This window comes from Chiloscyllium plagiosum, unplaced genomic scaffold, assembly GCF_037043375.1.
Source record: "Chiloscyllium plagiosum isolate Xiang-an unplaced genomic scaffold, Cpla_swu_hap1 HiC_scaffold_2, whole genome shotgun sequence".
Taxonomy (NCBI): Eukaryota; Metazoa; Chordata; class Chondrichthyes; order Orectolobiformes; family Hemiscylliidae; genus Chiloscyllium; species Chiloscyllium plagiosum.
In genome coordinates, this window is record NW_028270140.1 from 76,381,307 (window position 1) to 76,669,664 (window position 288,358).

The 288,358-nt window shown below is 40.6% G+C and overlaps 2 protein-coding genes across 8 annotated transcripts in view; one reads left to right on the forward strand and one right to left on the reverse strand.

Moving 5' to 3' along the window:
* Window positions 1–622: 622 nt before the first annotated feature.
* Window positions 623–183,630, forward strand: trpm6 (transient receptor potential cation channel, subfamily M, member 6). 5 transcript variants are annotated; one of them, XM_043712201.2, is made up of 39 exons: window positions 623–750; window positions 15,065–15,144; window positions 39,427–39,465; window positions 54,431–54,611; window positions 59,073–59,286; window positions 62,310–62,434; window positions 64,481–64,652; window positions 65,596–65,770; window positions 67,978–68,101; window positions 72,166–72,238; window positions 74,049–74,149; window positions 79,433–79,567; window positions 83,366–83,419; window positions 86,119–86,259; window positions 89,069–89,218; window positions 90,967–91,247; window positions 97,998–98,226; window positions 102,357–102,512; window positions 103,737–103,871; window positions 104,685–104,813; window positions 109,001–109,252; window positions 111,401–111,575; window positions 115,590–115,704; window positions 117,556–117,755; window positions 119,711–119,843; window positions 122,677–123,869; window positions 126,184–126,287; window positions 127,528–127,660; window positions 129,259–129,359; window positions 140,041–140,090; window positions 150,423–150,445; window positions 151,849–151,899; window positions 155,257–155,322; window positions 156,545–156,831; window positions 162,274–162,356; window positions 167,962–168,167; window positions 173,297–173,348; window positions 176,146–176,252; window positions 177,248–183,630. In XM_043712201.2, the coding sequence occupies exons 1-39, from the start codon at window positions 748–750 to the stop codon at window positions 177,328–177,330; spliced, it is 6,111 nt and encodes a 2,036-aa protein (XP_043568136.2). In that variant the 5' UTR covers window positions 623–747; the 3' UTR covers window positions 177,331–183,630. The 5 variants fall into 5 exon arrangements, with proteins under 5 accessions (XP_043568136.2, XP_087854029.1, XP_087854036.1 ...); XM_087997903.1 differs by lacking the exon at window positions 623–750 and adding an exon at window positions 3,228–3,624 and having other exon boundaries at window positions 129,262–129,359; XM_087997910.1 differs by lacking the exon at window positions 623–750 and adding an exon at window positions 3,228–3,624 and having other exon boundaries at window positions 122,677–123,602.
* A 14,780-nt stretch (window positions 183,631–198,410) lies between these two features.
* The window catches only part of rorb (RAR-related orphan receptor B), a 262,305-nt gene continuing 172,357 nt past the window's right edge, over window positions 198,411–288,358 (reverse strand). For 2 of the 3 annotated variants that reach the window (XM_043712184.2, XM_043712175.2), the window contains exons 2-10: window positions 284,461–284,546; window positions 258,958–259,099; window positions 258,235–258,651; window positions 215,906–216,027; window positions 213,930–214,062; window positions 209,014–209,121; window positions 203,379–203,489; window positions 200,819–200,931; window positions 198,411–199,071 (exon numbers count right to left, since the gene is read on the reverse strand). In XM_043712184.2, coding sequence (XP_043568119.1) covers window positions 198,916–199,071; window positions 200,819–200,931; window positions 203,379–203,489; window positions 209,014–209,121; window positions 213,930–214,062; window positions 215,906–216,027; window positions 258,235–258,651; window positions 258,958–259,099; window positions 284,461–284,546 — 1,388 coding nt within the window. In that variant the 3' untranslated portion in view covers window positions 198,411–198,915. Of the gene's footprint in view, window positions 199,072–200,818; window positions 200,932–203,378; window positions 203,490–209,013; window positions 209,122–213,929; window positions 214,063–215,905; window positions 216,028–258,234; window positions 258,652–258,957; window positions 259,100–284,460; window positions 284,547–286,012; window positions 286,061–288,358 lie in introns of those variants that run through there. The other variant, XM_087997921.1, reaches the window with a different exon arrangement.

Sequence of the window (288,358 nt, forward strand, 5' to 3'; positions counted from 1 at the left end):
GCCCACTACACCTCCAATTTTGGTGTCATCTTGATTAGATTAGAGTACCTACAGTATGGAAACAGGCCCTTCAGCCCAACGAGTCCACATCTACCCTCCGAAGAGTAGCCAACCCAGCCCCATTCCCCTACCCTTTATTTACCCTTGACTAATGCATCTAACACAATAGGCAATTTAACATGGCCAATTCACCTGACCTGCACATCGTTTTGGATCGTTTAAGAAAACCGGTGCACCCGGAAGAAACCCATGCAGACATGGGGCGAATGTGCAAACTCCACACAACATTGTTAAATTATAATTTACTGTAATTATGTAATGAATGAAATTAACACCAGGTCCACTTTGCTACGTTGTGGATTCCAGAATAAATCAGTTTGGGTGTGATTCTCCAGACAGGCTCTAGGTGGCATGCCGCAAATAGTTCAATGCACGGTATCTTTAAACTTTTGTGAAATTATGGTTCCCGGAAAAGCCTTTGGGCTTTGAGGGAGAAATCTTAAGTCACCGGACTGATGCCATTAAAAATACCTGCCCTTATGTTTTGCAACTCATAGTGCGCCGCCTTCTTTGTGTTTAAGTTGACAAAGCACTTGCTTTGTGCTCATTTTACAATGATCGCTGTATTCTTCGAATGCTGAAATTCCTGATTTGAAAATTGGCTGTGTGAATCAGAACGGCACACTGGTCTTTCAGGTTAATGACCAAAGCACATTCATGTTTGAATTTTAGTTTGTGCAGTTACACATGGTGAGTTTTAAAATTCTTGTTCAACTTGATAGTGAAGGTCCAGGCTGTTGGTAACATTGGAGGAATAAGCTGGATTGATTTTTTTAAAAACAGAATTTCATATTTTATTCTGCAGTGTTACTTCGACAATTATGCTTCATTACGAAGGCAATTTATTAACAATTTAATGCAACAATTATCTTCATAGAACAAATAGCTGTCTTTAGATGTGGCTTCTTGGACAGTCATATTTTGGGTTTATTAAAAACACAATTTTGTGGTTTAGAAATTCAATTATATTCGTTGTCACTTTTTTTGAATTTAGATTGATGCAAATTGTACTTTTGTGTTTGTGGTAAAGTCAATGTCAACAAATCTCCATTGTTCTCCAAATCTCCAAAGTTCTCCATTGTGACATCTGAAATATAAATGTGGCATTTGCATCAATCAAAATGAGGTGAAAATAAATACTGGGAAACCATCAATACTCATTACTGGTAGAGTGCACACAAAATACAAATATATTTACAGCTGAAAACCAAAATAAACCCCACAGCTCTTTTTTCATACAATGTATCCCTAAAGTTTTATTGTCCTGAAATGAAAGTTCCGGTTTTAATTTGTAAAGAAGAACCTTTTATTCTCTGTCTTAGATTCTTTATTCTTGCACACTGTTACCTTGACCAAGCGCTATAAAAGTTGTGAAACCAATCGGTTATGATCCAACCAGTGATGATGTACTTTCCCAATACTTTCAGGCTATCAAAAACACATTGAATTATGAAATAGTCTGCTGAGAACATTTTTTAAATGAATCTGTCTAAAACACTGAATCAAAACTCTTTTCTCCAATATTAATGTATTTTAGTAAGATTTTCTTATTGGTAGGCAAGTTCTAGTCGGAGAAAGAGAAATTGGAAGGTCTGATGAAGAGTCACTCGACTCAATGTTAATTTTGCCTTCTCTCCACTGATACTGGCAGACCTGCTGAGTTTCTCCAGCTATTTGTTTTTGTTGGGAGATCTGTTGAAATGCTAGATTTTGAAAAGAGTTTAATGGACATTTGAAACATAATGATCACTTGATATTTGATATTATCTGAGAGAAAGAAACATGATCTAATTCAAGATACTTAGCAACATTAGCGATGGCACAGAGTTCCTTTGTTCACTGACTTTGATTAGATTTTAGGAAACTATGCATGCGCATAGACAAAGCGCTGAGGGTGGAAGCTACGATACCATATTGTTATTACAATCTGGTTGGATGGAATTTATTGATTTGAATATTGGGTTTACCACCCTTTTACTATTGATTTGTTCATAGAATACTGTAGATTTTCTCTTTGTGCCTAATTGTCTCCTAAGTTCTCTTATTTTTGTTTTTTCACCTCCCTTCTGAGTCTTCTGTATTCAGGTTGGGCGCAATTGTATTTAGTATCTGGCACTCTTCTAAGCACATTTTTGTACTTTAACTTGCTTTCTGTCTCCTTTGTCATTCCAGGAAGCTCTGATTTACTTATTGTACTTTATTTCCTTTTGAGAGAATACACCTTGACTGTGCTCAGTTTATCTTGTCATTGAAGTAATTGATGGTTCACTTTCTGATTCTCCTGTTTGTTTTTAAATGCTTATCACTCGCACCCTCATTCACTACCACTAGCTCAATCAATTTACGAGTAAACAAAGTGTAAAAGTGCTATGGGGATCTCTTGATATATTCTTCCTAAAGTCTTGTGGAAAGAATCTTGATTTCTGATTAATGTCATTTTTTTACTTAATGTTGTAAGCCAGATGTTCCAACAGGTTAATAATTCAGGTTTGATTCATTAGTTTTATTCTCATCCCTTTTTTTCAATTATTCATTCACTTGCCTTTATAAACTATTTTCAATTCTGTACTGACCCTTGTAAATTCCTAACAGTCCTCTTTGTAAAAATAAAATCCTAATCTATCTCTCTGTTATTTTGCAGATGATCCTAAAAACCTTATGCATCACCGAAAGAACCTGTCATTGTTTTCCCTCCTGATATACTATAACGTTATAATTATAATTTACAAAGAACTGTCAAGTGTGTTGAGTTTGCACGTTCTCCCCGTGTCTGCGTGGGTTTCCTCTGGGTGCTCCGGTTTCCTCCCGCAGTCCAAAGATGTGCAAGTCGGGTGAATTGGCCATGTTGTTAACCATAGTGTTAGGTACATTAGTCAGAGGGAAATGGGTCTGGGTGGGTTACTCTTCGGAGGGTTGGTGTGGACTTGTTGGGCCGAAGGGCCTGTTTCCACACTGTAGGGAATCTAATTTAAGTCTAAACAAAACTATAAGGGTTCTTACCATTTTCTGTATTTAGTTTAATGGTCTCTGAATTAAGTTACAATTACACAACTGGTTTGTCTGACACATGTTAAGTCTATTCCTAATATTTTTTGAAGGAATATATGACACATGTAGAGAATGAAACTTTAATATGGTGTGCAGTTTTTAAAAAAAATAAAATATTCACTCGGGTCACAGTAGAGCCAAGATTGTACCATTATTTGTTGATGCCAAGACGACAGGTTTTCCAAGTACATTATTTATTGAAGGTTGCATGGTAAAATTAGTTTGCAGATTCACTGAGTCATAATCTGAAAATACAATTATATTTACATCAGAGTAGGAACTGGGTAAGTGTCAGATCGCCACCGCCGGAGTTCAAGGATCAGTGTAGTGCAGTCAGCCTTGGTTAATCTTGAAGGTGTCATTTTTACCGTGGCACTGTGCAGCTCTGAAGGCATTCTTCTGCTTTCCAATGCTTTGGAAGTCTACAAAGTTTCATTTTTGCTACAAAGTCATCAGAAGGTATCCCTGTTCCCTTCCAAGCAGACGACGGCAAGTTAAATGAAGGTTCAGCTTAAGGTACCAAATCTTGTCATGACCTGGAAAACCAGTGCACATCCGTCTTGTATTTGAGTTGCAACAATCTTAAAACAAAGTTTATAATTAATTTTAAACAGTAGTGCAGTGCAGTGCAGTGACACAGGTCGCAGTGTTTGTAGAAAGTGTAAAACTATTCATGGGTTCTCTTTTAATACTTAACTTGCACGCGGTTTATCTTCTACGATGCCAAAGTCCACTTCTTGACGCTGAAACAGTCCAACAGCTTAACTTCTTACCAATAGAACAAGTAAACAAGAGGTAGACTGCAATGGGCTGCCGGAAACAAACGATGCATTTCTGTAGAAAATAATATATTTTATGCAATTATTAGTGCGGTGTAATGATATGTGAGTTTTTACTTGTGGCTTGCGAGCATGTGTGGATAGAAATCAATTACATTGTGCACTCGTTTAAGGTCCACTGTGTAAATCAGATGCTAGTTTATTTGTGTAAACAGATGCATAAAGAGTTAGAATATATTCTCTGAATAATATTATTCCTTTTATTAAAAAGAAGCCTAGATTTCAAATGGCCAGATAAAATTACATGATTGCAAATCAGAGGATTAAAGCAAATTGTAAATTTATTTATTGCCATTACTTTCAAATCTTGGTCAATATTTACAGAAACGTTCATGCAAAGAATTTTTTGACACAATCTGGTGAGACTTTACATCAAGGGCCACCTAACTCATGAACTTCATTGTTGTTAAAAATGTTGATGATTAACATGAGGCTTGCCCATTTTAACCTGAGAAGAGGAAGTAATATTTGACTGAATCGGTTATTGGAGAATACAATATATTGGGCCACATTTCTGGAAAATTTCGTCCTGCTCATTTGATAAAGTGCTGGAAGGCCATTCCTGTCTTTATGATTAAAATACTGGTGACCACTTTGGAGGAAACTTTTAAAAAGTTATTTAAGGTCCTGGGGTTAGGTGAGTGAGTTTAACTCTGGCTCCTCATTACTTTGTGTAAGAAAAATACAAAGACAAAATTAGCCTTGTATTTTCAGCTTGGATTTTACTTTTTATTAGCTGTCATGTATTTGGCTGCAGTTACCATTAAACAAATAGAGAATATTTTTCATTGATGTTTCATTTTTCCATGTAGTAACATAGTAACATATCTAGGTATTCGGTAATTGGGTAATTGAGAAATCATGATGGCTGGTGTTGAAATATGAAAACAATACAAATAAGACATATAATAATTTATAGACAATCATTAAATAAACATCCAGTATTAAATAATAAAAGGATTACATGATTGAGAGTATTTCAGGATACAAATAATTACAAAATGTTGTAATACTCACATTTCCTTAACTTACCAAATAATAACGAAATGTCCTCTGCACATTGCATTTATATTAACCTCTATAGATTATTTGTTTCAAGTTGATTGTTTAAATTCTGAATTATTTTCATCATATTATTGAGTTTCATAACATGGGATTTGGACTGTCTATAGTTTATTTTTCTACTGTAAGGCTTATGCCCGAAACGTCGATTCTCCTGTTCCTTAGATGCTGCCTGACCTGCTGCACTTTTCCAGCAACACATTTTCAGCTCTGATCTCCAGCATCTGCAGCCCTCACTTTCTCCTGCTTAGGGGTAAACACATGTTTGTGAAAGATACAAAGTTGCCCGGTTACATAATGTAAATAACCTGAACTAGCAAGTTAAATACATCTTCAACTGCTTATGCTGGTGAATGAATATGAAGTTTATAAATTCTTAATGGTAATAAATCATTATTCTGAAAAATACTTCATCTGTGCTTCAGTCCAGCACTGACAGCAGACTCTAATCTCCATAACTTCTGAAGAGTGAAACTGTTCACTTCCACCTAAAAAGAAATGGCTTAATGAACAAATTGACTAATGAGAAGATGTAATTTGATCTTGCGTCTTCCTTTCAGAAAATTGTTTGCAGCTTTTTGGCTTGTTTCATTGGTTCACAGTTTGCTTTCTTCATTGGGGAGGTAAAGCTCAGACAATGATTTGAAATAGTCATTTAATTTTCACTCAAAGCTTCTGTAAAAGGATTTCACCAAACACTGACCCTGAACTTTCTCGCTCCTAACTATGGTGCTTCACTGTGTGGAAAATGGGCTTCGATTTACCAAACTAAAATAAAGAAATATGGATGCTATAGAACTGAAATAAAAACAGAAATTTCTGTAGAAACGTCGTAGGTCTGCAGCATCTGTGGTGAGAAAGCAGAGTTAATGTTTCGGGTTCATTGTCCCCTCTTCATAGAGTTATAGAGATGTACAGCACAGAAACAGACCCTTCGGTCCAACTTGTCTATGCTGACCAGATATCCTAACCTAATCTAGTCCCATTTGCCAGCACTTGGCCCATATTCCTCTTAACCCTTCCTGTTCATATACCCATCCAGATGCCTTTTAAATGCTGCAATTGTACGATGCTCCACCACTTCCTTTGGCAGCTCATTCCATACACGCACCACCCTCTGTGTGAAATAGTTGGTCTTAGGTCCCTTCTATATCTTTCCCCTGTCACACTAAACCTATTCCCTCTAGTTCTGGACCCCCCATCCCCAGGGAAAAAGACTTTGCCTATTTATTCTATCCATGCCCCTCATGATTTTATAAACCTTTACAAGGTCATCCCTCAGCTGCAGGGCTCCAGGGAAAACAGCCCCAGCCTGTTCAGCCTCTCCCTATAGCTTAAATCCTCCAACCCTGGCAACATCCTATTAAATCTTTTCTGAACCCTTTCAAGTTTCACAACATTCTGCTGATAGTAAGGAGACCAGAACTGCATGCAGTATTCCAACAGTGGCCTAATCAATGTCCTGTACGGCGGCAACATGACCTCCCAACTCCAATACTCTGACCAATAAAGGAAAGCATAACAAATGCCTTCTTCACTAACTATCTACCTGTGACTCTACTTTCAAGGAGCTATGTACCTGCACTCCAAGGTCTCTTTGTTCAGCAACACTCCCCAAGACCTTACCATTAAGTGTGTAAGTCCTGCTACGATTTCCTTTTCCAAAATGCAGCACCTCACATTTATCTAAATTAAACTCCACCTGACACTCAGCCCATTGGCTCACCTGACCAAGATGCCATTGTAATCTGAGGTAACCTTCTTCGCTGTCCACTATACCTCCAATTTTGGTGTCATCTGCAAACTTATAACTATACCCCTATGTTCACTTCCACATCATTTATATAAATGACGAAAAGCAGTGGACCCAGCATTGATCCTTGTGGCACACCACTGGTCACAGCCTCCAGTCTGAAAAGCAAGTTCTATGGAAGAATTTCCTGATTTGAAACATTAACTCTGCTTTTTCTCAACAGAATCTGCCAAACCTGCTGAGATTCTCCAGAAATCTCTGTTTTTCACTATGATTTATTAAAGCTGGAATGTTCCTGAAGGCTCAGACTGTGGCAGGTTTCTCCTGTGGATAATGGCCACATCCCACAGAGATGTTGCATTTTAAAAGGTGGAGGGTTAACCAGGATGACATCATATTCTACATTTCCTTCTGATTCCACTTCTTGAACTCTTTGTGATTTGGAATCTGGCAAGATAATGGCATCCAATTGTACGAAGTAGTATAAGTGGGATCTACAGGGATGGTGCAAATGAGATCACAAGGCCAGAACACAATGGCGGGTGACAGTAAAATTGACTGATATAGGAACAGGAGAAGACAGTTTCTCCCATTGAATTTGTTCTGCTACTCAATAAGGTCACAGCTAATCTATGGGCTAACTCCATATGCCCACCTTTGCCCAATCTTAATACTTATGGTTAAAAACATCCATCAAACTCAGGTTCAGAATTAATACTGATCAAGCAGCAATTGCCATTTGTGAAAGAGTATTCCAAACTTCTGCCACTCTTTTTGTATAGAAATGTTTTCAATGAACTCTTGAAATTTCTGATGAGTTTATAGGCTATGCCTCTTAATCCTTCCCAACTGGATGGGTTAATTTCCCACCATTCCCCTATTTGTTCTGCTCAATATTTTGAAAACGTTGATCAAACCACTGTTATTCCATGTAAATTCCAGAATTACTAAAACCCTTCCTTGTTTAATCTGCTGCCCTAAAGTAAACATTGGAAGTTATACATAATTCTGTTCAATCTACAATGCAATTGCTCCAAGGACAATAAATATATCCGTATTAAGGTGGAGTGTTCAGAACATCTCAAAATACTCCATGTGTCAACTGCCAAGGCTTCTATACCTGAGGTACTTCTACCTGCTTGTAATCTAGACCTTAGATGTAAAGGCCAGCACCCTATTAGTTATTTTGATTATTTTCTGTACCTCCTCATAACTTTGTAAGGGGTTATGTAGCCAGATCACCAAGATACTTTGGATCACAACTGTTTCCAGCTATTTGCTTTTTCTTTTAATCCACTCATGGGACATGGGCATCACTGGCTGGTCAGCATTTATTCACCATCCCTAGTTAGTCTTGAGAAGGTACTGGTGAGCTGCCTTCTTGAACCGCTGCATTCCATGTGCTGCAAGTGGACTCACAATGCCCTTAGGGAATTCCAGGATTTTGACCTAATGACAGTGAAGGACTGGCATTATTTTTCCAAGTCAGGATGGTGAGTGTCTTGGAGGGGAACTTGCAGGTGGTCAGCTTCCCATGTATCTGCTGCCCTTCTTTTAGATTGAAGTAGTCATGGGTTTGGAAGGAACTATCTAAGGATCTTTGGTGAATTCCTGCAGTGTACACATTGCTGCTACTAAGCATAAGTGGTTGAGGGGATGGATGCATGTGGATGTGGTTTCAATCAAGCAGGTTGCTTTGTCCTGAATGCTGTCAATCTTCTTGAATTTTATTGGAGCTGCACCCAGCCAGTTTGGGTTCATTCAGGGCCTCTCAGCTCCTGATCTCATTACAGCCTTAGTTCAAACATGAGAAAAAGAGCTAAATTCCAGAAACTGTATTCTGATCTTTTCTTTTTATGTTCAATTAGATGACTTCAAGTTTGCATCCTTTTGAAAGACACGTGCGACTATTTTGGTTATCTATCAATAATCAATAAAGTAATATTGAATTCTGTTAACATGTCTTTGTAATTTTATATAGCTTACTATCATATCGTCAACAACTTTGAAGACAGATACAATATTGAAAATCCAGCGATCCACTTAACCAACATTTATCAAAGCTGGAATTTTCTTCTCTCTAGACACCTGGGTGCTGGCCACAGGAGACCATTCTTAATCTGATCCCAGAAAATTGAATAAGTCAAAGTTTTGCACAGGCAAGATCTGAGTGCATGGCAATGCTTAAAGTTCTACCTCCCCACCTTCAACCCATCCCATACAAGCCCTCCCTATTCTCTGAATGCAAAATGGCTTGTATTTGAAAATCCAAGAAAATCCAATGCTTCGTACAATTTTAGTCCCAAAAGAATCCTCATCTAAGCCATTGACACAAATCCCAGGAGGAAACCACAAGTTACTTCTCACCAATTAGATTATCTTCCCATAACTTCCCATCCTCCATTCTACAGTGCTTAGTCAATTTACTAACCAAGTTAATAATTTTCCTTCACTGAAATCCTTGATGTTCAATATTAGCCAACAATCTCTTGAGATATTTTGTCAAATACCCTTTGAAAGCCCATATAAGTTGCACTTATTGACATTGCCCTATCTCCTCTTCAGCTCATCAACCAATTTATTGATTTAAATGTTATTTTAAGTCCAACCCTATTGTGTTATCCTCACATCATTGCTGAATGCTGCAACTTATTCTTCCTAAGAGCATATCCAAGGCGAGCTGATATCGCCATGATTAAGTGATGTAACTACAAATTAAAGATTAGTATTTTATCATCTGAAAGACTTTTCCTAGTTGGGTGGTGGGTATTGGAACTGCTGGCAGAGACCAAGTGCAGCAATGGGATGAGAAAACGAAGGCTTGGAGGATTGGTGGGATAGGCAACCTGGGAAATTATAATGAGAACAAGACTGAACATACAAGCAACAAAGTTCAGGGAGCCGAGCCTTATGCCCACATACAGAGATATGGAACTGGAGTGATGGCAGTTTAGTGTCTGTGACAATGATTGGTACTGTCTTGAACTCCAAGATTTCTTTACATTGCAGGAGAAATTTAATCACCTCACTTTGTTCATTAATCTCATGCTACCACGGAATAAGAGGTTAAAACGTAACAATAGGACAGGCTCTATTAAACACATTCTTGAATCCTGAGCTCAAGAATTCAAATTTCATGGGTCCCACTCTAAAAAGAATCATGCAGAATTGGTATTGCACTGCTATAAAGGATTCATATTTAATTTTATTTGAGAATTTGAGTTTTAAAAGAATGTAGAAAATGTTTTAAGTTATGTGGATATTTGGGTTGATCTTTTTAAAGAGGTAATTAACAGACAAGTCTGGGAATTCTCATGACTTTAGCTGATTAGTTGGATTCAATTAATTAGATATCGCCAGCTTGGGTTTTGTGGCTGCTTTATTCAGATATTGTTTTGGATGTCAATGCAGGAAACATCGACTGGGGAAAAGATTACGCTGATCATCTCTCTGTCTTTTCTCAAACACCCTTACTAAAAGTCCAATGTCAAACTTATTGTCCTCTTGAAGAATATATGACAGACTTCTTGATACTGTGATTCCTGAGCAAGTTTTGTCTGCCATGACCCCATGGACAACTGCTCATGTCTATTGCCTTATCTCAGTGTGACAGAATACTAGATCAACAGCCATCAAAACATTCTATGCCTCAGCCATTTATTCCTTCAAGAACAAACCCTCACTGGTCTAAAGTGAATTTCTGCTTAGAAAAATGTGTTTTCATCCCCCTTTATCTGGTATGTGTGCATAGAGGGTTAAACATGTACCTTTTCATATTACAAAGTGGGTGTAAACCCATTTTGAATCTTCAATGAATCAGTTTTGTTTTATAATAAATCAGTAATTTTGTGCTTGTTGAAGAAACTTGGCTGATGGATCTTTGTATTCTAAGTCTAATATAGAATAGTACATGAATGGTCAGATTGGGAATTGATCAACCCAATCAAATTGATGTTGTGACCTGTAACGTAGTGAAGCTGGAGGGAGACAACGTATCCCTCCCATCTCACTTGTAACAGCACTCACATGATACCACTGAAACTCAACCCCGAGGACCTGAGACAGGTAGCAGAGTGGAGAATGGTGGAGTCGGTGCATCCTCATTGCCAATATCCAAGAAAATTTGACACAATGCATTGCTACCTGGAGCAGATTATAGAGCCAAGAATATCTGTATCTGCCTCCAAAACACATTATGTATCCAAAGTCAATACTTTAACAACTAGTAGTAATGCCTTGAGGTATCATTTTGGGGAACAAATGTGATTGGTAACTGAGAGATTTCTCACAATATCCCAGGGTTTGCAGAATTTAACTGATGTCACTATCCTCTCTTTGACCAGTGAACAATCAGATCTAGAATCTTGTATAAATGTTGTGACTGGCACCTGCCTTCAACTTGCTTTCCCTTCTTTCGATCACATCTCGGGTGAATGCGACAGTTCACATTATTAGTTTCCATTAGCCAACAATCCCAGCCTAGGACATATGCATTTAGCAACTATCTTTTGCTTTTACATAGAAATAGAGAAAAATCACAGCACCAAAGAAGACAATCATTTGGCTATCAAGTTTGTGTCACTTGGAAAAGAATCCATACAACCCAATCACACCAGTAACTTTTGGTCCTGCAGAGTACAATACTATTTCTAAGTAACTTTTCAATCTGCTCAGTGAATTTCCTACTAAATCACTTCATTTACTTTAGAATTCCTGTAGTGTGGAAACAGGCCCTTTGGCCCAACAAGTCCACACTGACCCTCTGAAGAGCAACCCTCCCAGACTCATTCTCCTACCCTATATTTACCCCTGACTAATGCACCTAACCTACACATCCCTTAACACTATGGGCAATTTAGCATGGCCAATTTGCTTGACCTGCACATCTTTAGAGTGGGAGTAAACCCATGCAGACATGGGAAGAATGTGCAAACTCCACACAGTAGCTTGAGGTTGGAATCGTTCCTGGGTCCCTGGCACTTTGAGCCACCATGACACCCACCTGCTTATTTATGATCACACTGGTAGAACTTTATCAAACTTCTGCCAAAAACGATTATTAAGCCAATTGAAGTCAAAGTTGTTATGATAATTATTTTTCTAACATCTGCCCCTTCTCGAAGACGACAAACTCTTCTTAAGAGTAACTCATAGTGTATATGAGTTACAGAATGTATATTATGCCAACTTTAATATTGTAACAACAATTTATTGAAATGGAATGAAATTTACAAATATTGGACAACTAACAGATGTTCTTGCAATCTATCACTGATCTTATTGTTTCATGTTGAAGTTATAAATCCTCCTAAGTAACCATACAGTGTTTAATTAAACCATCATATAGCCCAGATTTGAACAATTAGTGATTGTGTGATCTCAATCAGTGGTTAGTTGTCCAATATTTGTAAATTTCATTCCATTTCAATAAATTGTCCTTACAAAACAGGTTCATTCTGGTGAAAGTCAAGATTCAGTTGTGGAATGCAGATATACCTGTATTTAAATGGAGGGAGGAAGGTTTAACCTTTTGCATTCAGAGTGCCCTTTGCAACTTTCAGTCCTTTTATGTAATAATCTCGCTCAAAGGTATGTTTGTATGAAACTCTGGATTTAACAAAATAGAAATGGGAATCTATGTATTCATACTGATGACTGAGAATTATGAGTACTAGCTACCTCCTTAACAAACGAATGTGGGTATATCTACTGTCCTGGAAGGGTTAAAACATATTTCTGGTTATGTCCTTGACACATTTATTTTTAACACAAATCTTGCAGATGTGAGGGTATGTAAAGCCTTTCCTTGTTTTTTTTCCCACATTCAGCTTTCCTGAAAGATATTTTGTGAAAGGCAAAAAGGGTAGAAACAGTTCTTTAGAAAATATTTATTTTTCTACTTCGGATTCCATGCTATTGTGTTGATCTGAACTCATAGGTGTGAAAACAAAGCAGTGCATTGCTGTTATGCTGTAAAGTTTGGCATTTCTCATGTTTGTGAGCGCTTTAAAAAACTTATTACTTTTTCAAGGATATAGGAAAATAATAAATTTGACTTTTTCAATCATTAAAATATGGTAAGTTACATTTTTTATGTAAGAAATATAAGACTAGTGTTGACAAGCAGCTTTTACTGATGTTAATGTATATGTTGTCTTGAGTGCTTTACTACTACTTTTGTAATTATATTTGCATTCATGCTGACTGTGAAATATAGCAAGTGGAATATTCAGTGATATATACACTGCTCTGATTGCTAGCTATAGTTTAACTTATTTTGACCAGATTTGTTTGCAGCAATTTTATTAGTGATTGTTTATCTACTTAATGTGATCACTTACAACATTTACTTTTGCACGATATTACAGTAAAATAGATTTCGACTGTGTTGGATAAAATACATAATGGTTTTTAAAAGTATTCAGGTTGTTCCTTGTAGAAAGAACACCGATTATGTGTTACTTATATCACATAATAGTGGTGGAAATAAAAACTGTAATCACTCAAGATTAGCATCAACCAGAGCGATACAACAGTTGGTGTTCTACAGTGTCATTACCAGCAGTTACCCTCCATGGCTGGCTCTATATGAAACATTAGTGCACTCAAGCTCAAATCAAGAACTTGGGCACATAGTTTATAAAGTACAGCATTCTATTGGATGAAATGTTAAATCTAGGCCCATTTACACTTTATTTGAAGAAGAACAATGAGTTCTTCTCACGTACTGGTCAATGACCTTCCTTCAATTCACACTTATAAAGAACCCAGATTATCTGATCATTCACTTTATTTGCTGGTTATGGAACCTTTTGTAGGATTACTGGCAACTATATTAGGCTATTAAACACCAGTAGTTGAATTTCAAATTAGGATATCCTGTGAATGGAATAAAAAGTGATATGAATTGTTGAAAAAAAAATGTTGTGAGAGCTTTTCACTTCTTATGTAGATGGGTGAAATGCTGGAGGAATGTAAAGTGGCAAATGTTCCTGTGTTCAAGAAAGGGTAAAAGGACATTTCTACTAAACTCAACATCAGTTGGTTAGTAAGATTTTAGAAACAATATGAGGGGAAAACATAATGCTTAGTTTTGAACTATTTAAAATGAGCTAGCATGGATGTTTAAAAGGTAGATCATGCTTTACTAATTTAAATTTTTTCATGAAGTGACAGAGAAAGTTGATAAAGGGGAAGCAATGGATGTTGTCTATGGAATTGAAGGTTCAGTGTCAGCTTGGATAACAAGATTGATCAAGGACAGAAAACCAGGAGCTATGGTAGAAGGTGTTTTTTCAGATGGGAGGAGTGTTTCTTTTGATACATGTACATTTCTTTGATATTGAAATAGCAAAGTATTCTGATGATACCAAATCTGGAGCTGACTGCTCCATAGGTGTTTAATGTTGCATCAAGTATTAATTAACTGAATTGAAACTCACTCATGAGGATGTCCTTCCTCAGTGCCACCAGCTACCCAACCATGTCATGAAATGATTGTATAGGATGGAAAATTAGCAAGTGATTTGTTTCTTAAGGTCTTTCTTGGAGCGAGAGTGGTCCTAAAACACTTCAGAGTAAACAAAATTTGATAGCAAGCCAGCTAAGGAGATCTCAGAGTAGATGACCAAGGGACTTAGAGGTAAACTTTAGGAATACATTAGAGGAAGAAAAACTGTTGGAAATATGGAAAGGTTTAGGGAAGGAATTCCAGAGGTTAGGGCCCTAACAACTGAATGTACAGCCTCCAGTGGTACAACTAGAATCAAAGGGTACCAATATTGAGGAAGGATTGCATACTGTAAGAGATTACAGAGATAGAGAGAACAAAACTTGCATTTCAGTACAGGGATGAGAATATTAAAACTGAGACACTGTCTCACTGTCTCACTGGGGTCCACAGTAGGTCCAGGGGGCACTCGGGTGATTCAGACTTGCAGTGAGTGAGAACACATGTGGCAGAATTTTGACTTCCACGTTTAAAGCTGGTAGAATGTGAGAGACCAGTCAGGATAGTGTTGAAATAATCAAATCTAGAGATTACATGGACAGAGACATAGATTTCAGCAGTAGGTGAGCTAAGACAAGGGCAGATTCACTAAACATTATGGAGGTAGGAAGAAAGAGTTTTTGGGGATGACCTAGGTATGAACTCAGCACCTGATGTTATACCAGAGTTAAGAACAGTCTGTACAAACTAGTGCATCTCATTAAATATAACAGAACGACCAAAATCAGTATTCAAATCCATTGAAATCCTACAATACAGAATAACTTGTTTGCATTCATTTCTTACTTCTAGGCGCAGAAATCATGGATTGAAGGGGTGTTCTATAAGCGCGAATGTGGAAAAATTATACCCAGTTCCAAAGATTCACACAGGTTAGTAGATACAAGTGTAACACATTCAAAAGGTTTGCAGGGACTCTTCTGAAATCTAGTTTTAGATTAGATTACATTACAGTGTGGAAACAGGCCCTTCGGCCCAACAAGTCCACACCGACCCGCCGAAGCGCAACCCACCCATACCCCTACATTTACCCCTTACCTAACACTACGGGCAATTTTAGCATGGCCAATTCACCTGACCTGCACATCTTTGGACTGTGGGAGGAAACCGGAGCACCGGAGGAAACCCACGCAGACACTGGGAGAACGTGCAAACTCCACACAGTCAGTCGCCTGAGGCGGGAATTGAACCCAGGTCTCTGGCGCTGTGAGGCAGCAGTGCTAACCACTGTGCCACCGTGCCGCCCACAATAATCATACTCCAGGGTATATTAAACATAACATTTTATTGCATCTCATTGATAATTATAATTTATATTTTTATTACTTTGATAAATAAACGTTGCAGCTCTCAGACTTATTGGTAGAGAGCCTTCTGTAATCAGCTCAAACCTGGTGCTTGAATACACGAGCAAGGAAAATGCTCATTAAATTGGAAATAGGCTGACCTCATAGAATATTCTTTCACTGTCCTGGATTAACTTTCAAGCAAGTTATTGGCAGGTTCATAAAGAGCCTGGAATGGGGTGTTACCCAATAATGAGAGGATCTGAAATACTGTGAGAATCAGAATGTTTCAAAATGTTAAAACGGTTGCAACTATGAGATAATCGATACATTAAAGGTGGAACGCTAATCCCTCAGGTGATGGGTTCAATCATCACTTCAGAAATTTGAGCACACTGTCCAAGCTAAAATTCTAGTGTGGGAGTGCTGCACTGTTGTAGATGATGTTTATAAATGAGATGTTAAGATGAAACAATGGAAAACACCCTTCAGCAAGTTTGTAGAACAGCAGGAGGGGTGCTCAGATTTTCGCACAGTCGTTCAGCTCTTTGCATTTGACCTCCCCCTGGCCCTGTTGGAGCTATTAGAAATTATTAGCACCATGGTGGATGCTTATTCTCCAGCTTGAGTGGCCTTGAGCAAGAGATTCCCATGTGACAGTGGGAATATTATGTTTTTTTCTCAGGGAGGCTTTGAGAATGTCCTTGAAGTATTTCCTCTGCCCACCAGCTAACTACTTGCTGTGATTAAGCTACAAGTAGGGAACTTATGTCAGGGATATGGATGATGTGGCCCACCCAATGCAGCAGAATGACCATTGAGTGCCCCAATACTGGGCACATTGGCCTGTGAGAGGATACTGATAAGGGAGCACCAACCTTGCATCTTATCAGACAGACAGAGGATACACTGGCACACTAGAGGCAATGTTGAAATTCATTGTCATTGTCAGCCTTCACTGAAAAGAGGCTCCCAAAGTATTAGAATTGATCCATAATATCTAGTAGCTAGCTGTGGATCTTGGTAGTTAGGTGGAGGTGTTGTATGGTGGGAGCAGATGGCTAGTTGATCTTTGTCTTCCGAATGTTTAAGTTATTGCCTGTTTTCTGATATGCCTCTGAGAATGTATCAATGATGGTTTGGAGCTCAGTCTTAAATGTGAGCATGTTGTCAGTGTATTGCAGCTTGATGGCAGATTGGGTTGGGCTTGGTTCTGGAGTGGAAGGGGACATACATTGAACAGTTCCCTGTTGTCCTGTGGAGAAGGCCCACTCCAGCTGAACCATGTTGTGACAAGGAAGATGGAGGAGACCATTGGTGTGTTGATTTCAAAATTGATTTTTAGACTGCCTTCATTTGCTCCTGCAACCGTATAACCTGACCTGCTCTCTTAAAGGGACAGCACACACATATCTATAGACATAATACTCCTTCCCCTTTATTTCAATACTTCCCTTAACACCTTTACTTGACCCCAGTTTGCCCACATCTGTGGTTTTTGTAGAATGTATGTGGGCTGCCAAATTTGAGGACAATGCTCGGTAGTACCTCCTAGTTGAGAGTCGTATGTCTTTGTCGGTCAAAAAAGGCCAAATATAAACATTGCTGCTGCTTTCTGCATTTTTCTTAAAATTGTCTTGCTGTGACAGTCATGTCCACTATTCCTTTTGTTGGACAGAATCCACATTGTGACTCTGCAAGGAGTTCTTTAGTCAATGGGAAGAGGTGTTCAAGGAGGAATCTTGCAATGACCTTCTCGGTGATGGAGAACTGGGATACCTCGCTGTGGTTACTGTATTCAGTCTGGTCTCCTTTGTTGGCAGTGGTCACATTGACAACATCTTGAAGACTTGCTGGCATCCTATCCTCCTTCCAAAGAGGGAGATGAGGTCATGTATTCATGCTGAGTGTACTTCTCCGCCATGTTTCAGAATTTCCAAAGGGATTCTGATTGGGTTAGTGGCATTGTTGGCGCTCAGCTCTTGTAAGTCATGTTACAAACAATCAACCTTATGTTGTGCTGAGATGGTGGAGGATAGATTGATGGGATGTAGTCGACGTCACTCAGATTAAAGTGGAGTCTCTTTTGAAGAAACCGCTTATCTCTCTGTTCATAATTCTCAGTAAGTTAGGTCCTTGTGGCCAGGCGCCAACTCGCAGACACCTTCACCTACAGCCCCCTTGATCACGACCCCACCTCCCATCACCAAACTATCATTTCCCAGACCACCCACAACCTCATCACCTCTGGGGATGTCCCATCCACAGCCTCCAACCTCATTGTCCGTGAACCCCCCACTGCCCGATTCTACCTCCTACTGAAGATTTACAAACCTGACTGCCCCGGTCAACCCATTGTCTCAGCCTGCACCACTGAACTCATCTCTTCCTACCTCGATACCGCCCTGTCCCGCTTAGTCCAGGAACTCCCCATCTACATTCGTGACACCACCCACGCCCTTCACCTCCTCCAAGATTTTCATTTCCCCAGCCCCCAACGCCTCACATTCACCATGGACGTACAGTCCCTGTACACATCGATCCATGACAACGAAGGTCTCCAAGCCCGCCGTTTCTCCCTCTCACGCCGTCCCAACCAGTGCCCTTCCGCCGACACCCTGACCCGCCTGGTTGAACTGGTCCTCACCCTCAACAACTTCTCCTTCCAATCCTGCCACTTCATCCAAACCAAAGGGGTAGCCATGGGCACCCAGCTATGCTTCCCTGTTTGTTGGGTACGTGGAACAGTCCACTTCCACAGTTGCACCAGCACCATCCCCCACCTGTTCCTCTGCTCCATTGATGACTGTATCGGCATCGCTTCGTGCTCCCACAAGGAGGTTGAACAGTTCATCAACTTTATCAACACCTTCCACCCAACCTAAAATTCACCTGGACCATCTCGGACACCTCCCTCCCCTTCCTGGACCTCTCCATCTCCATCTCTGGCAACCGACTAACCACAGACATGTACTACAAACCCAATGACTCCCACAGCTACCTAGACTACACCTCCTTCCACCTTACTTCCTGTAAAAAACACCATCCCTTACTCCCAATTCCTCCGCCTCCACAGCATCTGTTCCCAGGATGACCAATTCCACCTCAGAAAGTCCCAGATGGCCTCCTTCTTCCACGATCACAACTTCCCTTCCCACTTGGTTGACGATGCCCTCCAGCGCATTTCCACCACTTCACGCATCACCGCCCTTGATCACCCCATCCCTCCCAATGCAACAAGGACAGAACCCTCACCTTCCACCCCACTAACCTCCGCATACATCGCATCATCCTTCACCACTTCCGCCACCTCCAAACATATCCCACCACCAAAGGTATATTTCCCTCCATACCCCTATCAGTGTTCCGGAGAAACCATTCCCTTCGCACATCCCTCATCAAGTACACACCCCACTCCAGACACCTTTCCCTCCCACCGCAGGAAATGCAAAACCTGTGCCCACACCACTCCCCTCACCTCCATCCGAGGCGACAAATGATCCTTCCACATCCAACAGAAATTTACCTGTACCTCTACCAATGTCATCTACTGCATCCATTGCAGCCAGTGTGGTCTCCTCTACATCAGGAAAACAGAATGCCTTGTTGTGGATCATTTCAGAGAACATCTCTGGGACACCCGCCCCCACTAACTCCACCACCCTGTGGCTGAACACTTCAACTCCCCCTCCTACTCTGTCAAGGACATGCATGTCCTGGGCCTTCTCCACCACCAAAAGTTACCACCCGATGCCTGGAGGAAGAACACCTCATATTCCGCCTTGGGACCCTGCTCCCACAAGGAGGTTCCTCATTTCCCCTCCCACCACATTATCTCAGTTCCAAGCCTCTAACTCGGCACCGTCCCCGAGACCTGTCCATCACTTTCCCCCTCTGACCTATCACCTTCTCCTTCACCTTCATCCACCTATCACTTTCCCAGCTACCTCTCCCCAACCTCAACCCCCTTCTATTTATCTCTCAGCCCTGGCCCACAGCCTCATTCCTGATGAAGGGCTTATGCCCAAAATGTCGATTCCCCTGCTCCTCGGATGCTGCCTGACCTGCTGTGCTTTCCCAGCAACACACTTTCGACTCTGATCTCCAGCATCTGCAGTCCTCACTTTCTCCTAGGTCCTTGTGTGCTTGGGCTACAGGTGCTCTTAATCATGCTGAAGAATCATCATAGTTGTCCCTGAGTTGCTGGATTTTCTGCATTTGATCGACCCACCATCTGTTAGTAAGGTTATGGTTTTTGTTTTTGACCTGGACTTTATTTATCTGTAGACCTGTTTTCTTTCCCTTGGGTTTTGGTGGTGCCGCCAGTTCAGGAATGTTTTACACTGGTGATTTAGTAACATCTGGATCTCTTGATCCAGTCGTGCGTGTTTCCTGGTAGAGAAACCCAAAGTTTCCTCATGAGTGCCCTTTATTGAAGGGCAGGCCAGGCTCTGTGGCCATCTTGTGGTTCCTATTCCTCAGCATTGTCAGGTTGACTGTGAGACAATGGTTAAGTAGCTCTTTCTCATTGAACTCTGCAGGCTCAGAGCTTGAAACTTTTATGTTTGTGGCTCACTAGAACCATAATAGAACACGAGGTAGATGGAGGGTAAACTTGAACAGTGAATACTTTATTGTGCTTCCCTTCAGATCCATCATTGGTATTGGACTGCCTCCCCTTGCTGTTGCCATTGGGTCACCTGGCCCCTCTCCTCTAGGGACAGTACACAGCCAACTACATACATAACACTCCTCTCCCTTTATTTCAATTCTCCCCTTAATACATATACAATACATGCAACAAATACAACTATTATTTAGGCATTGTAGCCAATATTGTCAGGAATATTTACTAAAAAAAAGCAATATGGAGGAAAAAAAACACTTTCATGCTCTACATTGTCGTGATCACTGTCTCGGGGGATGGTGATTCCTCCAGACCATCTCTTCATTTCAGGGATCTTTTCTAGTATGGTCTCCCGAGCTTCTGGAAGCTTCTGTTGTCCTGCAGGTACATCCCTCTGACTGGTTATTGTTGCCATGTAACGCTGTTGTTATCTCCTCCCTGGGTATGGCCAACCCTGGCTCAGAGACATGTGACTCAATCAACACCCCTGTCCCATTGGGACTGGGTCTTTCCTCTTTGGAACTTAAGGTTCCTGCCCTTCTGACCACCTGTCCTTTCTGATTTCACTCTGCCACTTCTCTGGTCTCTTCCAGTCACAGTTGGTCAAATGTGATTCTCAGATGGTGGTTGAACATTAAGGGTGCCAGAGAACACCGAGTCATCATGTGTGGTGTGTTTCTGTACATGCTGAGGATCTTTTTGATTCGCTGTCCCAGCGACTCCTTCTCTAGTGAGACCTTTAAGGCCTGCTTCAAGGTTTATACAAATGCTCTGCTTGACCGCTTGTTGCAGGGAGATACAGAGCCAATCTCATACGTCTGATTCCGTGATCTTCCAGGTGCTCTTCAAACATTTGCACTGTCACTCACGACTTTTTCAGGGTTCCTGAACTTGGCAAATATTTCATCCAGTCAGCCTATTGTTGCTTCAACTGAGGCCAACTTCTTGACCGCCGCTTGGAGTGGGTTATCCACAACAACTACTAACTCCTGTCCCACTACTGATCCTGCAAAATCAATATGAATTCACTGTCACTGTGATTGAAGCCATTCCCATGTGTGAAGGGGTGACGACAGCAGCACCTTCCTTACTAATGCACAGGATTCACATGATCCCACTTTCTCCTCAATTTGGGAGTTCACCTTTGGCCATGAAGTTCCTGGCTATTTCTTTCATTTGCGACACAGTGCCCTTGGTGCATTTGTTCCAGCACTCCCCCTCTTAAGGGGGGAGTGATAACAGCTGTCATTCCCCACATTGAACCCATCTAACACAGACAACTCCCATCTCCTGGACAGGTAAGAGCATAATTCAGTTTCCCTCTCGAGTGCAAGTCTACTGTATCATTCTGGATAGCATTCCACACTTGACTTGTTGACACTGGTATCTTGTCATCCTGGGAAAAGTGCATAATTTTCAGGTAGTGGTGGTGAACATTTTTAATCCTGGGTAGCGGCTGCCTTGACAAAGCGTCTGCATTGCCATGCTTCTCCGACTGTTCATATCTGATTTCATATGATTAGGTGACAGAGTCAGTGCCCATCTCTGCAGGTGAGCTGCCACCATTGACAGTATTCCCGTATGCAGGCCAAGAATGAAGATTAGAGGCCTCCGGTCTGTCAGAAGCATGAAGTGTCTGCCGTAAAGGAAATATGTGAACACCTTAATACCAAACACAATGCCTAACTCTTCCTTTCCATTTGGGCGTACTTCCCCTCGATGTTTGTTTGTGACCTCGATGCACAAACAATAAGCCATTTCTCTCCAATTGGCAAGATGTGTGATAGTACAGCACTGACTCAATAAGGAGAGGCATCACATGCAAACTACAATGGCCACTTTTGGTTGAAACGTGTTCACACCTCTGACCTTTTTAGATCTTGCTTCACTTCCTGGTGAGCCTTATCACATTCCTGGGTCCATTTCCGTGATTGCTCTTTTCCCAGCAACTGGTGCCAGATTAGACATGAGCTTGTCATAGTAATTTACAAGTCGTAAGAATGATCCCAGTAGAGAAACATTCTCAAGTCTAGGGACCTTCATGATAGCCTGCATCTTCTGGGGTGCCTTGTGTGGTCCCTTGCCATCGATTACATGGCCCAAGTACTCTATGGAGTCTTTAAAAAAAAAATCTCACATTTCTCCCTTTTTTACTTGAAGCCTGTGTTCCTGCATCCATTTTAGGTTTTTTCTCAGTTTTCAAATGCTCCTTTTGGGAGGATCCAGTAAGTTCAATATCATCTGGATGCCTGACAATCTACTCAAAATGTGATCCATGGCCCTCTGGGAAAGAGCTAGCGCTGGCGTGATGCCAAAAAGCAGTGCTTGTAACAGAGGAGTCCCCTGTCTCAGGCGGCTGAGATTCCATCGTGACTCCTGTCTGTAGGTTGATGCCTGTGACAAATCTATTTTTGAGAATTCCTTTTTCCCAGCCAATCCACTGAAAGGTCCTCAATAAGTGGAAGTCGGTTTTGATCCACACACAGGGCTGGGTTGACTGTGATGTTAAAGTCCCCACAAATCTTCACTGCACCATCTGTTTATAAGTCCAGAACAATGGGAGTGGCCCATTCACTGGTGGATACTGGTGTCAATGTTTCCAATTTGACCAGTCATCCAATTCCCCACCTCCACTCTAGGCCGGGTGGCATACTGTACAATATGTGTCTTTAGACTCTTTAACAAGCCTCCTGCCTCAACCAATATTTAATTTCTACTCTTTTCATTTCTCCCAGGGTTCCCTTGAAGTCATCCTTATACCTGTCCACAATCTCTTGAAAATGCATTTTTGAGTTCACTAACCCCTTAACCGCACCTGAATTTAATTTTTGTGAGCATCTGTGAATCAGGAGTGTCCGAATAATGCAGAGCAGTTGCTTTTCATTACGTATAGAGGTAATTCAGCACACTGTGATCCCTTAGCTGTACCTGTACCAGCACATAGCTCTTTAGTGACCTCTTTCCCACAGTGTAATATTGATTCAGGAATCAGAGACACCACTGCACATGTATCCAGTTTCATCATTCCCCTCTTACCCTCTAATTTGGGAAGAACCCAGCAACGATCAGCTTACCTTGTACTGACAGGATGTTTAATTGAAATTCTGCTGACTCTGTGTCTTTGGCTTCTCCAGCTGACCCTGCTGACTCTCAGTCTACTCCCGGGCTGGCCGTATGTACCTTATGCCTTGCCTTTTGATAGTCACCCCTTCTCTTGGTTGGGCAATTTTGGCCAATATGGCTCATTCACTTACACCTGCACTGGGCCTCTTGAGTCCAACATGTTGACTCTTTGTGGTCACTCTTGCCACATTAGTTGCATTCTATAGTTGGTACTGCACTCTGCTGCATTTTTGCCACTTCACATACCTGAGCATCGTCACTCACCTGTTATGCTTCAGTGAAGCTAACTCCATCAAAATTATAATTTTGAAAGCTATCTTTTGTTGGATGGCTTTGTGTCAGAGACCACAAATCAAATGGTTCTGCGAGTCTTGGAGAAACCCTCTTAATTTGCAATGTTTCACTAACCTCTTTAAGGCTGCCGGATGAAGGACCTTCCTCGGTGCTGTGCTCAATTATGAAAATACAAATGTTCTGCAATCATCAGTGACTTTGGTGAAAGTAGCTCCCCAACACTTTGCATTGTTGTCAGTGTGCTGTCTCTACGGGCTTCTCTGGTTGCACTAAACCCCCTCAAATTGTGAAAGTCTTGAAACTAGAGAAAGTCAGTACCATAATGTCTTCAGCCAGTTTATTTGCCTTTAAGTACGTGTCAAAATGTGTACAAAATCCAACTTAGTGTCTCTTCATCAAATTGGTCAGCCATTTTGTTTTCCTCCTGGAAGGAATTTTTCCCACCACTTGGGTCTGGTAACTTGTCACAGGCCGAGTCTCATTCGTGAACGATCTCTGTTTCAGCCTCTCTCTCACTGACCGTTGCAGCATCCTATTCTTCCTGGTGTTAACCATAACACATGTCTTCTCAGAACCGCGCTCTGTGACACATCAGTGAGCTCCCAGGTGAATACTCTCCTCTTCACCTGTTGGCTGCAGTCTAAGTCTCCTCACAATCGCCACTCTTGGCTCACCCTCCAGTGCATACCATTCTTCCCTGGCAATGGACTGCAACCCAATTCCCTTCATGTCTGATTCCCTCAACATTACCACCTCAATCCTGTGCCATTTTCAAAGTCTGGGCGACATCTTTCCTCCTGACACAAAATATACTGTTCCCACAGAATTTGTGGCTCGATTCCAATTTTTGTCACCAATTAAGATGTTAGTGGTTCACCGCAACCATAAATAGAACACTAAGTAGACGGAGGATAAACTTGAATAGGGAATACTTTATTGTAGGTCTCTCAGCTTGTCAGTTAGTTTTTACATTGTCGTCCATTACTCCTGCCCTGAGTCACCTGCACTGAGTCACCTGACTTGCTCTCTTAAAGAGGCAGCACATTCTGAACAATATACCTAACAGAAACCTGACACCAGAAATTTAAACGTGGGTAAAACAGGGGTGAGATATGATTGGTTATTTGTGCAACATTTAGCCTGTTGTGGCAATAATAGGATTTTGCTGATTTTACAGGGGCTGCTTGATGTGGCGCATCCTCTTGTTTTGACATTGAATCACAAGGAATACAAGCTTCTAGGAATGTCGGGTGTTTAGGGGAGACAACCTGTGTATGTGATACTTCCTGTCTATCCAGCACAGCCTGGTCTCCAAATGTCTCAATAATCCTTGCGATTGGACAAAGACCTTGGTCCATGAGTACTGTGTGGTAGTCAGCGTCCAAACACCATGCATCTTTCAACCTCTCAAAATGAATGTGACCAATATCATTATGTGGGGCCGCTGCTGTGATTGGTGGGTGTTTAAACTAACTTGTCAAGGGGATGGATACGGAGAATGCGCCGACAAATGTAGAAAAAAATGTCAAGTCTGATTAGGAGGCAAAGTGCACATAGTCAGGTTAAGACACAGGGCTGTGGGGCAAGGCTGGATGGAGGAGGTGGTGTCATAATGTTTACCAAGTGATCACTCAGTACAATAAGGAGGAATGATTCCTTTTCTGTACCCAGACGTGTTATCCTGCAGAACTGAGTGATGTTCTCACCACCAAAATCACCATGACTGTTTTTTTATAAACTATTAACTGTCACCAGTTATCACCCTTGCAGCCAATTAAAAACTTACATGCAAAGCCCTTTAAGAGCAATGCAGACCATCAAATGTGAAGTGGGGAAGCAGGTGAGAGTATGGTTTGGGGGAAGATATCTTAGATATTTCCTCAATTGAGGCCACATGGATTGAACAAAAAATAAGGGAGCAATGGATAGAGGATTTGAAAAGTGTGGTGCTGGAAAAGCACAGCAGGTCAGGCAGCATCTGATGAGCAGGAGAATTGATGTTTTGGGCATGATGAAGAGCTCTTGCCTGAAACATTGATTCTCCTGCACTACACTTTTCGACTCTGATTTCCAGCATCTGCAGTCCTCACTACTTCCCAGTGGACAGAGGATTGACAGACTGGAATAAGGCAGAAAATAGGGATAAAGGGGTCATTTTCAGGATGGCAGCTGGCAATTAGTAGAGTACTGCAGGGGTCAGTGTTGGGACCGCATCAATTCATGTTTAATATTAACAATCTGGGTGAAGGAAGGATGAGAATATCATTGCTAAGTTTGAAGCTGACACAATGATAGGTTGGAATGACACGTACTGTTGAGGAGGTTGCAGAAGGACTTAGGCTCGGAAAGTGGGCAAAGAAATGGCAAAAGAAATAGAATATGGAGAAGTGTGAGGAAGAATAAAACATAGATTTTTTTTAAATGGGGAAAGCTTTGGAAATCTGAAACACAAAAGGACTGAAGAATCCTAGTTCAGGATTCTCTTCAGGTTAGCATGCAGGTTCAGTTGGCAGTTAGGAAGGCAAATGCAATGTTAACATTCATACCAAAAGGCCTAGAATTGAAGAGCAGAGATATACTGCTGAGGTTGAGTGAGGCTTTGATCAGGCCACATTTGAAATCTTGTGAGCAGATTTGGGCCTGGTATCTAAGCAAGGGTATATTGGCATTGTAGGGAATCCAGAGGAGGTTTACAAGAATGATCCCAGGGAGGAAGGGTTTGTCATTTGAGGAGCGTTGAGGACTCGTGTCGTACTTAATAGAACATAGAACATAGAAGAATACAGTGCAGTACAGGCCCTTTGGCCCTCGATGTTGCGCCGATCCAAGCCCACCTAACCTACACTAGCCCACTATCCTCCATATGCCTATCCAATGCCCGCTTAAATGCCCATAAAGAGGGAGAGTCCGCCACTGCTACTGGCAGGGCGTTCCGTGAACACACGACTCGGTGAGTAAAGAACCATGAAAACACGACTCGCTGAGTAAAGAACCTACCCCTAACATCTGTCCTATACCTACCACCCCTTAATTTAAAGCTATGCCCCCTTGTAATAGCTGACTCCATATGTGGAAAAAGGTTCTCACGGTCAACCCTATCTAAACCCCTAATCATCTCTATCAAGTCACCCCTAAACCTTCTTTTCTCCAATGAAAACAACCCCAAGTGCTTCAGCCTTTCCTCATAAGATCTTCCTACCATACCAGGCAACATCCTGGTAAACCTCCTCTGCACCCGTTCCAGTGCCTCCACATCCTTCCTATAGTATGGCGACCAAACCTGCACACAATACTCCAGATGCGGCCGCACCAGAGTCTTATACAACTGCAACATGACCTCAGGACTCCGGAACTCAATTCCTCTACCAATAAAAGCCAGTATGCCATATGCCTTCTTCACTGCACTATTTACCTGGGTGGCAACTTTCAAAGATCTGTGTACATGGACACCAAGATCCCTCTGCTCATCCACACTACCAAGTATCCGACCATTAGCCCAGTACCCCATCTTTTTGTTACTCTTACCAAAGTGAATCACCTCATACTTAGCTACATTGAACTCCATTTGCCATCTTTCTGCCCAGTTCTGCAGCTTATCTATATCCCGCTGTAACCTGCCACATCCTTCCTCACTGTCAACAACTCCTCCGACTTTCGTATCATCCGCAAACTTGCTCACCCAACCTTCTAGCCCCTCCTCCAGGTCATTTATAAAAATGACAAACAGCAATGGTCCCAAAACAGATCCTTGCGGAACACCGCTAGTAACGGCACTCCAAGATGAACCTTTACCATCAACTACTACCCTCTGTCTTCTTCCAGCCAACCAATTCCTAATCCAAACCTCCAACTCACCCTCAATGCCATACGTCCGTATTTTTTGAAGTAGCCTACCATGGGGAACCTTATCAAATGCCTTTCTAAAATCCATATACACCACATCTATCGCTTTCCCCTCGTCCAGCTCCTTAGTCACCTTCTCAAAGAATTCAATAAGGTTTGTGAGGCACGACCTGCCCTTCATAAAACCATGCTGACTTTCCTTGATCACATTATTCCTATCCAGATGTTCATAAATCCCATCCCTTACAATTCTCTCTAAGACTTTGCCCACAAGAGAAGTGAGACTCACCGGCCTATAGTTACTAAGGTTATCCCTACTCCCCTTCTTGAACAAGGGAACCACATTTGCTAGCCTCCAGTCTTCTGGCACTACTCCTGTAGACAATGAGGACATAAAAATCAAGGCCAATGGCTCTGCAATCTCCTCCCTTGCTTCCCAGAGAATCCTAGGATAAATGCCATCAGGCCCAGGGGACTTATCTATTTTCATCCTTTCCAGAATTTCCAACACCTCTTCCCTACATACCTCAAAGCCATTCATTCTACTTAATTGTGACTCAGTATTCACATCGGCAACAATGTCCTGTTCCTGAGTGAATACTGATGAAAAGTATTCATTCAGTGTCTCCCCAATCTCTTCAGCCTCCACACGCAACTTCCCACTACTATCCTTGACTGGACCTATTCCTACCCTAGTCATTCTTTTATTCCTGACATACCTATAGAAAGCCTTAGGGTTTTCCCTAATCCTACCAACTCAGGACCTTTCATGTCCTCTCCTTGCTGGTCTTAGCTCTCTCTTCAGGTCCTTCCTGGCTACCTTATAACTCTCAATCGCCCCAATTGAACCTTCACGCCTCATCTTTTACATAGGCCGCCCTCTTCCATTTAACAAGGGATTCCAATTCCTTATTAAACCATGGCTCCCTCACACGACCCTTTCCTCCCTGCCTGACAGGTACATACTTATCAAGGACACTCAATAGTTGCTCCTTGAACAAGCTCCACATATCAATTACGCCCTTGCCTTGAAGCCTATTTTTCCAAGCCACGCATCCTAAGTCATGCCTCACCGCATCATAATTTCCCTGCCCCCAGCTATAACTCTTGCCCTGCAGTGCACACTTATCCCTCTCCATCACTAGAGTAAAAGTCACCGAATTGTGGTCACTGTCCCCAAAGTGCTCACCTACCTCCAATTCTAACACCTGGCCTGGTTCGTTACCCAGAACCAAATCCAGTATGGCCTCACCTCTTTTTGGCCTGTCTACATATTGTGTCAGGAAACCCTCCTGCACACATTGGACAAACACCGACCCATCTAACGAACTAGAGCTATAGCTTTCCCAATCAATATCAGGAAAGTTAAAGTCCCCCATAACAACCACCCTATTACTTTCACTCTTCTCCTGAATCATTCTCGCAATCCTTTCTTCTACGTTTCTAGGACTATTAGGAGGCCTGTAAAAAACTCCTAACAGGGTGACCTCACCTTTCCTATTCCTAACCTCAGCCCAAACTACCTCAGATGGCGAGTCTTCATCCATCGTCCTTTCCACCGCTGTAATACGATCTTTGACAAGCAATGCCACACCTCCCCCTCTTTTACCCCCACCTCTGACCCTACTAAAACATTTAAACCCTGGAACCTGCAACAGCCAATCCTGTCCCTGTTCTACCCATGTCTCCTAAACTTGATAGAGTTTAGAAGGATGAGATGGGGATCTAATTGAAACTTACAGAAGACTGACAGGCCCAAATAGAGTGGTCATTGAGAAGATGTCTCTACTGGGAAGACAGGACACAGCCTCAGAGTGAAGGGATGATGCATTAGAACTGCGATGAGGAGGAATTTCTTCAGCCAGAGGATGGTGAATCTGTGGAACTAATTATCACAGGAAACAGTGGAGGCTAAGTCATAGAGTTGTAAATCATGGAAACAGACCTTTCACTCCAACTTGTCCATGCCAATCAGATATCCTAAGTTAATCTAGCCCCATTTGTCAGCATTTGGATCATATCCCTCTAAACCCATCTTATTTGTGTATCCATCCAGATGTCTTTTAAATGTTGTAATTGTGCAGCCTCCACCACCATCTCTGTCAGCTTGTTCCATACATGTACCACCCTCTTCATGTAAAAGTTGTCCCTCACATCCTTTTAAATCTTTTGCCTATCACCTTAAACTTTTGCCTTCTGCTCCCCTACTCTGGGGGGAAGAGGAGCTTGGCTATTCATCCCTCATGATTTTATAAACCTCTATAAGTTCACCCCTTAACCTCCGACACTCGATGGGAAACAGCTCCAGCCTATTCAGCCGCTCTCGATAGCTTAAACTTTCTAACGCCAGCAACATTCTTGTAAATCTTTTCTGAACCCTTTCAAGTTTCATAACATCTTTCCTATTGCAGGGAGACCAAAATTGCATGCAGTACTCCAAAAGTGGCCTCACCAATGTCCTGTACAGCTGATACATGACATCTCAGCTCTGATACTCAATGCACTGACCAATGGAGGCAAGCGTACCAAACATCATCTTCGTCACCCTGCCTACCTGCGACTCCACTTTCAAGGAACTATGTACTTAGGTCTCTTTGTTCGGCAGCACTTCCCAGGGCCCTACCATTAACTATATTAGTCCTACCTGGTTTGCCTTACCAAAATACAAATCTCACATTTATCTAAATTAAACTCGATCCGTCACTCCTCGGTCCACCGGCTCATCTGAACATGGTCCCATTGTACTCTGAGGTAACGTTTTTTACTGTCCACAGCATCATGAATTTTGGTTTCACCTGCAGACTTACTAACCATGCCTCCTATATGCATATCCGAATAATTCTTATAAAGTACAAAAAACAGTGGACCCAGCACCAATCCTTGCGGCACACTCCTGGTCACAGACCTCCACTCTGAGAAACACCTCTACCATCACCCTCTCTCTCCTACCATCAAGCCAATATTGCATCCAAATGGTTAACTCCCCTGGACCCCACATGATCTGACATTTCTAATCTGTCAACCATGCAGAAACTTGTCAAACTTGAGAGTGTGGTGCTGGAAAAGCACAGCGGGCCTGGCAGCATCCAAGGAGCAGGAGAATCGACATTTCGGGCATAAGTCCTTCATCAGGAATGCGGCTTGTGGGCTGGTGGGAGCTGAGAGATAAATGGGAGGGGGATCAGGTTGGGAGGAAGGCAGCTGAGAATGCATCTATGATTCTACGAAGGTGGGGGAGAAGGTGATAGGTCAGAGAGGAGAGTTGGAGAGGATAGATTGGAAAGATAGATGGGACAGGTCAAGATGGTGGTGCCAAGTTGAAGGTTTGGGACTGGGATAAGGTGGGGGAGGGAAAATGAGGAAACTGGTGAAATGCACATTAATCCCCTGTGGTTGCAGGGTCCCAAGGCAGAAGATGAGGCGTTCTTCCTCCAGGCGTCGGGTGGTTAGGGTTTGGTGATGGAGGAGGCTCAGGACCTGCATGTCTGTAACGGAATGGGAGGGGACGTTGAAGTGTTCAGCCATGGGGCGGTGGGGTTGGTTGGCGTGGGTGTACCAAAGATGTTCTCTGAAACGATTTGCAAGATGGCTTCCTGTCTCCCCGATGTAAGAGGAGACCACTGTCGGGTGCAATGGAAACAGTAGATGACATTCGTGGAGATACAGGTAAATTTTTGTTGGATGTGGAAGGATCCTTTGGGGCCTTGGATGGAGGTGAGGTGTGGGTGCAGGTTTTGCACTTGCTGCGGTGGCAGGGAAAGGTGCTAGGAGTGGGGTGAGGGCTGGTGAGAGTGTGGATCTGACAAGGGAGTTGCAGAGGGGATGGTCTCTCTAGAATGCTGATCAGGGTGGGGAGGGAAATATATCCATAGTGGTTAGGTCTGTATGTAGGAACTACTTTCAAGGAACTATGTACTTAGGTCTCTTTGTTCGGCAGCACTTCCCAGGGCCCTACCATTAACTATATTAGTCCTACCTGGTTTCCCTTACCAAAATACAAATCTCACATTTATCTAAATTAAACTCGATCCGTCACTCCTCGGTCCACCGGCTCATCTGAATATGGTCCCATTGTACTCTGAGGAGGATGATTCGATGTATATGGAGGTTGGTGGAGTGGAAGGTGAGGACCAGGGGTTCTGTCCTTGTTGCGCTGGGAGGATGGGGTTCATGGGCAGAGGTGTGGGAAGTGGAGGAGATGCGCTGGGGGTCATCATCGACCATGTGCGAGGGGAAATTGTGGTCTTTGAAGAAGGAGGCCATCTGGGATTTTCTGAGGTGGAATTGATCATCATGGGAACAGATGTGGTGGAGGTGGAGCAATTGGGAATAAGGGACAACATTTTTACAGGAGGTAGGGTGGGAGGAGGTGTAGTCTAGGTAGCAGTGGGAGATGGTGGGTGTGTAGTAGATGTCTGTGGTTAGTTGGTCACGGGAGATGGAGATGGAGAGGTCCAGGAAGGGGAAGGAGGTGTCCGAGATGGTCCAGATGAACTTGAGGTTGGGGGGAAAGTTGTTAGTGAAGTTGTTGAACTGTTCAACCTCTTTGTAGGAACATGAGGTGGCGCCGATACAGTCATCAATGTACCGGATGAAAAGTTGGGGGATGATGCCAGTGTAGCTGTGGAAGATGGACTGTTCCACATACTTGACAAAGAGGCAGGCATAGCTAGGGCCCAGGCAGGTGCCCATGACTACCCCTTTGGTTTGGAGGAGCGGGAGGATTGAAAGGAGAAGTTGTTAAGGGTGGGGATCAGTTCAGCCAGGCGTTATGGGTGTCAGTGGAAGGGTATTGGTTGGGGCAGCTTCAGAGGAAGGAGGGGAGGGTTTGGAGGACTTCGTCATGGCGAATGGATGTGTACAGGGCCCGGATGTCCATGGTAAAGATAAGGTGTAGGGGGACGGGGAAACAAAAGTCTTGGAGGAGGTGAAGGGCGTGGGTGACTATCCCTAATCCGTCCTTACCTTTTCATGTCAATGCACATATGTCCTGTCCCTCAGAATCCCTTCCAACAACATACCTACCACTAATGGCAGACTCAGTGGGCTGAATGACCAAATTCTGTTTCTATATCTTATTACCACCTTGTTGAAGTCCACATAGACAATATGCACCGCTCTGCCTTCATCCACTTCAAAAGACTCAATCAAATTCATGAGATTTGATTTCCCACTCACAAAGCCATGTTGGGGATCTCTAATCTGTCCTTACTTTTCCATTTAAATGCAAATAAGTCCTGGTCCCTCAGAATCCCCTCCAACAATGTACCTACTACTGATGGCAGCCTCACTAGTCTACAGTTCCCTAGCTTTTCCTTACGAGCTTTCTCAAATAATGGCACCACATCAGCCATACTTCAGTCATCTCTGGATGATACAAATATCTCACATGTATTTAAGACTGAAATAGATAGGTTCTTGATTAATAAGGGGAATAAAGGTTATGGAGAGAAGGCAGGAGAATGTGGTTGAGAAACATATCAGCCATGATCGAACAGTGGAGCAGACTCAGTGGGCTGAAGGGCCTAATTCTGCTCATTTACCTTATGATCTTATGGATGTTGTTGAAAATGTATTGTAGTTCCTCCAAATAATCTGAGAGAACTAGAAGGAGACATATGCAGATAAATGTAGAAGACATGTAAAGTCAGTAGATTGACAATAGTATGGGGATTTCAACTATTGACTGGGATAGACAAAATGTGAAAGGTTTAGAGGGGGTAGAAATATTAAAATGTCTCAGGGAGATTTGTAAGCCAGTATGCAGAAAGTCTTACAAGAGAATAAGGCAGCGCTAAACCTAATGAGGGCAGGCAAGTGGTCAATGTGGTTGAGAGGGAGTAGTTTGGTAATAATGAACATGAGTCAGTCAGATTTAAGGAAGCCCTAGAAAATAATAAAGATGGACCAGAAATAAAGGTTCTGAATAGATTTTAATGTGATAAGACAGGATTTGGCTAAAGTGGACAGTGAGCAGCTACTTGGAAGAAAATCTACATCGAGCAGTGAGTGTCATTCAAAAAAGGAAATATTGGGAGTGCAGGGCTAACACATTCCTACAAAGATGAAAAGTTGGATGAAGAAGTCCAGAGAACTCTGGATGTTGAGGAATGTATAGAATTGGGAAAGGAATTAAAGGGAAGTTTATGGTAAATACTAAAGGCTCAAAAATACCAGAAATCCCAGAGGCAAAAAGAAAGCCTTAAAAAGGAAATGAAGAAAGTGAAGAGAAGGCATTAAAAACACTGGTGAATAAAATAAAGGAATATTCAAAGACAATTTGTAAATATATTTCAGGCAGGAGGATGACCAGCTAAGAGCCGGACCCATTAGGGATCAGTGGTAAATTACGTGTGCAGCTGTAAAATGTAGGTGTTTCTGTATTCACTTTTGAGAAGGATCATGTTGGTAAGGATATCAGGGAGGGGGACTGTGAACTACTTGAATTAATTACATTTGAAAGGGAAGTGGTATTAATGGTTGTAGCAGGTTTAAATGGATAAATCCCAAAGTCTAGATGCTGTGGGAGGAAAGGGAGGAAATTGCAGGGGCCCTAACACTGATTTTCAAATCTCCTCTAAACATAAAAGAGAAGGTAGAGGATAGGAGAACAGCTAATTTGAAGCATTATGCATGGTAGGGATTAACCAAGGAACTATATGCCTGTAAGATGAACATCAGTAGGGAAATGTCTGGTAAACATACAGAGATACAGAATTGATCTGCATTTGGAGAGGATAGTGTTATGTAAGTATAGTCAGCATGGCTTTATTAGGGGTGATCATATCTAACAAATTTCATTATTTCTAGGAGGTGACTAGGTGTGTAGATAAGGATAGTGCGATTGACATGGCCCTCATGAGATCTTTGACAAGTTCTAACATAATTTACATGTCAAGAATTCTGGGATCCAAGCCAATTTCACAAATTGGATCAAAACTTAACTCTATGTCAGGAAATGAATGTTTAGGTCCGCGGTGGTTTGTAAGACTGGAAGCCTGTGTCTCACACTATTTGGTATATAGTCCTTTGCAGCTTGCAATGTATATTAATGATCCAAATATGAATGTAGGAGGTTTAATCACTAACTTTGGCGGTCTGGTAAATAGCGAGAAGGAAAACTTCAGATGACAGAATGACATAGACAGGCTGGTCAGGTGGGCAGAGTTATGGCAAATGGAAATTAATCCCGCAAAGTGTGAGGTGATGCATTTTGTGCTGGTTAGGGGAGAGGGACTGATGAATGGTGGGACCCTAGGATACATAGAGGATCAGAAGGACCTTGGCATGCATATCCATTGATATCTGAAATCATAGGACAGCTAGATAAGGTGGTTCAGAAGGCATTGGGATATTTGTCCTTATTAGTCAAGACATTAATTACAAAAGCAGGAGGTTATGATGGGGTTGTATATAATGTTAGGTCACAGCTGCAATACTGTGTGCAGTTTTGGCTGCCACATCACAGGCAGGATGTGATTGTTGTAAAGAGGGTGCAGATGCAGAGGATATTCAGCCTGGGCTGGAATATTGCAGCAATGAAGAAAGACTAGATAGACTGGGGTTGTTTTCCCCAGAGCAGAAAATATGGAGGGGTACCTAAATGAACCTTCTTATCCCTCCCAAGCCCCCTTTAAAATTCCTCCCCACCAACCCCAGCTCTTGCATTCTTCCCCCACCTAGCACCAGCTCCTGTACACCTCCCCCACCTGGCCCCATCTCCTGTACACCTCCCCTACCCAGCCCCAGCTCCTGTACCCCTCCCTCATCTGGCCCCAGCTCCTGTACCCCTCCCCCACCTAGCACCAGCTCCTGTACACCTCCCCCACCTGGCTCCATCTCCTGAACACCTTCCCTACCCAGCCCCAGCTCCTGTACCCCACCCCCATCTGGCCCCAGCTCCTGTACCCCACCCCACCTGGCCACAGCTCTGTACCCCTCCCCCATCTGGCCCCATCTCCTGTACACCTCCCACACCTGGCCCCAGCTCCTGTACTCCTCCCCCATCTGGCCCCATCTCATGTACCCCTCCCCCACCTGGCCCCATGTCCTGTACCCCACCCTCATCTGGCCCCATCGCCTGTACCCCTCCCCCACCTGGCCCCATCTCCTCTGTCCCTCCCCCACTTGGCCCCATCTCCTGTAAACCTCCCCCACCTGGCCCCATCTCCTGTACACCTCCCCACCTGGCCCCAGCTCCTGTACACCTCCCCCAACTGGCCCCATCTCCCGTACACCACCCCCACCTGGCCCCAGCTCCTGTACCCCTCCCTGACCTGGCCCTATCTCCTGTAACCCTCTCCCACCCAGCCCCATTTCCTGTACCCCTCCCCACCTGGCCCCAGCTTCTGTACCCCTCCCCTTTCTAGACCCATCTCCTGTACCTTTCCCCAACTCAGCCCCAGCTCTTGTACCACTCCTCCTCTCCCACCCAGCCTCAGCTCCTGTACCCCTACCCCATCGGTCCCGCTCTCCTGCACTCCTTCCCCACCTGCCCCCAGATCCTGTACCCCTCCCCCACACAGCCTCAGCTCTTGCACCCCTCCCCTATTTCCCTTTCCCAGACCTCAACTGCACCCCTCTAGCTACCCACTCAGCATCAATACTGAATTTCTGAATTGCTTGCTGCATGGGTGACAAGGTGGCTCAGTGGTTAGCACTGCTGCCTTACAGTGCCAGCAACCTGGGTTCAGTTCCAGCCTTGTGTGACTGTCTATGTGGAGTTTGCATGTTCTCCCCTTGTCTGCAGGAAGGCCTGCTGGGTGTTCTAGTTTCACAGTCCAAAGTTGTGCAGGTTAAGAGGATTGACTGTACAAAATTGTCTGTAACATCCAGGGATGTGTTGGCCAGGTGATTTCGCCATGGTATATGTGAGATTATAATAATAGGTAGTGGGCTGGGTTTAGACAGAATGCTCTTTGGTGGGTCAATGCAGTCTTGATGGGCCAAATGGCCTCTTTCCACATGTAGGAATTCTATATACCCATTCTATATGTTCTCCAAATACAGGCTGATTCTCTCCTAGGTTTGCTGCTGATTGGTTCACCTATCAGCAGCAAGCGTGGGAGAGAACCAACTATGATTGGAGGACTGGAAACATTTCAGTTCTACACTGTTTGTTGGGTGACTTCATTGGCTTCCCCTGTGAGTAAATTTTCTGGGGTGATTTGAGGACTTTTAGGGGATAGATCTGTCTGCTGCCTGTAATTATTTTAAGCATTGAGCACAAGGGAATCAGTTGATCCAGGCTGGAGTTTCAAGCATGTCCAAGTAGAGCAGACCCTGTGTGGTAAATGATGAAGGGAAATTAGTCTTTCAACAAAATCAATGAAGTATGAAGTTGGTTTGAGGCAAAGTTGGTAACGTTTGTTAACCCATCAAATCACTGTGCTGCAATAAGGACATTTAGTGTTAAATGGATTGTGTATGGGAGTGGAAGAAGCAACAACTCACTCTGAGGCAAGCCAAATGTGCCATGAGTATAGGTCCCAGCTACTGGCCTGATCTGGAGAAATGTGTTTCAGAATGGGTTCTAAAAAATCCTCAGAGTGGTTTCATTGCCTGAAATGCTGAACAGCTAGTCCTTATTCAACTTTGTTGTGCCTAACTACATTTCATTTTAACATTGATTATTATTTTGGCTAAAATAACTCCAAGAAGTCACCCTTTATTTACATGTGCATTGTACATGACACTGACCCAGTTAGCACGGAGCTGGCTCTCGGAGTGATAAGAACCCCTGATGCCCCTGTTTCTAGCTGTCAGCTAGGACTCCCTGATCAGACCAGGTTAACAGCCCCAAGCAGGGAACTCATATTCTACAAGACCCACCTGGCTGACTTCATTTCAGTCACTACAGTAGATTAGTTTTAGCTTTGCATTGCCATTTTTGTCTGAACATTGTTTATGTGCACTGTCAATGTCCAATGTCATTGTAAATGTCACTGTGTCCAATACTGTACTGCCTCCATCCCAGACACTCATCTCTTTTGTTCTGGCCATGGACAAGGAGTTATGCTTCCTTCCTAAATTGGAATTGTATTCCTGGGTTCCATCTAATGACATATGTCCATGAATGCAGGTAATCCTGAGCATTCAGCTACACTGATCAGCATGAAACTCTAGATGGGGCCTGGTCAATCTAATAATACAGAACAGTAAAGGTGTATTTTTTAAATTGTACTTCTTTAATGTTTAGTTGTGAATTTTGTTTAGCAAGTTATTTTGGTTTGGAGTGCAGCATACATATACATATATGGAACAGTCTAGTATATAGTGTAGTATAGTAAGTTATTATTACATGTATTTATGAAAACACAATTTAAAAATATTTCAAATTTTGTCTTTTTCTGGGTGAGAAAGTCCTAAGGAACCTAACTCTGGCTTTACTTTTGATTCCTATGGGGAACTATGTTTCACTTAAAGTCTCGATTTTCTGAAATGTAAACATATAAGTCAGAATTAGTGTCTAGTTTAGTGAACTAAATCAAATGTTGAGTGTAGCAAAGATTTCAGAAAAACAACTAGTTTGTGTAAATATATTATAGAATGGAAATATCCAGCATTGTCACAGAAGACCAAGCTGGCTGGTTAAATGGATTGGCCATGCTAAATTGCCCCATAGTGTCCAGGGATGTGCAGGCTAGGAGCATTAACCATGGCTAATGTGGGATTATGGGAATAGGGTTGGGAGTATGGGTCTAGGTGGGATGCTCTTTGGAGGGTTAGTGCAGACTCAGTAGGCCAAATGGCCTCATTGTGCAGGGATTCTATGTTTCTATCTTGGTAATTGCCAGAACAACGTAATGGACAATGTAGTGGAAACACTGCCAAAAGAAAACTCTTGTCTGGCTTGGCATTCCAGGGTACAATTTTGTGCCTGGTAAATTGTGATGAATTGTTGAGGAAGGAGAGAATCATGACTGCCAATGTCAGCACCACTACCATGGCATAGATGAGTTGCAAAAAAAGTCTGGAAATAGATGGCCATGGGTCTCCCCTGGCTTTGTTCAAAATTGCAGCCTATAGAATCAGGTTTTCATAGCCAAGATCAATCAAACTGGCAAATCACACATACACATCTTGTATACCTCAAACTGAGCACCAGAATGATCCCTATGTTCATTTCCAAGTATTACTGTTCTTATGTACCGACTTTTCCTTCTGAGTTGTAAAGTAGGTGTGTAGCCTGCAGATTTGGGAGAAAGCCACAGAAAATTTCAACTGACTTCATTTCAACGTGTTTAAATACTATTCTGGCACCTTTTCAGATGGCTTTTAAACAGTTTCAAGTGTCTGATGGAAATTATGTCAGATGCATTTGAATCGGAACCAGCATTCCCAATAGGCTTTTGGATCTGTTCTATTCCTTAGGAACTGATTTAAAAATCACACAACATCAGGTCATAGTCCAACAGGTTCATTTGGAAGTACTTATCTATTTAGATTATAACTTGGTGTATTGTGATTTTTAACTTTGTCCACCCTAGTCCAATGGTGGCCCATCCACATCATGGCCATTCTCTCTCACTAATGTCTTTCGTCCAAATTCTGTGGGTCCCAAGTTTGTGTTCCGTACAAGCTGGTAGGATGTAAGTCTTTCCTTTTGCTGATTACAATGGGTCTTCTACAATCCAGCTCTATTTGACACTGGATTCACAATAAATACAGCAGTACATTAGCAATCAGACAAACTACAAGAGTGTAAAATGGCAGTGTGGTATTGAGGGAGTGATTGCCAATCTAAGGTTGGTGCCAAATTACATTGAGAAATAAAGTAGAGGATGATGTACTTTTGCAACATGGTCTTCCACTTGATGTGATAGTGCTTAATTAGAACGTATTTTATCCTGGAACACCGAACACACATTCACCACAGAAGCAGCAGAAAGCCAGTTTACAATTGCCACTGATCTTAATTGGTTTTTTGATAGATTTGAGTACTGCAAAAAAATGTTAAATCAATTTCTTATTTATGGCAGGTGTCTTCCAGGATGTCAGATTTGCCAGAACCTGGTGAGGTAAGGCAATTTTATACATTTTTTTTATTTAGCACAATTTTATAAAAAATGTGTTAAATTTGAATCTCGGGCAAAGAGCCTACAAATCCTCAGAGTTCTTGTTCCCTTGCATGTCTGACAGAGTGTGGAATGTGATTCCACCACTGACCTTTCTTCCTTATTCCGCTGGAGTAAGCTGGGTCAGAGTGAGGTTTCCGTATTAAATAATTTTGATCACCCCCATCTCAGTATGGCTATATACTGTTCCTGTTTTAAATAATATTGATCACCCCCATCTCAGTATGGCCATATCGTCAGTCCCTGCTGCTGGGGGTGCGAGTCTAAACTGTTGCAATCTGCGGGACTGGTTAGTAGCCACCACTGACTTCAAAGAATTCCTTGTAAGATGAATAAAATTTTCATGCAGAAAAGTTTTTTGAAGTTATCCAGTCCCATTACCATGTTACAGAGGCTTTGACGAGAAACTCATAATTCTTCACATTCAATGACCTGCTTTCTGGCTTATTCCTAATATTCAAATTGACATTCGATAGGAGGCAAAAGCAATGGAAAAGTCAAAGGAGGAAGCATTGGACCCAATACCTTGTGCTATCATGGGGAAGTGTTACAGTATCATTAATATTTAACAAAAACACCCAAACATTCAGCAATTAACTGACAGAACTACACCATAAGATTTTATGGATTTACTCGCAGCAAACTTTATTGTATGTTAACAGAGGAATAAAGCAAAGAAAGCATTACTATCTAAGTACTGCAGATTGTAAAGACTGATGCTGTCAACTCAGTTCTACATTTTACTTTACTCCAAGTATTCCCTTACACATGAATGCTCATTCGCCTTTTCACTGGACCCAATTCAAAGATATAACGCAGATCTTGAAAATGTACTTCACTTCGTTTTACTGTTTCAGCAATTCAAGGTACAAAGTTTCAAGTGGTCCTTCCAATGGCTTTTGGTTAATCAACCGTCCAATATTTTTTAAATGATCACACAGCATTGGAATCCACAACTCAAGTACAGGCCTCATGCACAGTGATTTGAGACATCAGAAAACATCCTTGGTTTCCTATAACTCACTACTATTCCTTTAACCTCAATGAAGCTGAATTCTTCCAGATCTCTAGATGCCTTTTAATATAAGGATTACTATAGATTTCTTCTTTCAGCTTCCAACTTAATAAGTCTCCTGATTTTCTTCCAATCACAGGTAGATCTCATGTTTACTTTGTTTCATCTGTAGGTCTGTTTTTATCTCTCTTTCAAACATCTGCAAGCTACACAAGACCAAAGCTGACAAAGTATCTAAACAGATTTTCCAAGCATCAATGAGTCTTGCCTGCTGGTTATAATTTAGTTGAATTAAGTGATAAACTCCAATGCAAAGACTTTCACTGAACTCCACCCTTCTTTGTGAAAATGTAACAAATATGGCCTGAGAGAAGGTTCACTGGGCTGAAACCAGATTTAGATGGACTGTCTTATGAACAGATGTTGAGTAGGTTGGGCCTGTACTCATTGGAGTTTAGAAGAACGAGAGGCCATCTTATTGAAACATAGGGGACTTGACAGGGTGGATGCAGAACGACTCCCCTTGCAGGAGATTCTAGGACCAGTGGACGTAATCTCAGAATAGTGGGCTACACATTTGAGGCATAGATGAGGAGGAATTTATTCTCTTAGAGACTAGTGAATCTGAGGAATTCTTTACTACAAAGGAATGTCAAGGGTGGGTCATTAAGGATATTCAAGGCTGAGACAGACATATTCTTAATCAGTAAGGGAATCAAGGGTGACATGGAAAAAGCAGGAAATTTGAGCCAAAGATTATCAGATCAGCCATGATCTCATTGAATCAAGGAGCAGACTTGATGGGTTGAATGGTCTGCTTCTGTTCCAGTATGTTCTGGTTACCTAGTAAAAACATAAATTAGCTACCACTAGCTTCCAAAGATTTCCTTAACTTTGGGAAGCCACATGAATAGCTTGTCCTTTATCTAATAACCCTAAGTGTCATGTCTCTTGATTTTTCTCATTAAGTCAAAGCATTCCTCATGTTTCTTACCTACTTACTCTGATTTTTTCAAGTGACTAGGAGAAAGTGAGGACTGCAGATGCTGGAGATCAGAGCTTAAAAATGTGTTGCTGGAAAAGCGCAGCAGGTCAGGCAGCATCCAAGGAGAAGGAGAATCGACGTTTCGGACATAAGCCCTTCTTCAGGAATGAGGAGGGTGTGTCAAGCAGGCTAAAATAAAAGGTAGGGAGGAGGGACTTGGGGTAGGGGTGTTGGGAATGCGATAGGTGGAAGGAGGTTAAGGTGAGGGTGATAGGCCGGAGTGGGGTGGGGGCGGAGAGGTCGGTAAGAAGATTGCAGGTCAAGAAGGCGGTGCTGAGTCTGAGGGCTGGGACTGAGAAAAGGTGGGGGGAGGAGAAATAAGGAAGCTAGAGAAATCCGCATTCATCCCCTGTGGCTGGAGGGTTCCTCGGTGGAAGATGAGTCGCTCTTCCTCTAGGCGTCGTGTTGCCATGGTCTGGCGATGGAGGAGGCCAAGGACCTGCATGTCATTAGCGGAGTGGGAGGGGGAGTTAAAGTGTTCAGCCACGGGGCAGTTGGTTTGGTTGGTGCGGGTGTCCCAGAGGTGTTCTCTGAAATGTTCCGCAAGTAGGCGGCCTGTCTCCCTAATGTATAGGAGGCCACATCAAGTGCAGCGGATGCAGTAAATGATGTGTGTGGAGGTGCAGGTGAATTTCTGATGGATATTGAAGGATCCCTTGGGGCCTTGGAGGGAAGTGAGGGGGGAGGTGTGGGCGCAAGTTTTGCATTTTTTGCGGTTGCAGGGAAAGGTGCCGGGAGTGGAGGTTGGGTTGGTGGGGGGTATGGATCTGACAAGGGAGTCGCGGAGGGAGTGGTCTTTCCGGAACGCTGATAGGGGTGGGGAGGGAAATATATCCTTGGTGGTGGGGTCCATTTGGAGGTGGCGGAAATGACAAAGGATGATCCAATGTATCTGGAGGTTGGTGGGGTGGTAGGTGAGGACTAGTGGGGTTCTATCGTGGTGGCGATTAGAGGGGCGGGGTTCAAGGGTGGAGGAGCGGGAAGTAGAGGAGATGCGGTGGAGAGCATCGTCAACCACGTCTGAGGGGAAATTGCGGTCTTTGAAGAAGGAGGCCATCTGGGTTGTTCGGTATTGGAATTGGTCCTCCTGGGAGCAGATGCAGCGAAGGAATTGGGAATATGGGATGGCGTTTTTACAGGGGGAAGGGTGGGAAGAGGTGTAATCTAGGTAGCTGTGTGAGTCAGTCGGTTTATAGTATACGTCCGTGTTGAGTCGGTCGTTCGAGATAGAGATGGAGAGGTCTAGGAAGGGGAGGGAGGAGTCTGAGACGGTCCACCTGCACCTCCACCTATCGCATTCCCAACGCCCCTACCCCAAGTCCCTCCTCCCTACCTTTTATCTTAGCCTTCTTGACACACCCTCCTCATTCCTGAAGAAGGGCTTATGCCCAAAACATCGATTCTCCTTCTCCTTGGATGCTGCCTGACCTGCTGCACTTTTCCAGCAACACATTTTTAAGCTTTTTTCAAGTGACCACAAGTTACCTTTCGATTTGTAATTATCTGATGTCTCTATGGTTTGCTAAACTGTGTACATTTACCACTCTTTTCCCCAATGAATTCAAGTAAAATTCAATTTCAGAAACCAAAGTAACAAAGCCTTTAAAACATATAAACTAGGTCACTAGGCTTAAGTAACACCTGCTCCCACAAAGAAATGAAAAACACCTTTGTAATGTTTTTTCATTTTTACCATAGTCACCAATATGATGACTAATAACATTTTTATATTGAAACAATTCCATTCTAATTAAGCTTTAAAAGGCCTTGGTGAGACCACCCCTGGAGCATTGCTTGTAGTTTTGATGTCTCCAACTAATAAAGGATATATTTGCCATAGAGAGTGCAGCAGAGGTTCACCTGGGGTGGCCGGACTGTCACAAGATGAGAGGTTCATTTGACTGGATCTGCTTTCAGTGGTGTTTAGAAAGATAGGTAGGATATTGTGTAACTTGGAAGATTTACAAGGATGTTGCTAGGGTTGAAGGGTTTGAGCCGTAGGGAAAGGCTGAATAGGCTGGAGCTGTTTTCCCTCGAGCATCGGAAGGTGAGGGGTGAGTTTATAGAGGTTTATAAAATCATGAGGTTTTTTCCGTGGGGTGGGGACATCCAGAATTAGAGGGCATAGGTTTAGGGTGAGAGGGGAAAGACATAAAAGCGATCTAAGGGGCAACTTTTTCATACAGAGGGTGGTACGTGTATTAGATTAGATTCTCTACAGTGTGGAAACAGGCCCTTTTGGCCCAACAAATCCACACCGCCCCTCCAAAGAGAAATCCACCCAGACCATTCCCCTACCCTATATTTACCCCTGACTAATGCACCTAACGCTGTGGGCAATTTAGCATGGCCACTTCACCTGACCTGCACATCTTTGGATTGTGGGAGGAAACTGGAGCACCCGGAGGAAACCCACGCAGACACGGGGAGAATGTGCAAACTCCACACAGACAGGCAGGAATCGAACCCAGGTCCCTGGTGCTGTGAGGCACTGAGCCACCGTGCCGCCCCAAATGGAATGAGCTGCCAGAGGAAGTGGTGGAGACTGGTACAGTCTCAGCAATTAAAATGCATTTGGATGGGCATATGAATAGGAAGTGTTTAGAGGGATATGGATCAAGTGCTGACAAATGAGATGAAATTTATTTAGGATATCTGTTTGGCATGAGTGAGTTGGACAGAAGAGTCAGTTTCCATGCTTTACGTCTTTATGAGAGGAGAACTTTATCCCATTCAAACAGAGCTGGACAGACCGGATGCAGGAAAATGCTTTCCCATTTCCCTTCCCCACCTCAGAAGACCATGGTGGACAAGTCACTAAACATATTCAAGAAAGAGATCGATAAATGTTTAGATTTTAAAGACATCGAGGATATGGAGAGAAAGGAGGAATATGACAATGAGGTAAAGATCAGCCGTGATCAGATTGAATAGTGAAGCAGGCTCAAAGGGCTGAATGGCCTACTTTTGCTTTTAGTTTCTAAATATCATTCTTCTCCTGCCAAACCCCCTCCTCCCTCCAATCTGTTACCTTGTCCATTAGGCGGTCTACTTAAGCTGTGTTATCATTTTCAAGTGGTATCCAATCAAAGTATGTAATAGTCAATTCTTATGTCTCTTCTTTCATGCTCATAGGTTCCATATTGGCTAAATCCAAAGAAATATTTAGTTAACTAAAATATTAAGCTGTCTTCCTGCTCAGCTGCAGGCACATCTTCATTTTTATGTTCATTTTCAAGGTATAAATATTCAACATTCTCTTCCATGATAAAAAGTTCAAAGTTATCTCCTTAATTTTTAATTGTTTGCCAACCTTTCAGTCAGTTTTGCAAACACTATTAACCTAACCTTGTTTAATTGTTGCATGCCAGTCAGATACCAATCTTCCTTCTCTGGAGAAAAAAAAACTAACAATTACCAAAGCCGTTCTGCTTCTCACTAAGTACAATAAAATCTTACCATAAAATCTTGTTAGCTTAAAGGCTAGCCAATATTCTAGTGTACCTACAGTGGTCTTTGATTTAGAAATCCTGGCAACAACCCTCAATTTTCTGCAGCTTTTAAGTGCAACTCCACCATTCTAGTTCACAGTTTCTCAGCACTATATTCCTGCGCTCTCTCTGTATCAAACGATTCACTATCCTGTGAGTGAAGTGATTCTTCCCAATCGGAGTCATAAATGGCTTCCATAATTCTGAGACCGCGTCCCTTCATCCTAGACTCTGCAGCCAGGGGAAACACTCTTTCTATATCTACTCTGTTTACCAGTTTAAGAACTTTGTACATTTATATGTGATCCCATCTCATTTTTCTTAACTATACACAATGCAGGTCTGATTTCCTTAACATTTTATCATAGAAGAAATCTACCATCCAAGAAATTAGTCTAGTGAGCCCTCTGCTGCACTCTCTCTATCGCAAGTATATTCTTCCTTCGACAAGGAGACCAGAACTACACACAATACTCCAGGTGCACTCTTACCAGTGTTCTGTACAATTCAAGTAAAACATATTTATTCTTGTACTCAAATCCACTGCAATAAAAGCTAAGATACCATTTACTTTGCTAATTGCTTGCTGCACCTGCATATTAACATTCAGTGACTTATGAATAAGGACATCCGGGTTCCTTTGGACACAATTACTTTCCAATCTCTCAACATTTGAAAAATATTCTGCGCCTTGGTTCCATCTACCATCTCACGTTTATCCATGTTATATTCCTTTTGCCATGACTTGCCTGTTCTGCCAGTCCAAAGCTCCTTGAAATCTCTTTGCATTCTCATAACAACACACATTCCCATGTGGTTTTGTGTCATCTCTAAATTTGGAAATGTTACATTTAGTTCCCCCAAATCACTGATATCGATTCTGAACAACTGGAGCCCAAGTACAGATTCTTAAGAAATGCTCCCCATCACAAGTTGGTAACCTGAGATTTACCAGTTCATTCATGCTGTTTGTTTTCTTAATATCCATTAATTATCTTTTCATGTTCTTCCTTAATGCATCTGCTCTAGCTTTGTTTAGTAACTGTCTTGTGGGAATTTATCGATTATCTTCTGAAAATCCAAACATAGCACATTGAGTAGTCCCCTTACCTATTTTGCTAATAACATCTTCAAAAAACTCCTATGGTTTTTCAAGAATGATTTTTCTTTCATAAATCCATGTGCCCAGTTCAATCAGTCGTTTCTAAATGTCTGATTATTACCTCCTTTAAAACTGATTCTCATGTTTTCCTGATCACTGATGTGAGGTTAACAGGGCTGGAGTTCCCAATTTTCTATCTTCTTCCTTTCTTAAATAATGGGATTAGGAAACATGTTCACTCATGCATTCAGTATCTCCATAGACATCTCAGTCAGCTCTCTGGGATTTAGATCAATGGTCGTGGGAAGTTGTCATTTCCAAGCACTATTTCTTTACCAATATTAATTTATTTCAGTTGCTCATTCTCACTCCTTCTATGGGTCTCAGTTATTTTTGACTTGAAGTCTTTGTCATCAAGCTCTCGGTTCCTCAGATGACCAAAAACTATGCTGGCTCACTGGATAAGATGTTGAATTTCATCTATGATGTCTCCTGTCAATGAGAGGAGGCTCCCAATTTATAGGAATTGATCTACTTGCCTAATGGCTCTCAACTTGGATTGTAATAGGAATTGCACATAAACAAGACCATCTGTATACAGCAGAGGTTGGATGGTATAGGTTATGGATTGAAAGCACTCAAGATTGAACAGTTTCCTGCTCATTCTGTCTATTAGCCCCACACCAGTGAAAGTTTCAGGGATATGGTGTGGAACATTTTGCAACGGGAATTTGGAGAAGGTCATTAGTATGAAAACATAGGCTTGCTTGACCTCAATCTTCACATGTTTGGGTCTGCACAGGATCCATTAATGAGGATTAGGGTTTGCATGTTATCATGCAGCAGCAGGAGTTGGTGATGGACTTCTGTGGGAAAACAAATATTAGGTTAATCCTCCATAATCGAACCTAGTTTACAGAGTGGAAGGTTTTATTCGGGTCAAAACAATCATGTATAGAGGTTGCTGTTTCTCTCTGCATTTTTCATGGTGTGACGATCATGTGCCATTGTGCCTCTTGATAAATGTTATTAAACTTGGAAGCATGCATAAGATTTACAAGAATGTTGCCTTGGTTGGAGGATTTGAGCCACAGGGAGGGGCTGAATAGGCTGGGGCTATTTTCTCTTGAGCGTTGGAGGCTGAAGGGTGGTATTGTGGATGTTATAAAATCATGAGGGGCATGGATATGGTGAATAGCCAAGGTCTTTTTCCCAAGGTAAGGGAGTCCAGAACTAGAAGGCATAAGTTTAAGGTGGGAGAGGAAAGATATAAAAGGGACCACGAGGACAACTTTTTCACACAGCCAGTGGTGCGTTTATGGAATGAGCTGCAAGAGGAAGTGGTGGAGGCTGGTACAATTACAATATTTGAAAGGCATCTGGATGAATACATGAATGGGAAGAGTTTAGAGGGATATGATCCAAGTGCTGGTTGATGGGAAGAAATTAATTTAGGAGAACTGGTCAGCATGGATGAGTTGGACCGAAGGGTCTGTTTCTGTACAACTCTATGACTCTGTGACAGAATCCATATTGTGACTCTGGGAAGAACTTTTCAGCATGTGGGAGGAGGCAATTGAAGAAGATTTTTGCAAAGATATTCACGATGATAGTAGGGATACCTTTCTATATGTATCATTACCAATCCTATGTCCTTTCTTAGGTTGCTTACAACAGTAACATCTTGGAAATCTCCAGAGATGTTATCATTCTTTGAGATGAGGGAATAAGATTACATAACTGAGCCAAGGCCTTGTTGATTCTTGACTGTAAGGTGGCTTTTTCAAACCTGTGCTATTTTTGGGTTGGGTTGAAATGTTGGCAGCTTGCATGCTGTAAGCAGAAGAGAAAAACATTGATGAAAGCAAATGTAAGTCCCTTAAAATCAGAAACAGGGGAATTTATAATGTGTCCCAAAGAACTGGCTAATCAACTAAATAAACAGTTTGGTAAACAAAAAGCCAAAAGAACTATGGATGCTGGAGATCAGACATTGCTGGAAGTCTAGCAGCATCTGTGGAGACAAATCAGAGTTAACATTTCTGGACCAGTGTCTCTTCTTCAGAACTGAATACTTTGGTTCTGTGTTCACAACTGAGGACACAAATAGCATACCAGAATTATTCAAGAACACAGGGTTTAGTGAGAAGGATGAACTGAAAGAAGTCCGAGTTAGTTGGAAATGGTGTTGTGCAAATTGATGGGGGCAAAGGCTGATAAGTATCCAGGACTTGATAAATTACGTAGCACCGTACTTGGAGGAGTGGCTGTAGAAACAGTGGATGCATTGGTGATCATCTTCCAAGATTCTATAAGATCAGGAACAATTCCTATAGATCAGAGGGTAGCTAATGTAACTCCCTTATTTAGGAAGGGAGACAGAGAGGAAAGTGGGAATAGTAGAGTCGTTAGTCTGATGTTGATAGTGGAGAAAATGCTTGAGTCCATTAATGAAAGAATCAGTAGCTCAGCATTGGCAGGATCAGACTGAGTCAGCATGGATTTATGAATGGGAAATCATGCTTGGCACGTCTGCTGGAGTTCTTCGGGGATGCAAGCAGTACAGTCGGTAAAGGGCAGACAGTGAATGTGATTTATTCGGACTTTGAGAAGGCTTCTGACAAAATTCCACTTTTTAGAGATGAGAATCTAAAATGAAGGCACATGGGAAATAGGGGTAGTGTATTGAGATAGACAGAAAACTGCTTGGCAGACTGGAAACATACAAAACAGGTGTAGGAGTAGGCCATTCAGCCCTTCAAGCCTGCACCACCATTCAATATGATCACGGTGGATCGTGGCAGTTCCAGTATCCCACTCTCGCTTTCTCTTCATGACCCATGATCCCTTTAGCTGCAAGGGCCATACACAGCTCCCTCTTGAATATATCTAATGAACTAGTCCCAACAGCTTTCTGTGGTAGAGAGGAGGAAGAGTAACAAAGAATAGGAATAAACAGTTTTATTTTCTGAATAGTAGGAGGTGACTAGTGGGATGCCACAGGGATCAGTGCTTGGACACCAGATATTCATAAGATAGGCCACTTTTGAAATATTTCATGCAATTCTGGTCTCCTTCCTAATGGAAGGATGTTGTGAAACTTTAAAGTGTTCAGAAAAGATTTACAAGGATGTTGCCAGGGTTGGAGGATTTGAGCTATAGGGAGAGGCTGAACAGGCTGGGACTGTTTTCCCTCCAGCATCGGAGGCGGAGGGAAAACCTTGTAGAGGTTTATAAAATCATGAGGGGCATGGATAGGATAAATAGACAAGGTTTTCCCCTGGAGTGGGCTGGTCCAGAACTGGAGGGCATAGGTTAGGGTGAGAGGGGAAAGATTTAAAAGGGATCTAAGGGGCAACTTTTTCACATAGAGGGTGGTGCATAGAGGAATGAGCTGCCAGAGGAAGTGGTGGAGGCTAGTACAATTGCAGCTGGCATCTGAATGGGTATATGAATAGGAAGGGCTTCGAGGGTTATGGGCCAAGTGCAAGCAAATGGGATTAGACTGGTTAGGATATCTGGTCGGCATGGACAAGTTGGACTGAGGGTCTGTTTCCATGCTGTACATCTCTATGAATCTGAATTATTTAGATGAGGGAACTAAATCAAATATTTCCAAGTTTGCAGATGACACAAAGCTCGATGGACTGTGAGAATAATGCAGAGATACTTCAATGTGGTTTGGATGAACTGAGTGAATGTGCAAATGTGTGAAATAAATGTGAGGTTATTCCACTTTGGGAGCAAGAACAGGAATGCAGATTATTAATTGAATGGCTATAAATTGAGAGATGAGAATGTGCAATGAGACCTCGAGTCCTCATCCACCATTCGCTGAAGGTAAGCATGCAAGTACAACAGTGGTAAAGAAGGCAAATCGTATTTTGACCTTGAAAACGAGAGGCTTTGAGTACAGGAGCAGGGAGTTATTCTGCAATTATACAGGGCCTTGTTGAGACCACACCTGAATATTGTGTGTAGTTGTGGTCTCCTTATCTGGGCAATGATATTTTTTTCCTATAGAGAGAGTATTGCAACAATTTACTAGACTGATTCCTGGGGTAGTGGGACTGACATATGAGAAGAGTTTGAATCAGTTAGGATACTCACTGGAAGAAGAATGAGAGGGGATTTCATAGAATCACATAAAATGTTATCAGACTTGACAGGGTAGATGCAGGAAGGATGTTCCCAATGGCAGGGAAGGCCAGAATCAGGGCCACACTCTAAGGAGATGGGGCAACCATTTTGCACTGAAATGTGGAGACATTTCTGCACCCAGAAGTGGTGAGTAGTGGAATTTGTTACCGTAGGAAGTAGTTGGGGCAAGAAAGAGTTGGGTTTAGCATTTGGGGTTCAAGGAATCAAAGGAGATGGAGGAAACCAGAAACAGGCTTTTGAGTTGGATGATCAACCATGATGATAATGAATGGTAGAGCAAGCTCAAAAGGCCAAGTGGCCTACTCCTGTTCCCATTTTCTATGTTTTTATGATCAAGGGCACTCACTTTGAAGATCAAGACTCAGTAAGGAGATTCTTATTGATCCTTTCAATGAGTGCAGTCTGTCTCTCTGTCCTTAATGAGTGACACTCCATTCTTAGGCCTCAATGGGGAATGTCTGTGGGTTTTCGGCCTGTAGATGGATTTGACTGCCCTGAAGAATTCATGTGCAGTATGGTGTCAGCTGTCAAGGCACCAAGGTCATGGCCTACAAGGTAGCAGTCTTTGTTTATGCATCAGACATGAACAATGTAGAACAGATATCACAAATCCCTTGAGAAATATCACCAGCAATACCTCTGCAATATTCTGCAATTTCCGTTGCAGGATAGATAGACCAATCTTGCTGTTCTCTCTCAGGACCACATCCTTAATATTGAGGCACTGTTTATGGTCAACTAATTGTATGTGGAGGTCATCTTGCCTGCATGCTTGGTGCACGCCTTCCAAAGCAGACTTTACTCAGTGCTTTGTCCTGGCAGGTGGTTACCAGGAGACAGAGAAAATGCTTCAAGAATGTGGATAAAACCTACCTTAAAAAAGAATTACTGTTCCCAACAGTCATGGGAATCCCAAGCCCAAGATAATCCCAAATGAAAAAGAAACGTGCACAAAGATGTCAGGCATTTTGGGTGTCTCCACCAAGGCCAGATAGAGGTCAAGTGCAAACAGCAGAAAGTCTGAGAAAAACTTCAGCTTATTTATAACAAGGTGTGTGGATCCCACAATAGGCTATTCAGTAATTTCAGGAACCTCAATATCAGAGTGGAAGAAAGAATGCCTTAGCAGAAGATTGTTTCTAGGAGAATTTTTGTATGAAGAAAGATATAGATTAATTATTTTGCTTCTCTGCTAATTTATTATTTCCAAATATAAATGCTCCTATGTCTGCCTGTAATGGACTTATACTTGTCTTTTGCTCCATTACATTCTTCAGGAATTTTACAGTCTTTTTTTTACATATTTTATTCATTGCATTCATATCTCATTGTCTCTTTCATTATCAGTTTCACAATCCTTCTTTGTGAACTTTTAAGTGCTCCTGATCCTCAAGTTTACTATTTTTCTGTCAGCTTTATATGTTTCCTCCTTTGATGTGATGCAAGGTTTCACTTTTTTTTTGTTAGCCACTATTGACTCACCTTTTTGCTTTCAAAGAATGTATGTTTGTGAAAAAACTGTTACATACTAGGTATTGCCTATCTACTGTCAAATCTCTTAAAGTATTTTCCCAGTCCACTACAGCCAACTTGCCCTTCATAACTTCATAGTTACCGTTACTTAAGTTTAGACCCCAATTTTTGGATAAAACTACACCATTTCCAATATAAATGAGAAATTCCATAATATTATGGTCATTTTCCCTCCTGGTTCTTTTACAGGATTATTGATTAGTCTTTTCTTCATTCAATGATATTAGATCGAAATTAGCTTTCTCAACATGTTACTCCAGAAAACCATCTTGAAAACATTCCAGGAATTTCCATAGCATTGTTTTCATTTACCCAGTCTACACATAGAATGAAGTCATGCATAATTGCATTGCATTATCCTTGTTGCATGCACTTCTAATTGCCTCATTTATACCATGCCCAATATTACCAATACTGGTAAGAAGCAAAGACCAGTTACTTTCCAAAGAGATGGAGGAGAAAAAGGGTTAATATTGGGTATTTATGTTTCTGTGTAAGTGTGACAGATATGTGTGAAAGTTACAGCTGAACTGGTGTTTTTATTTGCTGTATAGAAATAAGGTGCCCCCTCAAGTGCAATCTACATACTCTGTCAGATGTCATGGGGCAGAATCCTGAGATTGCAGTCTGTGAAATCAATACTGGATGTTTTAAAGGCAATTGCCTTCTATAGCTGTAGTTAACTGGTTCCCATCTTGCCAGGTAGACTTCAATAGGACAACTATTTGATGAGAAATTAATTAAAGAGTGTATTAAAGTACTCCCTCATTTCTCTGTTAAAATAAAATCCCATCTATTGGCTGACTTTATTTTCTGATGTTTAGTTTTCAGAAGAGGAATAAATAAAATTCAGATATCTAGACTTGGTTGAAAATTTACATTCTATCCCAAATTTTGTGTATGATTCTGCTGAATATGAAACATTTTTAAACTGGACTGATTCACTGCTTTGTTCATCCTTTGCTTCCTTAAAAAAAAATTATTTACTTTAGGTAAAGATTTGAAGACTCATGGTATCCTCTCAGTCTGGAAATCTATTGTGCAGAAATACATATTGTCTTAGATCTTATGGAATGCAGGGAGAACGAGCCATTTGGATACAGAACTGGCTCAAAGGTAGAAGACAGATGGTGATGATGGAGGGTTTTCAGATTGGAGGCCTGTGACCAGTGGAGTGCCACAAGGATCAGTGCTAGGTCCACTTCTTTTTGTCATTCACATAAATGATTTGGATGTGAGCATAAGAGGTACAGTTAGTAAGTTTTCTGATGATGCCAAAATTGGAGGTGTAGTGGACAGCGAAGAAGGTTACCTCAGATTACAACAGGATCTTGATCAGATGGGCCAATGGGCTGAGAAGTGGCAGATGGAGTTTAATTCAGATAAATGCGAGGTGCTGCATTTTGGGAAAACAAATCTTTGCAGGACTTATACACTTAATGGTAAGGTCCTAGGGAGTGTTGCTGAACAAAGAGACATTGGAGTGCAGGTTCATAGCTCCTTGAAAGTGGAGTCGCAGGTAGATAGGATAGTGAGTAAGGCGTTTGGTATGCTTTCCTTTATTGGTCAGAGTGTTGAGTACAGGAGTTGGGAGGTCATGTTGTGGCTGTACAGGACATTGGTTAGGCCACTGTTGGAATATTGTGTGCAATCTGGTCTCCTTCCTATTGGAAAGATGTTATGAAACTTGAAAGGGTTTAGAAAAGATTTACAAGGATGTTGCCAGGGTTGGAGGATTTGAGCTATAGGGAGAGGCTGAACAGGCTGGGGCTGTTTTCCCTGGAGTGTCGGAGGCTGAGGGGTGACCTTATAGAGGTTTACAAAATCATGAGGGGCATGGTCAGGATAAATCAGCAAAGTCTTTTCCCTGGGGTGGGGGAGTCCAGAACTAGAGGGCATAGGTTTAGAGTGAGAGGGGAAAGATATAAAAGACACCTAAAGGGCAACTTTTTCACACAGACGGTAGTACGTGTATGGAATGAGCTGCCAGAGGAAGTGGTGGAGACTGGTACAATTGCAACATTTAAAAGGCATTTGGATAGGTATATGAATAGAAAGGGTTTGGAGGCATATGGGCCGGGTGCTAGCAGGTAGGACTAGATTGGGTTGGGATATCTGGTCGGCATGGATGGGTTGGACCGAAGGGTCTGTTTCCATGCTGTACATCTCTGTGACTCGATGATTATGAGAAGACTTGTAGCATCCTGTACTTTGGGAGTAGAAAGATGCTCAATGAATGAAATAAGCAGTTGGGTTTGGATAAATAAAACATTTTTATTACTGAATTATAATGTTTTATCATTGTTAATGTTTTTGTTAAAGATACATATAGCAGCATTGCTTTCCAGTTCTTAAACTTTTGGTTAGGTATTGTAACACCACAGTATAATCCAAAAGAATCCAGAATCCAACAGTCACTTGGGATCAAGCAAACTGGACTGGTGAGCTTACGTTGTAAGAAATATTCACAATAATTAGTCTTTAGCAACTGTTGGAATCTTTGAAGTTTCATCATTCAAAATAAAACAAAGGTGAGTTTGATTTTTGTACTTTGAACACAGGTGCTGCTGTGGACGGCTGGTTGGCGATCACCCTGGCTTAGATAACAAGTTACCAGTCTATTTATCAGCTCATGATGATGGAGAGGAGGAGTGGTGCATTGAGAATCACACCATAGCAAGTCCAACTGATTCTTTTGGTACCATAGACTTCCAGGATGGCGCTTATTCCTACCGTGCTAAGGTTGGTTGCATTTCACAGTCACACAGTGCCTGGAACCAGTCAACTTGCTAACAACTCTCATTAGCACGTAATGCTCCCATACAAATATATTCAAATTATGCAAATAACTCACTGATTCAGATTTTAATGAATCAACTCTAGTTAAGGTAGGGAGGCAGTTAACCTTAGGGCAGTTAGTTACCCCCTCCATTGACTTGCCTTTCTTTATATTTCAAATTGAACCTGTTCTTTTGCATTGGTGGGTGTGAAACAATAAAAAAATCCTGCATCTTCTCTGACACAAATAGTTTGAGATGGCGGCAATATCTGGCATGTGGGATTGGCTTCCCCTTTAGGCAAGGGGGCTAGACTGTGGGCTAGGAGACATAGGTAAGTTTTAAGGTATAACTTCAGATTTTCCTGTGGGCCAGAAGGAGCAAGTGTGCTCCCCATTTTCTTTTAGTCCTGTGCATTTATTACAGTTGTTTTCCTCTAAAATTTCTGATGGAGGAATAAATATAGTTACTTAGCTCTTCAATGCAGATATTTTTGGGAGTTCTGATGCAGAAAGTATTCTGTACAATGGTCAAACCAGATGTAAAATGTAGCTATAAATGAATTGTTGGAATAATTTTTCTGGTGGAGGGGCAACAGTAATTATATATGCAGTTTGACACGTTTGTTTTTACATGTCCCAAAACATGGTCCACGTGCTCTCCTTGTTACATTGTGGATTTGCTACCTGTATTCTCGGAAGGTTTCCCCAGACCCAATTCTTTTCCCCCTAACTGACAAGGTCTGACGGATTGTGTGGTCCTTTGCGGTAGGTAAAGGATTTCTATTGTCGTGCAATTTGTGATGTAGTTATCTGGTGCAGGTCCATGCCCAAAGCCCCTGTGGATAACATTGGTTATCTGTATTAATATTTTCTATTAGTGTCTTTTATCCACTCACTCTACAGAGCTTCATTCACCTAAACACTTGTAGGAGGGTTATCTCAAAAGGAGGGTAATCCAGGCACTGATGAGGCCACATCAGAAATCTCAGGACCAGCAAGAGGACCAGCCTCAGAGAGGGCAGGTTGGAGAAGGGCCAAGAAGGTCACTCAACTGTCCTGCCTGAAGCTCAGGTATCTCCAGATGTTGAGACAGCAGAGATAGTGAATTTGTTGCTCTCCATGAATGATAAATGTGTCTCACTGCAGGACAGAATGAGATTCCTGGTGGTTCATGAATTTCGAAGACGTGGAAACAAGGGAGATTCAGGATGTAGTGTTCATGTGACCTGTTTGCGCTTTTCAAAAGTTTGCAAAGAAGACTTTAATCCCTTTTATCAATCTTGCTCCCACTTTACACTACATTGTCCAGTTATATAGGAACCAATTGAGGGGCTGAGGAGCAGAGTGGTTCTAAGGCCCCTTGAACTGAATAGCTTGCTAAGCTATTTTAGAGATTATTTAAGAGTTAGTAACATTACTGTGGGTCTGAAGTCACATGTAGCCCAGACCAGGTAAGGAAATAGATTGCCCTCCCTGAAGGATTTTAGTGAATAAGATGAGAATCTGGTGGTATGAATATATGAAGCCAACAGCTGCTGCAGAATTGTATTCAGCCATAATCTGTCATTCCATAGCCTGACATATCCCTCACTCTGGAACTATTGCCAAACCAGGGAACTGACCCTGATTCAGTGAAGACCGTGGAAAGGCCAGCCAGGAAAACTACAGACATATCTAAACATATGATCTCAAACTTTTGAGGCTGCAACTCAGCATTATTTGTATGTCGAACAACGGATGCATATAATAGACAGAACTAAACAATCCCTCAATTATGGATCAAGTCAAATCTCTGCCACCAGAAAAAAAATCCAGTCACGAATGGTGGTGGACAATTAAACCACAAACCAGAGGAGGTGGCTACACAAATATCCTCATCCTTAATGATCACGTAGTCCAGTGCATCATTTTATTTTTATTTATTCATGGGATGTGGGCATCACCTGCCTGGCCAGCATTTATTGCCCATCTCTAATTGCCCAGAGGGCACTTAAGCATCAACCACATTGCTGTGGGTCTGGAGTCACGTGTAGGCCAGACTAGATAAGGATGGCAGTTTCCTTCTCTAAAAGGTAGATGGGTTTTTTCCCCTAAAAGTTAATAATGCTTTTATTTTTCATTACACCCAGAGTTTTACTGAATTCAGATTCCACTACCTGTCATGGCAGGATTCAAACCTGGCTCCCCAAAACTTTACCAGTGTGTCTGGACTATAGTCCAGCATTAATACCACTGGACCACCCCATTCCTGAAGTGCAAGAGACAAGGCTGAAGCATTTGTAACCAGCATCATTCAGAAAGTGGATGACCATTTGGGCCTCTTCCTTAGATCCCCAGCTTCACAGGTATCAATCTTCTGTCAATTTGATTCACTTGACGAGCTGTAAAGAAATGGCAGAAGACATTGGATGCTGTAAAGGCAATTGGACTTGACAACATTTCAGCAATAATAGTGAAAATTTGTGCTCCAGGACTAGCTCTGTCTCTAGCCAAGTTCTTCTAGAACAGCTACAACATTGGCATATACCCAGCAATGTTGAAATTTGCCTCAGTATGTTCTCATACCCAAGAAGCTGGATAATTGCAAAATGGCCAATTACTGTTCAATATGATCATAGTCTTGGCCAAAGTGATGGAGGGTGTCCTCAGCAGTCTGAGTTCCACCAGAGCAATTCTTGAGCTGATCTCAAGAGGTGAGGTGAGATTAACTACCCTTGTCATCCATGCAAAATTTTCTGTTACTTAAAATCATAACTAGGGCGAGAATGGTTGTGATTGTTGGAGGTTAGTTATTTCAGCTCCATCACATATCTGTAAGAAGTTCCTCAGGTTAGTATCTGACAGCAGTGGCAGCAGTGTGTATCATTTATAAGATATACTGCAGCAACACACCAAGGTTCCTTCTGCAGTACCTTCCCTACCCATAACCCCAACTACCTAGATGGACAAGTGGAACAAGTGCAACTTCAGAACCTGCAGGCTCTCCTCAAAGACACAAATCACCCTGATTTGGAACTATATTGTCATTGCTTCATTGTCACTGGGTGAACATTCTGGAGCTCTCTTGCTGACAGCTCTGTGGAAATCGCAACGCTATCTGAACTGCAGCAGCTCCAGAAAGTAGTTCATGACCATTCTTGAGGGCATTAAATGCTTGCCTATTCAGCAACTGTCACATCCTGTGAATAGAATTTTAAAACATATGGGACGGAGAGTATTGCCACAATCCACTAACTGGTCTGTTGGTTCAGGCTCTTCATAGAGGACATCATGCACACACCTGTCAAAGGCATTGACAACATTCAGGACCTGGATGGGCTCCACCATCATCTCTGCATGGGTACACTAAGCCTCTGAAAGCTTCACAAAGTATTCCTTGCTTCTAGTTGCAGCTGCAACTTTGCTACGTAACAGCAGTTGTTAGTTAGAATGTTTGCTGTATGTGATCATTTTGGAGGGATCTTGTAGAACCCATAAAGCCAGATGGATACTGCTTACTGATGCAGCAATCCCTTTGACAATATGTGCTGCTTTGTCATCAATAATTTATCAATGTAATATTTTTATTATAATATAATTAGTTTAATCCATCTTATAATGTACAGTAATATATCTTGGTAAGAGCTGTGACATAATGTGATAAATCAAATTTGGAAGAGCAGGCAAGTCCAGAATAGATTCATAAATAATTTTTTGGGACTTAAATACTTGTACTAATTACTTGCTACACACTCATGTGGGGTTGGTTAGCTCAGTTGGCTGCTTTGTGATGTGGAGTGATACTAACAGCAGGGGTTCAATTGCCATGCTGACTCTCATTGCTGTGACAATCCTGCCTTCTCAATCTTGCCCCTTCCCTGAGGTATAGTGCCCCTTAGAGTTAAACTCATGAGCAGTTGTGTGTCTCTCTTTCTCTCTCCCTCCCCTCACCCCCCCCCCCCCCCCCCCCCCCCCCCCCCAATCCCCCACCTCTCTCTCTCTGGGACTATGGTTGCTACTACATGCTACTGTTGTTTGGGCTTGGGGCATTACTGCCTTCGGGGATGATCCACTTAAACAATATCCATCTCCCACAGCAGCAATTTCAACTTGTCAGCCAGCGAGCATGAGCTTGGTGGTGCAGCATGCCTGTGTACTGAAAGATTTGCTTTTGCCGTTTTCGATTGGTTTTGCTTTTGGTTTTAATGCTTACACAAAGTTTAGAAAATTTGCAAACAATCAACTCTTTAAAGAAAGATAAATTATTTTTCTGTCCATATTCCAGCCTTTGGTAGAATATTTATGTGGATGCTTGTTGTTATGTTTTCCAAATAGTTTCTGCCAAAGATGTCACAAGACAACATAATTAGTTCGATAACTGGGGAGATTTTCCTAACAACACATTGATGATACTTTACTTTGTATTCACTCTGAATTCTCTTCAGTATATTAGAGTCTCATATGACACAGAACTGCACCAGTTGCTTTACTTGATGTTGAAGGAATGGCTGATGGAACTACCAAAGCTGTTAATATCTGTCCATGGTGGTAGCCAGAACTTTGAACTTCCTCCAAAGCTGAAACTAATCTTTGGGAAAGGACTTATCAAAGCAGCTGAGACTACAGGGGCCTGGATAGTGACGGAGGGCATCAACACAGGTAGGCTGAATTCTGTTGATCACTTTTGAGGTTCAGATTTTTGAAAGCCAGAACTGTTTGATTACTTAACAAATATGAAGAAACTCTTCGATTTGCTTGTGTCGTAATTTTGTAAATTTTCAGAGTTGGTGTGTTTCAAGGTAATGATTCATATTTTATCTATTTATCTGAAAGTCTATGAGAATTTTTTACTCATTTACGTAGTCATGTGGACAGAGGAAGACATAGCCAATTGTTTTCCATATTACAAAAAGATAGTATAGAAATTAAAAGTTATGGGAGATGAGACCTAATTCAAGATGTAGTATATGAGGTGTAATGGTAAGACAGATCTCTGATAATAATATCCTCTGTTGACTTAAAGTTCTGTCTTCTATAATGTTAGGCTTTTACAATGGGTGTTCTCAAACATTCAGTTTGACATTCAGATGCATTTTGACTCTTTTTCATTGCCCATTTTGAGATAAAATGTTAGGCATCAATTAGGCAGAATTTTATTTTGTTTGGTTATGGATGGAGACATTACTAGTTTGTTCAGCATTTATTGCCCATTCGTAATTGCCCTTGGGAAGGTAGTTGTGGTGGTAGTGACTTATCTTCTTATATTTGTCCATGTGATAGAGGTAGAACCAAAATGCTGGGGTTCTTTGCTAGGACAGTCTAGGTAGCTACCTGGGACATAAAATAACAACATTGACACCATTCAAATGCCAGGCAATGGCCATCTTCAAACAAAAGAGAATCCAACACCTCCCATCCCTCCTTCCTGATTAGTTGGAAATATAATGATGAAGAGATACATACTACAGAAACTCCTTTCCCTCTCAATCATTTACACTGTTTTCATACCAATTTATAGTAGAATAATTAAAGTCACCCACTTTAACTACTCTATTATTTTCTTCATAACTCTGTAATTTTCCAATAAATTTGCTGCTCTACAGTTCTCTAGTTGGTCACATATAGAACACATCCAGTAATTCATTGGCATCTCCATGTTTCTTAACTCCAACCTAAAACACTTGGTCCTTGACCCCTCCTAGACATCCTCGGTCTCAAACACACTAACTTGCTCCTTATTAAGCTCTGCCACTCCTCCTTCCTGGCAATCCTGAACACCTTGTATCCAGGTATATTTAGCACCCAGTCTTGTCCTTTTTGAGCTAGATCTCCAATGTCACCACAACATCACATTTTCAAAAACCAAAAACAGAAATTGCATGAGAAACTCAGCAGATCTGGCAGCACTTCTGGAGAGAGAAATAGAATAATAGAAGAGTTCAGTGACCCTTGAGATCATATTTCAGTGTGGATATCTGCAGTTCACCAATATCATTTCATGAAGAATGTACATTGAAGCAGATGCACTTTCTATCTTCCTCAAACCTTTATGCCCTCCCTCCCCTATTATTTCCTTAGTCATGCATTCATCAATTTGCCCTGGTATTACTGTATTCACTAGTATGTAACACTGGGAATAACCAAAGATTACTACTTTTGATATTTTGCTTGCTAGTCTCCTTCCTAGCTCCTTGAAATCTGCCTGTAAGTCCTTTTCCCTCTTTCTACCTACCAATATGGGCCACAATCTCCAGCTGTCTATCTCCTTCTGTCAGAATGCTGAGCAACCACTTGGTAACCACCCTGCCCTTGGCAGAAGGAGGCAACATAGCATCCTGGATTCATGATCTATCTATATCTCTAACTAATTAAAGAATCCTCCACCAATTTTACTTTCCTAAAATACTCTATGCCATCGCATCTGGACAGTTAATTCACCTACAGTGGACCTGTGAACTTAGCTCTGGCTGTAGTCCACAGATGAACCATCACTCACAACAATGTTCTGAGTGGAGGCAGTGGAATAGTGGTAATATCACTGGATTATTAATCTGGAATTTCAGGCTAATGTTCTGGGGATATGGGTTTGAATCCTTCCATGGTACATGGTGAAAATTGAATTCAATAACAAAATAAAATCAGGATTTAAAAAAAAACTACATCTGAAGTTAAATGTAACTGCTATCAATTTTTGTAAAACCCATTGTTCACCACTATCCTTTAGGAAAAGGAAATTAGGAACTCCAGGCCCACAATATGATTGATTCTGAACTGCCCTCTAGGCAATTAGGGTTGGGCAATAAGTGCTGGCCTAGCCAGTGCTGTCCATATCCCTTGAATGAATTTAAGAAACGGAGTACTTATCATAAAGCAAGATGCATTCAGAGAATGTCTGCACTGCTTTCTTTGCCCTCCTTTGGTGGCTACCATACTATCTTGGCCTGTGTGCCTTTAACGTGTGGGGTGACCACCTCTAGAAACTCAGAATCTGCGTAGGTCTCAGCTTTGAGAACGTACCACAGTGAAAAGAACTGCTGCTCAAACTCCTCCAGTTGGTGATACATCTGAATATGAAGCTCCCAAGTGGAGTGGGATTGTGCATTGCAGGATGGAACCTTTATGAAGTCAATAAACTGAACAGAAATAAAGACTTATTAGGATTTATGTAAATGAATTTAATTAGTGTTTAAGAATTTATTAACTAATTTTAAGTTATGTACATTTAACTCTGATACTGACACAATAAAATCTCCCCATTGCAAAGATCAAAAATTAACATTTTAGTATTTACTAGACAGCCATCCACCTATGCCTTTTGTTGCTTCTGGACCTGCTTCTGTTTGTATTGAAGCCCAGTCTCTTCATGCAACTTGCAGATCTCAGGATTGACTTTACCCCCCACTGCTCATCCAGTTGTCCTGCAGGAACCACAAGTTATTTGGTCATTTATCCCAATATCTCCTACTGGCTGAGCACAAAATGTTGTTTACAATAGCCTGATGCAGTTCTTTGGGTATTTCTATGACATTACAAGCTGTAACTATATGCAAATTGTTATTGTCTGGTTAATGATTTTCAATTAAATTAAACAGCAACAGTATTCATGTTTTCTCTCTCTCTCTCATATATATATATTTATATATACAGTATAATTAACATAGGGTTACTTCTTTTGAAATTAGGAACTTCTAGACATGTTGGAGATGCGATAAAAGACCATACCTCCCCATATTTACGAAAGATCTGCATAATCGGGATTACACCCTGGGGAGTCATTGAAAACCACCGAGATTTGATCGGACAAGATGTAAGTAACTAACTAATCAAAACTTTCCATCTCAAATAACAGAACAGCATTAGTGTTTCACTCTAGTGAACGCAATGGTTAATGGTGATGTTGCAGGCTTGTAAATCTGTGATCCAGGTTACTAAAGTGGCTTCAAATTCCACCATGGCTGATGGTGCAATTTGAACTTATTTAACAAACCTGGAATTAAAATCTATTCTGATGGTGACCATGTAACCATTGGAAAAGCCCGTCTGGTTCACTGAGGTGATCTGCTGTCTTTACCTATTCTGGCCTGCATATGGCTCCAGACCACAGCATTGTAACTGCCCTCTGAGATGGCCTATCAATTTAGTTGTATCAAACCACAATGAAATATAAAAGGACTGCAGGACATTGGCTCAGGCACTGGGAAGTGACAATCGCAAACTCAATCCTGTTGACACTGCCAAGTGTTTCTCACTATCCTGTGAGTATTTTGTTTGTTCCAAAATTAGGACAACTGTCCATCAGACTAGTCAAGCAACAGCATGATCTAGCCACACTCATCCAAGCATCACCATCCTGAGCAGGACAAGTCCACCAGAGTTTGGGAATTGGGGAGCTACCTATGAGTTATTGAAATTGACTCTGGACTTCATGAGTCTCCCAGCACCAGGTAAAACAAGGACAACGAAATATTCTGGTGATTACCAGCTTCTACCCTCACCCCATAACTGATAAATTAGTATTTCTGCATGTTGAACACTGATAGGAATAAGCACTGAGAATGGCAAGGACACAGAATGCTCTTTGGGTGGGGATTTCAATGTCCATCACTCAAGAGAAGCTTGGAAGAACTAATACTGACTGAAATGTTCAAGTCCTAAAGGACATAGTTGTTAGATTCTGTTTGTGGTAGGAGGTAATAGAGAACCACCAAGAGGGAAGAAATCTACTTGGGAGTTGGGATACCATGTTACCACTGGAGAAGACATTGGTAAGGCCACATTTGGAATACTGTGTACAATTCTAGTCACCCTGCTATAGGAAGGATGTTACTAAACTGGAAAGGTTGCCAAAAAGATTTAGAAGAATGTTACTGAGGTTACAAGGAGAGGCTTCATGGGCTGGGATTTTTCTTCCCAGAGGGTGGGAGGAACTAGCTCTATCACATGCCACTTGTTTACCATACAGTTAATCCTGTGTTGTAGCTTCACCAAGTTGACACCTCATTTTCAGTTATGCCTGGTGCTGCTCCCGGTATGCCGCCTTGGACTCTACATGAAATAAAAATTAATCCTTCAGTGTAATTGTAATCACAGGATGGGAGACAAGTCAGGCCTTGAGTTTACAGATTGTGGTCAAATACAATTCTGCTATTGCTGATGCCCACAATGCCTCCTGAATGCTCAGTCTTGAGTTGCTAGATCTGTTCAAAAACTTCCCATTTAACACAATGGTAATGCCTCACAACATGGTGCAGGGATTCCTCAACATGAAGATGTAACTTGTTCTCTATAAGGGCTGTGCAGTGGTCACTCCTATCTTCACTGTCTGTGACAGGTAGTTTGGTGAGGACAATATCAAGTAGATTTTTTTCCCTCTTGTTGGTTCTCTACTACCTCCTACCACAAACAGGATCTAACAACTATGTGGAAGTTCTGTATTTAAAATACTTGCATCATAAAATTGTTTAGGCGAACATTTTAGTTAAATGTTTTGTCAACTAACAGACAGGTACCCAAAGATATGCAGGTTAAGCAAATTGGCCATGCTAAATTGCCTATAGTGTTCAGGGATGTGTAAGTTAGATGCCTTAGTCAAGGGTAAATGTAGAATGATAGGTAGGAGAATGGGTGTGGGTGGTTTACTCTTCAGAGCTGTTGGGCCAAATGGCCTGTTTCCACACTGTAGGGATTATATTCTAACCCTGAAAGCAAATATCAGTAGATAGATAAATTGTTCAACATGGCTTGTTATGTGTTATCAAATGTCTTCTTTATTTTTGCAGGTACTGTTTATAAGGAGTAAAAGACTAACATTTTCATAATGTTTTAAAGAAGCTTGTATACATGATTTCCTCAGGTAGTGCGACCCTATCATACGCTTGGTAACCCATTGAGCAAGCTGACCAGTTTAAACAGCAAGCACTCGCACTTCATCCTAGTAGATGATGGAACCGTTGGCAAATATGGGAATGAAATGAAGCTGAGAAGGAAGCTGGAAAAATATATTGCACTTCAAAGAATCCATACTCGTAAGTATAAGCTGACAATCACCGTGTTTGTGGAGAAGGCGAGTCCTTCCCTTTCCGGGTACATAAAGAATACCTGAGTATAAAGACCTGTTTAATTGACCTTTGGCCCTAAGGAACATCCAATTTCCTGAGTGGAAAAATTGAGGTTGCTGGTCCTCTGCTTTATTTATTTATTTTAGAGGTTTCTCGTGGAGGATGTTTAGTGGTTTGTGCCAGACCTTCCTGGCCTCGTACTTCATTTCATTGTGGCAACAGGTACTGAATTCGCTGCAGCACTGCACATGGAACATGGCAGCACCATAATTGAGCCAAGTTGGTGCATGGCCAGCCTGCATTACTTTACCATTAATACATGCTGCAACACATTACGTGCAGTGAAACGTAAAGCCAAAGCTGATTCCAGACACCTTACCTCTGACAAGAAGGTTTGCCAAAGTTCCAAGTGCAATTAGATGATATTTAATAAGTAAAAGACAGGACATCAGCTGACCTGACTGTTCCTTCACACACAACAGCAGATAGAGGGAGAGTAACTCTTACACATTCCTACATGGTTGGGTCCACTTTAATCACACGCCCCACCACAGGACAACCTTTGCTAGATGAGATTTGTATTACAACAAGTTGTTTTATGCTATTATATATTAAAATGAGGGCCACTGATATACAATGATTGAATAGCTCTTATTCATTCTTATCAATATTGGATTCTGACATTTGTTGCTTTAGGTATTGAATTCCATGTCTCTTCATTAGCCATAGAATGAATTATCTTTATTCCCTATAAAGAAATATTATTTGAGGTATACGTGTTTAAATATTTTGTTTTGCTATTTTTAAAGTTGAGTATGCACAGTTTACATGTTTTAAGTTTACTTTCCAAATCAATAGCCTTGTGAGATCTTTTGATACAATTAAGCTTTTCTTTTTTTTCCCAATGTAGGGATGGGCCAAGGTGTCCCTGTGGTGGGGCTGGTGATTGAAGGTGGACCTAATGTCATCCTGACCATATGGGAATATGTAAGGGATACTCCCCCTGTGCCTGTTGTTGTATGTGAAGGAACAGGCAGGGCAGCTGATCTTTTATCTTTTACTCATAAACACACTGCAGATGGTGGGTATGTTCCTTGTAAATATGTTATTTCATACACAGGAAATTGCAGGATAGCTGGAGTTTGTTTATGCTATCCGGGTTAGTGTTAGGACTGTGCTATAATTAAATAGGTTAAATCCATTTTTTATTAACATTATGTTCTGAAATTTGTAATGTTGCTTTGGATATTGAATTTCATATCTGTTTGTTATTTGTATCATGAAATCTATATTTAATTGTCTTTATTCTCTATATAGAGATATTTGATGTATATGTCTTTAAATATTTTATATTGCTTGTTTTAAAGTTGAGAATGCTCAGAAAAGTTGGGAGTTAGATATTTGAGTGGGATTTTTTCTTATCTTCATTCTGCAATGCTTAAATTGGTTGTGTGCTTGGAGTGGGTGTGAAATGGGGCCAGAAGACACCTTCAGGAGAGGCAAATACCTAGTACAACATCAGCATGTAAAACATTCTCCAGCAATGTTTAGCATATTGCAGGAGAATGCAACCTAGACAATTATGATTACAGAAAAACTGAAAAAAAAAGTTAAAAAATTCAGCGATCTGAGCCTGTATCTCTATGTGGAGAGATATTAAGTAGAAAGGAAGAACTGTTTGGGGCCAGGAGTTAATGATTCATATCCATTTCAAGTACTAGAGTCATAGAGTCTAAGAGATGTACAGCATGGACACAGACTCTTCAGTCCAACTCATCCATGCCAACCAGATATCCTAGTCCCATTTGCCAGCACTTGGCCCATATCCCTCTAAACCCTTCCTATTCAAATACCCATCCAGATGCCTTTTAAATGCTGTAATTGTACCAGCCTCCACCACTTCCTCTGGCAGCTCATTCCATACATGCACCATCCTCTGTGTGAAAAAGTTGCCCTTTAGGTCCCTTTTATATCTTTCCCCTCTCACCCTAAACCTATGCCCTTTAGTTCTGGAGTCCAATGCCCCAGGGAAAAGATCTTGTCTATTTATCCTATCCATGCCCCTCAGGCTCCGATGCTCCAGGGAAAACAGCCCTAGCCTATTCAACCTCTCCCTATAGCTCAGATCCTCCAACCCTGGCAGCATCCTTGTAAATCTTTTCTGAACCCTTTCAAGTTTCACAATATCCTTCTGATAGGAAGAAGACCAGAATTGCACGCAATATTCCAAAAGTGGCCTAACCAATGTTCTATACAGCTGCAACATGACCTCCCAACGACTGTACTCAATGCTCTGACCAATAAAGGAAAGCATACCGAATGCCTCCTTCTTTATCCTATCTACCTGCGACTCCACTTTCAAGGAACTGTGAAACTATACTTTGTTCAGCAACACTCCCTAGGACCTTACCATTAAATGTAAAAGTCCTGCTAAGATTTGCTTTCCCAAAATGCAGCACCTCACATTTATCTAAATTAACCTGCATCTGCCACTCAGCCCATTGGCCCATCTGATCAAGATCCTGTTGTAATCTGAGGTAACCTTCTTCGCTGTCCACTACATCTCCAATTTCGGTGTCATCTGTAAACTTACCATCTATACCCCCTATGTTCACATCCAAATAATTTATATAAATGACGAAAAGCAGTGGACCCAGCACCGATCCTTGTGGCACACCACTGATCACAGGCCTCCAGTCCGAAAAGCAATCCTCCACCACCCCCCTCTGTCTTCTGCCTTCGAGCCAGTTCTCTATCGAAATGGCTAGTTCTCCCTGTATTCCATGACATCTAACTTTGCAAACCAGTCTCCCATAAGGAACCTTGTTGAACGCCTTACTGAAATCCATATAGGTGAGGTCTACCACTCTGCCCTCATCAATCCTCTTTGTTACCTCTTCAAAAAAACTCAATCAAGTTAGTGAGACATGATTTGTCATGCACAAAGCCATGCTGACTATCCCTAATCAGTCCTTGCTTTTCCAAATACATGTACATCATGTCCCTCAGGATTCTCTCCAACAACTTGTCAACTACCGATGTCAGTCTATGGTTCCCTGGCTTTTCCTAGTTGGCTGTGACAATGATTGGCACCTCCTTGAACCCCAGAATTTCTTGGCACTGTAGCTTATTGACTTCCCAAATCAGCCAAGATCATATTTTAAGAGTTGAGCCCTGCTTGCACTTAACAAGACTTCTTCAATAGATAGTCTCTTTGAAATAAAGTTTGAACTGAATGTTCAGCCAATACTCAAACGTTTAACAATGGCATTTGTGGCTTCATCTATCACAGGAAATTATATCCTGGCTTGGAAGATGAATTATTATTAATGATCCAGAAAACCTTTAATTTTGGGCAGAAGCAATCAGATCATTTGTTTAAAATTCTTATGGAATGCATGGAGCACAGAGAATCAGTGAGTATGTTCAACTCAGCAGTGAAAATATAGAATGTATTTTCAAAGTTTCTTCAAAGATGGCTGGTGCAAGTGCTTCAATACAGATGCATTTATTTGATACTTGCATTTAATTTTATTGAAATAACCCTTCAATTCATATGTTTTGGGGTGTGTGTGGAGAAATGTTATAATATAAGCAGCGACAGTTTCCAATATCATTGATATTGGGCTTTTTTACTTGAATCATATAGGAAGGAGAAACTTTACAATGTCTTGGATAATTGATGCAGTGGAATCTGTTCTGTTTCACAGGGTAAATTTCATAAATCTGGTAATAGAGAGCATATATATTTACATATGTGCAAACTTGTCTATGTACAGTTGTTGGTATGTGTTGTGATCATAGTCATCAGAACCATCAACGATGCCTTAAGTAGATTCACTACCGTTAACTTTTCTTCTGATTGGTGTTTAGTCTTTCTTCACTGATACCAAGTGTAGAAAGATGCTCACGTAAATCTTTGGAAGAAGAGAGGTTTGGTCCTTTTGGACAGAATAGGTTTATTGCATAGTATATTATAGCTACATTACATCTGAATTGCATCGGATTCTTCTGTGTTACTTCAGACCCAACTTAAAGGTAAAATTACTGCTACCTACTAAAGAGATTTAAAAATTAAAGAATAGTTAGGTCCGCCCTGGAGCAGCCTTTAGAACCTGATGGGTGGAGTTTATTGTATGATGTCAGTTAACCATTTCAGGTACTGATTGCCTTTTACGATAATTGTTTGAAAGAATTAACATAAAATGGTAGGAATTATTCTCATGGCTGTGGGAGATGTGATAATTTCTGTGGTTGACAAAACTACTTCAATGGCCTGTGCAGACAGAATGAGTATTTGATTTGCTTTCATCAGATTAGAAAGCCTTCCTATATTCTTGGAGGCATTGTCTGTATCTGCCTCTGGGTTAAGTGTGAAATTCTGTAAATCAGAGTGTTCTGATAATGTTGATGACTTAAGCAAATGCTAGAAGTTAAAGGATTAACCTATTTTTGTAATTCAGTATTAAATGTAGAAAGGGGGACAGACAGTCATCTCATGCCTGCCCTTGTCCTTATTCATTAATATCTTTGGCTAACAAACACCTCCCAATTTCAGGTTTAAAATTAATAATTGTTCAAGTATCAGTTGCTGTTGTGGAATAGAATGGTAAACTTCTACCACTCTGTATGAAGAAATGGGCTGGACTTTACAGTTTCCTGTCATGCATATTTTCCTGGAGGAGGCACATAAAATATATTGGATGTCCAGTCCCTCTCCCATCTGTCTACCTTGACCTGTTCCCCAATATCAGGGACAGTTAAAGTGCCTGCTACACCAACCAACCTAGTGAGTCCCTTAACTTCCTAATTAATTGGCAGCTAAAGGCCTAACTATCACTTTCATAAAACACTTGACAGAAAGGTGCTTTCAGTGCAGTGGTGGTGTATCCAAATCTGAGCCAGGAGGCTTGGGTTCAAGGCCTACCCGCCTCAGAGATGTGTAATGACATCTCTGACAAAGCTAGTTTAAAGAAAAACTAAAACACTATGTTGCAGTAGTAGTGTCCCTTCCTCTAAGCCTGTTTCAAATCACATCTGCTCCAGAAGTGTTCAATAACATCTCTGAAAAGGGTTGATGAGAAAATATTCAAAATTCTGGGCAGTAGCCAGCATCTTAGACTGCAAACCCTATCCTTAAAACTGCTTCTTTGAAAAGGCTGAAAGGAAGGAGGGGCATTTTAATGAGGGGGGCCTTGTACATATCAGGGGCAATTCCCAACAGGTCTCACAATTACCATTTTATTCCTCCTCATCTGGCCTCCAGATATTACCCATCCCGAAAGAGTAAGGGCTCTAGGACCACGGAAGCACTCTGGGATGATGTTATGGAGCAGATCCTCATTGGCATAAATAGTACTGTGTGAGCAGAGTTATGAAATAGAAGAAAACATGGAGAGCTAGGCACTTGCCTGCAGCTTACCATATTAATGTTCAAAATGTGCGAGGGGAAGCTTGTGGAGATAGTCCAACTTGCATCAGACAATAGATTTTATGATGTGGAGGTGCCAGTGTTGGACTGGGGTGGACAAAGTTAAAAATCACACAACACCAGGTTATGGTCTGATAGGTTTATTTGGAAGCATGAATGTTCAGAGAGCTGCTCCTTCATCAGGTAGCTAGTGGGGCAGGATTATAGGACACAGAATTTATAAGTAAAAGATTCAAAGTGTCATATAACTGATGCGATGTGTTAGACAAACCAGATGACTGTTAAGTCTTTAGTCACTTAGAATGGGGATGCAGGTTTTGATTTTGTCAAACACATCTCATTCTTAATGTGTTATAAGAAGGCCAGGCTTGAACACAGTTCTGGAGCTTGCCTTCTCTTTGAGCAACCTATCTTGAACCCAAATTCATGGATGTGGGTGTAAAATCATACAATCCCACCCAATGGCTTGCATACTAATCCCCTTCCTTAGAGCACATGCCCCCTTCCTGCCCTAAAATTCCAGGACCTCTCATTCCAGTAAGCACCTCCCTTCTTTGTGAATAAGTCTCCGCTGAATCCACTGGGTGTTCTGGTGCTGTTGGGATGACTAAAGCTGGCAGACTCTAGCTCTCAAGTGTAGCCTTCTTGCTCATTGAGGGGTCAAAATACAACCCTCAGCCTGTTTATACTGTCCCAGTGTCTTATTTCTGCAGGACAGGGTTTTTCAATTTTGCCATTTGGGACCTAATGGTTTTCTGGGAATTAAGGGAGGGAATGGGATATAGAAAGTATCCCTGTTAAGACCAGTTGATGTTGTTGAGAGTGGAATTTTATACCAATCCAAACAGGAGATGGCTTGAGGTGTTGGGGATTTTAAAATTGGCAGGCTGGGAATATCATTTAACTGTCTCCATTGGGATTTTTCAGTAGCAATGTGTGGGGCTGTGGGGCGATGTTGGGCGGTGGAGTAGTGGGACGGTGTGGCAGTAGGGTAGTGGGACAGTGGGACGGAGGGGTGGTGGAGCGCAAGGAAACTGTTGGGCTGCTGGCCTGCCCTTTGGCCAATTGAGGCATTATAGGAAGCCGCAAAATACCATCTTAAGGGCTTTCTCTCACCACTGCTGGTAATAAGGGAACCCATGCAATATAGTAAGGCTGACAGATGTATCCTGGAGACGTGTTGAGGCTGAGGAAGTCCTTTCTATTTGGGTAACATGCCCTCAATGCAGGTACTGCCCAGTTTCATATGTCTCACCCCGACCCTTCAGAATCCCGTCCCTACGTAAGATCAGCAATTTCCAGAAATAATTGCCTCAGGGAATAGGTTGCAGTCCCAGCAGTGGTCCACTGTTCCCTGTAGAACAGCAGACAGGAATTCCTCCTGGATTAAAGTGGAGGTCTTGCCCTGAAACAATTAACAGTCCAGCGCTTATAAAATCAACTTGCAATTCCTGCACGGTAGGAAGTTGACTTACCTTTGACTTTTAATTGGCTTTAATTTCACTCCTGATTCCTCAACCAGAGGAAAAAAAAAGTCTCCCCTTCCAACCTACTTGATTACCTTGAACATATCCAAGTGCCCTGTTATAACTTCTTTAAAATAACTTCCGATGTTTTCCTTAACAAATATGAAGTTAACTGTAGATTTTTGCTTTGTGTCTCCTTCCTTTTCTAAATAAAGGAGGTACATTTTCAGTCCCACTTCCAGTCTGATGGGACTGAAGCAAAGGAGATTTGGAAAATTCAAACAATGCATGATTTATCTTCTGATGTGAGGGCTGAATAACCTACCCCTGCTCCTTTGAGTCAATAAAGCTGGAAATCTCAGCAATGCAGAAAGACCATTTGATTGGTGAAGTGTATCACAAAATGAACCCTCAGTAGGAGGAAGGAAGAAAATTGATAATGAAAAGAGAGTTAAGAAATAGTGGGAATTCAAAATAGCTACAAAATAGAAAGAAAATAAAGATTGAGATAAAACTTCCATGTTATGTTTGTGCATGAATGTATGTGGAAGGATAACAATTTTATTTTCTTTCATGAAAACAGATTACAATTTTTGATGCCGACTCCGAAGAACAACAAGACATTGACTTGGCAATATTAACTGCTCTCCTTAAAGGTAGTCTATTGCATATATATTAACAAGGAGGGAGGGGGAATCACGACAGGGTCTGAATGATGTGAGATTTAGGGTAGTGTCGGAAGAGAAGTCTGGCTAGACAATCTTGAATTTGGCATCATCTAGCTCTATCTTTTATAAAGTGGCGAGGTGAGTTTCTCACTGGGCAGTGACAAGTTTCCAATTAAAGGGAAGTAATAGCTTGTTAAATACCTTATTAACGTCACAACACACCTCACGAATACTCAGCTTCCCATTTTACCAAAAGTGCAAAGCAGGTTAGATGTCAAAAAATCTTGACACGTAAATCAGAGTGGGGACTCAGTGACTTCAGCTTCCCACTTGCACTCAAAGACCTCCATGCCAGCCTCTGGGCACCAAAATCTCAGGGTGCACTCAATCCCACACAACCCACGTCCACAGACATTGTCATCTGACAGGTTCCATCCCCTTAGAAGCCTCAGGCACATCTCCAATCCACTTACAGGATGCTTCTGTACTTTGGTGCAGCACCTTTCGGGCTGCAGCAAGAACACTGTAGCTGCAAGGACACTGCAGGCTCAGAGACATGCAACCAGGTCATGAATTGGAGCAGGCTGCATCTTGAGGCTCTTCACTCAGTGTAATAAAACTCACTCACTCTGAGTCAAACTGAATGTTCACAGCATCCCTGCTTGCATCACCTTTACTTGCCTTTTTGTATTTGCTCCCTCAGCCAGAGATATCAGGCTCATCTTGCTGTTGTTTTGACTTGTCATTTAGCTCTGAAACAGAAGTTGGAAGCTGACCATGTTGTCAGCACGCATCAGTCATGTTAAGGGAGGGTTTCTGGCACACTTAGTCAAGGATAGCCTTTGATACCAGTCTAGATGCTTGGACATGGTTAGTCAAGCACCCATGGCAGTCAGAGTCAGAGTTCTCTTCACATAGGGGTGAGGAGTTGAATGTTTGAATGCTGACTGCCTGTCTTGACACTTGTTGCCCTATTTAGGACTGATTTCCTCCTGGAATGAGAGAGAGGCAGCGAGCAGGGAGATGAAAGCGAGTGGCACAGCTATTATTTTAGGCACGTGTGAGGAGGTATCCTGAGCGAATGACTAGGCAGCATTGAAGGCAATTTGCTGTGTTCAGGATTGGGGTGAGTGAGTGAAGGAAAATGGTGCAGGCAATAGTGAGAGCATTAATTTTGATGGGAGGTGGGCACAGTTGACAGATTGAGTGTGAGGTATTGGAAAGAAGATGGTGGCACCTACACTGACCGAGGTTGTTGACCTCCTTCTTGTAATGCTGTGTTTTGCTCTTCTACCAAGGGTGGTGATCAATCAGCAGGCTAGCATGGTCTGCTTTCATGACCTCCCCTGCTGTTCACAGGGGTGGTGTAAATCCCTTGTCTGCACTACCCTATCCATCAGGACCACCCGGCCCCTGCCCTCAAGGTGTGGCACTGATTCCTCCTGACTTCCATGTTCAGGGCAACTGTGCAGAGTATTACCGAGCTTGTCCAGGTGCTCAATGGTCTTTTCAAGATGACCCAGGCACAATAGGTGCCAATCTTCTGCCAGATATCAGCTGAGTGGTGAGTTGTTTTGGGAACTGCATGTGCTAAGATGGGAATAGAGTTAGGTATGAGAGACACTTTAGGAGTAAGTAGGCAGTTAAAGAGACCAGTTTGGTATGATACAATGAGAAATCTCGCCAGATCTTGTGGAGAGAATCCTTTCAGGAAGCCCAAAGCAACTTGTACCTAGCCAACAAAATGTAAGATTGCTTTCTTCATAGGAATCTAATTTCATTCTTTTTGTTTCCAAAGGTACCAGTACTTCTGCATCAGATCAGCTAAGTTTGGCTTTGGCATGGGACAGAGTAGACATTGCAAAGAAAAACATTTTGGTTTATGGACAACATTGGAAGGTACTCAATATTTTAATAATATAATCAAATATTGAGGTCCCCAAACATGGATGTGGGTCTTCAGCCAATTCAATTCACTTTATATTATATCAAGAGCCAGCTGAAGGCACTGGACACTAACCAAGGCTTGATAGTATTTTGGAATAGTACAGAAAATTTATGCTACAGAACTAACAGTACTTAGTTCTTTGTTGACATAGCAGGACAGGTTGACAAATGAGTGCATAAGCTGCTTTGGGTCCTTGAGCTTTATATAGAGAAGCAGAGAGTACAGAAGGAAAGAATTTATGTTGAATGTTTATAAAACACTGGGTCAATGTTAGCTCGTGATTTGAACCAACCATCAAAGTTGTTTCACTGACAGTTTAGAAAATTGTCCAATTATGTCCTGTACACAAAATGCAGGATAGATCCAATCCAGCCATGTCAGTCTACTCTTGATCATCATAAAAGTGATAGAAGGGGTCATCATCAGTATTATCAAGTGGCACAAACCCCAAGATGTGAGCTGAGATTGTTTGCCCTTGACATCAAGGCAGCATTTAACCGAATGTGGTATCAAGGAGCTTTAGCAAAACTGTAATCAGTGGAACTCGGGGAAAACTCCCCAGTTGTTGGAAGACGGTTGCGGCTTGTGGGGGTCAGTCATCTCAGGCCTACGACATTGCTGCAGGAGTTTAAGTAAATCATTAATAATTATTAGGAAACTGCTGGATTGTCATGAAAAAACGATGTGGTTTACTAATGCCCTTCGAGGGAGGAAATCTGCCATCGTACTCCCTCTGGGCAACATGTGACTTCAAACACACAGCCACATAGTTGACTCATTGCATTCTGAATTGGCATAGCAAACCAATGAGTTTTATCAAACATGCACAGGATAAATTATAAATGTACCTACCTTGTGGGGAAGTGATGGCCTATAGTATTGTTGCTAGATCTAATAATCCAAACACCTGTAATGTTCTGTGGACCCGGCTTTGAATCCCATCATGGGTGATAATGATTTGAAATAATTATGCAGGAGTTCCTCAGATTGGTGTCTTAGGCCCAATCATGTTAAGCTTCTTCATCAATGGCCTTCCCTCCATCTTGTTGGTGTTTGTTGATTATTGCAAATGTTCAGCACCATTCATGACCCCTCAGATACTAAAGCAGTCCATGCTCATATGCAGCAAGATCTGGTCAATTTTCAGCCTTCGGCTGATAAATGGCAAGTAACACTCACACCACACAAGCACCGTCTCTGACAAGTGAGAATCTACACCTTGCCCCTTGACATTGAGTGTCATTATCATAGCTGAATTTGCCACTGACAACATCCTGGGGGATTACTGTTGATCAGAAACTGAACTGGATTAGCCATATAATTACAGTGGCTACAAGAGTAGGTCAGAAGCTGGGATTTCTGTGGTGAGTAACTTGCTTCCTGAATCCTTGAAGTCTGCCCACCATCTACAAGGTACAAGTAAAGAGTATGATGGAGTTGTCCCTGCTTGCCTGGATGATGTAGCTCTAACAACACTCATGAAGCTTGACTCCATCCAGGTCAAAGCAGTCCACATGATTCATATCCTATCTAACACCTTCAGCATTCTCTGCCTTCATCATCGACACACAATGGCAGTAATGTGTACTACCTAAAAGATGCACTGCAGCAACTCACCAAGGTTTCTTAGATAGCAGCTTTCAATCCCATGACCTCTACCATGCAGAAGAACAAGAGTCGTAGATACATGGGAAGACTACCAGTTGTACATTCCAGTTCAAACTACATAACATCCCAAAACAGAACTGTATTGCCATTCCCTTACTGTCACTGGATCAAAATCATTGCACTCTCTACCAGCAATATGGGTACACCTGCACTGCATGAACTGCAGTGGTTCAAGAAGGCAGTTCATCACCACGTTCTCAAGAACAGTTAGGCGTGGACTGTAAATGTTGGTCTAGTCAGTGACGCCCACGACCTGTACAGACAGCTGGCATTTCATATAGCACAATACCAACTACATAAGGCTCAAATCTCTATTATGCCTGAGGAAGACTTGGTATGGGGCCGTCTTGTGGGTCCTGATCTCTAAGCATGAGATCTGAGTTCGAGTCCTGCTCTGGGACTTGATGGCCAAGGGATGAACTGATTGACTGTCAGCCTACAAATCATTCCAATATGCCTATGACATGCAATCAGAATGGAATGCCTCTGATAAGCCAGAACCAGCGGTTGTGCAATAGTCACATTTATATAATCCATGTGCACATTCCTGTCATGGTTTGAACTCTGTGCCAAACATCCTCTTTGCTTTTGGTGACTTCCAGAAGGACAATTGAGGCCTTGCTTCTCGCCCTAAGTACTGAGTCACTGCAGATGTGATTTGGCAACTCAAATTATTGAGAGTGCTACCTGGAGAGGAAAATATAGTTTTATTATTAGACAATTTAGTTCACAATCCATCTGCACTCTGAAATTTGGCCCTTTGTTATAATACTGGCAGAAGCCTTGGGATAATGGCTGATTTGGTTGGATAAGTAACTGCAGGTGAAATATTTGTTGAACTAAGGGCCAGAGAATCAATGGGATTAATTGGATAGTCTTTTCAAACACAGGCAGATATACACTGTTAAAATCGCTAAGCCTCATTAGGTTCCATGACTTTATGATAATCTGGGTACTGAGAAATAGCTGGTTGCATTGTTTTTGGTGCCATCATTCAAATGTTAAACCAAGGCCTTATCTCCTCCTCAGGTAGGCATCTAAGGTGCTAAGCACTTTGAAAAGAAATGGAATTGTCCTGGAACCCTTCTTCCGAAGCCCATGTTACCAATAGCATATCAACTAGTGATTCACCTAATGATAAGACTGTATGTATAAATAGTACTGCATTTTCCTCCCCAATATCAGTGACTGTAATTCAGCAATAGGTCATTACTTATGAAATGTTTCTAGAGTGTCTTCAAAATGTTATACTATTCGTAAAGGTATATAATATTGGAAAGAATGTGTAACATTTATACAGCACTAAGAAAGAAAGGAATATGAGTGGGCCATTCAGGCTATTGACCCTGCTTCACCATTTAACAAAGACATAGCTGATTCAACCCTTAAATGCTTTTTACGAACATTATCCCCGTTACTTTTTAGTCTTATTGATGATCAAAACGTTTTTCAAAATATACTTGAAGACTGAGCTTCTAGAGCCCTCTGGGGTAGAGATATTCGAGGTTCTTGTTATAAATATTGCTTGACCACTTAAAGGAAAACACTGCAAGTTTAACATTCCTATTCAAATTAGCACACCTGTGAATTCTAAAATTACTTATTTTCTGTACAAAACTCTCAATGGTAAGAAAATGTCTTGATATAGAGTTCCCTGAGTACAGCCTGTACTATGCTAATTGCCCAGCTCCCAGTCTTTGTGGAAGTCTACAACATTGAGGCAAAAATCATATCGTGGATCAGTGGTTTAGTTATCGCCAAGGTCATACTTACATAATGAGTACAGTGTAGAATAATTCAGAACAGTCAGTGTGTACAAATAGCAACATTTTCTTTCAAAGGAAAACTTTTATTGTGTTCATTGACTTCTGCACAGAAAAGCTCTCTGAGGACTCTGCAAACAGTGGTTGGTGATTTCAGCTAAGCTGTGTGAAATGTTTTCCTTTCCATCCTGTCATATGAGAGGGGCCATTAACTACTTAACTGGTTAACCTTTATTCTTCAATTTATATTGTAAAAATAAAAAGATTTACAATTATAGGGTTCCTGAAACTACAGCGTTCAAATCTGTTCTACGTTATTTTCTCCTCCTGAACAGAAAGCACTGTTTGGATAGATTCTGGGTGGATAGATTTCTACAAGTTCCAAAACACCTTTTTCAAGTATATCTATTTGTCTATTATTAATGCACAATGGAGCGGAGTACGCCTCTAATCAGCCTCAATGCTTCAGACCCTTATCCACATTTGACAGCAAAGGCACTTACATGGAGGGAGGTTGGCTGTGATACCTGCAAAGAGATTTCATGTGCTCCTCAGGGTTCCACAAGGATTTTGCAGACTGTGATCAGTTGCTTCCTGATGCTTCTCTCATCCTCAGTACTACCTGCTTGTAGACTTGCTTGATCTCCGGGCTGGCCCAGAGTCTGTGAGCTACTTAAGAAACAAAGATTGCAGAGGTCTGACCCTCAAAATGGCTTTGGCATCTTGTTGCAGGAACAGGTAAGTATTCTGTACAGTATCCCAACCCCTTTCCATTGCTGGATCTTGAGTTGGAGATTGTGTTTGGGAACAATTCTGCTGCCCCGATGGCCCGCCTCACCTCATGGATGTCCAGACTTCAGCTGCTGGATCTGTTTGAAGTCTATCCCATTCAGCACGGTCGTAATACCACACAATGCAATACAGGATATCCTCAATGTGCAAGGCTAGGGGGCATGGGTGCAGGATGGGGATGGCGTGGGAATGGTCAGTTGTAATCAGCAAAAAGTTTCCTTACCGATGTTTAACCTGAAGCCATGAGACTTCATGGGGTCTGGAGTCAATATTAAAGACTTCAGAGACAGCAACCTCTTGACTGTGTGCCACTGTATCACCCATCTTTGTTGAATTTGACCTGCAGCTGGGACAGGACATACCCAGAGTTGGTGATGGTGTTACCTATGGTACTGTTTGTCAGGTACAGTTCAGGAAGTATCAGTCTGTTGCTTGACTAATCTGTGAGATAGCTCTCCTAATTCTGGTATTGGCCCCTGACTTTGCAGGACCAAAAGGGCTGAGTTTGCTGTTGTTTCTGATGCCAGTTTGTCCACTTTTATTCCTTTGAGAGATTTTAGGTAATTTAATCCAACTGAATGGCTTGCTAGGCCATTGCAGAAGATAGTTAAGAGTCAACCACATTTCTGCAGATCTAGAGTTACATGTAGGTCAGACCAGGTGAGGATGAACATTTACTTTATTAAGGGAAGTATAAGACAATAGTTAATTAGATGGGTTTTTTTATGACATGGTTTTATGGTCATCATTAACGTTTTAATTCCCGCATCTGCCTTGGTGGGATTTGAACCCAGATCGCCAGAGTATTAGATAGGTTTATGGATTATCAGGCTAGTGACAATATTCCTCCAATAAAGCATATTTTTTATGCATTTGTGTTTAAGCCATGCGATAGATTTACTTTGATTAGACTGCTGACGATTTCAATTGAAATCCATTCAAGTGCAGTTCATTAGTATTAATAGTGAGAAATTGGATTCTGAAAATATGTTTTATTTGATTATACTGTAGGTGGGAGCCTTGGAACAGGCCATGCTTGATGCTCTGGTAATGGATCGCGTGGATTTTGTGAAACTGCTGATTGAGAATGGTGTGAGCATGCATCGCTTTCTCACCATCTCCAGACTCGAGGAACTCTACAACACGGTCTGCATATCATTTAGCTACTTTTAATCCAAGTTTACATGCTATCAATAACATTGATTTGCATAGCAGTGCCACAGCACAACGTTAATAGGCTGCTATACACATATGGCTGGCCCAGGTAAATGCTTTGCATGTAGATTGCTCAAGACAACTCACAAGTCTTGAAATAAGAATGGATATTTGATAAACTATCCAATTCAGTGGTTCCCACTATTTCACCTTCTCCCAGCTCACGCTATTGGAATTAATAAATTTGTAAAAAGTATTTTTCAATCCTCCTTCACCTGATTTTTTTTTTCTTTTTTCTTCTCCAGTTATGCATTTTGCATTTTTACCTCCGCCCGCTCCTATTTCTGCAGAAGTTTGACTTTTCACCTCTCTCACTTCTGTCTACCTCATACCCTTTCTTCCTTTTCACTCTCCATTTCGACTTTCCATTTTTCTCTTTAAACCTTTCCTAAATTGCTGATCAATAGTTTGCTTTTGCCCTCCTCAGAACTGAGGGAAGTTCAGAAAGCTGGAAGCATTCCTCAGTCAACCAGAGAGAAGGACTTCACAACAGAAATCCCGAGAAGCAGATAATTGGCAAATTTGACCGACAGCATATTGGTCAGGCTTGGAAATGTAAACTAAAAACAGAAAATGCTCAAGCAACATCCATGCAGAAAGAATAAAAAAAAGCACTTATCAAGCCAAGTCTTTGCATGAACTGTGGCCATGCCTGAAACAGATTCGTAAACTTGAGGTGAAATCTTACAGGGGTTTGTGGGACATAGGCAATCATGGGGTATGTGGCAGAATTTAGACAAGACTCACTGAGGCCTATCTCAATGTTTGGAGTATCTCCATTTTTTTACACTTTTCGGCAAGCAGTGTGGTGAGTTTCTCACTGCGCACCAGTGAGTTGCCAAATAATGATGGTTATTGCATTTAATATCTTTTTGACAGCTCAGGTCACCTCATCAGTTTTCAGCTTCTTCTGTTGCCAAACACACAAAGCAACCTAGATGTCAAGAAAATGTGACTTGGAAATCAGAGCTAGTTCAGTTCATGCTTTCTACGAATGACCTCCATGTTGGATGTCTACAGAAATTGGCATGTGTTATTTGCTAGTTTCAAAGAAGCTTCATGACATTACTCTGATTCATTTTGAGGACACTTTTGCACTTCAGACTGTCCCAGCAACTATCATTGTATTGCAGCTGCTGCTGGGACACTGCACAATCAAAGACATGCACTGTGAACTGGACCAGGCTATATCTTCGGGCTTTGTGCTTTGTGCTATAGCATACATACGTTCTAAACATACCTGGAAGCTCAGAGCATCCCTGCCTTATATTGCCTTGCCTTGGCTTTTTGTCCTTTACCCCTTCAATCAGAAAAGCAAGGCCTATATTTCTGAGTTGCCTTTTTGTTGAGGACAGACACCAAACCAGTAGCTTATCATGGTTGTTAGCAGACGTTAGTTAGGCTAAGGGGCCATTCAGTGGGTGCTGGCATAGAGAGCTAATGGCAACCTCCACTATCAGTCCAGGAACTTGGAAGAGCCATTATGTCAGCTACTTGGGGTAGTCAGATTCAGGGTTCTGTCCACATAGACCCCATCCACCAGGATCTCCAGGTTTTTGCTCACATGGCAGGGCACTAATTTCCTCAAGTCCCATGGTCAGAACAAATGTGAGGAACCATGCAGGACATCTCTAAACTGATGATGCTTGTCCCGGTGTGGCTCATGTGCAAAGAATGGCTGTGGATTCCGGGATATCCACTGAATGGTGAACTGTTCTAGGAAGGGTGCATGGTCAGGTGGGATTGGACATGAGGAATGCCATGGCACAAAATAATTTTTAATGAGGCAATTTTGGTAGGTTAGAGAGAGTTATCCCTCGAGGCCATGTGGCAAAAATCCTTCCAAAAAATTCAGTACAACTTGAACTTAGCCAAAAAAATGTAAGATTCAGCTGTTGGTGTTGAATTTGACCTCATAGCAAGCTTCTGATCACACATTTGCCCATCGTTAAGGTGACCTATGTCCCTTCAGTGTGGTTGTCTGGCTCACTTCCATCTGGTAGTGAAGTCCCCATCCATTGTTTTGTCATCTCCGCACTTGATTTTCCAATGCACTCCCATCCAGCCTTCCATGTTCTATCCATCAAAAACTTGAAGTCATCCAAATCTCTGCTGTTCACATTCTAAATCCTGTTCTTTTTGGCTAAGCAAAGGCTCAATTTAAAATTTCAATCCTTGGTTTCAAATATCACCTCTCTCTATGTCTGGAATCTCCTCCAGCCCCATAGCCTTCTGACATATCTGCACTCATCTGAATCTCATATGTTAAGCTCCCCTTCTTCAGCACTCTGGCATTAGTGGCCATGTCTTCAACTACTACATCCTAAGCTCAGGGAAAGTTCTCTAAATCTCCCTATCTTACTTTTCTGCTTGAAGACATTCTTTAAATTGACTTCTTTGACATGAGCTTGGGTAACCTGACTGAATATATTCAAATATTACTTTATAACACTTCTGTGACTCACCTTGGAATGTTTCAATACAAAGGTGCTACATGAAAACAAGTTATGGTTTTGTTGACAAATTAATCCCAGTTTATGATTCTATCTTTTCAGAAATTTCAAGAGTAGGAATCATTTGCTGAGCTAGCTGTCCTGCCTCCAATTTATCAAGTTCATTTTTGGATGTGTGACAATTCTGTCAAGCCCACATTTATTTCAATTTCACAGCTTCTCTGATAATGTAGTGATGCATCTTCTTTTAACACGCTTTATTGCTCATGGTGAGGCTGCCCAAACAATGCTGTTAAGCAAGGAATGCTATGAATTTTACCTAGCGACATTGAAAGAATGGCAATATGGGCTAAACTTAATGTCGGCTGGTAATCAGTGTAAAAGGAAACGTGGTGGAGTATAAAGCGGGCTGTCAATTCACTGCAGCACATTTTGTACCCAACATAAGAGGAGTTTCACCTCCTCTGTGTCCAAATTGGAATGTTATATGACTTGAAGTTGGTGATGTTCCGTTATCTTACTGCTCTAGCTTTGGTGATTGAGGTTACAGAGCTGGGAGATATAATCCTAATAAGTTTGGTAAGTTGCTTCAGTGCATCTTCAGTGCATCATGACAAGCAACATGAATTCGACTGGGACAACACTACTATTATAGGACAAGCCAAACAGAGAACAGCCAGGAAATTCCTAGAGGCATGGCAGTCATCCACAGATTCAATCAATAAGCACATCGATCTGGACCCAATATACCGACCACTGCAGCGGACAGCTGGAACTGACAATCGGGAGCGGCAGATTCAAACCACTACAAATGCCGGAGGAAAGATCACAGAAGTGCTTCACAGGAGGCTCCCAAGCACTGAGGATGGCACCTAGACAGGGGACGAAATGTCTGCAACACAAATTCCCAGCTCGGCAAACAGAACCACAACAACGAGCGCCCGAGATACAAATCTTCTCCCAAACTTTGTGCATCTTAAAGACTCATCTGTATGAAAACCACAAACTGCCAAAAAGGAGCTGGTCACTGACACCAGTGGCAGTTGTGATGATCAGGTGAACTGGTCAGGTCTGAGTGGTGTACGGCTGTTGTTGTGCCTATACATATCCAGGTCAATGTGTGAGTTCTGTCATCTGCCTGAATTGACCCTTGCAGATGAGGGTGAAAGATAAATATCTGGACCATGCTGAGATGAATGTTAGTCTTTAATAGTATTTTTATCTGCACTTTGATTGAAAATGTTTTGACTTATCAAATCAATGATTCCCTCAACAGAAACAAGGTCCAACTAATCTTTTGTTGCACCATCTGGTTCGAGACATGAAACAGGTAAAAATGACTGACAGCATAAGCAGTGTTATTAAGTGTCTTTATGAGAGAGACCAGCACTACCACCATCACCACCACTACCACCACCACCACCAAGAAAGGCACCCAGATCAACTGCCAGTCAGGCATATGAAATGGTCACCTGGTGGGCTTCTCAATCAGTCACTTTCTGGGATAGTGATGCTTCATCTTGCCTGAAGCTGTCAGCTAATCAGAGGCCAGTAGCCTTTGTGAGCAGCAGCACTGTTTCAGAGGGTGAGGCTGTTGGCTGCACGGCAGCACTGAATACCAGGGGAATGGGAAAATTGGGTACGTTTTGTCGAGGAGGGAATTACAGAGTCTTGTCGTGAAAAGAGAGGGCACTTCGAGGTAAGGGTTGGGTGGTGGCTATCAGATGCCACCCCTTGTCCTACCAACTGTGCTTCCAATCACTTCTAGATTGGGGTAAATCGAAGTCCCTCTATTGAGAAAGTTGCTATTTTTCTTGTCAATTGAGGGAACAATGAATTGAGCTAGTGATGGGATGAAGCTCTTAAGTGGTTGTTAATTGACCACTTTAAGGCTTTAATTGGGGCAAGTCAAGAAGGTTGGAACATGGGTCTTCTTACTCAGAACTTAATTCCTGAAGTGGTGGGAAGGGGAGTGAGTATCTCCCACATGATCATTTGCCCATCCCATTAACCTCTCTGCCACTTCTTGGGAGGGAGAGATCACATTGTTAATCTGTAAATCATTGCTGGACTGGTTTTCAATTCTACAGAATTGTACGACTCAGGGAAGGATGACATAATTATAATTTCCTTTCGACATATAATGCCTATCAGCAAATCTTGTACTCAAGCTAGTGTTTTCCTCTAATAATTTCCTTCCTTCCTTCTTTATTGAGAGACAACAAGTTCCATGTAACCATAACAGCATAGCAACAGAAGCAAGTTATGGTCATTCTGCTCTAACACGTGTTTCATTAATGCGAATTAGCTATAACAGGATTGACGAATTGTGGACACTGTTTCTAAAGCACAAACTTTCAAAATATGTGTTGGCTGTAACAAACTTTAACCATTGATTCTAAAGCAATTTTTCTATAATGTGGGGGTGCATAAGAACACAACCATTGCATTATAGAAGAACCACCTATACTCAGCTTCTTGGGCTTGATATTCTGTGGCTAGCTCTAAACCAATTTTCTTTCCAGAATTTCCCACCAGAAGATAGTTTCTCTCCAACTAAATTGGGAACCTTGGTTAGTGGGTAGTGTGTGGAGCTATCTCACACTGTGCCAACATTGTTTTTTGCAATTCTTTTCAATTGAAAACTCTTGCAATCTGTTTTGTTTATCTAGCTAATTTACTGTCTCATCCATTTTTTTATCCCTTCACCAATTTTGCTGATGCTTTGCTGTTTTTTAAAATCTTCATAATTCTCACACTTTTGATTCTTTTTGGCGATATAATAAACTTTTTAACATCCAAAACCATCTTTAATTTCAATTTTTCACGATGGTTATAGTACTTCACTAATAGAGCTTTTAGACCGTTTGAAATGGAAAAAACTTTGTGAATCAAGGACTGAATCTTCAAATGTTTCCTATTACGAGGACACAATTGTAGTATCACTGGATGAGTAATCCAGAGGCTCAGGCTGAAGCTCTGAGCACTTGTCTTTAGTGCCATAACAGGAGATGGACTTTAAAATCAATGAATGAGTCTGGAATTATAAAGCTAGATTCAGTAATGGCCACAAGGACATTAATGCTGATTCTTGGGAAAAAAAATCATCTGGTTCAGTAATGTCCCTTCGGGAAGGAAATCTAATGTGAGTTTGGACCCACAGCAATTGCATTGACTTTTAACTGCTCTCTGAAACTGCCTGGCAAGTAACACAGGAGAAAGTGAGGACTGCAGATGCGGGAGCTCAGAGTTGCGAGTGTTGTGCTGGAAAAGCACAGTGGGTCAGGCACCTGACAAAGGGCTTATGCCCAAAACATTGATTCTCCTGCTCCTTGGATGCTGCCTGACCTGCTGTGCTTTTTCAGTACTACTCTCTGACAAGTAACTTAGTTCAAGAGCATTTCAGGATGAGCCACAAGTGCTGGCCTTGCCAATGATGCTGACACCTCATGAAAGAATGAAAACAAAACTCTTAATTTAGTTTATCCACTGACTAGAGCAAACATTTTCCACATGAGCATAATTTGCCTTAAATTTTAGGACTCAAGTTTCAAACTTAACAGAGGCAATCTCACACTCAATATAAAATGCTCACTCTTCCACATAGGCTCATTGCACAATTATACATTCAAAAAAATTCCTGACAGACTTTGTAGTACAGAACTTGAATATTGCTGAAAAGAGAGAAATATTGTGGAAGATTTTGGTCTCCTATTGAAAAGGACAAGATGCAATCATACCAAATTCCAAATTATCACAACATTTGATTGGTTCACAGGTCAACTCTGGTTGGCCAAAGAGTTGCTATGGAAAACTCAGTGGGGAGCTGTAGGCTCAGCATGCTTCCACATAACTTATGTATGGGGTTTGAACATAGTTTTTGCTTGAATAATTATTAAAAAGTTAAACTAGAACTTAAACTGAAATAAGTCCCATCAGTAAGAAATGACAGGAATGAGGAGAACTTTTCAGCACAAATAAAATTATATGTATTATATTGAGAATTCTGATGCAAACTTCTGTTCCTAGAGCAACCTTCCTCCTGGCTACAAAGTCACTTTGATTGACATTGGATTGGTGATGGAATACCTGGTAGGAGGTGCTTACAGAAGCCTCTATACACGGAAATCCTTCAGACTCCTATATAATAGCCTCTACAGACAACACAAGGTAAGGACCAATTAGATGCTCTCATGTTTGGTGGGCATAGTCTCATTATGTTTTGGTTGAGTCCCATTGGATCATTAAATGCCATGGAGCTAATATTATTCTAAATATTGGGCCAGGTATTTAGATAGTCAGGGAGTCAGAGTAGCAGTACTTGCACATCAGGACCAAGTAAAATCCCCATGAAGCAGACTGTGTGGGAATTGCCTTAAAAATTAACATTTTTGGTGGAATAGTCTGTAAAGAATTCTTAACGTTGGAAATTTTGGAGAGTGCTGACTTGCTTAATCTTTACAGTTAACCTGGAAATGTTACAGAATCAAAACACTCCTCTAATTCCTGAGTAACTATTATACTGATGCCCAGCTCACCACTGACCTCTGAACTATGCCACCCTGACATCACCTCACCCCAGATCCCCACTTCAGTCTGTCTCTGCCTCTGATCTGATTGGATTTGACCTTGCCTGACCCAACAATCACTTCCCTGACCCCAAATCTGCAGTCCAGATCTGACATCCATCAGTCACTGGCTTGAGCCTTCCTGAATAGCTTCACCCATCTACCAACTGGATGTGACGTCACCCCACCACCCTGCCAGACCCCCAAACTTACCCTGGTCAGACCCAACCCCACTTGGATCTGAGACAACAATGTCTCCAGTGTGATCCCTTTGCTTCCTGAGCCAAACTCCATGCGCTTCTCCCCACCTCAATCTGACTCACCTACACTCCAGCTCAACATCCCTCCCAGACTCAACCCTGATGGAGACCCTGTCCTGGTACAGCCTGACCTCCCTTCCCTGATCTGACCCCAGCCCGACCCTGGTCAACCCTAAGCCCTCATTCACTTACCCGGCACACTACCACTCTACTGGCCTGGCACTCGACCTTACCATACTGGCACCTACATCTTCACCCATGAGGCACTCTACCGCATAGCACTCTAAACCCTCAGTGTGACCCTAATCCCATGCTTGCCTTACAGTACAAACACTTTCACAGGAGCTGTCAAAATGGCTGGCTGTGTTACTAGGCATTTAAATCACAAAGCACTGATTGCTGCAAAAAGGGACGTGGTTTCTACGAAGACTTTCTTCAATGCTCCTGCGCCAGGAATCTCCAGTGTAGGAGTGGATCATTAACAATCTGATTAGCATTGGAAATAAGATTTCTAAATCAGAGAAGCTAATCTTGTAATGGGTACTCCTGAAATTATAATTCATTGATGTTTGAAGTAACTATTTCCTCCCACTTTTTTGCGAGCACGAGGCTGGATGTTTGAGTGCAGATGGTTTTGACATGTGCAGTCAAGTATTTAAGTTTGGCAAAACACTTAGTGCCTTTGCCTCTGGGTCAATGGGTTATGAAGATTAGTCATGCAGCCAGGTTTGAATGTATGAACTGAGCTGACAATCCACTTGACAGCAATGACAATGCTGTTGGTAGATGTTAAACTGACCTGCCTGTTTCAGGAGGTGCACATGAATTGATGTTGATACTCAAATTAGAGCAGTTCTTTTGATGTTCTGGCAAATATTTCTCCCTCAATCGGTACAAGAAGCAAAAGCCGATTAACTTGTCATTCATCTAATGCCGTTTATAGGATATTGTTGGTTTCAAATGTTGCTGTATTTCCCAATACCACTGTCACTGTACTTAAAAAAACTGACTCATTGCTCGAAGCACATTGAGTCGTTTCAACCAATAAATTAGCATCAAAGGATCCCTACGGTGTGGGAACAGGCTGTTTAGCCCACCAAGTCAGCACAGACTGTCTGAAGAGCATCCAACTCAAACACAGCCCACCACCCTATCCCTGTAAGCGTGCATTTAGCAGGTCCACCTAACATCTTTGGACTGTGGAAGGAAACCGGAGCACCTGGTAGAAACCCATGCAGACATGGGGAGAACAGGCACACTCCACACAGACAGTCACCCAAGGCTGGCATCGAACCTGAGTCTCTGGTGCTGTAAGGCAGCATGGATAACCATTGAGCCACTGTGCCAACTATGTGGCAAGTTATGAAACAAATTCAAATTTAATTATTCATAATCATATTTGAGTATTATTGCTACAATAATTTGTCAGGTTAGCATTCTAGGAAATCATCCATGTAACTAATTGCTTAATAGGAAATGTATATCTCAATAAGCAGATATTTCTTCCAGTTTAAAGTTCCCTATTCTTCCTCACTGAGACTGACAGCTTGAATAAGCCCACTAACATCTCTTAGTTTACTCCAGTTTTGAGTAGCAGTTTTGTGTTAGAAGCTGTAAGGTTGATATTGAGGTCTGATTGACTATGCTATATCCCTATATACCAAGACAGCATTTGGCCCTACTATTATTGAATTGGCTTTCCTTATGTTAGTTAGAAATTTCTTCGATGACACACTGTGAGATATCTACACACACACACACTCTCACTCTCTCTCACACACACACTCACTTACTCACAATCTCTCTCTCTCTCTTACACAGTAAAGGTGTACACCAAACTGTACAAAGAACAGTGTTAGCAACTTACAGTCGAGGAGGTAGGGTTTTAATATTAGACGAAAGTGAGGATTGCAGGTGCTGGAGATTAGAGTCGAGAGTGTGGTGCTGGAAATGCACAGCAGGTCAGGCAGCATCCGAAGAGCAGGAAAATCGATGTTTCGGAGAGGAGCCCTTCATCAGGAATTAATATTAACCTATCATATTACAGATAGATGTATAATAGATAAAACTAATTGATTCTCAAAAACATTATTAGTATAATTGTAGATATATTGTATATACATGTAGCTAAGAAAAAAATCTTTTCCACAGCGAGTTAGACGTCATGCTGTCACCAGTCTCACTCAAAGCTGGAGCAACCATTCCTTGAATCAGAACAGAGAAACAGCTGCCAGAGTACAAAGTGATGAACAGAGGCTTCACTCTCAGTTCATTAGAACAGCTCAGCCATACAAACGCAAGGTAAACCCTTCCATTTCCTCATTATTAGTGTTAAACTTTTACATTTACTTTGCAATATGACATGAAGTAGGATGATGATAAAGTTACAAATCAGACTAAGTTTTCCTCAATCCTGAATAGCAATGTGTTAACCAAGTCTGTCAAATTTAGATGGTTGAGAACACATAACCTATTTATTTCCTTACATTATCAAACTTCTATGAAATATATAATGGAATGGGAACAATACTGCCAAAATAAGTAATACTTTACTTCATTAAGCTTCACAATGAAAAAGATTTTTAAATTAAATTGAGATTGTGTTTTAGGTGCATACATTGTAATACTTACTAAAACTATAAATTGTAGAGATGATCATTATCAATTCAGCCCATTGTAGCAAGTTTGTACAGCTACAGTTAGCTAATAATACTGTAATTTTTTTAAGTTCAATTTACAGCCCATGTTTCTCAACACAGTATATCGTATTATTACTTTCCACCACTGGACGTAACTGACTTTTTGTTCAAACTAAGTTAAAGAAACTGAATGATAGAACACTTTTCTCCATATTGATTTCTTGAGTTTATGTAAAATTGCACCCTTGGATTTATGTTGATTAAACATAGAAGATCTGTATGCAACTTTAATTTGATAACTGTCATCTGAGTGCTGGGGAAAGAACTGGAAATATGTAGTTGAGAAACAATGAAGTTCAAAATTTAGTCACAAAGTTATGTATTTGGAAAGGTCAACTTTTTTAAGCAAGTTGAGACCGTTTTGGTTAAGAAATCCTTTATATTTGAGAGGGTTTCCGACACTCGTTTACAATTTGTGGGCTCTTACTCAGTTTTGAAGAAGTTTTGAAGAAGAGTCACTGGAGCCAAAACAGTAACTCTGATTTTTCTCCACAGATACTGCCAGACTTAGAACATGGAACATTATAGTGCAGTACAGGCCCTACGGCCCTGGATGTTGCGCCCACCTGTAAACCAATCTGAAGCCCATCTAACCTATACTATTCCATTATCATCCATTGTTTTCCAGCAATTTCTGTTTTTGTTTTCGATTTCCAGCATCTGCAGTCCTTTTGTTTTATTTTGACAAGGAAAAAATTAATTTGCAAACAAGAGCTGGAACACTTTTTCGCCCTCACTCTGTGCCTTATCATCTTTTAAGAGAAGTGCCCAGTGATAAAGCAACTTGGGAAAGTAATCATTCATTGAGAACTAAAGGTTATTCAAATCTTATCACTGATAAGAAACTAAGACAATGCTGTGGACTCAAGCTTCACTCTTGCAACCAAAGGACTTAAACTGCATTTACTTTTATCTTCCTTTTTGTACCAGACCCGTCCTCCTGTGTTTTTGTGTGTTTAATGTCACATTTTATGCCGTTTTAAAGGTTGCAAGTTATAAAACTTCTTTCTTTTACTCAAACAAACCTTGATAATTGCTTAATTTATAGTAAGCTAAGTTTTAATTGAGGTGTTATAGCTGCTTTCTATTTGTGACAGATGGAAAACGGGCTTTAAAGTGATTGGAGATAGCTGATCCCCTGCTCCTTTGATTGTATTATGTTCCCTCCTATCCTAACATGACTGGCAGGATGCAATGTCTTTGCTACTTTTTAATCACTTTAAAGTGATTGGAGATAGCTGATCCCCTGCTCCTTTGATTGTATTATGTTCCCTCCTATCCTAACATGACTGGCAGGATGCAATGTCTTTGCTACTTTTTAATCACTTTAAATTGTAATGTTTTTCACAGGAAAAATCATCTTCAAACAATAAGTCAAAAAGGAACCAAAAAAACGGTTTGAGTTATACAGTGGAGCACGATTCTGCAGGTTTTATTTATCCCTACAATGACCTGTTAGTGTGGGCTGTGTTGATGAAACGTCAGAGGATGGCCATGTTCTTCTGGCAGCATGGAGAAGAAGCCATGGCTAAGGCAGTTGTGGCGTGCAAACTGTACAGGGCAATGGCTCATGAGGCAAAGCAGAGCAACATGATGGATGACATCTCAGAACAGCTAAAACAGTATTCCATGTAGGATTGATCACTATTCACTTTTCTCTTAAGAAACAGCAATGTGTTGAAATGGCTAAGAATAAAACTTAAGTAGATCTCAAAGCAAGTTAGATTATTCTATATGCTGTCTGAAAACTGTTGACCAAAAAAAAATAAGAAATAGTGGCAGGTGTGGACATTTAGCCCCTCAAGCTTGCTCTACCATTCAGTTAGATCATGAAAGATTAGATTGTCATCTTAACTACTTTCCTGGTTGCTTTCCCCACCCCATAACCCTTAAAACAGCTTTTGAGTGTTCAATAACTCAATGTCCACTGCTTTCTGTGAGAGAGAATTTCAAAGACTAATGATCCTCTGAGAGAAGAAAGCCCTCCTCATCTTAATCTGAAATAGAACATAGAACATAGAACAATACAGCACAGAACAGGCCCTTCGGCCCACGATGTTGTGCCGAACATTTGTCCTAGCTTAAGCACCCATCCATGTACCTATCCATTTGCCGCTTAAAGGTCACCAAAGATTCTGACTCTACCACTCCCACAGGCAGCGCATTCCATGCCCGCACCACTCTCTGGGTAAAGAACCCACCCCTGACATCTCCCCTACACCTTCCACCCTTCACCTTAAATTTATGTCCCCTTGTAACACTCTGTTGCACCTGGGGAAAATGTTTCTGACTGTCTACTCTATCTATTCCTCTGATCATCTTATAAACCTCTATCAAGTCACCCCTCAACCTTCGCTGTTCCAACGAGAAAAGGCCTAGCACTCTCAACCTATCCTCGTACGATCTATTCTCCATTCCAGGCAACATCCTGGTAAATCTTCTCTGCACCCTCTCCAAAGCTTCCACATCTTTCCTAAAGTGAGGCGACCAGAACTGCACACAGTACTCCAAATGTGGCCTAACCAAGGTCCTGTACAGTTGCAACATCACTTCACGACTCTTGAATTCAATCCCTCTGCTAATGAACGCTAATACACCATAGGCCTTCTTACAAGCTCTGTCCACCTGAGTGGCAACTTTCAAAGATCTATGAACATAGATCCCAAGATCCCTCTGTTCCTCCACCTCACTAAGAACCCTACAGTTAACCCTGTATTCCGCATTCTTATTTGTCTTTCCAAAATGGACAACCTCACACTTGGCAGGGTTGAACTCCATCTGCCACTCCTCAGCCCAGCTCTGCATCATATCTAAGTCTCTTTGCAGCCGACAACAGCCCTCCTCACTATCCACAACTCCACCAATCTTCGTATCATCTGCAAATTTACTGACCCACCCTTCGACTCCCTCATCCAAGTCATTAATAAAAATTACAAACAGCAGAGGACCCAGAACTGATCCCTGCGGAACTCCACTTGTAATTGGGCTCCAGGCTGAATATTTGCCATCTACCACCATTCTCTGACTTCGACCGGTTAGCCAGTTTTCTATCCAATTGGCCAAATTTCCCTCTATCCCATGCCTCCTGACTTTCCACATAAGCCTACCATGGGGAACCTTATCAAATGCCTTACTAAAATCCATGTATACTACATCCACTGCTCTACCCTCATCCACATGCTTGGTCACCTCCTCAAAGAATTCAATAAGACTTGTAAGGCAAGACCTACCCTTCACAAATCCGTGCTGGCTGTCCCTGATCAAGCAGTGTCTTTCCAGATACTCATAAATCCTATCCCTCAGTACCCTTTCCATTACTTTGCCTACCACCGAAGTAAGACTAACTGGCCTGTAATTCCCGGGGTTATCCCTATTCCCTTTTTTGAACAGGGGCACAACATTCGCCACTCTCCAGTCCCCTGGTACCACCCCCGTTGACAGTGAAGACAAAAAGAACATTGCCAACGGTACTGCAATTTCCTCTCTTGCTTCCCACATAATCCTAGGATATGTCCCGTCAGGCCCGGGCGACTTGTCTATCCTCATGTTGTTCAAAATGTCCAACACATCTTCCTTCCTAACAAGTATCTCCCCTAGCTTACCAGTCCGTTTCACACTCTCCTCTTCAACAATACGGTCCCTCTTGTTCGTAAATACTGAAGAAAAGTACTCATTCAAGACCTCTCCTATCTCTTCCGACTCAATACACAGTCTCCCACTACTGTCCTTGATCGGACCTACCCTCGTTCTCGTCATTCTCATGTTTCTCACATACGCATAAAATGACTTTAGATTATCCTTGATCCTATCCGCCAAAGATTTTTCATGCCCTCTCTTAGCTCTCCTAATCCCATTCTTCAGGTCCATTCTGGCTATCCTGTATCCCTCCACTGCTCTGTCTGAACCCTGTTTCCTCAACCTTATGTAAGCCTCCTTCTTCCTCTTTACAAGACATTCAACCTCCCTCGTCAACCAAGGTTCCCTCACACGACCATTTCTTTCCTGCCTGACAGGTACATACATATCAAGGACACGTCGTATCTGTCCCTTGAAAAAGTTCCACATTTCCACGACATCCTTCCCTGACAGCCTATGCTCCCAACTTATGCTCCTCAGATCCTGTCTTACAGCATCGTAATTACCCTTCCCCCAATTGTAAAACCTACCCTGTTGCACGCACCTATCTCTCTCCATAACCAAGGTGAAAGTCACAGAATTGTGGTCACCATCACCAAAATGTTCACCCACTAACAAGCCCATCACTTGTTCCGGTTCATTACCGAGTACCAAATCCAATATGGCCTCCCCTCTGGTCGGACAATCTACATACTGAGTTAGAAAAGCTTCCTGGACACACTGCGCAAACACCGCCCCATCCAATCTACTTGATCTAAAGAGCTTCCAATCAATATTTGGAAAGTTGAAATCGCCCATGACTACTACCCTGTGGCTTCTGCACCTTTCCAAAATCTGTTTCCCAATCTGTTTCTCCACATCTCTGCTGCTATTGGGGGCTCTATAGTAAACACCCAACAAGGTGACTGCACCTTTCCTATTTCTGACTTCAGCCCATACTACCTCCAAAGGCAGATCCCTCTCGAACTGCCTTTCTGCAGCTGTTATACCATTTCTAATTAGCAACGCCACCCCCTCCCCCCTCCTTTTTTACCACCCTCCCTAATCTTACTGAAACATCTGTAACCCGGAACCTCCAACAACCATTCCTGACCCTCTTCTATCCACGTTTCCATGATGGCCACAAGATCGTAGTCCCAGGTACTGATCCACGCCTTAACTTCACCCACCTTATTTCTGATACTCCTTGCGTTGAAGTATACGCACTTGAACCCATTTCTGTGTCCGCAAGTATTCCCTGTCTGTGCTACCTTCTTCACAGCCTCCCTACATTCTTGGACATCCTGACAAACAGCTAGCCTACTTGCTGGACTACAAGTCCGGATCCCATCCCCCTGCCAAATTAGTTTAAACCCCCCTCGAAGAGTGCTAGCAAACCTACCCCCCAGGATATTGGTGCCCTTCTGGTTCAGGTGCAACCCGCCCTGCTTGTACAGGTCCCACCTTCCCCAGAATGCAGTCCAATTGTCCAAATACCTGAAGCCCTCCCTCCTACACCATCCTTGCAGCCACGTGTTCAACTGCACTCTCTCCCTATTCCTTGCCTCACTGTCACGTGGCACCGGTAACTACCCAGAGATGACGACTCTGTCTGTCCTAGCTTTTAGCTTCCAGCCTAACTCTCTGAGCTCTTGAATGACCTCCCCACCCCTCTCCCTACCTATGTCATTGGTGCCAACGTGCACCACGACTTCTGGCTGCACACCCTCCCCCTTAAGGATTCTGAAGACACGGTCTGAGACGTCTCGGACCCTGGCACCCAGGAGGCAACAAACCATCCGAGAGTCTCGTCCATGTCCGTCCCTCTAACTCGAGAGTCTCCTATAACTAGCGCTCTCCCCCTCTCCCCCTTTCCCTTCTGAGTCTCAGAGGCAGACCTCGCGCCACAGACCCGGTCACTGCAGCTTACCCCTGCTACCCCAACAGTATCCAAAGCGGTATACCTATTGTTTAGGGGAACGACCACAGGGGATCCCTGCACTGCCTGCTTCCTCCCCTTCCCACCTCTAACTGTTACCCAGCTACCTCTGTTCTCTGCCGTAACTATGTCCCTGTAGCTTCTATCTATCACCCTCTCAGCCTCTCGAATAATCCTCAGTTCATCCAACTCCAGTTCCAGTTCCCTAACTCGTTCTGTGAGGAGCAGGATCTGACTGCATTTCCTGCAGATGAAGTCGGCAGGAGTATCGGTGGTCACCCCTACCTCGAACATCCTGCAGGAGGAACATTCCACTGCCTGCGCTGCCATTACTCTATACCTCGTCTCTGAAAACAGGAACACTGAGTAGCTTACCTGTGGACTTTAAAATTAGGTTAGAGGAGGAGGATGGGAGGGAGGCCCTACTATGTAGCGCCTGGGGTCTAGAACACACCCACTCAAATATCAGTCACTTACCTTCCCGACCAGCTCTGCGCTCCAACCTCACTTCCGCCCAGCTCGCGCCGCTCTCTGCTAATGAATGTGCATTATTCTGAAACAATGTCTGCTCATTCTATATTCCCTCAGAAGCTGCAACAGCCTCTCTGAATCTACAAGCCCCTCAGAATCTTATATATTTCAATAAGGTTGCCTCTTATTTTTCTTCATTCTATTGAATGTAAGCCCAAACTCCACTCCTTTCCTCAAATGACAACCTCTTCATCTCATCAATTGATCTAGTGAACCTTTACTAAACTCCTTCTAATGAAAATCTAGCCCTCCTTCAGGAGGACAAAATTTCACACTGTATTCTATTATTATTATTGGGTTTTCTTCCATGCTCACTTTCTGTCATTCATGTACAAGATGCACGAATCTTTCTGGATTACAGCATTCTGCACTCTCTCCGTTTATATAATTAGCTTCTCTATTCTTATCAGACTGAATAACTTCACAGTTTCCGATATGAAAGTCTATCTGTCACATTTTGTCCCATTCACACAACATATCTGTATCCCTTTCTTTGGCTACATTTTAATGTTTATGCAGCATTGGGCCTGTTCACTGGCTGGAGAGTTAGTAGCAACAACCGTGCAAGCATTGCACACTTGGCCTGATTTATTGTAGTACTGATTCAGCTGAAGTGTTACAATGTGTCACCTTAAATGTATTTCGATTGTGCATGGCACATAACTTAATGAAATAAATAAAGGTCAAAGTGTAGTGTACTTCTTTCCTTGTTTGTAGCCCCCCCCATCTCATTCCAAGAAATAAAAGGGAAAATTAAATGGTTTAAGGCTTTCTCGATATACATTTACATGTATTTATATTGGTATTTCGATCTAGTTTGAAGTACCTTAGAAAATTAGGCACTTACCGTGTTGCCATTTTCCTGGCACGTTGTATGATATGTAGACCATGTGTGCTGCTAGTTGAACACAGACATGAGCATGATGAGAACATTAAGTAGCCACTTGAAGCCCTTAAAGGATACTGCCCTTCTGGGGAAGAATCAGATTCCACTCATTGTATTCTCCTCACATCCTGCTTTTCTACTGATCTTATATATCACCAAATTTGGCTACAACGCAAGCGGTTCCTCAACCAAGAGATTAATATAGATCAAGAACAATGTAAGGTCCCAGCACTAATTTCTTCCATTTTCCATGAATATGCGTCCTCACAAGAAATAATTTTCCTTCACTTTGAATGTTCACTGTTAAGTGGCTTTCAAATTAAACAAGATGTTATTAAATAGAGCACATGAAATAGAAGTTGCAATAGGCCATTTGGCATATTGAGCCTTGCCTGTCAATAACAAGATCACAGTTGAATTTTTTTTCACCTCAACCTTATCTTTCTTCACTATCTCTAAATGTATTATTATCCTTAATCCATTTATATTTTTCTTACTCCGTACTCAATATTGAGCACCTAAAGTTCTCTGGCGTTGAGAATTCCAAAGATTCATAATTTCAGACTGTCTCCTTGTCAAATTGCTAGTTGAAACATTTAAATAATAAAACCCATGTCTTGCCTTTAGTAGTACAGGCTTCAAGTCAAATATGAACATCTGTTTTCATTAGATTTCAGGGATCTATGTATGTCTGACCTAGGGGCAGGGAGAGAAATGGCAGGCCAAGGTAATGTTCCTGGCCTTTGCTCCCAGCCTGTGTCACAATCCCCTGACTTGAGCTCAATGGCCCCCAGGCTCTGGTAATTGGACCCTGATGTAACCAGGGCCCTAGTCTGACATGGTCATCTGCAGAGATGCTATGTTTAGAATCAAATGTCAACGTAGACAAACTCAGTCAATCTTTATTCACTTCACATCAGCATGTGGACTCCTGCTCCTATTGTGATTCAGTTCAGCTCACTGTTATTCTGAGCTTTTTTTCTGGGGAGCTCTGAGTTCATAGGCAGAGGTATTGTCCTCTAAGATGTTTTAAATCAAAATATGTGCAGAAAGTGATTCTAAAGGGCATATAAAACTCATGTTAGATGCTCATCACACCACGCCTCTCTAACTCCTATCCGCCATGTATTTGTCCTATATCTTTTGGTAAGTTAGCACAATAATGTACATTGTCAGGCAATAGACCTTTAACAACAGTGTGAAGGAAATGTCCACAGGCAATCTCTCATTTTACAATTGGGATAACCATATACAATTACTTACAGCTATATTCTGAACAATATTGCTATCACTGTGTTTAAAACTTCATTTTTATGGCTATAAAAAGGTTTGGTATTGCTTTAAAATTTTTATTTTTTAAACAAGATTATTTATTTCCTCCTTCTATGCATGATGAACCTCATATCCTAGGGAATTTGGACAGCTTGCTGTGGATCTTTTAGACCAAGCATTCAAACAGAATGAACGAATGGCAATGAAACTGCTGACATATGAGCTGAAGAATTGGAGCAATTCCACATGTTTGAAACTGGCAGTGTCATCAGGACTTCGGCCCTTTGTCTCTCACACATGCACTCAGATGCTCCTAACTGATATCTGGATGGGACGGCTGAATATGAGGAAGAACTCGTGTTTTAAGGTAAAGAAACAGCAGTGGGCAGGGAATATTCTTTCCAAAATGTTCTTTTATCTACAACAGTTTCAGAATCCAGTCTTGTAATGGCTTCTTGACTCCTAGATTGATAATGTCCAACTTGTTAGAACTTGTTGATTCTACTCCTCAAATTTCTAAGCTTCAAATAATTTAATTTCTAAAAGTTCTTTTACAAGATGTGGTGTCACTGGCTTAGCTAGCAATTATTACCCATCTCTAATAAAGAAGGTAATTGTGAGCTGCTTTCTTGAATTGTTGTAGTCTTTGCAGTGTAGCTACACTTATAGTGCTTCAGGAAGAAATTTCCAGGAATTTGACCCAACAACAGTCAGGGAATGGCATTTCAGTTCCAAGTCAAGAAAGTGCATGGTTTAGTGAAGAACTTGTAGGTGGTTCTGTTGTCCAGTTCTTTCTAGGTATTTGAGTTTGGAAGGTGTTGTCAAAGAAGCCTGATGCATTGCTGCAGTGCATCTTATACATGCTATGCACTATGTGTCAACAGTTGAGGGAATGAATGTTTAAGGTGGTGAATTGAGTACCAGTTAAGCTCTCTGTTATGTCCTATTATTACAGCAGCTGAAGATGGTTGGGCCAAGGACATGCAGAGATGTCCTTGGACTAAGGTAATTAACAACTCACAATTATCTTCATTTGTGCTAGGTATGACTCCCAACATTGGAGACTTTTCCCCGACTCCTATTGACTTGAGTTTTGCATGGACTCTTTGAATCCACACTCGGTCAAATGCTGCTTTGATGTCACTCTCACCTCACCTCTGGAATTCAGCACTTTTGCCAGTGTTTGGACAAAGGGTGTAATGAGATCCGAAACTAAGTGGCACTGGTGGTCCACAAACTGTGTCGATGAACAGGTTATGTTGTAGATTAGATCAATCAATTAGAGCAGATCTCCTCATGTAACTGTTATCCTGTCAGTCTGTTGTTTTCAGAATAATGCATCTGAGCTTACTATGAAAAAGATTAGTTATTTTATTTAATAAATGTTTGATCCTATCCCAGTATTGAATGAACTGTGAAACATTACACCAACAGCTTCCTCGTATTTCTATTTTTATTGTCTTCAGTGCCTTTGGATGTGTTCTATATGGTTCATTTTGTGAGAAACGAAGCTCACTCACTTCAATAATTTCAGTCCGAGACAAGATCTGAATCAGTAGTGTCATTTATTTCGCTCTTGCAAGAGGGGTGTGGTGTCCACTGTCCACAAGGCAGGGACACACACAGATTGAATTCAACTAGTATGCATCATTTATGTAATTCTTTCCTATTCCATCCTCCCATTGCTCCTCCCCTGTTTACATCTCCCACTTCTCTAAGACTGGCGCCCATTACTCTTGTTCATCTCTTGCCTTTTCTGGCCTTGTCTGTGACAAAATGCTTCTTGTTTTTGCAAAAGCGGGAAATAGATGCTTATAACTACTGTTTGTACAGGCATATCTAGCTTAACCCCCTCCCCTCACAGCACCTTATCTATTTGTCTGTAACATCTACCATTGTTTGCAGGCACATTTCATTCTTGCATGCACATTTTAGCTAATACAAAAACAATTATGTATTTCTTTCACATAGTTTTCATTCTTGTTGACTCAGCTCTTGGCTGAAACAATTATACACTGGTGTGAGTTCATTTACCTTGCATAAGTAATTATGATTGCAAAAGTAATACTACTTTACCTATATCCCACAATTTGGTTTATAAATATGTAAGAGTGAGTTTTAATGATCATGTTGTGATGATTTTTAAGTTCTTTGTGAACGTCAGTTTCTCCACTATGGTTACAACTCACAAGAAGGTCAATTATCCCAATGGCTATGCTGAAAACTGCAATAAACAACTTGAGTTCTGCCTTATTATTTGTCACTCTGCTGCTTCATTGCTGAGGTGCCTATTTGTTCTTTAAACATTGCCTGTGGTGCATTATGGAATTGTTCCTTGCAAGAATCAGCAGCTGAAACGGAAAAAGTTTAACAAGACTGCCTGGGTTGTGTCTTCGAGGAGAAAGTGAGGACTGCAGATGCTGGAGATCAGAGCTGAAAATGTGTTGCTGGAAAAGCGCAGCAGGTCAGGCAGCATCCAAGGAACATGAGAATCGACGTTTCGGGCATAAGATTCCTGAAGAAGGGCTTATGCCCGAAACGTCGATTCTCCTGTTCCTTGGATGCTGCCTGACCTGCTGCGCTTTTCCAGCAACACATTTTCAGCTCGTGCCTGGGTTGTGTAACAATTCTTTTCGGCAGCTGATGAACTGACTGGAAATAGTCTGTGACACCTTCTAATTTCTGGAACTTTCTGAATGACAAACAAACAACATTTATCCATCTTGTATATCCCAGACTATAAATCAGATTAATTGGAGGTAAAGTCAATAGAGAAGAAAGTCTAATAAAGTGGATACATGAAGCAATTCATTTTTCTTAGCAAATATAAAGCAAAGTAATAGAGTAACTTGAAGTACCTTTGATCTTGAAAATAACAATGTTTCCATGTAAGTGCAAACTTTATGCACCAATTTATAGTCCACTGGCTAGTTCATCAACCAGCAAGACTAAAACTCAATAAAAATGAAAAGAATCTAAAACAGAGTAGCAATTCCTCATTGCTTTGAAATCTGAGCTGAAACAAACCAAAATCAAAACAGATTGCTCTGCAGTCAGTGAAACTGTCAATCAAAGTATGGTCAAAAGCACAGCAAAATTGCCTGGCAGGTTTTGCTGCTGTAATATTTAACAGCTTTGATTAAATGATGGCTGCATTCTTCATTTCTAATTAGCTATCCAACATCCATAATGGCAGGCATCAGTGAATCTTTGAAGTTAATCATCTTGTCTGGATACATCTTGTTAGAAAACTGATGGGAGGACAAAAACTTGAAATACTTACATTATTTCCCTCTCCCTAGTTGCTGCTAGACCTGCGAAGATTTTTCAGCAATTTCTATTTTAATTTGTGTCTGCAGTATTTTGCTTTTGCTGTGGTATCAGCTAGACATAATAGTTCATTATGAAATCCACTCTTGCAATATTTGTCTCCTTTTAATTATTTATTCTTCTGCCATATAGGTTCTCAGAAGCTGTTGCTATAATTGTTCTTTTAAACCCATGCGTACTATTAGTGCTGACAATGGGTTTCTTTGTAGAAACCTCCTGTACCACATTATCTTTTATGTGGCATAGTTGGTTGAACGGCCAAATGGCCAACTCCTGTTCCTAACTGATATATATGCGCTTATGTTTGTAGTTAACATTTGTGCCACACAAGGGCCAAATAATAAGCCTCTCCAATTATCGAGAATCTAACTGTTACCTTTGATATTCAATAACATTACCGTCATGGAATCCCATTACCATTGATTGGAAACTGAACTGGACCACCACCTAAATACTGTGGCTACAAGAGCAGGAATTCTGCCATTGGTTACTCACCGGACTTCTTAAAGTCTGTCAAGGCACAAGCTGGGAGTTTGATTCCCCACTTGCCTGGATGGGTATACCCCAGTATTACTCTAAAAGCTTCATACCAACCAGGACAATACAGGCAGCTTGATTGGCACCCTATCTGAACCCTTATCATTTGTTCCCTCCACTCTGGATGTACAGTGGCAGCAGTACAGATCATTTACAGGATGCACTGCAATAATTCAACAAAGCTGCTTAGACAGCACCTTCCAAAGCTGCAACCTCTACCACCAAGAAGGACAACGGCAGCAGGTACAAGGAAACACCAACACTGAAAGTTCCTGTCCAAGCCACTCACTATCCTGACTTACTATTTTAACTCTGTCACTGGGTCAACATTCTGGAGCTTCCTTTCTTATGGCACAATGGGTGGTCTTACACACTGCTTTAAGAAGGCAGAACCTAATTTCAGTGGCGTCACAAAGGAATCAAGGTTTATATACAACACCACCCCGCACAATTAACTACCTTTTCACCTCCACCATGGCTGGAGAGATAAAATTCTGCCCAGTCTGAGAGATCAATGACCTTTTTACACCATCTTCTACTTTTATCACACTGACTTTATTTCCCTTTATACAATATTGACTGTGCAAATATTTTGTTGTGATTTGTAATCTGGCTTCTTTTATCTATTAGGTCATTTTGAGCATTCTTCTACCTCCTACGATTCTGATGCTGGAGTTTAAGAGTAAAGCTGAAATGTCTCACATACCTCAATCTCAGGAGTTTCATCAGTTTGTTCGACAGTGCAGTGCACAAAACTCCAGCGCTGCTAGGGATGATCAATCTTCTGTAAGTGTAATGTTTACCTTAAAGCACCTTGGCATAAAATTTCTGCTGTATTGTGTTGGCTTTTACCTGGAATCTGCCAAACCACTACAAGTTATCAGGATCTTTAATCACAGATTGAATTTCCATAGTTGTTTGCATTAATATTTGAAACAAATTCATTCTAGAATCCACATCTGTCGACAAAACTGGCATATTGAATGAAGCACTATTGTGAGCTTCTTCTAATTATATCCATTTGCAGGTCTTCAGAGTACAATATAAAATTAATAAGAAGTTTTATAAAAGATTGGAATAACTCAGCAATTAAGGCAGCATTTGTAGAGGGAAACAAATGTAGTGATTCAGGTTGACTATCTTTAATCAGACCTGATGGGAAATAGAGATTTAAGAGTTTTTAAGTCTCTGGATGAGAAGGAGGTGACAAAAAGAACAAAGATGATGATCTGTGAAAGGTGAAGGCCAGTGGAGATTAAATTAAAAAATATTATAATGCAAAAGCAAAAAAAGTGTGGTAATGGATTATAGTGAAGAAACAAAGGTTATATCCAAATGGGATTTTCCTAAGTTGAATTTACTTGTCATTCAGTCTTAATTTGTTTCTCTTGCCCCTGTTCCCCTTCCACCCAGTTTAAAAACTCTTACTCTCTGTTTCTCTTCAGTTCTGATGAAATATCATCTCCACAAATGTTGCCTGACCACATGGGTTTTTCCGCCTTTTAATATTCTTATTTCAGATTTGCAGCGGGTGCAGTTTTAGCTTTTCTCTTAAAATGTTTTTTTAGTAGTGAGATATTATTGGGCATTTTAAAACGAGCTTTTAAATTTATATTTTTAATCTATACAGAAACTGACTACTAAGCACCAATGCAATCCATGAATAGTTTTGTATGTCTTTTTAAATGTAATTTTCAACTAATATTAGATTGTTCAAAGGTGACAGACCAGATACTTGTGATTAAAAAAAGTTTGTTTTGAAAAACCTGTTTTCAGGTGTACTAGGAGCTAGCTTAAGACAAGTTTGTGTTCAAATTATATTGTAAAATGCTGCCTGTCTGGTTCATGAACAATCCCAGGTTTCACTCCAAACTCATTACATGCCACTTAGAAGATTGCCTATTACCTCCATTTATTTTCACTATGGATTGTATTCGATACTCACATATTTTAAATATCTATTCAATAGTCTGCAATAGTCATGTCAAGAATGCTTTCTATTTCTCTAAGATGGAGTTTGATATAGAAAATGGCTCAGAAAAGATTGTGAATGAAATCATCGGTGCAAGACAGAAAGGACTCCCTTGGACGAGAAAAGCTTATGAATTCTACAGTGCCCCGATTGTCAAGTTCTGGTTCCATACGGTTTGTCTAACCCCACAACTACTAACCAATTAGAATTTCAAACCATGCTGATTGATATGAATGTCTAAACAATCATCACTGGCATGTGAATAACTCTCATGCTGTTGCCTGTTAATTATTTTCAACTCTTAATGGTTTTCAAGGTTACCACAAGTGGTCCTACAAAGGGTTAAAAAGTGATGCTACAAAGTTCTCAAGGAAACTTTGGATGTACAGTTTTTCATTTACCAGACAAAATGTTAGGCCTTAATTTTCTGTACTTAAATAAATACATTTCTTCCATTGCTCCCAAACACCAGTTTATCTGATATCATATTACATTTGAGAAATGACTACACTGGGAGAAAACTGCATTCTAATGGTTCACTGAAGATTAGTCTGTATTTATAGGACAAAGATGTGTCCTGCTAGGCCACTGATTATGAGAATTTTCCCTTCTTCTGTTATAATAATACATATGGTGGTCAAAGCTTTGATTTGCTACATATGAAGTCTGGACCCTGGAGGAAGATGCCGTGCTCATGGTAACCCAAAACTTCAGGATACCTTGAGCTAGTTATCACTGTTTCTATACATTTGACAGGGGCTTCAATGAAAAAGAAATGTTTGGCAGAAATGTTTTTTGCACTCAGAAGCATACAGAATAGAGAAGTGATGTGTGGCAAAATACAGGAAACAGCTTCTTATTGGAAGTTGGTATTAACAGAACAACTTGTGACTCTTGCCTAATCTTTGTGCCAAACTCTTAGCAAAAATCTTCTTACAATAATTAACATTCTATTTAACACTTCTTTTCCATTTTATTGTCCACAGATAGCTTATTTGGGATTCCTGATGCTGTTTACTTACACAGTTTTAGTGAAAATGGAACCTCTGCCCAGTGTCCAAGAATGGATTGTCATTGTCTATATTTTCACTACAGCTGTGGAGAAAGCCAGAGAGGTGAATAAGGACCAGAGTAATTTCTTCTGGCTTCTGAAAAAAATCAAGTAACTAATTTAAATAGCATGAACCGAGTCTCTGTTTAATTCCACAAGCTTCAGTAACGGTCCCAATGACCTTTCTCTCTGGGCAACAAATGGCCTTTGCAAATGTGCTCTACAAGGACTTTTCTCCTCTGGTGCTTTTCTAAGATTCTGGAATTTTCACTCTATGATACTACTGAAATATTTGACTTTGCTAATGAATACAAACAGCGTAAGAATGCCTTGAGGTCAGTGCACTGATGCCAGCATCGTTCAAGTCTAACACATTTTATTGAGTCATATCTAGTGTTTTATGACCAGCCACACACAAACGTTTCCATGTATCAGGTGCACGTGACGACCAAATGCTGTAAAACTTTACACACATATGCAGCTTATCACCTTTATCTTGTTTTTTGCCAGTAAATTAGGAGTTGTTCACAATGTCTCCAGGGCTCATACGTGACCCGTTAAGGCAGCACACTAAGTTTGCTCAATGATCCTGCAAATGTTCTCCAAAGGCTTGGAACACTGAAGTCTCCTTGTATTTGAAATGGAAGTAGCAATAAGTCTTTATTGCATTAATGGCCCAATTATACTGCAATATTGTGTTTTCATGATGCATTTTCAAATTGCACTCAAACAGAAACCTCTGTGTAACCCCATCCTTCTTACTATGGGGCATTTCAGTTCTCCATTGCAGTCCTATTCTAAAGTCCAAGACTTTACCTTTGATTACTCCAGTGAAGCTGAACATAAGCTCAACTAACAGTACTTCATCTTTTTACTTGGTGTTTGCAGTGAACTTGAACAACTTCAGACCTTAACAAAAGCTCTTATTTTATCTCTGACTGTCAGTGCTGACATGTGAAATGCTAGTTATAGGAATGTGGGATAGGACCATATGAGTACTTGGTATAAACTTTCCCTTACAAAACACAACAGGCTGAATTTTCATTCAGGTCAAGAGTATAGAGTCAGACCAAATCTCAATTTCACAAATCCAACACTGAGGATATGTGTCTCAGCCAGTCTAATTCTCATTCTGGAAGGGAGATTTCAGAGTGTTAACAGAAGTGGCTCACCAATCCTGGAAACTGTGCAGATACAGTTACATGAGCAACTATGTGCAGAGGTAGGGTTTGCAAACTGGCCTGGTGCTGTTGGACTTGCAAGGTAAAAAAAAAAAACAAAATAAGTGCTCTCTGGTCTTCAACCCAGCCTAACATACTCCACGTGCCTATCCATGTCAACTTATGCCACCTTATGAACCCTACTTACTCACTCTTTTGGCCCCTCATATGCCACATGCTCAGCCATGCCCTTCTAACCACCCTCATGGTCCCACATGCACCCTTTGTTAACATAGTCCCAACTCATGCTCTCCAACCGCCCACCAATAAGGGCAGCCTTTTTAACCACCACTGGAGCACACTGAGAGGTCACCAAGATTCACTAGATAGTCTCTCCACATGGTGGCAGGTTACTCCCAAAGGAGGAAAAATGCTGTTGGAGATGGGATGTGTTCAATTTGGCTCCAGGCAGGTGACTCACTTGGCAGCTTTACAGCTACTGGCAAATTTACAGCTACTGGCGAGAACACGAGGACACACCTCTCCATGCCACTTTGCCAGTCTTCCAGCCTCCTCTGTCATGGACCAGACCAAACCCTATCAAACTGTATGAGGAAGATAGGCTAGACGCTAACATTTTCTTATTTTGAAGGTAAGTGTAAGGCATTGCATTCCATGTGCAACTGGATTGGCCAAACTCCTCAACTTTAAGCAAAACACACTTTATTTTTACACTGTAGTTACAATACAGCCAAAATAAAAAGAAAAGAATTGGCTTAACTGGAACTATTGAAATGCTTAACAAAATAACATACGTATTGACTACTATTCATTAAATGTTCTAATATAGTAACATCCCATTAATACACCCTTGGCAAAGCAAATTCAGTAAAATAAATTCTCTCACATGCAATTCTAGCAGCAGGAAGAGAACCCCAGCTTTTAGCTGTAGTTTCCACATCCAGCTTGAAGACTCCAGCAACTGCTATAAGCAAAAGCTAAAAGTCCTGCTCCTGTGGGAGCTTGACCCCATCCGTTCAGGCTGCTTCTATTGTTCCAACATTTTTAAAAAAGCCCTCACAAGCTGCTTTCTTTATTGGCATAGAGAATACTTTGGCACCTCTGTCTCAACCTTTCTTCATTAAAAATAAACAGGACAAAAGCCATAGGACCATCTCACTCCTATCTAACCCCAAAGCCATAATCTCAGTGGTGAAATTTCCAACCTTTTTACAAGGTCACTCTGCAGTTTACTCTTAAGACGTCATGCAGCTATAAAGGATGGACAATTTGTAAACTTCCACCATGACTAATTAATGCAGTACCAAGTTAATAGCACAGAGAACCTAAGAATCCTTTTGAGAAAAGAATCCTGTCATGTTTAATTCTATTCTTGACTATCACTATTGTTTAGACAAAAGTTTTGTGACCTATGCTGTCTCTACAGAGATGTCTACAATTATGAATGCATTCTCATTCAAGATAAAAGGCCTGTTGGCCTGGAGACGTACTTTATATAGGGTGGGCTAAAAGTTAACTTATTTAATGTAAACTTGGCCAGGTTTCAAGAAATGTTTGATATACAGCACAGACCTATGACTATTGTTTTGTGATAACTGCAATTTCTTAAAGATCAATAAATAGCTTGAAAAGATTATCTGTGAGAGCATAGGAACTGGAGAAAGCTACTAATGCCTGGATTTTCAAGGAGTTGGAACAAGTCTTTTTTTTAAATGATGGTGGGATCTGATTCTAGGGGTCATAACTCCACTTCTGACACTTCTTAGTTTTGTTGTCTCAGGGTAAGAGTCTGGTCAGTAAGCTACTGCCGTCCACGTGAAAACTGACTGGTTTCCATTGAGAGAACAGGTATCTCCTAGCCTGACCACCAACCTCACTCATCTTTCTCTCTATCTGTACACACACATACTCACTAACTCACTCCTGGAATCAGGCCAACTTCTTGGAAACTCATAGTTCACAGGTTCTCAGAGGAGTTGCGAACCATAGTGTAGATTCAGGGACCTTTTGAAAGTTAAATTTTAAAGTCTAACTAATGACCTTCACCACCCCCCTCCCCTTTCTACATTTGCATGCCCTCTCCATTTTAACTTAATGCTAAATGATGCCCCCATGGCTGTTATAATCTCTACACTAGCTCATGTTCCCCATCCAAAAACATACCAAATAATGGATATTTGATACTCATTCACCCGGTACACTATGTATAAACCAATGAGCCATATAGTAACAATACCATGTGTGCAATTGCTTAGAAAAGAAATAACCATTCAGAATTTTTTTCAATGGGAAAGAAAAATGCTGTTCATACAACCCTGCAAAGTGGCCAGACAGGCCATTGAAGTACCAACAATAGAGACTGAAAACAGTACAGCTCTCAATCATGCACAAATAAATATTGAGACATTGGCAAAAGAATCACAGGAAGAATAAGGTACTCTAACCAGTTAATTATGCCTCCAGTATTCTCTCCAGTTGTCAAAGCAGAAACCCATGCTGAGATAATCCTTCTGTCAAACATGCCTTATGAGGACATGTGTAAGAAATCTTTCAGCAGAACTTGATTGCCTCATAATGCCTCACCTGGTTCAGGTGGAGCCCATCCTGACATTGAAGCTCCTCCCTAGCCCAGAACTGGTGCATGAAAAAAAAGTCCTCTTTTCCACATGACTCTTTTAGCAAGTGTTCATCTTCTAGTCTGTGGACTGCTCCATTGATCTGCTTCTGGCTGATGTATAATGGCAGAACTTAGAAACCTTGATATTCTGATATTTAATTGAGTTATTTGTTCCTGGCACCTTCCAAACAAGACTTTATGTGTACTCTGTCCAATGTTGTTGCCTTCAACAACATGGACCACAAAACAGTCTGCCCCCACACTCTTCAATACTCTTACCTTCCAAGCCAGTTTGAGATGTCCTTCAGCTGGTACAAATTGGGCAGTATATTGTTTTGAAATCTAGATCCTGCCTATAAAGCATGTTTTATGTCCTACTAAACATTGAATAGTATTCAAAAACCATAAGGAAATTGGACTGATTTTGTTTTCACTCTGACTTCTGACACACAGATCTTCACATCAGAGCCAGGAAAGTTCAGCCGGAAGATTAAAGTTTGGATCCAAGAGTATTGGAACCTCAATGATTCTGTGGCTATAGTCCTCTTTGTTATAGGGTTTGGCTTACGTTGGACTGACCAGCCATTGCAGGCAGCTGGAAAGATCATCTATTCCCTGGACTTTATATTTTGGTTTGTGAGGCTTCTGGATTTCTTTACAGTTAATCAGCATGTAGGGCCATACCTGACAATGATTGGCAGAATGGCAAGTATTTTAAAATATTCGCTGTATTCTTTCCTACAAAAATCTGCTGTTTTCTCGATTTAAGCTGTTATTTTATGTATCATTAAATTTAGACCTATTTCTAATGATTAATTTCATGGGCATATTAAAGTTCAAGTATAAATTTATCAAATTTTTTTCATGTTCGTTAATTTGTTATGGTGTTAAGCAGAAATCTGAACAAATCACAATTTAATGGGATTTCACATTGTACAGTATTACAACAAAGCCACCAACAGTTGTATTTCTCTAATCAGAGAGCATTCCTATGATCCACTCCTCTGGCAACTGCACCTTTTAATGATATATAATGGTTGACATTGAATTAACAGCTGCTCTTACACCCCAATCATGCTTATTTCCATGTGTTTCAACAGAATGAAAAAGGGAAATCTGTAAAATGAGATGCCAATTTGCTGGCACACATTTTACATGTTTTCACAAAGTCAAAATTTAGTCTTTTGCTGGTAAAATGGATGGAAATCTTCATTTGTAAAAAACTTAGATTGTGTGAACCAGAGCATGCAATGGAGTGTTTGCAATTATACAATACAAAAACGGAAATTGCCAGAGAAACTCAGGAGACATAGCAGCATCTTCATCAGAGGAGTCACTGAACTTGAAACATTAACTCTGCTTTCTCTCCACAGATACTGCAAGACCTCCTGAGTTTCTCCAGTAATTTCTGTTTTTGTATTATATAATTGCAAACTTTCTTTCCATTTGTCTGCTCTGGTGCAATCTAACTTGTCCACAAATGAATATTTCAACTGGTTTTGCCTTTGAGAGAGTAGATTATGATTGTGTGCAATAATGAAAACTTGGCAACTCATTACACACCCTGTCCTCCTTTCAGTCTATTGAAATGAATGGAAATTAATAGGGTGGAGATGTAAAAGCAGCTGTTAATTCAATGTCAGCCATCCTATATTATTTGAAGCTAAAGGTAAAGCTGTCATAATCCTTCTGGACCATTGGATGTTCTCTCATTAGATGCTGCGAGACCTGATGAGTTTCTGCAGCAATGTATAGCTTTTGTTTCAGATCTTCATCATCCACCGTTCTTTGTTTTATATTATGCAATTATATAATACCTTTCATAACCCTGACTTGGAGGCGTCGGTGTTGGACTGGGGTCGACAAAGATAAAAATCACACAACACCAGGTTACCTTCCAAAAGCTTTATTTGGAAGCACTAGCTTTCGGAGCAGTGCCAACCACTTGATGAAAGAACCGTCCACCGAAAGCTAGTGCTTCCAAATAAAGCTGTTGGACTATAACCTTGTTTTGTGTAATTTTTAACTTTCATAACCTTGGTATGTCTCAAAGTTTTGTGAGGTGCCATTCTTTGCAGCAAACAGAGGTTAGAAAATTGTTGCAAGTCCATTTTCCCCTAGTAAGGCAACACATTGGTAATGAATTAGATTTAGAATCCCTACAGTGTGGAAACAGGCCCTTCAGCCCAACATGTCCACACCAGTCCTCTGAAGAGCAATCCACCCAGACGCATTCCCCTACCCTATCATCCTATATTTACCACTGACCAATGCCCCTTATCTACACATCCCTGAACACTATCGGCAATTTAGCATGACCAATTCACCTAACCTGTACATCTTTGGATTGTGGAAGGACACCAGAGCACCCAGACAAAACCCATGCAGAAACAGGGACAATGTGCAAACTCCACACAGACAGTCGCCCGAGGCTGGAATCTAACTTTGGTCCCTGGCATTGTGAGGCAGCAGTGCTAACCACTGAGCCTCCATGCCACCTTCTTCTAGTGGAAGACCACTAGAAGATCCTGATATCTATAATCTGCAAGTTCTGATATAAAATCAAATAGAGGATTCTGGAGAAATTGTGAAATCGAATCACCATGGATCCTAATTTGGAAACTGGTTCATGAATAGTTAACTAGCTCCTTCTAAAACTGTGAAAGTATTTCTTTGAACGCAAATGATAATTCTTGCATTTATCAAGCTGAATAACAGAGGATTAGAAATGAATTGAACCCCTTGTTAGCTTTGTGTTTGTAATAAGCTCAAGACAGTTCAAGTCATGATATGCAAAGTCATCTGTATACACTTAGTCCTGTGACAAAATAAATCTATTTTCTTCTGTTTTAGACAACAAACATGTTCTATATAGTGATTTTGATGGCAATTGTTCTTTTGAGCTTTGGAGTATCAAGAAAGGCAATACTTTCTCCAGCAGAACAACCATCCTGGCGTCTTGCTCGTGATATAGTTTTCCAGCCTTACTGGATGATATTTGGTGAAGTCTATGCTGGTGAAATTGATCGTATGTATTCAATATTTACATCTATACATGCAGTATTTAATGTCTGTAAACTTAAATCTGTAAATGGGTTGTATCCTGGATTAGGATATTGTTTTAGCAAAAAAAAAGTAATGGATAACTTAATGCTGCATTTTAATAAGAATACTTTGTAATTCTCCGCTGCCAGTCATGTGGAGATTGTGTTTTGACTTGTATCAACAAAGCTGCATATCACCATTCCGAATGAAGGGAACTATGAATAATACAAATGTTTCCTCTTGTTAGGAAACCAGGTGAAAGGAGCAAGATTTATAATATAGGATGTCATCAGATAGAAAGGAATAGGTGAGGAAAATATTCCTCGATCAAAGTGTTTGCAGAGGATTGCAACTGTACCAGCAAAGGGTGCAAATGACAAATGCAAGCAGCTTTTTCATTTTATTTTGTGCAGGTTATTGTATTTTTGATTAAACATTGAAAATGGTCAATAATAATGAGAAGAAAAGTTCAGAGAACTTCCTTTATTCTAAGGTTTGATGTGAGGTAAAGTGCCTTGCCGTAGAGAGTGATTGAAGAAGAAGCCATTGCATCTTTGAGAGGAAATTGAATTAAATATTTGAAGCAGAGGGGAGTACACAGTTATGAGGAAGGAACAGTCCTGTAGGAATAACTTAATATTGTTCTAGTCAAGATTAGACGGCATCATTGAACTAAATCATCTCCTTATGTGCTGTAAACATTTATGGTTTACATGTTAGCATGATATGAGTCTTTGGGTTAGATTTTAATTTGGACTTTATTTCCTTGTTTATGTGGGCACTGATGATTGCAAATTTGAAAGGGGTCTTCAACTGGATGGCTGGAGCACCTTTCCCAGTCTAGTGTAATCTGCTTACATAAGAGTCTGGCTGATATGCCGTATTGTTTTTGATAAATGGCACAACCAATTGCCCCTCTCTGTCTCATTCCATTCTATCATTGCATGTGTTCTACCCAGTCTTAGTGTGGGATGTGGTACACAGGGCAGAAAAGCATGGGATGAAAATTACCTTTGTGAGGCTTGGGTATCAGCAGCATTGCCCTCCAGTTCTACAGGAACAATATGTGTCACTGCTTCAGGCCTCCACTCTTCCTGGATTTGAGTTTCTATTCATTAAACCGGTCTCTCAGCACCAGTTTGGAGCCAGAGAGCTCCCACAGAACACCTATCTGATGTCAAAAGCATGCTGATGTCATGCAAATGAGTCATCTTCCTCATCATGGATCCTGATTTTAGCAGGCTCACTTTCTGACCAATAATTAGAGTCTGTCCCACTGAAATGCACATTGGTATACTTAAGAACTCCAGATGGTCACAGTAAGCACCAACTCATTTGTCATATCATTTAGCAGCTTAATGCTGGTGCTAGTTCTCTGCCAATTTCTGCACATATTCTTTGTACAACACAAAATATAAGGTGGAATTTAATGCTTATAATGGAAAGCCTGTGCGCCAGCCAGGAATCTGGCAGCGACTTAGCTGTAGCTACTCAGAGGCCCAATGAGATTTAAATGGGCACCTACTGGTCAGCATCAGGCATTCTTGGTCCTCCCTGACAATACCTTGGAAATCCTGGTACATTATCACACCTCCGAGAGCTCCCACACTGTCAGATGCTGGTAGCTTCCAGCACCAGCTCCAGTATTGCAGTTTGGACCAAACCATCAAATATCACTCGATCCCCAGGGAATGGTGAGTAGGACAAGAGGTTTGCTAGAGTAAGATCGGGTAAGGGGAGAAAGGTTGATTTAAAGAAAAAGAGAGGCCCTACACCTAATCACTCTGTTCCCACTGGTGGGTGCCTGTGTAAGATAATATGCTGGCGTATATGGATTTCAGTAAAGTGTTTGATAGTTTCCCCACAATAGGCTATTGCACAAAATACAGAAGCATGGGATTGAGGGTGATTTAGTGGTTTGGATCAGAAATTGGCTAGGTGAAAAAAGACAGAGGGTGGTGGTTGATGGGAAATGTTCATCTTGGAGTTCAGTTACTAGTGGGGTACCACAAGGATCTGTTTTGGGGCCACTGCAGTTGGTCATTTTTATAAATGACCTAGATGAGGGCAGAGAAGGATAGGTTAGCAAATTTGAGGATGACACTGAGGTCGGTAGGGTTGTGGATAGTGCTGAAGGATGTTGTAGGTTACAGAGGGACATAGATAAGCTGCAGAGCTGGGCTGAAAGGTGGTAAATGGAGTTTAATGTGGAAAAGTGTGAGGTGATTCACTTTGGAAGGAGCAACAGGAATAAAGAGTAGTGGGCTAATGGTAAGATTCTTGGTAGTGTAGATGAGCAGAGAGAGCTTGGTGTCTAGGTACATAGATCCCTGAAAGTTGCCATCCAGGTCGATAGGGTTGTTAAGAAGGCATACGGTGTGTTAGATTTTATTGGTAGAGGAATTGAGTTTCATGCTACAGGTCATGCTACAGCTCTATAAAACTCTGGTGTGGCTGCATTTGGAGTATTGCATCCAGTTCTGGTCATCACATTATAGGAAGGATGTGGAAGCTTTGGAAAGGGTTCAGAGGAGATTTTTTACTAGGATGTTGCCTGGTATGGAGGGAAGGTCTTATGAGGAAAGGCTGAGGGACTTGAGGCTGTTTTTGTTAGAGAGAAGAAGGTTGAGAGGTGACTTAATCAAGACATATAAGATCATTAGCGGGTCAGATAGAGTGGAAGGTGAGAGCATTTTTCCTCGGATGGTAATGGCTAACATGAGGGGACATAGCTTTAAATTGAGGGGTGATAGATATAGGACAGATGTCAGAGGTGGTTTCTTTACTCAGAGAGTAGTAAGGGTGTGGAACGCATTGCCTGCAACAGTAATAGACTCACCAACTTTAAGGGCATTTAAATGGTTATTGGATAGGCATATGGACAAGAATGAAATAGCGTAGTATAGACAGGCTTCAGATTGGTTCCACAAGTCGGCGCAACATTGAGGGCTGAAGGGCCTGTACTGTGCTGTAATGTTCTATGTTCCAGGGATACTGTTCAGTTGCAGGCCCACGTGGTTTAGGTGCGCTTCCCACCCCCCCTCCCCCACTGATGATGGTTTTGGGATCAAACTGTTAAGTGACCTTTCTGTGGCCTTAACTGTCTCTGGGATAGAAACCTGTCCTTGAGCTTACCCCCACAATCTGCATCTAAACTCCATATCTCTGTGGTCCTCTTATATAACAAGAACATATAGATTGAACTGACTGAGATGTTGCCATTGATCCAAGTGAGATATAGATATGTTTCATATGAATCTGAAAAAAAAAAGATTCAGCAATGGAAGTACTGAGAAGGATACAATCTTGACCCGTGTGCGTCAGAGACAGGACAGGATTGTGAAGCAATAAGAGTTATTTGATGAAAGAGGCGGATACCCTTTAAAATACGTTTGAAATACCGTCAGAAATATCACCAAACACTTTAATCCTTAATTTTATTGTTTCATATTGCAAAGAAAATATTACACTAAGTGCCAGCTATGATCCTGGAAATCATTACAAGAGATTGACTGCTACTATATCAGCAAAAACTATGTGAAACTGAGAGTAGCAGACCTTGGGTATGTTCAAATATTTCACTTAAAATTCTCAAGTAAGATACTTCCTTGGATTGAGTCTTCTAATTACATTAGTTCCAGATAAGTGATCCTTGAACATCTTACTTCCAAAATAAAGACATCTGCTTCTACACTGCAGACCATTCAATATGTAATGGGGATTGTGTTTTATTGGGACAGGGACATGTAGTAATAGAGATATGGTAGAATCTATCAAAGCATTTTGATTAGATACAGTTTACCCTGGAGTGCAACTTGAATCTGTAGCATGAGTTGAATGATAAGCTTCCTATTCAACTGATTTTTCTGAAATGTGACAGATATACAGGGACCAGTTCTGAATGTCAAATCAGCAGTGGAGAATTTACACTATAATTGTTAGACAAGTGTACATCATTTATTAATCATTTTAATCTATTTTTCTTCTATAATTGCAGCTTGTGAAGAAGATGCCGATTGTCCACCAGGCTCATTTCTTAACCCGTTTCTTCAGGCAGTTTATCTTTTTGCACAATATATTATACTGGTCAATCTACTCATCGCTTTGTTCAAGTAAGAACCAGTTATAAAAGAAGGTTAAACTATCTGTCCTTTAAACTGCAAAGTTTATCAAATTATAGAACTGCATCTCATGTAGCTCTGAAAAAGTTTTGAATCATTGAGATAATTATGAGTTTGTTAAGTAATATTCAGGATCACAACCTGTGACAGGACAGCAATGGCATGGTGGTGATGTTACTGGGTTAGTAACCAGAGCTCCAGCCAATTGTTTTGGAAGTATGTGTTCAAATCTCACCATGGAGGATGGTGGAATTTGTATTCAGTAAAAATCTGGCTTTAGAAGCTAGCCAAGCTTTATATCACTTGGAAATTGTCCCTTGTTCTTCAATATTTTAGATAATTATATCCGGAAAAGCAAGGGTCCCAAGCCAACCCAAAGGAAACTCTACTACAAATCTTCCTTCAGCCTGAAAAATATCCATAAACTATTATTTTGTGTTTCCTATCCCTCAGCCAATTAATATCCATATTGCATCTGTCCCATTTATTCCATGAGCAATAATTTGTCTCACAAATCTGTTGTGCAACAGATAAGTGCCTTTTTGAGTCCATATACAATATTTAAACATGGTTATTTTCATCAACATTCTGTTATCTGTACAAAATACTCCAGCAAGTTAGTTAAACATAGGGTGTAGCTTTGCTTGCTGAGCTGTAGGTTTGATATCCAGACGTTTCATTACCTGGCTAGGTAACATCATCAGTGGCAACCTCCAAGTGAAGCGAAGCTGTTGTCTCCTGCTTTCTATTTATATGTTTGTCCTGGGTGGGGTTCCTGGGATTTGTGGTGATGTCATTTCCTGTTCGTTTTCTGAGGGGTTGATAGATGGTACCTCGATCTATGTGTTTGTTTATGGCATTGTGGTTGGAGTGCCAGGCCTCTAGGAATTCTCTGGTCTTTGCTTAGCCTGTCCCAGGATAGATGTGTTGTCCCAGTCGAAATGGTTAAACATAATATTCTCCTTTAGAAATCCATATTCGCTCTTCCTTCGATCTCACATTTTTTCATGTAACTATTAATTCTATCAAAAATAATTGTTTGAAGAAGTTCCTCATAACTGTGATGATCTATACTTGTTGGGCTTATGCTTATAATCTGTTTTGAAATAGGGTGTTCCATTTACAATTTTCCAGTCCTCTTGCATCTCCCCTGAATTTAGCAAAGTTTGAAAGATTATTGTCAGTGCCTCTGTAATTTTTGAATTCATAATGTTCAATATCCTTGGACACATCTTATCTGGTTCCAGTGCCTTTATAGAATTTAAGTACCAACAGCATATCTGATGGCCTCCTCCATATCAATTCTAAAGCCTTTCAGTTTCATCCTTTGTCATAATGGCCTGGGAACCATCTCCTTCCTTTGTAACAACAGCAAAGTGTTCATTTAACATATTAGCCATGTCCCTGTCTTTAGCTGTAAATCCGGTTTTTTGGTTCCTAATCAGCCCTGCTCCTCTTTTTGCAACTTTCTTTTACTGTTGTAAATATATATAAAAGACTTTGCGATCCCCTTTGTTAGTTGCTGGTCTATTTCCTAAACCCTCTTTGCTACCTTTCCTTGCTTTCACAAGTCTTTCTGTATTCATCTACAATTCTGCTAGTAGGAAAAAACCTGACCAGAGTATTAAAAGGAAACGTTCTGCAGGTTTGATAGAGAAAAAACATCCACAGAATTGCAATTTTAAAAGGAGGAGCTATTATAACTAGAGAGACTTTAATTGAGTTTTTTAAAAGTTTGATTATAATTTATTCTGTATCTATGCTCAGGATATACATTCACAATGGATGCAACATTATGGTTTATTTTTCACTGCTTTAACCAGTTATTTTTGTTCTCTATAGCAATGTGTACTATGAAATGAAATCCATGTCTAACAAACTTTGGAAATACAATCGCTACCGTTATATTATGACCTATCATGAAAAGCCATGGCTGCCACCTCCAATTATTATCATCAGTCATGTAGCTCAGCTACTGAATCGAATTTACCAACGTCGAGCCAAAAATGAGGTGGATCAAGAAGAAGAGGATGTTGGTTTAAGTAAATAATTAAATTTATGTTTTATTGCCAATATTACAATAACCAAAGGTGTGTGTGTAGGTAGAAACATTGTAGGGATAACCTCATTTTTCATTATGTTATGATAATTTTGTTTTAACAAGGTTATGTCTGTTTCTATGAGGAGAAAGTGAGGGCTGCAGATGCTGGAGATCAGAGCTGGAAATGTGTTGCTGGAAAAGCGCAGCAGGTCAGGCAGCATCCAGGGAACAGGAGAATCGACGTTTCGGGCATAAGCCCTTCTTCAGGAATGAGGCTCATTCCTGAAGAAGGGCTTATGCCCGAAACGTCGATTCTCCTGTTCCCTGGATGCTGCCTGACCTGCTGCGCTTTTCCAGCAACACATTTCCAGCTATGTCTGTTTCTATCCAGAGTTTTATAAAGAGAATTGTGAGAATGCCTCTCATTCTGATGGACATATAATACCAGTTATTTTTACTGGTAGATCAGATCAAATGAAGTTTTCTGTTCACACATTAGTAACTAGGACATTCATGGTGCACTGCAAGTAAAAGATTAGGAACAACGGTCGGGATCATTATGGAAGTTATACCTGGCGATATTCTGCTTTAATGTTGGCGCTGTGACTTGTAGATGAGTTTAACCAGGAAGAAGAATCAGTAAAAACTGAAAGAACTGCAGATGCTGTAAATCAGAAACAAAATCAGAAGTTGATGGAAAAGCTCAGCTCTTCACAGATGCTTCCAGATCTGCTGACCTTTTCCAGAAGAATCAGTAATATAAATTAGTATGAAACAGCATATTAAGAGTCCTATCAAGCTGGAATCATCAGTATCTGCCTGCCTTTGAATATTGGAAAGGAGAATTAGGTGTACTGCATCAGATGCTGTTAATGCCCTAAGTAAAAATTATTCTGACAATTTCTGCTCCATTCTTAGGCATCAGATTTTTAAAAAGTTTTGTTTGTTTCAGTTCCGGTAGCCCTTCTTCAGAACTCTAACCATTAACCTTACCCAGTGTATTCTAGTTTAAAGCCCCAATTTATCAGATTGCAAACATAGGTACTGCAAAAGTGGATTGCAAACATTTTTTCTTTCCTCAATGAATTCAATTCTAAATGATGTTCTCAATGCTGCTGTCAATGGTATTAGTTTGGTGCCCTCTAATGGATATTGAAGGGAACTCTCAGTTGTAAAAAAAACTGTCCTGAAAAGCAAGTGGAATCTTATTTGATTACTGGAATTGTATGATTGCGCATGTAAAGCAACACAGAGTCTTTAATTCCAACAGATGGAAAACACATTACATTTGATGATGTGTATTTTTCCATTGAAGTCAATTCAGACCATATTCTTGATCTATTATGAAAGTAAGATACAGCATTTACTGTGTAACTTATATGGGTGCTGAGGTTAATATTAAAGCCATGATGTAGAGGTCCCGGTGTTGGAATGGGGTGGACAAAGTTAAAAATCACACAACATCAGGTTATAGTCCAACAGGTTATGAAGACATACAAGCTTTTGGAGCACTGCTCCTTCGCCATGTAGCTAGTAAGGCAAGATCATAGGACACAGAATTTATAGTAAAGATATTAATACTAAAGCTCCTGTCTGAAGCATTTAGGGAATGAGGTGAAAATTGGCAGGTTCAGCTCTTGTGATTAAAATGGAAAGGAACATTGTGGGGAATATGATACACATTTGGCACTTAGCAAATTTTTGTTCACCCTCAAACAAAAATTGAGGAAAAGCCACTTGTTGCCCAAAGGGATGGGCATCTGCCAGGAACATTCACCGCAGTATGCATGACACCCGGAAGTGTGGCACTTGTCTGCTCATTAACAGTAGTTCCATAAGGGGCCTGGCATTGCAAGAGTATGAAACAAAGGAAACCCAAGCATTTTTCTTAAAAAAAATTGCTGAATATTTATCAAATTTCATAATATTTGACATATTGCATTTTGTCTTGTGTAGAATTGTATTTAAGTAAGGAGGAATTGAAAAAGCTTCATGACTTTGAAGAGCTTTGTGTGGAGAAATACTTTCACGAGAAGAATGAAAATCTTCATTCAAGTGACAATGAAAGAATTCGAGTAACAACTGAACGGTAAATTTGCAGCAGTTTCCTGATTTATTGTATTTCTGGTAAATTTTATGCTTACTATGTGTTGCAACACTACTGTCAGCAGGAAGCACTTTAAAGGCAGGGGTAGTGTAGTTGATGTCAGATTAATACTTGTTCTATTCTGGGCAAAGGTTTATCTTGACTTCAACCTTAGGATAGCACCCTCTAATGGACAATTGTGATACTTCCATGCTTACATCAATCATTTTTCCAGTTCCATGACACTGTAATAGGAAAGTTTTGTGCTTGGAGCCTGTGGCCACTATGAACTTGACTGAGATTCTGTAAACTCAGTCATAAATACCTCGATTGGCATACTTGAGGAGACCATGGATCAGTGCTGTGGCTACAACTGTTTTCAAAATGTATTTAATGACTTGGAGGAAGGATGTGAATGTACTGTGGCCAAAGTTGCAGATGATACCAAAATAGGTGGATAGGCAAGTTGAGGGAGGGATACAAACAGTTTACAGAGAGATATTGATAGTTGGGAGATAAGTTGGCAAATGGACTATAATGTGGTAAAACATGATGTTTTTCATTTTGGAAGGGAGAACAGAGAGCAGAATATTATTTAGATTGAGAAAATTGCAGAAAGCTGTAGCACAAGGAACTTGGGTGGTATTTGTGCATGAAACATAGATGCAGAGGGTAATCAGGATGGTCAAAGGGGTTGGAATATAAGAGTAGACTGTATGAGGTACAGGTGAGACCACATCTGGAGTTTTGTGAGCAATTTTGGTTCTCTTATTTAAGGAAAGATATCATTTAATTGGAGGCAGTTCAAAGAAGATTGATTAGGATGATCCCTAGTATGGAAGGATTGTCTTATGAGCAAAGGCTAAACAGGCTGGGAGGGTTCTCACTGGAGTTTAGAAGAATTGAAACATAAAGGATTCTTAAGGGCTTGACAAGGTAAATGCTGAGAGGATGTTTCCACTCATGGGACAGTCTAGGATATAGTCTAAGGCATAGTCTCAGAATATAAATCTGAGATGAGAATGAATTTCTTCTTTCAGAGGGCTGTGTGTGTTTGGAACTCCGTGCCACAGAAAGCTGTGGGGACAGAGTCCTTGGGTCTGTTTAAGGCTGGGATAGATAGATTCTTGTTCAGTAAAGGAATTAGGGGTTATGAGTGAAACGTCAGAAAGTGACTGTGAAGAATGTTGGCCCAATCATGACCCTGAGATGGAAATGTGTTGCTGGAAAAGCGCAGCAGGTCAGGCAGCTTCCAGGGAACAGGAGAATCGACGTTTCGGGCATTAGCCCTTCTTCAGGAACCATGACCCTACTGAATGGCAGAGCAGGCTTGAGAATCTGAATGGCATACTCCTGTTTCTATTTCTTAGTCTTAACACTTTTATCCATCAAGCTGGATCAGATTAAACCTATGGCTTCAAGGTGAAATGTTAGTCTGCTAACTTGTTATAATAACAGCACCTCAACTTTGATTTCTGTAAAGCTCTTAACACTGTAAAATATCCCAAGATGCAGAAGCTAGTAACTACATAAAGATAGTTTATGGACAAGGCTTCTTGTACGTTACTAAGAACAAATTTAACTTTTTGGAGCATATCTAATTGATGAAGTTTATTTTTTTGATATAACTTTGTTTAAAAAAAATTTGTTTGTTCCATGTTTTGCAAATCTTATTAGTTATTTAAATACTGGCTGACAGTAAAAATGACCCACTCCTTGTGTGTGTACTTCTGTACTCATACTTAACTCTCCTTAAGTTTACAGCATAATGTACTTGCACTGAAAAGCTGGGAGGAAATTAAGATGTTACATTGGATAGAGAAATTATGGTTTTAGGATTAATTATGCCATTTTTGTCTTGGTTCTTGGATGAATGATTGAATAATTTAATTCTTAGTATGGAACAAACCCAATTTGGGAGACATGCTTTCAAGTTCAAATTCTGCAAAGTTCTTTAAGGTACAAGCCTCATTTGTAGACTAGACTTCACTATATTCCATATCTGCTCATGCATCACCAAATATGTATGGTCTGACTAGGTTTGTTATCTGCCAGGTCCCTCTGAAGACTTAGTGAAGTGAGTCCCACAGTATAGAATTACTACAGAGGGAATGGCTAGACTCCACTTAAATTGTACAGTACATTAACATTTTGGTCTATTACAAGACCATCACTGAGTCACTGTGAAATCAGAACCTGATATACCTAATTTTCAACTGTTCAGATATTTTAAAGAAGAGACATATTAGACTTCAGACTTTAACTCAGTTTCTCTCTTTCTACAGATGCTGTCAGACCTGCTAGGTTTCTCCAGTTTTGTTTTTGTGTATTTTGATATGCTTATGTTTGCATCAGGATTTTTGTAACCTCCAATTTTCTTGACTGCTGTCGATTAGCCAACAGCCTATATAATGAAACAATAACATACCTTTTCAGAAAACGAGTGCCATTAAAGCAAAAACAAAAACAAAATCCAAAGAACTTTACAATAACAAACAGGAAAAGGGAGGGATGACTGCTTGGATTTTAGAAAAATGATTGAAACAAAATGAATCAAGACACTATTTATTTGAATTGTTGCTGTAATCAGCTTAAATCCACATTTCATTTCTGCTTGGAGTGCAACTGAAAACTCCTGCCATTCGACCAATTATCACAATAACGATTGTTGGTATATTCAAATCCAAATAACAATACTTTGCAGCATTTATGTAGGGCCTTTAAAGTAATGATACATCTTAAGGCACTTCAACTCCAGATTCCTAACCGGAGTTTATTTCAGAAACTGTAGTGACCTTAAGGAACCAACATGACTAAAATGTGTCTTATTTTCTAGCGTTGAAGAAATGGCAATGCATTTGAAAGAAGTAAATGAAAAGGTCCATTATGTCAAGGAATCTTTGCACAGTTTGGACAGTCAACTTGGACATCTACAGGATCTCTCAGCCTTGACTGTGGATACTCTGAAAGTGATCTCTGCTGTGGATAGTTTAAAAGTGGACGATGCCTTCTTAGGGAGCAACACAGAAAGCAGTGACTTCCGAAAACTGCCACATAGCTGGAGCAATGTGGTCCACCTGAATCCTTTGGACAATTTTTCTGCCAAAGCAAAGCAAAATTACTTTAGCACTCCACCTTCACTACTTCGGAACTTAGCAAACAGCCAAAAGCCGTCAGTATGTTATAATAGTGCCAACATTGTAGCTGAATTACACAAGTCAGAAAAGCAGGATGAGAACAAACTAGTATCTTGTGCTGACCTACCTCGTCCCAAGAAGAGAGGGTTGGAAGGTGGTACTGTCATGTCAGAAGTGTTATCTGAGCCTATATCACCTCATAAATATGCACAATTATTCCCATTTCCCTCCACTGTTGTAAGTTCTAAGCACACAGATCTACATTTTAATTTGTCGCTTCCAAGCTCCCCAACATCAACCGATTTAAATACAAATGCTCAAAAGCAGGAGAAGAGCCCATGCAGAACACCAATACAATTCAGCTTTCACAACATGCTCTCTGATCAGGATGAGGGTGTAAACTATGGGAAGCAATGGGACATTATTTGTATGCATCCCGAAAGGACTGATGGAAAGGTGGATACACTTTCATTGGACCTACTGGCTTCTCCGTTTGTAATTGATGCTCCCCTGCTATCAGATAGTCACAATAGAAAGACTCAGGGTGGCTATGTCAACTGGGCATTCAATGAAGATGACGAGCCTGGGATCTTCAGGGCAAGTTTGAGGAATCAAAGAAAAAAACGTATGCATTCTTTATTCAATACTAACTGCACCAATAGAGATGATGGGTCATGCCATATTCAGGTCAAAAAGTCTCATTCCTTCTCATTCAATTCAGACAGATCTAAGCTTAACAGTGAGAGCTTGGAGTCTTTCTCCAAGCACAAATACAACAGTATTTCCTACTGGATCAATCCGCTGAGAAGGAACAGCTGGTCTTCTCGAAGAAACAGCTTAAGGTTCAGGATTCAGAAGGAAGAACATTTGTGGCGCAGTACAAAAATAAAAGGTTTTAAAATTTATTTTATCCAAATGGCAATGGACAAACGTCATTGAAGTTAAGAATCCAAAGCTAAAATGAGTGTGCTTTTCTCACATAAATTGAATTCTATGTTTGTCAATGGTTAAAGCAAATATTGCTCCAGCAGAATATTTTAATTGAATGTGAAGTGGCTTCTTGATTATAATTGGACTGTTTAAAAGTCTAATAAGGGCTAGACCTGTATCATTGCTACCTAGGCAGGCAGCTAGAGTTGGGAAATCTGTTGTTAATTGCCTCCTGGGAAGATTTGACCCACATTGGATCTTCATTCTAGGGCTTCAGGTATGGAATAGAACCAGTTTTGCTAACCACAGGAGGATTAGCTGAGAACTGAGGTGGGCTGCCTTTACAAATACAAGTTGTGTGCTTATGTTTTAGACCCACTAATTCTCACCCCTCACAACCTCATGCACTCCTCATAACATCTCAAGTCATTTCATACCAACTCATGCTAACCCACTCACTACCCTTTGCTCTTATGCCATCTGTCCTGATAGATATCCAAACTTTCATAGAGAACACTTGGCAATGTTCAAACAAACAACTATCAAAGCTACTACGAAAGGTTTATTTTTAATCTTCAATGACACTACATCCCTTTCTTTTTAATTCAAAAGGGGTGAGTTTTTTTAAAAAAACTCAGATGATGGAAGTTAAATGGATCTCATCTGCCCTACAAGGATTTCACATCAACTTCATAAAATTGTTATTCTTACATTGCAGGTTAAGACCCCTTGCAACAGTCATAGTGGAGTGGGTTTGAACTCAGCATTAAATTCTAATGACTCTGCTGGGTTCAGACTTTCCTCATACATGAATTACTCCCTGACCATTCCTCCCTTCCCCATACCGACAAAAACTGGCTCTGTTGGAAATTAGGGCTGGACGTCTACTGGTCCATCGGTCTTGCCCACCATTTTGTTTGCTTTGTGAGTTAGTCTCAGCTTAAGTTGGACTAAACAAAATCTTGACATAAAAATCCAGTCAGCAAAATATTACAAAGCTATTACTAAAAATATAGCTAGTTCATTTAAGGATTGTAGCCAGTCCTTTAAGGAAGCAAAACCTCCCAAAACTGTCATCCTTACAAATGGGTGGCATGGTGGCTCAGTACCTAGCACTGCTACCTTACATTCTTATCTCATGATTTATCATATAATCGACACATGGACCTGCACCTACTCCGATATTGGACCATCTCTCTCAAAATAGGAACAGGATTACACCAATGTAGGAATGAATTTAGAACCTCCTCAAGTAGCTGGCCCCAGGTAGAAATGTAGGCTGATAGATACCAAGGCTGACTGGTTAAAATGCCCACCTTCATTCAATAGAATATTCAACTAGGCCTCACCCCTAACCTCTGAACCCCTTTACCTCCCATTCATTTATGTGCCCCTTTCATATGACCCATGCTCATTCAGCCAGTATCACTATGGGCAGAACACAAGAGCCCTATGATAAACAGATGAATCTTTGAGACATTCATGAAATTGTCAAAATAAACAAACAGCGATTTAAAATAAAACTCTTCCAAAGCATAATCCTTTCGTGCTCATAAAACTTTCAAAAGGAATTTCACAGTCTACTTGAAAGCAAGATCACCATCCCTTAAACTCCATCCATTAATAGATTATGATTTCTCAGCTGAAATCCAATGAGATTCTATTCCATAACTGTGAAGACAAAATTCAATAACCAATACATTAACATATTCGAAGTAGTGGAACAAAAGGCTATCTATTTATCATTCTTCTCCTTTACTAATGTACACCAAATGATATGATGATCACTCTTGCCTCAGTGTTCCCTACAAAAATTGATCCCCTTGATACAACTGACCCCTTCTTCTACAAACAAAAAAATTATGATAGATCAATTGTAATTATTCATCACTGAATTTTATTTTTCAACACAATGTATTAAGAATATGGCTAGGATAGGGGATAGAGTAAGGTCAGTTATCAACTGTTGGATCAGTCTCATGATGCTACATGGTCTAATCCTGGTCCTATTGTTATAATACATTGCATGGTTCCAATATAAAACTGACAAATAATTTTCAGTGCTTAAATGAGTTGAAATTTTCCTAAATCTTGTGTGGCATGCATATTTCTCTCACGAAAATTTGAGTCTTAAACATGGTTTCATCTGGCCCTAAATTTTAAAGTTCAGATCTTTCTTTTATACCCTCGTTGGAATCTGATATTTTGTGATGAAATTTAGTTAACTCCCAAGTTCTTCCCTGGTTTTAAATTCTGGTGTTTCTACCCCTCTATAGCCTTTAAAAAACCTTCATACTCCATGAGGTCAAAAACAAAACCACAGAATTGTAGGAGAACATGCTCCAGACGGCAAAAGAAATCTCCAAAGCTGCAAGTACCGGTGTGTAAGAGATAAAAAACATAAAGTTTTGTAAGAACAGAAATGTCTTGCAGTATATTTTAAACAGGACAGTTTTAATGTTTTTTATACTGTCAGTGTGGACTTGTTGGGCCGAAGGGCCTGTTTCCACACTGTAGGGAACCTAATCTATTGGTATTCTTACTACTATAATATACATGCACATGTCTTTTGTCACTGTAATGTGCTCTCACAGCATGATATATGACCACTTTGTTTGCATTAGTCATTCACAATATGCACTATGATCCCTGACTGTAAGATTGACTTACTTCCAAATCCTGTATTTTTTCTGTAATCAGATGCACGAGAATGATCTGTTCCATTTATTTTGAGCCACTCTCATTTAGACAGTTAAAAATCACACAACACCAGGGTTATAGTCCAACAGGTTTAATTGGAAGCACTAGCTTTCGGAGTGCTGCTCCTTCACCAACCACCTGATGAAGGAGCAGTGCTCCGATTAGCAATGTTCCAATTAAACTTGTTGGACTATAACCTGGTGTTGTGTGATTTTTAACTTTGTACACCCCAGTCCAACACTGGCATCTCTGAATCATTTAGAAAGGTCACCGTGCTCAATTCCTTCCCATTGTGGAATTTGTTAATATTGCACCTTGGCAAGCTGTTAGATTTCTACTCCAATGTGTTTTGGTTTGTAACATAAAGCAACAAGGAAATCAGTGAAGATTTGCTATGTCCCATGACAATCATGCCCTTTAAATATTTAATTTATTTATCAAAATCTGTTAAGACAGCTGTAGTTTGTGTTCAATTTCTGTTGGTAAACATCTGTACAAAAAATTTACTCCTGCAGTACACGAAGCAATGGAGTGAATCATCCCTTTCAAGTCATGTCATTTCATCATTTTAATAAAATCAGACTTCAGACAGAAATTTGGCAACTCATAATCTGATTGGGTTTGTTGAGTTTTAGTTATGGTTTTTGGAAAATGTTAGGATTCTCAATCTCACAAGATCTTTGAAGCTGGGCGATACAAATTCCTGTGAGATTTGCCAGATTTCCACTCGTACCACTGTCAAACAGTTAATTTAGTGCTTCAGTTGGATGGACTGGGGCAAAGCTTGCATTATTTTGTGCTGAATTGAACATGCTGTTCAAAGTGGGATAGTTACCCACACCCACCACCCACAACACATACACATTTATATACACTTTATATATTTCATCAAATTAAGTACACAATCTGCTGTTTTGCAGATAATCACAGTAGATGGGTGTTCTCAGAAGACTTTGGACTCATCTCAACAAAACGATGCTGAAAGTGAAAAGAATGTTGAAGAAAAGGAATGTAACAAAAATTGGCTAACTATCTCCACTTTTAACCAAATCAGTATGTTAATTTACACATTATTTCCATATTAAAGTGTAAGCTTAAGACATCTTCTGCAATCTGGTTTATAACAGTGATGCTTTTCCATTATTTGTCTTATAATGAATATTATGAAGACCTATTGCGTGCTTCTTTTACACTTTATTTTTCAGTAGCTACAATTCATATTTCAGTTACCAGTCACCCTTCTAGGTACTCTGGTTTCTTCCCACAGTCTAAAGATGTGCAGGATTGGTGGATTGGCCATGCTAAATTGCCCATTGTGTCTAGGGATGTATAGCCTGGGTGGATTAGCCATGGGGAATGCAGGGTTAAAGAGATAGAATGGGTGTAGGGATTGAGTACTGTTTGGAATCACAACACAATATTGGATACACCTTCTTAGAGCTGGTAGCTATGCTGTGTGTATAGTTTTCATGCCCCGTAGCTATAGTTTAAAATAGAATTGATGTTTAGAAAGTGAGGACTGGATAGTTACTAAACATTGAAAGTTGCTTTGAGATCTTTCTAATGGATCTGAGAACGTTACCAGACAAATCTGATACTGCACTGGATTTACCTGTGGTTTCAGACTGAAATAGTGTAGGGGTGGCACATTGGCCTCACAGCACCAGGGACCTGGGTTTGATACCAGCTTTGGGCGACTGTCTGTGTGGAGTTTGCACATTCTCCCAGTGTCTGTGTGGGTTTCCTCCGGATGCTCAGTTTCCTCCCGCAGTCCAAAGATGTACAGGTCAGGTGGATTGGCCATGCTAAATTGCCCATAGTATTAGATTCATTAGTCAGAGGGAAGTGGGTCTGGGAGAGTTACTCTTCAGAGGGTCGGTGTGGACTTGTTGGGCTGAAGGGCCTGTTTCCACACTGTAGGGAATCTAATCTAAAAAAAAGATTGTTACAGGGAATTTCACTTCATTTTTGTGCAGAGTTTGATACATCTCAAGATTTAAGTTACCAATTCACAGCTGAAATTGCTTTGCATTGACCCTAAACTTACAAAATATAGCAGTATCATTCACCTGTTAAGGTTAAGGTATGTAGCAGTGCTTGAATGTCAGTATAAACACAGTTATTTGCTTTATCAGAGCTAACTCAGTAGAAGCATATAGAAGCAGACAGTTTTTCTCTGCAATGCTTGATTTACATGTAAGGATGTTCTCACAAGTTCTGTTTTCTTAGGATGTCATCTTAATTTTGTGTGAAGGATATGGATTTTTAGTTTTTAGTGGGTTTTGGGAATATACATGATTAATATGGAAGTATATATGATAAATGATAAATATTGAATGTTCATTTGTTAAACCTATGTTTCTGTGAACTCTGTGGTAGGAATATTGGTGCAATATTGATAGGAAAAGCTATCCTATTCTATTACATCACAGTTATGGATATGGATTATTAACCTCAGTTGTGGCCTTAACCACTTGATGCTAATTCCTTTCATGTGCCTGGTACATCATCAGTAACATTTTAATGGTGATAAATGTGGTCTATTTGGTTTTGCTCTGGCATTAGCTTTGATCCAGGAAAGAAAATGTAGCTTGCTGTCAATGTCTGAAAGTCTACCATCCTGAAATTCTTGTTCCTGTGCTTTGCTTCAGCAGGTAATGAAGCCGTCAGTTGTTCAAACCAAAACATTTGTGATCAGGGTGGCAGCATGATATCGAAACCATGCAGTGAAGTTGAAAGGACGTCATTTGAGGTGATGTATAGTGCACATGTGGGCATGGGTTAACTCAGTTGGCTGGACAGTTAGTACTTGGATTAGATTAATGCTAGGAGCACTGGGTTCAATCCCAGTTCCGGCTGAAGTAAACTCTGATAGACTCCTCACTCGAGTTGTAGCAAAAAATCAGAGCACGTTGCCACACTCAGGAAAACAATTGCCAAGGACTTGCCTTTATGCAGTGAACTGAAGAAGTTTTTATAGATATAATTGACTGAATATGAGAACAATTGTTTTAATGATTTGTAGTTTTGCTCCAACTAACTGGGTGAGAACTAATTTCATTTGCATTAAGAAGTAATAAACAAAATCTTCTTAAAGGTGTTGGGGGTTTGTTTACATCTTCACCTGCATAGAAAGAAAATGCTTCCTTTCAAAGTGACCCAGAGTTTATGCCATGTGGTAAAGGAACAATGCTTGCCAGTTATCTCCCTAATAGTTGACTACAAACCTTGCTCAGGCTTTGGAGTGAATACTGTGTTTGGTCCAGCACTGTAACTGCTACAGAAATAGGTAGGATTTCAACTAATTGAGGAATTATTTCCTAACTCACAGAGTCTAAATAAGGAAGTCTAATACAAAAAAAAAATACAAATAAGATTTTAAGTATATTCAAAAAGTGAAATAAAGATTGGGAAAGATTGTTGAGAGAGGGGTAAAAGGTGGAAGAAATAAGATTTAAAAAAAACTACAGCTATTAATTACGGAGTGATGAGATTCCCAGCTGGAGGCAGGGAGAAAGTGCTGCAGTTCATAGAGTCATACAGTCATAGAGATGTACAACACGGAAACAGACACTTAGGTCCAACTCATACATGCTAACCAGATATGCCAACTCAATCTAGTCCCATCTGCCAGCACTGGGCCCATATCCCTCCAAACCCTTCCTATTCATATACCCATCCAGATGCCCTTTAAATGTTGTAATTGTACTAGCCTCCACCTGGCAGCCTCTGGTACCTCATTCCACACATGCATCAACATCTGTGTGAAAAAGGTTGTCCCTTGGGTCTCTTTTATATCTTTCCCCTCTCAGTCTAAACCTATGCCCTCTAGTTCTGGACTCCCTCACCCCAGGGAAAAGACTTTGTCTATTTATCCTATCCATGTCTCTTATGATTTTATAAACCTCCATAAGGTCACCCCTCAGCCTCCGATGCTCCAGGGAAAATAGCCCCAGCCTGTTCAGCCTCTCCCTATAGCTCAAACCCTCCAACCCTGGCAACATCCTTGTAAATCTTTTCTGAACCCTTTCAAGTTTCATAACATCCTTCCAATAGGAAGGAGACCAGAATTGCACACAATATTCCAAAAGTGGCCTAACCAATGTCCTGTACAGCTGCAACATGACCTCCCAACTCCTGTACTCAATACTCTGACCAATAAAGGAAAGCATACCAAACACCTTCTTCACTATCCTATCTACCTGCGACTCTAATTTCAAGGAGCTATGAACCTGCATTCCAGGGTCTCTTTGTTCAGCAACACTCCCAGGACCTTACCATTAAGCGTACAAGTCCTGCTAAGATTTGCTTTCCCAAAATGCAGCACCTCGTATTTATCTAAATTAAACTCCTTCTCAGCCCATTGGCCCATCTGGTCAAGATCGTGTTGTAATCTGAGGTAACCCTCTTCGCTGTCCACTACACCTTCAATTTTTGTGTCATTGGCAAATTTACCAGCTTTACCTCTTATGCTCACATCCAAAACATTTATATAAATGACAAAAAGTGGTGAACCCAGCACCGATGCTTGTGGCACTCCACTGGTCACAGGCCTCCAGTCTGAAACACAACCCACCATCACAACCCTCTGTCTTCTACCTTTGAGCCAGTTCTGTATCCAAATGGCTAGTTCTTTCTGTATTCCATGAGATTTAACCTTGCTAACCAGTCTCTCATGGGGAACCTTGTCAAACGCCTTACTGAAGTCCATATAGATCATGTCTATGGCTCTGCCCTCATCAATCCTCTATGTTACTGCTTCAAAAAAGAATTAAGTTTGTGAGACATGATTTTCCACACACAAAATCATGTTGACTGTCCCTAATCAGTCCTTGTCTTTCCAAACACATGTACATCCTGTCCCTCAGGATTCCCTCCAACACCTTGCCCACCACCAATGTCAGGCTGACTGGTCTATAGTTCCCTGGCTTTCTTAAACAGTGGCACCATGTTAGCCAACCTCCAGTCTTCCGGCACCTCACCTGTGACTATCGATGACACAAATATCTCAGCAAGGGCCCGAGCAATCACTTCCCTAGCTTCTCACAGAGTTCTAGGCTACAATTGATCAGGTCCTGGGGATTTATCCACTTTTATGCATTTGAAGACATCCAGCACTTCCTCCTCTGTAATGTGGACATTTTCCAAGATGTCACCATCTATTTCCCCACATTCTATATCTTCCATATCCTTTTACACAGTGAGCACTGATGAAAATACTTGTTTAGTGTCTCCCCCATCTTCTGCGATTCCCCGCAAATGCTGCCTTGCCTGTCTTTGAGGGGCTCTATTCTCTCCATAGTTATCTTTTTGTCCTTAATGTATTTGTAAAAACTCTTTGGATTCTCCTTAATTCTATTTGCCAAAGCTATCTCATGTCCCCATTTTGCCCTCCTGATTTCCCTCTTAAGTATACTCCTACTGCCTTTACACTCATCTAAGGATTCACTCAATCTATCTTGTCTATGCCTGACATATGCTTTCTTCTTTTTCTTAACCAAACCCTCAATTTCTTTAGTCAACCAGCATTCCCTATATCTACCAGCCTTCCCTTTCACCCTGACAGGAATATACTTTCTCTGGATTCTCGTTATTTCATTTCTGAAGGCTTCCCATTTTCCAACCGTCCCTTTACCTGCGAACATCTGCCCCCAAACAGCTTTTGAAAGCTCTTGCCTAATACCGTCAAAATTGGCCTTTCTCCAATTTAGAACTTTAACTTTTAGGTTCGGTCTATTCTTTTCCATCACTATTTTAAATCTAATAGAATTATGGTCGCTGGCCACCAAAGTGCTCCCCCACTGACACCTCAGTCACCTGTCCAGCCTTATTTCCTAAGAGTCAGTCACGTTTTGCACCTTCTCTAGTAGGTACATCCACATACCGAATCAAAAAATTTTGTTGTACATACTTAACAAATTCCTCTCCATCTAAACCCTTAACACTATGGCAGTCCCAGTCTATGTTTGGAAAATTAAAATCCCCTGCCTTAACCACCCTGTTATTCTTAAAGATAACTGATATCTCCTTACAAATTTGATTCTCAATTTCCCTCTAACTATTAGGGAGTCTATAATACAATCCCAATAAGGTGATCATCCCTTTCTTATTTCTTAGTTCCACCCAAATAACTTCCCTGGATGTATTTCTGGGAATATTCTCCCTCAGTACAGCTGTAATGCTATCTCTTATCAAAAGCACCACTTGATCTCCTCTCTTGCCTCCCTTTCTGTCCTTCCAGTAGCATTTGTATCCTGGAACATTAAGCTGCCAGTCCTGTCCATCCCTGAGCCATGTTTCTGTAATTGCTATGATATCCCAGTCCCATGTTCCTAACCATGCCCTGAGTTCATCCCTTCCCTGTTAGGCCTCTTGCATTGAAATAAATGCAGGTAAATTTATCAAACCTACCTTGTTCTCTGCTGTGTCCCTGCCTGCCCTGACTGTTTGACTCGCTTCTTTGCTCAACTGTACCAGTCTCAGATTGATTCCTTTCCTCACTATCTCCCTGGGTCCCACCCTTCCACCTTACTAGTTTAAATCCTCCTGAGCAGCTCTCGCAAATCTCCCTGCCAATATATTAGTCACCTTCCAAGTTAGGTGCAATCTGCCGTTCTTGTACATGTCACTGCTACCCCAGAAGAGATTCCAATGATCCAAAAATGTGAATCCTTCTCCCACACACAAGCTCCTCAGCCATGCATTCATCTGCTCTATCCTCCTACTCCTGCTGGGAGTAATCGAGATACAGAGGAATCTTGATTATCCGAATATCAATTATCCGAATATCGGATTTACTGAAAAATATCTCAAGTTCCTGATAGAAACATCACATCAAAGACGTGTTTCCAACACTGATTGTGTCTTTTGTTTACAATGATTAAAAATGAACCAAGCTTACTGAAATGCTGCTGAAAGCCCAGGCACCGTCTCCAAATGACTGACTGCCAGCCCCCTCTCTCTCTCTCTCTCCATACTTTCCCTGGAGTTCTAAACAGGGGTGTACAATGAACCCCCCTTCTCCATATAACCTCTTCAACACTGTCCTGTACAGGGCAAAGATGGAACTTGTCAAAAAGTTGCAGTAAAAAGCTGTGTGTCTGGCTATGTGTGTGTGTGCGCACATGCCTGTGCCTATGCTAGCTATTTGGAGACTAACCCCCCCTAAAGGCAGATTAGATTAGATTAGATTAGATTAGATTAGATTACTTACAATGTGGAAACAGGCCCGACGGCCCAACAAGTCCACACCGACCTGCCGAAGCGTATACCACCCAGACCCATACTCCTACATTTACCCCTTCAGCTAACACTACGGGCAATTTAGCATGGCCAATTCACCTAACCTGCACATTTTTGGACTGTGGGAGGAAACCGGAGCACCCGGAGGAAACCCACGCAGACACGGGGAGAATGTGCAAACTCCACACAGAGAGTCACCTGAGGCGGGAGTTGAACCTGGGTCTCTGGCGCTGTGAGGCAGCAGTGCTAACCACTGTGCCACCGTGCCGCCCACAAGGCAGCAACAGTCTTCCTGTTGGTGTCCAGTCCAGCTGCCCTGGAGGGGGGTTATGGATGGGTTTGGTGGTGGTGGGGTGCCTGAGGTCGGGAGGGGTGTGGATGGTGTGCAGGGGTTGGGGCAGATAGCGCCAGGGATGGACGGGGAGGGTGGAGCGGATGGGGTCTCACGGTGGGGGGAGGATGTTTGCCCATCTCATTTGGATAATTGAGGTTCCTCTGTATTACTTCTCTCTAGGACCTCCTTTTTGAATTCCTGCCTAACGCTCTATATTTTCCAATCAGAATCTCAACCTTTTTCCTTCCTATGTCGTTGGTTCCAATGTGTACAGTGACCTCCTGCTGATCCTGCTCCCCTTTGAGAACATTCTGTAATCTCTCTCAGACATCCTTGATCCTAGCACCAGGAATGCAACACACCATTCTGATTTTTTGTTGCTGGTCACAGAAACATCTGTCTGTACCTCAGACTAGAGAGTCCCTTAACACAATCGATCGCTTGGAACCCGATGTACCTCTCATTGCATTAGAACCAGTCTCGATACCAGAAACTTGGATATTCGTGCTACATTCCCCTGAGAGTCCACCACCCCTTACATTTTCCAAAACAGCATACTTATTTGAAATGGGGATAGCCACAGAAGACTCCTGCGCTACCTGCCTACCTGTCCTGGAGTTAACCCATCTATGTTACTGTAACCGCGACTTTGCCCCGTTCCTATAACTGCCATCCATCACACTCCCTTGCTCTTGTAAATTCCTCATTGCCTCCAACTGTTGCTCCAACCATTTAATCTGATGGGATTTGCAACCAACAGCATTTATTGCAAGTATAATCCTCAGTAACACGTAAACTCTCCCTAAACCCCCATATCCGACAAGAAGAGCATATCACTCTACTAAGGGCCATTTTTGCTTCTTCCAATCTGCAGACCCAGAATATGGCACTGTCTTATTCCTCTACAAAACACTGCTCCAGGCTAACTTAATACTTCTTGCTTTTTTTAAAAGTTTAATTGAGAGGCCCCAAATAAAACATATAATCAAGAAAGAACCCACTCTATTCACTACTGCAGACTTCTAGCAAGGCCCCAAGGCCACATTTAAAACTATTCACCTATCTGTCTTTGTGCTGTGACCTCTCCCAAACAGATTCCTCCAAGATTACTTGTGAATTTCACTGTTTGTTAATTTTCCCAGACGCACTCTGACGTCCAGCAATAGATGAATTCAACAGCAAAGGCAGGAACTGTGCAGGTTCACTGCTGTGTCAGTTAGCAGCGTGGGCTTCTTTTTCTCTCTATCTCACTTTCCTGCACAGACCATGTGCTGCTTTTGTCTGTTTATCTCCCTTTTAAAAGTCCATTGTTTTGACTTTTCTTTTTCTCCAAAGTTCCAAAACAATGCAACAGTACGTAAAACAGTAATTGCTGCTCCTGGATTTTGAGGAAATCACCTTCGACACCTAAAATACCTCAAAAAAAAAAGAGCAGCCTGTTACAGCCAGAAATTTTTCCCGCCCTCCATCTTGGATTACTCAGAATCCTTTTGAAGTAAAGTCATACCAGACTAGAAATGTTAACTCCTTTTTTTCTCTCTCATGCTGTCAAACCTGTTGCATCTCTGTACCATCCTCTCTATATGTTCCAGATTTCCAGCATCCAAAATATTTTGATTGATTTACAGAGTGCTGTTTTCCATAGAATCCCTACAGTGTGGGAACAGGCCCTTCAGCCCAACAAGTCCAAACCAACCCTCCGAAGAGTATCCCATCCAAACCCATTCCCCTAGCTATTACTCTACACTTGCCCCTAACTAACACATCCCTGAACACTCTAGGCAATTTAGCATTACCAATTCATCTTGGACTGTAGGAGAAAACTGGAGCACCTGGAGGCTGCCCGCGCAGACATGGGGAGAACATGCAAACTCCACAAAGACAGTCGCCCGAGGCTGGAATTGAACCCAGGTCCCTGGTGCTATGAAGCAGAGGTGCTAACCACTGAACCACTGTGCTGCCAAGTTCATTCTATTAGTTCATTCTTTTCCTCAGACCCCACACGTTGCTTAACTGCTACAAATACTTTTAAAAATGAATCTGCCACCTGGGGATACCAAGTTCCAATTCTGCCCTGGACATACCCTGTACCTGGTGGGGTACACTTTGGCTTATTATAAAGGCTTTATGGGTGTTTTACTTATTGTATGGCCTGCCAGATTAATCTGAATTCTTAGGAGGCTGGAGACATAGGGACTACCAGTGTAATAAGTGTCTTTCTCAATCCTTCATGTCACTGGCCATGCCGGGGCCAGGGAAAGACTTTGTCCAGAAACAAAGGCATGGAAATTCCTGTGCACATCTGGAACACAATGGTTCTGTGACTGAATCAAGTTTACAGAAATTTCACAGGTACTGCAATGGAATTCTGCAGGAATGATCAAGGAGTTTGAATACCTATGTTTTGAATTGTGCTCTAAGAGCCAGGGCAATGAGATTTTGCATCCAGTTGATTTTTGTCTAGGAAAAAAGGACTTAAGCACCTTGTCAGCAAAAAGTGAGAACTAATAATAACTGTATGCGATGTCTGGAAAAATATTTTTTAAAAAAGACATATGTTCATCTTTCAATGTGACACTTCTTTCTCATGAAAATATTTTTCTGACATCATTAGTAATTTTTATCCCAAATATATTAGGTGATAGGTGTTTAAAACACAATAAAAGAATTCTGACATAAAGTAAAACACAGTTGCTATTGAAAAGTTGAAGTAAAGTCAGAAAATTATGGAATTGGAAAAGCAAAATATTGCAAATGTTTGAAATCTGAAGTGAAAAGAATAGAAAGTATTGGAAATCAGTAAAGCAGGCTGCATCGCGGATGGAAAAGCAGATGTGATGCTTCAGATCAATCAAAGACCACAAGCTAACAAAGTTAACTCTGTTTCTTTATCCACAAGCTCTGGCAGACCATAAAACCATAATATAGAAGAGTGGAAGTAAGGCCATCAAGTCCACTCTGCCATTTAATCATGGCTGATGGGCATTTCAATTCAACTTACCTGCACTCTCCCTGTAGCCTTAATTCCTTGTGAGATTAAGAATTTATCAATCTCTGCCTTGGAGACATTTAATGTCCCGGCCTTCACTGCACTCAGTGGCAAAGAATTCCACAGGCCCACCACTCTCTGGCTGAAGAAAAGCCTCCTCATTTCCGTACAAAATTGACCCCCTCTAATTCTAAGGCTGTGCACACGGGGCCTAGTCTCCTCCACCACCCCAACGGAAACAACTTTCCAACATCCACCCTTTCTAAGCCATGCATTATTTTGTAAGTTTGTATTAGATCTCCCCTCAACCTTCTGATCTCAAATGAATACAATCCCAGGATCCTCAGCCATTCATCATATGTTAGGCCAGCTGTTCCAGGGATCATCCATGTGAATCTCTGCTGGACACGCTCCAGTGCCAGTATGTCCTTCCTGAGGTGTGGGGCCCAAAATTGGACACAGTATTCCAAATGGGGTCTAACTAGAGCTTTATAAAGTCTCAGTAGCACATCGCTGCTTTTATATTCCAACCCTCTTGAGATAAATGACAACAATGCATTCGCTTTCTTAATCACAGACTCAACCTGGACAAGCACTTGCAGATCCCTTTGTACTTTGGCTTTATGAATTTTCTCACCGTTTAGAAAATAGTCCATGCCTGTATTCTTTTTTCCAAAGTGCAAGACATTGCGTTTGCTCACGTTGAATTTCATCAGCCATTTCCTGGGTCACTCTCCTAAACTGTCTCAATCTTTCTGTAGCCTCCCCACGTCCTCCTCTGTACCTGCCTGTCCACCTAACTTTGAATCATTGGCAAACTTTGCCAGAATGCCCCCAGTGAACAGCTCTGGCCCCAACATTGAACCCTGCGGGACACCATTGTCACTGGCTGCTTTTCCAAAAAAGAACATTTTATCTTAACTCTCTGCCTTCTGTCAGACAGCCAATCCTCAATCCATGCCAACAGCTCACCTCAAACACCATGGGCCTTCACCTTACTCAGCAGCCTCCCATGAGGCACTTTATCAAAGACCTTTTGGAAGTCTAAATAGAAATATCCACTGGGTTTCCCTGGTCTAACCTACTTTTACCTCTTCAAAGAATTCTAACAGATTTGTCAGGCAAGACCTTCCTTTACTAAATCCATCTGACTTGTTCTAATCCAACCCTGCACTACCAAGAATTTAGAAATCTCATCCTTAACAATGGATTCTAGAAGTTTACTAACAAGTGAGGTTAGGCGAATCGGCCTATAGTTTTCCACCTTTTTTCTTGATCCTTTCTTGAACAAGAGTATTAGAACAGTGATTTTCCAATCATCTGGGACCTTCCCAGACTCCAGTGACTTTTGAAAGATTACAGTCAGCACCTCTGCTATTTCCTCAGCCACCTCCCTCAGAACTCTCGGATGTAGCCCATTGGAGCCAGGCAATTTATCAAGTTTTAGATCTTTTAGCTTTTAAAGCACTTTCTATTTTGTAATGGCTACCATACTCAACTCTGCCCCCTGACTCTCCTTAATTGTTGGGATATTACTCCTGTCTTCCACTGTGAAGACTGACGCAAAGTACTTATTAAGTTCCTCAGTTATTTCCTTATCTCCCATCACTAGTCTTCCTGCATTAATTTGGAGTGGCCCAATGTCTATTTTTGCCTCTCATTTGTTTCTTATGTATTGAAAGAAACTTTTACTATCATTTCTAATATTATTGGCTAGCCTACCTTCATATTTGATCCTCTCCTTCCTTATTTCTCTCTTTGTTATCCTCTGTTTGTTTTTTAGTCTTCCCAATCTTCTGATTTTCCAGTGCTCTTGGCCACTTTATAGGCTCTTTCTTTTTGTTTGATACATTTCCTGACTTCCTTTGCCACCCATAGCTGTCTAATTCCACCCTGCCTCCCACTCCCAGATAATCTTTTATTTGGGATGAACCTCTGTACTGTGTCCTCAATTACATCCAGAAACTCCTGCCATTGTTGCTGTACTGTCTTTCCCACTAGGCTCTGCTTCCAGTCAATTTTCATCAGTTCCTCTCTCATGCACCTTTGTTTAACTGTAACACCATTACATCCGATTTTGCTTTCTCTCTTTCAAACTGTAGACCGAACTCTACCATATTATGATCGCTGCTTCCTAAGTGTTCCCTTACTTTAAGATCTTTTATAAAGTCTGACTCATTACTTAGCACTAAATCCAGAATAGCCTGCTCCCTTGTGGGCTCCATCACAAGATGTTCCAAAAAGCCATCCTGTAAGCATTGCATGAATTCCCTTTCTTTGGATCCACTGGCAATAGTATTGACCCAGTCCACTTGCATATTGAAGTCCCCCATGATCACTGTGACCTTGCTTTTCTGCCATGCCCTATCTATTTCCTGGTATGTCTTGCACCCCTGGTCCTGACCACTGTTAGGAGGTCTGTACATAACTCTCATTATGGTGTTTTTGCCTTTGTGGTTCCTCAACTCCTCCCACACAGACTAAACATCATCTGACCCTGTGTCATTCAGTGCCATAGATTTAATTTCATTCTTAATAAACAAGGCAATCCTACCCCCTCTGCCCACCTCCCTGTCTTTTTGTTAAGTTGGAAATCTTTGGATGTTTAACTGTCAGTCCTGAACCTCCTGCAACCACATCTCTGTGATGCCACATCATAATCATTCACAATAATTTGTGCCATTAATTCATCTACTGTGTTACAAATTCAGCCCTTGAGTACCTACAATATTTTCTGTTTTAATACAAACATTTCTGAATCTTGCCTTTATTTTGCTGATGTACTTGTGTGATAGTTTTATTGCTGAATTACTACTTCATGTTGTGCAAAGTGAAAGACAAATAATTAGAATATTTCTAAATTTTCAGGATCTGACTAAAGATTTGTTTTTGCCGAATAACCTAAGCAGGAAGTCATCGTAAGTATTTTAGTCATTTTCTTAATTAACTGCCCATTTTCTAGATGGAAAAGGCAGGAATCACAACACAATATTGGACAGGCCTTCTTAGAGTTGGTAGCTATGCTGTGTGTGTAATTTTCATGCACCATAACTGTGACTTAAAATAGAATTGATGTTTAGGAAGTGGGGACCGGAGAGTTATTAAACATTACAAGTTGCTTTGAGATCTCTCTAATGGATCTGAGAATGTTACTAGACAAATTTGTCACTGCACTGGATTTACAAATGGTTTCAGACTGAAATAGTGTAGAAATACTGCTTGTAGGGAATCTCACTTCATTTTTATGCAGAGCCCGATGCATCTCTAGATATATGCTGTCGGGTCACAGCATAGTTTTGGTTGAAGTAATATGATATCTTTATCTCTCTAGTAGATTGTGACTTTTTTCACTGCATTTCAACAATCATTGCTCTCCAATACTTAGATTCAGAATGTATATCAAAATATATTAATTATCTGAAGTGACTTTTAAAAAAAAAAGCCATTGTTGGCTAGATCAACATTTAATGCTTTAAGAGAATGGTGGTGAGCTGCCTCCTTGAACTGCAGAGTGTATTTGCAGGAAATACTCCCACTACACCATCAAGGAGGGAATTCCAGGATGTTGACCCAGCAACACTAAAGGAATGGGGATATATTTCCAAGTCAGGATGGTGAGTAGTTTTGGGGAGAACTTGTAGCTGGTGAAGTTTCCATGTATCTGCTGGAATTTCCTTTTGGTCTTACAACCTGACATTGCACCAAGAAAATATTTAACCCAATAATCTACGGGAGCACCTTTAAATTCCCAGCTTTGTGCTGTGCTATAAAATGTCAGGCATTAAAAAAAAATCAATTAGTTCATTGATTGTTATTCTCTTAACACATCATATTGAAATGAATTTGTGAGTAAGCATAATTAGCAGCTTCATTGAGAAAAGTCAAATCTATCTCACAAAATCTTGGACAAGGATGATATGGATGATATGGACAATGTTAATGAAAATTTGACACAGCTCAGTTAGATTTATAGCCACTCTGCCCTCCAATATATTTCAATGCCAAAATACTAAGGGACCTTTAATGCAGCATTGTTACACCTTCCACATTATTTATTCTGCAGTCAAATGAAATAGCACTGATTTAGTGGCAGTTTTAGGTGGAGCTGTGCTCCTATGAAGTAGGTTGAGACTAGTTTTCACACAAGGCCTTCACAAAGGGGAAACTTCTGCCTTAAAGGTTTGACCTTGGGGCTGCCAAGCCTCCGGGAATGCCTGGGAATCTCTCAAATTGGTTATCTATGTCCCATTGACTTTAAACACTGTGCTATTTTTAAGAGGCAACTTGGCTTTTGAGATCCTGAGGGTGCTTGATAGGGTAGACCCAGAGAGGGTGTTTCCCCTTTTGGGAGAATCTATAACCCATGGTTACTATTTTAGTCCAGAGATGCAAAGAACTTTTTTTTCTTTCAGAGGGTTCTCAAACTTTGGAATACTCTTTTCCTCAAAAGATGTTGGAAGCAGTGACTTTGAATATTATTAAAGGCAGAGGTGGATAGATTCTTCTAAGTAAAGGAATGAAAGGTTGTGAGGGACAAGTGGGAATGTGGAGTTGAGGTTGCAATCAGATTAACCATGATTTTATTAAATGGTGGGTGTGCAAGATGGCCTACTCCTGTTTCTAACTTGTTTCTTTCAAATAAGATCACCTCTTAGACTTCTAAATTGTGGTAGATGCAGGTCCAGTGGTTTCTCACAAGACAGCCCCACATCCCATGAATCAGTTAAGTGAACCTTCTTTGCACTCTTTTCAAAGAGATTCTATCCCTTCTTCAAAAAAAAGACCAAAACTATATACTGTACTCCACATGTAGTCTCACCAATGCCCTGCACAAATTGAACAAACTTCCTTACCTTTATATAGCATTCCCCTTGGAAGTTGCTATTTTATGAGGGGACCTTTCCAAAGCCTTGGGAAAGTTGGAAAATAAAAGAGAGACAAAGAGGTCGACAGCACAGAAAAAGGCCATTGAACCCAATGACCCTGTGTAGGTCAGAGATGTGCACCTAACTATGCTAATCCCATTATTTAGCATTTGGCCTATAGCCTTGCATGCCTTGGCATCTCAAGTGTATATCTAAATAATGATTATGAGTATTTCTGTCTCTATCACCCTGACAGGCAATGAGTTCCAAATTCCCACCAGCCTCTGGATGAAAATATTTTTCCTTGCATTCCTTCTGCCCCTTACCTTAAGTCTGTGCCGCCTAGTCATTGAGCCATCTACTGTGGGGAATAGTTCCTTCCCATCTTCCCTGCCTATGCCTTTCATAATTTCATACACACAATCATGTCCTCTCTACCAAGGAAAACAACTGTGACTGACGCAATTTCTTTTCATAACTGAGAGCTCAGGCAACATCTGGTAAATCTGTTCTGCACCCTCTCCAATCCAATCACGTCTCTTCTATAATGTGGATTCCAGAACCTCATACAGTGTTCCAGCTGTAGTCTAACCAGCATTGTATGCAGTTCCAGCATCACCTCCCTGCTGTTAGCCAATAAATTTAAGTATCACATATGCCTTCTTGATCACTTTACCTACCTGTCCTGCAACCTTAAGGGACTATTGGATATGCTCCATATGTCCTACTATTCATCATGTATTTCCTTGTCTTTTTGTCCTCCCCACGTGCATCACCTTACACTTCTCCATTTTGGAATCCATTTGCTGTTAATCTGCCCATCTGATCAGTCCATCTTTATCCTTCTGTAATTTAAGGATATCATCCTCACTATTTACTGCACACCAATTTCGCATCATCTGTGAACTTATCGAAAAGCATCCTGCATTCAAGTTCCAATCATTTACATATACCACAAACAGCAAGGGCCCCAATACTGATCCCTATGGAACCCCACTGGACACAGGCTTCCAGTCATAGAAACAACCCTCACTATTATATTCTGCTTCATGCTCCTCAGCCAATTCTAGATCCAAATTTAAGTGGATCCCCTGGACTTTTACCTTTTATCAATCTTCTATGTGGGACCTTAAAAAAAGCCCTGCTGAAGTCCAAGTAGAGAATATCAACTGCATTGCCCTCACCCACAAACCTGGTCACCTCTTTAAAATATTCAATCAAGTTGGTCAGAAATCACCTCTCTTAAATTAAATTTTGCTGACTTTTCTTGTTTAATTCCTGCCCCTTCAAATGAAGATTAATTCTGTTTCTCAGTATTGCTTCCAACAGTTTTCCCAGCACTGACATTAGATTGATTGGTCTGTAGATTTCTGGTTTATTTCTTCCTCCTTGAATAACGCTACAACATTACCTGTCCTCCAATCCTCTGGCACCTCTCCTGTGGGCAGAAAGGAATTGAAAATTATTGTCAGCACGACTGTTATTTCCTCCCTTGCCTCACTCATCAGCCTGGGACACGTTTCATCTGACCTTGGAGATTTATTTACATTTACTTTATTAGTCATTCTTTAGTGTTTTTAATATTCTATTCAATCTTCTGATCTACCACTAATCTTCATGGAATTGTATGCTTTTGCTTTAATTCTGATATCATCTTTGACTTGGGTTTTTAGCCGTGAATGATCCACCCTTCTCCTAGAGTGTGTCTTTTTCACTGGAATATATGTTTGCTGAGTGTTATGAAGTATCTCCTTAACTTTTTTTTGTCCTTTACATATCCTCTGACTTATTGCTCAGCCTAATTTTCCTGTTCACTCTCTTTTCATTCCCGTATTCTTGCCATTATTTGAGTTGAAAATGTAAGCCTTCGTTCCATTCCCCTCTACATCAAATTGAATGCAAAGTTCAGTCATTTTATGATCACTGCTATCTAGGTGTGCCTAAGCTTGTGCCTTCCATCTGATTTTATTTCCTTTCTGTTTTAGTCACTATTCATGGATATCGATTTCAGTGAGTGATATTGCTGAGGGTAAAAGGTAAATAAAGTTTGAGATTCAGCAAAGTCAAGAAAGAGAAATCTGCACGGCATTAATCATTGGTGCCTTTTGCCAGGGCAGTTCATTCGGTTAACTATTTAGTTGGTTAGACTCTGAGGTCGGGTGATGACAGCAGAGTGAAGTGGCAGATGAGGAAACTCTGTATAATATCTGCAAATGCTCAGACTACGAAAATAAACTTCCAAAAGAAAGACATGCTGTAAACCTCCCAAGCATTGTGGGAACACTTTGTATCAGAGCAGCGACAGTAAAATATTATAATTTCTGTTCAGTAAGTCACTGGCTTCTGCGGTGTTCCCTGTTCACACAACACATTTCTTTTCTAACTTTGTTTTTAAATTGATCCAATCTTAGATTGATTCTTTCACCTCAGCACTGTGTACCTCAACAATTTACAGGTGTGGCTCTAAACTAAATAAATGTTACGTTGAAACATTTGCCAGAACAGATTGCAGGGCAGATCAGTTCTTCGATTGTCATTCAGACGGTCAACTACAAATTAATTTTAATCACAAGCGAAACCACAGAGTGGGCAGGATCCATCACAAGCTCAGTTATATCAGAGCAGATGAACATCAATTATCAATTAAGTAATGGTCCAATAATTCTTTTTTGATTGTATCCAGACATAGTTTTGGATTCAAAGCAAGTAATTAAACTATTGACTATTCACCTGGCATTTTAATTTGCTTATTTCTGTTTTGGTTATTACCGGTAATAATCTGGTCAAACAGAATCTTTGGATCAACCATTTTCAGCTGCTTCAACAACTACCTTAGCCTCCACTATAAGGTCAGAAGTGGGGATCGTTCATTGGGAATTGCACAATGTTCAGCATCATTCACGATTCCTCAGGTACTGAAGCAGTCTATGTCCAAATGCAATAAGACCTGAACAATATACAGGCTTGGGGTGACAAGTGGCAAGTAACATTCACACCACAGGAAGTGACTATCTCCTTTAAGAGAGAATCCCACCATTACCTCTTGACATTCAATAGTGTTACCATTTTGACTCCCTAACATCAATATCCATGGTGTTATCATTGACCAGGAACTAGAGTCATAGAGATGTACAGCATGGAAACAGAACCTTCGGTCCAACCCGTCCATGCCGACCAGATATCCCAACCCAATCTAGTCCCACCTGCCAGCACCCGGCCCATATCCCTCCAAACCCTTCCTATTCATATACCCATCCAAATGCCTCTTAAATGTTGCAATTGTACCAGCCTCTACCACTTCCTCTGGCAGCTCATTCCATACACGTACCACCCTGTTTTTCTCTTTTATATCTTTCCCCTCTCACCCTAAATCTATGCCCTCTAGTTCTGGACTCCCCAATCCCAGGGAAAAGACTTTGTCTATTTATCCTATCCATACCCTTCATAATCTTGTAAACCTCGATATGTCACCCCTCAGCCTCCGACTCTCCAGGGAAAACAGCCCCAGCCTGTTCAGCCTCTCCCAATAGCTCAAATCCTCCAACCCTGGCAACATCCTTGTAAACCGTTTCTGAACCCTTTCAAGTTTCACAACATCTTTCCAATAGGAAGGAGACCAGAATTGCATGTAATACTCCAACAGTGGCCTTGCCAATGTCCTGTACGGCTGCAACATGACCTCCCAACCCCTGTACTCAATACTCTGACCAATAAAGGAAAGCATACCAAATACCTTGTTCACTATCCTATCTACCTGTGACTCCACTTTCAAGGAGCTATGAACCTGCACTCCAAGGTCTCTTTGTTCAGCAACACTCCCTAGAACCTTACCAGTAAGTATATAAGTCCTGCTGAGATTTGCTTTCCCAAAATGCAGCACCTGGCATTTATTTGAATTAAACTCCATTTGCCACTTCTCAGCCCATTGGCCCATCTGGTCAAGATCCCATTGTAGTCTGAGGTAACTCTGTTCGCTGTCCACTACGCCTCCAATTTTTGTGTCATCAGGAAACTTACTAACTGTAACTCTTATGTTCACATCCAAATCATTTATGTAAATGACAGAAAGTAGAGGACCCAGCACCGATCCTTTTGGAGGTCACAGGCCTCCAGTCTGAAAAACAACCCTCCACCACCACCCTCTGTCTTCTATCTTTGAGCCAGTTCTGTATCCAAATGGCTAGTTCTCCCTGTGTTACATGAGATCTAACCTTGCTAATCAGTCTCCCTTGTCGAACGCCTGACTGAAGTCCATATAGATCACATCTACAGCTCTGCCCTCATCAATCTTCTTTGTTACTTCTTCAAAAAAACTCAATCAAGTTTGTGAGATGTGATTTCCCACGCACAAAGCCATGTTGACGATCCCTAATCAGTCCTTGCCTTTCCAAATACATATACATCCTGTCCCTCAGGATTCCCTCCAACAACTTGCCCACCACTGAGGTCAGGATCACCAGTCTATAGTTCCCTGGCTTGTCTTTACCCCCCTTCTTAAACAGTGACACCACGTTTGCCAAGCTTCAGTCTTCTGCCACCTCACCTGTGACTATCGATGTTACAAATATCTCAGCAAGAGGCCCAGCAATCACTTCTCTAGCTTTCCACAGAGTTCTCGGGTATACCTGATCAGGTCCTGGGGATTTATCAACCTTTAACTGTTTCAAGACATCCAGCACTTCCCCCTCTGTAATCTGGACATTTTGCAAGATGTCACCATCTATTTCCCTACAGTCTATATCTTCCATGTCCTTTTCCACAGTAAACACTGATGCAAAATACTCATTTAGTATCTCCCCCATTTTCTGTGGCTCCACACAAAGGCCACCTTGCTGATCTTTGAGGGGCCCTATACTCTCCCTAGTTACCCTTTTGTCCTTAATATATTTGTAAAAACTCTTTGGATTCTCCTTAATTCTATTTACCAATGCTATCTCATGTCCCCTTTTTGCCTTCCTGATTTCCCTCTTAAGTATACTCCTACTTCCTTTATACTCTTCTAAGGATTCTCTCGATCTATCCTTTCTATACCTTACATATGCTTCCTTCTTTTTCTTAACCAAACCCTCAATTTCTTTAGTCATCGAGCATTCCCTTTCACCCTGACAGGAATATACTTTCTCTGGATTCTTGTTATCTCATTTCTGAAGGCTTCCCATTTTCCAGCCGTCCCTTTACCTGCCTCCAATCAGCCTTTGAAAGTTCTTCCCTAATACCGTCAAAATTGGCCTTTCTCTAATTTAGAACTTCAACTTTTAGATCTGGTCTATCCTTTTCCATCACAATTTTAAGACAAATAGAATTATGGTCGCTGGCCCCAAAGTGCTCCCCCACTGATACCTTAGTCACCTGCCCTGCCTTATTTCCCAAGAGTCCAGATTACAGAGGGGGAAGTGCTGGATGTCTTGCAACAGTTAAAGGTTGATAAATCCCCAGGACCTGATCAGGTGTACCCGAGAACTCTGAGGAAAGCTAGAGAAGGTACATCCACATACTGAAACAGAAAATTGTCTTGTATGCACTTAAGAAATTCCTCTCCATCTAAACCTTTATCAGTCGATGTTTGGCAAGTTAAAATCTCCTACCATAACTACCCTATTATTCTTACAGATAGTTGAGATCTCCTTACAAGTTTGTTTCTCAATTTCCCTCTGACTATTAGGGGGTCTATAATACAATCCCAATAAGGTGATCATCCCTTTCTTATTTCTCAGTTCCACCCAAATAACTTCCCTGGATGTATTTCTGGGAATATCCTCTCTCTGTACAGCTGTAATGCTATCCCTTATCAAAAGCACCACTTGATCTCCTCTCTTGCCTCCCTTTCTGTCCTTCCAGTAGCATTTGTATCCTGGAACATTAAGCTGTCAGTCCTGTCCATCCCTGAGCCATGTTTCTGTAATTGCTATGATATCCCAGTCCCATGTTCCTAACCATGCCCTGAGTTCATCTGCCTTCCCTGTTAGGCCTTTTGCATTGAAATAAATGTAGGTAAATTTATCAGCCCTACCTTGTTCTCTGCTGTGTCTCTGCCTGCCCTGACTGTTTGACTCGCTTCTTTGCTCAACTGTACCAGTCTCAGATTGATTCCTTTTCTCACTATCTCCCTGGGTCCCACCCTTCCACCTTACTAGTTTAAATCCTCCTGAGCAGCTCTCGCAAATCTCCCTGCCAATATATTAGTCACCTTCCAAGTCAGGTGCAATCTGCCCTTCTTGTACATGTCACTGCTACCCAGAAGAGATTCCAATGATCCAAAAATGTGAATCCTTCTCCCATACACCAGCTCCTCAGCCATGCATTCATCTGCTCTATCCTCCTATTTCTGCCCTCATTAGCTTATAGCACTGGGAGTAATCCAGATATTACTACCCTTGAGGACCTCCTTTTTAAATTTCTGCCTAACTCTCTGTAATATCCCTTCAGAATCTCAACCTTCTCCCTTCCTATGTCGTTCGTTCCAATGTGGACAATGACTTCTTCCTGGCCCTTCTCCCCCGTGAGAACATTCTGCACCGTCTCTGAGACATCCTTGATCCTGGCACCAGGGAAACAACACACCATTCTGCTTTTTCTCTGCTGGCCACAGAAACATCTGTCTGTACCTCGGACTACAGAATCCCCTAACACAATTGATCTCTTGGAACCCGATGTACCCCTCGTTGCATTACAGCCAGTCTCAATACCAGAAACTTGGCTGTTCGTGCTACGTTCCCCTGAGAATCCATCACCCCCTTCATTTTCCAAAACAGCATACCTGTTTGAAATGGGTATGTCCACAAAAGACTCCTGCCCTAGGTGCCTCTCCTCTCTTACCTTTCCTGGAGTTAACCCATCTTTGTGACTGTATCTGAGAGTTTCCCCCCTTCCTATAACTGCCATCCATCAAATACTGTTGCTGTTGCAAATTTCTCATCGCTTCTATCAGTTTCTCCAACCAATCCACTTGATCCGATAAGACTCGCATCGAACAGCATTTATGGCAGATATAATCCGCAGTAACCCTTAAACTCTCTTTAAACTCCCACATCTGACAAGAAGTACATATCACTAATACAGTCTTGTCACACAAGTATTTTGGTTACAAGAGCAGGTCAGAGGCTAGAAATCCTGGAGAGAGTAACTCACCTCCTGACTCCCCTATAACCATCCACTAGGAACAAGTCGGGAGTGTGATGGAATAATCCCCACTTGCCTGGATGGGTGAGCTCCAACAACACTCGATAGTTAGATACCATTCAGGACAAAGCAATCTGCTTGATTGGCACCACATCCACAAACATTGAGCCACTCTAACACCAACATTCAGTAGCAGCAGTGTGAACCATTTATAAGATACACTGCAGAAATTCACCAAACACCTTAGGCAGCACCTTCCAAACCCACAACCACTGACATCTAGAAGGTCAAGGACAGCAGGTACATGGGAACACCACAGTGAGCAAGTTCTCGTTCAAGCCACTCACCATCCTGGTTTACAAATATATCGCCATTCCTGAAGTGTCACTGGGTCAAACTTTTGGAATTCTCTTCCTGTTGGCATTGTGGATGTACTTACACCTAATGGGCTACAATGGTTCATGTAGGCAGCTCACCACCACCTTCTCAAAGGCAATTGGGAATGAGCAATAAGTGCTGATCCAGCCAGCAATGCTCACATCCCATGAATGAATTAAAAAAAGAAGGTACTGTACGAGAGGAGATCATTCAACCCTTTGTACCTGCACTTGGAAAGTGTATCTAGTGAGTCCACCTACACTACATCTTCGTATCTCCTAATAGTCCTGCAAGGATATTCGTTTAATGTAAAAATCCAGTCCATTTTGAATTTTATTACTTCTCTTATCTTTTCTGGCAGCACAAGTGGCTCTTCCATAATTGTGAATCTGCCTTGGTGTCTCAGATCCTGACCTGATACTTTTACGGTTATTGTGGCTAAATCTGTCTTGTTGCTGCCACCATGTTCATTTTCCAGAGGTGCGATACAACCTCTGTTTTACCACGTGCAGATGCAGACTTTCACCATGTCTCTCACATTGAGAGCAGCTTGGTGGAAATCTCTCGCCGAAGTTACTTACTCACAATTTGTTAGAGTTTGATTTTACTTGAAATGTTTTAGCAAATCTCTGTGAAGATACTTTCAATCTTAGAATTTGATTGAGTGCATTCAGTGTCATTGGGTTGACAGCGTGACATTACTTCCCAGTATTTAAAGATGAGATTATGAGGCAATGGTCAAAGATATTCTAAAAGCAATTTCCTTCTGGATTGTAAAGTGTTCTGAAAGATTTTCCATTTGTAAAGTACACTACGGACATGTATATAGTTGATGTACTTTCAGTATTTCATTATATGACTATGTGCTGTCACTTCCATTCCATACAGGTCAAATTCATGTGTTATTGATGGTAAGTCATAAGATTTTGAATGTTCAAATGTATATGCATTTGAAACAACTCCACCTCCTTGATTTTTATATTAATTATTGAGGTTTTGACATTGAATATATAGCTCAAAATTACAGACAGTTGAGTTAAAAATTGGAAAAATAATTTCTTCTGAAAGCGAATTGTGCAATTCCCAGTCTCTAATCTGACTATATTACAGTTCCTTCGTCTGCAACCAAGCTTGGCAATTGGGCAAAGTCATCAGCTCCATTCCCCTGGATGGGGCAATAAATTATTTAATTCATCCAGGTTGCTGCAGACTCCTGACCAGTCCAACTGCTCTCATGCTGGCTCACCTGATTTCCCTGAGAACCAATGTTATTTCCTAATGTAAATTATTTTTGGTTTAAGTCACCATTATCACTGAATTACCTCATCAGTTGCATTAATAAAGAGGAGCTGGATTGCTTCTCGAGGCCTCAAGTGGAGACCTTGGTCTTACCTTTCTTCATTACTGCCAAAACCTCCTCTGTCCTGACTTTACCACCTTATACCCCTATTTGAACCAGATACCGCGAACTCTTCCGGGAACATAGCCAGATGTAACGACTTGTCCCACCTAATTCCCACAGCTGCCTGTTGACCAGAAAGCAGATCAATTGTTTTTTTCAGAGAATTCATGTCACTGAATTTCCAAACTCTCCTGATTGCCACTGGCTTTGGGCTGTGCCTTTTTGGGTCTGATATTTCAATTGTATTAAGTTAAAAATCAAACAACACCAGGTTATAGTCCAACAGGTTTAATTGGAAGCACTAGCTTTTGGAGCGCTGCTCCTTCATCAGGTGATGTGGAGTACACGATTGTAAGACACAGAATTTATAGCAAAAGTTTACAGTGTGATGTAAATGAAATTATATATTGAAAAATCCCTTGATTGTTTTTTAAGTCTCTCATCGATTAGAATGACCACGATAGTTTCACTTCTTTCATATGTAAGTCGCAAAACTTTTTTTCGAAGTTACCTTCTCAGGTGAACTTTAACAATTGGTGTCAGCCCAGATAATCAGTTATATCACACTGTAAGCTTCTGCTATAAATTCTGTGTCTTACAATTGTGTACTCTACCTGGAGGAGCAACGCTACGAAATCTAGTGCTTCCAATTAAACCTGTTGGACTATAACCTGATGTTGTGTGATTTTTAACTTTGTACACCCCAGTCTAACACCGGCATCTCCGAATCAGTTTTATCAAGATCTTCTCCAATGCTGTTGAAATTGGAGGGGCTTCTGTAATGCTAACAACTGGAATCCATTATATTTACTCACTAAACAAAAATATTTAAGATGTTTTTAAAAACTCGACAAGAGTAATGTATCTGTCTTGATGTTTATCTATTGATAACCAGGATGCATTGTGTTTCAGGATTTGTTACCTCATTTAAAACCTCTCAGGATCTGAACTATCATTACTCTGGTAAGGAGAGAGTGAACACAATTCATCAAATCTCCAGTTATCTATTCTGAGCTCAGCAAACTAAGTATTCATTCTTCACAGCTCACAAAACTTGAGAGAAAAGACAGTATCAAATTGTACAGCATCTAACATTTCTTTTTTATTAATAGCTATTTTCTGTGTTATGCTTGTGCCTGTAATGTTATGCAACTAATTACTATGGAGACTGGTATTTTTACTTGCAAATCTCAAATGCATGTAATAGCAGTCCCAGAGTAAGGATATTCAATAGAAAATAGGAGCAGGAGTAGGTCATTTGGCCCTTCAATCCTGTTCTCTCTCCATCTACTTGCAGAGAGTTATAATCAGGTTAGATCTCTCTGGCCATCATATTTTGTTTCTAAATCTTTTGAAAATGTTGCTATTTTTTCCTTCAATGACAAATGTTTCAGGCCCAAATAACAGTACAAATAAAATAATTTTATTGGACAATAGTGATAGGATTATGGTATAGAAGAAGAAATAAGTAAGCACCTAATAAATGTGCATTACCAATCGGTAAGACAGTTTATCAGCATTGTCTCACCTTGAGCCATTTTTGGATTTGGCTAGAATGGGGCCAGAACCACAAGTGGCAGGGTAGCTTCATTAAAATATTCACCAAGGCTCCACAGATAGCACTTTCTAAACCCTTGACCACTACCATTTCAAAGGACAAGGGCAGTAGATACATGGGAACTATCTGCAAGCTCCCTTCCAAGACACTCACCATCTTGACTTGGAAAAATATCACCGATCCTTCGCTGTCACTGGGTCAAATGTCTGGAACTCTCTCCTAAATGGCAAATGGACTGCAACAGTTCCAAGAAGGTAGATCATCACCATTTTTTCAAGGGCATCTAGGGACAAGCAACATAACTTGGCCAATGATGCCCACATCTCATGATGACTTAAAATAGAAATAAATTGCCCAGTAATTATCTCTGCCCCTTCAAATGCACTCAGTCAGTTTCTTGGTGACAGACCAGAGGACCAGCATTCCACTACAACTCTGTACCTCCAAAGTAAGACCCCTAACTATGCCTCCCACCACTACCCCATCTACTGGCTGCAGCTCTGACTGCAGGTCACCCTGTGAAGTGATTTCTCTTCCACAGTGGTGAGGTAACAAATGTGGCATAAGTTAGATCTAATCTTTTAAAAGTGATGAGAGGATTAGATTACTTACAGTGTGGGAACAGGCCCTTCAGCACAACAGGTCCACACTGACCCTCCGAACAGCAACCCACCCAGACCCATTCCCTTACATTTACCCCGTCACCTAACACTATGGACATCTGAGGATGTCACCTAGACAGGGGACGAAACGTCTGCAACACAAATTATCAGCTCGACGAACAGAACCACAACAACGGGCACCCAAGCTACAAATCTTGAACTACGGACAATTTAGCATGGCCAATTCACCTAACCTACACATTTTTGGACTGCAGGAGGAAACTGGAGCACCCGGAGGAAACCCACGCAGACACAGGGAGAATGTGCAAACTCCACAAAGTCAGTTGCCTGTGGCAGGAATTGAACCCGGGTCTTCTGCTGCTGTGAGGCAGCAGTGCTAACCACTGTGACGCCCATAAGATGTCTCAAGATGGAGATGCTTTCCTCAATGGCAGGTTGCAGCCCCCTCATGCACTTAATTAAGTTAGATTATAAGGTAAATTAATTAAATAAGCAGATATTCTGTCCTCTAATTTGCTTGTCCAGTCAAAATTGATGTCAGTTGACTGCTGCTGACGGGGAGAAAATGAGGTCTGCAGATGCTGGAGATCAGATCGGGTGCCTCCTCTATATTGGGGAGACAGGCCGCCTACTTGCGGAGCATTTCAGAGAACACCTCTGGGACACCCGGACCAACCAACCCAACCACCCTGTGGCTCAACACTTCAACTCCCCCTCCCACTCCACCAAGGATATGCAGGTCTTTGGACTCCTCCACCGCCAGACCACAACAACACGACGGTTGGAGGAAGAGCGCCTCATCTTCCGCCTAGGAACCCTCCAACCACAAGGGATGAACTTGGATTTCACCAGTTTCCTCATTTCCCCTCCCCCACCTTGTCTCAGTCAAATCCCTCGAACTCAGCACCGCCTTCCGAACCTGCAATCTTCTTCTTGACCTCTCCGCCCCCACCCCAGTCTGACCTATCACCCTCACCTTGACCTCTTTCCACCTATCGCATTTCCAACGCCCCTCCCCCAAGTCCTTCCTCCCTACCTTTTATCTTAGCCTGCTGGACACACTTTCCTCATTCCTAAAGAAGGGCTTATGCCCGAAACGTCGATCCTCCTATTCCCTGGATGCTGCCTGACCTGCTGCGCTGTTCCAGCAACACATTTTCAGCTGCTGCTGACAGTGTCAGGTTGGGATTCACATTTGACCCAATGACAGCTCTTGCCCAAAATGGAAAAGTCCTTCTCATGATATCTTATAACAACATGGTTAAACTTATTCATTGTGATGCCTTTTTATAGCTTCATTAAAGTTTTTGCATCACAACCTTAGCTTTTCCAATAGGCTTTGACTTGATTTTTCTTTCTCTCGGAACTGAAACTCTGCCATTGAATGTGACATTTTCCAGGATGTTTCAGCAAGGTTCAGTCAGCTGTACATTTTTCAGTGGGTTCAAAAACCTTTCACTCAGTAGCTCTCACTTAAAGAATTTTGAGAAGTTAAAGGGCAATTTTGACAACATTTTAATGAAGTAAAATTTGCTTTGAGCATATGTTAAACAGCAGACAGATTAACCCTCATATTTACAAGGATTGAGTGGGGATACATATCATGGTAGAGTGTGAAGATTGGGAAAGTTGAAATCACTCAAATTTAACAGCGGCATTATAATTTTTTGTTCCATTTCCTGTCCTGTGGAAGTGCAGCACCATTTTAGCACTCTTCATCACAACTATAGCCAGACTGCCTTTAAGTAATGCCACCGCAAAACAACTAGTTATGTTTTAAAAGAGAAAGGTATTCCAATTCAGATATACTGGGTGATTAAAGGACTTTTAAGGATGTGTCTGCGCATGTATGTAGATAGATGATGGCTCAGTGTTTTGCATCAAAGTAATAAGACATAGAATTGCTCCCGCTTCATCTGGTTTCCTAGCTGCTTGATCACCCCAAGGGAATAAGTTGCAAAAATGCTTTTTAATAGGGAGGGAATAAAGTTTCATCATAGAGCTGCTGACCTAACTGTCCTTCCAAAGAAATGGTACTTGTTTTCAACAGGGTAGACTAAGCACATTTGAAGAGTGGGAGATAAGGCATTTTTAATGTAAACTTTTAACATTGTTTTAAATATGTTTCTTTTTTTGCAGCTGTTGAAAGAAATAATTTAATGAGGCTTGCCCAGACAATACCATTCACCCCCGTTGATCTCTTTGGTAATATTAATGTACTTCTGTTTTGATTTAAAGATCTCATTGCTTGTGGGACAGGGATTGTTAGTTGGGAGAACAAAATGATGATGTTGGGCAGCGTGTTCTGCTCAGTGAAAGCACAGATCTGGCACATTCTTATTGATCAGTAGTTAGCAATGCTGCCACACTTAACCAAAGACCTGTGTTTGATTCCTCCCTTTGGCGACTGTCTTTGTGAAGTTTGCACATTCTCACTGTATTTGTGTGGGTTGCCTCCAGATGATCCGTGTTCCTCTCACAGTCCAAAGATTTGCAGGTTAGGTTTTTGGCCATGTTAATTTGCCCATAGTGTCCAGGGATGTGCAGACTAGGTCGCTTAGCCATGGGGAATGCAGGGTTACAGGGATACAGTAGGGGGCTGGGTCTGGTTCTGGGTGGGATACTGTTTGGAGGGTCAGTGTGTACCAAGGGCCAAATGGCCTGCTAGCAATGATGTAATTTCTTCCTAAGGCTCAGTGGTGAGCACTGCTGCCTCAGCGCCAGGGTTTGATTCCAGCCTCGGGCGACTGTCTGTATGGAGTTTGCACATTCTCCCCGTGTCTGCATGGGTTTACTCCAGGTGCTCCGGTTTCCTCCCACAGTCAAAAGATTTGCAGGTTAGGTGAATTGGCCTTGCTAAGTTCCCATAAAGTTCAGGGTTGTGTAGGTTAGGTGCGTTAGTCAGGGATAAATGTAGAGTAATGGGGGACTGAATCTGGACGGGTTACTCTTTGGAGAGTCAGTGTGGACTTGCTAGGCCGAAGGGCCTGTTTCCACACTATAGGGATTCTATGATTCTAAAATCAAAATGAGAATCTTTCTTTCGTTGTTTGTTTTTTCCTTTCTTCTGTTTGCCCAATCCATTGTGTAGGGAGAGAGTAATTCTTGAAAAAAATAACCTGTTTTCATTTTAATTGGCTACAAAATAGATTTGAAGGCTAATTTTTCAGGTAATCAACAGCGTGTAGCAGTTGATCCTTACATACTTGGTATGTGTTTTATGCATTGGAACCTGAACAGAACTTGAATAAAGTAAAAGACTGTAGTGCTCAGAAGTACTTGGAAGAGCAATTGGTTCACGTTGCTTGAAAATGTACACATTTTTTGAATATTATAAAATTGTCAATAGAGATATTGGTACAACAGTCCACTTTTTGCAAATGTTAACATGTTGAAGATACCACTATCATTTTGTATTTTTGTGCAGCTGGTGAGGAGGTAACCATTTACAAGTTGGAGGAGAGTTCACCAGTAAACCTGGACAAGAGCATGTCCTCCTGGTCTCAACATGGTTTGGCTGCCATGATTCATGTCCTTTCCAAGGAAGAAATGGATGGAGGTCTTCGTCGGGCTATGAAGGTGTGCTGCACTTGGTCAGAAGAAGATGTGCTGAAAAGTGGGCAGACTTACATCATAAAGAGCTTCCTGCCAGAAGTAGTCAAAACTTGGCAGAAAATCTTTAGTGAAGGAACTGTGCTCCATCTGTGTCTGAGGGTAAGTGATTGGAGGTGAATGGGAGGACTTATCAATATTTTTGAGGGCTGGAGGATGCAGTTAAAGATTTCCAATGCTCTAGGTAACTTCTGCTCATATCCTAAATATGTTAGTTTCCAACCTGTCCTCAAAGTTTCTATTGAATTTGTGTGGAATAGAGTTTCTAATTGAATTTTTACCAATCCAGCAGCATTGATGGAGCTCAGATAACCAGGGTAACTACTCCCCATGTCCCTGACCAGCAAAGGGCTCAAGAAAGGATTGACAGCTGGTATGCCTGGAAGATCAAAGTCAACTAGTCTCAGGAATGGAAATTGGGATATAACCCTGAAAAGGATCTCTGAGAATTCATTTTAAATAAATTCAGCTCCCTAATAAAGGGATAACTGATGAAGGGGAGGCAATGGCCAAGAGGTATTATCACTGGACTGTTAATCCAGTATCTTTTCCCCAGTCCCACCCCCAACATCCTATTTATCTCTCAGCTCCACACCCCCCACACACACCCCCCCCCCCCCCCCCCCAATTTCCTGATGAAGGGCTAATGTCTGAAACGTCGACTCTCCTCCTCAGATGCTGCCGTGCTTTTCCAGCACCACACTTTTTAACGCTGACTCTCCAGCGTCTGCGGTCCTCATTTTCTCTCAGTCACTGTTAATCCAGAGAACTAAGTAATATTCTGGGGAATTGAGTTTGAATCCCACCATGGCCGATTATTTGAAATAAAAAAAAAGTGGAATTAAACGTGCAATGATGACCGAGAAATCACTGTTGAATATCAGAAAAACCCATCCGGTTCATTAAAGTCCGTTAAGGAAGGAAACTGCCATCCTCACCTGGTCTGGCCTATATGTGACTCCAGACCCACAGCAATGTGGTTGACTGTTAACTGCCCTCTGGGTAATTAGGGATGGACAATAAGTGCTGGCCTAGCCAATGATGCTCACATTGCCAGAATGAATAAAAAACAAACTGTGAAAAATTCTATGTGCAGGTCATTAATTTCACACAGTCCCATCCCCTTACCTCACATACTCTGGTTGTCAGCCAGGGATCCTGGAAAGCCTCATCAGAGAAGGGAGGTGCCATCCTAATCTTCAATAACTCCTCTTCACCCACCTACAGGTGCGCGCAGGCACAAGCACACCTACGCCTAATCCTGTTTCCCTATAAACATTTAGGTTTTTGTTTGCTAATATTGCCAACAGTAATCCTTAAGCTATGAACAAACAATTTCTTCAGGATCATACATATTCATTTTACAAGGGAGTGTGTTACAATTTTAAATTCCTTTAACCCTCATTCTCCAGACACAATTTTAAATTTTACAATTTTACCTGTTGTAGTAACTGAGCCCTTTGCTCATTACAGGACAGTCTCAGGATATAATGGATTTTGATAGTATGCATAGAGTAATGAAGAATGACCGTTTAATTTGCTCAATTTGTTAAATTTATCTGAGACTTAGAAAGGATCAGCGTTGCCTTGAAAATCAATTGAAGGGGAGAGTGTGGGACTTTGGTTGGGGTTGGAGGAATGGTAAGTAGATGGAGGTCACTAACACTAGTTAAGAGAGTGACAAGACAAGAAAACTGTTTTTTCTCAGCAGCCCACTACCCCAACCTTCCTAATGCTGGATGCTTCAATCAGGCTGTAAAGGCTTTGTATATGGCAATCTCATCCTCACCTGTCATTTCTCCCAGAAACCTGCTCGCAATTCAAAATCAATAAGTGTTTTCTTTTCAACTTCTTTCTGTGTAGTACCTCCCTGGCTTGCCTTTAGTTGACTGTCATCAGTGATCCCTTTAGTAGACCTTAGTAAGATTTACTTCTCTCCCTCATGGTTTCAATAGCTTTGGGTTGTGGCCAGACCTTGAAATCCAGTTCTTTTAAAAAGCTTCTTGAAAAGAAAGCTCTCAATTTCATCTATATCTTTTGTTGGTGTGTTTTCTCCTTAACTGTGTCCTACTTTCAATCACTTCCTTACACAATTGTATACATGCATTAATGAACCTTGGAGAAACTTTACTGTCCCACACAATATTCTCATAATATCATTAAAACAGAATCAAACATCCCCATTTGGTCCCAGATAGTGCATATTTTGTTGTTTTTTGTTTCCATTTCAAATAATAGTTTATTTTCTCATAAATAACCCTCCATGCTGTGCCTGTCTTGTTTCATTTAAAAATTATACCACTTTCAAATGGCAGTGTTTTTTGCAGTCAAAAGTGGGTTCTGCAGATGCTAGAGATTAGAGTCAAGATTAGAGTGGTGCTGGAAAAGCACAGCAGGTCAGGCAGCATCCGAGGAGCAGGAAAATCGATGTTTCGGGCAAAAGCCCTTCTTCAGTGTTTTTGTAGTGTTTGTCTATTTCTCTCCTTTTTTGATATTCAGAAACCATTCAGTTGGCATTTTTAAAAATATATAAAATGAAATCTGTTTGGTGCTTTAAATCTCCCTTTGAGTTCTTGAAATAGCAACTTGCAGCAATTAATTTTGTCAGTTCCAATTGCAGGAACAATTGGTGATTTTTAAATCAGAGACAGAAGTGCTTCTCAATCTGTTTAGAGGCAAGTTTCATATCTCCTCTTCTCAAGCACTTTATTTTGGAAGATACCAAATGAACTGAATGGTTAAGGCCAAGTCTGTGAAAGTTAGAGCCTTTAATTGAAATTGCCACCATGCTGTACTTTAATCCTGAAAACTGCTGGATTGCTTGCTGTACCATCAATATTCATGTACATCTGGAAATGAAACATAAGTATCTTTTTGACTCTCCAGAGGAGCTCAAAGGGTTAGAGCTTCTATTCATATTTGTCAGTTTAGAAGTTCAAATTTTAATAATGCCTAATGCTTCCATTTAGCAAGATGGAAATGATGCTGCAGCTTGATTGTAAGGGGGAAGAAAAACTTCTCATCTGCGTACAAATGTGACACTTTTTTGAGATGCATTTTTTGCAACTTTTTCCCAGTTAATAAAGAATGAAACTCTGTTTTAAACTGTTTTCTTTCCAATTTTTTTAACCTATCTTTTTTCTAACTTCACTAAACATTTTTTTAGATATTTGATGAACATGAAAAATCATTTGTAACATTATCAACTTCCAAGGAAATGACTCACATTTTGTCATCAAGGAAGGCAGAGTTTTATTTTGAAAGGAAAAGATTAAGTTAAAGTTTTTTGTCCAGTTCCCTTTGTCTCAGGAACCTTTTCAAATAAGTTTAATAAAGCTAAAGAAAAATAGCATGGAAGAAAAGGTTAGCTTTTATAGCTAAGCAAAATCTTCAACATTTGAGTGGATACGTAAATAGGAAAGGTTTGGAGGGATATGGGCCATGAGTAGGCAGGTGGGACTAGTTTAGTTTGGGATTATGTTTGGATTGGATCGAAGTGTCTGTTTCCATGCTGTATGACTGTAATGCAAACTTGAATGATGAACAAGGGGTCAGAATACTTACCAAATCTCTCTCCCTTAAACCAATTTTCAAATTCTGATGTTTCTGATTTAATCTCGTTTGAATGCAAAGGTTGCAAAACGTATCTTTAATTTAATTTTTTTTGCAAAAAAAATACTCTCGTACAACTGTTTGAAAAAGTTCAAATTGGATTTCAGGTATCCTAGCAACCATTAATTACTTCGTTAAAAATCACACTAGTGTTGTGTGATTTTTAACTTTGTACACCCCAGTCCAACACCGGTATCTCCAAATCATGATTGATTACTTCAAGGAGGACTGTTTTGGTGACTTTCAGATTTGTAAAGTAAATTTTGCTAAAATTAAATGCACTAAATTTTTAACTTACATTTTTTATCCAATTCTTTAAGTTTCACCAGCTTCAATGACAGCTTGAACTGGAATATCCTTTCCTTTTGTCCTTTCTTTAAAATGTATGGCCCCCAACCAATTCATTTTGGCACTTCTTTTGCTTAAATCTGCATTCCTGGGCAACCTCAGAAAAACAATTATAATCCCATCATACACAATCTTTACCATCATGAAATCACACTTCAGACAGCCTCTTTTGTAAGATTTAGATTAAATTTGACAGTTACAGACTGTGGAAAATGCAAGGCAGAGTCTGAAGTGGTGTAAATATAATTTGTTATGTATTTAGCAGTTTTAAATACAAATAGCCAGGAAATGCATGCAACTGTGATACGTGAGAGCACTTTTCTCCTTGGCCACAATCTTGGTTTCTCCTCAGTTTCTGATTTCTAGTTAATGTTCATGTGTTTGCCAGAGAAGGAAGAGAAACTGCCAGATGCTCTATTGCTATGTCGATTAATTGTATAATATTCGGAAAGGCACCATTTCTCATACCATTTAACGGCTTCAGTAAGAGTGTAGAGCATAAAGGTCACCACAAACTTTCCAGTTCCAAGACCTAATTAGCTAGAGGCTAGACAGTAGCAGAAATCCCCTCTTGTCAACCCTTCCTGCTTTCATGTAAGGGCATTAAATTCTTTTTATAGTGTGGTTAAGATTGGACAAGAGGTGGAAGATGTAGATTCTGTGAGGAATTGTGGAACTATCTACTTTTATAAGAAGATTAGAAAAACAGATTTTTAAAATTGTAATAGGCCAGTAACTGTAGGTATACGAGTGTGCTCATTTGCAAACTACTGAAAGATAATATCTAAGTATCACAAATAGTTAAGAAGGCAAATGGTATGTAAGCCATACCCAAAAGGGCGTGGAACTTAAGAGTGAGATCATATCTGGAGTGCTGAGTACAGTTTAGGTTTCCTTACCTATGGCAGCTTCAGAAGATTGAATTTTGGAATAAGAGGATGGATATTGAATGGAAATAACCCTTTATTCTCTGCAGTTTAGATGAACAAGAGGTGATCTTGTTTAAATATGTTGTATTCTTGAAGAGCATGACAAGACAGCCACTGAAAGGCTGTTTTCCTGGCTGGGACCTTTGAATTATGATAAGGGATTGTAATGAAGAGAAACTTCTTCATTCAGAGATTTTAATGTTTGAACTTCCCTACATCATGGGATGCTATGTTCTTGGGTCTAGTCAAGACCGAGAAGATAACTGTCCGAGGGTGTGGGGATAGGGTGGAAAATTGGAGATGATGTAAAAGATGAGCCACAATCATATTGAAATGAGGAGCAAGCTTTGACTGCCACATGGCTTGCTCCTGCTCTAGCTCTTACGAGTTGCACCCTATTTTGGATGGGATATTGAAGAAATAAAAGTCAAAATTCAGGTTAAACTTTACTAAGGGGAATATTCTGTACACACTATATGCTGTATACTCTTTATAAATGTATCTAGAGTTTTGTCATGCGCAAAGAAATCTTTGAACATTTTCCAACAGTTTGATCAAAGTATACCAAAACAGAATTTTAAACTAAGTATTGATATGCAGATTTTGTTTTGTTCCATTATGAAAAGTTTTTGGTTTTTATTTTGCTTTCTTTCAGGAAATTCAGCAGCAAAGAGCTGCACAGAAACTCATTTACACTTTTAATCAAATGAAGCCACAAACCATTCCTTACACTCCACGGTAAGAAGCTGGATTTATCAAATATGTTACACTGTGCAACTCTGTGTAGCATCAAAGATATCACACCATTCGATGGTTTCACCAGCACTCAGTTCTGAATGGATATCTAAAACCTACCCCAGTTCCATTCCAAAATATTAGGTACATCAAAAAACCTTGATAGTATTTTAAAACAGCGGAATTTCTCCAAAATGTGGCTAAGTGCCATGGTGGCGAGTTTAGTGGAGGGTGTTGCCTTGTGATGTGAAACGACTTTTCTCACATAGTTCTCCAGTGCTGGTTAAGTACATACCATGCCTGCATGGTGCCACCCTTGTCTAATGGTACGCTTATTGACAGTGAAAGTGCTTGGTGTAACTGGGACTTTACAACATTCACGCTGTGGGCAACATATTTAAACCCCAGCTGTGCACCATTTCACGTGCTTCCAGCCTAGTCTGAAGTAGCCACCCAGGTCAGTGCAGCATTCACAGTTCAGGGAAATGTGCAGCAATGCTGCAAAAAAGTTAATTATCTTCTGTGCTCCAGAAGGATAAATCCATCTTCTCTTTGCTATCGAGCATTGTACCTCTGCAACTGAACCCCCCCAACAACCAACCAAGGCTCATGGCCTACCACTCTCACTATTGCATGCCTCATCTTCCATTAATGGGTCTCAGCCATCCCAACCCTCCCAAGCTACTCACTGTTTCTGTCCTCTGCGCTACCTGCTCATTCATTCAGCTCTCTTTCCTGACTGTAGGGGGGGGGGACCTAATGACTCCTAATTGACCATTTGATTGGATCTCAGACAGGGTGTTTGCTAAATAAGCCGGTGCCACATATTGTAGGTCTGACATTGATGTAGCACAATGCTATGCACCAACATATCCACTGTTCCATTTTGGCAAAATCCATAGCTTCGGAGTGAAAGGATGACCTGTTAGAACTGAGATAAGGAAGAATTCCTTGAACCAGAGGGTCGGTAATCTGGGAAACTAATTGCAATCTAGGGAACTATTCAATACAAAAGGCTGTGCATGTCTGGTCATTGAATGTATTTAAGACAGAGATAGATTGGTTCTTGATTGGTAAGGGGATCATTGGTTATGGGAGAAGGCAGGAGAATGGGTTTGAGAAACATATCAGCCATGATTGAATGGCAAAGCAGAATTGATGGGCTGAATGGCCTAATTCTGGTATTATGGTCTCATAGTACATCAAAATCTACCTGGTTTTATATCTGCTAAGGTAATGATGTTGTGAGCATCCAAGTAAGTGTAATGTGCAAGTGAAAACATGCTACAGCCCTAAGCTGCACCCTGTTCTGATGCATGAAATGGATGCCTGCACCTGCATGCAGCAGTATTGCATTGCAATGTGTTGGGGAACCTGAAAGTGCAGCATTGAAGTGGTGACTTGCATTAATGAGTCCCAAATGCCACCTAATGAGGCAGGTGCTTTGCCTTTGGCCTTGGGCAGAGGCTGCAGGTGGTCACTGCCCACGTAGCATGAGATATTGGCGAATTCTCACCAAGGTGGATACCCAGAGATGACACTGGTCAATTGCACTGCATGGTATCTGCTCAGTCCTTTAAGTTGGAATTGTCATCACCTGGTCTTTCTATTGCCTAAAAAAGTAACAGGGAGAAAGTGAGGACAGCAGATGCTGGAGATCAGAGTCGAGAGTGTGGTGCTGGGAAAGAACAGCAGAGGAGGCAGCATCCGAGGAGCAGGATAAGCATAAGCCCTTCATCATTCCATTCCTGATGAAAGGCTTATGCCTGAAACATTGACTCTCCTGCTCCTCACATGCTGCCTGACCTCCTGTACTTTCCCAGCACCACACTCTTGACTAAAAAAGTAGCAGCTTGCAAATAAATAGGGCAAAACTAGGTAATAATGAGATTTAGTACATCCAAAACCGCCCTCACTATTCACTCACAAGTTTTTTTTTATCTTGCTGTTAAAATCTATGTGGAAAATCTGACTTATTTTTCTCAGCATTGAGAATCTCATTGTTTTTATTCTCATCATATTTTCCTAATTGTGGAATCATTCTCACATCATTCAGAGATTGAGAAAATTCAGCCTCATTTCTTAACCATCATTCAACAATGTCAAGTCTGGTAGTTAAAAATCTCATGCAAGAAACTAGTGAGCATAAATCAAGGCACAATACCCTGGTGCTGTACTGAAGGTATGCTGTCTTTTACATGTAAAAGATACCGCTATCATTTGAAAGAGAGCACGGGAGCTTTCAGCAGCATCCTTAAAAGCAGATTAAGAGCTCATTTATTTTAGTGCTATTAATGGGGTTGCACAAAATGGCTGCTGTGTGTCCAACTATGCATCGATACCAATGGCGTTCTTTGGAACGCCCTGAGGTCATGAAAGGCACTTTATAAATGCAGGTTGTTACTTTAAATGCTACCTAATATCTCGACAGTGGCTATTCTCACCAAAGTGGATTCTGAAATATATGGCTGCTAGGAGTGACAGCGTGCCTAAGTCATTCAGTCATTTTGGTGCACTTCTGCCCTAGTTTTGACTGATCAGTAAGTCAGAAAATACAACTCCACCTGTTTAAAGAAACTAACATTGTTTTGCTGTTGCATTTGGTGCTCTTGAATTGTCCCCACATTGCAAGATGCAAATGGAAATAACAATTCACAGTGGTAGGAATTCCAACATAAAATGATTGCTGCTATAACCAGGATAACAAAATTCCTCTTGTAGTAAGGAGAATACATTGGCTAACTTACCAACCCACCAATAAAACAACAAAATGGCAATATTGTGAAATGGCACAGTGCAGAAAAGAATATGCTGTTAAATAACATTTGTGTAAAATGTGAGCCGGTAGCTAATTTCAAATGAAGATTTTCATTGTCTGATTTTATATTTCAATGGGAATTGCAAAGTATCTTATGTTTTGACCAACTGCTTCTCATATCACAGTTTTTCCATTATATCTCAGTTTGTAACACAGTAGCAAAGGTAGTTCAAATATTCTTCATAAATTTTATGCTAGACATTAAAATAGTTACACTTTTCAGTTAAAAACACATCTTTGTGCTCACAGCACAAAACACTTAGGAATTTATTGATAGATTTTCGGATTGAATCTTATTTGGGGAATGCACAGTGTCATATTCATATGGCGGACTTTTCCCAGCATTTGGGCGGTTGGAAAAAAACAAGAAATATGGGAGAATGTGGCAACAATATTAAAATGAGATTCTTGACATTGAGAAAAAAAGTTTTCCCTTAAGGTATTGTCATTTTGGTGAGAAACTTGCTGGTAAGCAGTGAGGACCTGATTTCTATGAATTTGCATCTCAGTATTATGTAGTCCTCACTTTCTCCATCTCATTGTTAGTTAATCTCACCCAGTTTATTTGTATTTTGCAATTCTCCCAGATACCGGTGAGAAACTAGCTGGTGTCAGTTCCCAATCTGAAAGCCTGAGTGGTTACCTATTGGCTGCAGCTCTCTGGTATCTTTTCTGGGTGTCCATGTCAGCCATCATCCACAGACATTTGAGGGCATGTGTCATGGGCAGTGACTGTCTTTGTTTCTCTATCCACAGCATCATCATGGCCAATCTTGGACTACTTTTAAAACCACTTCAGCAATCAGCTTTGGAATTCACCAACACCTTACACTGCAATGTTCCTACCAGTTCATTTTGCACCAAAGGCACTCATCCATGTTGTCTGTCTGTATAGGCTACAATTTGCTTTCTTACATTCATGTACTTTGTGTTTACTTGGACAGACAGCATTTCAGCCTTGCCCTGCCTTTTAGCACAGATAAAACGTCAGGTAGCTTGTCATGCATTTCCGCACTGAACAGTCAACGGGTGGATATTCCCCCTATGGCACCAAACTACATCAATGTCACACTTACAGCAAGTGCCAGCAGTTTCCAAGACTAAGCAAATGGCCACATCTGAAAGTCCTTCTTAATTGAGTGAAAGGAGTCTGTGGTCATTTGAGGAATGCCACCACATTTAGTCAAGAGCATTGTCCAAACTGAGTCAAGGGGTTCGGCCAGAATTAGCACTACACAACTTTGGAGTCTTGGGCAATAAACATTAAGGGGGGTTATTAGGGGAGGTTGAGAGAGGAAAGTGGGAAAATCAAATGTGAGAATTGGGTCCATTGCATTGGGATGCAGAGAGGATAATGACTGATACCAAACCACTTGAGATGGTATTCAACCAGTCTTTAAAGATTAATTTGAAGGAACATCTTCAAGGAGAGAAGAGAGGTGGAGATGTTTCACAAGAAGAATCCAGACTGTATGACCGGAGCAGCAGTTTAGTGAGCACCTCAAGAGGCACAGATATGCTGGAGGGTTTGGGCTATAAAGGTTACAGACTTACTTGTAAGCCCTAAGCTTTATTGGTAAATAAGTACTGACTGATCTTCCTGAAATAACTCGTGTTGAAACATATTGAGCCTTCATCGGTCAATTCAGGACTGTCATATTTGTTCTTGAATAACTTCCATAGAGTATTGATCATTTGGTAAAGCTAAGAGAAGAAATTATAACTTTCTTGACCCACAAGAAGCAGTGGGTACCTTAAAGTGTGGCAAAGACTTCAGTTCGAACACATCGCATACTGTGGAGTATTCACTCCATCTGTATGTGATTCCACTGCCAATCCTGAGCTCCCAAGGGATGGGGAGAGTCCACTTCTGGATGTGTGGAATAGTTTCAGGAAGATTGTCATAAAATGAGTTGGGGGTGGTAGAGATTATGGTGGCCTGAAGGATCGGAGGGTGCTAGGGTGTAGGTCAAAGCCCTTAGGGGAGGTCAGAGGCCTATGACGGGAAAAGATCAAATGCCTGGTGTGAAGTGTGGGAGATTGGAAGCCTTAGGGTTGGGGATGGGAGACAGTTGGATGCCTGGTGGGGAGATCAGGTTCTTGGGGAATAGGGAAGTTCGGTGGCCGTAGGTGGGGCGTAGAAGAATTCAGAGCCATTGGTTGTCATGGCAGATCAGAAAGCTGTGGGAACAGATCAAGGCATTGTAGAATGGGGGTGGGAACAGGAGTGTGGGATGGTGGTTGATTAGAACGGGTTTGAGGGGAAATGGTACCTAATTATGGGTTTGTTAAAACAAGCACACTGAATTGAACAGGTAAATAGAAAGACAAATATCTCTTGATCCAACAGTCCTTCACCTAGGTTCAACTTCATGAATCAAGGGATATCCAGCTGTCTTGTATTTAAGTTGTCTACCTGCCTCTTGGTGGTAGATTGGTAACCAGCATTCTGCCTTGCTTTCATTAACCCAGTTGTAGGCAGGATTCAGACTTTTGACACTTTAGCATAGCATCTGTCCTTTGTGCCACAGAATGGAAATCCTACCCTGCTTTTTCTCACCTCAGTAGCTGAGTAAAGCTGAGGCCAACTGTTAGGCTCTTATTGACATCTAATCTGAGATCAGCTAATTTATCAAAAATGGGCATTATTCCCAGGCTCTTTGAGGCCTTTATGGCTCAATAGGACATGAGGCAGGGCCCAACTATCAGGAGATCTGTGAAATGACGCCTTGAGAAAAGGCAAAGGATTTACTTTAATAAACTAAAAATGTCACTTCTTTCTTTTATGAGGTTTTTGGAAGTTTTCCTGGTTTATTGCCATTCTGCTAATCAGTGGTTGACAATGGAAAAGTACATGAATGGTCAGTTCAGAAAGTACAACAACAACAATGGAGATGAGTTAATTCCGACAAATCTGCTGGAGGAGACCATGTTAGCTTTTTCTCACTGGTCGTATGAATACACACGAGGGGAACTACTAGTGCTGGACTTGCAAGGTTAGTGTGGGGTGTTTGAACAAAATTACAACGGCTTGTGTCTTTCTGTATTTTATGGAAGGTTTTCTTTTGTATATTTGTATCCTCCAGGGTTGAGCAAAAACTACTAGGCCACTTACCACCCCAGAGCTGACCAACTACTGGGCAGTGCAGTGGCTCAGTGGTTAGCACTGCTGCCTCACAGCACCAGCGACCCAGGTTCGATTCCAGTCTTGGGTCACTGTCTGTGTATTTGTACATCATCCCTGCGTCTGCATGGGTTTCCACCGGATGCTTCAGTTTTCTCCCATAATCCAGACATGTGCAGGTTAGGTAGATTGGCCATGCTAAATTATCTGTAGTGACTAGGAATGTGCAGGCTAGGTGGGGGCTGGGTCTAGATCTGGGTGAGATGCTCTTCAGAGGGTCAGTATGGACTTGGTGGGACAAATGTCCTCTTTGCACACTGTACGGATTCAACAAATAACAATTTTAACTTGCTCAACTGAGCAGGCAATGTGGAAACTGACCTAAATTGACAGGGTTAAAAGCCACACAACACCAGGTTATAGTCCAACAGATTTAATTGGAAGCACTAGCTTTCGGAGCACTGCTCCTTCATCAGGTGGTTGTGGACTACACAATTGTAAGACACAGAATTTATAGCAAAAGTTTACAGTGTGAGGTAACTGAAATTATACATTGAAAAATACCTTGATTGTTTGTTAAGTCTGTCATCTGTTAGAATGTTCATGTTAGTTTCACTTCTTTCATATGTAAATTGCAAAACTTTTCTTAAAAGTTACATTCTAAGGTTAACTTTAACAATTGGTGTCAGCCCAGATACTGTTTAAAGGTGTTAGCCCCCTGTGTGCTGCTGTCTGTGCCATAATATTTAGACTGATTCTAATCTAAAAAATGAGTTAACAGTGTCTTACATGGATTCATGCAGTTTGCGAGCATTAAAACGTTAATCCTGGCTGTGCTAGTTGACTCAACTGGTGAAGTATAGGAGCAGGCCATGGATAGATCTTTCAGAGAGTCCAGAGATAATGTGAGGGAGTAAAAACAGAAAACATTTCTGGAGATTCATTACCTCTGAGTGGATAGATAAGAGAGGAATCATACAAGAGTAGTTTCACTCTTGTATGAATAAACTGAACAATTAAGGAGACACAGTGAAGGAGGATGGGGTGCTGAGCCATGACAAAGATTATTGAAATTTCAGAAATAATAAGAAGGGATTGCGTATTTCTGCACTGGATACGTTAATCTCTGGCCCCAAATGTCTATGATGCATATGGATCACTGTTTGGCAAATTGTGTGTGAAACTAGGACATATCTGCTGCTGATGGAAACGTTCTGCCTTTCGCATTGAATGAATTACACTCCAGAATCCTGTTGGTCCTTACTCTTATCCATGTTACTGGGTTCAGAATGTGTCTCACTAAATTGAATCTAAGTGCAGTTCAGTGCTTTGATTGCAATCACTGACCAGCAAGTGTCAAGTCCCTCAGTTCAGTCTAAATTCTTCTTGTACATCTAGATTATAAATAAATATATAATGCAACTGGAAATTTATGTATTTATTATTTTTTAAAATATAGCCTGAATTCAGAATGTTACAAAATGAAAAAATTAACATTTTGGATCAACTTTAACCATCCCCTTCTAGTGGGAATAGATAGCAGCCAGTTGACTTTCCCTTTAACATTTGCCTAGTCTTCCTTTCTACTGGGTTGAAGGATCTTGCAAATAGTTCATGTATTCTTCAATTTGTTTGCCTCTTCTTGCTAAGTATGGATTAAGTTGGCATGTTTTGCTGTGATTGTCCCAGATTAGCAAATGCACCTACTTCATGCTACATGTTATGCCTTAAATCTTTGGAAAATCTGAAATAGATACCTAGAATGTTTACATTTATCTGATAATGTCCATTTAAGTTGCCTCTGCCTTTTAAATTTGACAGCTGCTTCCCACTATTAATCTCAATTTCTCTGTGATCATGATGTTATTATAATTAGTTATGATGTGAGAATTAGAAGCATGAAACTGGAATTTTGGCCCCTATACCATTCAACAGGACCATGGCACCTGGTTATGGCGTCAACTGCACATTTCCACTTAGCCCTGATAACCATCAGAACATATAGCAAAGGAATACAAGGAGGCCATGATTTGAGATCTTCGATGACCTGATAGTCCTCAACACCATTTTTCTGCCTTTTCCCCAACCCTTGTTCCCTTACTGATCAGAAAATCAGTCTATCACAGCCTTCAAAATATTTAATGACACAGCCTCAACAGCCCTCTGTGGTAAATAACTCCACAGATTCACAACTTTCTGATGGAAGAAATTCCTCATCTGTGTCTTAAATGTGTGACCCCTTATTCTGAAATGATATCCTCTGGTCTTAGACTCTCCCACATGGGTAAACAGCTTTGCTGTATCTATTTTGTCAAGTCCTCTAAGAATTCTGAGTGTTTCAGTAAAGATTGTCTCTTATTCTTTTATATTCTAAGGCCCAATCTACTGAACCATTTCTCATATGTCAGTTCCTCTATACCTTCTCGGCACTGCCCTCATGACTTGTCCTCCCTGTCCATCTTCCTTCCCACCGATCCGCTTCACCCTCCTCTCCGACCTTTCACCATAACCCCTACCTTCATCTACCTATCGCACTCTCAGCTACTTTCCCCCCAGTCCCACCCCCTCCCATTTATCTCTCTACCCCCCGTGCTTTTCCAGCACCCACTCATGACTCTGATCTCCAACATCTACAGTCCTCAAAGTTAAAAATCACACAACACCAGGTTATAGTCCACTGGGTTTATTTTGTAGCACTGATGAAGCAGTGATTCTCTGAAAGCTAGTGCTTCCACATTAACCCGTTGGACTATAACCTGGCATTGTGATATTTAACCTAGTTTTAGCAGAACATTCTTACTTTTATATTTCATTTCCTTTGAAATGAAGGCTAACATTCCATTTGCCTTCCCTATTACATGCAGAACTTGGATGCTAGCTTTTTGTGATTCTCAAATCCTTTTATTCTTAGCTTGCTGCAATCTTTCTCTTTAAATAATATTCAGCTCATCTGTTCTTTCTGCCAAAAGGCATAACCTTCACATTTTTTTGCATTATATTCCATTTGTCAATTTTTTTGTCTACTCACTTAACCTGCCCAAATCCCTCTGCAGACTCTTTGTGTCATCCTCATCACTTGCTTTCCCACCTTTCAAGTCATCTGCAAACTTGGCTATAGTACATTCACTTTCTTCATCCTCATCAAAGTCATTAATATCTATTGTAAGTAATATGATCCCTGTGATTCCTTGTCCCAACTTCTGTCACCTAATAGATAGATAATCCTCTATCCAAGCTGATATACTAACTCCAACACCATGGGTTCTTTCTTTATTAAATGTCCTAATTTTTTTTTTTGAGATTAGATTAGATTCCATATAGTGTGGAAACAGGCCCTTCGGCCCAACTAGTCCACACCGACCCTCCGAAGAGTAACCCACCCAGATCCATTCCCCCTAACTATATGGGCAATTTAGCATGACCAATTCACCTAACCTGCACATCTTTGGACTTTGGGAGGAACCCGGAACACCGTGATAAATTATCAACTGCCTTCTGAAATTGACTCTCTTAAAGTCAAGGCTGTATTCACTTCTGCCTTAAAAATATTTAAAGACTAGTCAATGTCACTTTCTGGGGAAAGACTGTTCTAATGACTCATATCCCTCAGAAAGAAAAATATCCTTCTCATTACAGTCTTAAACCAAGTCCACTGATTTTTCCAATCTCTCTCACAACGGTATTACCCTTTTAGTATTTAGCCTGTCACAATAATATCACTTTTAAACTTCAATGAAAAGAAGTCCAACCTGTCCAAACTTTCTTCACAAGGTAATCCCCCATCCTAGATATCAGACAAGTCAACCTTCCTTGAACTGCCTGTAATGCATTTACATCCATTCCTAAATAAGAGGACAAAAACTGTACACACTACTCTAGATTTGGTCAAACCAAAGTTTTACACAACAATCACAAAGCAGCCATACTGTAATATTTCATTCCCCTTACAATAAATGACAACATTCCATTTGCCTTCCTAACCACTTGCTGTACTTACATTTTGCAATGCAACACACTGGAACTTTTTTTATTCATTCATGGGATGTGGGGTATCACTGGTTGGGCCAGCATCTTAATTGCCCATCCGAAATTGTTCCAGGGAAGCTGGTGGTGAGCTGCTTTCTTGAACTGCTGCAATCCATGTACTCTAGGCAGACTTGATTTGCTTTTAGGCAAGGAGTTCCAACATTTTGACCCTGTGACATTGAAAGAATGGTGAAGTGGTGATAGATTTCCAACTCAGGATGGTGAGTGGCTTGAAGTGGAACTTGCAAGTGGTGGTGTTCCCATGTATCTGCTGACCTTGTCCTTCCAGATGGTAGTGATTGTGGATTTGGAAATTGCTACCTTTATGAGTTTCTGCAATGTGTTTTTGTAGATGGTGCACACTCCCAATACTGAATGTCAGTGGTGGAGGGAGTAATTGTTTGGAGATGCAATATCAGTAAATCAGGCTACTTTGTACAGGATGGCGTCAAGCTTGTTGTTGGAGCTGCACTCATCTAAGCAAGTAGGGAGTATTCTATCACACTCCTGACTTTTACCTTGGAGATAGTGGACAGACTTCTGGAGAGTCAAGGGTGAGTTACTCTCAGCCTCTGGCCCACTTTTTGGCAACAATATTTACATGGGTAGTCCAGTTCAGTTTCTGGTCAATGGTAACCCCTAGGTGTTGGTAGTGGGGGATTCATTTTGAAGGGAGATAGTTGGATTCTCTCGTATTAGAGGAGATCATTGCTTGGCACTTGTGTGGTCCTGGTTGGATCAACCTTTTTCCAATAAAAAGCACTGCAAACAGCCTCCAGCATGATGCAAACACAGACATGAAAATCTACCTCACAAATTCTTTGAATGAAAGTAAACAATTACGAAATAACTGTGATCTTTCTTTCCCATTCTATCTCTGCAGGGATGCTTTTACAAATTACATCCTATCTTTTACTTGTTTTAAACAATCATTTGGTAGACAAGTTCAATAAATGTCTTTTATTTCCTCTAAAGGCGTTGGAGAAAATCTGACTGACCCATCCGTTATTAAAGCTGAAGAAAAAGCGTAAGTTAAATTGTATGTGTTTGCAAATTTTTGGCTCAACAATTTTTAATGTTGTCTTAGAAAATTTTACAATCTCTGTGAATGACCTGCATATGAAAAAGTTGAGCTTTCTCAAATAATTAATATGGGCTAAATTATTTCAAATCCCATGATACAGCTAGAACAGAAAAGTGCTGCTTTGCCGGTCAAGGGACCTACTGACATGTTGAAGAGTACATGTTTGTTGTGGCATAGTGATTAGCACTGCTGCCTCACAGTGCCAGAGACCCTGGTTCAATTCCCGCCTCAGGCGACTCTCTGTGTGGAGTTTGCTCTTTCTCCTTGTGTCTGTGTGGGTTTGCTCTGGCTTCCTCCCCCAATCCAAAAATATGCAGGTTAGGTGAATTGGCCATGCTAAATTACCTGTAGTGTTAGGTGTAGGGGAATGGAATTAGTTTCCCTAATTCTTTATCAGACTTTGGTAAGATCACACTTAGAGTCCTGACTCTTGTCCTCAGTTCCCCAACCAATAAAGGTGAGAATGCCATATGCCTTCTTTTTCATCCTATCTAAATGTGTGTAAAATAAGGTCCAATTAGATCAAAGAAATGGTCATTTATGGTTCTTGAGTTTTTCATATTCCACAGTTGATAAAGGTGTACTTCAGTGTGCAGGTGTGTAAAGACTGTGTAAACTCTAACAAATCATTTCCATTTGGAATTGGTCACCAACATTTTTTTACTGAAAAATGGGACCGAGGGCTGACTGTTGTCAGTTAGTGCATCAATTAGAGCTATTGTAGTTAATTAAAATTTTACTCGGTGTAAGCACACGTAACACTGAAAATTCCATGTGGAATTTTAAAAGGCTGAAGAGCATTAAAAGTAATCATATTACATTCTCCATTTGCATAATAAAACATCTGAAGACACTTGACTAGAGAATTATAGAGCAAGATTGATACTGAAGCACATAAAGCAGACACCGAAAGTTTTGACAAAGACATGGATGACCATTTTGCGTGGGAGAAATCTGTCTTCAGGAACCTTATCTTTCAAAATGGCCACCCGCACTTAAGATTTTCAGTCCATAATTGGGCTGGTTTGGCAGATGGCCTGGGTGATCTAGCAAGAGCCTAGAAAGCTGCACTTTCCAAGTCAGGCTGGTTGGAAAGTCTGTCTGAAGCTCCAGCACTGTGATCAAAGTTTGAAAATAAAATTAAAAGATTCTCTTCTGCTTATTCCCTCTCAACTTGCATATGCCCCTTACTCCATCCATACTATCAAATACCTCTCTATCCATATCCACAGCTTTCATACTGTCTATGCTACCCTTGGCTCATTTACCCATCACCCATTATCCTTTGTAACCTGTGCCAGTTTATACCCATCTATCCATAGTCCTTTACTGCCTGATGTCACCCTATACCTCCAACCAACCTTATGTGCCATTATAAGCCCTATGACAACTCGCCCCTCTGACAACTCATACTTCCTGCCCACCACACTTTGTCCTCCCCTGTTCACATCAACTTATCTAGTCTTCAGCGCTGGAAATGTGTTGCTGGAAAAGCGCAGCAGGTCAGGCAGCATCCAGGGAACAGGAGAATCGACGTTTCGGGCATAAGCCCTTCTTCAGGAATGGGGAAAGTTTGTCCAGCAGGCTAAGATAAAAGGTAGGGAGGAGGGACTTGGGAGAGGGGCGTCGGAAATGTGATAGGTGGAAGGGGGTCAAGGTGAGGGTGATAGGTCAGACTGGGGTGGGGGCGGAGAGGTCGGGAAGAAGATCTCAGGTTAGGAAGGCGGTGCTGAATTTGATGGATTTGACTGAGACAGGGTGGGGGGAGGGGAAATGAGGAAACTGGTGAAATCTGAGTTCATCCCTTGTGGTTGGAGGGTTCCTAGCCGGAAGATGAGGCGTTCTTCCTCCAACCGTCGTTTTGTTGTGGTCTGACGATGGAGGAGTCCAAAGACCTGCATATCCTTGGTGGAGTGGGAGGGGGAATTGAAATGTTGAGCTACAGGGTGGTTGGGTTGGTTGGTCCGGGTGTCCCAGAGGTGTTCTCTGAAACGCTCCGCAAGTAGCCGGCCTGTCTCCCCAATATAGAGGAGGCCACATCGGGTGCAGAGGATGCAATAGATGATATGTGTGGAGGTGCAGGTGAATCTGTGGTCTTCACCATGAGCAAACTTCAGAAGACAAGCTGCAAGTGTCTATTGATAATATCATTATTGAAAAAACATACTCTTTTGGATAATGCAAAAACGCCAATGCATTCAATGCCCTCCAACAAGCCCCTTATGAAAGCAAACATTCACTTTGGTACTTAGCCCTGAAGTGTTTAATCCCTTATGTCAACATATGTTTCCATTCAATAAGCAATTGCAAGTTGTCATTAAAATGCTCACTTGAGAGACAGTCCATTGTGAAAATGATAGTTTGGGAAATTAATAATACAGCATCCCACATAATCCAAAAGCACCACCTAATCCCACCATGAAACCTAGTGTCCTCTACCTATCCCCCAGACCTTCAGATAATTGAATAATTCATACAATTTCTGTGGGGGTTCTGCTGATCTTCTACTTAAGTTATAACGAGAAATTGCAAGAAATATCCCAGCGGTTCAAGTTCTTTGTTCTTAAATTCCAGAATGTTGGAAGAAGGTTTGAAATGCATAGCTTATACAGCAGACTATTGAAGAATCAATAAATCTAGTTGAAAACATGCTTAGTAAATATGAATAACATCTCTTTGATTATTTTCCACACACGTAATTTTCTTTAACAAAATCTTCACACATTTGTTTGATACTTAGATCACGAGAAATGGTGTTTGGACCGGCTAACCTAGGAGAAGAAGCAATCAGAAACTTTACAGTAAAACATCACTGTAACACTTGCTGCAGAAAACTAAAACTACCAGGTCAGTTCATAATAGGGCATTTCACAATGAAGACTTGCATCTAGCATGGGTGGAATTGGGTACAGAAGACTGAGATTGGGTTGCAGAAGAAAGGAGGGCTATGAATGCTTTCCCTGTTGTTTGATTGGGTTAATTTGATTTGATTCATTATTGTCACATGTAGCGAGATACAGTGAGAAGTATTCTTTTACTAACCAGATAGATCATACCCTACATAAGCACATTGGGGTAATTTGGGTGGCATGATGGCTCAGTGGTTTGCACTGCTGCCTCACAAATCCAGGGACCTGGGTTTGATTCCACCATCAGGTGACCTTCTGTGTGGAGTTTGCACATTCTCCCCGTGTCTGCATGGACTTTATCTGGGTGGTCCAGTTGCCTTCCACAGTTAAAAGATGTGTACGTTAGGTGGGCTAGTCATTCTAAGTTGCCCATAGTGACCAAAATGTGCAGGTTGGGTGAATTAGCCATGGGAAATGCAGGGTTACAGGCATTGGGTGGATCTAGGTGGGATACTTTTCAGAGGGTCAATGTGGACCTGATAGGCTAAATGGTTTACTTCAACAGTGTAAGGATTCTGTGATTCTAATGGAACAGAATGCAGAATATAATGTTTCAGCTGCAGGAAGGGTGCAGAGAAAGATCAACTTTCATATATGAGAGATCTGTTCATAAGTCTGATAACAGAGGAGAAGAAGCTCTTCTTAAATCTTCCTGGTTTTGAACAAAGGAAGAACATACAGAACATACAGTTCACAATGTCACCTTCTGATGGGTGAGCAATGGTATTGTGAATCCATTTACATTTTCAAGGAGTGCTTTTCTAGGGCAATTTTTCAAAAGTGTATTAGGCTGGACAATGCTGTTGATATATCTATGAAAAAGATAGAATATATTCAGCAATGTACTTATTCTGTCACTGCTCAAAACAAGTGGAGTAATTCATCTATTTTGCTTTTTTAGCCCTTCATAAGATCCTTTCTGTTTACCTGCAGATCTGAGAAGAAACTTTTATAACCCAAGCAAAGTAAACCCTCCTGGTGAAGATGATCATTCAACTGCTAAGACAAGTCTGTGACTTTTGGCTTTCTATTTTTTCACAAGGAAGAAACCTAGAACCTACTTTATGGAAATGAAGAATGCCTAATCACATGGAATGTTTAACATAATATTGCAAAAGTACAAACTATTACTCAATACCTATTCAGCAATTGTGAAACTGCCATTGTTAGTATCATGCCAGTAATGTTTATACTTAAATTTTGGATTTGTTTCATATTCAAAAACATCTGCAAGCATTGCAATTCAAAGAAGTCCACCACAGCACCTATTTTATCAAATGCTTAATGAACAACTGTTCAGATTAATTTTGAATGAAATGTAAACCTTGTAAACCTTGGTGACAATCTCAACAGGGAAACTGGTAGGCTTCTCTGTTACAGAATGAGTTAACATGGTTTAATGTTTCCTCATAACTTGCCTTGAAATATTGAAAAATGGCTGGAAATCCCTTAGACATTGATAACTAGAAAAAAAATGAGAATTTGATATTAAAAGTAGGGCCTATGGTAGTGTTGAAAATGTGTTGCTGGAAAACGCAGTAGGTGAGGCAGCATCCATGGAACAGGAGAATCGACACTTCGGGCATTCCTTGGATGCTGCCTGACCTGCTGCGCTTTTCCAGCAACACATTTTCAGCTCTGATCTCCAGCATATGCAGTCCTCACTTTCTCCTATGATAGTGTTGTAGAACACAGTAATCTAGAGGTTCAGGTCAATAATTCTTTGAAGTTTGCATCACAGGTAGACAGGGTGGTTAAGGCATTTAGCAGACTTGCCTTAATTGCTCAGACCTTTATGTATAGGAGTTGGGACATTATGTTGAGATTATATATGAAGTTGGTGAGGCCTCTTCTGAAATATTGTGTCCAGTTCTGGTTGCCCTGTTATAGGGAAGATATTAAATTGGAGAGTGTTCAGAAAAGGTTTACCAGAAATATGTTGATGGGAATAGAGATTTTGAGTTCTAAAGAAAGGCTAGATAGGTTGGAGCTTTTTCATTGGAACATAGGAGGTTGAGGGGTGACCTTATAGAGGTTTTAAAAATCATGAGGGGTATAGATAAAATGAATGGCAGATGTCTTTTCCCTAGGGTGGGATATTTCAAGATTAGAAGGGCATATTTTTAAAGTGAAAAGAGAAAGATTTTAAAAAGATGTGATGGGCAACTTTTTTATATGGACAGTAATTCATGTATGGAATGAACTTCCAAAGGAAGTAGTGGATGTGGGTGCAGTTACAATGTTTAAAAGACGTTTGGATAAGTACACGGATAAGAAATGTTTGGAGGGAAGTGGGCCAAGTGCAGGCAGATGGGACTAGTTTAGTTTGGGATTATGGTTGACATGGACTGGTTGGACCAAAGGGTCTGGTTCCATGCTGTATGACTCTATGACTCTATAATCAGTTAACAAGACACTACACGTTAACATAAGAAGGACGTAAGAAGTAGAAATAAGAGTTGGCCACTCAACCTCATGTGTCTACACTGCAAATTTTGAATATTTTGATCATCACTTGAATGTATGTTTTTATTTTAATTTTAATCCTTATTCTAATTCTGAATATTGTGAAACTTTGACCATTACAGTCAACATCTGGCTGATGTTCATGTGCACTCAGTTGTGATTTATATTGTGAAACAAATTATTTTCTTTTTCCACAATATAATGCCCAGAAAATTACCTCCTGGGAGAAAGAGATTCTGCTACAGCTGTTTTGTTTCCTTTATAAATGACCTTATTTAATACAGTTTCATATTTAAGAAGGAAAGTATAACAGCAGCTTGAATTTCAGCCAAGAATTCTCTTGGTTCCTTATTATCGATTTGCCTTTCCTATCAGCAACTGATTGCAGTTTCCTGTGTGTGCTCAATACTGTCTCCAGGTCTGGCTATGCTCACAGTCAATTACCAATAATTGTCCCATGAGTGAACTCTGGACATCAAAGTGATAAAAGTGACAACAGTATGATCAAAAAGGTATTACTCAGCAATAGTCTGTTCACTGATGCTCAGTTTGGATTTGGCTAGGACCATTTGCTCCAGACTTCAGTAAGCCTTAGTCTAAGTGGGTTAAGTGTTTAATTACGTGATGTGCCATGAGATCAGGACATAATTTGACTGAGTATGTTACCAAGGAACCATAGAAAAATTGAAGTCATTGAGTTTGTGCAAAATCTCTCCACAGGTTTGAATCATACTTTACACAATAGAAGATTGTTGTGGTTGTTATACATAAATCATTTCAGAGTTATATTACAATCTATCTGTTCAATGATGCTATTACACACCTCTGGAAAAGGTGGGACTTGAACCCAAGTCTCCTAGCTCAGAGGTAGGGACACTACCACTGCACCACAACAGCCCACCTCTTCTTAGGTATATAAACAGCAAAACTGTGGTAAGAGAAGATGTGTGTTCAGTTGACAACTATTTACACATGGAGGTGGGGACATAATTGAGGAGTTAAATTAATATTTTTACATCTGTTTTTACCAAGTAGCAGATGCTGCACAGATCATGGTGAATAAGGAGGTCTTTCAAATACTTGAAAAGTTTAACATTGGTAAGGAGGAAGCTTTGGATAAGCTACCTCTCCTTAAAGCTGATTGATGCACAAAGACCAAAGGTTGTGCATCTAAGAATACTGAAGGAAATGAATGGTAACAATGGATGCACTGTCCCTAATTTTCCAATCTTCCTGAGACGGGGGGATGGTGCTAGAGGTCAAAAGAATTGCAAATGTTGTTGAAAGTAACAGAAAGGGTTGATGAGGGTAATGCTGTTGAAGTGATTGATATAGACTTCCAAAATGTATTTGATAAAATGCTAAAGATATGCCTTGTGAGAGAAACTAGAGCTCATGTCATAAAAGAGACAGTATCAACACACCTATAAAATTGAGTGACATAAACAAATAGTAGTGATGAATAGTTTTTTTGAAATGAAGGAATACATGTAGTGGATCTCCCCAAGTTCAGTGTTGATATGTATTAATTATCCAGAATAGCTACAGAGAGCACCATTTTTAATAAAGATTATATGAAACTTGGAAGTATTGGAAACTATGATGTCAATCTTCAGAACAGCATAGACAATTTGTTTGAATGGGTGTCAAATAGAAAGATCATACTTAACGCAGAGAAATGATTCATTTTGGTAGGAAGAATGTGGAAAGTTAATAGAAATAAAGGCTACAATTCTAAAGGGGATGCAGGAGCAGAGGAACCTGGATATATATAAATCCTTGAAGGTAGATTAGTTAAGAGAATGGTTAAGAAAGTATATGACATCTCAGTTTTTATTAAAAGGAATATTGGGTATAAAAGCAATGAAAATGTGTTAAATTTGTAGAAAATGCTGGATCTTCCCCATTGTGTTCAGTACTGTGTTCAGTTCTGGGCACCACACTTCAGGAAGGATTTGAAGACTTGAGAAATGGTGCAGAAAAGATTCACAGGGATGGTTCCAGAATTTAGGAATTTGTGTCGGTTTGGAGAGAAAAAAAAACTTAAGATGAGGTTTGATAAATGTATTCAACATCATGAGGGGTCTGGACAGAGCAGATGATGAGACACTTCCTGTAGAATGATCAAGAGCTAGGAGATACAAATTTAAGGATAAATGCCAAAAGAAGAAATAACAACATAAGGAGGTTAAGATCTGGAATTCACTGTCTGGAAGTGTTTTGGAGACAAGTTCAGTTGAGGCTTTCTAAAGGAAACCAGATCATGCTCTGAGAAAGTCAAGAAAAATGGTATGAGGTGATCTGCTCCTTCAGATTCCAGAGGGAAGCTCCTGATTGATGTGGGCATTGACAAGAAAGTTGGAAGAATGGGCTAAGATTGGCAGTAATTAGGTTTTCAATATCACAGAAAATCTCCTATTCTCAGTCAAGTGTTGAATGGAAAGATGAGAATCTCACTAGCGAGCTGCAAGTTAAACAAGATGGAGAAGGGAACAGAAGGGTTTCCTTGGTGCTGTAACCAGAGATGAGACAAGAATTCACTGTCTTTAACGGACAGCATATCTGTACATTTTTCCACAGGAAATACTGAGGAAGCAGTTGCATTTAAAGATCAAGGCAAACATGGTCAATTGTTGTCAAAATCAAGCTGGTTTCCCATAGTCTTTTTAGAGAGGAAAATCTACCATCCCCACATGGTCCAGTTAACAAATAATATCTGTCTTCAGATGTACAGCAAATTGATTCATGCTTAACTGGCCTCTGAAATGGCAAAATATGCCAATCGGTTGTGGATGACTACCAGGGAATGCTTAAAAGGAATTAAAATGCATAGATTAACATCACCCTCTGCACCTTCAGCAACACACCCAGCCTCATGCAGTTTATATATTTAATACATAAGTAAAGTTAATGCAAGCACGTGTTGAGTGACAGTCAATTCCTCATATGCTAACAGGTGCACAATTGAGTAGAATGTGTCACTGCTTATACAGAGTTCAGATGGATGCTTCTACTGAAATATGAAGCAACTAGTACAAGAAATGGGTTCTGGGTAATCCAAGATGAAGGACAGGAGAAAATTGTGCTGGAAGAGCTCTCTCTTGTTTTAAAGTGTTTTAAGGGTTAGAGCTGATTTCCTTGATTGCTTGGAGCAAGTAGTAATTACTGTTTTATAAGCTGTTACATTGTTTTGAAACTTTGGAAAAAAAGATCAAACAATGATACGATAAAACAAGAGAAGATGCAGGGACCACATGGGAGGTGAAAACAAGCAGTGAACTTGTACAGGTAGTTCTTCTATAATGCAATGGTTGCATTCTTGTGCAACCCAGCATTACAGAAAAATCACACTTTAGAAACAATGCTTATAGTGTTGATGAAGTAATCGCATTATAATCAACACATTGTAAAAGTTTGCGCTTTAGAAAGTGTCCCCAATTCATCAATCACGTTACAGTGAATTCGCATTAACAACATGTGTTTTATCGCAGAACAACCTATACAGCTGTCTGACCAGGCAGTGAACTTTCACAGCTGACTCCTCTGCTCTGTAGTTTCAACTATCTCCAGACATTGAGTTCCATGTAAGAAAAATAAATAAACAAACAATGAAATTTACAGCGGGTTTCAATGGTTTGGTGGGGGAGTCATTTAGACTTAAGAGGCTGGACCTGTGATTTAATCTGGGAAGTGTGACTGCTGTTTCCTTCCTTCATTATCCAATCAACAAGTGTGTGACAGAAGTGGAAATGTGAGAGTGTATTTATGACAAACTGTGCCCTCAGAAGGTCTTCTTCCTTTCCCTCCCACTACATCTCTGCAGTTTCAGGCTTCGCTGGCAAGATGGAGTGAACGTCCCTGCAATAGAGCTCATTGGCCTTGAAGATTTGATTGGGTGACCCTGGGGTGTTTCTGTTTACAGGGCCCAGGAATGCTGAGAATGTCCTGCCCAAAGCAGTTTGAACTCCCACTGAGCTGAGGGCAGGTGAAAGTGGAAGGTAGGGTTTTTGGTTGGCCCTTTATGCGTTTCCTCATCCAGCTGATTACCTACTGGCACTGCCATGCCTCCTTTTGAAGAAGGGGCATTGGAGTGAGGCACAGGTCCTTCCTCTCCTTCTTGCTTTACAGTTGCTGCTGAGAACCATTGGCTGCAGTGATGCGTTGTTGGTCTGAGCGCATACCCCAACATGCAGGATTAGTCGTCTGGGGTTGGGTAGGTGAGAATGAATGAATCAAGATGTTGCATACAATAGTGTGTATGGTAGACTAAGAGGTATGGAAGGAAGTGTGTGCAATAGCAGTGATTGAATGTTAGGTATTTACTCTTGTGGAGCACAGATGATCATTGGAGTAGAACTCAGGGTGACCAACTACCCCAGATTTTCTGGGACACTCCATTATTTGAGCTGCTCATCCTGCATTTGATTGTCAGCATCTGGGATGCTATTTATCTTCTATTTCTGACCAAATGATTGTTCTCCTACAATGCTGTCATAAACTTGCAAGGTAAATGCTAGTGTTGTAACTGTGCTCTGTATACTGTTGCTAGATTGTCAAAAGTCTGCTCCATTTAGTATATAATGCCACACAACATATTGGAGTGTGTCCTCAATGAGAATATGTGACTCAGTCTTTCTAGACCAATGTTACTCCTACTAATACTGTTATGCATTGTTGCATCTGTGAAAATTATGGCATATGATGAAGCATATAGCATGCCTGCATGATCGGCCCCAGAAATACATATTGGAAATGCCATTTTGGATATAGGGTTGTTAACCAGCCCAATTACTCACCCATGGAAACAAGGCAAATGGATGGGATTGGAATCCAGCCATGATCTCACTCAATTGGGCAACAAGCTCTAGGGGCTGAATAGTTTACCCTTGTTCCCATGTTTTTCTATGCTAAATAATAACCTGGAGCTTTGGGTACTGTCGAGACATTTTGCACTTTCCATATAAAAAGACACACAAATAGTTTTAGAATGATTTATTATACATTTTATTGTCTTTATTCTTCATTCTTCATTAAAGGAACATAAACATAGATTGTCATTTACAGTAAACATTCAGAAATATTTAATGTGCATTAAGAAGACTTCTACTATTGTTAAACTATTCTGCTTACAGAATTCAAAATGCCAATATTTTCAAATACAAGGTAACTTAAAACTTTTAAGTATTTGCAGTTTACTTAACAGAACAAACATAAGTTTTTTTTGTAATATATACAAGAAAACAGAAGACTGAACTCTTATGGTGCCTCCCCCCTCCCCCCCCCCCCCCCCCCAGTGCATTAGGAAACCTCTGTAGCAAAGGCTTTGAATACAAACTCTTCAGACTCCTTCCAACTCATTCTCATTAACCTTTAAGAGTTATGGCAAGGATAAGTTAAATGAACTTTCCTGATTTGTAGGCAGTCATTTTTCTCTGTATATTAAAATGTTGCTATCCTTTCTCTTTATTCTTATTGAGAAGCCTAGATAAAGTTCAAAGTTCAAAGGCCCATAGTGCAATGTCACTAGCATAGCTGAAGTGTAGGAAAATATTACTTTAGTTAAACTAGTGAACCTTTTCCGATTGTCTCAATTTTCTTTAGCAGGTTCTATGATGTGATTCAGTTTTTAATATTAACACAGTTCAGCTGCCATAAGAAACCCAAAGTATCCATGGATTGTAATATTGTAAATGATTTTAGAAGATTAACAATTTAGCTATTTTCAAAATGGAACATGAATTCTGTTTAATTTTAATAGTTTATATTCCTATCTATTCTGTAATAGTTAATGTAGAATCATACCATTACAATCAATATCCAGTTTATTTAAACACTACTTCTTATTAATCATTACAAATATTCATGTTTTGAAGGCTGTTAACAGGGTTACAATTCAGTAAAATAGAAAATAAAATGCTAATAGTTGAATATAAATTTCAGTAAAATGTAAAATCTACAATCCAGTTTTAATCAAGGAATGGTACTGATGTGCTGCCATAGTCATTCAGAAATGAGTAAGTATGATGCAATAGTCATGGAAATCAGAAGAGATCGTAAAACATTGTAACTGAAAATGAAAATTTCTGAAATGATATGATTTTATTTTATTTCATCCAAATACAGCCACCTCATAGGCATATTCAGCATGTTCATTTAGCACAGCACATCAATGAAATGTGATTTTTCAAGTGCAACAATGAACAGGTAATGGACAGATCAGTGAAATTCTATGATCCACTGTTTTTGGGGCATGAACAGTAGAAACTTGAAAAACTCACTTTATGAACATAACGGCACCTGAGACTGCCCATTCCTTTTGTCTATTACATTTGTGCGAAAAACATTCCATACCTCTCAGACATCTTTATTAGCGTGATTTATGGCACTCAAGATAGAGGACATGCAGCCAACTCCAGAATTATATTGTTTATTCATAAAAAGTAAAAGGATTCTCAGCACTGGGGTGAACGTTGTGAGAAGTTGTAAGTTTATGCAGCCTGAACCTCAAAGGACTGAGAAACAACTGCCAGCTTACTCATAATTTTTACTGATTTCCCAAATCCTTTGCATATTTATTAATAACATTCATTTTCAACTCTTTGGGAGCTATAAGTTAAGATGGACTGTCCTGTCAGTGGATTTGTTTGTCATTTGTTGAAAAAAAAATCCTGATGGTAGTAAAGCCCACAATATTCTAATTACAATTAGATCTCTCTTATAAAAAATGTTGATCACAGGAGAGGCAATTGCATTAATTTATCTCATCCTGCCTCTTATTTATTCAGAAAATGAGTCTTTGTTTATCAGAAAATTATAAAGCCAGGTGCCAATTTGAACTCATGGCCTGTATTCTTATAGAATCTATTAACAGAGTGGATAGAGAATCACAACAGCAACTTGATGCTACAGCTTTATCAAATACAGATTGGACAAATATATAGAAAACAAGGACCAGAATTTTAGTACATTATAAAGAGATGCAAAGCATGCAAAGCAAACCTTGTGTTTTCTACAATTACATGGCAGATATTTTCACCAAACAAATGCCTTAGATTATTGCTTACTGTATCTAGTGTATGATTGGAATTCTAAACTTCAATAGAAGCCTTTTTTGTTTGTCACACACAAGACAATAGAACATACGACAAATGTTATTTGCTAAATCTTAGTTTGCACATAGGAAATCCTTCTTTGCAGTCACTGCAAGATTTGGAAACAGGTTATTTCAACTGTATCATGCCAAAATCAATAAGATTGCATATAAAATTAGAATTGGTTTGATTCAGATTCTGATAAGGGCATGAACAAATTATGGTCAATGAATTAAGTTACTGCACCCTTTCAATTGCCTTTTTTTTAAACATAGACACATTGCACTGTATGAAAAAGGTTCAGAATGCAGTGTGGCAGTGTAGTTTACACTTCATGAGCCAACTAATCAAATATTGGTCCTGCCATTTGATCAGATAAAACCTATAAAATTCACACATGATTGGAGGTTCATGACACCTAACTGCCAGCTTAAACAGTTGTGGGATATAAATATTTCCATTCACAGTGTATGCATACACGGGCATGAACAGAATTCAAATGTTGCCTATTCTCTGTGCTACACAAAGGAATGTGAACTATAGGATTGGGGGATGGTGGGGGTTTGAAATTATTTCTGACTATTTCCAATTTGGATTAATTTGCATATTTTGAAGGTCTCCTTATCAGATCCATTCCTATATTCTAATAACACTTCAACACTTCTGACAAGATCATCCATTTCAAATGTTGAATCTACTTTTCTCCCTGATGCAGCCTGAACAACTTAGGTCAAATTATATCAACTAGCAAATTCCTAAAAGCCAATTTGATGGAATTTTCCTCAATCAAGAGACTGGTAAGTTTCTGAACTAAAATGGTAGAGTATGAATTATGAACACTGACCTCATCAGGCATAACCCTGATCGATAGATCATATTAAACAGTCACCATACAACTGCTATTGCTCATGGCTGAGGAGTAATAGAATAACTAATGTCCCGGGTTCTTGCTGGGCTTACCAGCAATTGAACAATTGAGTGAGCATTTGTTGGGACAACACGTAATGAAAATCAACCCTTCCATGTTAATGCTTCTGTAACTTTTCATTTTGAAATTATATTAACGTGTCAAGAAGGATCAAAAAGGGAAGTTAGATTGATATTATTCATGATTAATTCCAACTGAAGCATTAACCTATCATTCAGATTGTCTGTTTTATCCCCTTTTTATTTTGACTTCCTAATTGTCTTTTTTTTGTTTAAATCTTTTAAGATACATTCAATTATTTTGAAGGATTTCCGTTGTGCAAAATAATATAATGTATCCTAAAATCTGGCCCATCTTCCTGATGTCTCTCAGAACTGAAGGCCTTGTCCAGGGATATTTTTCACCTCAAGAGTTGTGCATTCCAAACCTTTCCTCTGACGACCAAAGTCCCTGAGTGGGAAACAGTGCAATAACTGCATCCAACAGTGATTGTCATTAACAAGACAACTATGTCACTTATGCATAAAATCTAGCCACAAAAACAATTTTAACCATTACAGCCTTAAGAGATTTTGTGCACCTGTAGTGATAGATGGTCTGGTTATTGTTTATTCCATTTACTGACATTTTCTGAGGTGAGATACTTCTGTGAGTACAATATTTTGTTCATAATCTTCAGGAGTTAGTGTCGTGACTCTGATGTAAAGTTGCAACCTCTTTCGTTATTCTATGTCCAGTGACACATGAGTTCCGTAGAGTCATGCAGGCATGAGTCAAGCATTGCTCATGACCCTCTCAATGCAAATCAAACTACCGACTTTAAAATAGAATCAGCAGCAGGGAGTCTCAGCACTAAATTAATGGGATTCAAAATCAAGTATAAAACTTTCACTTTATAGATCATTCAAAATTTGGCTTTGCAGTGCAGTACAGTTGTCTGACAAGTACGGTCTCCACCCCGGAAATACACTCAAACCTCCTATCTTAGTGCTGTTCCTAGGCAGATCTGACTTTCAGATTATAGTGCCAATTTTACATTTTTGTACATCTGAGATTTCGCCATGGGTAATTTTCCATGGATTTGACCATTAACTGGTCAACAATCTCTCATTTTTCAAGCACTTTGCAAGGTGTAGCTTTACAGTTGAGCCAAGAAGGATTGATCTTTAGGGGACAAGAAAGTTTGTTTTGCTTCAAGTAAACAGCAATTTTTAATCATTTTGTTTAAAGCTGTAATGATCATGGTGACATTGAAGAATATTGCAAGAATGAAGCAGCATACTGTGCTAGCTCATTCAGACAATAGAACTCATATGATCTTAAATGAATTAGGGCAGCAACTTTCAAAAATAAGTATATTTACTACTGTTTAACCTTTGGTGCAAAGGAGGATTAATCTTACACTGGCACCTGACATGTATTCAGCCTCTAAGAACCCTCATGCCAAATCTCTGATTCTACTGCAGGATGCTTTTGCACCTTAATGTTGCACCTTGGGCTGCACTGGAAAGCTGCAGCAAGTTCACTTTACATTCAGAGATATGCACCCAGCTCAAAGCGTGGACCAAGCTGCATTTTCACTCACTCATAGTGCACACTCAATCTAAATCTACTTGGGTGCTCTCTATCTTGCATTACCTTGCTTTCTCTTTTTTTGGGCTTTTCTCCCTCAGTCAGAGATATCCGACTCACATGACTTCTGATTTGCGTTGCTGGTTAGTGCAGATATAAATCCAGGAATCTTGTCACAGTTGTCAGCAAGCTGCAGTCAAGTCAAAGGGAAATAGCCTTTATTCAGTTGATCCTGGCACAGTAAGTCAAAAGAAACCGCTCAGGTTAGTTCAGGGGCTTGGAAATAGTCAGCCACTCTGGGCAGTCAGTCAGGATGCTGTCCAGATGAGGGGTAAGGAACTGAATGTTAGGCAGCTTATTACCGGTCTTTCTAATCTATTGTGGCTGTTTCCACCTGGATTGAAAGAGAGGAAGGTATTATGGGAGGAGAAAGTGGGCAACACAGATGTTACTCTTGGGACAGGAAACAGGATGTCCCGACTGAGTAAGTAGATAGCACAGAGGACATGCAGGATTAGTGATGTCGGGGAGTTGGAATGGGTGCCGAGTGAGAGAAGATGCTGTCGACAATAGTAAGAGTGGTAGAGAGTGAGCCTTGTTGGGAAGTGAGATAGACAGAAGGTGAAGTAACGGAGAAAAGCTGGTGGAGCTTATATTTGTGAAGTTAAGAAGGAGATTGACCTGCAGCGTACAGTACTCTCCTTCTGCCAGGTGCTGAGACTGCATTAACCCGGATAGCAACTTCCAACCCAGCTGGCATGGACTGGTGTCATAGCCTTCACTCTAGGTCTTGGGGAGGAGGAAGTCCTGTGTATATATCGCTCCTCCTAGCAGGACCTCCAGGTCACTACCTACAAAACAGGGCAAAAAATTTCCCCTGTCTACCATTTCTGAGGAAAATGTCAGGAATCGTGCTAGGTAGCTCTGGACTGATACTGCTTGTCTACGTGCACAATAGGGTTTTTGAAGATGTCATGTGTGCAAGGGATGATGATGAATTCTGGGATATCGCAGAGTTTTGGGATAAAACATGGTAAGTTTAGTCAGAAATGGATGCAAGGCACACCACAGGGACAGAGTAGGTAGTTAAGGAGGCAGGTTTAGTAAAATGTGGTGAGAAAACTCAATAGGCTTCGTGGCAGAAATCCCTCCAGAAAATCCTCAATTACTTCAAACTTAGCCAAATTAAACATAAGATTCAACCCTCAATATTGACAAACAAAGTTTGCAACTGAACGAAAATTCTAATTCAAGTTCTAGCTTAAACCAGCCCGTTTCTGTGATAAATCGTATAAGATGCATACAGTTTTTACCAGATTACCATATGTGTAAAGGGCTGAAGTAATTTCCCTTTTCAGTGACGAGTTTGATGGTGGGTCACTTAATCAGGCAGGGAAAACCATAATGGCTTTCTGTCTCCACTCTGGCTAAGTTCAGGATTTGAAAACAATTAGTATCCACATAAAGGCTTCTTCTGATCACTGCTGGTATTAACCTAGAGATGGGTAGGGAAATGTGGGAAATACAGCAAGCTAACCTTGTTGAATTTTATGACGATCCCTCATTCAATGGCACTCATTGCCTCATCAAGGGACCCAGCATTCAAACTGGGGGAGCCTGATGAAATCCAACTCTCACCCCCACTGCCAACCTCCCAGTGCAATGCTAACCCCTCCTGCCATCACTCACCTCTGACCTAGGAGCTAGCAATGATACACCTTAAGTGTCTGTTGTACTGGCAATTGCAAACCACCTTCTTAGTGTCATTGCTAGAGCTCAGTGTATTTTTGCTTGTGGGACTTCTGCTGTTGTGCTCCTCATTCCTGCAGAAGGCATGCCCCTGTCTAGTGGACATAATGCGGTCGATTTTTGCTAAAAGAGATGACACAGGACTCTCAGTGACTCTCCAGACAACAGGCGGGACCCCCTGTCATCTCCATTAAATACACCCATCACCCACATGGAATTCTGTTTTTAGGCAGATAATTCTAGGGATAGGCAATATTTCAGATTGTTCCGTTCTCTCTAGTGTTTTCTTATGACCTGTTTCATTAGCAAAACACATCACAAAATAAAACAAAAAACGAGGGCCTGGGTCATAAAAAGTGCATCTATTTTTCAAGTACTAACAATCACGTGCTACGCATAAGGAAGGTCCTGAATGTTGATTCAAAATTGCCTGGTTTAAAACTTGGCCATTCAGAGGTGGGGGAAAAGTTCAATATTTGTTTCTGTTTCAACTTATAACAGTAACAAAGTTAGTAATTTTCATATGGTTCACTTATAAAATCACAATAATGTAATAAATAAATATTATTTATATTTTTGAGCTGCATGCTCACTGAATGGTCAGAATCAAACAATCATTCATTTTGTTTTAGCAGACATAAATTATAACTTGCATTAAATGTATGTAATGTTATGTTGATTAAGAAATGAAGGTACTGTACATGGAATTTATTGATGTTTTGTTCATGCTTGAGACTAGGAAAATTAATGATGATAATAAGGAATTAAATGATTCTTGTCTCTCCACTCAATGACAGAATCCAGAACTTTGTATAACTATATCATCCACACGGTGAGATACAGTATGTACCAGGTGAATCCATCTAAGCCAGCAAGTGATATCACCATTTTACTGCAGGAAGTTACAACTTTGGACATTAATGTAAACTATGTAATATTGATTCAACTGCTTCTTATACACCTCACACCATTTTTCCCTCCTTTTACTATAATTCAATGAAAATAAGAGGAAGAGATGCAAAATAATCAACATTGTCCATTTTGCACTAATGTCCAAAATCACAACTATGCTTTTGTGCATCTGCAAAAAATCGTCATGGGGAAGATTTCCTTTCTACGCTATGTTTAATGAAATTGTAAACCAATTCTTTATAAATGGCTTCATGGTTTTATTTGACATCGCACATCAAAATAAAACTCTTCCACTGACATCAAGGTGAGGTTTATGCATCTCAACTGCCAATGTTTACAGTCACCAGAATATTGCCAAGATGCATCAATTTGAAAACCTTTACTTTATGACATATCAAATGTTGAGTGTGAAACTAATTTATTTTAAGTCATGTATACTCTCACACACCAGATTTCGAAGTAGCACAATAAAAGTATCAGTATGAACTAGCTTTAAAATTAAAAAAAAGTGCCAATAGAGATTCTTTATTTCTCACGTTTTGCAAATCAAACACCCCAATCCATCTGTGTTCCATTTCTATCTCCTTAATCAGTGTAAACAGGAATGATGGTGAGCTTTTGAAGAAGTATTCATAGTTAATATAAACTGATTTTAGGTCTTGACTACTCCATGTATGATCATTACAGCCACCAGTGTGAAGACACATTCATCCCATTAGTTTGAAACAAAGGGACAGTATGCGGAATGCACTTTGCCACTAAGTCTCTTGAAGTTTATAACTTATAAAAACAAAATTATTGGACCTTTATTCATACAAAATGGCTGTAAATGTCTTATAAAATTCAATATCCTGGATAGGGAGATGGTTTGAAAAGAGAGAACTTCAAATGTACAAAACAATAACCTATAAAATGTCACTATCCTTCCACATAGTTATATATAAACCATCAGAGGCAAGAGAAAATCACATTGCATGCATCAATCCTCGATAAATATATTTACAATTTTACCCCACAATATCACAACTATACAATTAAGTGCTAAAAGCTTTGCAACGGGAACAAAGAAAACTACCTCACTTTTATGTTAAATGATCTGGAAATAAAATATATTTTCCCTTTAACATAGTTCAGCAATTTACAAATTTCCTACTGCCTCAGTAGGAAGAAGGTTAAACTATTATTACAAAAATATTTTCCTCCCAAAAGATGCTAAAAGTGTAACTGTGACAAATATATCAAAATGTATCAGAAGTGTTTCAAAATATTGTAAAAATTTCAGCACAGGTTGTGACAGATTTATATACAAAACAGGTTTGTACGCTTATTTTCATTATGACTTTGCATTGTTGCCATCGTTGGTGCAGTTTGGTCCTGTTGGTAAGCAAGTTAAAACAATCAGTTTACTGCTGGTTAATTTTGCTGATAAGAGATCTGCCACCCTCTACTGGCCAAAATAAAAAGCTTGTAAACCAAATTTCAATTTCAAGGGAAAGTTTAAATTGCAGAGTCAAAACAGGGCAGTGCTCTCACAAGCTTACTGTTCATCAGAAAATTGTTACTGGGCTGAATTCTTGTGGTAGATTCTAACTGTGCATTAATGGAAAATAGGCAGTAAGGAATCAACATCTTGTTTTATTCTCTGAATTTTAATTCCATTAGTGCTGACAGACTTGCTAATCTATATTCAAAATATTACTGTTTCTACTACAAACAATTTCTGTCAATCAGAAATTGACTGAAATATCTAGTCAGTGGTGTATCACTCTATGCTTAAAACAAATATTTCAGAGGGCAATTTTCTGATCTCATGCTTTCTGCATGGTCTCTGGTTTAGGTGTCTGAAGAAGAATCATATTGGATTTAATTTGTTAAATTTGTTTCTCTCTCCAAAGATGGTGTCAGACATTGAGTTTCCTCAGCACTTTCTGCTTTTGCTTCATATGAGACCCTAGGCTGGAATCTTTTATATTTAGATCATTCTCAAGTTTTGGAATTACATTCAGATCCTGCCCCTGCTCACTGTAGCTGCATGCCCACTGGCCAAATCCTTGCTTGACGGCCTCTAAGCTTGTTGTCCAATTAAAAATGGCAGTTGGATCTGGAAGGGAGGAGTTTGATACATTATGGACCATTGCCATTGACCAGCAGACTCCACTGTCTCACCAGTGACAACATTGCTGAAATCCAAGGAGTATGAACTCAAGAAAGGCTGCCACTTCACCAAAGGAGCAGCTGTCACTATAATAGATGCAGCACTGTCGGACACATCAGCTTCCTTGCGATCCTAATGCAGTAGCAGGCCTCTGATCAAGCAAGGCAGCATCCTTGTCATTTTTCAAATATTTTCAACTGATTCTGTTGAGTTGCCATGATTCTGACCCAGGGTAAGGGAAGGCTGATATCATCCTCATGACAGTGCACTGCCATGTTAAAGTCAGCAGTGTTTGGCTCATTGAAACCTCATTAAATACCTTGATTTAAATCTTGCCTCTGTCAGGAGAGTTGTTGATATGGTTACAAACGCAACTCTGGGAAAATCGGGAGGGGTAAACTGTGCCACTATGCCATTTCCCACTGCAGCCAAGTATTCCTTCAATTCAGTTTATGCCCACAATTTTGTTTAGTCTGCTCCCTCCACTCTTTGACGCTCCTGAACAGTAACCTACATTTGTACCCATGGAACATAGGACAATGATGTGCTTTTGAAGTGTTGTTATGAACACAGCAATAAATGTGCACTCAGCAACTCCCACAAACAGCACTATGATTAACACCAGGCAATTTGTTCTTATGACGTTGATTAGGAGATACATTTTTTAACAGGGAAAACTGCCCTGCTCTTCTTCAAACTAGAGGCATGAGAACTCTTGCGTCTACCAAACAAGTAGATATTGTCACAGTTTCATATCTCATTGCAAGATGGCACCTCCAATAGTTAGTGTTGCCAACATGAAGAAATCTCCAGGAAAGTCTCCAACCAGATTTGTCAATCCAAACACTTCCCCCAGTCTTGCACTAGAAAGTCAAGCACTGAATTTTGTACTCAAGCCCTTATGTGGGACTTGAATGCAGAACATTGTGAATTAGGGGTACCTAGTGCTCATGATTGATTCTCCTGGTGAGAATTAGGTTTTTATTTTCAGACCAGGACATCAAGTTTGTTTCTTTCACCTGCTCCTCGTCATAAGAAAATATTGTGTTTGCAGGTTTTTTTGCACATATTTAAAATAAAAGGGTCTGAATTTTTAAAAGTGCATTTGTTAACAAAGACATTACATATTTTGAATATTTTTTGAGGCAAAATTATCCAAAAATAATAAAGATTTTGTGTGAAAGTAGATCTTGCAGTTTCTGATGCATAAATTTGCCAGGTTTGTCAATTTAGTAAATGAAGATTTTTTCACTTGTCTACTCTGATGATCAAACTTAACTCCTTGATAACACATCGGGTGTTTAGAAAGAAGAACGACTCCAGCTGCTGTGTGGAGTAACATTGCAAATATTATCAGAAGGAATACTTTTTCCATATTGTCATAGAACAATATTTCATCTCATTCCTTAATGTTTTGCAAAATATGGAATTTAATCCTCACTAATAAAAAATTACAGTAACCAAACTGCTTTGAAAAGTTAAACAAAAATAATGACAGCACCAATGTTCAGTATGCTGCACTCAGTAGGATTTAAATTTAAAATGGTTTTTGTTGCTTTTTCTTGTCCTTATTTAAGAAGTTGTCATCAAAGCACGGAAAGATTAGTGTTTAGTGTTCCCATTACCCTTTTTTTGCAATCAGCATGGACTCTTTAATTTGATGGCAACTTGAATAAATTATTGTGAAAAGAGATCTTAAATATTTGAGATCCTTGGTTGAAATGTTTTGTCTTTCCAAGAGTGCTGGTTTGAATTTAGAAACACACCCTTTGAACAATGTTGTTATCCCCGCTCCTGTTATAGGAGTCAAATTTCCATAAAATTCTTTATAAATAGTCTGCAGCACGAACTTGGGATCGCAAAAGTTCTGTGGAATGTTGTGTGCAATGCCAAATGCAATAAAGCACAGCAAGAAACTGAGGAACAGGTCTTTCTAAAACAAATGGACGAGCACAATGGACAGTTGACTTTTCTGTTTTTAGTTGTACTGAATTGAATTAGTCAGTTGCAATGTTTTGAGAAATGTTCAGATGTCTGAAAGGGAACCCGTTGTATTCTCTATCCATTTACATGAATAGGGAGAAAATTAGATGATTCCCTTTCAGGCATTTCATTCCTAATGTGTCCAGATGCTGAAACAGGAAAACCTGTCTCATTATGTTTCACATTTTTAAAAAAAATTGCTTTCAAATTCTAACAGATCAGAACATTTTTTCAGTTGGTCTTACATTTAGTGTCCAGAGTCAACAATGACAAATTTCAAAGCCAACCGATGTCAGAATTACAGAAAATCTCAAATTTGCCAGAGCAGTCTGTTTAAATCATGCCTGTGTAAGTGTGTTATTTAAATTGTACAAACTAGCTTTCCCAATGGATACTATGAATGGGAGTTGGTGCTCTAGTTGTCAAGTCACTGCACTAGTAATCCAGAATTTCAGGTTATTACTCAAGAACATTTGTTCGAATAATACAATGGGAGACAGTGTAATTTGAATTCAATGAAAAAATCTGGGATAAAAAGCCAGTCTAATGGCGACCTTTGCAACCACTGTTACTTGTCATTAAAACCACATGATTGTTCACTTATGTCCTGAAGGGAAGAGAATCTGCATCCTTACTTTGTGCAGTCTCCATGTGACTCCAAATCCACAGCAATGTAGATGACTCTTAATTGCTCAGAGGGCAATTAAGAATGGACATTAAATACAAACCCATCCCATGAGTGCACACAGATAACAAATTATTGCTAAGGAATGGAAGATAGTGTTCAATGGTCAATACACAATAGAACAATGATGGCAGCTGAGAGCAAATAATGGTTGCTATCTAGCTGTAAAGAGAGAGTTATATTGTGAGCAAAACAAAAATCTTGTGCAGTAATTTAAATGCAATAAAATGTCTTGGAAAAGTGCCTTGAAACTCTAGTAAAATAGGCAAGCTTGTTGTATATAAAATTGGCAATCCCATACAAACTGTATACTAATAAACATCTAATTAACTCCTAGCTCATTTTAGACAGAGGGCATGTCAAAAACAGTTACGTCTAGAGATTTTTTTTAATTTCAGGAGAGAGGAAAGAACAAACATTGAGAGCTAAATCAGAAGTACAATGAACTTCTGTAAAGATCAGAGTGGGGTTTTCTTTTGTCAAATTGAAAGGGAAAGTTATCAAGACGAGAATGCCACAGTGTAACATTGGTTTTACATTTCTGCACTGTGTGGAAGGCATTATTTCAGCAGAGCAACTGGCAAATGTTTTATTTAACTTGCTCTTCCCCTTTAGCCACTTAATTTTGAGACAAAAAGTGATGATTGTGGAAGGTAAATGGAAAAGCTGCAGTTCTATTCATAAATTAATTCAATAGATTTTGTTGTAAAGCAATTTTGCCTTATAAAAATGGGAAAAATTAGACCTTCAGTTTTCTTCCCATCTCTCCTGATGGTGGTGATTTATACTAGCTGGTTTTCCATTGCTTTGGCTAAGTGGCCATCCTTTATATCGCTGCCTACACAATGGATATGAATAGATTATTAGTGCATGGAAGGTGTCATAATTAAGTCGGAATGTTTCCTTCATTGAACAACTGTACACATGCTTTTCAGCTAGCATCACTAAACAGGAATCAGGAATATGAGGAGTATAAAGTTTTTTTTAAAAAAACTAGTTTAGCCCAAGAATGATGCACCAAATGCAGCAACCCCACTGCTGCTCTGGCTGAGATAATCTTATACAGCACCGACACCAGGGACTGAATTTAAGACATTCACATCTGTAAGATTCAATGGCACTCTGAGCTAACAGGGTCACTTGAGTTAGAAGTTTTACTGACAAAGCTGTAATCACTTTCTCCCTCTTTCATTTTAAGTTTTGCCAACTGTCTGCTTTCTTGGGTTTGTAAATGACAGCAATATTTCAAAGAATGTTAAGTGTGCCTACATGTGCTTTGGAAGGTATGATCTAGACACAGTCTTTGCTGCTTTCCCTTTAACTGTGGAAAATTAAATCAGCACTCCACTAGCTGATGATTTGCTAGAATACAGCAATAAGTGATAGAGCCATTTTTCTGCTCAGATAACAATTAGCCTTCAAAGTATTTTTCCATATAAGTCTCACAAACGTAAAGAATTGTAAGTAACTCATTACATTGTATGCAAGCCTTATATATAGATTGCAAAGGCTAACAATTAAATTTATGGCCATGAAGTGTATAGGTTCAACTTTCCTATTTTTGGATCTGTTTAATATGTAGACATTAGTATTAAAGGTTACTAGATTTTCAATTAATTTCCATTGTTGGCAGAGCAGACATCATAATTAAAATCATATTTGCACTCTTTTTCCCATTATGAATTTGATAAAGGACAAGGAACAGTCAAAGTAAAATACTACTTCCAGTAATGTCGATGACCATTTTACAGGACAAATGTATAGGCTGGTTTGCTGGTGGCTGTACTGCACTTAGAAAGATAAAGTGCCACTGTTCACTGAGCACCAAGAAACTCCTCCATGCTAGTGTCAAATAATCAAAGTCTATTTCCAGCTGAAATTTGTTGCATTGCAGGGCTTTTTTCCCAAAAATAATTGAAATTGGAATGATGTTAAGAATATTAGCAGAGCTACAAATCAAGCTGAAATAAACTGCACATTTACAACAGAATATCAACATCCAGAATTTTATGTTCAGTCTAATTAGACCAACAAATCAAATAGTGCTTCTTGATATTCTAAATATAAAATTTTGAGAACAAAAATGGATCTTGTATGGAAAACAGTAAGTGAGAGGGAGTTGCAATATCAAAATAGGAATGTGGTTATAGTGTCCCTCACTGACTGACAGCTCCGACGTGGAGTAATAAAGATATGTGCTAAAAGCCTTTCCTGGTAGATCCAACCATTTTACTACCAGCTTCTGTCTGAAACACACTGAGACACAAACTGTTACTAAAAACAAAGACCATTACAGCTTTCACATAATGTTTTAGAACAGAAATTACTTTGTCATGGCCATTACAGCTAAAAAGATCAAATAATATCTTTTTTGATTTGTGTTTTTGTCATTCTGTGCAACTTTATACATAAAAATATAGCTTAATGTGGAAAACTAGTGCTTTTTCAATCTAAAGTTTACATTTCCAAGAAACAAATCCCTAAAATCATCTTTCCATTTAACATACTAGAATCCACACTCAATTTCTCAACAATCCAGACAAGACTTTTGTTTATGTCTTTTTAACTTTCACATCTTTTCCAAATATATACTTGCATCCATATACATTGGAATTGTGAAATCCTCAAAAGAAAAATTGCAAGACCCAATGAAAGACATGAAAAAAAATACACAGAGAAACAGTTCAGCTCAATAGGCTGAATTCTCTTAAATCATATCTTGAGCCATGAATAGAAGGAATAATACTGTGAAATCACGGTTCTAATTATAAAACAGTATTAACCAGCATCTGATTGTTAAAACTTACCCCCAAAACAGATAAAAGTAGAATGACTTAGCTTTTGTACATTTTCTGAACGGTTCCACAAAAGTTCCATATCAGGTGCAGTATTTACATTCTTTAATCGGTAGCGGTGAAAAAGAATCTATTTAAGTGCAGGACATTCCTAGTGTTGCAGTAGTAATTTTTTTTCATTTAGAAGTCTCAAATTTACATGTGTTTTGTCTTTTTCTGAAGAGAGCTTTATTGCAAGCATGATGGTGTGTGCCAGCCACCACCGTCACTTGGGGAGGACTGAAGAGTCCGGGTTAAAGAGCTCCTTGTAGAGAGGAGGAAACAGGCTGTTGGCTGTCTCTGGGTGCAACAGCTTGAATGCCTGGAGCTTGTCAGTGTGCAGGTTGCAAAGTGCAGTTAAAGTTGGTAACCTGGAGATCAACTGAAAGAAGAAAAAAGTACACAGTCTTAAATGCAACTGCAAACAATGTTCCATTGACCCCATTTGTTGGGCCAGCACAAGTCTTTACCGTAAACCTTGTCCACCATGTCTGGCTAGGCCACCTTTAAATGTAGGAGTACGGAGGAGTAGGATTATGTCTTTCATCCTGTTGGGCCTATCCCACTGTTCTAAATTATGGCTGATCATCTATCTCAACTTCAAATTTTCAAACTATCCCCATATTTAGATTAGATTCCCTAAAGTGTGGAAACAGACCATTTGGCCTAACAAATCCACACCAACCCTCCAGAGAGTAACCCTGACTAATGCACCTAACACTACTGGGAATTTAGCATGGCCAATTCACCTGACCCAGACATCTTTGGACTATGGGAGGAAACCGGAGCACTGGGAGGAGACCCACACAGACCCTGGGAGAATGTGCAAACTCTGCACAGACAGTCACCCAATGCAGGAATTGAACCCAGGTCCCTGGCACTGTGAGGCAGCAGTGCCAACCCCTGAGCCACCGTGCCACCCTAACATCCCTTGATCTCATTAGTAACTAGAAATCCATCAAGCTCTTCCTTAATGTTGAGCTTTTGCAACCCACTTGGGTAGAGAATGCCAAACATTCACTTTCCTCTGAGTGAAAATGTTCCTCCTCATATCAGTCCTAAATGGCTTGCCTTTTATTTTGAGGCCGTGTCTGGTGCTAGATCCCACAGCCAGGGGAAACATCTTTTCTGCATCTATTCCCATCTACCCCTTTAAGAGTTTTGTAAGTTTGGATGATATTCCCTCTTATTCATCCACAGAAGACAAGGCAATTTGTCTCATTAGACAATCCCATTGTCCCAAGCAAGAGCTTGGTGAAGCTTTGTTGCACTCCCTCTATAGCAAGGATATAGGTGAGGAGATCAGGAGTGCACACAATACTCTAGCTGTGGCCTCATGAATGTTATACGCAATTGACCCCTTTGCTCCCATGTTCAATTGCTCTTATGACACAGTGTTTACCTTCCAAATTGCGTGCTACTGCTGGCAAGATCTCAGTGACTTATGAACAAGGACAACTGAATCCCTTTGGACATCAACAGCTTTTTGAACAATAACATGTAATTTGACCCAGGTTGACTCTTGGATTTACTTTTGCTCCTTTCCACTTTAATTTTTTTGTTTCTGATCCTTCATGTGCAGGTAGCACCTACACCATAACTGCACTGAATACCTCAGAAATTTGAAGCCTTCCCTTTCACTACATTTTTCTAGCCACATGTTCCTTTGCTCAAACTTCCTATTTCTATCCTTACTCATATATGGTACAGCAAACAATGATGAGCCTGCTGCTTAGAGGTCTTGCTTTTTAGTGTCTTGCCTAGATTAATAAATGTTACTTTTAGGACTTCAACTCTCTTTAGATTTATGTCATTGTTGCCAATGTGTGCCACAACCTCTAGTTCCTCACCTTTCCCCAAAAGTCCTATAGCTGTGTTGTTACTTCCTTGACCTGGAACCAGGGATGCAAAATACTGGAGCCATGTCTACACCTACAGATAAACCTATCTGTTCCTCTAACTATTGAATCATCTTGTTTACAACAATGAAGATAAATTCATTTGCACTTCTTTGGCATTACTGAGTGACTTCATGCAGTTTCTTTCAGGCCAAATTTCTTCCTGTATATAATGCTTCTGCCATAACTTTCACACTCCCATTTGACAAATTGGGGCGACTCAAAGAATACCTTTGCTAATGTGTCGTCATCCAGGTGATTTTTATGAATCACATGCTGTAGTGCAAAATAAACTTTTTCCTGTAGCTTTTGAACCTTCCTTGGTTCCATCAACCATGGTCGATCTGAAGGAAGTGGAAAGAATACAGATGTAAAGCCACAAAACTCATTCTCTTCTCTTTTATAAGGTATTTCCTTTTAAATAGTGAATGAACTTAGGAACATGAGTTGGTCCTTTAGCCCATCAAGCCTGCTACACCATTCAATAATATTATGATTGATTTGGTTGTGGTGGCAGTTCTCCCTTCCTGCCTCCACTCCATACCCCTCCACTTCCTTGTGGAGAATTTAGCTCAGCATGGAATAAATTTAAAGAGCCAAATTCCACTACCTTCTATGGAAGTAAATTCCACAGTCTAATAACTCTTTGACAGTAAATACTTTACCCTCATCTCTGACTTTAAGGGTAAACCTCTTATTCATATTCTACACCCCCTAGTTCTATTCTCACCCACATGTGGAAAACAACCTCTCTTTATCCACTCAATCCAGTTCCCTCAAGATCTTAAACATTTCATCAATCTTCTAAACTTCAATAGATGTAGGCCTAGCCTGTTCAATCTTTCCTCATAAGTCAAGTTCCTCATACAAGGAATCAGTTGAGTATATTTTCTCTGAACTGCTGCTCAAGAAATTTTAATATTTTTCAAATGAGGAGACCAAAACTATACATGGTACTCTAGATGTTGTTTATCCAACACCCTGTACAGCTGTAGTCAAACTTTCCTACTTTATTTTCCATTCACTCAATAAACAGTAAACAGCAACATTTCATTTACCTTTATAATCATTTGCTGTACCTGCACACTAGCTTTCTGTGATTCATGTAGCAGGACACCCAATGCACTCTTTACCATCGAGTTCTGCAATCTCTCTCTATTTAAATGGTATATTGCTTTTCTATTCTTCCAGCTAAAACAAACAAGTTCATGTTGACTCATACTGTAGTTCACGTGTCAAATTTTTGACAACTCGCTTAAAGCATCCATACCCATTTTTAGACACTACCTTCAACTGACAATGTTTTTTTAACCTATCTTAATGTTACTAGAAAACTTAGCATGCACATTCAGTCCCTTCATCCATCATTAACATAGATTGTAAATAGTTGAGGCCACAGCACTAATCCCCCTCTGGCACTCCACTGGTTACAGCTTGCCAACTCAGAAAAGATAAATTTATCCCAGATATCTGGTTTGTGTTAGCTAACAAAATCTTCATCAACACAAATACGTTACCCCCTATACCATGTCATGTGATGTGGAATCTTATCAAATGCCTTCTGCAAACCCAAAGTATTCCATCTATTGTCCAAAAGTCTAACTGATCAGTTAAACTCAACTTCTGACTCACAAATCGATGTTGGCTCTACTAATCAATTCATGATTTCTAAGTATCCTGTTGACTTGTTTATCAATGCTCTTTTTTTTGTATGAGTATGTTAAACCAATTAGCCAACAATTTCTTACTTTTTGCCCCCCTTTCTTTCTTGAATATGAGTGCTATGTTTACTATTTTCAAATTGTTGGGAACATTCCAGAACCAAGAAATTTTAAAAATTATAACCAGTGCAACTACAATTCTTGACTCCAACACTTTGAAGACCCTGGGATTCAGGTCATCCTGATCTGAGGACTTGTTAGTCTTTAAGTCTAATGGTTTGCCTACCATGCTTTCCCTGGTAATATTGAAGCTGTAAAGTTCATCCTCTATCCATTTTTGATTTTCAGTTACCTTTGGGAAATTTCTTTAAGTCTTCTATAGGTAGAAAATACCTTTCAAAGCATCTGCCATTTTATTTTTCAATTATCAATTCCCCAGACTCACTCCTTCGAGAATCATCACTGGCTTTAGTTACTTTTATCCTATTCTCATTCTTGTAGAAACTCTTACAACCTATTATTATGTTACAAGCTAACTTCTTCTCATTTTCTACTTGCTGCTTCTTTATAGTCACTTTTTGTTAGTTCTTAACGTCCATCCAATCTTCTGACCTACACTAATCTTTGCAGTTTGTACAGTGTTTCTTCCAGTTTCATACTCTCCTTATCTTCCGTCTTTCGTCACAAATGATGCATCCTTCTCAAAGACCTTTTCTTTCTCACTGGGATAAATCTTTGCTCAGAGTTATATATCTCCTTAAAGTACTGCCATACAAACTCTATTGTCCTATGTTTTAATCTCGTTCCCTAATTTACCTGAGCTAACTCTACCTTTATAACCTCGTAGTTATCTTTATTTAGCTTTAAAACGTTTCTCATGGACACACTTTTCTCACTTTCAGAATAAATATTAAGTTCTATCATGTTGTGTTCACTGTCAGCTAAAGGCTCCTTTATCAGGAGGTGATAAACTGGAATACCTTTTAATTCCAAATACAATAATTTAAAAACACTTGTACATAAAAACCTGATGAAGGGCTTTTGCCCGAAACGTCGATTTTCCTGCTCCTCGGATGCTGCCTGAACTGCTGTGCTTTTCCAGCACCACTCTAATCCATAAAGGCACTAACCTGGTGATATCAGAACAGCAGCTGAAAACAAAGCAATTTCTTCCTCGGTCAGCTGAAGGGAGCACAAACTCTTAGCAAAGTCAAATATAGCATTGACTAGGTCATCACATCCTGAAAGGAAATAGATATGAACGTTACAATCAATATTACCAAATCAACTAAACATATATATGAGTGACACTTCTTTAAATTCTATCAATACTAATTTAGAGAAATCAATCTTATTTCATGGAGTAGCAATATAACAGCATGGCAAGCTAATACTTCAGAAAGTAATAGGGCCAGTTTTTGTATAACATAATGGTTGTAGTGTGCTCCAGCTGTCTGCAAGAGTCATTGTTGTGAAACGATTCAGAATCGGTGAATAGCCAGGATTAGTTATTTGAGGTCAAGAATTCAATTGCTACTTAAAAGCTACCGTAGCAGCCATAAAGGGATGAAACATTTTTGATTGGGGGATAGCTAATATACTGAAGCAGTAGGGAAAATGACTTTGACCTTAGATACAGCAATGGAGATGTTTAAAGAACATCAGCAGCAAGAAGCAGCATTCTCTTTTCCACATTCATTCAAGTACTTTCATAACAAAATACAATTTCATTAGCCATTTGGGAACCCCAACACCTGCAAGTTCCTCTCCAAATCACTCACCATGCTGACTTGGAAACAGATCACTGTTCCATTACTGTTGCTGGGTCAACCTCCTGGAATTCCCTCTCTAACAGCATTGTGGGTCTACATACAGCACATTGACTCCAGCAGTTCAAGAAGGGCAGCAGCAATGTCAGTCAGACAGTCAGTACCGTCTATGTCCCACCAGTTAATAAAAATAAAATCATGCCTTCCATCTGATTAAAATTCAAATAATTCAGTAGGTATGGGCAGTGATGACAAGTCATGTAGATACAAGAAGAACTGGCCCTAGGACCTGAGTGAAAGTCTCGAAGAAATAATTAATGATCTCACAAACAGTGTCAAGATTCCCTTCACAGTGCATTTATTCTCTAGACAATTATTCATAACTTTAGATTTTGTCTAGCAGTATCAATGCTTCCTTTTTCTGTTTCGTAGCTGTTTCCTCAAGACAGCATGGAACATTAGCTTCTTTCTATTTGTACTCACATTCAAAACCTGGGACCACTCTCACATCAATTATCCATTCTTGATCAAACTTGCTGCTTCTCCTTGTCATTGTATACGTTATGCTAAGATGCCTCACATAGTTTGAAAACACCTACAGCACAACATGCATTAATCTGCTTCTATTCTTCTGCATGAGAAGATGGGAGAAAACAGTTGGGAAATCAAGGATGGGAAGAGGAAGAAGTTCTATCTCAGACTGATGGAAGGGGGCCACTGTCAGTATCAGGAGCAGAGGAGAACACAGTACTGGAGATGCCCAAACTGGAGGTCCGACATTACAGCTATTTAGGATTTCTCTTTTCCTTCTTTTCCTCTAGAACCCCTATAGTGCAGATTGAGGCCATTTGGCCTATTGGGTCCACACTGACTCTCCAAAGAACATCCAACACAAAAGTCCCAGCCCCCTCATCCTATCCTTGTTACCTCACATCTTTGGACTGTGGGAGGAAACTGGAACACCCCCCCCAAAGCACACAGGAAGAACATGCAAACTCCATACAGACACAAGGCTGGAATTGAATCGGGGTCCCTGGTGCTGAGAGGCAGTTCTGTTAACCATTATGCCATCATGCCTCCCATAGTCTAATCAACTCTATCTCTGATACATTCATGCTATCAAAGCAGGATAATGGTTTGTGCTGGCATTCATCTGCTACTGTTTACCTTTACCACTAAATGCTATCCTTTTTGTTCTTCTCTTTTGATAGGTCCTTTAGATAACTTTGATCTTTCTGCCTCAAACTTTAAGGGAGAGAACATCACAAAGAGATGCATTCATTCAGCCTCTTACCAGCATAGAAAGTGGCACCTGGTGTGGCATAGGTGGTGCATTAGAGTGGTTTACATTTTGTACTTCACTCAACAAAAGTCAGCAGGACTAGATATTTTGTGGAAAGGATTCAGAATAGTTCCAGGGTTGGGGAAATTTTAATTACAAGGTTAGGTTGGAAAAGCTGAGGTTGTCTAACTTGGAGAAACAGAGATTGATGGGTGATTTGATAAATGTGTCCAAATTTTGACAGGCTCAGATAAGGTAGATAAGGAGAATCTCTTTCAATTAGTTGTTGGTACAAGAACCATGTGACATGCATTAAATGTTTTCATTTCACAAGAAATATGAGGAAGAACAACTTTTATGCAATTGTTAGTAATGACTTGGAAATCATTACCCTTAAGGATGGTGAAAGCAGAAATAATGAGTTCAAAAGGAAATTGAAGGGTTATGAGGATTAAGCTGGAGATAAACTGACTGGATTGTCCTGCAGAGAGCTGGCATAGACTTAATGAGCAAGATGGTTTACTTCAGTACTGTAAATGACATGACTCTAAAGCTCACCAAAACATTCAAGTTTCAGTGAAAAGGGTCACTGACACGCAATTTACTACAATGCTAACTAACATTCATGCAGACCGGTTAATGCTGAGAAATATCTTAACTTATTTTATAAAGCTGTCACCAAAAAGGTCCCATGTTTAGTTTAATCAGGTGGTCTACTCAAAACCTTGACAAATTCTTTATTTTAAAATTATACTTAATGGTCCTACATACAATATCCAATCTTGCACAGGCCTTTCCTTTGATCTTTTTCCCTTGTAATTTCACCAATTAAAATCTTCAGGAGTGTATAGGGATTTTTCTGTAAAGTCTTGAAGGAAGAGCCCTGGAGACCCCAAGAATCTCTGTGGAAATTCATTTCCTGACTGTCGTTATAACCCCAGAGGACCACAGACTACTGTTCCAATAGAAAGATATAAATGGTGGTGTGTTTTAACTGAGCATCACCACCTACATTCACTCTAATATGTGGACCTCCGAGGTCCATGTATACCAAACCTAGAAATCAACACTTGAAATGGCGTTGACACACCAATTGGTGTGCATGGACACTCAATGTATCTGCATGGCCACATAACATAGAGGGAAGTTTGGTCATCATGTTTCAGGCGAGGGTGCAATTGAGAAGGCAGGACCTTCATGGTGACCTCTGCCTGTATAGAAATTGAACCCACAAGTCGCTGCAGTCATCACTGCAAGCAAGCTGTCCAGCCAACTGAACAAACTGACCAAATTCAGTCCCCACTTTCCCTTTTACCCACCTTCAAAGAGTATTCTTTATTTTGTTCAGAATGCTAACATTTACTTTCCATTATTCTGGTTACCAATGTGTATTTTATAGAAAGGGGATCTTTGTGCAGATCCTGGGAACACACCATTCCTAGTCAGGCTAAGAAACATCTCATTCCCTCCATTTCTTTTATCTGACCCATTGACATTCTTTTATCATTGTCCTCATTGAAGACAGAAGATTAGATGGGTAAAGATTATTTCTAATGGTTGACAAGTACAATTCTTTTAATAATTTGTTCTTCAGACTGGTGAAACATCTCTTATGTGGCATCATGTAAAGCATCTTCTGCAAATTTATACATACATTATTCAACTAATTGCCTTGATTTATGCACTTCATGACTTTCTCAAAACATTCAACCGAATTAGTTAAAATCAAACTTTTATACAAATCTATGCTGACTGTGCTCCACTGTCCCATTCTCAGTGACACTAATTTCATTTCATATTATGGACTCTTAACAGTGTGTGAAAGTTACTTTTAAGAGTCTGAGCCATTGGGGGGAGCCTTGTTTGTTAACAATATCAATTTTAAATTCTGGCACATGCTTGGCCACATTTTTCTGATTGGTCAAAGATTAAAAAGTGATGTACCTCTATGCTTTGGAAGCAAGTCTGCCCTTTCTCTAGCACCATGGATTCATTAATCTTTTGAAGTTACACCCTGAAGATAACCAGACCTAAGACAGGGGCAATTCACTAACCTTAACTCTTACTGTGTAAGAGTAATGTAACAATTATACAGTTCAGTCCAATGGCACAGTTGCTACAAGAAAAGATTATTAAGGAAAGTATAACTAGTTCCCTTGTTATCAACTCTCTGATCTTCTGAATTGCACTCTTACAGGCCTCGTGATCTTGTTTTACTTTTATTCAGATTATCTTTTAATACACAAAGATGTTTTAGATTAATTTTATTTAGCTTCCATTGCTTGAAGGTGTGGTATTATTGAAATCTATATAGTCATAGGGATGTTCAGCATAGAAACAGACCCTTCGGTCCAACCCGTCCATGCCGACCAGATATCCCAACCCAATCTAGTCTCACCTGCCAGCGCCCGGCCCATATCCCTCCAAACCCATCCAAATGCCTCTTAAATGTTGCAATTGTACCAGCCTCCACCACTTCCTCTGGCAACTCATTCCATACATGTACCACCTTCTTTGTGAAAGCATTGCCCCATAGGTCTCTTTTATATCTTTCACCTCTCACCCTAAACCTATGCCCTCTAGTTCTGGACTCCCCGATCCCAGGGAAAAGACTTTGCCTATTCACCCTATCCATGCCCATCATAATTTTGTAAATCTCTATAAGGTCACCCCTCAGCCTCTGACGCTCCAAGGAAAACAGCCCCAGCCTGTTCAGCCTCTCCGTACAGCTCAAATCCTCCAAACCTGGCAACATCCTTGTAAATCTTTTCTGAACACTTTCAAGTTTCATAACGTCTTTCCAATAAGAAGGAGACCAGAATTGAACGCAATATTCCAACAGTGGCCTAACCAATGTCCTGTACAGCTGCAACATGACCTCCCAACTCCTGTACTCAATATTCTGGCCAATGAAGGAAAGCATACCAAACACCTTCTTCACTATCTTATCTACCTGCGACTCCACTTTCAAGGAGCTATGAATCTGCACTCCAAGGTCTCTTTGTTCATCAACACTCCCTAGGACCTTACCATTAAGTGTATAAGTCCTGCTAAGATTTGTTTTCCCAAAATCAGCACCTGGCATTTATCTGATTTAAACTCCATCTGCCACTTCTCAGCCCATTGCCCCATCTGGTCCAGATCCTGTTGTAATCTGAGGTAACCTACTTCGCTGTCCACTACACCTCCAATTTTGGTGTCATCTGCAAACTTACCTCTTATGCTCGCATCCAAATCATTTATGTAAATGACAAAAAGTAGAGGACCCAGCACCGATGCTTGTGGCACTCCACTCGTCAAAGGCCTACAGTCTGAAAAACAACCCTCCACCACCACCCTTTGTCTTCTACCTTTGAGCCAGTTCTGTATCCAAATGGCTAGTTCTCCCTGTATTCCATGCAATCTAACCTTGCTACAGTCTCCCATGGGGAACCTTGTCGAACGCCTTACTGAAGTCCATATAGATCACATCTACCACTCTGCCCTCATCAATCCTCTTTGTTGCTTCCTCAAAAAACTTAATCAAGTTTGTGAGACATGATTTCCTATGCACAAAGCCATGTTGACTGTCCCTAATCAGTCCTCACCTTTCCAAATACATGTACATCTTGTCCCTCAGGATTCCCTCCAACAACTTGCCCACCACCGACATCAGGCTCACTGGTCATACTGGAATCATCTCAAATTATAATTAATATAAAGGCTTTTTCTTACCGAGAGCTTTGAATGTTTGCATGCCTCCATATTTTCCTTCAAAAAGCACTGTGTTGTTCAGTGGATTAAAGGCACGGCACATTCTGACCAACACCACCTCCAAACAACCTAACATACAGAGAAACACCATTGAAAAAAATATGCAGTGGTGAGACAGCACTGTTGATCTGAAAGTCAAAAAGTGTTAAGAAGATGCTTAATTTAAATTACCAACTTTAAAGCTAAAGAATTCCTAACAATTTGCTAAGTTTAAGCTGATTTCCTAATGTGAAATCTGAATGCATGGAAAACTTGAACAGAATGAATTGAAAACTTGAACAGAATGCTGATCAAAGCTGAGAAAAGATACGAAGGTGCACAGATAGGTTCCTAGAAAGAAATATACAAATCTTTAAAGACTTGTCAAATGTCTACTTGCCTAACATGAATTTAACAAAGTTTGTTTCATGAGATGAATAGTACTTTGGTAATTTCAAAGGCCATGTGTCCCAAGTTATTATTGTTAAACATTATGGGGAAATGATATGAAAATGTTGTCATTTTACATGACATTGCATTGTTATTTTATGTTCATCTCAAGGACAACATTTTAAGTATTTTTCTTCACCAGTACACCTATATAATTTTAAGAAACTTGTTTAAATATTCTAGTTATTCCAGAATTATGGTGCATTGGACATTCTATTTCCTTCCAGTTTACTCCTCTTTCCTCGTCTCTTGAAGGCAGTGACTGTTGCTGTGGTATATTTCCCAATATTATGTTATCTAGTCAAATTCTGTTATTCAAATGATGAAGACATTACCGTTGAGAAAGATCACTTTCTTATCAGGCATGCTTATTTTATAACAGGTAAAACCATAAACAGAGATTAGGAGAAGGAAGGTTTGCTCTTTCTGCAGTCAAGACCACAGAATCATTGTTTGTAGAATCATGAGTTCATAGTCTACTATATCACAAATTACATTATCTTCAAATAATCCTTGTCATTTGTAAGGAGTTATGTAATTAATTAAACTTCTCTGCTCTTTCTGCACAGTCCAGCAATGTTCAACTCTCTTAGAAGTTACTATTGAATGTCCTAACACCATTTTTTTAGGGAGGGCATTTCATGCCATAACTGATGCCAATTGTAGTACTTTTACTGCTGATGTTTCAGCCGGCAGCTGATTTAGCACAGACTGTGCAAGTAAACTGGAACCTTCCAGAACTGTACAGCTCAGGAAAATGTCAGTTGGTGCATCTATTCACTAAGCAACCAAAACCCCTGACTAAACCTGTTGTAGTATGGCACAGATTTCAGATCAGAGAAGCCTAAACCTTTTAGACAGTCATATGACATCCCAGCATGTGACATCCCTTTATTGTGTGTATAATATTGTAACATAATATCAGTTAGCTGTGTATGCCTGTGATTTGCAGCCTTGTAAATAGTTATAAATAAACCTCAAGTTTTCTATCTCTCAAGAACCCAATTATCTGCATATAAGTTTCTTTTAAAAATATGCTTAAAGGATGTGGGTGTTGGTAGATGAGCATTTGTTTCCCAGACCTTATTGCCTAGAGGGCAGTTATGAGTCATACAGTATATTCCAGACCAGAGAAGGATGGCAAATTTTCTTCCTTAAAGGGCATTAGTGAAATGGTTGATTTATGACAATTGATATTAACATAAGGGTTCATGGGATTTGAACATTATCCCCAGGACATTAATCTATGATTCTGGAATACTAGCCCAGTGATACCACTTATGCCATGACCTCCCCTTAGGGTGTGTTAATATTTATAATGTTGGTTAACATATATAAAAACACACCTCAAAAATTTTATCAGTTGTATGATGCTTTGTATTGTTAAAAGATTCATAGGCCCTTTAAAAACTGGCAATAATGATAGTACAAGTGAAAATACAAAAATAGACCCATTAAATAATGACTTTGCCTCACTGTTTACTCTGCAGAATTAGGATTGCATGCTGGATGTCCCAACGAAACTAATGGCACTTCAGGGATGGAGTGACATTACTAAAATGAGTGTATGCAAATTAAATTAATTGAAGAAAATAATGGCAATAAGAATAACAAATCCCCAGTAGAAGAAAGCTCCCTCTAAGTGTTTAAAGGAAGTGGGTAAGAACATTGCTGATGCCCTAATCATAATCATAATCTTTCCAAGTTCTCTTGCATGGACCATTCCTTTGGATTAGCAAAGTGCACATTGGACTCTACCATTATTTAAATAAGCCAAGAGAGGAAAGCCAGTGTGTCATTAACTAGTAGCCTACCATTCATTTTGGAAAGTCTATCATTTTAAGGATGAAGTGACTGAACATCTTCTGTTTTAGCTGATGAGAAAGCCAGCATGCTTTGTGAAGAATAGTTTCGACCTGAGGAACCTGAATGAATTTTTTAAAGAAGTGACTAATATAGTAGACATGTAAATGTCTATTAATGTTATTTATATCAATCTCCAGAAGCAGAAGATAACAATTCCCATTAGAGACTTTAGCTGTTGAATGAAGAGAGAAATAACTGACCTGCTTAAGACATTGCCTGTTCAGCAGAATACAGTGAATAGGGACAATGGATGAGATTAAGGCTCTGTCTCTTTTGTCATGTCAATGTGAAAGATCCCATGGCACTATTTCAAAGAAGATCACAGGAATTGACCTCCAGTATCCTGACCAATATTTATCCCTTAATAAACTGTACAGAAACAGATTTTCCTGTTGTAGAGTTTTGCTGTGCACATTTTGCTTGCCACTTATCCTACATTACAACATTAATTCCACTTCCAAAAATACTTGATAGGCTAGTAAAGTGCTTTGGGATATTTTGAACTTGTGTTATATAACTGCATATCTTTATTTTTAATTCCTTTTCTAAAGGACTGAACTTTAGATTAAATTAGGTTCTCTGCAGTGTGGAACAGACCATTTGGCCCAACTAGTCCACACTGACCCTTCAAAGAGTAACCCACCCACACCCATTTTCCACTGACTAATACACCTAACACTATGGGCAATTTAGCATGGCAGATTTACCTAACCTGCACATGTTTAGATTGTGGGAGGAAACTGGAGCACCCAGAGGAAACCCACACAGACACGGGAAGAGTGTGCAAACTCCACGTAGACAGTCACTTGAGGCAGGAATCAAACCTGGGTCCCTGGCGCTGTGAGGCAGCAGTGCTAAAAACTGAGCCACTGTGCTCTTCAGAAATTTTGCTTTTTTTATATTTACTTATGAGGCATAGACATCACTGGCTGGGTCAGCAGGGTCGGCATTTATTGCCTGACCTACTTGCCCTCGACAAGGTGGTGTAAAGCTGCTTTCTTGAACACAATGGCCGAGCAGAGGCTGATAGCCAAGTTGGGTACCCATGGGAATTTGGGTTCATGTCACACTACAGGTGACCCCACTGCACCACACACACACACACACACACACACACACCCTGTCTCACAGGCGCACATATACTCTCATATACTATGAAAAGATACTCTCACACACGCACACACACACTCACACTCTCTCCGTTTTACACACACACACACACACATATATCTCTGGGGTGAATTTGCTTTTGCAGAATTGTATTGGCAGATACATTCTACTTTGTTTAAAAAGCACACAACCTATAGGCAGTCAATATTTTTTATAAGCTATGTGATATTTTTAAAGTTCCTACTTTGGAAATAGAACCTCTCTGACTCAAGATTGGAATACATAGAGACTCTAACCTCACACCTTTAATCCATTGTCTGAGCTGAGATGTCACCTTTTTTAAAATAAAGCCTTAAGTTAACTCAAGAATGTGACTTGAAAGATAGTCTTGAATGTGGGATCTACACATTAATGAATTGAAACCTGCAACTCATTCTAAAAGATAAAAAACTTAACAGCAATCTAGGTTTGTTCAATATATCACATCAGTGTATGATACTATGATTATTTGCTATAAGTTCTGTGTGCTATGATTCTACTCCACTAGTTACCTGATGAAGGAGCAGTGCTCAAAAAGCTAGTGCTTCCAAATAAACCTATTGGACTCTAACCTGGTGTCGTGTGATTTTTAACTTTGTCCACCCCAGTCCAACTCTGTCGCCTCCACTTCTTGAACTACTGCAGTCCTTGTGCTGTAGGTAGACTCACAATGCTGATAGGAATGGAGTTCCAGGATTTGACCCAGTTACACTGAAGGAACAGTGATATATTTCCAAGTCAGGATGGTGAGTGCTTGGAAGGGAACTTGCAGGTAGTGGTGTTCTTATGTATCTGCTGCCTGCTATACAAAGCATTGGATAGACCACATCAGTCATGCTCTGACAGTTCTGAGCACACACATTAGGAAGGATAAGTGCAGTTTGACTGACCAGAATGATATCTGAACTTCAAAAGTTAAATTATTATCCAAGGGTATTAATGGGGGTGTGGCAAAGGCGATTGTGTTGAGCTACATCATGGATCAGAACGATTGCCTTGAATTATGAACAAGCTTCAGGGTTATGTATGTTAATCCAATTGGGTAAAGAGTTGTTACTTTGACTGGAATGTTTGGTAGGTGTTGCTTAATGCCTGAATTAGCGTGCATTAATGCCTTCAATTCCTTGTGACAGTGTAGATGTCAGAGGAAAATTCACAGGGAAGCAAAGCCCAGATGTTTACCAGCATAAGCCTATACAATTCAGTCTTACATTTCATCTTAACTTTCATTGGGTTAAGATAAAAGCGAATCATTTGACAACAGAAGATATGATCAAAGTTGAAATAAGAGCATTGTATCACTGACTCCATAATTGTGCTTGCTTGTGAAAGTAATCACAGAAAATGATTGCATTGCCTCTTAAGTATTTTTGCCATAACCCAAAACTTAACTGACACCTTACTCATTACTGAAATATATTTGCAACCCATACCTGATTTGAGGAGGAGTATTTGATCATTCTGACACAAGTCCATGAACCCTGTAATGCGTTTGGCAAACTCGACTACGTACTGTATTGCGTGCGTGACCTGAATTGCACATTGTTGCCATATGACTTCCCTCACCTTTTAAAAGAGAAAAACACAGTAATGGGAGGGAAAGATGAAGCAAACTACACAGAATATTTGAGGTGTGTTAGAAACAAATGTCAGAAAGAAGAGCAATAGCATTTTGAGGGGGATACCAAGGAGAAAGTTATGGTATTGTTCCTGAAATTAACATTCAACTTTCCGGAGCTAGTTCAGGGGCCAATTTTATATGTGTTCGAATGGGAATGAGTAAAGGACTGGAAGTACCATCATTTTTCTCCTGGTATTCTGTTCAATTCTGATTTGAATACCTAGGAACTCTGGGCCACACCTGCCTCCTTGACTTTCTCTCTATTTTCCTTGTCGACTTTTCATTTTTATCCACATCAACTTGGAATTCTTTTTAGGAATCTATTTTTAAAAAATGCTTTCGCCTAACTAAAAATACCTCATTGCCACTGCTTTTTAAAATATACTTTTAAACTTAACAATTGCCTTTTTTAATACCATAAGTAACATATAAATCCTCTTTTCTCCTAATTTTATTCACTTTTAATTCTAATAAATGATCTATATCTGAAATGTTATTTGTGTTTAGACTTTATGAATCAACCTTTTGTGTTGTTTTAACATCCTGTGTTTTAATATATTCTGAATTTAACATTTGGACACTTTATCTGCTTTCGCAGTATATAATGTATAAAATGTGGTAAATTCTGTACCATTGTTTTAATTAAAGTTAAAACTTGACTTGTCATTTAACGGAGAAAGTGAGGACTGCAGATGCTGGAGATCAGAGTCAAAAAGAGCTGATGAAGAGCTTATACTGGAAATGTTGTCATTTAACAGTTGAATTTTAGCTTTACTGCTCTGTGGTTTCTTTGAACAGCACAGGCCCACATTATAGACCATAACCATTTAGCTCCATTTTGCAAAACAAATATTCAAAATAAATCTGACACGCCAGTGGCACCAATCACCAATATAACCCCAAATCTTAGAACGGTATCTGTGTGATTATTTTTCACAGTCAAATACACCAGGAGTGATTCCATGGTCTGGGACTCCTGACATGAGTGCCATTTGCTGGAAGCATATCTGAGGAGATTACAAGTGCCAGTGATCATCATTTTCCATCAATGGATAGAAAATCATTGTCTCCCTCTGTGCACCGTTCTCTACTCATGAAAAAAGAGACAGCCCAGCAATTACAGTTAACATAGTCTGCAAATGATATTTTGGCCTTGAAGCTTTTGAAAAAAAAACTAATGAATCAGGCAGTACATAGTTTGAGCAAGGAGGGAACTTGAAAACCAAATGATTTTATATTTATTCCAAACTTTCTTTGAAGGGACATCACTTTTCTTCTTCTGACCCAATTCGTACCATAAGGATGACAATTGTTACTATATTTCCCTTTCAGCACAAACTTTACCACCTCTGTTATCATTTTCTATTCTCAAGCTAATCTGACCCTCACGTCCACCTTTCCATATTGCTTTATCCTGAGCTTTAAACCCATTCTGCTGCCTGTACATTGAGATACCAATCTAGAGGATCTCATGATTTTGGGTATTTGCAAATGCAGTGTCTCTAAGGCTGCTTGCTCTTTATCTCAAAGTAAGGTTGTTCAACTTCTTTCGAACTGTAACATTCCTCTATTTACATCTGTGTCTAATAATTTCTTAAATACAGGTCTCTAGTGTAGTGTCTAAGACTTCTCATTTCACATGTTTATGCTAGACTGATATTTCCTTTCTTGCTGAAGTTTTCATGTCATTCACGTGTTCAGTTACATCATCATGATTTAATTGGATCTCATTATATCAAACCTTTTAATCGAAAAATATTGAATAGCAATGTAAATATCCATGGTTACCTTGTTTTGGTAAGTTTTTATTTCTTCATATGTGTGCGTCTGCCATGCCAACTGTTGAAGTTCTTCCACTGTATACTGACATGTCTCCAAGTGGGACTTGATTATATTCTGTGCAATACGATCTGAGGATTACAATATATAAATTTAAGTAATAAATTATTTGATATATTTATGTAGTTAAATTCTACTACCCTGATTGTCTAAAGATGATTGTTCTATGCATGGTAAAAACTTCAGCTGGCAGTTTATAATTTTGGTTTTTAACACTTTAAAAACTCAGAGGATCGATGCATTTCTCAAGCTGAAATATCACAGTAATAGCTTCTACAATTCTATTAGAGTTTGGTCTTGGACATCCCCTCCATAAGAACATAAACAAATTACAAGCAGGAAAAGGCTACTTGGTCAATGAACTTGGGACTTGTCAACTGATTTAATCACATCCAAATGCTTTCACAAAAGGCCTCAATGATTTTATTCTCCGGGAGCACATCAATTCAATTATTTCCACTATTAATTTTAATGGTTCAATGACATAATTTAGTCCATAAGTCTTCCCTAGTTACAGTAAAGTGATTCTGCATTACACTTCCCTCCAAATTCCTAATCATTAACTTGTGCCCCCTCTTTGAAAAATTTGCTTGGTTTAGTTTTTGGTAGCATTCCTAGCAGTGAACCAAAGGGTTATGGGCTCAAATCCCAGTCCAGAAATTGAACAATCTATTCTTGCACTCCAGTACATGCATACTTAGGTGGTCTTTCAAATAAAGCATTAAATTCAGCTCTGATCTGCACTTTATAATTGATGTTGATGCTGAATAAGATAGATGCAGAACAGGCCCAGCAACTAAATCTTGGGCATCCATGAAGCAGCACCAGAACTGCATTCAAGAACAATCTGTAACATCATTCCCTCGCTGGCATAATGCTCAATCGTCCATTTTCACCAAATCAAATGATAAATGCTAGCTCAATGAAGAGTGGCTGAGAGGATGCCAGGAGCAGCACCTAAAAAAGGAAATGCCAGCCTGGTGAAGCTATAACATAAAACTATTTATAAGCCAAACAGCAGAAGCAGAATGAGATGGTAAGAATCACAAAATCCCTACAGTGTGGAAGCAGGTCATTTGGCCCATCGAGTCCACACCAAACCTCTAAAGGACATCCCACTCAGACGCACTGGCCTCCTACCCTACCCCTGTAATCCCGAATTTCCCATGGCTAATCCCCCAGAACATCTCTGGACACTGTGGGCAACTTAGCATGATCAATCCAGCTAACCTGCACATCTTTGGATTGTGGGAGGAAACCAGAGCACCCAAAGGAAACTCACGCAGACATGGGGAGAATATGCAAACTCCACACAGACAGTCACTTGAGTGTGGAAATGAACCCGGGTCCCTGGTGCTGTGAGGTAACAATGTTAACCACTGAGCTACTGCGCTGCCCCAAACTGATAGAGATCATTCCAGGAGTGGTAATCTAAAGCTTTAACTCACTGACAGCCTGCTTTAGGAGGAGAAAACCTCCCTTCATCTTTGCCCTCAGGCCTCAACCATAGCCAGCAGGATCAAACCTGTGCAGGGAAACCCCAATGGATTTCGAGAACTAAGTGATCCCACAGCTAAGGGATCAAATCAAAATTCTGCAGTCCTCTCACAGCTAGCTGTGAATGATGATGGAAAGTTAAATAAATAAATAGATGACTCCACAAAAATCCCTATCCTCAATGTTGCGGAAGACAAGATGAAGCTGAAGCAAGTGCGGCCTGAAGTGCTGAATGGATTTTTCAATTTAACCAACTACTGCCCAATGTGCCTCATCCCAACCATCAGCAAAGTGATGAAAGTTATGCTTGAGATAGAGTGTGAGCAAGTTGTAAGGACGAGAATAATTTGCTCACCGACGCTCAGTTTGACTAATGCCAGAGCCATTCAGCTCCTGACATAAATACAGACTTCTCCAAACATGGCTAAAACAGTCTGAACTGTCAGCATGACTGCCATTGATATCAAAGTCGAAAAGTATGACGTTGGAAAAGCACTGCAGGTCAGGCAGCATCCGAGCAGCAGGGGAGTTGACCCTTCTTGATGAAGGGCTTTTGCCCAAAATGCTGACTGTCTGGCTCCTCGGATGCTGCATGACCTGCTGTGCTTTTCCAGTGCCGCACTTTTTTGCTGTGATCTCCAGCATCTGCAATCCTCACTTTCTCCTGCCCTTGATATCAAGGTAACTGTGACTAACTGTTGCATCAAGGAACTTGAGCAAAGCTAGAATTACAGGTAAAATCCTCCCACTGTTGCAGTCATTCCTTGCAAAAAGCTATAGTTTTTGGAAATCATGCTTTATCAATTGCAGTACAACTCTGGAGGACATCTCAGGATTTTTTTTTCATTTGAAGCAGGTGGGACTTGAACCTGGCTCTCTCAGTCTAGGGGTAAGAACACCACTACCTCAGCAGAGTTTTCCAGACTAACCATCTTCAGCTACTTCATCAATTATCTTTCTTCCTTCATGAGGTCAGAAGTGGGGAGGTTTGGGTTGATTAAATTATTGCAGAATGTTCAGCATCAGCTGGATTCCTGAAATTCTGAGGCAATCCATGCCCATATTGAGGAAGACCTGGATAACATTCAGACTGACAAGTGGCAAGTATCAAGCATTGATAATCTGCAACATGAGAGATTCTAATCATCATTCAATAACATTATCATTGCTGAAGCCCCCACTATCAGCAACCTGGGAATAATTATTGACAAGAATGGTTCAGCCTTTTATATGCTATTGCTAAAGAAACAGAGTCAGAGCCTGAGAATTCTGTGGATCTGGTCACTCATCAAATAGTTAGTTCTGGGACCTTGTTGTACAAAATCAGTGCCCATCATTCCTAATTTGTAACAGTGACTGCACTTGTTGGCTGTGAAGAGCTTTGTGCTATCCTGAGATTGTGACACAAATGTGGCATCAAGTTCAATAATGACTGAAATCAGTGAGTGGTGAAAATCGCCTCTTTATTGAGCATCAGCAGTGGCACAGTTCGAGGCAGTGACGGAATTCAAAGTACAGAATTACAGTTGCCTCATTTATACACAGTTTTTACATACATTAAAATTATAGCGCTATGGTCACATCTTTGTTATCTATTGTACATAAGTTTGCGTGACATCTTGTCCTGTGGAAGCAGGTGATGGTTTAAGTACTTGTCAAATGCTAGCTGTTACTCCTGATGGGATTAGAATATCCAGTCTGAGCTTGCATAATGAAGAGGTGTTAGTCCTTTTGTGTTTAAAGTTAATAATGTTAGTAAAAATCCTCGACCTGTACGATCTAAATAAGGGAGAAATTATACATGTAGTACAAGATGGTAGTCCGAAATAAAAGTCAGAAATAGGTAGTACAGTGCTAAAGAAATAGGTAGTGTATAAGGAAATTTCAAAGAGATAAAGAACAGCAAACTGAAAGGACATGCTGGTGGATGAAACTGTTTGATGTTCTGCATCCTATTCAGGACCTGAGAGATGGTTGCTAAGGGCTAATTAATATTATAATCTTTCCATAGTTTTGAGTGAGTTAAGGTGGGCATTGTTCTGAGTAGGTTGCAGTATTAACACTTATTCAGAGGTAGCCTTTGATACAGAAACAGGTCTAAATGCTGCTTGAAGGGCTGAAAGAAGTTGCCCCTCGTTTTCTTTGAATCTCCCTCCTCTCACTTTAAAAATGTGGCCCCAGTCATGAAATCATCTGTCCTAGGGAAAAGACAACTACCATTAACTCTACCTTTACCCCTCATTATTTTATAAACTTCTATTAGGTTGTCTCTCAATCTCCAATGCTCCAGTGAAAGATGTCTCAGGCTATCCAGTCTTTTGTTATAACTCAAACCTTCCATACCCAGCAACATCCTGGTAAATTTCTTCTGAACCCTCTCCCGCTTAATAATATCCTTCTTATAACTGGGCGACTAGAACTGGACACAGTATTCCAGAAGAGGCCTCACTAATGTCCTGAACATTTCCAACTCCCATACTCAAAGAACTGTGCCATGAAAGCATGCGTGCTAAGCATCTTTGTAACTATCCTGTCTCTATGTGACACAACTTCAAAGAATTATGTACTGAACTCCTAGGTCCCTCTGTTCTACAACACTACCTCAGGTGCTACCATTAATTGTATAAGCCTTACCCTTGTTTGTTGTATGAAAACATAATATCTCATTTTTAACCAGATTGAACTCCATCTGCTATTTTTCAGCCCATTGATTCATTTGATTAAGATCCCTTTGTAATCTTAGAAAACCTTCTTCACTGTCTACTCTGCCATCAACTTTGGTGTCATCCACAAACTTACTAATAATGCCTTTTATATTCTCATCAAAATCATTTATATAGATGACAAACAAAAGAGGACCCAGAACCGATCCCTGCGGAACACCATTGATGACAGGCCTCCAGTCTGAAGAGCAACCCTCCACCAACACTCTCTGTGTGACAAAGCCTAATGTATTGATTCCAGAGTCTTGGTTAACACAGATTATGGATCTGATCATCAGCTTTTCCAGACCAAGGTTAAGGCCTTATGGTGGAATGAAACATGAAAAGAGAAACCTTTGCAGATAGTCACTAGATTGTTTACTCAAGAACTCCAGTACATCTGAACAAGTCTTACAGTGGGAAATGGCTTCAAGTAGAGAAACAGAACCAACCTGATAAAGATTTTCATATGGCAAAAAAAATACTGCATTGAATGAAGTCTGCCTAAAAGCTGATGTGGGCACAGGGCCCAACATAACAAGTATTTGAGACTAGCAGAAGAACACTGAACAGCAAAGCAGATGGACCATCAGGGAGTGGGTTATAAAGAGCGACAAATGCTTGCAGGGCAGCCAAAAGGAATTTGTTGAAAGAATTTGATTAGGCAACAGATGATATGGGTCAGAAAGGATAGCACAAAGAAACAAAGGCTGTCACAGCTTCTTCAAAAGAAAGAAGTGTGGCAGTTAGTATTGATGTGTAAGGGGCAGATGAGAATATGCTGTTTGAGATTTGTCATGACCATAGATTATGCAGCCATGAACTCAGAATTCATACAAGCTTGCTTCTTGCCCCTTTTAGTTTTAAAGTAACGATTGTCATGATAATAGTTCATCGAGCCAAACCACTTATGGGTATACTGAACTTTTAAGTGCAACATGCATTGTATAACAGAAAGAAATAAGGCAAAAGATGAGGATGCTAGTTCAGTGGTTATCTAAAATTGCTGTGTGGATTGAGTTGAGTCCACAGAATGGAATGTTGCACTTGAAGAGTATCAAGAAAGTTTCAGAGAGCAACATTTCAAAGGGAGAGAAACGTCAATCAAAAGCAAAACTGAACCCCGATCTCCTATGGATTGTGTAGCAAACTGTGAACATGATATGAGTTGAAAGATGGACATCTCTTTCTGGGTGAAAGATATACTTACATTTTACCCTTCCAGGAATACACAAAGAGGTTATCAGAACCACATAGTGGCAGTGTGATTAGTTAAAGGAGATTGTGCTCACTTTATTGTCCCCATTCAAATGTCCCGAGTGGACAGCTTATAGTTTGGGAAATAAAATAGAACAGTCAATGTTGATTGCTAAAGTAAACTAGGCAATAAAGAAGCTGTAGAATGGAAAAGTGACGAGTCAAATGAAATATCAGCTGAAGCTTTGATGCCTGGAGGAATAATAGCATTCAAAACTTTGAAATAAGTCAAAACCTCATGTAGAAAAGTGAAACTTGATCAAATTAATGACTAGTTTCAGAAAGCTTTGACAAAGATTTGTGATCCCTGACACTGCTCAAAGGATAAAATAATTTTTCTGAAATATCAGGTCTCAAAATTGCTTCTAGAAATGATCAAAGATTCTCGTGCTTCATTACTTCAGAAGTAAAAGGAACAGATTTGTTTCACCACATGCAAAAGGACTCATTTTAGTGCTGCACAATATAACGGAGAGCTACATGGAGCAAGATGACAAGGAACTGTGGTTCCTCTTTGTAGAAGTCTTTGCTTCGGTCCATGTGCAGTGTTATGGAAAATCTTGAATGGGATTGGAGCACAACTTTGGCTCATTCAGAGACATCATAAACTTGCAAAAGGTATGTGCATATACTTGGAGACAAGGCAGAACCATTCAATTACAGCAAAGAAATCTGATGAGTTTATCTACAGTCAGCATCTATCCCCTGTGCACGAGAAAAATTCCAGAGAGAAGTTAGCTTTGCTCTCCCAGAACATTTTGGGATCTGTAGTGGTGACCATGACATCTGGAGGTCTACAGAACACTCTTTTTTGTGAGTGTTTACAGTGTGAGTACTTTTTTTTTACAACCAAATAGTATATTTCCTTGTCCCCTCAAGAACATTCTCTCTTTCCAAGCCTGCTACATCTTCCATTATTAATATTGCCACTGCACTTCCCATTTTCCATTACTACCTTTCCCTAAACATTTTGTATCATTGAATGTCTCACCCTCACCATTTAAAGCGATGTTTTTGTTATTACTTCGGTATTGTATTCCCATATAGCCATGTATGCTTGTAAATCAGCAACTTGATTTAACATACTTCGTTAGTTTATAAATACGCATTTTAAATGTGTTAATATATTCCTCATAGGCTTTTTTCGATTACTCCTTTCCAGTATGATGGTCCTTACTTTTCTAGTATTAGGTGATGTCTCAGATATCTCCCTCTCAAACATTGTAACATTGCATTTTCCATGAAGAGAGTGACAGAGTGGCAAGATAGCACAGTGATGCCTGTTAGCAGCACTAACCTGCAAACCATCTCTGCCACGAGAAGCTCACTGCAGCTGGGAATAGTGCAACATTGTTTGTGGCCCAAGACAGAATTACAAGTGTAGCTCAGTTAATAGAAAGCGGACAATGCCATGTTGCGCTAAGAGGCAGGGGAAATTGCAGGCTGACACATTCAAGATTTGTCATCAGCAGCTCCCCAAACCTTCCATCAGTACAAGAGAGCCGTATACCCCCTGGCCCACCCAGGTTGATGGCTGATTGAAGACCTCGGGAGAAAGAGGGTTACTGCCTGCTCCCACGTCATCTACAGATGCTAGGGATGCACCTCATTGTAGCAGTAGGAAATGTTTCAAAAAGTACACTTCTACGGGTAAGGTAGCGTTGTTATTCATATAATTTCGTGAAGTAAGAAGTGTTGATGTCACATTAAGATGTGGTTATGTTTTATTCAGCATGCATTTCTTTCATATTAGCCTATCCCCTTTAGAAAAGTGTGATGTTTAATATCATGTGGCTTAAGGAGCTCACTTGTAGATTGAGATGCTTGTCTCTGTATGGTGACCGAGGAAGTGTGTCGTGAGCTCTTGGATACAATAACATATGCCATTCATAGAAAATAGCTAAGGCTGTTGACTTAATCGTATTTAATAGCGATTAGGTGGTTGGAACTGGATCAGTGATGTAACTTCTATGTCATGCACATAAGCAGCAGTTGCTGATATCAATCGCTTTCCAAGTCACTCTCTACTTCCCTGTCCTCTTCACCAGCTGAGGTTTCTGCCTTCTCTTCTGTTGTTTTGCAGTCATAGCACATGATGACTATACTTTAACCGAGTTAAAAATCACACAACACCAGGTTGTAGTCCAACAGGTTTAATTGGAAGCACACTAGCTTTCGGAGCTATGCTCCTTCATCAGGTGGTAGTCCACTACCACCTGATGAAGGAGCGTTGCTCCGAAAGCTAGTGTGCTTCCAATTAAACCTGTTGGACTATAACCTGGTGTTGCATGATTTTTAACTTTGTACACCCCAGTCCAACACCAGCATCTCCAAATCATGAATACTTGAACTGGGTCACATACCAAAAGTACCTTAAGAGCAATCAAGACAAGAGAAGCTCAACTTCAACAAGATCATGGTTTACTGCTAGGTCCACTACTTCTTGTCATTTATATTAATGATTTGGATATGAACATAGGAGGTATAGATAGTAAGCTTTCAGATGACACCTAAATTGGAGGGGTAGTGGACAGTGAAGAAGGCTACCTCAGAATATAACAGGTTCTGGATCAGATGGGCCAATGGGCTGAGAAGTGGCAGATGGAGTTTAATTTAGATAAATGCAACTTGCTACATTTTGGGAAAGCAAATCTTAGCAGGACTTATTCACTTAATAGTAAGGTCCTAGGGAATGTTGCTGAACAAAGAGACCTTGCAGTACAGGTTCATAGCTCCTTGAAAGTAGAGTCACAGGTAGATAGGATAGTGAAGAAGGGGTTTGGTATGCTTTCCTTTATTGGTCAGAGCATTGCGTATAGGAGTTGGGAGGTCATGTTGCAGCTGTACAGAACGTTCGTTCAGCCACTTTTGGAATACTGCATGCAATTCTGTTCTCCTTCCTATCAGAAGGATGTTGTGAAACTTGAAAGGGTTCAGAAAAGACTTACAAGAATGTTGCCAGGGTTGGGGGATTTCAGCTATTGGGAGAGGCTGAACAGACTGGGGCTGTTTTCCCTGGAGCATCAAAGGTTGAGGGGTGATCTTTTAGAGGTTTATAAAATCATGAAGGCATGGATGGATAAATAGATGCAGTCTCTTCCTTGGGGTGGGGGAGTCCAGAACTAGAGGGCATAGGTTTAGGGTGAGAGGGGAAAGATATAACAGGGACCTAATGGGCAACCTTTTCACGCAGAGGGTGGTACGTGTATGGAATGAGCTGCCAGAGGAAGTGGAGGAGGGGTACAATTGCAACATTTAAAGGGCATTTGGATGAATATATGAATAGAAAGGTTTCAGAGGAATATGGGCCAAGTGCTGGCAAATGGGATTACATCAGGTTGGGATATCTGGTCAGCATGGACGAGTTGGAACAAAGGGTCTATTTCTGTGCTGTAGGACACAAATGATTTCCCAAAAATGTTCAGGAACTAAAGGTCTAATGTGAGGGACAAATTGAAGAAAAATTAGTATTAGTAAGAAAACAGTGGTACAGAAATTAACAGGGTTAAAAGGCTGACAAATCCCTAAGGCCTGATAATCTGCGAAAGGAAGTGGCCCTGGAAATATTGAATCCATTGGTGGTCATCATTCAAAATTCTATCGACTCTGGACAGTTTCTACAGATTGGGGGGTTGCCTTTATTTAAAAATGGAGGGAAAGAATACAGCCGAGTTATCTTAAAGTCATGGGAAAATTGTAGCGTCTACTAGGAAAGACATGATGATAGAACACTTGGAAAACATTAACAGAACTAAATAAAGTCAGTGTAGATTTATGAAAGGGAAATCATGTTTACCCAAACTTCTGGAATTATTTGAGCATGTAACTCAATAAATAAGGGAAAACCAGTGGTTATGATGTATTTGGATTTCATAAACGTTTTTGTTAAGGTCCAACGGAAGAGGTGAGTGTGCAAAATTGAAGCACCCAGGATTAAAGGTAAAATGTCACATGGATTGAGAATTGGTTAACAGTCTAGAAACAAAGATTGGGAATAATGGGTCTTTTCTCAGGTTGAAGGCAATGACAAATGGTGTATTGTAGGGACCAATGCTTGGGGCCCAGATATTCACAAAATAGATTAATGATTTAGAGAAGGGAACTAAAATGCTAACATTTCCAAGTTTGTTGATGGCATGAATCAAGGTGTGATTTTGAGTTCTGAGGAAGATGCAAGGAGGCTACATGGTGATCTAGGCAGATTGAGTAATGGTAAATCATGGCAAGTGGCTTATAACATGGCTAAATGGTGAGTTATGCATTTTGGTGTGAAAAACAGAAAGGTCGAGTATAATTTAAGTAGTGATATATTGGAAAACGAGGACATACAAATGACGTACAAAGGGATCTGGCTGCACTATACAGCAGTCACTGTAAGTAAAGAGTTAAATGCAGCAAGTAATTAGGAAGCTAAAATAGCTTTTTCATTTTCGTTGCAAGGGGATTTGAAATAGGGATGTCTGATTGAAGTCATACAGGGCCTAGAAGGACAACACCTGGAATATTGCTCCTGGTTTTTGTCTCCTTACCTTAGGGAGAATACACTTACCACAGATTCATAGATTAATGGATATGTAATTGCTATGACAGGGACTGGCTGCAGGATGACCAAGACTGGGAAGTGAATAGTAAAGGATAATAGATACTGAGGGGAGATAAGTAAAAAGGAAAATAAACTGTGCAGATGCTGAAAATGAGTAAAGGGATCAATTGATCAGTAAAAGAGGATCCACGATTAAACAAACAATATGTAGAGTCTGATCGGGTGGAGAAAAGAACTGCAAGGGACAGCAAATATTGGTCGGAGTGGTTTACAGGCCACCTGTATGTGGCACTTGGCATAGATCAGAAAATTATATATGCTTACAACAAGGAAATGTAGTATTCATGGGTGACTTAGTCCACAAACAGACTGATTAAATCCAATGAGAACCAACATAATGGAAAAATAATTCTTGGAATATATTTTCTTTTTTTTAAAAGTAATACATTGAGGAATCAACTAGGGCATGGACTATTTTTGATCTAGTGATCATTGCATAATTTTTCCATTGACAGTGGGGTCTTAAATCTAAATAAGAGCTTACAAGTTTGGGGAAGATGACGACTTAGTGTACTGGAAAAATATATTGAAAGCTTTGGTGCTACATAAGCAATAGCTGGTATTTAAATAATTGATGTTTAGTTTTCAAAAATCATACATTCCTTTATGACTAAAGTACCCAACAGAAAAAATGAGAGCCATAGCTATGAAGAAAAGTTAAAGATAGAATTAAATCAAAGAAGAGGCTGATAAAGTTGCCAAAAATAATGTTGCAAGTCTGAGGAATGAGACAATTTTGAATTTCAGCAAAGGAGGGCAAAGAAAATGACAAAGGTAGTCAGAATAGAGTTTGTATGTAAACTAATAAGGAATATAAAAACAGAATGTTACAGCTTTTATAGCTATGTAATAAAAGGAAATTGTTACCAAGGACAAATGTGGGTCTAATTCAGACTCGGACAGGAGAACTTAACAGGAAAATGAGTAATGACAGAGATGTTAAGAAATATTTTATCTGAAAATGAGTTGCTGGAAAAGCGCAGCAGGTCAGGCAGCATCCAAGGAACAGGAGAATCGACGTTTCGGGCATAAGCCCTTCTTCAGGAATGAGGAAAGTGTGTCCAGCAGGCTAAGATAAAAGGTAGGGAGGAGGGACTTGGGGGAGGGGCTTTGGAAATGCGATAGGTGGAGGGAGGTCAAGGTGAGGGTGATAGGCCGGAGTGGGGTGGGGGCGGAGAGGTCAGGAAGAAGATTGCAGGTTAGGAAGGTGGTGCTGAATTCGCGGGATTTGACTGAGACAAGGTGGGGGGAGGGGAAATGAGGAAACTGGAGAAATCTGAGTTCATCCCTTGTGGTTGGAGGGTTTCCAGGCAGAAGATGAGGCGTTCTTCCTCCAACCGTCGTGTTGCCATGGTCTGGCGATGGAGGAGTCCAAGGACCTGCATGTCCTTGGTGGAGTGGGAGGGGGAGTTAAAATGTTGGGCTATGGGGTGGTTGGGTTGGTTGGTCCGGGTGTCCCAGAGGTGTTCTCTGAAACGTTCCGCGAGTAGGCGGCCTGTCTCCCCAATATAGAGGAGGCCACATCGGGTGCAGCGGATGCAATAGATGATGTGTGTGGAGGTGCAGGTGAATTTGTGGCGGATATGGAAGTGTCCCTTGGGGCCTTGGAGGGAAGTAAGTGGGGAGGTGTGGGTGCAAGTTTTGTATTTCTTGCGATTGCAGGGGAAGGTGCCGGGAGTGGAGGTTGGGTTGGTGGGGGGTGTGGACCTGACAAGGGAGTCACGGAGGGAGTGGTCTTTTCGGAACGCTGATAGGGGAGGGGAGGGAAATATATCCCTGGTGGTGGGGTCCGTTTGGAGGTGGCGGAAATGACGGCGGATGATACGTTGTACATGGAGGTTGGTGGGGTGGTAGGTGAGGACCAGTGGGGTTCTGTCCTGGTGGCGGTTGGAGGGGCGGGGAGGTTGAACAGTTCATCCACTTTACCAACACCTTCCACCCCGACCTTAAATTCACCTGGACCCTCTCAGACTCCTCCCTCCCCTTCCTAGACCTTTCCATTTCTATCTCGGGTGACTGAATCGACACAGACATTTACTATAAACCGACCAACTCCCACAGCTACCTAGACTACACCTCCTCCCACCCTGCCCCCTGTAAAAATGCCATCCCATATTCCCAATTCCTTCGTCTCCGCCGCATCTGCTCCCAGGAGGACCAGTTCCAAAACCGTACAACCCAGATGGCCTCCTTCTTCAAGGACCGCAATTTCCTGCCAGACATAGTCGACGATGCCCTCCACCGCATCTCTTCCACTTCCCGCTCCTCCGCTCGAGCCCCGCCCCTCCAACTGCCACCAGGACAGAACCCCACTGGTCCTCACCTACCACCCCACCAACCTCCATGTACAACGTATCATCCGCCGTCATTTCCGCCACCTCCAAACGGACCCCACCACCAGGGACACTTCCATATCCGCCACAAATTCACCTGCACCTCCACACACATCATCTATTGCATCCGCTGCACCTGATGTGGATTCCTCTATATTGGGGAGACAGGCCGCCTACTTGCGGAATGTTTCAGAAAACACCTCTGGGACACCCGGACCAACCAACCCAACCAGCCTGTAGCCCAACACTTTAACTCCCCCTCCCACTCCACCAAGGACCTGCAGGTCCTTGGACTCTTCCATCGCCAGACCATGGCAACACGATGGTTGGAGGAAGAGTGCCTCATCTTCTGCCTGGGAACCCTCCAACCACAAGGGATGAACTCAGATTTCTCCAGTTTCCTCATTTCCCCTCCCCCCACCTTGTCTCAGTCAAATCCCTCAAACTCAGCACCGCCTTCCTAACCTGCAATCTTCTTCCTGACCTCTCCGCCCCCACCCCACTCCGGCCTATCACCCTCACCTTGACCTCCCTCCACCTATCGCATTTCCAAAGCCCCTCCCCCAAGTCCCTACCTTTTATCTTAGCCTGCTGGACACACTTTCCTTATTCCTGAAGAAGGGCTTATGCCCGAAACGTTGATTCTCCTGCTCCTTGGGTGCTGCCTGACCTGCTGCGCTTTTCCAGCAACACATTTTCAGCTCTGATCTCCAGCACCTGCAGCCCTCACTTTCTCCTCGAAGAAATATTTTATGTCTACCTTCCTGGAGGAAGGCACACTGCCTCCCTGACATAAGATCCGAGGGCTTAGAGTGTGGAACTCAAATAAATTATTATTAAATGAATAATATTTGAGAAGTTAATGGGACTGAAAGTTGCCAAATCCCTAGGGCCCAGTGATCACTCTTAATTGTTTTGGCCTGAACTTTCTGTAGCAGAGAATTTCACCACCGTCTGGAAGAAAAAATTTCTCATCTCAGCTCTGAATAGCCAACCCCTCCTAAATATGAAGTGACCTCTTGTTCTGGGCACCTCAGTCTTTAGGAACAACCATCCTGCACTTATCAGTAAGAATTTATAAGGTTTCTATGAGATCTCCTCTCATTCATTTAAACTCCATTCGTTTAAACTGAATATAGTCCTAACTTACCCAATCTCTTTTCACGTCAGTCCTACCATCCCAGAAATCAGTCTGGTAAACCTTTGGTACCCTCTCTCCCTAGCCCTATCATCCTTGTTTGGATTAGGAGTCCAAAACTGCACACAATATTCCAGGTGGTCTCACCAATGTCCACACAATTGCAGCAAAGACATCCTTGCTCTTGTACTCAAATGCTAGCTTGATGTTAATAGTGGAGAAAATACAAGGATTGATGATTAAGGTTGTGATTACTGGATATTTCAAAAAAGAATAATCTGATTCATCAGTCAAAATAATTTTTATGAAGAGGAAATCATGTTTGATAAATGTGATAGAATTTCTTGACAATGTTACTGGTAGAATTGATCAGGGTGGGGACCCGATAGAGGTGATGCATTTGGATTTTTACAGAAGGAAAAAATGGATGATTCCTAGGTTGGCAGGCTGTGCCCACTGCCGTACTGCAAGAATTTGTGCTTGGGTCCTAGCTGATCACAATCTATATCAATGATTTGGAGTTGGAGATCAATTGTAATGTTTCTAATTCAGAATAAGACTTCAAGAGGATTTAGAAAGGCTGGGTCTCTGGGGAGAAGCATGACAAATTGAATATAATGTGGATGTGTGCAAGATTATAGATCTTCTGAGGAAGAAAACATGTGAAGAATATTTCTTTACAAAGTGAATGCTTTTGAGTGTTTCAGAACTCACATTGGACTCAAAACTCAATTTCTCTCCCTACAGATGTACCAGACCTGCTGAATTGCTCCACCATTTTCTGAGAGAGATTGGAAAGTGTAGATGTCCAAAGAAAACCAATTGTCCTTGTTCATAAGTCACTGAAAAAGTTAACAAAGGTTCAGAGCCCAATTTGGAAGCTAGATGATAGATTTGCCCTTTATTGCATGAGGATTTGAGTACAGGAGCAAAGAAATTTTGCTTCAAATGTGCATAGTACTATTTGCAGCTCTGGTCCATTTGCCTTTAGGAGGATAGAATTGCCAAGAGGGACAGCAGTATAAATTCACCAGACTGATCTATCAGATGGTATGACTATCCTCTAAGGAGACATTGAGAAAACTGGGCCCCATGTTCTCTGCTGCGTAAAGGAATGAGAGGCATTATCATAAAACAAACTTATAGGAATAGACAGAGTAATACAGGAAGAATTTTTCAGTAGCTGTGGCATCTAAAACCAAGAGACAGAATGTCAGAGTGATAAATGATTGGAATGATTTACCCTCGTGGGCTGTGGAAGTCCAGGTATTAAATAAGTCTAAGACAGCAATGTAGTGTGGACATAGAGTAGGTTTAGTTGGCGCAGACTCCCTGGACCAAAGGGGCCTCTTCTGTACTGTATGATTCTGTGATAGATTTTTAAGTTCTAATGATATCAAGAGATATGGGAATATGGCATTGAGGTTGATAATTAACCAATATCTAGAATGGGGAGGAGCTTTGAGGTAATGAATGACTTACACCATGACTGCATACCTATGGCTGTATTACAAGTCCTCATTACGAGCTTCGTTTCTTCTGACTAAAGATTAACGGCATATTGAGCAAACATTTCTTTCCATTAATAACCTGGGTCAGTGGCTCAACAGATGCAGTCTATTACAGCTTGAACACAGGGAAAGCTGGCAATGGCTGCTTTTCTCTTTGTAATTCATGTCTAGCTGTTAGATTAGATTACATTACAGTATGGAAACAGGCCCTTCGGCCCAACAAGTCCACACTGACCCGCCGAAGCGCAACCCACCCATACCCCTACATTTACCCCTATACCTAACACTACGGGCAATTTAGCATGGCCAATTCACCTGACCTGCACATCTTTGGACTGTGGGAGGAAACCGGAGCACCCGGAGGAAACCCACGCAGACACGGGGAGAACGTGCAAACTCCACACAGTCAGTCGCCTGAGTCGGGAATTGAACCCGGGTCTCTGGCGCTGCGAGGCAGCAGTGCTAACCACTGTGCCACTGTGCCGCCCACTTGCCACCGTGCCGCCCACTGTTCTCATTCATCTGAAATGTTATGAATTATCCATCCCTTCTGTACTGTCTTTGCCAGCACTTTGATGCAGCAGTGAGTGGCTGGTTGGAAGATGTGATGAATGTTATTACACTATTGGATGCTGGAAGGAATTGGTCATGTAGTAATTCAGAGCTGCAGTAACTTCAACATTTATGGCATAGGATATCCACCATAAGCTTGTTGATTTAGATCTTCTTGTATTGTAGGGCAGTTATTCCTAGAAAGGCATCATCACTTTTAGCCCTTGTCTCTCTGACGTTTGGAGATATGCCATGATGGTTTTGTGAACTGCTAAGTGCACCTTAGGCCTGTATCTGCTTCTGTCATTTTGCTCTATCTTGTTGCTGCCACTCGGATGCCCACATTAATTGTGGTGAAGCTTTGTATTCTTGCAAAGTGCTGACCCTCTTTAGGAGTCAAGAGTGAAGGTATGCCGAGTAAATAATTTCAATGGTGCAAATATCTTCAACCCGAAATATTCAAATGATCCATCTCAGTCATCTCCTGAGGTCCCCAGTAGTACATTTGCCAACCTTCGGTCAATTCAATTCAATCCTCTTGAATATCAAGAAATGGCTGAAGGTACTTGATACTGTAAAGATCTATGTGTCCTAAGAACATTTTGTTAATAGCAATGAAGACTTGTGCTGCAGAATTGCGATCTGGTCAAGCTGCTCCAATACAGATACAGCATTGGCCTCTACCCAACAATGTGGAAAATTGCCTGGGTATGTCTCATCACAAGTTCAATATGTCCAACGAACATCTGGTCAGGTTATGATCAAAGTGTTGGAAGATCTCTGTTGTTGCACATGGTCATACCCTGGCAAGTGTGGTGTGACCATTATTTATCCAACCCTGAATGTTATACAGATCTGGCTGCAGTTGTGCAAGGACAGTTTCAGCATCTGCTGCATCATGAGTGGTGCTGAAAATTGCTCAATTGTTTGCAAACATTTTTGGCCTCATGATATTTGTGCCAGAACTAGGCAGGGAAAATGCAGGAAGGAGGTTCATGATGACAGGGGAGTCTGGAACTGGGGTTGTAGTCAATGGTTAGTGGGCGGCACGGTGGCCCAGTGGTTAGCACTGCTGCCTCACAGCGCCAGAGACCCAGGTTCAATTCCCGCCTCAGGCGACTGACTGTGTGGAGTTTGCACGTTCTCCCCGTGTCTGCGTGGGTTTCCTCTGGGTGCTCCGGTTTCCTCCCACAGTCCAAAGATGTGCAGGTCAGGTGAGTTGGCCATACTAAATTGCCCATAGTGTTAGGTAAGGGGTAAATGTAGGGGTAGGGGTATGGGTGGGTTGCGCTTCGGCGGGTCGGTGTGGACTTGTTGGGCCAAAGGGCCTGTTTCCACACTGTAATCTAATCTAATCTAATCTGATCTGGTTACAGGCTAGGCAATTTAGGATTGAGAGGAGGAGAAATTTCTTCACCGACAGTACTGAGCCAGTGGTATTTTTTATCACAGAAAGCAGACGAGGACAAAACATTGAATATTTACAAAAAAAGACATAGTTCTGAGGGTTAAAGGATCAAAGGGTATGAAATGAAAGCAGGAACACGGTACTGAGTCGGATGAAGGGCCATGATCATATTGAACGACAAAGCAGGGTTGAAGGGCCAAATGGCCTAATTCTGCACTTATACCTTATGGTCTTACAGTCTTATGGCCTCGCCCATTCCTATTTGCTTTGTTTCTACGTGATAGGTTGTTGGTCCTATAACACTATCCTGAGGAACTCTTGCAAAGATATCCTGTGACAGATGATTTACCTCCAACAACCAGAACTATCTTCCTGTGTCAGATAGGACTCCAACCATAGGAGAGTTTTACCCCTGATTGCTCTGGTTTTTCTCGGGCTCCTTGGTGCCAAATTTAGTCAAATGCTGCTTTGATGTCAAGGACAATCACCCACGCTTTCCCTCTCTGATTCAGCTCTTTTTCTTCTGTGTTCAGAACAAGTCTATTATGAGGTTAAGAGCTGAGTGGGCCTGTTCGAACCTAAAGTGAGCGTCAGTGAGCAGGTCATTGCTGAGGAAGCACCTTCCATTGCTTTGATAATAACCTGACAAGGTGGCAATTTGATACATTGACCCTGTGACGAGACACAGCTGGGCAATTTTCCACACTGTTGGGTAGATGCCAGTGTTGTAGCTGTATTGGAGACTCTTGACAAAGTCACAGTTTGTTCTCCAGCAGAAAGAATTAGGATGCATAGACTTTGCAGTATCTAGCACCTCCAAACACTTCTTGATATCACATGGAGTGAATTGAATAGACTGAAGACTGACAGTTGTAACACTGGAGACTTTGGGAGGAGGCTAAGACTATCTTCTAGATATTTCAAGTTGAAGATGTTTGCACAATACCAGTTGTTTGCTCTGTCCATCTTCACCCTTGAATGTTGAAGAGATGACAGAAATACCAAGCTAATACCAGAAATAATAATTGGCCCCACTGTCCTTCTGCTATATGCTGACCCTTTAATTATTGAAAGGATTTTGAGTTTAGTCATTTCCTACCTCAGACTCCATCCCTCAAAGTGAATAGAGAAAAACAAATCTCCAAACATTATGCAGCTCCTTATAGCTCACTCTCCTACAAGTCCATTCTTGCATTGAGTCATGTAGGCTACATATAGGTCACTAGCATTCAATAGGTTGGTTCTTAAAAGTACTGGAGACTACAATTTTGTTCATGAAAAAGCTGTTTTAAATGCTAAAAAGAATTACATTTATGCATATATTTATGCATGCTATTGGCTTTGAATACTAATAAAGAGCCCTCAATATCTGGTGGGTTTTCTGTTTGCTTAGTCTTCCATCACTGGTATAATTGGAAGCTTATTTCCCCATTGTCAGCAACCTGATGCATGGCCTCTTATGCAATTCTTTGAACCTGTGCGTCACCTTGCCTTCTCTAGTCTTCAGAAAATACAATCCAAAGTCACAGTGAACTTTCATCTGATTACTGGCACTGGGAAATGAACTCCTGCTCCTCTTGACCCATATGCAGGGCAATTAAGACCTCACGAATCCAATCGTTTTGCCTCCTTTCTCCAACTCTCAAGGCCTGGAGATCTGAGCCTCTGTGTGATAATAAGATATATAATATTTTGTTACATTTCTTCATGAGATGTGGGCATCACTGGTTGGGTCAGCACTTATTACCCTAATTGTCCACCACATTGCTGTGGGTCTGAGGTCACATGCAGACCAGACCAGGTAAGGACAGCAGATTTGCTTCCCTAAGAGGACATAAACCCAAATGGGTTCTTGATGGAATTTGTATCCATGTCCTCAGAACATTGGTAATTTCATTGATGCAGAAATCCAGGCAATGTCACCACCGCTCCCAGTTAGAATTGTGGTATGTAGGTTCCTTAAAACTTTCAATAATTGATCTACCTTCTCAAAGTCACCTTAACTTGCTTCCATTAAAACCAAAATCAAGCTTCGTAATTTTAAACTTTTCACCTTTTCACTTGCCTCCAAGATTCTCCCTATGTATCACATGAAAAGGGAATTTAAAAGAAATGACAACCACATCGCAGGAAGATCAGAAAGTAAAGTAGCCTATTTATTTTGCACATCTAAATACGGCAAAACCTGATTTCAAAATAGATACAGGGGAGTTATGATATTGCAGTCATATCATATCAGAATCTCTACAAAACCTCAATGGCTTTTTATCATTATTTGAATAAGAAGATAATATAACATCCTCTAAATCCTTCCAGAACATTTATTTTTAGTAGAGTACAGTATTATTGCGAGTGGGTTTATTTTGTTGCTGGACCTTTATTTGCCAACAATATCACAGCCAATAATAATGGGTAGTGCCCTCCCTGCTCAGCTCCCCAATGTGAAGGATTTTGATGAAAATTCAAATTTACAGAGTGAATTAACAAATTACTGGGAAATCTAATGTTTCAGTAAACCACAGCCAATAATTTCTCAGTATATAGTGATCATTCCATAAAATGAATTCTAAAATTCTGTTATCTTAAACTGATCTAACCTTTAGAATGATGTGACCCCTCAGAATACAGTGGATGAGATACAGTCAATGTTAAATTCTGACCCATCATATTATCAATCACATAACAAGGGCTGTTAGAGATGTTGCAGAAACTGTTTTGTTTGAGCCTTCCAATATTGCTTGCTAATGACTGGTTAACTAGCAATGTCGAAGCAGCACTCTTTATAAAACATGACCTGTTTCACATAGCAGTTCTTCCACAGAGGCGGCATTGTATATGGGTTGCTGTCGCACATGTTGGAACAGATCTCAGGTACCTGCACAGTAGCAGATTTAGTGTTGATAATTTTGCCTTATTCTAGTCAAGATTGATTCAGTGCTCACTACCACAGCTTTCAGAAATACTGTGAAGGGATATACTATTATGAATTGCCACTGATTCATTTCTTTTCAATTCAATTTCATTCGACAGAAAGCCTTTATGAGCAAACATCGGGTTGATTTTAACAATACATATTTGGGAGAAACCTAGCAAGTTATTTACTCTGGAGTTGGGGCATCCACTGCTGGCCCCCTTCCCTCCCTGAAACCAGATCAAAATTCTTATTTGCAAGCGGACAGGCAGCTCCTGTTGCTAACAGCTGTTCCTCATCCTCATCCCGCCTATTCTGGGATGAAGTGCATCAGTGCCATTTATTCAAATCTAGTTGTTAAGATCAGTCTGAAACTTTGACCAGTGAATGTATTTTACCTCAATACCTAAAAAAAAATCATTACTTCGTTCTGAAAAGTACATAGGAGGAAACATCAAGATAGTGTACACCAAACATTTAGACCAAAATAGGACATCTTGCTGAACATTCTGACCTAAATTATAAACTTTAAAACTGTAACTCTTTAAAAATGAAAGGTAATGAAAATAGGGTCTTATTATTGATGGTCTGTTTAGGTAGTAGGTTGACATGCTAAGCGAGTAATGGAGGAAAGGTTTAGTGTACACAGCTCCAATAGCATCACCACTTGATATTACTCTAGTTCTCTGAAAGGACAAATTATGGAATGAGAGACAGTGATTAGGCAGTTTTCTTAAAGACAACTGTTCATAGAAAATTAATATAAGCATGTTATTTTTCCATTATTTAAGGCAATACTCACGAGGAAGAAAGCAATAATTTTAAACTAGAGATGGGAAAGGAATTGAATTGTATAATAGGTTAGAATTGACTTTTTCACCACTGTTTCCAGTGTTGCAATGCAGACTCAGATCAAGTAAATATTCTCTAGGATTTACAGATTGTAAAGACTGTTTATGAAATGAGTTTGGTTTCAACCTATTTCCTCGTGGCTATAGGATGATAGTTCTCATAAATGGAAAGATGCCAACCAAATGATCCACATGGAATACACATTTTAAGTATTGGTTGGCTTTAATGAACAGACAGCATTTTACCCCAAATTACTGTATTTCAGAAATTGTTCAATTTCTTAGAACCACTATTAATTCACCAAAGCATTAAAACAATTTCACACAATGACAATTATTACAGCACAGGAGGCGGCCATTTGGCTCATAATCCCTCCATCACATGTATTACTTAATGCCAATCACCTGCCTTTTCCCCATTTCCCTACCCACCATTTCTATCCAATTTATCATCTAATGCCTTCTTGAATCCTAACAACTCGCTGTGAGAAATGCTCTGTTGCACATAATTTCAAATCTATGCCCTTTTTTATTTCTTTTATGAGCAGAATAAGCATTTAGCCATTTAAGCTACATATTCTGTTCTGTTTGATTGTGTAAGTTTGCTCAATACTGATGCTTGCGGTGATTTGTTTCACCAGGATGTGGACTCAGATAAAAGTAAACAAAGTGTACAAGTCATTGAAGGCAAAACAATATAAGTACAAAACAGGCATTTTAAAACACTAAATAGAATTCCTACACAAGTAGAAATTTGGGTGCCATTTCTGCATATGAGATACAAAATATTTAACTTCCCAAGAACCTTATTTTGAAATTTACAAATAGAAATTTTTCTCTTATCTGGCTTTAATTAGACTATGTCAGTAAAAGTGCTCTCTCTCTGTCTAGCACTTTTCCCTATTGGTTGTAGACCACACTAGTCTTATATGTAGATGTTACTTCAAAGGAATCATTCCTGCAAGATGAAGGTAATGGCTTTGTAGTATTATTGCTAGATTATTAACTAATGTTGTGGGGACATAGTTTCAAATCCTGCCAAGGCAAATGGTGGAATTCAATAAAGAATCTAGAATTAAGTGTCTAATGATGACCATGAAACTACTGTCGATTGTTGGAAATACCCATCTGGTATTTTTAAGAACTCATGTGACTCCCGACCCAAGTAATGTGGTTGACTCTTAACTGCCCTCTGGGCAATTAGGGATGGGAAATGACCATTGACTGAGCCAGAGATGCCCATATCCAATGAATAAAAACAGATTTGATTACAAAATCAGTTAACACCCCCCAAATGTTTTGTTCTGATGTTTATTGATGATAGGCGTAAGTGGCTGAGTTTAGAAGACTGAGAGGGGATCTGATTGAGACATATAAGATTATGAAAGGATTGGACACTCTGGCAGCAGGAAACATGTTTCCGCTGATGGGTGAGTGCCGAACCAAAGGACACAGCTTAAAAATACGGGGTAGACCATTTAGGACAGAGATGAGGAGAAACTTCTTCACCCAGAGAGTGGTGGCTGTGTGGAATGCTCTGCCCCAGAGGGCAGTGGAGGCCCAGTCTCTGGCTTCATTTAAAAAAGAGTTGGATAGAGCTCTCAAAGATAGTGGAATCAAGGGTTATGGAGATAAGGCAGGAAGAGGATACTGATTAGGAATGATCAGCCATGATTATATTGAATGGCGGTGCAGGCTCGAAGGGCTGAATGGCCTACTTCTGCATCTATTGTCTATTGTCTATTGTCTATTGTCATGGGGTTTCTTCCAATCTTCTGCCACAATGTTGATCAAAAATCTGGTTGATATCCTGGAGGACTACAATTTTATGCCTGCAGTACATAATTATAAATGAGGTTTCAATGTTACTAAATTACCTGTGTTAATCAGGGACAAACCATATCCCTATACCAGCCTGCATTACCTATAAGGCACCACTGAATGATCAGATAGATGGAAATAACTCAACCTATTTTTACCTGTCACAACAGTGCTTCATCCATCCTGCTATTGTCTCTAAGAATACACTGTGGAAACAATTACACCTGACCTTTCTTTGCGGCACAAACCTCCTTACATCCTCCTGCCGGTACAACCAGAGATTTGTGATCTCATTTTGATAAATCAGAGGTATATAGCCCGTGATTTCCAGCTCATTGCAGAATAGCATTTCCCAAATCCTAACACAACATTTTAAAAGAGAAAAGTTAATACATATTTGAAGTATATTTTGGAATCAACTGCATAGCACAATTAGCTTTGTATTGCAAAGGAACAGCACAGGTATGATGGTTGAGTGATGTCTTTGTACAATGTCAATTTCTACAGTCCCTGGAAGGATTACTTACAATCACTATTTAAAGGAATTGTCACTTACTGCTAGAACCAGATAAATTGACTGAAGGCAGTCAGAACCAGAAAATTTGTAGCATTGGAGAAACAATAAATCAAACATTACTATAATAAACTGGAGTTCAGTTTTCCACCGATCACAGAGAATACTAGTCTTAGATGCAAAATTTCACTTCAATGCATCATTCCTGTGCAATTAATTTTTTTTTTTGCTAAATCAGTAGAAATCACTTAACATCCCCAGGCTGCTTTCCTTTCTTATTGCTTGGTGATATGTGTAATTGGCTGATACACCTGCATGTCAAGGAGAATCAGGAAATCAACTTTAAGTTAATGAACTGCTTTCCGTGATAGAAGATACTTCTGTTATTCCTACAATACTCCCGGTTTCAATTTAATTGTAAGTGGGTAGCACCCAGTGTATTAAAAATCTGATGAAGTGATATGCCTATATATTTGGATTGCAATCTTCAATCGAGTCACCTTTTAGAGTTCTCCGCCCAAAGTCAGAGCCTTGTTGATGATTTGCCAAAAGTCAGTAAAGTGCCATGATTTGTTACTATGGTTAGCACAAGGAACCAGGTTCCAAGTCTACCTCAGAATGGAGATCAAACAATTATACTGTGGGCATTAGTCTGATCCACACTCCAGCCATCTAGCCAAATGAGCTTGTAGCATAAAATCTGCATTTTTGGTGCTGTGGGTGCCATTCATAAAGACATCTACATAGCCAGATCAGATTTCTGACGCTTACCGTGTAGGCTCTCATGTTGGCAAGGATATACTAAGTAAAGAGATGGTGATATCAGTCAATGTGCAACATTAGCTTGAAACCAGTGGTGGTGTAATGATGAGCGTTCCAGCTGAAACTCTTTTGACCTTCGATAACTGACAATGTATTCAACAGCAGAAAGGACAAACCGTCACATTTTAAATGAATCATCAATTACTTTTAGGCTAGTGACTGAAATGATTTCTATGTTTTGCTGCTATGTCTGTTGAAGGGTTTGGTGATTGGCAAACTCTTTAGGCATCATAGGTTATGTGCTGAGCCACTGGATTCTAATTTGAAGGGTTCTGTTCAGACCACTTGCCTGCAGAAACGGTTGCAATCATTGACATCCCCTTGGCCTGCAAAATGGGCAGAAAAGGCAAACAGTCGGGCAATCTGTTCAAGGGAGCAGGAGGAGAGGAGGGAGGAGTACAGTTTGCAAAAGGTCAGATTTGCATTAGCTTGTGTAAAGTTCATCCTATTATCTGCACATTGAGAAACTAGTCTGGAATACCTTGGGTTATGGGTGTCTGCACATACACTGACCCTGAGGCTGCCTGTCCTTCTCTGAGTGTAAGGCTTTTAAATGCATTATGTACTGTGATGCTCCTTTAATTATATCTGCATATACAGCACTTGAGTACAGTATCTCTGCCTTCTTCTCTCACACGCTTTATTCAGGACTGGTGTTTTCTCTTTACAGATGTAACAGTCGTGTGATCAGTTACATCATCATGTTTTACATGAATTTCATTTTATCACAAAATATTCACCCAGGTACTTCTAGAAAAAATACTCCAACTTCCACCTCATCGAGAAACTCTGGGAAGACTTTAATGTTCTTGCCCATGGCACATCTGGTGTCACAGATGTATTTAGTGAGGAAGGAGGGTGGTGGGTGTAAGTGCTACCACGATACAGTTCATGGCAGGAGGGCCCATGGATGGCCTTCTGGTCCAGCTGCCAATCAGTGAGCGCCCAAAGGCCTCATTCCAGCATTGTCGGTAATAACCCAATGATAGTCAGGAAGCATGGCGAGGCAGATGGAATTCCAGGAAGAGTCCCTCATTTCGAAAGAACTCAATGCCTTGTTGAGAAATCTGACATCAGTAAGGGGAAACTACGAAGAGTTATTCTCCTGCTTTTCCGGTCAATCTCCTAACCTTTGATTGACCAGCAGCTCTCAGAGGGTAGGACTTCCTCCCTTCAAAGAGCCTTGATCTCAGGGAATGCTTGCTGTTGTTCAGTTAAGTGCCTGAGTTACATTTAAAGTGGCTAATCTTCCATAAAGGCAATGATGTGGGGCTGTTGCTGACTCTTGTGCCAGTTGGTAAGACCCCATCACCTCCATCAAATAGTATCCAATATGTTAATGCTTCATTAATGAAGTCTTAATGAAACCTGTTGCAGCCTCAGATAGGTGAGGATGGCATTATCACTGGCTGAGAGCTCTTAAATACTGGACTCCTTCCAGACTGGAACAGGTGATACTTTCAACATTTGAACATTGTTCCTTCACTGTTGCAGGAGGGAGGCTCTCCATGTAAAGACATAGAATCAGAGAATGCCTATTGGGCAGAAACAGGCCATTCAGCCCAACAGGTCCACACCGACCCTCTTAACAATAACCCATTCAGACCCGTTCCCCTACCCTATTACTCTACATTTACCCCTGACTACTGCACCTCACCTACACATCCCTGAACACTACAGACAGGTTTAGCATGGCCAATTCACCTAAATTTGGATTGTGGGAGGAAATCGGAACACCCAAAGGAAACCCACACAGACACAGAATATGCAAACTCCATACAGACAGTCACCCAAGGCTGGAATCGAATCTGCATCCCTGGCATAGTGAGGTGTCATGTATATCTATGTTACATTATGCCAGCGGGAAGCAGATGGAGTGATGGTGGCAGGATATGAGCTTCCCAGTGGTGCTCATGCCACTTGACTACACAAGCCACTTTCTAGGTGTCAAATGAAAACTCAGATGTACCACAACCTTAAGAGATTCAACTCCCTCAGTCTCTTGCTGGAGTGTGATAACAATCTGCACAACATGGAGGTCAATGGTTGGCATTGTGGCAGCAGATATGATTTGCTGATTTTGTCTCAGTCTACACTTGAGCCACGATAAGAAACCAGAGGACAAAAATAGCGATGCACCGATCACTTGTCTGATGTCTTTGGTGTACAATTTAAACAAGCACAGGCAGCATATTTCTAACTATAGCCATCTGGACGTATGAAATATGATTAAGCAGACCACTGGGGTACTTAAACAATACTTCTGCTGCCTAATTTGCTCTGAAGAAGCCCAGCTCTATATTTTGAAGCATGTCTTAAGACGTATCCTGTTTTGATGCAGGCTGTATAACCTTGCCGTCAGGAGGCAAGCAGCTGAGAAGGTGGATGAGGAAGAAATGAGGACAAGAACTGTATATCCCCTTTCTATCTGTAATACCAGTAAGTGTAGCATCAATTCTCAACTGACCAGTCTCACCCCTATTATAAGAAGCCAAGACCAATCTTCTGGCCTGTAATTAAGCAATTAACTCTTATCTTTTTGCTGTTTATTAGTTTAACTCAGTTACAATAATCCAACCTGAGGTGACACTGCATCCAACAGGGTCATTTACTCAAAGTAGCAATGCTTACTTTCTTTTATGCAACATAAGAAACTGGGCCTGGATGTCAAAGAATCTGACAGATAATCACTACAGCTAACATTTATGAATGTCAAAACACTAGGGAGCCTAAGTTTAAGGGGTTGGGGTGGGGGTGGGGTAGTTAAAAGCAGATCTGCGATGCCCATCTTTTCTCCCCCTCACAGATTATGGTGGTTGTCTGAAATGGGAAGTGGTCGAAGCAGATGTAATAGCAATGTTTAGGATGCTTTCAGACAGACACATGAACGGGCAGGGAATAGAGGGATATGGACCATGTGTAAGCAGATGGGATTAGTTTGAATGGATCATGGTTGGGTTGAAGGGCCTGCTCTTATGCTGTACTTTCTATTCACAGACAAACAGGTATCTTGGCTAACATTAAACTATTATATTACAAAAGACAGTATGCTTTTATTAATGGGTCATTCTTTTTTATTCAAAAATGCAGACATTACTAGCTTGGCCAGCATTTATTGCCCATTCCTAACTGTCCAGAGTACAGGCATTAAGAATTGACCACAATGTGTAACGTGATCCCAGGGTGAGATGGAGTATGAGATCCCTATATCCTCGTGTCACATACTATGTTACAGTAATGATATAAGCATCTCTTTTAAAGTTATACTGATATATTAACCATGAGACAAAACACATGGTTTTTCGAACGATTAAAATTTCTCAACAGATACTCATGGTTGTTCATAAGCATGTAGTATTCTCTTTAATAACTATACAAACATATAAAACAGGGTTCAAAATCCAATGTAACTAATCTTAATGCAGTGATTATATACCTGACTCGAGAGGTACACATTATTGTCTGTTGCAATGGCTTGCCAACCTGTTTGCCTTGTTACTGGCTGTTGTCACTTGATATCACTGCACAATCATCATTGGAGTGTTCTTCCTCAGACATGTTTAGTGTGCTGTACATTGATCCAAACTGGCTTTTACCATTTCTCAACCGAGCACCATGATCAATAATGGCTTCATACTATCTGGACTGGTTACATATTTTATACAACATTACTAGATCTGGGTCTTTGTATTTTTAACTTTCACTCTCTGCCCAGCATGCAGTTTTGCAAGTTCTTTAGCTGTTTGCTCACCTGTATCTCCTTAATTCTCCTCTGCCTTTGGTGAAGAATGTCCACTGTCTCAATGATTAGACAATTATGCTGGGCATAGTCATTTGTGTTTGCCTTCTAAGCATAGGTTGCGCTGGGGATTGTAATTCTCTCTCTGTTGGTATTGCAAAGAATGCAGCAATGCAACGTTGGTCTACATTTAATGATAATTAATTCAATAGTACACATGATACATTCTGCTAGACCATTTGATTGCGATGAAGATGTGATATGGGTCACTCCCTACTTAGTACTTAGTTAGTCTGTGTATTACAGTGCATTGTCAGATATTGAATAATCTGGAAATAGCATTCATCATGTCAGAGACAGTTATGCTCGTTTTGTAGCAAAGTCATTGAAAAATGAGAAATTTAGACAAGTAATCCATCATAATTCTGTAATCTCTCTGATGGACGGTTGATACTTTCATTCAAGGAATAGATAGAACTTGGTATGGATTTACAAGCTCACTCCACTGCTGTGCGTACTTCACAAGTAGTCATGAGTTGTTGAACATCCCGATTCATCCCATGGCCAGTGCCCAGATTCTCTTACTAGACATCTTGTGAGTTCAAGACTCTGCTGTAACATGGACAAGATATCTTGGCATAGTGCTTTTCTTATTACTTTCTCTTGCCCTTGAAATGGTTTTCTGCGGTACACCAAATTCATCACTGTGGGGCCAAAATGAACTAACCTTCTCAGATATTTCTTTAATACGGTGAGGCCATCTCTGGATAATGATCTTTTATACCTCTTAAAGTTGCTCATTTTTCCCTCATTTGCCAATTGCAACTGTTCACACTGGCTCTGACCAACTGATCAACCCCGAAAGCATCTTCAACTTTGTAGTCTACAGCATCATTATGTTGGTCATGAGGTAAATCTTGGTCTATGTTTGGGTTGGATGATCTGCTCAGATTGTCAGAGAGAGTTAGCCTGGTACCTAATTTATGCCCACTTTAAAATCATATCCTTGTATCTTGATCAGTAGATGCTGGAAATGTTGTAGTATATCTGTTGGTGGTTGGATGGTCCAATCCTGTGGTTTGATGCCATACAATGAGTTTACGTTCAAGACAGACCAGCCAAGGAGAACATAAATTCAAGAACGGTCTTCAAATTTGGACTTTGACATAACGCTATTTACTTTATATTAATACTAAATACAGCCCTACATGGTAATCATACATATTATATATATACACACCAGACTCTGATCTTACAGTTAAAACCTAATTTATCTTCATCAAATAGTCATGTGCACGTACTCTTATGACTGGCTCGAAAAGGTCTATTCTAGTCTGGTATATTCTTCTTGACTGTTCTACCCCCAACCACACTTTATACTCTGATCTGCAACTGTGTGACATCATCACCAGGTATAATAATAATAGAATAAGATATTACAGGAGATAACATAAGCATAATCACAAAATAAATTGGGCATTGATATTGTGGTAATGAAGAATTCAACAGATGTCTATTCCAACTAACTTTTATGCACAAGCTTTACATTCACAGACACGAGTGATTGGGCCAAAATTAAACTGTTAGATGACTGACGAGCATGCTTTCAATATGATGGTGTGCTTCAAGCAGTTCTGGGATAAGTTGGAGTATGACATAACACAATATAGTAATAAAGTTAAATAAAGTTTAGCAAAGAACAGAAGGAGAAGGGAAATTCTCTTGCTGACCTGCCTTTCCACTCCCTATTTTATTCCAATCATATAACAGGGCAGCACAAATTACCAAAAGGTTGCCAGGAAGAAATACACATAGTCCACTTACAACAAATAGAAATTGGACAGAAATCTACTCTCAAGATTTAGCACCTGGGATATAAAGTCTTCTAGGAATTGCAAGAACTGCAAACGTTCAGGGTATGACGCCATGCTACTGATATGTTTTTCTGAAGACGTGGACCAACCTTTAAAATCCTACCATAAATAGAGCATCTGTAATTGCTCATCAGTTCAGCAGGATACACAAGACTTGAGCAACAGTTTAACCCATTGCATATTAATGTTGAAAATAGAATAATAGCTGACATCACAGAACCACAGAAGGGATATGGTGCAGTAGATGGTGCCATTCAGCCTATTATGTATACACTGGCTCTGTAAATGAGTTTCAGGGCTTACTGCCATCTCCCACCTTTTCCCTGCACCGTTGTACATTGCTTTTATTCAAATAATCATCTGAAGTCCACACGAATGCCTCAATTGAACTTGCTTCCACTACACATCCAAGTAGTGATTTCCAGACTTGAACTATGCACTGCATGAAAAAATTATTTCTCTCGTACTTTTGCCAATCACTTCAAACTTTGTTCTCAGTAATTGAGTCATAGAGATAAGCAGCACGGAAACAGATGCTTCGGTCCAATTTGTTCATGCTGACCAGATATCCTATATAAATCTAGTCCCATTTGCCAGCATTTGACCCATATCTCTCTAAACCCTTCTAATTCGTATACCCATCCAGATGCCTTTTAAATGCCATAATTGTACCAACCTCCACCACTTCCTCTGGAAGCTCATTCCATACATGCACCAGCGACTGCGAGTAAAAGTTGACCCTTAGGTTCCTTTTAAATTTTTCCCCTCTCACCCTAAACCATGCCCTCCAGTTTTGGACTCCCTCAGCTCGGGGAAAAGACCTTGCCTATTTACCCTATCCTTGCCCCTCATGATGTTATACGCCTCTTTAAGGTCACTCCTCAGCTTCCTACACTCCAAGGAAAATAGCCCCAGCTTATTCAGCCTCTCTCTATAGCTCAAACTGTTCAACACTGACAACATCTTCATAAATCTTTCCTGAACCTTTTCAAGTTGCACAATATCCTTCCTATAGGAAGGATACCAGAATTACACACAATACTCCAAAGTGGCCAAACCTGTGCAGCGACAACATGACCTCCCTACTCCTGTACTCAGTGCACTGACCAATAAAGGCAAGCATACTAAATGCCTCCTTTTACGGACAGTTATCAGTTTCTCCTAATCTACTCTATCCAGCCCCCTCATAATTTTCAAAACTTTGATCTCCTCCAAGACTCCTTCTCTCTCCAAAAATTCATTCTGAATGTCTCCAATCTAGGCTTGTTCCTGAAGTTTCTCATGCCTGGAACAACTCTTGTAAATCCCTTTTGCACTTTTCCACTGTGTTCAGATCCTTCCGAAGGTGTGGTATTCTGAACTGCACCAATACTTTAGCTGAGGTATATAATAAAGAAAAGATCTAACAAGCATCTTGTGTAAGTTCAGCATAATTTCCTTGCTCCTGTACACCATGTCCCTGTAATGTCTGCTTTGTAAACTAATCTCTACCTCTGCATTGCACTTTCAATGATCTACGTTTATTTAAGTCTTTTTGCTCCTTCACCCTTGAAAGAGTTTTACCCCTTATTTCATATTATCCATTCTCCAAATTTTTTTTGTAGGAAGAGAAAGTGAGGACTGTGGTTACTGGAGATCAGTTGAGAGTGTGGTGCTGGAAAAGCCCAGCAGGTCGGGCAGCATCCAAGGCGCAGGAGAATTGATGTTTCAGGCATAAACCGTTTATCATTCCTGACGAAGGGCTTATGCACAAAACGTCAATTCTCCTGTTCCTCAGATGCTGCCTGACCTGCTATGCTTTCCCAGCACCACACTCTTGACTACAAAAATTTTTGCCTTACACCTCTCTGTATTGAACTTCATCTGCCATCTATCTGCCCACTCCGCCAACTACTATAGGTCCTTTTCTAATTCTACACTGCCCTCCTCAGTTTGATTTGAAATTCCACAGAAGTTGAAGTTTCTTAAATTCAGGCTGTTAGCTGTAATAAAGTTGTACTGAAGTTGCTGCTACAGGTGTTACAGAAAATGAGTTTGCTTGAGAGGACAGAGGTTTTCTGAAAAATGGTTGGCCATAGTAAATCTGAAGGAAATAGAGGACAGGGCCAATATTGTCTGAACAATCCAAAAGTCTTGGAGACTAATTAGGAAGATGATAATTGATATGAATAAAGAATAGCTTCCTTTGCAGTAAATGTCTTCTGTATATCTATGTATGAGTCTTGAGGAGGGTGGGCTGGGTTATAAAGTATCTTGTTCGGTCCAGATATCGAAAATACCACTTTAAAATGCCAATAACATGCTACAATTGCAGGATGACTTTGTTAGACTTGAGCAAGTGCAGAAAGATTTACAAGGATGTTGCCAGGACTGGATGTTTGAGTTCTAGGGAGAGGCTGAACAGGCTGGGGCTCTTTTTCAGTGGAGTGTCAGAGGCCGAGAGGTGACGTTATAGAGGTTTATCAAATCGTGTGAGGCATGGATAGGGTGAATAGCTAAGGTCTTTTTCCTGGAGTGGCAGAGTCCAAAGCAAGAGGGCATAGTTTAAGGTGTGAGGGGCAAGATTTAAAAAGGACCTGAGGGATAACTTTTTCATGCAGAGGGTGCTGTTAGAGGAAGTGGTGGAGGCAAGTATAATTACAACATTCAAAAGACGTCTGGATGGGTGCAAGAATAGGAAGGGTTTAGAAAGATCTGGGCCAAATGCTGGCAAATGGGACTAGGTCAGATTGGGATGTCAGGTCGGCACAACCGAAGGGTCTGTTTCCATGCTTTATGACTCTATGACTATATGACTATATATTCACTGTGTTTGCACTGACTTTTGACAATGGCTGCTGCAATGCGCAACAGAGGTATTTTGCTGTTTATGAAATTACCCTGTCAATCTCTATTACATCTGTATCTCCATCAAATAATTCTATAAAAGATAATTGCAGTATCTTGATTGTACAAGGGATGTCCACAATTATTTGCATGACTCTGCAATGCTGGCCATTCTAAATCCCACTGGCACAGCAGATTCCTTTTCACTTGTCATAATTTGTTGCCAGGTTGAACAATTTGTCATCTACCACTCTATAATCAAGGAGTGCCAGCAAGCTGGTGGAGTTGCTGACTGTGTGTGTTGGGGAAGCAATGGAATATATTTTCCCTCTGTATTCAGTCAACCTGACGACAAACCTATGAAAAGAGACCTCACTGGAAAAAACTAAGGGAACAGTCAGCGTGGCATCAAATTCCATGGCCAAACCGTAATTCATTGGAGGTCTCCCTGAAACAAATAGTTCTAGAATTACCTCCTTGCCAAACCTGAACGTCTGGAGCCTTTGCTTGTCAATCATTGCTGGGTTGATGTGCCTGGGCCTGTAAGCGAGTGGCATGCTATTGAATACACCTTTGGTGACCTGACACGTTGACCAGTCTTTCTGTGCTCCTGCCTTGCTTCTTCCACTGAAAGAGCTTAAAGCAATTATAATCATTCGGCTAATTGAGTCCACACAGACCTTCCGAACAGAATCCCACACAGATTCACACTCCCTACCCTACCACTCTGCATTTCCCAAGGCTAGGAGACAGTGAGGTCTGCAGACGCTGGAGATCAGAGTTGACAGTGTGTTTCTGAAAAAGTACAGCAGGTCAGGCAGCATCTGAGGAGCAGGAAAATCGACGTTTTGGGCCAGAGCTCTTCATCAGGAATGGCTAACCCACACATTTCTGGACGCTATGGGCAATTTGGCAAGGATAATCCACCAAACGTGCATATCTTTGGACTGTGGGGGGGGGGGGAACCCACACAGACTCAGCCCAAGTTTGGAATCAAACCCGGGGCCCTGGTGCTGTGAGGCAGCTGTGCTAACCACTGCATGGCCCCAACTGAAGCACTTTTTCAGTCTTCAGAACGGAGTTCCACAACTTCACATCATAAAATCTGGCCTCCCCTTTTATCCGCAGAACATTGCCGGGGTCTCTGGATTAACACCTTATTGATAATACCACTTGACCATTGCCTCCCAATTCTTAAAGCTGATAGACACTGCTTTCTTTTAGTTTGCTGTTCCTTGCTTAACCAACATGGTTTGTTTTTTATGTCCAGTTCATCAAGATGGTATTAGTACAACACAGGAATGGCGCATAAAAATAACCATGTTGTGGGTTTCCTTCTTCAGTAGCTGTAATGATTGGGAGTTGTTGCCAAACTAGCTCACCACTCACTAAAATTTATATCAGGCCCTCAGGGGTGCAAAACTCTCAACCAATAAAATTGCTGTTCCCTTGCTACATAATTTTGACTAGTGTAATGCTTTGTGCCAACAGCAATTTCCCAGGTTACTGTCTTGCCCCTTCTCTCTTTCTTTGACATCTGAAAGACTGAGTATTCAGTGTTCAAACAACCTGTCTACAAAACAGACAAAATAATTGCTTATTTCAGAGACTGCTGTTCAATGGAAAGTCAATTATTCTGTTCAAAAAGTAAAAAAGAACATTACCATGATTACAGACTACTCCGCAATAGGTTAATCATTTGATCCTGCTGTGATAGTAAATTACTATTTTTCCATCATCCATTATTTATTCCGTTATTAGTAAGGACTATGTCAGGAATGGACAAGGTTTAAAATAATGTAACAATGTAAAAAGAATAAAACAGCTGCTGTATTATCTCTATTATCTAATTTACTAACCCACATCCAGCTGCAAATTTCCTCAACTCCCACACAAAATGCTTTTCTATTTACTTTTCTGTCAGGTTTATTGCCTGCAACTTGTGTCACAAAGAGAAGTCTTATTCTGCACTGTGGATCTCTCACAGGGAAAACACCAGAACAGAAGTAAGATACCACAGGAAAATCAACCATCACTTGTAGCTCACCTCATTACTTATTGTTAGAAAAATCCAGATTAATTTTTCTTCCCATTGTCATTGGGCACATATCACCCATTCTTCACTGAGTCAACAATGTATTTCATTTTTAAATATTTTTTGAGTTTGTAGCCATTGTAAATGGTATATTTTACATGTGAATTCCAAGGGAAAATTAGTAATCTCTGTGTTATACCAAGTTTAAAGATTTACTTTGTTTTCTAATATTGCTACAGCTATTGACTCCACTGTAACACAAAAATATTTCCCCCTCTTATTAGACCTGCTTCTTCCCAGATTTTAGATGTGAAACATATATTTTTTTTAAATTAGAAAACATTTAGTTCTCTGCTTTACTTGCTTTTCCATTTTTCTAATGCCTCCTAATGTCCATCTTTTTTAGGGCAGTGACGATAGCAGGTTTATCCAGGGAGCAGTTTGAAAAGAGAATACTTAAAGCCAATTGAACCATTGGGAATGTTGCAGTTGAGAATGACATTAACATTACCATTGCCCACACAAGTGTACTGTCAGCACCAAAATTACTAAATACTAATGCACCATGGAAACATAATTCAGTGAAAGCAGGACACTCCAAAGATTAAACCAGTAATTTCCTAATCTACGTGGCCTGTATCCAACAGTACACAGAGCATTTAACAATTGAGCTAAAAGGAGCGGTCACTTTAGCATCACTTAATTGACTTTAAAAATTGGATTCTGTTTATTAGAAATCTCCTTTCTACAATCAGTTTTCCTTTTCACCAATCCAATCTAGAATTTGAACTCAAGTTTCCATAATTACTTTTTTTTTATCATTGCTCACAAGGAATAAAATTTGTATTCTTATTTGAGAATCGTGCTATGTACCAATCCTTGTATTAAAGGAGGGAGGGAGTGAGAACAATACATTTTTTACTACTGGTCATGCCATGAGAGAATGGAAGAGCTATCCAAAGAAAACTTCCCTTATTTTTCAGGGCTAACATCCCCTCCAGGTTTGGAGCTTCTCTCTCTCAACTCAGCTCTGTAGCAAAGAATTGGCAGAAGATGTTAATAATTTCTTTACCTATTCAAACCATACTACATTGTTAGTCAACAGAAGTAGCAACTGAACTGTGACAAATGCTTCCTTATTTATAGATTATGGAACTCAAACAGAAACATTTTAAGGGATACCTAAAATATGAGAGGAGAGTATTTCATATCTCTAGTCAATTGTGAATGAATTTTTATTTTCCTGCTGCAGGGAAGTTGCTCCTGTAGGTTTGGCACTTCTTGGTTAATACATTCAAGATGGATAATTATACGGTTCAGGAAATGTTCAGCAATGGAGATAGATATGTGTGGGCTGCTACAGCAAGAGACTGTCAGAAGTAAAAAAGGAACGACAGAAAATGATCTGCTCAATTTGACTTATTGATATGCAAATTAAATTAATTACAGAATATGCAGGAGATAGGTAGACAAATACCAAATATTATTACAAGCTGAAGTGTAACTGAGGGGCTCAGCTGGTATAAACTCTGAGTAAAAGGCACACTACTCATCAATGCCATCTGTGTTAAAGCTTTGAAAAAAAAATTAGGCTCTTTATTATTTTATTTGATATTATATACACAAAAGGCATTGAGAATTTTAAAAATAATATGAAAAGAAACATTATCACAATAATTGTGTTTAAAGGAGTCAGGTTGCATGGCTTCTGAGCCATACAGATGAGACAGAAGCCAGGATTAGCCTGTGATATCTACTGGAAGAACTGATCTCAATTGGTATGATGGCACAGAAATGACAACTGGCCTCAGTGCCCTTACACTAGCGAAGAAAAATATCATATTTTAACTCACTACCTTTCAGATGTTCTTTAGATATACTTTTAATGCATGGTATAGCATGGGAGCATTACAAGATGTAGCTCAAATCACAAGGAACAGAAACTTTATAAATCAAGAGAAAAAAATCTTAGTTTCATTATGAATATTGACAATCTGGAAAAATAAATGCATGGCCATCTGGTTCACCTTATTTTATTGCCATAGTTGGCAGATGCCATAACTTTAAATGCTTGGCTGAGCTCCAGCAATGGATTCAACTTAGCAGGGATCTGTTTACTCAGTTACAAAGGGGATGCTAGCTATGTGAGACAGATACATTTATTACCTTGTAATAACCTGATTGTTGCTTCTGGAGATGTTTCAATGCTTGTCTGTTTATTTGCGTATGATTAAGAGGTGCAAAATGGATTGAAGGTTTCCGAAACGAAATTTTGACTACCTTTGTATAATTGACAGCTTGATGAGAAGGTGATAGGGTCAATGTTTTTTTAAAAGGAATGTTGAATGTTCGTTAGAAATGCTCAGAAGAAGAAAAAAGTATTTCTAATATGGCTATGTAGTTTGCTGATTATGTATTAGGTACACAGATAAGTTTCTCTTATTCTCCATGGAATATGAATATTGCTGGCAAGACCAACTTTTCTTGCCCACCGCTAATTGAACTGAATAACTTTCTTGGCCATTTCAGAAGGAGTTAGAATGAGCTACATTGCTGTTGGTCTAGAGTTACATGTTTCTCAGACTTAGTAAAGAAATGATATAAGTGACCCAAATGTGATTTTACAACATATCAGCACCATTGAGACTAGCTTTCAATTCTAAACTTAAGCTCTATTTAAATTCCCCCAACTGCCTTGGTAGGATATGAGCCCATGACCACAGAATATTACTCTGGGACTCTAGATTACTCATCCAGTAATATCTCCTCATGGACATGGGAGGGTCTTAAGAGATACAAAAGGGTATGGAAAGAGGAGGTGGGGTGAGGGCTAGATGGCTAAACAATCATGAATAGAGCTTGGCCAATGTCCCAGTAAATGGAGGACAGCCTTCAAAATCTGCTAGCCTTGCTATCCACCCACCTCTGATTCCACCTCACCACTACCTCCATAGGTGCCTGACCCATCCTGAGCCTATGTTGATCCCAAAAATGATAGTATGGTGAACAGGCTTCTCCAGGACAGGTTTGAGATATCAGGTGACTAAATTTCCTGTACCCAGTCCCCATTTCCTTTATGAAAATACAGACCCTTCATTCCTGAGGATAAATAATTGAGCTAGTTCCTAGTGTGAAGCAAAGCACAATCAGGTCTACCTTACATGGTCAGAAATTGTGTCAGTTGTACCCTCTCTCTGGTCTTCAGCTATCCCCACTTCACCACCCCCTTTATCTACAGCTCCCCCATGCCCACCCCCAGTCCTGAAGGAGGATTACACCTGAAATGTCAACTTCTCCACCACCTGATGCTGCCTGGCTTGCTGTGTTCTTCCAGCCTCCTGCCTGGATACACAAGATTTTATTGAGCTCTCATTTCATAAACTGAATAATATTCACAATTCTGACTGCAAATTTACTAAATTTTGAACTCTGGTTAATGGAACAGTTCTGACCATTTTGTAACAGAAGAAATTCAGATTAAAATTAGATTATTTTGACAAACTTCAAATTGAATCCAAAAAAACTTCTATTTTTTCAATCTAACACTTAACTTTGAACCAACTCAACTTCACCCAATTATACTTTAATGCTTATATTTATCCTGCATTACACTAGAGAGAGAATTATATTCTAGTTTACTGAGGGTCAAAATTGACAAATAGTTCAATTCAGTACTGTAGAATGACTTTTTATTGCATGCCATTTCATCCCTTCCCTATGTTTACTGGTTTGCCCTGAAGCCTGTCTCAGGAAAAGCAAGATTGTGTGGAATCTAGTTGAGGGCTATATCTCTAAAGAATTGTGGTAGTTAGCTGGACAAGTGCTGCTACTTAGCTAATCTGGTTCGAATAGATTAACACATGTGCCAGAAGGCTCGTTGTCGTTTCTTTAGGAACAAGGCATGATAACATTCATTCATCATGGGCAGTTAACTTCAAATGTCTGTCACTGCTGGGATTTTGATCCTTTAATATGAGTGCACAATGAGAACATAAGAAACAGGAGCATGAATAAAGCCTTCAGCCCTATGACCTGCTTTGTTATCAAGACTACGGCTGATCTGATTGTGACCTTAACACACTTTCCTGCCTGTCCTCATAACCACTGACTTCTTTTTGTCAGTGAAGTATCTAACTCAACCTGTTAGTATTTAACTTCTATTAACTATTTTTTTTCACCAAGATTGTGGTGGAATGGCATTGCAATGTACACATTCCACTGTCCAGGAGCCCAGAGCTCGTCTGCTCCATCTGTTTTACTTTATTTTTCCTTAATATGCTCTTTGTTTTAAAAAAAAGTTTCCATTTGTTATGGTACGTTCTCTTTTAATAACTTCGGTGGAAGGAATCTTCTCCCAGCTCAGGCCCAGCAACGAAGTGGCTTCCACCTGCTCGAATGGCAGTACAGGCCTGGTACCTAGCAGACGGTCTTGTCCAGGAGGGACAGTCTCGGCTTGGCTGCGCGTTCTTGTCCCCGTATGGAGGGCTTCTTTGATGGCTTCCAGGTATTCCAGCAGCCCAGCATGGAGGTCTGTTCGTAGTGTGGTGGGGCAGGGCAGGGTAGTCTGGGCCCGGCGTTGTGGTGGCTTCGGCCTGGTTTTCCAGTGCGCTCCGAACCCAGCAGCCGTTAATTGAACTGTGATGAACTTTTTGTTTTCTCCTTCTTATTTATGACTTCTGTCATTAATTTAGGTGCCCTGATATGGCGAATTATGAAACTTTTCATTTTTTTGTTAAAATACACGTGAGAATAAATTGCTCATGTTATTCTGTTTTCTACTGCCATTTCATCCCTTCCCTATGTTTACTGGTTTGCCCTGAAGCCTGTCTCAGGAAAAGCAAGATTGTGTGGAATCTAGTTGAGGGCTATATCTCTAAAGAATTGTGGCAGTTAGCTGGACAAGTGCTGCTACTTAGCTAATCTGGTTCGAATAGATTAATACATGTGCCAACATTGTTTATACTACGTTTATTACTCATTTCTAGATATCCTGATGGTGTATTGAGATAATTCCAGAGGTATTCAGTGTTGATTGCATATTAGGTATGAGTGCCAGGTTCCCTTCTTCAATGGAGCTTGCTGAACTGGTCAAGTCTTTATAACAATCATGTGGCTTTCATGGTTGCTTTCTGGTCTTTGTCCAAAATGACTTGATTGGTCACATTTTCTTCCACAACTTGTCACTGAAATTTGAACTCTCAGCATAATTTCATGTCCTAATTTCATAGGATAGTTCCAAAGACATTGACCTTGTTACCAGGCTGACAATTTGCGAACTAAACTTCTTCAAGTGTCCCTTATCCATAATCAGAGGGAGTGTGAAAGAGCATGAAACACACAGACAGGCATACAGAGAAAGATAGTCACACCAAAGGAAGTAAGAGACCTCCATTTTACTTGGTTTTGCTAAACCAAATCTTGGGTTTCATAAAGTTGAAAATGCACATTTTAGAAGTATACCAAATATGATCAATGTCCAGATTTTCATCCTCTACGTATGGGTTGAGATCAACTCAGTAAAAACAAGGACTGCAGATGCTGGAAACCAGAGTCTAGATTAGAATGGTGCTGGAGAAGCACAACAGGTCAGGCAGCATCCGAGGAGCAGGGAAATTGATGTTTCAGGCAAAAGCCCTTCATTAGGAATAGAGCTCTATTCCTGATGAAGGGCTTTTGCCCGAAACGTCAATTTTCCTGCTCCTCGGATGCTGCCTGACCTGCTGTGCTTTTCCAGTATTACTCTAATCTAGAGTATGGGTTGAGAATCAGGCAATTTTTTGTCATGATTCCACCTCCCGCCTGACAGTGCCAACTCATGCTATTTTTATGGCAGAGGTAGACTGATGTCAAATTCTAGCAGATTCTAGCAGCAGGCTGAAAGCGCAAAAGAAGTAGATGGATACCAAGGCAAGGAGGCTGGAGGTTCGAGAAAACAGCCAGTTCACTAGGACTTTGGCTCACTTCTGCGAATGGGCATTATGTACCTTGTGCTCCACACCCCTCATTCCTCCCCCACACCCAATCATGCCACCTCATATTCTCTACAAAGGACAGAATTCATGAACCCTATCATAACATTGGGAACTCTTTCATGGTCATGAAACTGTCAAAACAGTTCAAAATACTGCCATTCATTAATTTTAAAACTATAATCATCTAAGAAGCTGATAAAATTGACATAAAAAATAAAACTCACAATCTATTTCACAATTCTGTCAACAATCCTGATTGAAATTAATCCAGTAGTAGGTTTAGAGCTCAGACAAACATCACTTGCACAACTATGTTAACAAATCCTCCAGATCTGAAATATTAAACACTTTGAAGCTGGTTAAGAACTTGCTGGGTTGAATAGCTTGAAGCCTTTTGAAGCACTAGAACAGATAACCATTTACTCCAATGCTTGTGAGATTGAACAGATGGTTGGACTTTCGAACAAAGAAAATATTAAATTGCATATAATATGAACATTTAAAATCTTAATAACAGTCAATTCAGAAGAACATTTTACCAAACGCATAATGTACTCAAATACACCCAAACTTTCACAATGTTGGTCAAAGCCATTTAACTTATCATATCCCATTATATTACAAAACCCTGAAGGTGCCAACACATTTTGAACTTCTTATTAAAAGATTTGACTCCAGACTAAGCTTCCCCATGGTTTCTGACTTCCCTTGAGGTGGTTCGACTAACTTCTTGCAACAAATCAATCCAACTCTATGAAAATAACGGAGTTGCAAATGGCTAGTCCTGCAATGAAATGGGCAAGTATGGGACTGCAGCATAGGAGGCTCACTATCTGTGACTTAATGCCAGGGCCATTAAAAGCTTACAGCAGGAATGGGGCAGGAATCAGAGTCAAGTCCCTCCCCATTTTAAATCCCATTTGCCTCCATTCAAATAAGGATCAAGACATGAAAACTGACCCCATGGAAAAGACTTCTCAACCAACTAAAGAAATATTAAGGCAAGATCAGCAAGATTATATAAGCCTTTGATGAAAAGCACCAAAACATTTGATGACTTTTTATAATTCATGAAATGTGGGTGTCACTGGCAAGGTCAGCAGTTATTGCCCATTCTTCATTGCCTAGATGGCAGTTGAAAACCAATTATATTGTGGATCACGATTCACATGTATGCAGGACCAGGTAAGGATAACAATTTCCTTCCCTAAGAACACTAGTGAACCAGATGTCTTTTTTTCTGACAATTGACAGTGGTTATGTAGGTGCCATTTTAATGGATTCAAAAGATTACTATATGCCATGGTGTGCTTTGAATCCTAATTCCTAGAACATTAGCCTGGTGTTTTGGATTGCTAGTCCAATGACACATCATAAACACTGGAACTGGACTGATGGACATTTTTTCCTTTTTTGCACTAAATTAAAAGTACTGAGTCAGGCACATAGGTGAAAATTAAATTAGGAAGGTGACAGAAAATACCAAATTTTCTGTCAACATGCTTCATTTTTCAGGAATATAACTTCTTGTTCAGGTTGTTTTTTTGATGTCCACCCAGGTGCTCATTCATTACTAAAGCACAAAAGTAGCCTTGTTTTTTTTGCTACTTAGAATTTTGCAAACTTTACGACAGTGCAGTCACCTGTCAATTCTAAACCATGTCAGGTACAGACTCCAGTATCAGCAGTTTTGAGACAGCGAACCAAAAGCTTCAACTTTAGATGCACCTTTCTCAAATCATTCACTCAATGAAATGAATACTAAGTCTCAGATCAACATTCGCCAAATGATTTCTAATGTAACATGGTCATTGTCACGCAGAAGGTGTAAATAAATACCGCAGATTAGATTGTATTGGCAACAATTAATATGTTCAAAAAGAAAAGGATTACTTTTTCTTACCAGACCTACCTATTTCAGTCATTGTTACTCCAGGAGCCAGCTGACCATTTGTAAAAGAGCTATACGTAAACAAGTTTGGAACAGGGGTGAGGTCATAAATAGGCTCTTGTTTTATTTGCTTGATTCCAGCCATGTCTATCCCAGACTGATCTGGTGATGGTTGAGCAGAATCTACACTGTAATATCCATTAGCTCCCTCAGATTGTACTTTTGGAAGATCAATGACATGTCCATTTGAATAAGTGCCACCAATTTCGTTGTTCAGGTCTGTCAAGCCATTGCTGATGCTGTTTGTATAGACACGGGTGAGGGCTTCTGCCTCACCGCTCTGCTGCTGCCGTTGCTCTTGTAGTCTCTGTTGGTGCTTTTGGACTTCGGCATATAGACTGTCCCGCTGCTTCTTGGACATTCTCCCAAACTTTACAGCTGTGAAGGGAGCAAACAACAACAACAACAAAAAGAGGGTTTATTGTCAAGAAACTCGGAGTTGAAAGAATGTTTACTATTTCCAACCATCATAATCTCATAACGATGTCATCTAAAATACTAAAATCACTGACTTCTGGCCAAAAGGAACGGGATATTTGTCTTAGCATAGCGTCACATTGAATTACTTAAATATTACAGCAAAGAATTAGCCTAAATGGTCTGTCCACACACCAACTTCCTCCTACTGTATTCTAACTCCACGAGAGTAATCCTCAAAATCTTAAAATTTTTCCCTATTCTTACCATCACGAGACATTCCAAGGGCAAGACATTTCTGCAGGCGACAATGCTGACAACGATTCCGATTAGTTCGATCGATTAAACAGTTTCTCTGTCGAGGACAGGAGTAAGAGGCATTGTTCTGCTGACTCCTCCTAAAGAATCCCTAAAATAATAAGAGTCATAGGTTATATATATTTTTTAAATGTTATATTCATTTTCGAGATGTACTTCCAAGTTTGCTGCATGAATGATTTATTAAAGCAATCATATAAACCTGTCTTTGCATTGATATTTTTGAGATAAAGTAAATGCTTTAACAAGTAGAAATTCATTTTAACAAGTTTATAGAAAATCAGCTTGTATTTCACGTTAGGGTGAGATTTTGAAACCTGCTGCCAATGGAAACAGAGCAGTGAATTTAAGATGTGGTGAGTTTCTGTCCCATACCTATCGAAAGAGGAGCTAAAGATGGGAGTTTCTGTCTCTGTGAATAAAGAGCACTTCCATGAATATTGTTTTAATGTACACTTAAGGATCCTATTAATATACACAGGACCATCAACTACCATTTTCAGATTAGAATTTCAGAGTTCTAGAATTTTGAAGTTTCAGTTTCAAAGAGGAATCCAAAAGGTAAGTTTTATTTATTTATTTGTGTGTGGCAAGCCAGAAAGAACAGGAATGGGTTTTTTTTAGATTAGATTAGATTACTTACAGTGTGGAAACAGGCCCTTCGGCCCAACAAGTCCACACCGACCCGCCGAAGCGCAACCCACCCATACCCCTACATTTACCCCTTTAACCTAACACTACGGGCAATTTAGCATTGCCAATTCACCTGACCCGCACATCTTTGTGACTGTGGGAGGAAACCGGAGCACCCGGAGGAAACCCATGCAGACACGGGGAGAATGTGCAAACTCCACACAGTCAGTCGCCTGAGTCGGGAATTGAACCCGGGTCTCTGGCGCTGTGAGGCAGCAGTGCTAACCACTGTGCCACCGTGCCGCCCACAATCTGGTCTTCCAGATTGTATTAAAACATCATGAATTATTTCAACAATGGTTTCCTCTTTCTAGCCCCACTACATCCTAAGTCTGAGATCAGACTTCCAACAAAATAAACCTTCCAATAGACCTGGTCTCATGCAACAGATTCCAGCTGACATCTTTATGACTTAGATTAGATTCCCTACAGTGTGGAAACAGGCCCTTCGGCCCAACAAGTTCACATCGACCCTCCGAAGAGCAACCCACCCAGACCCATTCCCCTACATTTACCCCTTCACCTAACACTACGGGCAATTTAGCATGGCAAATTCACCTAACCTGCACATCTATGGACTGTGGGAGGAAACTGGAGCACCTGGAGGAAACCCAGGGAGAATGTGCAAACAGTTGACCGAGGCAGGAATTGAACCCAGGTCTCTGGTGCTGTGAGGCAGCAGTGCTAACCACTGTGCCACTGTGCCGTCCCCATATCGAGGTATCAGGTGACTGGCTGGAATATTCTGTTCACCCATCACCTGAACACCACCCTGAGAAACTTACTCCACAGTAATATTCAAATGCTGAATATTCCCATTTTTTGAAGCCTTCATAGGAGTATTACATACCGGAGATAATGACATAAAAGTCAGCCTGGTGAATAAGATTACTCCATATTTTCAAACACTAAAACAATTATGCTTTTGCATTTACTTGGCAAATCAGTCAACCTCAGTTTTCTGCTACCTAATGTAATACCCATGTCTGTAGTTGTTCTAAATTCTTCACTTCACAAAAGCATGTTTGACTTACCTTATGCTGTGAGACACATGAGATCAAGCAGGCGATATGTCAGCTGTGCTATAAAGAGGATGTATAAGACTTCAAGTAAACTCACGCACAGCAGATAGCATATGCCATAGTGAGTGACAAAGCAAAATAGGTCTTCCATCGATTTGAATGAGTATGAAACTGCTTTCAAGACAAACGTAATAATTGGTAACTGATCAAATAACTGTTGTGGTGAGTGAATTTGGCGTTAGTGATAAACCGGTGCATGAATTGAAGGAAGAATTTGCTCTGAAGAAGGTGCCAAAGAAAAATGCACAGTCAGAAGACAGGCCAGCCACTGGTCTCATAGTGAGAAGTGTGCATCATGTGCATATATATAAGAGCTCTGGAAAATTGTCAGGGTAGTTACATTATCCCACAAAATAGGTCAAAGTAAACAGAATCTAACTAAGATTTTAGACTATTAGCCAATTTGTGAAGTTGATTCAAGGAGTGGAACAATTTAGTGTAAAGTAGAAGACCAAGACTGTTGTGGTTCTGTTCGCCGAGCTGGGAATTAGTGTTGCAGATGTTTCGTCCCCTGTCTAGGTGACATCCTGAGTGCTTGGGAGCCTCCTGTGAAGCGCTTCTGTGATCTTTCCTCCGGCATTTGTAGTGGTTTGAATTTGCCGCTTCCGGTTGTCAGTTCCAGCTGTCCGTTGCAGTGGTCGGTATATTGGGTCCAGGTCGATGTGCTTATTGATTGAATCTGTGGATGAGTGCCAGGCCTCTAGAAAACTCATGTTGCTTGTCATCTGCGTGTGTGGCTACTAAGGATAGCTGGTTGTGTCGACACGCAGATGACAAGCATGAGTTCGACTGGGACAACACTACTATTATAGGACAAGCCAAACAGAGAACAGCCAGGGAATTCCTAGAGGCTGTTATTGATTGAATCAATAAGCACATCGACCTGGACCCAATATACCAGCCACTGCAACGGACAGCTGGAACTGACAACAGGAAGCGGCAGATTCAAACCACTACAAATGCCGGAGGAAAGATCACAGAAGTGCTTCACAGGAGGCTCCCAAGCACTGAGGATGTCACCTAGACAGGGGACGAAACGTCTGCAACACAAATTCCCAGCTCGGCGAACAGGACCACCACAACGAGCACCCGAGCTACAAATCTTCTCACAAACTTTGAAGACCAAAACTGCTCAAAGACTATCAAAGAACATGAAATTAAAATGACTAGCTACCAGTAATTCACCATCAGATAGTGGTAAAAACACAATTACCCATTAAGCCAACATGAATGAAGTGCTAGTAACTTTTGTTATGCCCTGCAGCCAAAGTATGGAGTGGAAGGGTTCAAGAAAAATTCTAATGAAAATAACAGGACATGAGATAACAAAATTCAAGGTGCTACTAGCTTGCACTTCTGATGGAATTAAATTAAAGTCTCCCATAATTTTCAACCATGCTAGACTAAATACACTGCACAAAACAGTTGGATCAATGTGGATGTACTGAACTTAATGATTGATAATGTCTGTGAAATTGGTGTGTCTGTGGCCTATATAAAAATGCAATTTATTAGTGTGTGATATGTTCAATTTCCATATAAACAATTAGATCAAGTAATGGCTGTTAGAAATAACATCCACATTGAGTTATACTGGAGAGTCTGACATCCATAGTTCAACTTTTGGAAATGTACTTCAGCAATGCATACAAGTTGACACCTATTTTGGAAGGATTTTTGGAGGCTTCATCAGTCAATTTATATGAACATCTATGGTGTGTACCTCAAATTAAAATCAATAAAAGTCAAGAATATGCACTCATCCCCATATATTCCACTGACCTCCATTCCCTTTCATCTTAGAAATAATGGATTGTTCACAGCACAACTGTTTACAACCTAACACCTTCAAAATGTACTCATTGTAGACTCAGACATTGCATTGTCTATTAGTATAAATACCTTGTACCTTCTTCTCAGTAAAGCAATGTCAGTCCTCCTTGACTTCTCACAATGAAATGCCCCAAGCTTACTATCAGGTAGGCTTCAGAACAGGTAATTTATCTTCTTCATTTTCCCTAAATTTAGGCTACAGTCTCAAAATATAACAAACTCAGATCTCAACTGTAGCACTTTCAAACTTCATCAAACATTCATCTATGCCACCCAAGGCTTGAAGACTATTGTGACAGCTTGAATATCCACCTTCTCTCCATAGAATGTGTTGCACTCCCCAAATTCATGCTCATCTATCCTGGTCATAAATAACCAAGTTTGTAACAGTGACTTTCCACTTCAACCTCCTTGCAGCTTTTGATATGATCAACAGCACCAATTGCCTCTATTGTTCGGCTCAGTGAGGCAGTCCATGTTTGATTTTGCTCTTACTTATCCAATCATTGTCAAAGCATCTCTCGTAATGAGCTCTCATCCTGCCACCATCCTGTTACTATCAGAATGTCTGAGGGATATATGCTTTGTCACGTCTTTGATCTTAATGAAAAATTACATTAGCAGACATGATTCTACACTGAGTTTCACATAGGTTCTACCTCTCTAGACTCATTCATTGCTTTGTTGTCAGACTGCTTGTCCACTACCTAATCTTAGATAATTCGCAGTGTGCTCCAGCAAAGCACAAGAAGCACATATGATTGCCTTCAGATCTCAAGCTCTGCACTCTTGTAATGACTCCAACCCCCTCCCTTGTAAGTTGTATTAATTTTAAAATGAACCTATTCAAGCCTGTCATGACACTTCCACACTTATCAAATCCTGAGGTGGGACTTGAACCCAATCTCCTGGCTCAGGGGTTGAGACACAACTACTGTATGACCAAGCCCACTTTGTAAATTGCAGCTATTTTCTAATCAACCTGTTGAGAGATATGAACCAGACTTTATAAAAAAATCTTAAAGTAAGGGAACACTTAGGAAGCAGCGATCATAATATGGTAGAGTTCAGTCTGCAGTTTGAAAGAGAGAAGGCAAAATCGGATGTAATGGCGTTACAGTTAAGTAAAGGTAATTATGAGGGCATGAGAGAGGAACTGACAAAAATAGACTGGAAGCAGAGCCTAGCAGGGAAGACAGTAGAACAAAAATGGCAGGAGTTTGTGGGTAAAATTGAGGACACTGTACAGAGGTTCATCCCCAAGAAGAGAAAGATTATCCGGGGAGGGATTAGACAGCCATGGCTGACAAAGGAAGTCAGGAAATGTATCAAAGAAAAAAAGAGAGCCTATAAAGTGGCCAAGAGCACTGGGAAATCAGAAGATTGGTAAGGCTACAAAAACAAACAGAGGATAACAAAGAGAGAAATAAGGAAGGAGGGGATCAAATATGAAGGTAGGCTCGCCAGTAATATTAGAAATGATAGTAAAAGTTTATTTCAATACATAAGAAACAAATGACAGGCAAGAGTAGACATTGGGCCACTTCAAACTGATGCTGGAAGCCTAGTGATGGGAGATAAGGAAATAGCAGGAGAACTTAATAAGTACTTTGCGTCAGTCTTCACAGTGGAAGACATGAGTAATATCCCAACAATTAAAGGGAGTCAGGGGGCTGAGTTGAGTATGGTTGCCATTACAAAAGAGAAAGTGTGAGAAAAGCTAAAAGGTCTTAAAATTGATAAATCTCCTGGCCCTGATGGGTTCCAAAAGGCCTTTGATAAGGTGCCACACGGGGGGCTGCTGAGTAAGGTGAGGGCCCATGGTGTTCGAGGTGAGCTACTGGTATGGATTGAGGATTGGCTGTCTGACAGAAGGCAGAGAGTTGTGATAAAAGGTTCTTTTTCGGAATGGCAGCCGGTGACGAGCGGTGTCCCGCAGGGTTCAGTGTTGGGGCCGCAGCTGTTCACATTATATATTAATGATCTGGATGAAGGGACTGGGGGCATTCTAGCGAAGTTTGCCGATTATACAAAGTTAGGTGGACAGGCAGGTAGTACTGAGGAAGTGGGGAGGCTGCAGAAGGATCTAGACAGTTTGGAGGAGTGGTCCAGGAAATGGCTGATGGAATTCAATGTGAGCAAATGCGAGGTCTTGCACTTTGGGAAAAAGAATAGAAGCATGGATTACTTTCTAAACTGTGAGAATATTCGTAATGCCAAAGTACAGAGAGATCGGGAGTGCTAGTTGAGGATTCTCTAAAGGTAAACATGCAGGTTGAGTCCGTGATTAAGAAAGCAAATGCAGTATTGTCAATTATCTCAAGAGGGTTGGAATATAAAAGCACTGTTGTGCTACTGAGACTTTATAAAGCTCTGGTTAGGCCCCATTTGGAGTACTGTGTCCAGTTTTGGTCCCCACACCTCAGGAAGGACATACTGGCACTGGAGCGTGTCCAGCAGAGATTCACACGGATGATCCCTGGAATGGTAGGTCTAACATATGAGGAACGGCTGAGGATCCTGGGATTGTATCCATTGGAGTTCAGAAGATTAAGGGGAGATCTAATAGAAACTTACAAGATAATACATGGCTTGGAGAGGGTGGATGCTCGGAAATTGTTTCCGTTAGGCGAGGAGACTAGGACCTGTGGATACAGCCTTAGAATTAGAGGGGATAAATTCAGAACAGAAACGCGGAGATATTTCTTCAGCCAGAGAGTGGTGGGCCTGTGGAATTCATTGCCACAGAGTGCAGTGGAGGCTGGGACGCTAAATGTCTTCAAGGCAGAAATTGATAAATTCTTGATGTCACAAGGAATTAAGGGCTACGGGGAGAATGCGGGTAAGTGGAGTTGAAATGCCCATCAGCCATGATTAAATGTTGGAGTGGACTCGATGGGCCGAATGGCCTTACTTCCGCCCCTATGTCTTATGGTCTTATGGATATTATTGCATACCTCTGGAACAGGTGGGATTTGAATCAGGGAATTTTTAGTGTGGTATCAATTAGACTACCACTACACAATGAGAGTCCCTCCTTGAAAATTGTATAAGTGCTGTTTATTATGTTCAGATGCTGGACATGAAATAGGGATTCATTTGTGTTCTTACATAAAGGACCATGCTAAAATTATAGTTAAAACCCAAAAGATCTGCAGATGCTGTAAATCAGAAACAAAAACAAAGTATCGGAAAAGCTCAGTAGGTCTGGCAGCATCTGTGGAGAGAAATCAATTAACGTTTTCGGGTTGAGTGACCCTTCCTCAATTCAGGAAGGGTGACTCGACCAGAAACGTTAACTCTGAATACTCTCCACAGATGCTACCAGACCTACTGAGCTTTTCCAGCAATTTCTGAAACTGTAGTTGTTAGGTTTGGAAGTGCAAGCTGGCAATTTTATGGAAATAAAAATGTGGAAGTATTAATGATTAAGATTGAATTCTATCCTTCACTGTCTGGCTTGAAGCATTGCTAATCTCTTGAAACTGAACCAGACTATTCATAATCTGAGCATCCTATTCAAATCCCATAATCTCTATCACAAAACAATCTGAATTTTACTTCTGTAATATTACCCATACTTCAGCATTTTTGATGTGAATCATTTACCAATTAGAGTTCATAATTTATTTTTACAGGGGCCTTCTTGCTGACTTCCTATTCTTCACCCTCCAGAAATGTTGTGTTACCTAAAACCATCCTTTTAATTCCCTATTGTGCTGAGCAGGATTTGCTGCATCCGCCCTATCTTTGTTGATGTATTTTGGTCCCAATTTTAAAATTGTCAGGCTTCTGTTTAAAAACATTATTACCTGACCATTCCAAACAATGCAAACTAACCCCATCACATCTTCTAATCTCTCTGGGGATAGCATTGTGATGGTAATGCATGGTTAACACACACCTGAAGGTCGAGATGCAGGCAATGTGCTATCTTCATGCAACCTGCTCATTCAATAGGTGCAGCATTAAAATGTGTGTTGACTACATGCATTTGCAAGGGACTCAAAAATGCCTAATGCTGGCCTTTACATCTGAACGGAGAAGTCAACTGTTTTGCAGAATATGCTGAGAGTCATAAAGAGAATGAAACTGGGATAGTAACTGAGTAATTACACAAGATGCAAAAGGGTGAATTCTACTGTTTTCAGATGTGCACTAGAACCTTGGATGGAAGAAATGAAAACGAGGAGAGGGATTTGTTAAATACAGGGGGTTTGGAGGGTCTACACACACAGAGATTCAAAATAAAGTGTGAGTAGATATCAGAGGTGGTCAATGGCAGTAATCCAATCTGAACAGTGGTACTGCAGTACCATAAGGAATTCAATGACCTTACAATGAGATGTCAAACCTGGCCAGGCAATGCAGGATCACAAAGGAGAAAGTGAAGATGAAGACACCACGTTGAAATAGTTTGAGATTCATTTGCAGCTGCCAGGTTAGTTACTGATGTTGTGCAGATCTCAGAGGTTTGATTAGAGGTGAGATCTGCATGTGGTAGGACACATCAGGCATGAGTGGGTTACCAGCTAATTTATGTTTGATATCAAGGAGCAGGAAATCGTTCAGCATTAACTTGGCATTGGGCTATATGTGGGGCTTGGAGTCCATCAATACCAAAAGGAAAATGGTGGCCAACTCTGTTTTCACATTTGTAAATCTGATTAAAATGCAGTACCTGATGGTGAAAAGACAATTTCCACATGCAAATCGGACTGCTGTCACGCAAGGCCAACTTACTGCCATGTAAACTCAGACTTCTACTTTTATGACTGTGCATTAGCTGCTCAAAGGGCTTTACAACAGTCTTGTGACCTGCCCTTCAACAAAGGAATTTTTGAGACCCCATTCTAGTAAAGTAGCAGTACCTTGATACTCAAACGTACTGTACTGTCTCAGCATGACAGCATTTGTCCTCCAGCCCTGGCACCCAAGCGGAGATGGTGCACTCTTCAACTAGACTCTCTGGGTTTGCACATACTCTAGGCCAACCTTCACGACTATTTACAGGCTTATCCACCATTGTCAGCTGCCTTTCACAAAGCTGGTTGTGACCACCAATGTCAGAGCAAACCAGACCTCATGGAATACAGCCCCTAAGGGAATGTATTGCAATGATCAGTTTATATTTGTATGCAATATGGAATCATTTCACTTATAATACATTTATGGGTTGGAACATTTGTGTGGTAGATGTTCTTATTCTTGTACTATGGCCATGCAAACACTGTGATGCTAACGATAAAGGGAAGATTAAATGTGCGACTGTGAAGAGAATTAAAATTTATGGTTACCGGTAAATAACTCAAATTAATTTTTCATGGCAACTTGGCATTTGGTATTCCAGGTCCCTTCATCTTCCTTCTCATGCTTTACATTTCATTTGCTGACTGACTGTCTGTCTCTTCCGAAAGCACTGATATGCTCAAAGTGGTAAACTCACTTGTTTGCAATTTTTACCTTATTTTTCTTCTGGGCCTTTTAGACCTCTTCCCTGAATAGTGGGCATCAGATCTGCATCATTGCACCCTTGTGGTAAATTCTCAGATGACCCTCCTAGCACCTGGAATCGAGAATACCTTCCCTTATCACATGTTGCGGTATTTGCTAACTCAACAAGTAGTGCAGTGCTAGGTAAGGCTTGTTTAAGGTAGCTTTCTGCCACTAATCCTCCTTTGTCTTTGTACTGTCTTAGCCAATGATTAGTGGCATAGCATAAACCAAGTTATCTGTAAGAATAATAGGATGGTTATGGACAGGGATTTTAACTTTCCAAACATAGGCTGAGACTGCCATAGTGTTAAGGGTTTAGATGGAGATGAATTTATTAAGTGTTGAAAAGAATTTTTTCTGATTTAGTATGTGGGTGTTCCTATTAGAGAAGGTGCAAAACTTGACCTACTCTTGGGAAACAAAACAGAGCAGGTGACTGAGGTGTTAGTTGGGGAGCGCTTTGGGGCTAGCGACCATAATTCTATCAGTTTTAAAATAGTTTTGGCAAAGGATAGACCAGATCTAAAAGTTGAATTTCTAAATTGCAGGAAGGCTAATTTTGACCGTATTAGGAAAGAACATTCAAAAGCTGGCTGGGGGCAGATGTTCATAGGTAAAGGGACGATTGGAAAATGGGAAGCCTTCAAAAATGAGCATACGAGAGTCCAGAGACAGTATATTCCTGTTAGGGTGAAAGGAAAGGCTGGTAGGCGTAGGGAATGCTGGATGACTAGAGAAATTGAGGTTGTGATTAAGAAGAAAAAGGAAGCATATATCAGCTATAGACATCAGAGAATGAGTGAATCTTTAGAAGAATATAAAGGCAATAGAAGAAATATTTAAGAGGGAAATCAGATGGGCAAAAAGAGAACGGGAGATAGCTTTGACAAAGAGGGTTAAGGAGAATCCAAAGGGATTTTTATAAAAACATTTAAGGACAAAAGGGCAACTAGGGAGAGAACAGGGCACCTCAAAGGCAGCTGATGTGTTGAGCCACAGGAGATGGGGGAAAAATATGAAATTAGTATTTTGCATCAGTATTTACTGTGGAGAAGGACATGAAAGATATAAAACGCAGGGAAATAGATGGTAACATCTTGAAAAATGTCCATATCACAGAGGTGTTGGTGTTGGATGTCTTGAAATGCAAGTAGTAGTTAAAGCCCCCTGGACCTGATCAGGTGTACCCTAGAACACTATGGGAAGCTAGGGAAGTGATTGCTGGGCTTGTTGAGATACTTGTATCATTGATAGTCACAGGTGAGGTGCCAGAAGACTAAAGTTGGCTAATGTGGTACCACTATTTAAGAAAAGTGGTAAGGAAAAGCCAGAGAACTATAGACTGGTGAGCCTGACATCTGTGATGGACAAGTTGTTGGAGTGAATCCTGAGGGACAGGATTTATATGTATTTGCAAAGGCAAGGATTGATTAGGAATAGTCAATGTGGCTTTGTGCATGGGAGGTTTTGTAGAAGTAACAAAAATGGATTGATGAGGGCAGAGCGGTGGATGTGATCTATATGGACTTCAGTAAGGTGTTCGACAAGGTTCCCCAAGGAGACTGGTTAGCAAGGTTAGGTCTCAGGGAGGACTAGTGATTTGGATGCAGAACTGGCTTGAAGATAGAAAACAGAGGGCGGTGGTGGAAGCTTGCTTTTCAGACTAGAGGCCTGAGACCACAGGAGTGCCACAAGGATCGGTGCTGGGTCCACTACTTTTCATATTATTATATAACATTTATATAAATAATTTGAATGTGAACATAGGAGGTACAGTTAGTAAATTTGCAGATGACACCAAAATTGGAGGTCTAGTGGACAGCAAAGAAGGTTATCTCAGAGAACAATGAGATCTTGATCAGATGGGCCAATGGGCTGAGGAATGGCAGACAGAGTTTAATTTAGATAAATGCAAGGTGCTGCATTTTGGGAAAGCAAATAAAATGGTAAGATGGTGCTGAACAAAGAGACCTTGGAGTGCAGGTTCATAGTTCCTTGAAAGTGGAGTCGCAGGTAGATAGGATAGTGAAGAATGCGTTTGATATGCTTTCCTTTATTGGTCAGAGTATGGAGTATAGGAGTTGGGAGATCATGTTGCAGCTGTACAGGACATTGGTTAGGTCACTTTTGGAATATTGTGTACAATTCTGGTCTCCTTCCTATGGGAAGAATGTCGTGAAACTTGAAAGGGTTCAGAAAAGATTTACAAGGATGTTGCCAGGGTTGGAGGATTTGAGCTATAGGGAGAGGCTGAACAGGCTGGAGCTGTTTTCCCCAGAGCATGGGAGGCTGAGGGGTGACCACATAGAGGTTTATAAAATCATAAGGAGCATGGATAGGATAAATAGATAAAGTCTTTTCCCTGGGATGGGGGAATCCAGAACTAGAAGGCATGGGTTTAGGGTGAGAGTAGAAAGATATAAAAGGGTCCTAAAGGACAACTTTTTCAATGCAGAGGGTGGTGTGTGTGTGGAATGAGCTGCCGAAGGAAGTGGTGGAGGCGAGTACAATGACAGCATTTAAAAAGCATCTTGATGGGTGAATAGAAAGGGTTTAGAGGGATATGGGCCAAGTGCTGGTAAATGGGACTAGATTAGGTTTGGATATCTGGTTGTCAGGGACGAGTTGGACCAAAGGATTTATTTCTGTACTGTACTTCTCTATGACCATAGAGTGGTTACTGTAGTTGCACTGTTCCTGGATAACAAGGAGGTATATTTCATGGCAGCAGTAAGTACAACTACATTGGTCACGCATAACGAGTTGGACCTTAAGGACTTGTTGCAGATCTATCTGCTCCTTTACAGAGTCCAATTTTGTATCCAATATCCTTTCAATGGAACTCTTAGCTTGTCTCCCTCTGTTTATCAAACCAATGGCAGCTCTTACAGCTGCGGTCTTGGCATAATACTCTAAAATTCCTCCTCAACTCTCTGCAGCACTCTTTAAAAAAAATCCCTTAAGCACAATAATTTAAGCAAGTTTCTTATAACACCACGGAATATCTCCTTATGGGTTGCAACTTTTAAAAAAAATTATATGGCTGATTTGTTTTTCTACACTGAAGTCATTATATAGATTTAAGTTGTTGCTGAATTGTATTACTTTCCTAGTTTCTCTTGTTCTGTCGCACTGCCATGAAGAATGTGATTAATTTACTATCATAATCACTTCAACAACGTAGTAATATTTTCCTGTAACTATCCTCATGAAGAAAAGCGAGCAGTAAATGGACCTTGTAATATAGTCTTAATCCGTTCAAACCAGCTGCTCCAGGTTTGATTTGTGCTCTCTGCTGACTTAGTTGATCTAAGTCCAATAGCAATATGACTGCAAAAATTGGCATCTACATTTCTAGGCTAGGGAGAGGAAATAATCAGTCAGGATTCTTTTCCTTGATCGTAATTTTAAAATGTTTTCATGAAGTCTTGCCTATCAGAATTGTGTAACTTTCACTGGAACACATATGTTTTGACATGGTGAACCCCAGCTATGCTTGCTTGATATAGTCAGTCATTAATTAACCCACTAAAGTTTATCATCCAAACTTATATAATAGTCCCACTTTTAACTTAACCAACCCAGTGGAAAGAGCGAGCGTGTTTGGGTTGGTGTTAACATCTCATCCGATATTAATCTCCATTGATGAATACAGAAGTAAATTTGGACATGATGTAAAACAGGTGCCTGACCTGGACTTGTCAAATTCCTGCTGAGGGGGTAAGGTTAAACTCAGGCTCTGAGAGGCTGAATGAGCATTACTGCCTGTGGACTGAGTTTGGCACTCCAATAGGAGTTGAAGTGTAAATTGAATGGGAAAGAAGACAAAAAACTGATCTGCAATAGTTACCCTCTTGTCATTGAGCTTTGAAAATGTTACTTCAATTAATCAGGTAAAGTATACAGACTATGCTGTTTTACCTCTTTCTATTGATTGGTCAGGATCTCAACTGTTCTTTTCTCAGTGAGACGAATTAGACTGATGAATACTAAAGACTTGTATTAATGCAATAGCTTCAATTAATCAAGACACTTGTTAAATTGTTTTGCATGGGTGTAGACAGAATGAAACTAGTATTAATTTGTTGGCATAAAGACATAATGGATATGATGATACTAACTTTCACAACTGATGATCTGACTGCATAGTACATGAGCCATGAAGTTACATCTGTTTTATGTCTGGATGGGGCATTGGTTGAAAAAAAAGTGTCGAGCATATTGAGACTAAAGCATAAATCTGGCTTTGAAATGGACTTCTGACTGCCAGTACCCATCAGTTATTCCATTTAAACATGAACACAGTGAGAAATGTCAGCACTTTCACTGGGATTAAAGAGTTTTCTCTGAATCCAGTGTTGACATTGGTATTATTATTACAGGTGTACAGCACAAGACTGAATGGAGCTGCAAAGGAATTAAATAAAAATTACTTGAGATGTAGAGGATGAAACTGCTTGTTTAAAAAAAGATACTGGAAGGCAACTAAATGCAAAAAAAACTCATTATATTGGGAGCAAAATTCAACTGAGGATTCTTAATATCCATATTTAATAGAACAGTGTTAAGTTTGCAAGAAAAAAAATTCTTTTAATAATTCTACAATTCTTAAAATTTCTTTATATCTGTGGATTTACATTGAAGCTGACTTCAAAATATAAGCAGTGCATACCATCTGTGCTTCTGGAATGATTCCATAATATCTTTTTGAGAGCTTTTAGCAGCTGTGATCATTTGACAACTAATGATTCCGCTTTCATTTGTGTACTGTCTGTAAAGATGCCATTGGTTAGTAGATTGTCAGAGAAAAGAAAAAAAAGTGATCTGAAATTGATAAGTAAGTCACAGGAGCTTGGATTTGGTCAATGCTGTCTAACACATATGTCTGATCATTCTCATCAGCTATGTGACACCATGTTAGACACATGCACGAATTTTAGTACAATTTCTTTTTACATACATTCACATAATATATGCAAAAGTAATCCATCTTTATATATTTACTTAACATACATTGACCATCATTGAGTGGCCCATGGAAGCTAAGTAGTCGAACAATCCAAAATGAAAATCCTGGTACAGAAGCTTTTTGTCCTCAAATTAACATGGAATTAAAGTATTCACACATATGGTGTGTGAATATGGAAATTAAGAACTCATTCCCAGGTGCAGTATCCCCTGCTCATTGCTATTTGCTAATCAACAGGACAATTACCCATAAATGAATTCCTAATTAACCACAAGCTAGAGGGTTAATGTGTTGCACAAAATTGGCTTTGCATTATTTACTTAGCACCTTTGAAAAGGTGCTGCAGCGAAGGATTTTAAAACACCACTAAATAACTTGACAAGAGATCAGATGATCAGGTCAAGGAGGTTTGGAGCAGACTGCTCAGTACATTTTAAGTTGTCTCTGAAAGGAGCAAAGCAAGGTTGAAAATCAGAGAACAGCAGGAAGGGAACCCCAGAGCTTGGGACTAAAGCAACTAAAAGTACAGCCACCAATGGTGGAGAAATTACAATTGGGAATGTTGAAAATATCTGAACAGCAGAGTACAGATATCTTGGAGGATTGTAGAGCTAGAGATATTGACAGGTATTGGGAGGCACAAAACAAGATGAAAGTTAAAAACAAGTGTGACTTCACTGGGTGCCAGTGTAGGCCAACAAGTATGGGGTGACAGAAGATTTGCTGTGTGTTAAGACATGGGCAGCTAAAGTTTTGAATGACTGAGTTGACAAAGACATGCACATGGGAAACCGGCCAAATGTCTGTTGGAATAGTCAATTCTAGTAGTAACAAAGCTTTGAATTGGGGGCAGTAATTTTCAAGTGATAAAGGTTCCTGCCGCAACGCCAATTAAAAAGGCAATGGTGAAAGTATCTTGGCAATTGCAGCAGCTGTACAGCAACTTTATGAAAAAAGACAGGAAGCTAGGAAAGGTTGGATAGCTCATTAATTCAAGATGACATTTATACGTTAGTGAGCAATGATAAGTTCAAAAGATCAAGATGTTAAATCAGTCTTAGTAGAATGAAGAAACAGAAAACGTAGGAGGTCACACATGGGAGTAGTTTATTAGCGTACTTTCTTGGAGGAGGGACTTATCTTACAAAGAAAGGTTGAAAAAGGTTGGGCCTGTTGGGGTGTCATGGCAGAGCCAGTTGATTGGATGATATCAATTTTTGTGACAAAGAGGTTCACAAGCTCCTCACACTTTAAGGTGAAGGAAGGGGAAAATGGGTTTTAAAAAGGTTCTTTCTTCTAACCAAGAGAATTCCAGGGTTATGCTGGAATAATGAACAGATGAAAGCAGGATCCAATATTGTTGCAAGTGGTCCACACAGATTTACAAATTTCTATTCAAGTTTGTATCTCTTGGAGTTAAAGATTCCAACATTCAAGTCACTGAGATTGACTACTTTCTGAATGTGGCCAAGTTTGGACATGTTCACTTGGTCTGTACCATCATGTACCCCTGTGTAGATGGACAGATGTCTGAATGAGTTGAATACATTATTTTATCTAGTATCTTAAAGTATGGCTTTAAGAGTTCTATTTAGCCCTTATTTGTTTTTAGGAAGAAGGATTGAGGCAGATGTACTGAGCAGTCTGCTCCAAAGCCAATAAAGTAAACAGTTTGTGAGTCCTTGAGTTGTTTTTTTTAAATAGGAACAATAGAAGTAGCCAGAATGGGTGGGGTCAAGCTCCCACAGAACAAGTTTTAAAAAAAAATCTTAGCCTTCAGGAGCAGGTGCTGGGGTCTTGAAGTTGAATATGAGCTGCTTTTCCTCTGTTACAGCTAAAAGCTGGGGGTTCTCTTCCTGCTGCTAGAGTTGCATGCAAGACATTCTATGTTACTCTATTTGCCTTTGCCAAAGGAGTGTTTATGGGAATGTCACTATATTGGAACAGTTACTGTTCAGTAATTAAATAATTTATCAGAAAACTTAACAACAATAGAGTTGCTATTTCAATTCTTTTGTTAACTTTTAACTATAGTGTATGAATAAAGTATGTTTTGTTTCAAGAGTGGTAATTTGACCAATCAAATTGCACCTAGAACACAATGCCTGACAAATGCCTTTAAAACAAGAAAAAGTAAGGGTCTAAGCTATCTTCATGCATTTTGATGGGACATTGTATGGTCCCAAAACAAAAATGGTTTTTAAAATTTGCTCTTTTGGATTTCAGTTAGTCTACATGAAAGGTTGCAATTAACCACTGTAAGCAAATTATGTAAACTGCAATATTCAATTGAAGTAAACTCTTATACAACCGATCACGTCTGCACAGGCAGGAACCTTTTGCTTGTGCATTTGGTACACAGGGGTTATTCTGAAACAGCGCACAGCCAACATAAGCCTTGCTTGCAGGCAGCCTGAGTTGTTGATTTGAACCTACAATATTGTACACCTCTATCAGATCTGAGTTCCTTGAGAATAGCTCTCCTTAGTGGGAAAATAGATCATGCAGTTACACCTAGAGTGTCAACACAGCTCCAAGAGTCATAGATTCATAGCGATGTACAGCATGGAAACAGACCTTTTGGTCCAATCCATCCATGCCGACCAGATACCCCAACCCAAATTAGTCCCACCTGCCAGCACCCGGCCCATATCCCTCCAAACCCTTCCTATTCATATACCCATCCAAATGCCTCTTAAATGTTGCAATTGTACCAGCCTCCACCACATCCTCTAGCAGATCATTTCATACACGTACCACCCTCTGCGTGAAAAAGTTGCCTCTTAGGTCTTTTTTATATCTTTCCCCTCTCATCCTAAACCTATGCCCTCTAGTTCTAGACTCCCCGACCCCAGGGAAAAGACTTTGTCTATTTATCCTATCCATGCCCCTCATAATTTTGTAAACCTCTATAAGGTCACCCCTCAGCCTCCGACGCTATTTGAGAACATGTTCCTATTGCATCATCTGTTTCTTCTTCAACTTTACCTCGTTTCTAAATTCCTGGGAAAAAAAATCCAGTTTGTTCTCAACATATTCAACTGGCTTGGACTACTTGAAGAAATGGAACATTTACAAAGCAGTTACAATGATATTCCAAGAGGTTTTTAATTCTTAAAGCATTGAGTTAGTATAATGATTCTTTCCAAAGGCCCTCTATGGATCACCATCTTGAAGTGTGTTCTGATAGTCGTTCGATCAAAGTCATTGGGAACTCTTTGTCTACTGCCTCCCCCTTATGTTGTCACTATGGGTGGTTCTACCTGGAGCGAAGTGTGGTTTTAAAAAAAAATCAACAGCAAACTAGGCATAGAAAGTCTGTGCATCTCACTAGCTGTGAAAGCATAAGGTGGTTTGCAGTGGCAAGCTATCCACTTGATGACAGCTTGATGACATCACCAAAATTCAACCAGAAAAACTGTGCGCACACTGATGCTGCTACATCTCTGGACTGTACTACTCCCATGTTTTCAAGCCTGCATTATCTCTTTGGATTTTTGCCTCCCATGGGTTCTGGGTATTGGGTATCTGTACTGTACTCTTGAAGCCACTGAACCTTGCTAGACTGGTCCTGCTTGGTGGAGCCTGTGACATCTTTATATGTGCCTCGAGTAACTTTTTCTCACTATCAGTATGCCCTGTAAATTCTTTATTTACATTCAAATATACAGAATACTGATTACAGCTCTTTGGTACATTCTTGGAGTCTTGAAAGCACATGCCTGTTGGTGTCAGTGTACATGATCATTATTGGGAGAAAGTGAGGACTGCAGATGCTGGAGATCAGAGCTGAAAATGTGTTGCTGGAAAAGCGCAGCAGGTCAGGCAGCATCAAAGGAGCAGGAGAATCGACGTTTCGGGCATGAGCCTGAAGAAGGGCTCATGCTCGAAACGTCGATTCTCCTGCTCCTTGGATGCTGCCTGACCTGCTGCGCTTTTCCAGCAAAACATTTTCAGTACATGATCATTATTAACTTGTTTAGAGTTAGGGTAGAAGCCTATTTATTTTCCATTATGTTGCAGTGTCGATAACATCAGCAGTGTTGCCATGTTAAATAAAGTCCTACACAGGCTTCTACAAGGGCTCATGTGCCAATTTATGAGGCAGCTGCTGGCAGGAACAAGGACATGGCTGGGAACTGAGTGTCTCTAGACAAGCATCTGCTCAAAAGGTGACAGATGCATGACAGTTGCAAGTCCCTGTGTTGGGACAGAGGTCCCATTGTCATCGGCACTGACATACTGAACCCGCTGCCTGCCCTCACCTGCTGTTGGCCCCAATATCCCATCTCACCTGTGATTTCAATCTACCTTAAGCACTATATCACCTTCCTGGCATGTTCCCCACCTGGTAATGTATGCACCTGGCAACCTCACCACCTGGCGTCCTACCCAATCAGCAATATATACACCTGGCATCCATACACCAGACCCATCTGTCATCCTAATCCCACACTTACCTAATATACACACCCTTCCAAAAAACAGCTGTCTAAATGACTGGCTGTTGTGCTGGATATCTAAATGTCAGAACACAGCTCACTTCCTGCTGTAAAAAGGGATTGTGGTTGGACTTGCCCCAGCTATTCTGCATTATGAGGGAAGTGATTGACATCAGGTATGCTCTGCACTTCTGAGGGAGTTGTCTTTATAATTCCAATTATTCGGTGGAAATGGAGTTCAATTCTCACGTGCAAATAAAATAGGATTGGAGTAGCAATCTGAATGCAATTGCCAATTTTTAGAATATTTGGGTCAGTAGGCATGGCCTCATTCTGTCTTGTGCCAGAGGAGAAATACAAAACCACATGGAGTATTCTAGATCAAAGCACTAGCACCTCTTGGATGTTTTAAGCCAATGACATAACTTAACTCTGCATCATTCGATCCCTGCAGAGTACTGACATCTTGTTTGACTGGTAATGAGCAAGGGCCTAGTATAAAGACAGCACACGTCCAAGTCCAAGGAGGAAGATCATCAATGCAACTGCACTTTAATATCCCAACCAAAGAGACAACTTCCAGTAGTAGCTCATAACCAATCTGGAAAGCATTCACACACCTAACTCCATTTCAGCACATTGGGAGTAAACATATACCACCCTGTGTCCAGACCATTGGTCAACACAACTTGTTCAATCAAAAGTGAAATTGAAATGTGACATCCTGGAAAAAAATGAACTATCTTCATTGTCTGACAGAACAACCAAAAATCACAACTCAAGAAGGCAGCATTCCAACACCTCAGGGCTGACACTCAAAAGACCAATCTTGAAGAGAAAGGATAAGTGATGGGAAGGGAAAGCCTGAGAAAACCAGTAATATGCCGACCATCATGACACGCAAAGGTTTTTTTTGAAGCCATCAGCACTATCTATAAAATAAAGAAAAGAAACAATATTCCCTTTACTCACAGGGTAGCTTGTCTCTTCTTAAAGAAGAGAATGAAATCTGTCAATCCTGGAAGGAACAGTTTCAACACTTCTGAACCTTGAATCCACAGTAGCAGCTGATATTGTTCAGATTATCCCTCAGTGCCCTATCGTAGAATCCATAGATGGGCCACTAATTGGGAGAGACAGCAATAAGCAAACAGATGAAAACTCGAAGCCCGTGACTCTGACAGCATTCCAGCTGGCCAGATTTTGCTCACAGAGATTCCATATACTCAACTTGCAATTCAGCAGGAAAATGACCGATCCTAATTTCAGCAATGTGACAATCCTAAATATCATAAAGAGGGTTTAAAACATGTTGTGGAGACTATTAAGGTACTTTCCTGTTGTCCATAACATGCATTCTCCTGAATTACAGAGTCATAGAAGCAGATCTATCAGTCCAGTTCGTTCATACCAACAAGCGTACCAAAAGCCTTCTTCACCAACCTGTCTACTTGTGATTCCACTTTCAAGGAACTATGCACTTGTGTAGTCCCCACAGCCCTATCATTAAGTAGATTAGTGCTGTCCTGATTGGCCTTACCAAAATGCAACACCTCATATTTATCTAAATTAAACTCCATCTGCCACTCCTCAGACCATCGGCCCATCTGATCAAGATCCCATTGTAATCTGAGGTAACCTTCTTCACTGTCCACTACACCTCCAATCTTGGTGCCGTCTGCAAATTTACTAACCATAATACCTATATTTACAACCAAATAATTCATACAAATGATGAAAAGCAGTGGACCCAGCATTGATCCTTTTGGTACACTGCTGGTTACAGGCCTCTAGTCTGAAAAGCAACCCTCCACCACCACCTTCTGTCTCCTATCTTCATGCCAATTTTGTATCTAATTGGCTAGCCCCCTTGGAGTCCATGTGATTTAACCTTGCTAACCAGTCTTCCATGCAGAACCTTGTCAAACACCTTGCTGAAGTCCATATAGACAATGTCTACTGCTCTGCCGTCATCGATCTTCTTTGTCAATTGTTCAAAAACCCAATCAAGTTCGAGAAACACAATTTCTCATGCACAAAGCAATGTTGACTATAAAATTGTTGACTTTTTGTGGCAGAGCAAATTTTCCTAGAGACACAGGTTTCTGACCTTCCAGAGGAATCTCTGACCTGGCCTTATTGCCAGGCAAATTCAAGAAAAATGTTAAAAACCCCACAAGAAAGTCTTCACTATATTCATCAATCTGACCAAAGCATTTGTTTCAGTAAATCATGAAACTCTGGATTGCTTCCCAGAGATTTGGCAGTTCTAAGATGCTTCATCATGGTATATCAGCAACTGTGGAGTGGGAGATCTGAAGCAACACTTTCAAAATATACATCGACATTAAGCAAGATTTTGTGATAGCCCCAACTAATTATAATCTATGGGACAATGTCTATTCACTTTTTTCAAAAATTCATTCATGGAATATTGGCATCCCTGCCTAGGTCAGCATTTATTACCCAGAGGACAGTTAAGAGTCAACCACATTCCTATGGGTCTAGAGTCACATGTAGACTGGGTAAAGATAGCAGTTTTGTTCCCTAAAGGACATTAGTGGACATAAGTGACTGGTTGTTAACCGACATTTGGTACCTATTTCATGGTCATCATTAAACACTTAATTCCAGAGTCTTTTTCAAAAAATTGAATTCAGATTCCATCATCTCTTGTGGCAGGACTTGAACCCTGGTTCCAAGAACAGTACCTTTGGTCTCTGATTAATAGTTCAGAAACAATACCGTCAGGCTGTCACCTCTCCCTAATCAACTGCTCTCTGGTATGCATATTAACTACCACATAGATGAAAAACTGTTTCATCTGTTTTCCCTTCTGGCCCATACTAAACCGATCATCATAACACACGACATCCATTATGCACATTGACAGCAGTGTCATTGCCCAACTCTGCATCAGGTTTACAAACCACTTAATTTCTTCAATTCTGCTTACAAGACACTTGGCTTGTTGGCAAAATAAAACCTCACATGCAATCCTAGTCAAATATCCCATCTCCAATATATATTAAGTGTGAGGTACTGGAATACGTTAGGCACTTCTCTTACCTTGGCACAATCTGTCATCTAACAGCTCACAATTGATGAAGAGATCCAGCACAATTGATGATGCGCCATCTCAGCCTTAAGACGGTGAACATTGACAATAAAGACCCTCAAATAAAGAAATGCCCTCATGTACAAATTAGTTGTCATTACTATCCCCCTGAACTGTCGTAATATCTTGACTATGCATCAACATGTAAGATGCAATGCCCCCACCACATTCTTTGGATTAAATGACAAGATTGTTGAGTAAATGTTAGTGTCCTTATTGAAGTTAGCAATCAGGCTAAACTCCAGCAAAACCAAATGGACTGGATTCAGTGTCCAGATAGCTGAAAAAGAATGTCCCCAGCCAGGTCCTGTTCTCCTAACTTTAAATGGCAAAACATTCTGGGTAAGGATAAAGAAACGTCAAAAGACAGTCAGAAGTTTTCCCTGAAGTGTGGCAGCACCAAAATTAATGACTGAGGGGTTTGCTACAAATTATACAAAATGGTGACAATTTGTTTATCAACCTGCTTTATAGAATCCCTATAGTGTGGAGACAGGCCCATTGGCCCAACAGGTCCACACCAACCCTCTGAACAATATCCCAGCCAAACCCTTTACTCTTTATTTACCCCTGACCTACTCATCCTGGAACACTATAGGCAATTAAGCATGACCAATTCACCTAACCTGCATTCCAGATCTTGCCAGTTTATGGGACAACTTGCCCCATGAACCCAAACATTTGCAGGTTAAGTATTAGTCACATGAAGACACATGGCAAAAGTTCACAATCCTAAGGAGACGCCGTCCTCAAATCATAGTCAGGCACAACTTCTGAAAAAAAGACGATTGTCGATTTCTTTGTTTCACTGTGCTGTCACAAAATGTTCTCAAATCTTTTACACAGAACACTACCGATTGATACAAGATGTTAACCCATTTGCAGTTTGTTTAAAACAATTTTTCCATCCTCCTTATTTACATAAATTCTGACTGAAAAAAAAAGTAGTTTTTATTCACTTGAGTTTGTTTGATTCACTCACGTGATGTGGGCATTGCTGGCTGGTCAGAGTTTTTTTTGTCTGTTCCTCGTTGTCCTTGTCCCTTGTTGACGAACTGTCATCTTGAATCGTTGCAGTGAATTTGCTATAGCTAGACCCACAATGCCCTTAGGGAGGGAATTCCAGGATTTTGATCCAGTGTCGGTGAAGGAATGATGATATATTTCCAAGTCAAGATGGTGAATGGTTTGGAGGGGAACTTCAAGGTGGTGGTGTCTCTATGTATCTGCTGCCCTTGTCCTTCAAGATGGAAGTGGTTGTGAGCTTGGAAGGTTCCGTCTATGGACCTTTGGTGAATTTCTGTAGTGCAATGTTCAGATGGTGCACACTGCTGCTACGGAGCGGCTGGTGGAGGAGGGGGTGTCTTCTAATGGACGTAGTGCCGAATTAAGTGGGCTGCTTTGTCCTGGCTGGTGTCAAGCTTAGAATGATGTTGAAACTGCACCCATCCAGGAAAATGGGGAGCATTCTATCATTCTCTCTACTTGTGCCTTGTAGATGGCAGACAGGCTTTGGGGAAATCAGGAGAAGAGTTATCCACCACAATATTCCTAACCTTTAACCTGGCTCTTGTACCCACTGTGTTTATGTAGCAAGTCCAGTTGAGTTTCTGGTCAATGGTAACATCTAGGATGTTGATAGTTGGGGAAACTTAGTGCTGGTAATATAGTTGAACATCAAGGGAGTTGGTTAGATTGTCTCTTTTTGGTGATGATCATTGCCTGGCATTTCTGTGGTGCAGATGCTACTTACCACTTGTTGTCCCAAGATTTGATTTTAAATCAAATCTTGTTGCATTTAAACATGAACTTCAATGTCTGAGGAGTCACAAATGGTGCTGAACATTGTGCAATCATCAGTGAACATCCCTGATTCAGACTTTATGATGACAGGAAGGCGACTGAAGAAGCAAGTGAAGATGTTTGGACATAGGACACTACCCGAAGGGACTCCTATAGAGATGCCATAGAGCTGAGATGACAGATCTGCAACAACTACAAACATTTTCCCATATGTTAGGTATGACTTGAACCACTGGAGAGTTTGCCCAGGCTACCCATTGATTCCAGTTTTGCTAGGGCTCCTTGATGCTACACAATTGGTCAAATGTGGCCTTGATGTCTTACCTCACCTCTGGAATTCAGCTCCTTTGTCCATTTTTGAACCAAGGCTGTAATGAAGTCAAGAGCTGAGTCACCATGGTGGAATCCAAACTGGGTGTCACTGAGCAGGTTAATGCTGAGTAGATGTTGCATGATAGCACTATTGATCTCATTTTCCACCATTTTCCTGATGCGTGAAAGTAGAGTGATGGGGTGGTAATTAACTGGGTTGGATTTGTCCTGCTTTGTGTACACAGGGCAGACCTTGGGAATTTTCCATATTGTCTTTTAAATTCCCACGTTGTAACTGTACTGGAACAGCTTAGCCAGGAGAGCAGCAGGTTCTGGAACAAGTTTTCAATCCTATTGCTGGGATGTTGTCAGGGCCCATATCCAGTGCATTCAACCATTTCTTGGATGGAATGGAATTGGCTGAGGACTTGTATCTGTAATGCTGGGGACTACCGGAGGAGGCTGAGCTGGATCATCCAATGGCTGATGATTGCTACAGAAGATTCAACCTTATCTTTTGCACTGATGTGTTGGGCTCTTCCATCACTGAGGAGGGGGATATTTGTGCAGTTTTCTCCTCCAGTGAGTTGTTTAATGGTCCACCACCTTTCACAAGTGGATGTGGCAGGACAGCAGAGCTTAGATCTGATATGTTGGTTGTGGAATCAGTTAGGTCTATCTAGCTATCACTTGCTGCTTATTCCATTCGGCAAGCAAGCAGCCCTTCTTAGTATCTTCACCAGGTTGACACCTCATCCTCAGGTACGCCTGGTGCTGCTCCTGCATGCCCTCCTGCAATCTCCATTAAACCATGGTTGATCCCCTGCCTTGATGGTAATGGTTCAGTGGGGGATATATCGGGCCATGAGGTTGCAGATTGTGCTGGAGTACAATTCTGCTTTTGTTGATACTCCACAGTGCATCATGAATGCCTGGTCTTGTTAGATCCAAGCGAAGTCTGTTCCATTTAGCACGGTGATAGTGCCACACAACATGGCAGAGGTTATTCTCAAGGTGAGGGCGGGACTTGCCTCTTACCGATATTATCATGGATAGATGCATCCACAGCAGATTGGTAAGGATGAGGTCAAGTATATTTTTCCCTCTTGCTGGTTCCCTCACCACTTCCTGCACACCCAGTCTAGAGCTATGTCCTGTAAGACCTGACCAGCTCGATCAGTAGTGCTGCTGTTGAACATGGAATTCCCTCATCCAAAGTACATTCTGTGCCCTTTGGGAAGATATAGAACATTCTCCACACACCTTTTGAGTTAAATTCCACAGCAGTCCCCTAACCAATACAATTTAGAATTTTCACTTCTGCCTGAGGATCTTTCCCAGTAACAAGTGAAGTCAGTACAGGTCAAAAGCTACATTACTACACTGTGCAGACCGTAAAAACTCAGTTTGTACACTCACAAAAAGACAATCTACCACAGAATGATCACAGTTGCATCAAAGGTGGTTCTTCATTTCTCCTGAAGCAGCAGCATTACCTCATTTACTTTCTAAACATAAAAACATGCTACCAGAATCAACACTGCAATATTAAGGATAGAAAACATCACATTTTGCTGAATTAATTTAAGACTTTTTTTTAATTTAAGAGACAGACTCTGGGTTGTAAAACAACCCATTTCCACCCTCAAGATGTTTGAGAAATAATTTGACCTTCATTTATTTATTTATTTTAATCTCTCTTACCTTACAGCCTTCACAAGTGATCACTCCATAGTGGATCCCAGAGGACTTATCACCACAGATTTTGCAAGGTATTACTTCAATTTGAGCTACAAAAATAAAAGGATAAAGGATGTATTAGCATCAGTGCAAAAATCAATGGTAGATTGAAGGAAAAATGGTCAGAAAATGTGTGATTAGACATTATGGGCTTGATATTAACTTTTCTGGCAGTAGGGAGCAGGGAGAGCAGTTGGTAGGTGTACAGGGAATGTGAACAGATAGGTTATCTGTGACGTTCTAACTCCATATCTTTTGTGTAACATAATTGATAGATTCTTTGCTTGGAAATCCTATTGACTGGCTTATTTCTAGTCAGACATGGAGCAGTCCAGAGGAGATTGCAAGACCAAATACATGTGTGCCGCAGAAGAAAAGAGATGAGAACTATGGTGCTGTGATTGATCACCAAGTCCTGGTGAGTCCAGTCCAGGGACTGCCGGTTCCCAGCAAGTTTTGATATTTTGGAGGAAGTAAGAAGTCTAGGGGAGTTGAAAGACACTGGGTGGGTGAGACCTCAGCAGCGGATAAAATAGAAGCCTTTTCAGAAGGGTTTGTAGAGGAGATTGGAAGGGCAAGGGTGAGGTGTTACTGGTTTATTTGCAAGGAGTTGTCTGTTATGGATCAGGCCAAACCCCTCAAAACATTTCAAGAAGGTAGCCCAGACCCTAACTTTGCTGCTTGCTTTAAGCAGGTGTACAGTAGATATTCCAGGAGAGAATCAGCTGGTCAAACCAATTAATTTTAAACAAAACAATTCATTTACAAAATTACTGAATGAAACACAAAGAACAAAAAACAGAATACCAAATAATTTAACCTGTCCGAAAACTCAACAGACTATCCTAACTTAATGATGCTGTTCCAGACATTTGCAAAAATCCCCATAAACATCCCTTGACACAAAAGGTAAAAATCAAACACAAGTTCTTACAGGATAGGAGTCAGGTAGAGAGAGTACCAGCCTGGACCTGTTTCTGGGTCCAGCAGCTTTTCCACACACACTGCTAAAAACAAACAAATGAGAGAGAAGCTGAGCTGAGAGAACTGGCCGCTCCCCTTTCATTGGACAAAAGTGAGGACTGCAGATGCTGGAGATTCGAGTCGAGAGTGTCGGGCTGGAAAAGCACAGCAGGTCAGGCAGCATCCGAGGAGCAGGAGAATTGACGTTTCGGACAAAAGCCGAAAGGTTTTCTGATGAAGGACTTATGACTGAAACGTCAATTCTCTTGCTCCTCGGATGCTGCCTGACTAGCCATGCTTTTCCAGCACCACACTCTCAACTCAATTCATCCACAAGACATTGCAAAGTAACTTGTTACTGTCATGGCCACATTGCACATTGAAGGTCATGTGGGGAGGGAATGCAATTCAAAGGAAGATAGAACTAATAGCCCACAATTTCTGCTGGAACTTAATTTTCCAGAACTAAATTAAGGATCAGCTTATGGGCCTACTAGGAGCTGAACTGAAAAGATTCTGCATGTACTTTTAATTATGCAAAAGGCTAGATCACCTGTGAGGATTTTCCTCTTCTCAATTTTTAGTTTCATCTTTTAGTTCTCTGCATTTGCAACAAAAAAATTGTCAATTCTTCACATCATTATGCCACAGTACATTCAATTTTTATGGGCGTATCAAATCTGCAGTTTCAATTCTGTTGAGTAAGCATATCCTTTGTTTTATGATATAAAAGGTGTGCAATTTGTAGGTATTTTTAATTGTCAACCACAGCCAAAATGTTCTCATTTGATTTCTACCCACCATACCGCATGCTGTTTTCACAGCAACCCGCCACTCAGTGGATGGCTACAGAAAGGGCAGCACACCTTGCAAGAGGCCATCTTTGAAAGGCCACTGTATACCTAGACAACGATTGTAATCTGGCAGCGTATTAGAACAACCACAAAGCTGCCCAGGTTGACACTCGCTTGCACATAAACCCCATTTTCTCACTTTAGTCTCCATTTATCAACTACCCCACACACTATACCTGTCCTAACATCCTATCTGAACAAGCTCGGTCAATGCTACCTACTGTAAACCCATATCATTTTCTTGTCTTCCAATAGGGGAACAGCACATATACATAAGTAAATCAGACAAGACAGAATAACGTGAGCTTTATTTACAGAAAGCAAAGAGGATACAAATCCAGCCAATAGTGCCTGAACTCAACCCCTACAATGCCAAGGTAAAAACAATGACTGCAGATGCTGGGAACCAGATTCTGGATCAATGGTGCTGGAAGAGCACAGCAGTTCAGGCAGCATCCGAGGAGCTTCAGCAAAATCGGCGTTTCGGGCAAAAGCCCTTCATCAGGAATAAAGATGAAGGGCTTTTGCCCGAAACGTCGATTTTGCTGAAGCTCCTCGGATGCTGCCTGAACTGCTGTGCTCTCCCTACAATGCCAAACAGACTTTTGCATCATGACCAAAGTAGTCTTCTTCCTCCTTGAAAGAATAATCATGTTCCCATCTCGCCATCCAAGATCTTGCTTTGTTGCCTGCTCCATTGAGTACCACACAGGATGATGCTGCATACTCTGTCCAGATTGAGCTGAAGGGCTTCCCCCAAACTGGACCATGCAGTGGATCTTCAAGAACCTTCTGTTCTGCTCTACAGTCCTGGTTGAGGCTTAGCTGACTGTTGGGACCAGGTGGACCTCATTGACTAAGAAGTTCCTGATTGGGGTTATTAATCTGGGCCAACGACCCCTCATGGTCAACAAGGTCCCAATCACTACAGTGACATTACAACTGTGCTTCACGTCATCCATGAAGATGCCCAATGGTGTAAGCAGCCATGGTCACAGAGGGGAGCCTTTATCTGCCAGTAACTATCCATGTAAGGACCCCAACCCTCAAAAACAGCAGGTACATTCTGGAGCACTCTCCAGGTTAGTGCCAAGGTAGTGGGCACACAGATCCAGAAAGTGTTCAGGTGATCTGTGATCACCGTTACCCTTAATTAAATGGATGCCTTCCTATTGATGAATTCTGCAGCATTGTGATATGGTCCCTCAATTCCATGGGTGTACAGTCAATGGTATAGTGCACCTATAGAAAGTCAGCTGTGTTCCGGAGTTCTGCTGCCTGGGCTGCAGCACTGATCTCACTATTGGGATGAAAATGAATTATTGTGACCTTGTGTAGAAGACATTGGTCACTGTCTTGGTGTATTTGTGGCACATTTGATTGAAAGATCCCACACAGGTCACCCTTTGCTCCCTGGAAGGAACCATTGGCACCGACATTTGTGCAGCTGTGGTGCCTCATCGCCACTGGGAGAGACAGACTTCCTACTCCTGCAGCTGGCTCAGTTCCCTCTCAGTCTCTTAGGAAACACAGTCTGTGTCAGCAGTATGGCTTGTTTGTCCCTAGGAAACCGGGTCAGGACGAGAAAAATCTGGCACTCACGCATCCTAGGGTGCCTGCAACTGCAACTTCTTAGAGGTCATTGCTCTTCATACAGGTTCTCCTCCTGTATCTGTCTTTACTGCTGAGTTAGGCATTTACAGTGGCCAACATGGACGGCACAGTGGTTAGCACTACTGCCTCACAGCACCAGAGACCCGGGTTCAATTCCTGCCTCAGGCAACTGTCTGTGTGGAGTTTGCACATTCTCCCTGCGTCTGCGTGGGTTTCCTCTGGGTGCTCCGGTTTCCTCCCACAGTCAAAAAATGTGCAGGTTAGGTGAATTGGCCATGCTAAATTGCCCCGTTTTAGGTGAAGGGGGAATGGGTCTGGGTGGGTTGCTCTTCGGAGGGTCAGTGTGGACTTGTTGGGCCGAAGGGCCTGTTTCCACACTGTAGGGAATCCAATCTAATCATGTTACCTGTGGCAGAACTCATTACTTGGTG

Excerpts from the sequence above, each read along its gene's own strand:
- trpm6 (XM_043712194.2), top strand. Across the intron at positions 83,420-86,118 it reads TGGTTCGAGACATGAAACAG|AGCAACCTTCCTCCTGGCTA; the intron begins GTAAAAATGACT and ends TTCTGTTCCTAG. Across the intron at positions 119,844-122,676 it reads ATTCGAGTAACAACTGAACG|CGTTGAAGAAATGGCAATGC; the intron begins GTAAATTTGCAG and ends CTTATTTTCTAG.